The following is a 233616-nucleotide window of genomic DNA, read 5'->3' as shown; positions in this document are numbered from 1 at the left end:
CTTGAACCACTTGTTGCGGAGCTCCTCGGACAGTCAGCTGCAGAGTTTGGACGATGAGGAGTCCACAACTCCTGCCTCTCTCCGTTGGAAACCCTGAGCTGGACTTCCGGAGCGGAGTGGAACGGGGGAGCCCACAGTCCCGTTTGCGTAGGATGGGAGGTTTTCCTGACCGGATGGTCGCCGATTCGAGTCCTCGGATGGGTGGATGAAATGTCAACACAAATATTAACTCCTCCTAGTTTGTTTCCTTCTTAATTTTGTTGCTTTCTCATCTCCAAGAAGCCCAACACAGACGTTTACTGATCTGACATCATCATTTTCCAAATGAACTTGGGTTAAATGTTTAAGTTGACCAGGAAAAATGAACCTCAATCAGTCTTCCCTCAGACTAGTTTCTACTCTTTTTAAACGTTTACCTGAGAGACACGGGAGTTTCTTCTAAATACTGTGGGTCATCGCTTAAACTTTATAATTGTGCCAAAGTAAGATTTAAAGAGCTTCTGCAAAAACTGACATTGTCTCTTTTGCCAAATCAAACTGAAAATTAGAGGGCAAGTAGGTGCTTTAGAAGTATCACAGTGTTATTAATACCTTAAATGTCTTAGGTTGGTGCAGGTCCTCTCATCTCCAGTTTATTGGGAGAAAGCCTAAAAAAAATATGGCTATTAATATGACTCTTTTTGTGACTGCTCGAGGTCTGTTTGCATTGATTTGTTGGTATTTTTCAGTTCTTTTTAAAAAAAACAAGTTCTGGCCTTTGTTCTGGGACACTTGGGACACCTGGACTTGTGACCACTAGGTCCTATCTATAAATCCATCTGAGAGGGAGCTGGTTATTGCAGCTCTCAGTTATCTAAAAGTGTTCTTTCAACAGAAGAGAAAACCACCAAAGGGTAGATAAATGACATGCCACAGCCTTTCTGAAGGCACCACACTTTTCTTACAGTGTGTGGAAATGAGAAAGCATGAAAAAGTATGTTAATATTGAAACAGTTCTGTGTGTCATGTATAGTTAAAGTAGAAGTACAGACTATTGCAGGATACTAATATTTTTGCATGATGGATACAATCTAAAAATAGTAAAACATATTGGGCATTAACATTAGAAATTGCTCTAAAAAACAGGAACACATTGACAGACAAAAAAGCAATATTGATAAATAAAAAGTGGGGCTATGTTAACAAACAGTTTTATCAAAGTGGCAAACAACAAAAATTTACAGGAGAAAATAATTTTAGTGAATTCCAGTTGTGAGTTTTCCTCCAGGAACCCACGACATGTTTTCCAATAAGCCCCTGTATGACTGTCCCAGAGCAGGAATGCACACTCCCTGCTGGATGGATTAGATTCCCTTTGATTGCACCCAATGAGCAAACGTGACCTCGCACAGATCACAGATGCCCGGTCTGCCTGCTAGCAGTCTAAGCACCAGCCTCGTCTTACAGGTAGTCTGCATGATTTATCTCACCATCATGCAGTTGGAAACAAAGATCACCACATGGTCTAATTAAGACATCCTCAGAAAGATTGTTCATGAAACTTATAAAAAGCAGTCTATCAGTTGCTTTTTTCTTTTTTTTTTTTTAACACACATTTAATCTTCTGAGATAGTTGTCTGATGTGTGCAGGTGTTTGATCCTCACTGCTGGCAGACTGTGTTCTCCAGGACATAGCCTGATAAAAATCGCATAGTCATATTACACATTCCCAGTGCTGCTGGACAGGCTCTCTTTGTCAGAACGCGGACTCAGTGCCGTAATGCAAATGATTTAGCAAAGTTAATTTTCAAAGTATGCGACTGGACAAAGTGATGGGTGAAAAATTACCATTAATTCAAGGTTGTCTCAGTGAATGGTAAAGCCACTTGTTGTTGGGAGACCATCGGCAGTGTGTTGAAACGGATTTTGCTCCCTGTTGGTAAGCTGCGCGCTTACTCAGGTGGACTCGCCTCTCAAGCTGATGTGTGGCAGAGAAGTGCTGAGAAGCATCCTGAATCAGTCTTGATAAATAAGACACATTAAAAACTGTTTTCTATTTGCCCCAATCTGCTCATCTGTTGGTTGACAGTGTAAAAGCTGGTGTTCGAGAGCAGTGTACAGAGGAGTTTTAAGAGCATTTGTTTTTTGAAAAACCTGCAGTGATTGAAAACAAAGCCGATGAAACTGGCCAGACTGAACCAAAACAGGAAAAATGCAGGAGACCATCACAATGAGCTGAAAGATGCTACAATGCTGTGTATGGCTAATGATGTTGGTTGTGACCCTAACCCCTTTTTGTAGCCATTAAATCCAGCGTAGATTTAAATATAATCCATATATACATTTAGAGCACTTCTTCTTTGACATATGGATTTAATTCTACTTAATAAACTGGTATGGTGGTGGTCAGATTTATTTGCAAGTCTGAATTTTAAGTAAAGAATTCTTAATATATCTAGATGTCAGGAGCCAATCTGGTAATATAATGATTCCATAGTAAAATGTCAAAAGTTTTGAATGAAAATCAAAAGTAACTTTCATGAAATGTTTGAAAAAAAAAAAGAAAAGAAATCGAACTAAAAGAAAAATGTACCTTGAGCACGATTATTGGCAGTCGTTTTATGGGTCTTAAGTAGCCCAAACTTACTCCTCTAAACCAAATAGAGAAAAAAAAATCTCATGTCACATAAGTCAAGAAACAAATTATGGTTTTACTACAAAGGAGCTGATTTTCTTTCTCACAATAGTGTAGACAAAAGAGCTGTCTGATAGCATCATCAATGTGTTATAAGAGCATAATCATTCCAAAAACAATCATCAAAGAGCTTGCTTCAACAGTTTATCAATCATTAAACTGTTAAGATGCTTCCCGAAGTGGTCCTGAGAAGACACTACATGAGATAAGGCTGGAGTTTGGTGCTTGTTGTCCAAAAACTCCACACAAACATCAACAGTAGCTTCAGGCTGAAATGGAGCAATTCAGACCGTTTCCTTTCAGGCCACAACTCATACTGCTCACTGAACCATGTAGGGCTCAATGGGTGGACGCCAAGGAAGAAAACCATAGAAAGTAAGTCACAAATAGACAGGACTGATTTTAGCTAAATAAAAAAAAAAAAAGCCAAAATCTACCTTGGATAAAGATATATAAAGCTCATTCGTAATACACATCATTGGCTTGTTCACAAGTAAAATTGGGCCCATACGAAATAGATAAACCACAGTTAAATGTGGACCAGCTTCACGAGCTCTGAAAGTTGAAACCAGAGAATGACCACAGTATTTCACAGAGAAATTTCAGAAAACAGGTCTTGGGTCTTCGAGCAGGACAACAACCAACAACACATTTAATCACCAGCGATGAGTTCTACCCTAAATCTCACAGAAAACCTTCAGAGTTAGCTGAAGTTTACCTTGCAGAAAGGACTCCTGCACACCAAAAAAGAGCTTAAATAAAAGCAAAAAGTGTAAAGTTTGCTAAAAGTTCTGTGTATATTTTGTGTACTACAAAGATATTTAAAATTTTGCTTAAAATTAGGACAATAACTCAGGCCCAAACACCACATGAACAATAACATTTGATGAGAATTAAATTAATAAATGCTGTGAAAAGCTTAAAGGTGGCAGTGTTTCTATATCAACACTGGCAAATGGAAAGAGAGAAGAGATGCGAGACTGAGAACACAAGGATATGTGATAGGACTACCGTGCTAACTGTAGGGCGCCACCTGGAGGCAATGACTTGAATCAACATCTCTGCTACTGCAGAAATATAAACATTGGACACGAACAGTCACACAGCATATGGTGCAGTGAATATACATAAACTGTATCAAATTTATTTGCCTCTGCCAACATATCAGAAAGAAATTAGTGTGAAATACTTTTTTCTTTCTAAAGAGAGACATAAAAGTTTCAACCAGATATTTCTTTAAACAAATGTCAGAATATACCATACTAATGTCGAATTACAGCAAAAAGACTACAAAACGTAAAATCACATTTGCTAAAAGTAACTCTCTGATAACATAATCTGATGTAGCTCTGCAGTTTATTACAATTACATCAATAATCATGGCCTTTACAATGAAACAAACATCTCCACAGGCATTCACTTGTTGAAATAGCTTAAGGGGAAACACCACACAATGTAGTGTTGCTATCAAGATGTGTAAAAGTACAGTACATGAACAGAGGAAGGTAACTGTGTGATATAACACTCGATAGGTGAGGTGTAAAACTTAAAATACAGTAAAAGAATGGAGATAACTCCGGAGCAGCATTTTACTTTCGTAAGTGATGTTCGTCTGTTCGAGTCACGCTATCAGATGTCCCCCTCCTGTACTGCAGCGACAAATGATGTACAGGAAACGAACAACATCAGTCACAGTTACTGTACTTCTGCACTTGTTCCCGGATCTCATCCCGTACCACAGTCACATTTTGCGTCAGATTCTCCAGCTCCTCCTGCAGTTTCTGCATCCGCTGCTCATTGTTCAGTAACTTTTTCTCTAGTCCTGCAAACAGAGAAGGAAAGCGTTTTACAAGGGAAACCACGTATAAAAGCGTGTTATGTCAAGTGGGTCATCTGGTCACCTGTGACAATCCCAAGGAAAATAGTGTCCATGTTTCACAACAAACCAGTTTGCATGTGATTAAAAATCTTTACAGGTTAGAAAACATGATTTTAAAAAGTACATAGTCAATATATTGAATAACAAAACAATTTTTTAGAAAATAGCCAAGCTTATTTTGACAATAACATCAGCAATACCATTTGAAGAAGCTGGGCCAGGAACAACAAAATACAGTAACATTGTAGGGAAATTGAACTAATATGCTTAATTATCTCAATCATAGTTAATAACCAGACTAACTGGTCTTCTAATTCTAGGTTTTTCTACATAAATTGTCACGCATTATGAAGATTTAATCATGTACAGAAAATAACATCAAAACATTCTGGCGAAATCTCCCAAAGGACAAAAGCTGCGAGTCATGAAATGGTTGATTTTTTTGGCACACCCAATTTCAAAACACTGAAAGCAGCTTCATGCACTCACTGTTCAGTTGTTTAATCCCACTCTTGGCTTTGCTGAGGAGATCCTCAGCCTCCTTCTTCATCTCTCTGACCTTCTGATGTGTACTGTTCAGATTTCCAGACTCCCCACCAAGAGACTCCAACTTCATCTTCAGCTCACGGTACTGTTGTTCTGTGTTGTTGAGGCTCTGAGGGATGACACAGTATCCCTAGTTAGAACTTCTCTTAACATTTTAATTTCAGTCCACAATATTTGCATCCCTTGAAAAGCTGTACAGGCCAAGACCTTCATGCTCATACTTCATACCTGCTCCAGTGAGGAGGCTTCCTGAGTGGCGTTGTCAGCCATTGCCTGGGCGTCCTTTGCCATCTGCCTGTTCATATCCGTCTTGTTCCTGAGACCATCCACTCCGATGGAGAGGTTGTTTAAGCGCATCATGACGTCCATCTGCTTGTCCTCCAGCTGCTGCAGCTTGCCTTCCACCTAAAGGACAACAATACGTCCAAATTAAATTATGGAGACAAATGAGGAGATATGAAGGAGGCAGGTGGTCAACACACCAGTAAACTAACCATTAAAGAAAGGGAAATAAGTACAAACTGCTTCTTTTTTTTTTCTTTTTATTTTACATACTACTTTGAAGCTGGTAAATTATTAAGAATACAGAAGTAATGTTCAGTCATCTGTACCTCAGCAGTCGCATTCTTTGTGCCGTTCAGGTTGTTTTGGGCCTCTTTCAGGGCTGTCTTTGCTTTCTCTATGGCCTTCTCAGTTTCATCCAATGTCTGCTTGGTGTTATTCACTATATCCCTTACTCCCACTGCTTGGATCCTTCACAATGCCAAAAGAGAGAGAACAAACTGTCATGCGCTAGGTCTGTGTAATGAATGTAAGTCATATTCATTGTAGTAAATAAGCTTAATTAAACATACAGTTCTGAGCAAAGGTTTTGAGTCATCCCTAATTTCTTTGCATCCGAGCAGCCAGACTTTGTGATCTTTTAAAGTTGTCTTGAAGTGTTGTTTTCCAGGCTTTCCAAAGGTTTTCTTTTCACTCATTTTCAATACAGTCCTTGTACCCGACCATTTTTAAAGCACTTAACACTGACCTATTAATCGTTTAAGCATAAAAAGACAACTAATTCAAGGGATTACCAGTGTTGTGTCTACATATAACAGACTACTTAGCAGCCTGTTGAAAAGATACAGCATTTCTTCCCATTTCTTCAGTTGCATCTACAAAAAACACCAAAGATAACACAGTTTGACAGACAGAAAATAGTATTTTTGCAGCAACAAGGTGATTCCCAGAGAGCTATTAGCTGAAAACTTGGTATATCTCAGCATGGTGTGAAGTGTGTCCTTAAAACATCTGAGGAAACTGGACAAGTGGAGGACAAAAGAAGAAGTGTCAGGCCTAAAAAACTATCTGTGATGTCCTTTAGACAGAGGAAAAAAAATCCAGCAAAGACCTGACCCAGGACCTGAGAGATGCATCTGGACCTTCAGCTGATCCATCTACTGTTGGCCCAAGCTTCATCAGAAATGGTCTCCATGGAAGGCTGGCTGTCAAGAAGCCATTCTTAAGGAAGGGAAACAGGGAGAAAAGGCTGAGCTATGCCAAATGACAGAAGAAGTGGACTGAAAATCAGTGGCAACAGGTCTTATGGAGGGATGAATCCTCCCCAGAGCCCGGACCTCAACATTATTGAAGCAGTGTGGGATCATCTGACAGAGAACGGAACAAAAGGCAGCCAACATCCAAAGAAGGGCTTTGGGATGTCCTTCAAGAAGCCTGGAGAGCAATTCCTAAAGACTACTTAAAGAAATGACAGAAAGCTTGTCCAAGAGGGTTCGGGCTGTGTTGGAGAATAAAGGAGCTCAGACCAAATATTGACTTTCAGGCTTGTTAGAATTGTACAAATACTGTTTTTGCCTTTCTGCATTTCCATTTATGTTTGCACACATTTCAGAAAACTGCTGCATTTAATATATTTTTTTTTTCTGGCAATATATCAGACAAAGAAGGGTGGTTCAAACTTTTGCCCATTCAGTAATTGGACACAAAGTTACTAAAACTGTAGGATCACTGAAAGCAAAAATCAAATATAAAGAATATGCACCAGCAAGAGCAGCACCAAAAACACCTCAAGTTTAATCTGTTTGTAAAAAACATAAAAAAAAAGAAAAATAAAGTTGCAACGCCATGGTTTGTGTGTTGTGACTGTTAAAAGTTTCATACTAAAATTAAAAATGGGTTCAACCTGCCTACATTGATTTTGGCCACTTGGGAGCAGTAGACACAAGTTAACTACGAGTGAAAAACGTGTTCATCAACTACAAAGTGGATAAACTCATCAGAGAGGAGGGCAGTCTTGATTTCCTTAAACATTTGGTATCTGTGGAAACATGCCAACTAATGGGCCAGAAAAGCTTGTGAAAGTTTGCAGCATTGCAAGAAATTACAATGGCAATTAAACAATGATCAACTCATAAATAATTGTTATGGGTTTTCATCACTATAAAATATCTATCAATAACAAATAGAAACCTAAAGAAAAATGAAGACGGATGCAGAAGCTTTTGGTCATGACGGAAAATTTCAATGGTGTTTCTGTGTTTTCATGCGGTAAGTTAATTATTACAAGAAACTTGATTTCAGACGTTCTTTCAATTTCTTTTTCTTTTACATACTTAACCTTGATTTAGTGTCCATTGTGTCATAATGTGTTTAACTCTGTATTCATGTTTCTCTGTGGGTTCAATTCTTTGCTCAGATTGTAATCTGAAGTCATTTTTAAAGGATGTGGTCATTTCTTTGCCAGACAAAGAAGCAAATAGCATGATTTTTTTTTTAACCCACCGAGAATGCCTGGTGAGCGCAACAATACTTTTCTTTGAGAGTGCTCTTTTAAGAGCATGTATCCTGCCTGTGTTTGTTAATGTGACACATCTGCTGGGTTTGATAATTGCCACTTTTGTGAAGACTAAAACTTGTTTGCTCTTGGTTGGTTACAGCTCAAGTTATGAGGGCAATATGACTGGTTGTAGTTTATTTTCAAAGCATCTGGATAATATAATTTGGTTTTGGTTTTCACTGTTTCTGCCTTTTGGATTAGTTTATGTATCAAATAGAGGTCGTAGTAACTCAATTTCTAAGACCTGGTAAGTCTGATGATTTTCATGTCTTGAAATGAAAACCTAAAAATTATTTTTCTATAAGGTTGACAATCACATTTTTAAATAAATGTTTAACATACTGCAAAATGTAGGTATGTCATATGTTTCATAAATGTCATTTTAACATTTTGAGCTTTTATGGTGAAAATGCTACGTAATTCCACTGTTGAAACAACTAAACATTCCGGATTGAGAATGTGTTCAATCGTTGACCCTGATCCATAATAGCTTCTACTACACACTTTAGAATAGTGGATAAAAAAACTGTCGTATTTTTGCTGCATATCTACTGTAGCAAACAATGGTGTATTTACATGGTCTGTATTGTTTATGGACTGATGTTAAGGGGCATTAACACAACATATACTGTACATTTTTATTAAATGGTGTCTTAGTTGCTGTCTTATAAAAGTAGTTTATGGGTACTATGATTTTCCTTTTTAGGGAAAGTAGTCTTACTTACTTGGCATCTTTAGCTTTGTCAATCAGCTCCTTGGCTGTGCTGATGTGCTGTTTGGTTTGATTTACAATCGCTTCAACATTGGTGAGGTTGGAAAGGCTGTCCTTTATGTCTCTGATCATTTTGTCCACAGTAGTCCTGTTGAATGGCAGCGTGATCGACAACACCTGCTTAGCGATCTGCTCTATGCTCTCAGGATCTGCTCCCTCCTCTGAGCAGCAAAAAAAGGAGAGCAGAGAGAAAATCAACACACATCCATAATGCAGTTAGCAAGAGAACATAAAACAACTTAAAAACAAGTTAAAAAAAACATTAACCACGTACCAGTGAGGAAGTCTCTGATCTTTTTAATGAAGTCTTTCAACTTCTTGTTGTTGCTTTCAAAGTTGTCCTTTTTCTTCTGGGCTTTCTCCAGCGAAGTCATCGTCTGGTTTTTCACATCCTGTGTCAGAGAAGCTATATCCTGGAGCTGAACACAAGCAGTAGAAACAATTCACAAAGAAGCTTTTTTAACTTAGTCTCCAACTATGGCACAAAAGATGATGATTTAAACTTTTCACACCTTTCTCGTGACATTCTGTAGCTCTTCACTGTAACGATTCAGGCTGTCCATGACTTTCCTCGCATCATGGAGTGCTTTTGCAGAAGAGCTCATTGTCCCGTTGCATCCCTCTCCTCCACATATGAGGTTATCCTGATCGTCACGGCAACCTGCACCACCACATGGGCTGTCCGGGCAGCTGCCATTAACAGTGGCATTGCTATGTCCACCACACACCTGAAAGGAATAAGTACAGTTCACAAGAACTGAACAGGTTAAAGGAACTAGTACATGTCAAAGCATCTCAAAGAGCAAATAAAACAGCTTTTCATTATTCTTTGCACTGAAACCACCTACTATTAAAATGCTGCTTGAGCTACTCAACCCAAATTTGACCTTATAAAGTACCTACATTTTTAAAGCAAATGATACACTCAACCTTTTTCCATTTCAACTCAGGACAATAATAATAATAATAATAATAATAATAATAATAATAATAATAATAATAATAATAATAATAATAATAATTATATTTTCCTCTAAGAAGTTTAACCAAATTGCAGCAATAATTTAATCTAAGAAGATTGCTGGCCCCGACCCTGATAACCTTTCATATTGTTCATATGAATTTGCTCACTTCTTAACTGATATTTCAAGATTCCACAATGTTCTGGATCAGATGGGACTGTGCCCGTGCCAAGTAAACCCAGTCGAAGTTGACTGAATCACTACAGATCTCCCGTCTTGAAAATCTGGTGCATAAACTTTTATTTAGTGTGGCTTTAGAGCCTGCTTTATTTGAATGTAAGCTGAATTTTGACAGCAGAATCTTTTTCCAGGATTTAGGTTCTTTTGGATGGTCCTTTTATTGGCCTGCTCTATTTTTTCTGCAGTACCCAGGGGTAAATGAAGTTCCAAGAGAAATACAGTATTTCTCCCAAAGAAACAGCCTTCTTAGAGAGACAGTACATTTGAAATTAGTCAGAAACTTTAGGTCTGATTGGTTGAATATTGTCAGTATCTAATTTTCACCTTTTTGTCCCAAACAACTCGCACTGAATCTCCACTATTGCTTGTCAAATCTGATCACTTTAGCTTTTAGCACAGGATTAGTTGTCACTGCTACACACACAGCCCCTACGAATATGTGGCATCAACAGAATTTGAGTTAATATAGCTCAAGTGCACTTCCTGGTTTGACAGCTCTGTGGGCTGCTGTGTGACCAGCACTGCTGCACCAACACCCCCAGTTTGAGCAGTGTATCACGCTTCAGTGAACATACTTTGCCTACTCAGCCTTATACCTTAGATCTCAGTAAAACAGCAAAAGACTTGAGGCTGAAACAATGTTTTCACTCCTTGAACGTTTAAACTGTCTGCAGAAGTAACAACATCACTGGTGATGCTGCTTCATTGTGCCTGCACGTCCTCTTACAACACGCAGAGGCTTCCGGTAAACTTTTAGGGGCTTGTGACACTATAAAGACAACAATCAGGAATAAATAAGAAATGAAAATTCTACCGTAAAGCCATACGTAGTGCATTCATAAACAATATACCAGACAAAACAGTATTGTAATGAAGGCTTAAAAACTCAAAGAGGATAATCGAAAATGTCATGGTCTTTTTCAGAAATCTTTTCCCTTACCTCTAGCATGTCATGTCAACACAAAATTAATCTCTCCCACAGTGGACACTGATTTTGAACTGCCTGAAACTCTTTGTTTATAGTCCAGTTTATAGTTTTTCTTTTCCTGCCTTGACTTAACAACATCTTGATGTAGCACATTTTCTTATGAATGTGTATCTTGTTAAAAATGAATTCCACTAAACAGGTACTGTCTTGTCAGTTGACTTCATCTCTGCCTGTGCAATTTAATTGTGTTGTGTGTTTATCTGTATTTGGTCACAGTGTGGCGTGACTGCACTGACAACTAAGGAATTAAGCTGTCTGCAAAAAATTGTTTTACAAAGTTGCCCAGAACCAGTGCAGAGGTGGAATGGCATTGATAGCCTCTAAACTCTAGCTTCAAAACATCTGACTCCATAAGTATAAAAAAAACAAAAAGGCCTCATTGATAATTGTATCACTTCTTAGCTAAGTCATCTTTATGGTTATGTCTGACTCCAAAAAGATAAAAAAGCAAGGACTAACTGCCAAACTGAAAGCTTCATAATGACAGATCACAATCTTCGGGGGAATTCAGGGAGCGACATAAGATATATTGTAACAGTGGGAATTCTAGATGAACAGCAGTCACTCATGGCCACAACATAAAAAAAGCAGAGCCAAAAATTCAAAGTGACACCTAACTGGAGCACCTCCAACAGCTCAGGGATCTCTCTGTCTCATGAAAAAAGATCAATATGGACTTTGATCTTATCCCTCTTTTTGTATGAATCTTTTTAAGTGAAGAACACGGTTTGTTCAGGGAAGGAAAAGTAACAACTTGGCCCGCTCTAACAGAGACGCACATGAATGAACATGCACGGGCTGCCTTCCGGACTTTGAAAACAAAGAGGATAAAGGACATACAATACACACAGAAAGAGAACAGTTGCACGCTCTGGTAAAATCATGACACTGCTATATCATCACATGATACATGTTAGGTTTGATATACCATACACTGAACCTTTAAAGCATGTAAGCCTTTTAGCTGACTCCAAAATGAAACTTTAAACTTGTACAATAGCATACCATGTTCTTTTTTAGGCACAATGTAAGCCAGAGATATTATTTACGGTCATAAAAATACCTGCATTCATTATTGATTAACCCAACCAAACTGTTAGAAGACCGTTGATGCCTCAAAATTGATCATGAATTTCACTTGGTTATTTTGTTTTTTGACTCAAGATAAAAATACAGAAAAGATGCAGATGTCTAGATTTAATTAATTATTGACTTTTTATGTAACACATTTAAGTAGTTAATATAGTGGATAAATGAGTGGAACTTCCAGCACCTTGTTACTGAGGTGATGGGTCTTCTCATCAAGGTCAAAAGCCTTCTCCTGCAGCTCCTTTAATGATTGGTTCTGGGCAGCCAGGTCCTGGAGAAAAGTGTCTCTACTGGCATTCAGCAGGTCCTCTGTGTTTGCTCGAGTTACTTTGGACTGTTCCACAGGCCCCGACACGGAGGCGTTACATTTCTCCTCAGCCTGCAGTGACTCTCGATAGTACTTCTTCACTTTATTAAATTGATCTTTAAGAAAACAGGACAAAATGTTTAACAGTTATATTCAGTTATTACATATTTTGTAACTTGTTGTGTGCCTTCTGGCTTTGAAAAAAAAAACACGTCTCATGTCCCTACATGACGTATTTTTTAAGCTTGACTGGTTAAGATTGATACCTGAAAATCCTGAGGACAAGTAGTTATCCAGCAGGTGTTGTTTCTGAGCTACAGTAGTGTTAATGTCCCTCAGCTCTTTCTCTAAGTCCTCCAATGTGCTTTTCAGGGCCTCTTCTTCTGTTGCTGTTGTATTTAACTCTCGGCCGATGCCCATTAGACGTCCATCAGTGAGGGCAATCTCAGCTCTAAAACACAGGCAGGATATATACGTTTTTATTTTGTTCTTTAAATGTATGTGGCTGGTAACAAGTGAGAATATAAACATCCACACGGTGTTATTTGCCCACCTCAGGTCATCAATACTCTGTCCAATCATCTGGTGGATCTTATTGCTGTCCTCTGCCCTGATCAGATCCTTCACCTGCTTCAGCTTCTTCTCCAGCTCCTTGATGCGAGTGTCATTGCCTCCAGGCGTGACCCCACTCTCCAGGATCTTCTCCACAGTGTACTGGATGTGCTCCAAGTCCCTTTTATTCTGGCACACTATGTCATCCCACAGCTGGAAGCATGGGTGACACTGGACACAACTGGGGAAGTTACCGGTGAAGCCCCGAGCACATTCATCGCACTGCTTTCCCTCTGCTCCCTCCTGGCACTCACATTGCCCTGTTACTCGGTCACACTGGGCAGTCTGTGAGCCCAGAGAGTGACAGTTACACTCTGAAAGGAAGGAGGAAAAAAAATGAATAAACAATGGCTGGGATTATATTCATATTTCAAATGTCAATGTTTCGGTGCCCTACAGTCATGTTTTGAGACATATTCACTGTTTACCGAGTTGAATTGAGTTTTCATGACATCTTTAAAGCAAAATGAGTCGCAAAAACAGTAGCAAAAAGACATAAGAGTGAAAAAATATAAAGTGAAGAAAGAAAAGGAAAGGTGAAGCAGCAAACCATGGAGGACTAACAATGAGGTGACTGCAGCTCACATGGCATGTTGCATCAAGAGAAAATGGAGAAAACATTTGAGATTACTAGAATAGTGGAAAAGATTTCCATTGATGTATAATCTCAGCGCAGTAAGAGGGGCGCATAATGTGAAACTTACTCAGTGTAAGGCTCAAAGTTATTTCTTTTGGTGTATTTTCCAACTTTTTAAAGGCAGTTTAAACTTACACTGGTAGGCAGGTAGGGTAAGGAAGTCTTGCCTAAGGATCCCTACTGGAGATGGTACCTTTCATGCAGGGGGATTTGAATCAAGGTCTCCCACATGAAGGGTGGCAATCTTACCACTACACTATCCAGCCCTCTGTGTATATTGCATGTGGAAAAAAGCAATAAATAAATGAAGCACTCTTCTAAATAAAAACTGACTGGAGTTTCAGTTTGACCATGTTGAATTTGCTACATAGTATGCAGTATGTCCAGTAGTATGCCTCAGGTTTTGTGCCTGCTTTTGGGCTTATAATACTTCATAAAACCTTTGCTTACGTGTCTTCATAAACTTGGCAAACAACAAAGTGACTGATCAACTGTATATGTAAGTCTACTTCATACAGTAAATTCAAAATGTTTGAGGCTGAATGTGTTCAGTTTTTAGCTGACAAACACACAAAACCTTCAAAGTAAAGTTTCCCTATTCAGCTCACACATTTCACCAAAAGCCACTGAATTGATTGCTTGATGTTACTGAATCAGGACTGGTTGCTAACTAGAAGCAAATTTACCTTGAAAAAGAATGACTTCCTTAAAAAGTAACAAAAAAACAACAATGAAAATACTTAAGATTGCTGGAAATATGAAAGGAGAACAAAAATGTCACATAAAGAGGGCACCATTTAACAGAATTGTAATATTAATTCTGTATCTAATCAGGAGCCAGTGAAGCAAGAGAAGAACAGGGGTGATGCTTTGTCTCTTTCTGGTACCAGTAAGAGTCTAGTTGCTTAATTTTGAAAGCAAAATCTGAGACTGACTGAGGCCCCAGACACAAACAGTTATAATAATCCAGCCTGAAGGTGATTAAGGCTGCAGCAACTGTCTTCAAGTCATCACCCAAAATAATGGATTTCAGTTTAGCAACGTTTCTCAATCGTAAAAAAACCCAAAACTTTTTATACAACTTTATTGAATGTTTGAGAATGAATGTCAGAACCAAATGAGTTACCATGACACTGAATCTGTGGGTCTCCCCAGTGGAATTGCTCACACTCTGTGCACTGTTTGCCTCCAAAGCCTGCTTGACAGTGGCACTGGCCTGTGAACTGTAGAAGACACAGAAAGACAGATACAGTAGGGATATTTTCAGGCTCTTCAGAGATTTACAGTCTTTGTCATCCTCACCATGTTGCAGTGAGTTCCCAAGGAGTGTTGTGGGTCGCAGTTACAGGGCTCACAGCCACTGTCCTGACCATAGTTCCAGTAGTTAGCGGCGCACTGGTCACAGTTATGGCTGATCACGTTCTCCCTGCAAGGACAGGCTCCCGTCCGACGGTCACAGTGACACTGTCCATCTTTACAAGCAGACTGCAGGGTGCCAGCAGTGACACAAGTACAGCCTGGGAAAAGAGTATATACAATGCATAGATAAAGACAAGGCAAGACTCTTCATGTTCAAAAGAACAGACATATATGCAGAAAAACTTATAGTGGAACATCCACATTTGGGTTGATGACACTCAACAACATAAAAGTTCAGAACATTTAACAACATAAAAGTAGCTCCAGCTTCCACATTGATGTCAAATGTTTGATCAAAAGACAAGGTAAGAGAATGTTTTATTTTTTTTAAATCGTCACTTACGTCTGCAGTCTTGGGTCAAAGCGTTGCCATAGTAACCCAGTGCACAGAAGGCACAGGACGGCCCGTCAGTGTGGTACAAGCACCTGAGGCACCGTCCGGTTCTCTGGTCACATGACTCGGGATCCTGGGGGTCGATGTTGTTGTTGCACTCGCATGGGAGACACTGTCCACCTGGCTGCTCTGGGTTGCCATAGTAACCGGGGGCGCACTGATCACAGCGGGGACCTCCGAGAGAAATAGGTGGACATGATTAGAGTTTAAAGCTGCCTCTGACTAATGTAACATTTAGCCACTGTGGTAAACAAAGATTTTGTGCACTTTGTATCACTAATGATCAGTATATCAAGTCAACATCTGAACTGAACAGTATTTCACCATCATTTGCTTACCTGTGTAACCCTGTTTGCAGTTGCATATGATCTGATTAGATGCCTGGTCGGCTTCACAGGAATGTCCATTAAAGTGATCTGAATCGGGGTAACCAGGACAGGGGCAGGGGCGACAGTGCTCCCCTGAGCCAAGCACAGGGTTTCCAAAGAACCCATCCACACAGCTGGGACAAATGAGAGAGATATCAATGCATTAATTAACAACCTGACAACAAGAGGCAAAAGAAATGAATATCTGATACCGAGTTGTCCTTACCGTTCACAGAGGTGACCTGCTGTGTTGTCCCTGCAGTCCCTACATCGCCCTGTTTGAGGGTCACAGATATCTGCGTGGCCGTTACACTGGCAGGCTCTGCAGCTGGGGAAACCCCACTGGCCTGGTTGGCAGTCTGAGCACTGACGCCCCGCGGCTCCATGCCTACATGGACACTGACCTGTGACCGGGTCACACTGATGACTCAAAGAACCCTCGGAGTGGCAGTCACAGGCTGGGTGGGAAGGATAAGGATTATTAGATGTTTTCTATCGCTGGGAACCACATTAGCACACATAATTACAAAACAGGGTAGTGTGCTTTCTGTAGCAGCACGTCAACCTTTCAGTTAAAAAAAACTTTTATAAACGGTGAAAGGGTCTTTGTAGACATTTTACAGTGTCAGGGACAAAAAGATGAAGGTAATGACTTTTTTTTTTGCACTATACAGCATCAAATATTAGGTTTTATGATCATTAGTATGGCTTCATATACACAACACAATATAATCTGAACAACAACTAAGCTATGAACCCCAGGATGAGGGCTGCAATTTATCAATCCGACCTTCGTGAACCAAAGCGCTAAATATGACACTATGCAAGACTCCTAGAGAGGTACCAAATACTGCAGTAAGGCTTTTTAATGTGTTTTTAAAAATACAAGACTTCAGTTTTTTTTTCTAAATCATCTAGCACAAAATTCTAAAGATGTGTTTTGTCTTCAGTGAGATTTGTGAAAGAGCCTGAATATTTACTAAATGGACTATCACATTCATATCATTGTTACAGCCTGTGTTCTTTATGTGTGTCCTCTGAGGATCTTTGAGTGTCTCTTAGTAGCTCTCTGTATGGGCTTCTAATAGCATCTAATCTCCGTCTCCAAACTTTTGCTGCATAGTTTATTGAATCACTATTCCGTGCATAACTCCCACTGAGTATGTCAAAAAAACTTTTATACAGTCTAGCCCAACTTTGTAAATAAAACACTGGATTTTCTGTTTGCATTTTCAATCAATCTGTTTTGGAGGCCTTGACAAAAATACCCCTGCATATTCTATCTCATAGCCCCACTTTGATGATAATAATCTGTAAAAACTGGTTGCAGACTGATCCCTGAGCACACTCACCTGTGCAGCCATATATTCCAAAGCCGTAAGTTCCTGGGGCACACTGGTCACAGCGTCGCCCCATCACATTGGGCTTACAGCGGCACTGACCTCCGACCTTTTCACACTCACCGCTGAGGGAACCCTGGGGGTCACACTGGCAGGCTGCATACAGACAGACGACAAGAAGGAATTATGATACATTTTCATCATTTATTAGAATTAGAATTTTAAACTTTATCCCCTAAATCTTCATATTTTGTGCATTAATGTTTTTACTTACACAGAGCACCATCATGGATAATAGATGATATACTACAGATGAGTTTGGAACACATCTCAGCCAGAGCAGGCATTGGTGTGATCATGAAGGAATCCAGACACATGTAGCGAATCATGTCATCCTGGCGCTGCTCTGCCGCTTGCTCGTTACCTTGGAAGCCAGGAAGCTCAGTGTATTTGGGAATCAGTACCAGCTATTTGATAATTAAAAAAAGGCAATAGGCAATGAAAGATGATACATAAAGATAATAGCAATTAATCTAAACAGATACCGGAAAATACACATTATGAGTTACAAAGTCAATATTAATCATAAGAGGCTGAAGTAAACACCTGTGGAAATCAACAGATACAGATAAGAGCTTTAAAAAGTTAACTCCAAATCTTTGCAACATCTGAGTCTACTAAGGGGAAATATCATCCTGTACAACAAGCTACATACACGTGTAACGCTGTGTTTGGGGGGGGGGGGGCAAGGTCGCCGCGACCTGCTCGCGCAGTCTGTCATATAATTACTGAGCACAGAACAGAGTTCTGCTCGCTCAGAATGAATTATTTCTTGCTCGAATGCGATTTTCCTTTCAACATGCATTAGATGCACTCTAAAAATATGTTTTCCTGTACTCAAAATCTCCCACAGTTCGCTCAGGATTATGGCAAAAAAATATCGCCATACACATGTGACTGCTGCTCAGGCAACCAACTGAATCATAGGCTACGTTATGTGCACTTTAAAAGCATTTTCAATCTTTCACTAAAAATGTATTTTTAAAAGTCAGCTACTTATCAAAGCCACAGGGATGTCACAGTGGCCCTTCATAAAAGGCTTTATAAGCATAAAAAGGCTCATGGGGGGGGAGTGGCGCATATTCTTCACTTACCGAGTCAATAAGAATGAAAGCAGTTAGGTGTCTGTGTGTAACTCCATGGCGCTGGAACCTTATGGCTATCACATAACGATTATAGGGCTCAAAACAAAATGGTCTCGACATCTGGATGTATCTGAAAGTACACATTACATATACTGTAAGAAGAAATGCGTACATGAACAGATAGTCAGCTGCTCTATTCTTAAACTCATCTTAGTCTTAAGACCTCACAGTATCATGAATGAGGAATTTGCCAAATAAATTGGTTATTTCTTGTCTCATGCTCAGTCTTGACTGGGTCAGATTAGAAGCTTGAGAGAAAAGCAAAGTAAAACTGAGAACAAAAGATTAATGAGAAAAATCAAAATCAAAGTGAAACAATAAAGTCACAGAAAGGAATCACAGAAATTATAAAAGGGAAATAAAAGGTAAAAATAGAAAGGAAAAAAATCAAAGCAATGTACAAACAAAAAATTAATTTAAATTCATTAAAAACATATACATAAACAAACAATTAAACATAAAAAAACTATGCAGATGTTTTGAATTTTCATGATTGCATTACATCTTTCTTTATAACTCTGTATCTATTTATTCTATTCCATTTAATCCTGTGTGTTCTCCTAATTTATTCTCTTAAACGTATAACAGATTTATTTTGGTACTCCTATAATTCCATAGATGAGGTCTTGCTAAATTAAAAACATGCATGTGAACATCAAACAGTGCCTATTTTCATTTGAATTCACAATGGTGCAATATTACTAAAATAAGGAAGAGGAGAAAATTAAGCCTTAATATAAAAAATGCTTAATTTCCAAAACCTGAAACAGACAAATTACAAATAAACTGAATATTTTAATAAAATCAAAAGGAGATGAAGTGATCCAAAGCCAAACTTTCTTAAAATCTTTAAGAAAAAGCAAGTCAAGTGTTAAACTCTGTTAGTTCATTGATAAACATTTTAGTAATGCATGTGAAACATAACACTTCATAAAATTTTCAAATGATCCTTTATATATTCAGTGTAAAAAAGGTGGATGACATTTACTAATTTTATATTTACCAACTTTGTACAGTTAAGTGTAATATTGTAATATTGTTGAGTGTAATATTTGGGTGGCAGGTTAGATATGCACACCTCACTGTTAGAAAAATGATGTTACACTATGAGAGAAGCAGCAAGAATAAAGGTTTCTGTGATGGGGGGAGGCTTGCTCCTATCTTTTGGTTCTCATAACACTGTGTAGCAAGCAAAATTGTTTTTGACTGTCTGAACTTGTTTTCCCATAACATTGAATGGCTAGTAATGTCCTTTTCTTACAGCATTGGGTGGCCAGCAAACATAAATAATATAAATAGCAATAGTACCATTTTGTGAGTGAGACAACTCTGAGCCAGCTTCCTGACAGGTTGTGTGGACTTGTCTCTTTCTTGCAAGAAATAAATGTTTTATGTTAATCGTATCCAGCGACTTTGAGCCTAATTTTGAGAGACTTTTTCTGACACTCACACACTACTGTTCTTTTAGCAACATCCGTTTATTAAGGGAAACTTGACCTGCTCTCATTTCTCTGTGTTGAGGTCTCACTTTGCTAAGAGGTTTTGGCTGACAGACTGACCACAGGAGAGGGCAGAAGCTGTGCTACGACCCATTGAGAGAGCCACTTCCAGGCAGGGTCTGCTTTCTCCGTTCCAGATGAGTTTAGGCTCCAAAAAGGCTTTCCCAGCAGGTTAAAACTAAACAGTTTCAATTTTAGAGGTTTTATTGTATATCTCACTTGTTTCCTAATTTCATTCTGAGGTGTGGACTTTGCAGCAATATAACAAATTTTGCTTCTAAAAAGACCAATATGAAGTAAATATTGCTGTAATCATTTAATCAGAGGCGCTTAATGATGTTCCTGTTCACACGGACATAACAGCTATCAATAACTCTTTGGAGAAAAGCAAAATGGGAACAGTCAAAAACAAATAAATCTTTAAATACTCATAATTTGCGTTTAGATTCTTTCAAACTGATTATCATTGAGCGATTAGGATGACATTCTTTCATGATAAATTATGTTGTTTGTAGTATAAAGGTAGAGAAAAACATCACAGAAAATACATTTGTGAATTTCAAAAGGAGGCTGACATGAAACTGACATTTAGCAAGTAAATTATTAGCAGCGTAAAATGCTAATCCTAGCTCGACAGAAACAAAATATCAATCACATACTGTGCACATATAATTCTCGTCACAACGATTCAACTTACATTTTCCAATAACTTCAACAGGACAAAAAGTGAGTTTCCACTGTGAAAGCTCACAGATATCATCTGAACTGATGGTAAGACTCCACCTCCATTATCCAGGATTTTTTTTTAAAGATGTATATAAGACCTGGGGCCAAATGCAAAAATGATATGTGCAGACACGTATGTGCTCTTCATGCATTCCCTGCATACAAACACTCTCTTCAGTCAAAAAAAGGTATCTGAATTTAACAAAAAGGACCATTTCACGGAGTTAGTAATAGTAAAACGGTAGTATTGCTTTCTGATTTTGCTCACCATCTTTAGTGTTTAACAGTAATTGTTTAAATTATAGGTGGTATAAAGAAATGCAGCAATGCATGAGGACGGCTGCTCTGGCATGTTGGGAAACTCTCGAATGTGACTTTAAGGACGCAACAAGTATTTTATATATATTCATAAGTTTGACTACACTGCTTCAAATTCTGTTCTACTTCCAAGCGGTTTTTGAGCTTTTACACCAGATGCAGTGTCTCACACACCATTGCCTGCAGATTTTCCTGTTTTTCAAAGTGCCAGGATACAAAAAGCTGGGGAAGCACAACCAACCCAACACCCCCAAACTATTGTGACATCGATTTTGAAGTATGCTGCCATACCCAGTGTGAGAATGATGAGCAAAAAAACAAATATTAGGAGTCCAAGGGCTTTGAAAGAAAACTTCAATCTTCCATATGGGTCTCCCTATTGATCATCTCTGCTTTCATGTCTTTTCGGTTTTGGAGCAAACAATGTTTTTCTATGCAAAAGAAATCAGGCTTGGGGACAAGATTTCTGAACAATAACCATACGTATGCACAAATTTACGTACGCACAAAAACTGGGGAAAGAAGACAGGCATACTTCTGCCTTTGTATGAACACTTTTTGTTATAAAACTACAGTTTTAACCATCTTGCCCCTCGAGCCATTACAAAGTCGACGAACCTTGACCAGGTGGGGTTGAATATATAGTACAACCTCTCTGTCAAATTACACCTTTCGCTGTTTGTTCTCAGGTAATGCAGCAACTTTTCACAATCTAAACCTGAATAAACAAAGCTGCTGCCTTCCTGTACCTGATTCTTACAAAGCCTCTCTGCTTTGTTTGACCAACTGGCACACAAAGAGCACACAAGTCAGGGCAAGTTTAAGAGTCAACAATGAAATGACGCAATTTTTCCTGAGCTAGCTGGGATTCCTGAACAAACCCTGCCGTGATATGAACAAATATATTGGCTGCAGAGGCCCACTCCGTGACTTTTATGCACACACATTCATGTCTAAATAAGCATACATGACAGTGTTGTTACCTGTTGCGGTGCAGTAAGGTTTCAGTGTAGAGCTGCTCAGTTGGGAGGAGGTTTCCACATCGCAGACTTGAAGGCAGCGTTACCGAGGTGATACTAACTACAGCCTCCCAGTCCTCTGTGGACTGCACAAACACACACAATCAGATGAAGGTAGACAGCCCTTTCATTCATTGGGGGTAAAAAAAAGTTTATTTTTTCTTTAAAAAAAATTTGTTCATGGTCAACACACTCACACACCTCAGGTTCATAGCGGATCATGATGTCATACTCCATAGCAAAGGGGATGTTGTCAATAGTAAACACCAGGCCGGCGCCATCTTTGACACGGGCAAAACCGGGTCCGGTCCATGTCACCATGTGGCTGGGAGTGTGCTCTCTATGGACGGTCGTCACATCCGGCTGAGAGAGACAGTAGAACAAATTACCTTTTTTCTTTGCTTTCTTTGCTTCTTCACTTTTACTGAAATCATACACAAACATTAATGTCCACTTTCTGATCTGACTTTTACTTTCTTGGGGTTAATTATGTTGTACATGACTATATCACAGTCTGTGGGATGGAGAGTAGCTTTTATGAAGACTCAAGCTGCTCAGTTTATCATAGCAATTGGATTTCTAAATTTTCTCAGAGTCAGCTGTGAAAAGTTGCAGTTTAACTTGCGGTTGACATTGTTATTCTAAAATTAAGGCTTTTAGTCAGGCGTATGCAATTACTCTCCACATGCCAAGGTCATACTGTGCACAAAAGGTTTAATTAAAGGTTAAAGGTTTAATTTAATACCTGGAATAATCATAAAGAGCCTGATAACAGTCAGGAGCCTTGTAATACTTTTAGAAATTTTAGAAAAGGTATTGTCTCGCTGAAAGAAGTGAGAACAACTTTAGTTTCACCTCTTCTTTTATTCCCATTTTTATGTTTGTCTGGATGGCAGTACACTGTATGTTACTCAAAAATCTGTAGAACACCGTCACAGAAGTGAATGATGTGGATTCTCTGAATAATTGAATGATTTTATGAAGAAAGGCTGATGAAATGCAACAGCTGTTTGTCAATTCAAGTTGGGAGGTGTATTGAGAACTATAAAGTTGAACTATTTGTCTCTGCCTGAGCCTCTCTTTGTAACTTTACTTCCTTATATCAGAAAGCATAGTTCAAATCAATGAAACGCCTGTCTGTACAGATACATACGTAATTCAGAGAAAGTTTTGTATCATTTTAGGGTCACAAACCAATAAATTCCTGGGGACCAGGAGTCAATTTTGTGTTTTTAATCCATCTTTTCTTTAAAAACATTTTGGAGCTATTTGTAACAACTGGATTCTTGTCTTGATAAACCTTAAATAAGTATAAAATGTGAATCAAAATCATACTGTTTTTTGAAGCTGCCGGATGCGTCTTAGTACGGCCTGATGTTGCCGCGAGCTGGATATGCGTCCGTGTCTCCGATGCCTTCTTGCCTGGTTACTGAGATGTTGAATGCAGTCATCACTTGCCTGAGGACGAACTTTGCCCTGAGGGAGGGGAGACGTTTCAAGGCTGTGTCCATCATAGTTGATATAAAACATTTTGCAAAAACATTTGTAGTAATCTGCAGGGATTCACCTTGCTTTAATCTCACCTAAAATTGCAAATGACAAAGCAGGAATATTGAAGCTTTGCGAAAACCGTCAAAGTGTGGCACGATAAACAAGAGTGTAAGACTGAAAATGTGTTTTTCTATGCATGTGTTGCATGCCTGCAACACAGGAACAACTGTGTCAAAGTTCAGATCTGTAATCCTTTCCAGTTCCTCAATGGATCACTTATGGTAATGTCTGTCTGGAAAAGAAGGGTTTTGACTGTATGCAGCTTAACCCAAACCTCTTCAATGTTCTTTAGGATGTACTCAGTTTCATTCCAGCAACAGTTTAACAAGCCATAATACCACCTTAAAAAGAAGAAATAACACAAGCAACAGACGCTGCCTACGTGCCTTGCATTGTTGCCTGTCTTCATATAACATTCCAAACACATTGAAGTCTTTTCTCCTCACATTCCTGCGGCAGTGACGTTGTACATGTGGACTGTCGGAACTTGCCTGGAGGGCTAAATGTAAGATACATAGTGCCCCTCAACAATGAAAAGGATGGATGGGTGAGGAGGAAAGAGAGACAAGAATGAAAGAAAGCAGGGAAACAGAGATGGTAAAGAATGATGACACTGATGTAGCGTAGTAGGGAGGTGAGATTTGTTGGTGACACAGCCACAGTCTGTTAAAGTGACTGAGTCTTTAAGGTAAGAGGTTTGATGGCATGGAGCTCGGAGGGAATATTAACACAAATCTTGAAGGTAGTGCTGCATCAGTGGTTCAAGAGGAATCAATTAATCATAAACAGCACAGTGTTGTGAAAAGATGCATACTTGTGTGTTTCGAAAGTTAAAAACTTAGAAGATATACAGTAAAAGCGCTGATCCACACCTCACTTCTTTACATTTTGCTTCCAAGCTGCCAAACTTTGATTTAATCTTTTACAGTTCTCCAGACTTTGTGAAGGTCTTTCAAAGTTGATTTTGGGGCATCGGCTGCTTTTTCATTACTTTTCAGTCCTTTAACCTGACCACTTTCAGAGAGGACTGTGCTTTTTCTGTTTGTTAAGCTCCTTAAAAGTGGCCTAGGAATCATTCAAGCACAAAAATGTCACCCAACTCAAAGGGATGAACCAGTGTTGTGCCTACACATAACAGACAGCTTAGCAAAAATACAATTTTAAATAGTATATTTAGGCACTTTGTCACTAGCAGCCTGTCAAAAAGACATAATTTTCTCCCATTTCTTCAGTTGCATCTATGAAAACCACCAAAGATAACACAGCTTGACAGATATAAAATAGTATTTGAGCAAAAACAAATCAGAGGTGGCTCAAGATTTCTGCACAGTGCTGTTTTATAAATACAGTTTAAAGATGTGGGATGATAGTGACATTTTTCACTTTGAATTCAGCACCTTTATCTGATTCTTAATATTCGATCAGGAGTTGTATAGAAAGTTCTAATGTTCTGTTTATGATGCAGACACGTGTTTTCTAATCAGAGTGAAGAATTCATTAGAATTAGACAGTTCATCAGGTAAAAGGCACTTCATAAGAGTGTGTTTCTATAGAGGATGATGAGGTAGGTAGGTTCTTGAGCTACTTTAAAAAACTTTAGAACTTGACATTAAATAGTATCAGTTTGTTCCTCAGGAAGAGCACCTTGTAGCAATTTATTCATACCGCTGAGCTTACCGGCAGTGAGGAGTCACCAGGAGAGTGTCCAGTGGCATCTTCAGCTTCGTATTTGAGGTAGTCAAGCGGAGCACAGAAATACCCAGGCTGCACCTCTGAACACTGTCGGCCGATTAGATTATTCCTGCAGTCACACTGGCCATTTTCCATCTTGCATCTTGTATAACAGAGAAAGCAATGTTTAATTGTAGAACTGATACATTTCAACTCTCTGTTTTCACCCCTCCATCAGGAACCAATGATGACATATTACAGACAGAAATCCAGTGACTACCTCTGTCACATCATAGTTAGTCCGTGCTTTTTGTATCTAAATGAGACCTCAAAGGCTCTTTGTTTCTGTTCATAACCATACGTTTACAGATTAAGAAAGTCCTTACCTGTTGTTGAAGGCTCCACCAAAGTCACACTCACAAGGTCTGCAGCCAGCCAGGTCATTACTGAGCCCCCAGTATTCAGGCTACAGAGATGGAAAATAGTCCTCATAACCAGAAGGCACAATGACAAGTATATTTTGTTTTGATACTTCATGGCTTGTCGATGTATAATGTAATATGTTCCATTATTGTCCGAACCACCAAAATACTGTGAAAAAGAAAGTACACCTCCTTTCAGTTTGGAGGTTTTACTATCATGACTATCATATAAAAAAATCCTCTTGTCCCTACCAGATCTAGAATAGAACCTGAAATGAACAACACTGGATGACATATTACAATGTGACATTTAACAATAACTAACATTAAGTACACCCTTACTCCTCACTGCCATAGGAATAAGATAAATAAGGAGGGTAAGAAGCACCCAGGTGCTGCTAATCAAATTCACTTTATTAATGTATCTTCATTAAGTGTGAACACCTCTTGAGTTAAGTTTTGATAGTTTGCTAGTGTGGAGCATCTATGTGTCACAGGTTTGACAATGACAGACCCATATACTATAGGAGGAGGCGAAGACTGGCAGATGACCTTGAGGCTTTTGATAAGCTGAACTGAAACTACAGATAAACCCTGGAGAAAACAGAACAACGTGCAACATGAAAGGAAGTAATGTGAAATGATCGGACAAGGATCAACTGAAAATCAAGAGAATGTATACAGAGGAAGTGATGAGAGGACTGAAAATAGGAGAGAGCTGATCAGCAACAGAAACCAGGTGTAACACAGAAACCGAAATAACAGAGTAAACAAGGGGGAATTCTTCAAAATGAAACCGGAAAAATCCAGGATCATGACACTAGGTGTGTGTTAAAACAATGCCAAGAAGGAAAGACATCCGCAGTTATCCTAAAGAAGCAAGTGTTGGTGCCCATCGATCAGGGAACGGTTATAAGGACATATCCAACTGATCTGAAGTCTATCATTTTACAGTGAGAAAGATTTGGCTTGTTTGAAAGAGTTGCCAGTTGTTGTTGTATTTAGCTTTGTTTGGTTAAAGGACCATCACCTTAAAAGCTGAGCCACTACTTTCACAGTACAATAAGGTAAAGAGTTTAGGTCATGAGGCTCGTGATATAATTGCTGCCACAGAAATAAAAAATCCCATTAAAACAGTCCTGCTGGCACAACTACCAGACAAGGCCAGTGCTGAAAGCTAATAAGCAATCTTGTGTGAGATATTTTGATATAAAAAAATTGAATTAAGATAACTTTTGTTACTAACCTGACACTGATCGCAGTAGCGGCCTGTGACATGTCTTTTGCAAAAGCAGTCCCCGCTGATCTGATCACATGGAGCTCCAATCATAATGATGCCACGGGGGTCACAATTACAAGCTGATGGAAAAAACACACACAGAGAGTTGTTATATCGCTGAGGTGGTATAAAATGATCAATGCAGATTGGGGGGCAATAGAAAATAAACAAAGATATCTACTCTCACCCCTTGTTTAAACACAATGTTTTTCTATGGTAAAAAAAAAATACACAGAGATATACGTACGTTGGCAACCAAGTGGGTCATTCTGACTAAGCCCGTAATAACTTTCCTTGCAGTCATCGCAGCGGATGCCTTTAACGTTGGATTTGCACCGGCACTGTCCTGCGATCAGCCCCATGTTCAGATCAGTGTGGCTGTCACACACACCTCCCTCCAACGATCCCACCGGATCACAATCACAGGCTACAATTAAAAGATTAGATTTTAGTCATTTAGAAGACACTTTTATGCAAAGCAACTTACAAGTGAAAAACAACATTCACCCTTAAGTACGTTCAGCTGGCTTTCAAATTAAATACTAAATCCATTTAAAGGACAGAGTGCAAGTAGAAGAGGGAAAGAAGTACAACCACAATTCCAAAAAATTTGGGATGTTGTGTAAAATTGAAATAAAGAGAATGTATTAATCTTATAAACCAATAAGTTTTTCTCAACCTAAAATAGAAAATATAAGATGTTGAAAGTGAGGCAGTTCACTATTTCATGAAAATCTCATCTTGAATTTGTGGACTGTTCTGTGGTCACATGGTGGTCAGTATTGGTCAATATTTGAAATTCGTTTTGAACATCATAGACACTTCCAGTTTGTTATAAGTCTGCATCTCTGATGGTATGGAGGTGCATTAGTGCCTATTGAACTGGAGACCTGCACATCTGGAAAGACTCCATCAATGCTGAAAGGTATATACAGGTTTTAAAGCAACCAATGCTCCCATACAGAAGGCGTCTCTTACAGGGAGGGCTTTGCATATTTCAGCAAGACATTGTTAACCACATACAGCATCTATTCCAAAAACATGGTTTCATAGGAGAAGAGTCATTGTGCAGGAGATGCCTGTCTGCAGTCCAAACCTTTCAGTAATTCAAATCATTTGTCACATCACAAAACGACAAACATGACAAAAACCCGGGACTGTTGAGCAGCTAGAAGCTGATATCAGATAAGAATGGGACAATATTCTTCTTCCAAAGGTCCAGAAACTGGTCTCTTCGGTTCCCAGATGTTTACAGACTTTTGTAAATTCTTGAAAGCAGCTCAGTGGTTGAAAAAGAAATAAACCTACATAACTGAGATTAGATAGCTGGGTCCAGGCCCAGAAGTCAATGTTAGATGAATTGGTGACTTGAATTTGAGTCGAGAAGCTACAGGTAGCTAGAGAAGTTCAATGAGTAAGAGTGTGCCTTTGGTTAACTGAACATCAGACACACTGGACCATCTGTGGAGGTTTTACTGTGGTTGATGAAAGACTTTCAAGAAGAGCATTGCAGAAGTCAAGGTGACAGACAACCAAGGCATTTACAAGAATGGGTTGTATACTCAGTCAAAATGTTAAGAGTTTTCTTATTACGTAAAGTGCAGAGACAAGACTGACAGAGACAGGAGGATATATTGTTTTTAATCATGACATACAGTTATATAAAGAGAGCATAAGCAAAGCAAGTGAAAGGAAATTAGAATATTTCAGGGGGAATAATATTCTTACACTCTATAGAGGCAAAGTGGACAATCCCAATTGCTGTTAGAAGGAAAAAATTACTTACCAACACAAACACGAGGGTCCCTGATATTCCTATTGGGGTCTTGGTAGTAGAAAGGTTTACACATCTCACAGTTGCGTCCCATGGTGTTGTGCAAACAGTTATCACAAACTCCTCCACTAGTATTACTCGTGGCCAAATACACTGCCATGTCAAAGTGACACTGGTTTGAGTGGCCGTAGCAGTTACACTCTGGGGAAAAAAAAGGCAAAAAAATTAGACTTGATTATTACCATAAAAGGTAGGAAGTGATAATTTTTTTAATAAGTTTGAAAACTTGAGTGACCTTCGATAATAACCTGAAGCAGAAAAAGCTTCCTTTTTGACTTCTATGTTAAGATGCAACGTTTTACTGGTGTTATAATACAGCCATATTAGGATACCTAACAATACAAGTAAAATGTGTATAAAAACTTAGATTTTGCAACAAAAAACAACCGATCAATACTTTCCTGTTGCAGATGCTGACAGATAGTTGAATAAAAACCTTTTACAAGTAGAACATGTTCACATAAGACTAGCTTTCAGTTGAAGACGGTAATAAATCAAATGCACTCTGAGTTCATACTTGTGTTATCATTCAATGAGATAATAGGTCTTTCACCTCTGCAGGTATGTGGGTTCTCTGCCTCCGCTGGACTCCAAGGAAGGTCATTGTAGAATTCTCTACAGCGTTCACAATTCAGACCCTCAGTATTATGATTGCAAACACACCGACCGTGGATCTAGCCAATCAGAGTGGAGCAAAATAAGCAAATACAGGATGTAAAAGTATATATAACAAGTATCTATCACCTTCTTCTTTTCATGTCTTTGAAGCAAGAAGACTTGGTGATGTGTTGGTGTTAACTCACCATGCCGCCTTCCCTGGTGTTGACCCCCGGCACTGGGGCACACTCTGAAGCGTGTCCGTAACAGAAGCAGCTCCCTCTGACAACCAGCTCATAAATGGCATAGTAATACTTTTGCAAGACGTCGGAGCGGCGGTCCAGCAGGTCATCGCCCAGAGTGTTGAGCTTTGTGAAGTTGATTCGCAGGTTGGTGATGCGCAAAAGTTCTGTGAAGGAGAAGAAAAAGGACCAAAAAAGAAGTTAATTCACATATCATGTCTCTGCGTGACCAATTAAAAACTATACAAATATTTTATTACTGAATACCAAATAATACATAATGTCGATATAAACATAAAAATACAATACTCTTGTCATTTTATCTCAAGTTGTCAGTCTTTACGATTCAAGATAGCATTCCTTATTTGTGCCTTTCTTAACTTTCTACACTTTGAGGACAAAATACTAGAAGCAAACTGGAAAGGATGATGAAGTATTTGTGTGCAGTTTTCTCAATATTTCCAATTTACATGACAGGAGCACTTTATCTGATGGTCTAAGACCAGGAAGTAGAGATGCCGAGATCAGAAGTGATCATATTCATACTGTTGGCTTTATTCTTAAAAATGCAATATTCCGACTATAATTTTTATATTGTATATAGGATATTTCATTCATATTCCCATTTACATGTGACCCTCAATCCTAAAGTGTGTCTTCTTTTTCCTCGAAGTGATCTTCTTCTGCAGTGACTGAACAATAAGGCAGCATTGTGTCTAATGCTACAAAAACTTTGACAGGATGCCCTCAAAATACATCATTGGAAAACTATAAAACTCCAAAATCCAAAAAAAATAAAAATCGCTGAGTTAATGCTACTGCTACAACGGTACCTGTAGCTTATTTCTGGCTTGTTTTATAAGAAGTTTCTTAATAGCACAAGCCTGACCATCTCCAACTGTAATTTGACTGTTCTCTATATGCGGTTTCAGCATGCTTCAACATGACTGCTGCTCAGATGACTTAGCCAAATGCAGATCCTGTGCCAATACCAGGTCTAAATAGAATAAGAGGGATGGGAAATCTTGAGATTTTGTTTATAAAAGAATCTTGCTGAACAACAAAAGGACTTTCAGTGTTTGAGGTTTGATGCATACCCCCTTTGTTAATATATTAATGAAATCAAGATGAAATTTTTAAGAAATGCATGTGCTGTGCTGCGATGACTGATTAAGAAGTTTATATATATATATATATATATATATATATACAAAGTAAATGAATAATATGAGTAATATACACAAACGCCACTGACCTTGAATGTCCAGGCTGTATGGATCTTTCACAGGAATTGCAGGATCCAAAACTTTGAAAATAACCTTAATTACAGAACATAATTTTTCAGCTCGAGAAATTCAGACAGAGAAAAAATTAGCACCAATAACTTTATGAGCACACAAAAAGTCTGAAATCTTAAGGGTTATAACTTTATTTATAATTCTCACAAAGTAAAAACAGTTCAAAGTCCCACTCTTTCATAAAGTATGTTTCAAAGGTCTTATTAGAGCGATAAAAAAAAAAAGGTAATGAAGTCGAAAAGTACTGAGCCTCCTGTTATTGCAGCCCCAACCTTTTCGACCTACCTCTCCATTTGTAGAGGGCTCAATGTCAGAGTAGCGTTCCTCACAGATGATGTCATTGATGCGGTGCAACCCGTTGGCAGGGATACCAGGGAAGGTTCTGGTACAGTTGGAGGCGAAGTAGCGGTAAGGGCGCCATGAGCGCCCAAAATCCGCCGAACGCTCAATGATCATAGCTGCGGGACGGAAAGTCTAAGGCGATTTTAAAAGTTGAAATTAGTATCACTTGACATATAAGTTCAAACAGAACTATAATGTGTATTGTGAAGACAGCACCTTGTAAGACTGATTTATCTGAACCTTTTGTTTTATGTTCTCATTATCTCATCAAACAGATAATGAATTCATACCTTGTGGAATGTTAATTCAAGATTTGTAAGTGTACATAACAAACACAAACTTCCGTCTAGACTTGCTCAAGCACACACATTTCCAGCAGAAGACCACAAACAGTACAGTACCAACAGTATTCATACAAAGAAGCATGTGCACCTTAAACTTCATAATGAGATGTGTGAAGTGGAATTCAGCCTCAAGGTTCAGTCTGATGCTGACATCCTCCTTACCTGTGGAGGAAGTGCATTTTAGTTGGCGTCATATCAGCATGATTTATGTTGTCCTCTCTCGACTGTCTGCATGAATGAGTGCTTGAGATCTTTATCGTTCTTTTCAATTGTCTATCCCCTTTGAGAAATATCAGTTTTTCACTATTACTGCATTTCCTCAACATTCAGAATTCTGATAGAGGCTCTCAGTAATCTGATCATTTTGTAAAATTCTTCTGCAATTTATAATATAAGGATGTATCTTTCAGAGAAGAACAAACATGTCTTGCACACATGTATGAGGACAGAGGAAATCAGCCCACTGATTATGTTACACATAAGTAAGTACACACCGTTGACGGACTGCCACCAAGTTTGATCTCTGTTGCTGTCCATGAGGTAGATCACGTTTTCGATGCGGTGGCTGTTTCTGTGGAGGTAGGGCTCGTAGGGATGCTTGGAGTCACACTCAAAACACTTGTCGGGCTCCTGATAGAGTACACATTCATTTTAAAACGGTAAATTAGACGAGTTTGATTGTACCAAGTTTTTAAGTTCAAGTAGCAAAAGTTAAGTTTAGATGGCCCACAACTACCTACTCCTTTGGCCCAAATTCAACCATAACAACCCTGACTGATCCAGAAGATCCATAGATGCAGAAATGTCTCAAATGTGCATTATCTGTGGCACACTGGACCCTAACTCTTGCTGAAACACACGGCTTATGACATCTGGGTCACATTTGGCTCATAAAACATATGCTGTAACTCAGATTAGATGCATCTCACAAACTAGTCAGTCATGCGTGCCCAAAGTAATGCAGATTAAGCAATCAAATAATTAGCAGGCATGCTTTTTGATACTATTCTGCCTATGTAACCTGTATGAGCCACGTGCAGGTGCTGCACTGCTTGGAAATCGGTTTAAACTGCTTGTTTTTAACTCAGCAGAAATGCAGAACAAGTTGTGGACTGTCTGGACTGTTATGGATTTGGTTGTGTCAGACACGGATCAAAAGAAAAACAAGTCATAACATTAGGAAGAGAAAAGAAAGCAGAGGCTTAAAAGAAGGGGGAAGAGAGAGAGAAAAAGCATTTGAGAGGAAGAATAACAGCAGGATAGATTGTGGCATAAATGAGGATAATAATAAAGGGCACAAAGTATAATTCAGGACTGCACTTTCATGAACACAGTGGTGCAACATAAAACTGCAGGCCAGTGGCTCCTCCTCAATTAATGTTTGGTACTTCAGTGACAATAGTCACTTGGTGCACAAATGGGACACTTGGATACAATAATGATAATGGCCAATCACAAGATAGGAATCTAATGCAGAGTTTGCTTCTGTATTTGCATATTTTCAACAATAAACAGTGTGGCTGAAACATTCTGCCATAAGCTCCTTTTTGAGTTGTATCACTTATTGAAAATAACCCTTACTGGCTGCCGTTACTGTTGTGTAAAATACAAATAACATTGAGTTACAATAAAAATTAAAAGAAACACTTATCAACTTAACTCAGGGAGAACCAAAAAAAAAAAAGAAGTAAAACTAAGGTACATTTTTTGGGGCTAATCAATCAAGCAGGTGTAGAGATACTTTACTGGAAAAGTAAAAACCTCAACCTAGCGGGGAATGATGAGACAACATAATTCATGACAACTTATTTTACAGGCTGTGAGATAATTGCCTCGAAATGAGAATCATACACCCCGAAGAAGCACCAAGAAAAGAAACGCTCGGATGTTAGGGCCATACAGGGAGAGGGTAAGAAGGGGGCCACGAGGAGGGGAGCAGGTAGAAGGAAAGAGGGCAAAATAGAAAGATGAGGGTAAGTTGGCACAGAGAAACGGTGGATTCTAGGGCAGTGTTTCTTAATTAGGCCGTTGCCAAGGGTGATTAAGCTGCTGACAACAACGTGGCTGTTAAAGAGACTCGGCCAAGTGCAGAAAAGAAAGTCTGAATGCGGATGTGCATGGCAAGATGTCCAAACATGCCTGCTGCAATGGGATTTTTTTGACATGCATGTTTGACTTCTTCACTCCTGTCCTTAACCATAGAATAAAATTGCCTATGTTCTAATCTTATGCATCCTTAATCATCCACTGTAACTCCCTGTGAAAATGCTACAAAATCTTATTCACTGTGATATTTCTGACAGCTTCATAGTTTTTAAAGGTCTTCAAAGCCAGATGCAAGATTTCAGTTATTTCTAAAGAGTGGATGTAAAAACTTGTCAGATCCCTGTTCATCTGGTCTTTAAAGAGCTTTGTAAATGTGCAGTTGGTGTTTGCTAGAATCTTGTGTGGTTTAAAACCCTCCCTCCCTTTTCTCTGCTCTCATTCATGTCCCATTAGTCAAGCCTGGTCAGCTCAACTATAAGGTATTCTGTTCCAACAATACACTGATGTAAATCTGATGCTGAATAAAAAACGCTTCTTTTTCACACAAGGATGTAGTACCACCTCCCTCATTTCCTTTCTATTTTATTGTTTTCTTCCTTTTTCCGGCACACTATTTCTCTCATTTTGCTTTTATTTGACATTCTCTGCCTTCCAGACTTCTTTTTCTTCACAGGGAGTTGAAAAAGCAATTCAAGGTATCTGTAACTGCTTTATAAACAGCTGATCAAAAAAAGAAGAAGAACCTGCATGGAAGCCATGCAACTTGATCTTACCAGGACGAAAGGCCCCACCTCGGAAAACTGATGTCAAACACAAATGATAGATGAATGTGTAGACATTTAAAAGCTGGGAGACAAATGTAATGCTTGGGCCTCAAAAGGTACTTTTGACATACCAGACTGACACTGTATCCTGCTCCGTACTGTAGTAGGAGGCCTCTCACCAGTCAGAGAATGTCAATTATGTTCACCTGGAAGGTGACAGTGGTGAATACTCCTGCCCTTAGGCAGTGGAAGAAACATGCAGGCACAAACATGCAGGCGCGCCGAAATGCACGGATGCAAGAGCAGCTAATGTAAACATGATAGTGAACATGCCAGGAGGAGTGTCATGTGAGGGATGACAGGAAAACAAAAGTTTCATGCTGTGGAAATGAAGGGAGAACCTGTAGTAGCACCGTATCCCAGGTGTGGAAACAGATCTGTGTCATAATATGTAGTTTTAGTGTTTGTTTGTTTATATATATATATATATATATATATATATATATATATTATCTGTCTGAGGCCATTTGTACTCTTTACACATGTGTGTTCAGATTTATATAAGTTATTTAAAATAATTAATAAATCTAAAAAAAAAGTTAAATATGTCATCAAAACCTAACTCTTTCACACTTATTTGCACAACTCAGAATTTTTCAATCTAGATTGCTGCTGTATGTACTGTAGTGTGTCTTTAATGGCTTGTCATGTATATACATACTTAAACAGTAATATTGTGAAGAGTGAAAGAAAGTTTGTTTTTTTAACTAAGGTTGTTATCAAGTGTACATAAAAATGTCTTTCTTTCTTGTGATAACCATCAGGACTCGGCGCTCTTGGGAAATAAAAAAAATCTACATCGCAACATAAATATATTTTTCACCAATATATCAAAAAGATCCAGGAGTTTTCATGAGCTTATTTGAATGTTTATTGATATACATTTACACTTTACTGTTTTTACAAAAAGATGTATTTTTGGAGCATGTAAAAGTCTGCTAGGCTCATTTAAGTTTGGTTGAGTTCATATGCATTATCTGAGTGTGTTGGCTTGGTTTTGGAACGGCTCGATTTTGGTTGGACTACCGTATTTTGAAACATTTTAAAAGTTTGGTTTTGTCAGACAGACACTGTCATTAGTTTTTTTCCTGGTGTCATTTAAACATGTAGGTGGGAAGGCTGAAGTGGTCCTGGCAGATGCTTAATGTCTGTCAATCTGAGTGAAATTGGATTGATTTAAAAAATAATAATAAAATAAAAAAATAAAAAAGGCACCACTGTCTCTCATATGAATAAATCTTTCCACCTGTTCAGTGAGTTTGGTTTCTCTGTGCAATCAACTATTCCTTCTCAGTGTTGTTCTCTGATTCCTGAACTGGACAGGCAGATACTGTGTGTCACTCACAACTAACTCAGTGTTTTGTAAATAATATTTGTATATTCAATAAATCAGAAAAAAACTGAGTAAATAAGAACAGTTTTCTGTTCATGTGTGGCAATAAAAATGTTTGACTCAATTCGCCCCACTTAATATTTCACATCCTGAGATGTGATTACATCACGATATCCATTTTTAAACACTATTTTGTGCATTCATTGGCTATTTTCAAAGACTGACATTAGACTCAACAGTTAAATCCACAAACATTCTAATTTAAAGGTCTGAAAAAACACATTGTGCTAGATTTCAAACAATTCAAAGTGGAGGTGGCATTGTGTTGCAGCAGCCTGAGAAAGACGTGGGGAAGGAAAGAAGTCAGAAGCCATAGAAATGACAATATAGAGTCGTCCGACTCTGCTTGAAGTGCTAGAAATATTAAAGTGAAAGACAGTGACAAAGAACCAGAGAGCATATGAGAGTGTGTTTAAAGAAGGCGAGGCTGACTTGTGTGTCCACACCTGGAGCTGTTGTGGTGTTGGGTGGCCTTGTCCACAGGGACCAGGCGCCAAACAAACAGACTCATGAACATTTACAAATTAAGTTGTGGAGAGTGACAAATGAAGCTGCTAGAAAGGAGGACAAAACATCCCATTTGGCTTGGACCTGAATACAGGATGTACTGCGAGGGGAGCGATGACGTGATGACAGGTTTGAAAGTTTATTTATCACATCAAAGCACATCATGTGATGTAGCAAGTACAAGATGGATGAATAATGAGCTCTCTTTTCCTGTGATTTTATAAATGGATAAATCATAGTCAGCCACAATTACATCTGCTCCAATCTTGGCACTAAATATACTTTTAATACTAAATATTAATAGTGAAAAAAAAATCCCCCCTCATGTGCTCTTGTACGTGTCTTCACCTGCAGATGGCTGACAATACAGTACTGCGTCGGTCCATTCAGGCCACAAGTGGAGGTGGCAGTAAGATTGGCAGCCCGCCCAATCAGAAGGTTTCCTGTTGCCGGGTAACAGCTTCCCTCAGTGCAGCCATGAGGGCTCGATGGGAGCTCTTGTCCAAAGACACGTAGAGCTGAAAGTGAGGGGACAAATAATTGAAACATGAAAGAGTATAATTATTCTAATTTGACGTTAAGTACTTAATGATGTGGAAGTACACGCAGTAAGGGTATCTTATAAATGAGTCTTTGACTTTCTTTTTTTTTAAATAACTAGATCCAACCCATTCATAATAATCAGAAATCATCTTGATATTACAGGGACCTTAAAATTCAGCAGGACATAGAATCTGCAGAATTATGTATTTTTAGCAAATTAGCGAAAAGGAGGAGTAAATATAAATCCCTACTGTAAATACCTGAATTGGTACAAATATCCATAACAACATTCAATTAAATTCAGTTCAATAATAGTTGATTTAAGTATGAATCATTATTCATTGCTAATTTAGAATTAGCAAATGAGCCCCATTTTGATGAAAGTCTCCTCCTCAACTCATCTTGATTTGGGGTCTTATTCCAGGCATTATGTGTTGACACTGACACTGAATAAATTTAGATTTATGATAAAAAGCAATCCCTGATTTTTTTTTTCCTCTTCACTCTTTTCTCAACCTTAGTACTGCTTTCTTTGCACACTGGGGCCTTGAATAGATTCTGAAGTTGGCACTCTTTTGCACTGAATCATTTTGAATCAAGACTCAAATTTGAATAAAATCCAGTGATATAAAAATATTAAAATCTAATTTTGAATATAATTTACCATTTTACCATAATCTCTAGTTTGTGAAAGTATAGTAAACAGACACCTAATTCATGTCAAAAGTTGTTTTGCACTGCATGAAAAGCTTCTGCTTTGCCTTATTCAATAATTCGCCTTTTTAAAATCACTTTCCTATCACCCTAAACATAATCACAAGTCGAGAGTTCCTGTTGTGAAAAGAGGCTCTAGCACAAAGTGATAGAGGATGCAATGTCTTTAAGACTTACATCATGTTGATCTGTAGAAAACAGAAAAGCAAACATGCTGCGGCATGATGGGAAAGACACGGATGGTTTGACATGGAATCAAAAGCATCTTCTGTGGGAAACAATTGCTGCTGCACTTACCGTTTACTTTAGCAGGAACACCTCTGAACTCTGCTAATTCATGCAATTATCCTATCAGTCAGTCATGCGGCAGCAGTGCATCAAATAATGCAGATAATGATCAGAAGCTTAGGTTGATGTTTTCCTTTAAATATTAGATATTGTGACAGTGAAACGCATGATCTCTAGCTGAATGTGCTGTACTCGGGACAGAAGACTTGAAAAGTGCTCAACAAGAGCAGTCCACTTACTATTGTAAAATGTAGCTTTTTCTACGAGTTTAGTCTTTGAGTGCAGAAGAAACACAGTTTTGGTTTACTAAAAAATTGATGTTCTGGAAAGTTTTTCTGGATGAAGATATTCAGAAGCTACATTTGCAATATTGATGTGTAGAGTAGATAAGAAATTGGCAGACTATTGACTATTATGTAACAGATTTCCATGAGCAAAAGTACTGTCCAAAGAATGCTGTAAAGCAGAGGTAACAGAAGAAACAAACAGTTGAAAAAGAGAGTATATCTTGTGTCAGTTCTGAAGTTTTACACTCCACGATGGAGCCCATCTTTGTACAGTGAGTAACAAATCTTCACAAGTGGAAAACATTCAAGACAGATGCCAATTGTCCCATCAAATTCACCTATAATTCAGATCGTACAACAATTAGTTAATCGTAACGTTTCCTAAATACCATGAATTTCCAGAAAAGATTTTGCTGGAACCATATTGGTTCATCAGCACAACTAGCCTGGAACAAAAACAAAGTTACACAACAACCACGTGTCACCGCTTGTGTTGCTTTGTTTTCGGTCCGTGCAGTTGCAGTCCCACAGGAGGTGATGCATGGAAGAGGAAGAGCTATTCACTCCGAAAACAACACAGCCGTGTGGGATTTTTTTGTCTACCAAAAAAATTACCAGGGTGTAATTGAGCAAGACGGTCTGCCTAAGTTTAATACATGCCACAAAAAAGTTGCCGTGAATCAGGCAATATGTCAAATACGTTTCACCACCTGCGGAATAATCACCTGGCGTTGTAAAGGTAAATAGTAACTGGGTTGAGTCATATCAATGTTTATCTAACATAACAATGAATTGGTAGAAAATACTTACCATGTCATTTGCCATAAATGGTGTGCAACACCGATTCGGCATACAGTGCAACGGGACAAGTTAAGCCGCATTCACATAAGTTACATAAAGCTGAACATGTCTCATAGGAAGTCGTCAAACAGTTTCAGTGTCACTGTGCAATGGCCTGTATAAGAACTTTACGTTGTTGCTATATTATTTTGTTATGAGAGCATCCAAAGAAGGAAATACATTAAAATAAGACCTATAAGGAGTGTTCATGTGATTTTACTTATTCATGGTAGTGTGAAATTAATAATCGTGATAATAGTAATATCATGATAATGTCTCTGACAATAATACCAAGAAAATAAAAAAAAAAGAATGGTTCAGTCAAAGTTCAGAGCTCAACCGGATTTAAATGCTGTGGTGGGACCTTAAGAGAGCTGTGAATAAAGCAATGCTGCAAACCTCAATGTACTAAAACAACACTGTAAACAAGATTAGGACAAACATTCATCCACAAAGACAGGAGTGACAGTCTCTATATACTGAGCCTCTATGTAGTGACAGTACAACTGGCTCTTATTCTAGATCATAAAAACATACTGCTGTTGAAAATGCTGCTAAATTTGAAAAAAGACCCAAACCAAGGATAATAGTGTTCAAAACCGCAGTCTAAAAGTAAACCAACAGACATGATCTAAGAAACAAGGAGCACACAGGGCAAGAGAGAGTAAAACAAACACAGCAGCCACAATAGAAAAATAGTGGTAATCAGCAAAACTAACTAGAATACATAAAAAATAAAACAAAACCTCTCAACGCCACAACACAAATGACCTAAATGATCCCTTTAAAAGACTACAAACACATCAGTCCACTTTCTGCTTAAGTCTAATAAATTAGCAAGTAAATATTCTTTCCAATACTATATACAGTTTTTCTGGTACAAGAACATGAATTACAGATTTTAATTTTCTGTAAAATCTTAACTAATTGGCAGACAACACTCAGAAACATTGCCTCACACTCACACACACACACACACACACTAAAGTAAATCTCTTGGCTCTATTTCAAGTAGGAGATTTAATTCAGAAGGATTTTCTGAATTCCTGTGAAACATTAGCAGTGCCATGCTGGCCGGTACTGCTAACACACTTATGGGGAAATGCTCCACGTCAGTGTGCAGTGTTATTCTACTGCATGAATAGAAACCTATAGCAAAATGACACAAAGGCTGGCAGTAAAAGGAGGCAACATGCAGAACTGCACATAAATGTGTTGAGGGGCAAAAATGTGGACTGTAGATAGAGATCAAACACACCCTGGCCAAACATAAACCACAAAGCCGAATGACAATGAAACTGAAGCAGGAAATACAGAAACAAAATGATAATACTAGGTTCAAATTAAAAGGGCAGACAACTTTAAGTGACTTTTTGTGGCTGTACTGAATCTAGAAGCAACACCCAGTGGTCCCACCCTCCTATTCAAACAAACCCTCGAAAATATAGAAACTGATTGAGCGCTGCACCCGGGTTTCACCTTACCTCACTTTGTAGGTATTACTTTACACAACAGGTTCATTCACTGGTCAGATAAACCTGCCCTGGGTGAGGCATCATAAAGCACCCAACATGGATATCTTTCCATCATGAACAGAGGAGCAACAGTGTTTGTACTTTTGTAATTTTTAAAAAATAATTTTAAGTAAAGCATACAAGAAGAAAGTAAGAAAGTTTTTGGAGAGCAGGAACAAGACAGCAGTTTTCCAGCTACAATCATTTATATTTATGGCCTGATAATGAGTAGCAAATAATTGTAAACCAATGCTCGTTTTCAGTACCAAAGAATTAGATCAAATCAGGAAAGGAGTAACTAAAGTGAAAGACACTTGCACAAACAAGACTCCCCCCCGGTCTTTTACTTTTTTAATTATTGTAAACAGCCGTCCCATTCTTTATGCATCAGCCAGATTTAATATCCTCACACTGGTATGTACATGCAGGATATATCAAGAAAGAACGTTAGGGGAGACATTCAGATGTGTTTTGTCTCAGCATGTCCCCATCAGCGCTCATAATTTATCCGCATTTTTAATCAACCTCCAAATTAGCATTTTGAAATAGACCACACATGCAAGGAATGTTGTTGGAAGAAGATCAGTCTCAAAAGTGTTCTGTGTAATAGCTTTCTCCAATATGTAAGACTGTGCAGGGACAGAAATGAAGGGTCTTTGGGTTTGTGTTAATAATTACAGGCTAAAGCCACCATCACACCAACACGTAACAGAGCCACACTTTTCCAAAACATGCTTCTGACATCTGACACATGACCGTAGTGTTTATCCCCCTATTTGTACAGGATTCAGGAAAATTATTTTGCTTCACCTCACTTGAGAAGCAGGTACTTCTATTTCCTTTATGATCCAAAAACTAACTCACCCCAACTATAATGGTGGTATGTCTCATTAACAATGAAAGAATTTGGATTTACAAGAACACACAGAAAAAAAATTGTTTGACAAAAACACAAAGGAAGTGATTTTATTTATTTTCTTTACACACAAGCCTAAAAACTGAGGATACTAATTGTCACAGTTTTTCAAAGGAATCGGTGTCCAGTCTTGATAAATATCAGCTTTCAGCTGCTCAACAGTCCGCGGTTGTTGTTAGTTCATCAGTGAGAGCCAGACATTTTCAAATGGCTTAAAACTCAACTTTTTGATAGAGATTTCTGATAGTTACATTTTTTTCTTTGTATTTTTTGTTATTTTTATTCTTTTAATTCTTCGTTTTATTTGCAATTCCTGCTTTTATATCCATTCATAATAGCATTTCCTGTTTTTTGCAGGATTGCTATTATTAATAATATTTTTCTCTTTCATTTAATGATTGTGTTCCTTCTTGTTTTGTTTAGTGCTCTGTAAAGATTTTTTGGGTGCCACTTGTGTGTTTGATAAAGCTGAAGTGAGGGGATAGATCTGGGGACAGATTCACTCTTGTGAATATGAAGCCACGGTCCTCTAAGTTTTTGCAGCATGAGGTCTGGTATTATCCTGTTGAAATAGCCACGGACCTCCAGGGAAAAGTCTTCACCTTGATGTGTCTTTTGAAAACTTCAATGGTGCCTTCATACATATCCAAGCTATCCATGCCATGGGCAGTGATGCACCCCCATACCAAGATTTCTTCCAAGATATTCTGTAGAACTGAAATCACAAGACTGAAACTGATCAAATCTATTTTATGAAAGGTGAAACATTTACTACAAAAGTCCCATTGCCCTTACTTTAACATATCTTGAATACACTACTGTGATACTGTTTTGAACTCAAACAGTTAACTTTGATTCTGGGTCCTCAGGTTGACCTCTAAACCTTTTTTGTTTTAAAATGCATGATCTATAGCATTGCAAATACAGTTACTGTCAAAAGTTGAACTAGTTTAGTATTTTCAGTATTGATTTCAAATGTGGGCAGGTCCACAAAATTCAACTCGTATTTATTTCCAGAAACTTTTCACTCTCACATGGTGAATTTAAGAACTCCTAGCAACTTTAAACATGCATTATTCTACTCAATGAACGCAAAAGGCTGTGACTGTGAAGAGTGAATTACATTTCACAGAGCAAGGACTTTGGATATGTTCTTACAAGACTAGTTTGTCTTTCAGTACTCTGAATGATGACTAGAACTTTCAGCTTTCAACTAAAACTTTTCTATGGTCTGCTTAAACAGGTGAACCAAGTGGGACTATTGAGGAAACCAACAATGTGCCTGACTGGCCACTTACTTACTGCATGGTACTCTGCATCAAAATATTGAAAGTTCAAACGAAAGCTGGGGTCAACGTACCATCCTGTAAAGCTTTTTGCCTGACACCAGCTGGTTTGCCAGAGTGTGATTACAGTGTAGCACATGGGAGAGTAACATACACACACAGGAAAAGTCCCACAAAAACAAACCCTAAGGTGTCTTATTATTACATGCAGCAGGAATGCAAGGACAGAGAGGAAAATGTCATTCATTAGAGAAAACATTCCAGGTGTCAGAGGGCTGAACTAAAACCACGCAAACACACCTTTAAGTTGCACAGTTTGAGTATGGATGACACTCACACAACAAACTTTCTACTGAAAACCAACACAGTCATATTCTTCCCCATCCAAAGCCTGTTAATTCATTAATAAAACATAAGCAGCACATTAAAGTGCAAATAGCTACTTTTTTTAAACTAATGTATTACTTTTTTTATTTAATTACTTGACTTATCAAACAGAGAGAACCATACCAAGGTCTAATTCATGCATACATGGGTAAATTAACAAACCATCTTAACAGGTAACAGTTGAGATGACAGTCTCAATGTGTGGGCAAAGAAAGAGAAAATCATCTCTAAATTATGCAACAACTACTTAATTCTCAAAGTTATCCCACTAACTAGAGTACCAATCAGGTCTCATCCAAAACTGGCCAAATTTGCTGCTGGTTCTGTGTTGGACTATGCAGAAATGACCTAAATACTGCCTTCTGATGCCTCTGTTGTTTAGTCAGTGAGTGACTGTATATTGGACACACTTTCCCATATATTTTGAATGAGTGGATGGGTCTAAACTTCTGAGTGGTAGTGTAAATAAAGCCTTCTTTCAGTTAATGATCAACCAAACGACCGACTCACATACCTGTGTGCCGATGAATAAGGAAAGACAATGCACAATGCATATAATAAGGCAATATTTTCATAGAAGAAATAATTCATCTCCAGCTCTGATACAGTCATCATCCCCTGGGAAACCTAAAGGTCCACTGACAAATCTGCTGGTCATACAATGAAAAGTCACTTTGCTCTGCATTCATTCCTTTACTAACCCTTGTTTACCTCACATTCCACAAATATCCCAGATTCTGAGTCTTCAAATCCACCTAATAAACATAAGCTTGGATGAACACAGGAGATTTAATGTCATGGGTTGGGTGGAGCCGTTCTTCTGTTAGAAAGCTGATACACCATGCAGAAATATGCCACTGGGCATGAGGTGTGACTGTGTGGCCATGGTTTAATGGAAATAAGGAAATCTACAATTTATGATCAAAGTTGTACTTTCAGACAATTTCTAATTCAATGTCTTAATTTAAACTTTTTAATACAGTTAATCTTACTGAGACATGGAGTCTCATTCTGAAGCGAGATCTGTTAATTAAATAATACTAATATGGGTAGGACTTCATCAGATTGTCACTTTTTTTCATTTATGTTCTTCACTCCACATTCAGACACACCAAACGGTGGCGTCACCAAAGTAGGTGAGACCATTTGTCTCATTTATTAATACCATCTTTAGTTTAACCATACTTGTTTGTTTTCAACCATTTTACCATCAGTAATCATCATTTTACAGATACGGACTATCCCGGGTTTGTTTGTGTTTTGTATTATGTTTGTTTATTTTTCGGGAGCGCGCCGAGACTCCCGTCATCTCGATCGTTAAGTTTAAGGTGGTAATCTGCAGTCTGCAACCGCATTTCATACCAGTCTTTCCCTAGTCTTGGGCTTGGGATCATATCAAACGTGTTTAATATTATCGCAGGTCGCAGTGACATAACACAATCAACAACCAATAGATGAGTACTGACAAAATCGGAAACAGGAAAGCAGACAGTCAATAACAAACATGTCAGCGGACATAGAAGAACGAGCGACAAGCAGGTGGTCCCCGTCCATATAGCCAAGGCCCTGCCATTTTCTGTGGTGTTTTCTCTTCTTTTTGTTGGGTTTTTCACTACAAACCACTGCACGGACAAGAGCAGCTGTAGCTAAAAGCTGCTTCTCCTCCATTTTTGTAAAACTTCTGCTGAGCATGATGGGGAAAAAATTGCATGATGGGAAACAAATCTAAAAAATCTAGTTGTACTCTTGTAAATAGTGACCCTACAAGATTCACAGTCTTTGTAAAATCTTTAGTCTGAGGCTTGTCTGGGACTAAAAACTCTAAACACTAGTCTGTAGATGTGAGCTGATAGTCTTTTAGAGTCTTTTCTAAGTCTTCTGGTGTATGGGTAGCATAAGTTTTCGCACAACAGTAATCCATATCAGCATAGAAAATGTATCCATGTAGAGCATGTGTAATAAAACAGAGAGGGTGGATGGAAAGAGTCAAAAATATCCCTTTTAAACATGTTTAAGCCTGGTGAACTTACTCTTAAGGTGTTAAATGGCACTACAACAACAGCATAGCTATAATCAGCTTTAAAAATACATATATATTTTACTACTGTCAAATTCACCTGAATTGTAGCATGCAGAATTGTAGCAAACCAAACATTGATGTCTGATATACAAACATACAGAGCAGACGCTTCAGCTGCAGTTCAAAATGTTTCTATTTTTTAATTTTTTTTGTTCAATTGGTTCATTGGTTCAGAAGCTGAGAAGAGTTGATTTGGTGCTGCAGCTAATTCATCAAAGGATGTGTATCCATCTTTTATACAGTGGTTCAATGCATCTCTGATTATACAAAGAACAATGTTGCAAAAGCTGCTCTACATAATGGAAAACACAGCATCCTCTCTATATAACAGTGATCAAACAATGAAGTGTGCTCAGTCAGAGGCTTCTTCAGCTCTGCTGCAGCAAAGAACGGTACAAGAGGTCCCTCCTGCCCAGAGCAATAACTCTACATAATTTAATGACTTAAAAATTACTTAAAACTGTCATTGATTCTTTAATTTGCCAAAAAAAATCCTGTTTTAGGAATGTTAAAATATTATTCAATTCAATCTGAATAGATGGAGTGTGATGTGATTCAGGGACGATTTATTTTTGGTTTGTTTCTATGAAATTCCATGCAATGCAGTCTCCATAACAATTCTTAAATAATAATATTTATTCTTAATTGGAAATTAAAACTGTACCTCTTTCTATAAACAATGAATTTGTTAGCTAGCTTCAAATTAATTATATCTAATGAAAGCTCAAGGAATCACAGGTATTTTTGTAACTTCATAGCTCAGTACAAAATGCATTTGAGAACTCTTGTTCAATTTCATTCTTTACTTTGACATACAAGTTTGACACACAATTGTCAGTGAAATACCTTCTCACTGGTTTCTTATGTCATCTCTAATATACACATCATGTCACCAAAGTAGTCACTCCTGACTTCACCTTAAAGTTTCAGCTATAGCAATAAATCTGGGAATAAATGCCCAGGCAATAAAAGTATGCTGTTGCTCTTATTAGTATCATGGGATTCTTCATGACGTCTCACCTGGTCTGTCAGGCTATGACTGAACTTAATCAATGCTCAACAGACTTTCATCCACTTACAGTTCTTTCCCTCTGATAAGATCGAAATGATTTCAGATGCTTGATCTCATGGTGCTTTGTGAACTATATCACTGTTGCTCAGATATTTTACCTCAAAGGCAACAATTGTTGTGGAAATGCTGCTTTCATGGCTAAATCTGAGCAGGGCATCCGGCGGGCGAGCCAACTGATTGGTTGTTTAAATGGCGTGCAGACTGCTCACACACCATGTGCTGGTGTAGTGATGGTGACCACCCACTCTTACATTTACTCTGACGTCGACAAAGAAGTTCTGCATTTCATTTTACAACTTGATTTTAATGGTAGAATTGGATCAACGATCAGCAAAAAAATTTTAAAAACTTTTTTTTATTCCATCCAGGGTGGAACTTAAATAATCAGATCTTTAATGTTCAATTTGAGTTCTAAGTTGTTTAAGTTCATTCTTAAATCCCTGCTTATTATCAGAGGTTAAACTTGAAGGAGGAAAGTTTGAACAGTCCTGGTATTTATCAATAATGCATCAGCTGGATTAAACAGCTGATTACATGTCAAAATATGATACACAGTTTTCACCAGATTAAGAAAAAAACATGTATGTCTAAAAGCGGCTTTACACTATAGGACTTAATGATACAGACACATTACCTCTTATTATTACAATATACGACGACTTCAACTGACTGCACTCATATTGCAAAGAAGGTATGACAAATGAATGACAAGGATGGCAGATCAGAATTCAGGCTTAAACCAGATATCTGGTACCTTAAAAAATCACAGAACAGTCAGTCTGATGGTTGAAACCTCCTTTTCTGGTCTCAGAATAAAGAAAAATTTTAAAGCAAACCTAAACGAAACACCAAAAAGACTAGACACTTCTACTCACCCAGCATGAGCAGGCTCAGATATGTAGTCATGGTGGTCATCTGGATGCCTGGACGTTCTGTGTGGCCACAAGGCTGCCTCTCCCACTGTAGAACACACAAATTACTTCAGAGTCTAACAAAGAAATCAATAAAAAACCAAGGAAGGCTCATTTAGTAAAATACCCCCAATAAAAGTGCCAGAATGAAAAATAGAGCAGGTTTCAAAGGGGGAGTGTAATTCACACCAGGCTTTTTTAGCTATCGTTTCTCACCACTAACAGCAGCTTTGTGGTTATGAACAGTGATCCTGTTCATTACCACTATATTTTAATCAAAAAGGAATTCAAAGTGCTTTTGAAATCACTAACTTTTCTATGCTAGTGTCATGACCCCAACAACTCCCTAACAAAAGAGAAAAAGTAGTTACATATCAGTTATGATCAGAAAAAAAACTCTGACATTTTATCAGCAGTACGTGAAAAAAATAATATTTGTGGTAATCGTCTTCATTCACCTGTATAAAAAACAAAGAATGAAACTAACAAAAATCTATTTCCAAATGGCTTTTTGTGTTGTTTAACAGAGTTGACTGTAGTCATCTTGTTGTTGCCCAGTTCTTCTATTGCAAATTCTTTTGTTTACAAAGCCTAAAATGTAACCAGAAATATAATTCATATTGATGTTCCTGTTTAAACAAACCTTATACTGTATTTCTATTATGAAAATGAATAAAGACAATTGTCAAAATGTCATATTTGTGAGAGCCCTTTAACAGAGTAGTTCTAATAAGGTATGACAGCAAAGCCACTCCTCTTTGACTACTATAGCTTTGGTGCATATGGCCCATGATTACAATCTCCAAAGAATCATGTGGGCTGTCTGCCACTGAAAGGCTCAAGAAGCTCTTGATAAATGATTGGAACATTATCCACCTGTCTATCCATCCATTTTCTATACCCACTCTATCCAGTTTAGGGTCACGTGGGGGCTGGAACCTATCCCAGCTGCCATCATCATATTACATTCCTATCTTCTTACAGTACACTTGAATAAATATGCTCAACATTGATGGCATTGAAAATATTCAAATAATGCTAGATTGTGCCACATGATAATTGCTAAGGAGCTTGGGTGAAAAAACACTGTACTGTTGAACCTCTGTGTTACTGTTAAAGTTTAACAGACATATAGTTAAAGAGTTTACAGCTTAGCTACAAGTGACCTACCAGGAAGGTGGCTCAGTGTCACATTTTAACCTGAGATCTGTACAACAAGACCACAGATCATCCAGTAAGATAGAGAGCTTAGCTGATATCCCTCAAAACAAGCAATGCAGTAACAGAGCAGTAAATGTGATCGCCCAACAAACTGAGACCTAGTTTGTACTCACACAGTCCCAGGTCACTTCACTCTGCTCCACACGGCGTGGTCAGAATTGCTCACTCTGCCTCTGCATGCCACTTTCACTATACGCTGTGTAGACTCCCTTATTCCAGCGCACGTGTGCAAACTCTGGACCCCGACGTGTTCATTTACGCGTGCATGCACTTGTGTGGTGTGTATGTGCGCCAGAATGTGTAAAACAAACTTGAAAGCATAACTGATGGCAGCGATGTAAAAACAGAGGGAACACCGCCGGCCAATATGAACACAGAGTGTGAACGGGACCCCCTTCATTCCTCTCCTCCCTCTCTTTTGCTCTCCCTCACTCCCTTCAGCTCGTCACTGGGGCACTGGGGTGAATGGGCAGCTATTCTTATTCTAATTCCTCTGTCACTCTGTGGGCTACCGCCTGAAAGAGGGGAATGGTCTCCAGGCTCTTGGAATGCACCACCCTTCTCCTCTGGACACTGAGGAAGAGAGAGGGGAAAGAGGCAGAGGAGGCCAGAGAAAAACAGAAAGAAAGGACAATTAAATGAGGAAGATGGAGAAGAGAGGATAAGGGGAGCACTCTGTGTCAGCACTCTGAAAAGTAGTGAAAAAAATAAAATGAGGAGAGATAATGAAAAGAGACAGACCCTTCTTTTTTCTGCTGTGAATGTCATGAAAGATGACAGCTTCCTCATCACTCTGACAAATCTCATCATGCTCTCTGCATTAAACTATAAAACGGCACTCTAAGAGAAACAGTTGAGGAGCCAGTGACATATTCAGTGACAATAAATGTTTCTCCCATAATTTTCCAAAAATGCATTTGTTTGAAAATTAGACTGAATTGCTCCTATGTAATGGTTTAAAACACTTAAATAAAAGGTCAGCATGTAGTTAAGTGCAAAACAACTTGTTGCATGAATCATACAAATGGGGTTGTTAATGTATTGAAAAGATGCTCACAAGTCAGAACAAATGGAAACAGATGGAGACACAAATCAGTACTTTATCCATGGTTGTCCTTTCACAAATGTAATACACAACAGGAGACTGTCTCCATGAAATTCTTTACTGGAAATACTCCAGGGTGGCTGCTGCATAAAGCACACAGGAGGCAATACTACACAATTCATAAATATAAAAAGATCCACTAGGACTTCACCCATTGTTTTGTTGAACGCTTCTTTGAGGCCTTAAGTTTGGCATATAGCTGTAGCCATCTTGGGGTTTTTTTGCAGCCAGAAGTGGAGTGCAAAGAATGATTTGAGTAAGAACACAAGGACACTATTCAAAATGATCAGTTGCTTAGCTCTTCTGTCACTAAAAGCTTTAATATGAAAAAAAGTTTTAATATGATTCAGGTGGGTAGGGTGTAGTGGGTGTAGTGACAATGTCTGCTATCTTTCTTACAGACTCAAGACTCGAGACAGTTAATTCAAGCACACAAGTGATAATATGTTTTTAAACCAACTGTTTATTTTTGACTAGCTACTCGTGGTTACTTATTCTTGTGCTAATCTAGGTCTTTCTGTGCTTTAGATTCACCTGTACCACCAAGCCCTATCCACAATCCTGAACCCAGATCTAGCTGCCTGCACTCTCCAGTCACCCCAGCTGCATTGTCCTTTCCCATTCTCCTGCATGCCTAATCCTAATAAAACATTTCTTCTCCAACCACACCTAACTTTCAATCAGAGACCTTACAATAAAACTCTTACATCTTTCACTGAGTCAGTAAGCACCTTTACAAGAGACTGAATGTAAAATTAATGTAAACATGTTAGTCTGACCAGTTTGCATGTCAAACCCAAACTAACACACCCAGAAAATGTGGTAGGGGATCGACTCACTCTGCATGTATACACTCAACTAGACTTAAATGGGCCACATGCTCTGACATTAAAGCATAAATGTTTATTCATAAAGCTGAAAAGCTGCTCTTAATCACATATTTTTCAGTTTCAGATGTCATTCGAAAGCAGCCGATTAAGACTACGTGGCAGCTTGTGGTCACTTTTTCAGACTGCTGCTCTTCTGTAATGAAACCCTGATTTCATAGTGAAATAAAAAATTTATTAAAAAATAGAATGATTATCACATTGTGTGTATGCAATCGGTTCCACCTCCTGAATTTAACATAGAGACTGTTTTAAAATCTATTTTTTCTATTGCAGAATAGCAATGCCTATAGGATAATTGTTACATCAACATTAAGAATGATGGCTGATTCCTGCTTTTTCAAAAGTCTATTTTCAATCCATATACATTAAGAAATGTAACCATAATCTAAGAAAGTCTCCCACCTTGAACTTATTTCATTCTGAGGGGTTTTTGCGCAAATTAGAAATACACACAAGATCAACTTGATGGAAACCCAACAAGCTAAACCGAAAGGCGACCAGCTGTGGTTTCACACAGCAGATAAATAAGACAAATCTATGCATCCTCTCATGCAATCCCTGCCAGAATATCTGCATAAACAAAAATAAAGACTGAACATGATAACATACAAAAAAATTCAACACTCAGTTTGTCAAAAATTTAGGGATAAACTTATTTTTAGGCAGATCAACTAAGCTGACACATAAAGAAAAAGCCTGTACAGGTTAATTCTATTTTTTTTTTAAATGAGAGAGCCCTGTTAAGATGACTTAATTAGACAAGAGAAAGCTAAATAAATAGTGAGCTGCATGTTTGTGCCTGTGTGCATAAGATATCTGTATGTGTGGGTCATGTGCATGCATGTGTGTGATTGATGCCAAGACAACTAGAAAATTGCAGGAGAGAACAAAGCAGCATTCACATGCAGCTCTTTGCTGATGTGACCTTTGACATCTTCTGAAGAGGGACATGAAGCGGCTCAAAGTGTCAGACAGGAAGCACAGAAGGGGGCAAGTGGAGAAGCTGGTGCTAGTTGTTGGTGACATGAGCTGATCATATTCCAATTACAAACGACAAGCAAAGTTTCTGCCTATTTTTCTGTTTGCAGGAAGTCTACATAGACTGCACATTTATTAAACATGCTTGCTTGTAAAAATGAATGCATGAATCAACAGAGGTTGAACCTTTGGCTAATAATTATCATAGATAAATGAGTGTTACGTTTCAGTATAAAACCTTGAGCAAAAACTTCAGCATAGGCACAAATACACACAACCATTGCTATGAGATAAAGGGAAACCGGTATAAAGTTCAGTGCCACCACTATAAATCCTGCATATAGCAGAAGACAAAACAAGGTAATCTCAAGACACGAGTCTCAACAAAACAAAGTTCCTATATCCCTGAAAGCCATAACATGATAAGTCTGCCTCTGTGTGTGTCTGTGAGTTTGTGTACACATCAGATAAACGACTTCAGCCTGAGCTGCACAACACAACGAAAACTTCAGCTAGAGGAACTGTAAGGGTACTGTAAAACAAGGCTGGAAAGGAAATGGGATCCAATCATTTAGATAAGAACATAGTGGAAGTTTGTCTTCTTTATACAGGCAGGTGACTCAGTATTAAAGCTGCTCCTACCAGCACCACAGACATTAACACTCATGGCAGTGACCAGTTTCAGATGAACTTGAAAACATTATAGGCTTAGACACTATCCGAGTATTACAATATGTTGAGATATTTAGGAATCCCAAAGGTGTGATTTTCAGTACCATCAAAAATAAAGATGCTCCTCTATGTTCAAGCCACACATCAACAAGTGTCATCAGAAGCCAAAGAGAAGTGGTAAAAGTTAAGTTAAAACAAAGGCTCTGTGCATAAATGAAAACAGCCATGGCACAAGAAACAAACAAATTGCGCTGTCAATATACACAACTGCATAGTTACTATTTGTATGTTTATAGGAAAGCTAACTGAGAACCGGTTCCCTATTTTCCATTGCAAAGCTATCGCATATCTCCGAGCTTATCAATTCTTTCATCAAGGCGACCAGATGGTCTGATCTATAACCTGCAGCATCATATCATCAGCACAGTGCTTAGCATTTTTCTTTAACTCTGAAAGCCTCTGTATATTATGTAAATTCTTTTTCAAGACATTTTCCATGAAGGAGAACATCAGACTCAAGAGAAGAAAGGCATTGTACCAGATAAAGCCACAGACCAATTTCCACCTCTGGTGCCAGGCAATGGAAATTAAAATGGTATACTTTTTTTCCTCCAAAAAAAGAAAAATATTGACCAAGAGACTGTTGCTACAGCTAACGGTAACTAGTCGAATAACCATTCCATGTGTTTCGTGGACTTCTGTGGTGACTAACTTCTGTGTAACGTGCACCATACAAAGTTCACATCACAACACATGTTTTTCAACTAAATTTTTTCTTCCTGGAAAGCACAAACTAGATAAAAATGAACAGGGTGTGTAAAATCTGCCTTGCAAAAAAAAAAGAAGAAACACTTAAAAAGTACTTTGGAAATCAGACGTTTTCACACTGACTAATTGTCTGCAGCCTCAAGAAGTACAACCAAGAATTTAAGAGGTGCTGTTATCTTTGTCCTCCAGCACACAACCAACCACATCTGTGGTGGCTTGCATAGCAAAGAAACAATGAAAGTAGAGTTGGAAAGAACACATAATTATACCTGGTGTTGAAAACTTTGGTTCTGCCTATAATCTGCATCTATCAAAGTCATTTTACAGAAAGGTTCTGAAAAATTTTAGATGCTTCAAAATGAATGCATACGTCAAATTGTTAACAAGTGAATCTGAACCAAATCTGTACCAAACCGTGGGTTCAAAAATATGATCTTATATTTCAGGAAACTGCAGTGACTGAGACTGAATCCGCATGAAGTAGAAAATAATTGCTATATTCAGATATTGATTAAAATGAGCATAACATATAATGGAAATTTTTTTTTTTTTTTTGCAATTTGCATGTCCGTATGAACTACAAATAAAAAAAATTAAAAAAACATGAATTATCGTAATGCACTTTGAAACCACAACCATCGCATCCTCAGATTAAATTAAGGGAAAGTTATGAAAGTTTGCGGCGCAAAACAACTTCACGCCAAACCGTTTAACATTAACACAATGGTGGCATGGAAACATGAAGAGAATAAAAATATTCCAATCACAGAATCACTATATTTTTGTTTCTTTTTTAATCAGCATATGGCGAGAAACCATTGAACTAGATGATCATTACCAGTTGATGATTTCAGTGACCAACCCACCGACAGTGCTAATCTTTTTATAGACACTGTTAACTATTAACTCTATGAAAAAGGTGCCTCGTGTCCCCTTCTTACAGAAAAGAAAGAGCTCAGACTCCTCATCTCAATCAACACGTCATGTCTCTGTTTAACGTGCCCAAAAAAAATTATCAAGAAAACACAGACCACCCAAACACAACATCTCCAGATAAAAGGATTCAGTTTAACCATTGAGCCACTGCCAACAAGGAAAAGACTTTCCTTTAAACATTCTCCTAATCCCTCTACACACGTCAGCAGATCATCGCCTCCGGAGCCAAAGGAAATCTCATAATACTGTCTGGATGGTTACTTGATTTCTGCTGCAAATATTCCTTTTAGGATTCCAGAAAATCCCATTGAGGTGCACTGCAGATTGTCACTGCCATTGACATTATTAAAAGCATATCTCATACCATCTACTGCTATGCTTACCCCACACAAGAGTGTGAACATGCACTGAGCTGTCTAATATATAACAAAAGCATATAGAAAGATATAGAAAGATTTTTCACAATAATCTATTTAAACTTGGAGGGACACACCTGCACACCTGACAGAATGTCTTGCAATAACATGACCAAACAGTAGCCAGTCAGGAGCCTTTAAGGCGATTACGTCCAGAGCAGATGCTCACAAATAAATGCATTCATTACCACATTCATGTTAGGACTAGAAAGGCAGAGAATCAGAAGGCGTAGGATGAAGGTAAACTGGGTAATTTTAAGGCTGTGGATCAGCCGTGACACGTAGAGCAGGTCAATAAAGTACAGATTAACCAGGTGGAGCTGCGGCTGACGCCGCAGTGCAGGCAAATCATATCAGGAAACTATAATTGTTATGAATCTGTGTTTTCTTCAAGGACATGTAGAAGCCAGTATATAAACGTAGACAGTATATAAACTTGATCATATTGTTGAATTAGTTTCCATTATATAGCATCATATTATCATTATTGAAAATAATTTCGACTAATAAATTACAGTATCAGACAGCACAGTTTTTACAAACAACCAGGGGCAAACTTAAACGTTTTATCAGTAAAATTTAAAAAAAAAAGAAAAAAAAATCTTACTTGTAGTGCAGTTTCAATCTCACATATACACTCAGGCTCTATTTTCACTGCACAGCTCAAAAGCAAGCATCCAGGATGACAGGGGGGAGCTTTCGTGCACATGACATGGGATGCTTGTACCTCTGTTAAAGCTATATTAATGAAAAACAGTAGACAAAGGTACACATGTTCTCAGTTCCCAAAAGAATAATGAGATGGAAAAGAAAGAAAGCTAATGTCTCCTTATTGTCAAGGTAATCCTTAGTTGGATCTAATAATCTGAGATCAAAGAATTCCATGGAAACTAAACAATTACAAATGAAAGAGGTAGGGGAAAGTGACAGATATGAGAATTACACTTAGTGGGTCAGTCTCTTTTGTTAAAGCTCTGCAACGCTTCCCCCAGGGACCAAAATAGATGTAATGCAAAGATATAACTCAGGTCTCTTATGCTTTCAAGCTCCATACTTGCACTTCAACCCTTCCTCTGTCTCCTCTACAAACACACGCAGACATAGACGCACGTATACCCAACCTGCCCCCCGGCCTCTGCCCTTAATCTAAATGACCAGTGAGATTAAAGTTAAAGCAGTTTGTTTAAACTCATTTTTTAAAACAAAACTGGAGACTTTAAAAAGTGACATCACTTTAAAAAAAATTGAGCCTGAATAATATTAGTCATCAGCACTCAGAATATGTAAATACAGAATATATAATTACAATATATGATCAAATACCAATATATTTGGGAACCAACAAACACCCAATCCATCTACGAGAACTTCTTTAGAGTTTATATTAGCTGGAGGGGGACAGGTCAGATCCCTGAGCTGATTAAAGTTACACTAAGCCTTCAAGGACCATGGGAACATGTGGCTTCAAACACAAGTCCAAATATGCAGACAAAGTCATGAAAAGAAACAAATGGTACGCTGTCAGATATGCCGTGTTACTCAACAGCAGCAAACATGTAACCAACATTCATGTATATGTAACAGGTGTTTTTTAAGATGATGAATTTGAGCTCTGCTTTTACCAAATCTGAATTTGGTTAATCTTGTAGGAATGTGTTTAACAGTACTAGAAAGTGTGCTCGAACTAATGAAGTACATACCTCAAGCAAGGAAAAAATTAAAAATCAGGTCTCCATTCACTGGTGAAACAAATCTGAAGTAATCTTTTTAAAAGTTGCTAAAAAAGCTATGTTGCTAATCACAATTCCGTTGAAGGAGTAGTTGTCCTAACCGGTATAAAACCTCGAGGAGGAAAAAAAAGCTTTGGTGGACATCCACATAGGAGAAATGGATTGAGCTCTTCTTCAGAAATGACTTTGACCTCTGGGATTATATTTGGGAAAGGACAGTCAGTCACAGAAGTTTATCTGCTTTTTTAGACGTTTTTGAGATTTTCTACTGTTTCCATTCACCTTTTGTGAATCAAAACCGGCAGCAAGTTCCTGTCTACACATATACTTCTACCCAGATGTCTTAAGATTTTAAAAAGGTTGATTAAGAAAAACAAAACACATGTTTATTTGGGGGCAATATGGGCTTCTCTTACAATGGCAGGTAACAAAATGGAGGAGAAGTTGTGTCATGTTGCTGTAGCAACAGATAAGTCAAGTCATAAGAGTGCTGCTGCGTCATCTACCGCACACGTGCTGGTGAAGAAAACACACTGACCTACTTCTTTTAGATCATTTGTTCTCAAAGTAATAATTCCAAGGTATGAGTTTATATACAGTTAGTTATACAAACAATCAAACAACTAACAAGACTTTCACTTTAATGTGGTATTAATAAATCACTATGAAAGTACTGTTCAATCTGAACAACATAATCAAAATAGTTAATAGACACAAAGTTTGCAAAGTTTCTGTGTCTATTTAAGTATAAAATGAGCTGATAAAATTTGTTTTTATGCTCGAGTTAGTAATCACTTCCAGAAATGACAGTTTGAAATTGATATTTAGGTAGAATATTGATTCATCCTTTTAAAAAGCAGGACAGAATAGATAGAAAACAGAATCCCCAAAAGAGAGTGAGAGAAGTGATGAAGAGAAGTGTTCTAGAAAAATACAACAGTCTTTACAGTTTGTCACAGTTCATATTAAGAAGAAGCAGAAGTGGTTGTGTTAGCAACATAAAATCAAGCACATGGCCTATTCATTAATGCATTTTCCCCCATATAGATCAAAGGTATAATAATTGCAATACAATTATTGATTAAGTCCCATCCCTTGTTTATCACACATATATACAGATGTAGATACACACACACACACACATATAAATACTATAATTATCATAAAAGAGGCACACTAAGAAGCAGCTAAATTTACCAAGTATATGCTGCAACATGCATCCCTGCAGACAGACAAAAAGCAACACAACAGCTGATGAGGAAGTGAATGTGTGGAAGGCAGGAAAAATTAAGACGTACTGGTGCTTCTCATGTAATCACATGGAATGTAAATGTAACTATGACTGTAAAATACAAATATACTGTCCATTCAGGAGAATCTACTTAAAATGAGACAGGTGGTCATATTCTTATTATTGTTCATTTGTATTGTAAAAGACACCATACATATATTATATGTATGTATACACATTGTAAGTTTAGGTGTGAAAAATAAAACCTTAATGATATGGAAATTCTTGCATTTTCTTTCATCTCATTTTGAAAAAAAAGTATATTTTGCCTTTATGTTCAAGCATTTTTATTTCAAAACTTGGTCTAAAATATACAGTTTTTGAAACACTAAAACATTGTTTTGGTCCTGATCAACTATGTTATATTGAGACAATACAATACCTTATCTTTGAAAAATGTTTCCATGTCAAAAGTTGTTGAAAAGTCTTTGATTAGTTCATTCTTACAATAATCATATCACCCTTTTGTTAGCTTAAAAAGAATGTGCTTGTGTACAGTAGCCTACACATCTTCAACTGAAGCGTTCTTCAGCTTAATGAAATAACTTTGCACTCATTGAAGGAACAGTGTACAGTTGTCATGCTGCTTCTGTTCATTCAGGCTCACCTCCAAAATACAAAAACACCATCAGATGGCACGCAGTAAAGTAAAATGTCAGGCACAAAATATTGCTTTTTAGGCCTTGTAGGAGCAATGCTCAGCAAAGCTCAGCAAAGCTCAAAATTAGTTAACAATTCGTAAGGCAACTGCAGATGTTAATATTTTGGGTTAAATATCAATAGTACAGATAAAAACATCAGAAATGGATTCACAGTAAAAAATAAAAAAAAAAAAAAAAAAATGAAAACAACAACAAAGCAGAATAAACTCGCTGTTGTCGGCCGACAAAGCAGCAAACACCTACTGCTCGTACAGGAATATTGTGTTAACATACTGTACACTTCTGAGTTGTGCTCTGAATAGACTTGTAAGCAAAGACGGAACATGAGAAGGGGGGCTCACCTGCTTTGGGGCTTTTTGCGACTCTTCTATCTCACAACCTCACAGGTAAACTTTACGCCTTTCGCTTTCCTTTACCCATGCACACACTCATTCAATCACACACACCATCCTGCAGCGGCTGCACGCGCGTATGAGCGCGCTGTCCGGTTCTATAGCGGTACAAGTGCTGGGTCCCGCGGGGAGGAGGGTTGCAGGTCTGCCCCGGAAAGCAGGAGCAGGTAGGCAGAGCTGAAACCCCACCCCACCCCAGTCAGGCCAAGCCCACTGCTGAGATCATTCATTGAGGATTTCACGTCCTGAATGTTTTAAAACTTTCCGAATGCAGACGTTATTCGCTTCCAACTTAATTCCGGCTGTTGTTGACAAATCAGGATGTTATACAGTCGTTTTCAGAAGAAAATGCACTTTTTTTTCTTTCTTTTTTTTTTTACAATTCCAAAGATTCGTGTATCAGGAGTTTAAAAAAATTAGATAAATACAACCAGGTGAACAACAACGCAAGACATTACACAATGACATTATTTATGACAAAATGCAGAATAATTGAGTAAATAACTAAGTCCACCTTTACTGCTCCCATAGCATTAAGTTACATAAAGAGCAGTCAAGTGCTGCTGATCAAATGCATTTGATTAATTGATCATCATCAAGTGTGAGCACCTCTATAAAAGCTGAAGTTTTGTTAGTTTGCTGGTCTGGAACATTCAGGTGTGTGTTAACACAATGCCAAGAAGGAAATACATCAGCAATGATCTTAGAGAAGTAATTACTGCTGCCCATGGCAACATCCACAAATGCAGTCAGCAATAGCTCCACAGATCAAAGACCAGACCAAACAGTCTTAGGCTCTATGGATAAGAAATCTCTGAATCACATTTCTCTGAATGTGCTGTGTTTGGAAACCATTAATAATAGTGTTGGTTTCATTTTTAAAATGCAGAAGAAATAAAAGAACTGAAGCTTTTGGTTATACCAGGAATATTTAATATATTCTAATCTTTTATCCATTTTATATGACGCTGACCATATCTGTAATTCAGATTTCAAAGTATACTCCTAGTGGCTTTCTATTTTTCTGTTCTTTATTTGAGGTAAGTTTGTGTCACAAATGTTTCTTATCTTTGTGATTTCCTTCCACATCAATGTGGGAGAGATGAGAATGATTTCCCCTTGTAGTACGCCACCCTGTCATCATTTATGGGAATAAGATGGCACAGGCCATCGCTGACAGGATTTGTACCTTGGGAATTATCAAGAGATGATGACAGTCTCCGTCACCAAGCTCATTATGTGGTGCCAGCCTAGTCAGCTGATATCACATATCCCCAACCAGCAGCCGCCTACTACAAGGACAGTCTCCTTCACAAAAGATCTCTGTGTGTACGTGTGTCAGCGTGTAGTGCTTTTGTCCCCTACTTGCTTATGAACTAGATTAGGGCAGCTAGATTATTATTTTTTTGTTTGTTTTTATGCAAAACTAGCTGTTCCATAATCGATTAACAGTTCGGGCAAAATATAAAGAGATAGATGATGACTAACACCAACATTAAAGGCCTTAGTAAAAGTATTCTATGACACTGAGAAGTTTTCCTCATTTAATAGAAGTCAGCATCAGTGTAAACAAAGTAACACTGAAGCATGTATGAACCAAACTGAATATGAACAGAATTACAGAAGGAAGAGATAAGAGAGACGACAGGATAGAGGAGTACCTGTGAGGTTCAGTGTTAGGACTGTGGCCCAGGAATGGCTGGAATCCATCATTATCAACACTGTACCACAGTATTTTACTGTTAAACAAACATGAAAACAAAAGAATGTACAAGTGTAAATGTGACTGAAACCGGGTCTATTGCTCAGTGTTATGTTACTTTGAGAACAAGAACTCAGAGTATGTGCAGTGATTCACTACATAAAAAAACGACCTAAATAACAGGCAGAAAGAAGGCTGTAGTTTGCTCTGAGGTGTGAACTTGAGAAACATGTAAAGGTAGTTTATGATGGTCGATGACTTGGTGCAAAAATGCATATTGAAAATGTGGCTTTATATATGCAACTCTATGCTCTATACCTTTCTTTAATAAACTGCCAGCTCACTGAGGTCTTTATGTTGCATATTTCCATCCAAATTATTTTCAGTGATTCCAAATCATCCATCCATCCATCCATTTTCTATACCCGCTTAATATGTCGGTCGGGTTGCGGGGAGGCTGGAGCCCATCCCAGCAGTCATCGGGCGAGAGGTGGGGTGCACCATGGACAGGTCACCAGTCCATCACAGGGCCACACAGAGACAAATGAGACAAACAACCACACACTCACACTCACTCCTAGGGACAATTTAGAGTCGCCAATTAACCCAACATGCATGTTGTTGGGACGGTGGGAGGAAGCCGGAGTACCCGGTCAGAACCCATACATACACGGGGAGAACATGCAAACTCCACACAGAAAGACCCCAAGCGGGAGTTGACCCTGGAACCTTCTTGCTGTGAGGTGACAGTGCTACCCACAATTACAAATTATGTCTGACAAATTACTCAAACAGATATGTATATATTTTTTATTATTAATTTGCAGTATATAATGTAAATGTTTGGTTAGAACAGAACAAAACTGGTGAATAAAAGCACAATAAACCTCTAATATTTCTCTACCATTCACTTTTGCTTATTGATGATTGAAGCTGGTTGGAAATCTTCCAGACATGCTTACAGAATGGTGAAAAACTAATGAAATTAAATCATTCTACAACCTTAGCTCTTTTCTTTGCTTTTATTAAGTGATCTGTATGTATTTACACATAATGGTCAAAGTCTTTCCCCCTATCATGTTACAAAATTTAACAGTCCCATCTGGTGGTGGATCTTATTAAACTTGAACCAACACAAAAGATTGTTAGCAAGCTGTATAAGTGCATGAGATGGAAAAATAAAAAAATAAACCAAGCTTTAAAAAAATAAATCAAAAGCTAAAAGACAAATTTTGTTTTACCCCGAATAAAGCTTTGGAACGGTAGAATCAGTGTGGGAATGTTGTGAAAATGTTGCCATAATGGAAGGAATGATAGATGGTGCAAAAAAAACAGGGAAATTCTGGAGAGAAAAAAAAGAAAAAATGTTTCAGTCCTCCTAACATTGAGACTGGAATGAAGTTCCACTGTCCACAATGACAATGACCCTTATGCAACACTTAATTACTTTCAGGGAAAATATTTAAACATCTTGGAATGGCCTTATCAAAGCCCTGACTATAGTACAATATGTGTTAAGATTGCTGTGCATCAACAGAACACATCACTAATTTGAACAGTAATATTGTTGCTATTTTCTTTTTCTTTCTGCAAAATGACGATATTATTAGAGACTAAAAGTCATTCTACGGGAGCGGTTGATGAGATTTTCTCTGTTCACTGTTTTGGCAGGACACCAATTTCGTTTTGGGGTCTTGTGCAGTTTGGACCTTTTCAAGATCAGGTTTTCCTCCACCAAATAAACTCTGTTGCTTCCCACAAAAAGAGGGATAAACCCAGAGTAAACTGTGCTCATTTGAGTTTGAGAAACTTGTATTTATATTATATAATATATATATGAATAATATATTCAATTTACAATGATTAAGAATGTAACAAGTGCACAAATTCGTGATACAAGATAGTTAAATAAGGAATTGTGAATAACAAGTTTAATGGCTGGAGAGAAATAAATGGGAAGACTATTTTAGAACAACTTTGAAGAAGAGAAATGGAAAGCAATTAGTAGGAATAATCAGTGTTTCCTTTTAAAGACAAGAGAAATTGAAATTCAGAGTACAGTTTCTGTGCTTTTCACAAGATAGCAACTACTTGCTCCAGAAGCCAGGTCACCTCTTTTGCCATAGCACCGATAGCTGATTTTTCCCAAAATATATGTTTTAAAACATCTTATTGACGTGTTAAAAAGGGCTCAACACTTTATATTTAGTGGAGAAGTACTTTGACTCAAATTCTTCACATAAGTCTTAAAACTGCTGCTGTTTATAAAATTTTAACTTTAACTAGATTGTATGAATTTCGTTCTATTCCCATTTTCACTGTGTTCTGTGTGATGTTGGGGTCAACCTTTTGTCTTTTTCCCCTGCACTCTGTTTTGTCAGCATTTGTTTATTTTCAGTTACATGCAGATTTGGAAGAGGGCAAATAGACTATATGTGTACACCTTGATGCGTTGTTTAAGGGTTAAAGAAAATAAAGATGCTAAAATAAACATGGATATGCTGTAAAAATAAAAACAAATACATTTTCCACACTAAGAAACACACATTTAACCACCTTCAGGGTTGTGGCTGTTTGGAACAAAGTAATCTACTTTATGCCTGCCACCATGTGGATCCACCAGTTGGCCTGTACAGTCCAGCCCTTCTCCTCGCACACAGAGATCTGTTGGAGAAAATGGCTCTTTGCCTCAGCCTCATTTTGCTCCTCCTGGAGCGCCTCTCGCAGGTAGCGCATGTCCTCTGCAGCACTCAGCTCTGGTATGCCCGTGAGCAGCATTAGGGAGAAAAGAGTGATGAGCAGATGAGAGTGGGCGCGCAGTGACAGGTATGCTTGGGTGCAAGTGTCCTGAAAAGGGCAAGCATTGAAAGCAATAAATAGCAGACAGAATAAAGATAAAACATAGCAAATTAGTGGCACTAATTTAGAAAATAGGACTAAACTTGTATTTACATGACTAGCAGATTCAATTTTTTTCCCCCATTCACAGTTATTTGTCTATGCAAATTATTTAATTCAGAGGCCCAAAAGTCCATTTCATGAGTCTTCACAATGACTAAAAACTTTATTTCTTCATTAAGCACACAATAAAGAATGAATGTTTTCAAGTTAATGTCTTTGAGCACATAAAAAGTCATCCACAAAGAGAAGATATTCACTGTCAAGAAAGGAAGATTGCAAACCTGATGTCTTCAGTTATAAAAGAAGCTCCTGTTGTTCATGAGAAACTAAATGTTTTCTTTGGAAACTAATCCAAACGAAAAGTATGATATGTATCAAAGCCTCTATTTCACAGAGTAGTTATTACATAAAGATGACAGATACCTCTACAATTAGAATGAACCCATTCTGTGCAGTTTATTTTGAGTAAGTTAAATATAAATCATCCTGATGCCAGAAATGATACCATCCAAGCAGCAAATATGGAATAATAAACTACTGAAAAAAGCCCTAAAAGAAATGCAATTTCATCCTGTTTAAGTAACGTTTACCAACTGTGTTTGCAAGTTACTTTGTTTGCATTGTGATCCATTGAACATATCATCCTTCAATAAAAATCAGTTAGTGTGGAGCTGGAAGTTTAAACACACTGAGGGGTCTCCCTATCTCATGGACATTTTTTAACACTGTGAACAAAGAAGTATAAAACTTGCCCTTTAGACTAAAACATCTGTAAAAAACGAGTTGCACACAAGAGAAACACTGACACCAACACATAATGAAAGCTTCCTACCAGGAATCGTTGAAAGTAGAGGCTGTTACGACCTTTGACTCTTCCCATGACATACAGGAAGTCAGGCGTCAGGACGAACGGCACACGCTCCCTGTTAACACCAAGGAAGTGCTTCCTGTTACCCAGGATGTGACCGAAGTCGATGTGAAACAGGTTTCCTTCGAGGCCCAGGATATAAAAGAGTCACTTCATCATCTGGTTTCATAACTCAGTGCTTATGATTTATCACTCTATTATTTTTCATGGGAATGTCATAAATGAGCAATGATATATCAATGTATGACCAGTACATAAATACACATCAGTTTTCTCACCTAATAGGTTCCATTAAATTCAGAGAGTGAACAGGGATTTGTGTCGTGTACCTTGGTCTGTGATCATGATGTTGTCGTTGTGTCGATCCCCTAAACCCAGCACGTAAGTGGCCACACAGTATCCAGCGCAGGAATTCACAAACCTCTCCACAGTCTTGTAGTGCTGCAGTTATGTGAACACAGAGGCATGGTTAAAGGTAGTGCCTGAAGCTCTCAGATAGTTAAGTCAAAGCTACAACTACAGTCTAAAAACAATCTGTTCCAGATAAATGTTCTGCATTTAATTTTTGCCTGGGTAAAAAGGGATATTTCTCTGAGGTCACTTACAGTATGCTCAAAGACATTGAAGATCTGATGTTTTTCCCTTCAGACTTGCTCACATTAAACAAGCAATTTGATTAATATACAATGACATTAATCCCAGGTTACATTCTTGAATGGTATGCAATTCATTCCTTTAATTAACTTCAATACTTTTGAAGTTAAGTTAGATCTTTTTTTGTTCAAAAAGTGTTGCATGAATAGAAGCATGAAATTCACCGACAAGGTTTTCAGCCTAACTTTTCTTTTTCTGTTCCCATCAAAGGTCGGATAAATTCCCTAAGCGTTTGTTAATGACCAATCTACCATGTTTACAAGTAAAACAGTGAAAAAAATCACCTGTGTCCTTGATTTATGCTTTATTAACATGTTATTTACATGTAAAAAGCTCACTCAGAAACAAAGTTAGAAGAGACCGAATGTGCTACTGATCAGAGCAGGCTGAGCCTTCGGTAGTGGTATCCCCAATATAGAGCAATTAACTTGCAAGGTTGTTCAAAATAGGACTGTGAATCATGTCTTTGATTCATATTACTCACTATTTCCTGAAGTGGGCATTTGGACTTGAGCCACTCGAACAGAGCATCATTTCTGAAGGCTCCGGTCGTTCCTCCATGGCTCCACTGGATTGCAGCGATGGTCACTGCATTCCTCACAATTTCTATCATGCCTGTTGAAGGACATTTGATCAAAGAGTTTTTCAATCTTTCTTCCTTTTTTTAATCTTAATTTAGATATTACATCTTTGTTGCTAGAGAGGAAATAAAGAAAGAGCATCAGTAAAGCAGTCATTTAATGAAAAATGTTATGTTTCAGAGCAGTTTTCATTTATAACAAAATGACCAATCCAAGGACCAAACAAGTTTTGAACATGAAGGTCTTTTTCAGTTTTAGCTTGAGACCATGAGAAAGGATATGATAAGTTTAAGGATATGAAAAGTACGATCACTAATTAAGCAAACAGGACATCTAACTAGAGATAGGGTCAAGTTTCATAGTTAGAAATGTCTGAGTTTTCACCATGTTCACTGAATGAACTATATTCATTTTAAATACCAACATACTAAACAATTTTGATACCTATGTTGTGTCCTGTAGAGATGCAGCCATATGGAATAAGGTTCAGGTCCAGAGATTTCTCCTGCCAGATGGAGTCCATCAACACCAGTGTCTAAAAAGGAAGATACAAACACTCCAGTGTAATTTTATACTAAATTAAACCCGGCAGAATTTAGACCGAAATGATTCCTGTAACCTGAATAACGAGCATGTCCTGCCTTAGGTCATCCCCCTCTTTGAAGATTATTCCAACAGGTGTGGTTGAGGTGGGCGACGGCATTGGGGAAAACTCCAGCCACAGTGGCTTCTTCTTACTAGCCATTACCTTGCATTTGTCTAGCTGTGTCACAGAGATATGAAAAGAGTGGATTAGCTGATGTCTTTCCTCCTCGGCATTGTGTTAACACATACCTAAATGCTCCAGAACAGCAAACTTTAGAAAACTTTTGCTTTTATTGCTCCCACCTGGTGATGATCATTTGATCATGAGCAGCTGGTTGCTATTAACCCTCTAAACTTGTACGGAAGCAGTAAGGATGTACTTAGTTTTCAACACACGACTTCTGCATTTTCAGTTTTCATCAAATAAATAATGGCACAGTGAAATATCTTCATGTTCATCTGAGGTTGTGGTTACCAAATTTGAAAACCTGGTAAGAACCAGATGATTATTTTAATTGCTGATTTTTAATATACTGTAATATCGCTTTCTTTCCCAGATGATTGTGAAACCTTTATCAAGTAAAAATGATACATTGTCCAACGCTTGGGCTTTGGATAAATACCTGTAAGGTACAGTTGACAGTCCCATCAAGCTAATGATGAGTCCATATTAGCATGTTAACACACAAAGCAAGTTGGTGCAACAAACAGCTTTTTGGCTTAGATTCAGATCCTCTCTGGAAGAATTGTAACAGTTTAGTAAGATTAACATCTATTAAGTTAGCTATAGGTTACCTATAGCTAACAGTCAAAGACTCATGACTATTTCTGTACTTCGTATTGCTCTGATTGTAAGGTAACCACTTGAAATATAGGAACATGTTACACATTCTGGGTTGTTGGACTGTCCCGTTAAAATTGAAAAAGAAGGACAAAAACATTTATCACATCAGTCAGAAAAATACTGAAAGAAACTGATGGATGAACACAAATATATGATACACTGACTGCCATAAATCCAGCTGGGCCTCATGATTTCTTCCCTTTCATGACATGTAGTTCACTAACATTCCCTGTTTCCACAATCGTATTATCTTTTCCCAAGCTAATTTATGTTGTCCTTCAAAAGAAACATTTTAGAATTAAAAGGTCTTCTTTTCTTTTCCAAATGAATGCATCTCTTGATAATATCCAAATTTATCATGTATATCACAAATAACTTCTGTATGTGAAGATTTCATGGACATAGGGGAGAATGTAGGAATCAAGTTTTTTATTAGCAGTTAGGCCAAAGCCTAGGGAGGAAATATATTTCATTTATCATGTGATAATAACGTCAGTGTAGAGGTCAGAGTTTGTTAAGCTAACCTCCAAATTCTAACTTTTAAGAAGGGATTCAGTCCTCTTTACAACATATGGATATTACTTATGTTCACAGAGGGTCAGATTGAGGAACTGGGATAAATCCCAAAAGACTCAGCATGTAAAGTTAAAGTAAAGAAGATATTTTCTTTTTAAACACTTTGTCACCTAAACCCAAACGAGCTTGACTTGAAAACTCGAGACCTACCAAGATCCTTCCAGCTTTGATGCGGGGGTCAAACGGCAGCAAGAATTCATTCGGCAGATTCTTGTTTCTCAGAATTTCCCTAAGTCTGAGTGGAGCTGATGAATAAGACACAGTATTGGTTGAAAGGTGCACAGATACATTTTGAACAAGGTTATTACATGCCTAAAAACACAAACTTATTAATATGAATAAACAGCAGCTGCTCAAAACAAGCGCAATTGCCTCCTATGGTATTACAACCTTTGTGATTGTGTGTCAAAGCTTAACAGTAAAAATTTGTTCCTTGATTTACTCGCTGATGAATAATCAGGGTATCATTTGTTCTTTCCATTTTCAATTGCCAATCAAAAATCAAATAATGAAAAATTGACTGGTTATTTTGTTTTTCATTATAAGACCATAAACGAAAAGATACCTGGTTTTTCATATTTCACATTTAGGCTCAGATCAAAAATACGAAATGGAAAAACAGGCACCAGGACAGAATTTCATTTTAATATTTAATTGGTCGGGTTTAAGTGACCAGGAAGTTTGATAAGGCTGCTTAGCCTGGGAAGCTGCACAAGCACCCAACAGCAACCAATCAGATTGCGAGCTACAGCACAATCTATCAGCTCACCAGCACCCATCGCGATGACTATACAGTATTTTTGTAAATAAACTAGTTAGTTGAGCTGCTTGAAATTTTTAATTGTTAGTTACTGCTAATGTTAGCTTAGCTAGTTTGTTGATACAAAAGGCATATTTTTTCAGTATTCTGTTAGCTACATTCAAGAGTGACTGGAGAAATTAGTGCCTTGCAGGCTAATTATTGGGATAATGATGATTTCATATTGCATGTCATTATTCAGTCAGCTGCCTTCAAGGCTAACTGCAGAGATCAGTGCCTTAGAAACTGATTATTATTATTATTATGCATTCCTTTCTTTCTATAGAAGTCTATGGGAGTGTCGCCACTCTCTTTTTACACCACTCTGGACATATATACATAGACGCCGCATTGACTGCTGCCGCTCACTAGAGGGGCGTGCCTACAGGGCGGTTATCTTGGTACAGTGCCATTCGTTCCTACATTACATCTATGGAGGAATTATGTTTTTACACAATGAAAGTGATCATAAATCACTCGGTTGTAAAGCTACTTTCACGAGGTGTGTTTGTCAAATGTCAGATAGACAGACAGACATAGATAAAATGAAAAGAACCCAGAAAAGATCAGGTGACCCAGAAAAATAATGTTGCGTCTCCGTTGCCAAGGTTACCAACTAGCGTTTAAGCCAGCGCGATAATTTAGATCTGTCATAAGACAGTTTGACCAGAATGTCATTCCTAGGTGTCCATTATCACTTTTTAACCTACACCCTCCAGCTCTCATGATGCTCTCATGTTATTATAAATATTATATGCAAATACTCACAACATTAGAATGAGGTTCAGCTTCAGGGAAATTCTGAAGCAAGTCCACAGGAAGAAAACCAGCATTTTTAAAATATCCTAGCACCCTGTATCATAGCTTCATGTAAGACATTTTTAAAAAATCAATACGTTTGGAAATTGGTCCAAAATTCAGCGAATAATTCTACTTTAAGATTGAGGAGTACCTCTTTCCTTCGTAAATTCATGCACCGCTGCCACTGCTTGCCCTGTACCAAGCGGCGCTTTAGACACGCCCTTCCACTGTCGATGCGACGTCTTTGTATATGGCTGTGTCAGAAATCACTCACTCATTCCCTACTCATTACTCCCTACATAGGGAAATACATGTAGTGGACTATAAAGTGAGCTCAACAGAAAAATTATACCTTATACCCTGCTGATGCTCTCAGATCTGCAGACCTGCTATCGCTCACTGTACTCAGGAAGAAGACAGAGGCTGGTAGAGCATCTGCTCAACTCTAATCTTGCACTGATAATTAGACAATCTACCTATGTGTCTTCTTTTCAGAGTCTTTTTTAAAAATGATTTCTTTAAGAATGGGTGTAAAAGCTTTTGTGTTTGGCTTTTGTTTTTTGTTAAGATTATTCCAAGAAGTACGAGTTGTATGTTGAAATCACATTGCAAACATGTTTTTTTTTATTTAAAGTTATACTTATAAATCATATGTTAGTATCATTATCTGTCTAATCATAAGCCAGTGTTCCTACCTGTAGAAGGGAGGTCAGTTTTGTCGGGGTAAAGTTCCTTAATATTTACAGCGACTTCCTGTAGGGCATTTACTGCTTGGACCTGCTGCATGAAGCTGTCGATCATAGCCTGACCACAGCCCAGCAGGTAGGCCTCCAAAATCACAGCCATGCGCTGACGGAAGTAGGGGCACCCTGCCACCTCACCGCGGACATACCAGAAGAAGAAGTGGCCGATTCTCTTGCTCTGCAATGAAACACGGAATGGAGACAGAATTCAGATTACAATCACAGCTATGGTTGCTGCTCACCTGTTGAAGGGTTTGGACACTCAGAAATTTTTAAAAGTGCTTTTAATTAACCCCACAAAAAAAGCTAAACTAAACAAAGCTGACTTTTTTAGATTAGTCCTTTACAAACTAAGTCTAATGTAAATATGTAATATCTATCCACTGTTGATCTATATTACATGACCTATACAAAGAAGGAACAGAGAAAACAAAAGCTTCCAGTCTGTTCCATAATATTTCCTCTGAAAGTTTTCTCACTCGAATTATTACAGCTTATCAGATGCCATTACTCTAAGCATTAGAGTAAATAAGTTTACGCATCATTGAAGAAATCACACAAATGGGAGCTTGAGGCTCCCCCAATTGAGTCCTTGTGAAAATAATTATATTTTCTTTCAGTAATTTTTCATTTGTTGTTCACAGCAGTTGTCAACTTGTGTTGATAGGTGTATTTTCTCTTTTTTGTCTATTTTGCACATTTTTCCTTTAAAGTTAACAACTACACTAAAATTTTGATTTTAGAATGTGCTTTTTGGTGGTAAGAATGTACTCATATCAGTTGTGTTTAAACGACACTGTATTCAATTAGCATTGTTAAATATTGCGATAATACTCTCCACAAGAGGTACAATGGATAACAAAATTCAAGGTTTGGGTACAGAAGAGAAAACATCAAACTTCATGTTTATCCTCTGCTTTCTAGTTAATGACAGGAGGACGATATTTCTAAAAGTGTGGATGTGCAATGTGATGTGATATAAATGCTGACTCTTAGCTGTTCACACTCAAAAAAAAAGTCCTGTAAAAAGGATACAGTTAAAGCTGTACACTGTGGATGTCTGACTGACCTGTACAGTGTGAGCTGAAAAGATCACAGTTGGGTCTAAAATGCAGCCTCTTTTATTAAACATTAACTTCATGGATGCCATTTAAATCTTTTACATACAGTGGCTTAAGACCACAAGAGACTGCATATCATGCAAATACAATTATAGGCTTCATCCTTCATTAACAAATGCACCATGGGGATGCATTTGAGCAAAGGACAGTCTAAATATTCTATTTGCAGCATATGCTCAAAAATGTTCTTCCTGGGACAGCAAGTATGAATAGATTCCTGATACCATCCATCCATTATCTGCCACTCCTCCGGGGGTCCGGTCGCGGGGGCAGCAGGTTGAGCAGAGAAACCCAGACGTCCCTGTCCCCGGCCACTTCCTCCAGCTCTTCCAGAGGGACCCCGAGGCTTTCCCAGGAGAGACATTAGGTGCGTTTCCATGCGCATCGAGAAGTATCGCATCGGAAAATTATGATAGAAACGCCATAATTTGAATAAAAATCCCCTGATTCGCACAAATGAAAATGCGCTCGACGGCGCCGGGTTTTGGTTGATTCGAAAGGGATGGAAACAGCTGTGTTTGCGTCATGTCTGACGTAGCGCACTTTCACCCCAACTGCTTCCGGTGTTTGCGGGTCACTCAAAAGACAACAAACATGGCGGACGGATGAAGAAGTTGTGGCGTTAGGGTTACCCTAACTGGGCTGACAGCTCCAATACCACTTGCCTGATTCTTAATAAAGGTTCAAGTCCTCTCTCCGTGGTGATACACTCCGTGTCGGGAAGCCGGTAAAACGTTTTCAGGCTGGTTGTCGTGCCAACCTGCGGAAAACTCGCGCGAGTTAGTAGTTTTCGCCAAAGTCCGTACTTTTGATGGAAACACACGTGATTCGAATTTCTTTTAATGCGCATTTCCCAATGATTCGAATCACTTTTGGATGGAAACATGACTACAGTCTCTCCAACTTATCCTGGGTCTCCTCTCAGTAGGACAGAATTTCACAGTGCAGCCAGGTTGTTGAGGGGGTCCAGTTTGGACCGGTTTGGTTCGGATTGGTCCAGATTTGGTCCGGATTCCTGATACTGACTATTTAAATTGCTGCCTGTGTAGGTACCAGATGTGCTCGGATTACCAGATCTAAAATGTGTTATTATGTGTTATTCCTACACAATGATTAATGAATGTTGCATGACTCACCCGCAGAGCTCTTTGGATAAGGTACCGAGCGAGGAAACTATCATGATAAGGTTCCACTTTTAGGGTCTGAAAATAAACAAGGTAAGAGTTAAGTCTGTGTTCAGTATTATCCACCGATAATGTTTCAGTAACTTGTACCATAAAATCAAAAGGAAAAGTTAAAAAAAAAAAAAAAAAAGGCAAATGTAAATTTTATGACAGTTTGACAAAAGACAAAACGTAGATATGTCCAGATTTTTTCATACAAAGCGTATGTGGAACATACATAGATGGCAAGTTTGGAGCCTGGGTAGCATTCATTTTACAATTTTCCAGCCTTCATTGTACAACTACATTTTATGCTGTGGACCAACAAAGTTTTGAGTAAGGCTGTTGCAGTGACTCAAATGGCTGTTTTACCTTTTTATGTAATTAGTTTTGTTTTATTTTAGCCTCGAGACAAATATTTTTTCAGTTAAGTCATTGACTTAACTTTGTTGATTGTTGAATCGAATAATTTCAGTAGTGTTAATAGATGTCTAAATAATAAGAGGCACTGTATTGTCATTTACCCATATTTAATCTTGTAAATGTATGTTTTTCCATAGTACTCTGTGATATTAGTGTAAGCTCTGAACAACAGCGTGCATTCACATATTTTCTTGTTACTCTTTGAATAGATTTTTACACACTTATATTACATCTGCATTCTGTATGCAGTTTTGTTTTCTATCATCATCATCGTCACATACATACCTGCACCAGCTGCAGCAAATACTTCAGTACGTCATCATTAGACAAGCCCTCCAGTCGCTGTACAGCTAGTCTCCTGACCATCTCATCTGCAAAATCCATACTTAACAGCTCCAGGGCCACAGTTAAATCCAGTTCTCTTGGATCCAAGTTTCCTAGGAGCCAGTGGACATCCTCAACCACTCTGCTGTTCATCCAATCAACATTGCGCAGGAAGTGTGGTAGATTGGAGGCATATTGGACGCTCTCTTGCCGGAACCTTTTCAGGCAAGCTCTCTTGGTATTGAGGACTGTGGATGGGGATCTGAGACTTACAGTTACAGCTGATGGGTCCTGATGAGATGTCACAGTCAGAGAAGAAGAATCCATGATAGATGAGGCAGTTGGGGCTGACGAGGAAGGTGCATGGCCAGAGTCATCAGATTTGACTGGGGAAAGGCCAGAAGTAGGACTGCCGGGACTTTCATTGTGGCTGAAGGTATTTGGCAGAACCACAGGGAAGCTGTAGTGGTCAAGAAGGAAGCTGATAGCCATTGAGTCAGATATATCTGGGTTAGTGGCAGAGGACAGCTTGTCTGCCTGGTAGGTGATGGCTCCTTCCTCCACATCAGGGTAGGACCACATGTGTAATGTGTGGAGACCCTGGCTGAGGACAGATCTGCAGGGATGAGTGAATGAGAGTTACCTACAAATTCTAATGAACAGTGAAAAACTAACTATACCTCATAGGAGATGATTCCAGTCTCGTGCAAAAATGTCTTGGGTTTGAGTTGTGCCTCCTTGTTGTTGCTATGCAGTACTTCTATTATATTTTCAGACTTATATGTGTTGTTTTGGAATTTATAGGAAATGTACACATTGTGTATTTGTAAAAAAAAAAAAAAAAGGTAAATACAAGCCTTGAAATATACACCCGTTAAAATGAACCTTTCTTGGTGTTCATATTCTTGAACTTAAAGTTGATTAGCAAAAATACTTAAAAGAGACTGGTTTCCATCAACTAAGAAAAAACAATTCATTAAACTGTGCAATGCTGTTATTTTATGTAAAGCACTTTGAATTGTTTTGTACATGAAATGTGCTATACAAATACATTTGATTTGATTTAAACTGATTAGTCTTTGACAGAGACTAACTATTCAGAGCTGAAAAGTTCTTCTTAAAAGCACTTCTTCTTACACCTAACACTTGTCTCAGTAGGAACTAATTTAAATGAGCCTTGCTACCTACATCCAAAAAAGGGGAAATTACTGTTTTGACTAATAACTACCTTTTTAACTCAGTGCTTTACATTGAATCCTGACACCCCCTTTTATGAGAATTTGTTCTATTATATTTCAATGTGTGCCTTTAAGCTGTGAGTCTGAAGAAAATTTTGTTATCTTGTATAATGACAATAAAGACTCTTGATTCTTGATTGATTGTGCTCTTAAAACATTAATTATTGCCTTTATAAAAGTCTAGAAAACATGAAATTTAAAAGGTTCAGGAAATTCAACATAACGTTGGTCTCCAGGCAACTGGAGAATTTCAGATTTTACTGTCGGATTTTTAACACTGATTTACACAATTTACTAAGGGCTTAAAGAAAGTCTGGGTCATGGTTTTGTCAAAATAACACAGACAGACAGTACAGATACTCTTTTCTTTCATTAATTTTCATGTGACCAACTCCACTTCACACCAGCCCTCTCTTAATCAGAGTCAGCCTCTTTTGAGACCTGTTGAACATAATAACAATTTAATAACAAACACTTATGTTTGTTTCGTAATGGCAGTTACTGGTGCTGTACTGATGCTGCATTGAAGAGAAATGGGGAAATTTGGAATTTCCAACTTTCAACTATAAGAATGCCAGTTCAAAACATTAATCTAAGTACTGGTTGTCACGTTTTAGGTTTTTATTCATGTCACATCATTTCCTGTTTTATTTTGAAACACTAACTGCTCCTCTTGTTTCAGGTATGTTGCCCTTCCTCTTGTGTCAAGCGTCTGATTGTCTTCCCTGATTCCAATGTGTTTCCACCTGTTCCCCATGGCTCCTCATGTGTTCAAATAGTCTGCGTCTCCCTTGTCTTGTGCCAGTGTGTTGCAACCTGTTACGTGCCTCACTCTAGCGGCCTTGTCCCATAGTAATCCACAGGCTTGAATCCAAAAGCTTGAAGTTGAGCGATCCTCCTGCAGTGCTATCTTTTGTTGTAAATTCTTCCATAGCCCTAGTTTAGTTCACAATAAGTTTTCATAGCCTGTTTTGTTCCTCCGTTAAGGAGTGGTTTTTGTTCTTGTTAATTGTTTCATAGACACCTCCGTTAGAGGAGCGTTGCGTTCGGTATTTGGTTTAAGTTCCATAGTTCCCCCACTAGTGGAGTGATTTTGCGTTTTGTTTTTAAAGATCTTTGCGCCGCCGTTAAAGGTGAGCTTAGAGTTAATTGTTAAGTTTGATAGTGCCTCCCTTCGTGGAGAGTTTTATGTTATATTTTGATTGTGCCCCGTTTGTCGGGAGAGCTTCTTTTGTATAAGTCCACCTCTTTAGGAGAGTGTGAGCATTAATTGTAATCATTCATAGCCTTTTCTGTTTTCCTCCTAGAGTGGAGAGAGTTTTTGATAAGTTTCATAGCTGGACCCTCCTCAACATGGTTATTGAGGAGGAGCCCTTTGTTTTGCTCTGTTTTTGAGATCCTCACCTTATTTATTTAGAATAAAACACTCTTGCCTTGAAAAGACCCTGCATCTGTGTCCTGTGGTCCGTGACACTAGTGTATTCTGGATTAATTTATTTCTGATAGATAGATTTGATGTGGATGGCAAAACTAAACAAAATAGAGCTTTAAGAGCTTTAACTTTCAACTTGTGAGTTGTAGCTAATGAAGTGTCACCTGAAGTTGAAGGCGGCGATACAGAGGGAGGAGGAAATATATGCTCTAAAGCACAAGAAAAAAAGTGATTTTTCTATTGTCCTCTTTAAAAAGGCTCACCTGTGATCTATGAGGAGAAGATTGACAAAGTAGAGCACCTTCCCTTTCCCTTTCTGTGGCTCTGCTGGTTTGTTGACTGAAAAGGATGGTGATTTCAACTCTTTGGTGCCTAAAGCCTTTGAATCTCTGCTTGCTGTTGACTTTGGCTCTTTGGTTGTTGGGGAGACATCACTTGCATTTGAATTAATAGTAAGGCCCAGCTTGACTCCACGTGGCAAATCACTGAGGAGGACCTCAAAGTCCAGCCATTCATTCCAAAGTACCTCATCTGCAAAAGGCTTGGGAACAGAGGACACTGAAGAGAGGACCTTGTTGCCATAAAGTAAAGACGCCTCAACATAGACAGACTGAGGGCATTTGCCTGGTAGCTTTGGGATATCAAAGCCAAGAAGTTTGACTCTAAACTTTCTGTTGCAGTCCCACAACGATATCATGAGGATGTCATCCAAATCCTTCCCTTGGAGACTAAGATCACTGTGGGAACTGAACTGTCCACTGAAACCATCAACAAGCGGCCAGTCCACAAACTCAACTGTCTCTGATGCAAGGTGTGAGAGAGGAACCACAGAGAGGTGGAGATCTTGATTGGCTCTCAAGCATTGTCGAACCCAGAGGAATTCGATGAGGGTGTGCTCACCAGAAAAAAACTCCTCCCTGCCTGAAACTTTCAACACCAGACCATCAGAAGTGTCATATTCAGGCATCTGGTCTGCCATTACCCTTCTAAAAACTTTAAGAAGAACATCCGGTGTTGCATTAAAATCCACCTGTACGCTAAAGCTGATTTTGTTCATGTAGTGCAGAGTGACAGGAAGCTTTCTATTCAGCCAGTCCTGGAGGTCATCTGGAACTGGGGCAGGTGTTATCCAGGGCTCTGTGGCATACAACACATCATCCCGATTCCTCAGCTCTTGTCTTCTTGGAGATGCCAATTTTCTGCGAGTGAATGTGAGCTCGCCAAGTCTGTCTGATGCTTCTCTCTCCAGGTCATGACCAAGGAGGTAAGTCAAACATTGCTGTTGTCCCTTTTTTTCCTCCGAATCAACCGTCACAAGTGGTTTTACAACTATGTGTGCCAAGAGACACGTGGAGTCATCCCGTGACCATGGAATATCTAATGTCCTGATAACCTGACAGTCATCATAGGTTTCATACCAGTCATCTCCTCTGGCATACAGCAGGGTGTATAGCTTGGGATCCAGTATTGCAAATGGGTCTGGATGGCAATTTTGTTCCTGCGCCTGAAAGCATAGATATAAATATTTGAAATGTTAATAAAGTTAAGAAAATATCTGACAGATATTTTTGCCATTTTAGATGGACATATTAGCCTGATATGGTTTTCCCAAAACACCCAAAATAAAAAAGCATAGTGAAAAGCTCCACTTCTGGCCAAAGTCAAATTATGATCTAGTGTTGGTGGAATTGGTCTGGCATTACCACTATCCATTTCCAACCCCAAACACTAGTTTGAGCACCACCTAGACAAAATGTCGCAAGAAAAAGTGGCAATGCTGTATGTAAATAAAATCAGAATCCCATTAATCGATATTTTACTCACAATAGAGCAAAGGAAACATAAGATTTTGAATATCGCATGGTCTGCAGTACATTATCTCATCAATACACTTGTAATTTGGAGACATCTCTGTGCACAAGAGACTAAATTAGCTGTAGAATCCTATATCAGACAATAATGGCACAACATTCTTCTTCCAAAGAGGAATGAACAGATTCCTCTCCCAGCTGTCATTGGACGAGAGGCAGGGTCACCAATCAACCTAACATGCATGTTTTTGGGCGGTGGGAGGAAGCCGGAGTAACCGGAGTGAACCCACGCTTACACGGCCCGCACAGAAAGGCCCCAGCCAGGATTCAAACCAGGATCCCTGTGTTGTTGTGAGGCGATGGTACTAACCACCACACCCCCCGCGCAGCCCCCATTAAGTGACATCTCAACCATAACTTTTATTACTGTCCCAAGGAAATGAAAAAATGCAAATAAATATGTTTTCCATTGTTCTTTTTTTCCTCAATAAGGGCATTAAAGGGTTCATCCATATTCAGATTTTTTTCATTTGAACAATTTAAGTTGGACAAATATGAAAACATGTATCTAAAAAGTCCGGTTTTTGTCAGACTAACACAACAATTAGATTTTATCAGAATGCATGCGCAAAGCAAAGTCTTTATGCAGCACTAGAGATGAGCCAAGTTACAAAACCCAGCTATATAAGCACAAAACACTGCAAGAATAATAAGAAAAAACCTTTTCAGAACATAATTTTGAAAAATGTCTTTTCTTTGGGGTATACATACTTGCATACAGATGCGTAGACGGAGCTGGTTGACGCTGCACTGTGCAGGGAGAATAACAGACACTGACTCGTAACTGACACAGACACTGTCGTCTTCCTCACCATACATCTGCAGGGGGCCAGGCTCATGCTGAAACTCGCAGATAAACTTCAGGAGGTTGTCAGAACAGCTGTAAGTGGCCATCCCTGTTAAACTGTTCTCAGCGTGCAGTTGTAATGGTGGATTTAGGAACACTGCAGTATCCATTTATGATTCAGCAAAACCTGGACAAAATAAGATTCAGTGCAAATAAATAATCTATTTCATTCATATGCAAAGTCTCTACTCTATAATTAGAATATTAATCAAACGTAGTGAGACAACGAAAAAGAAAATTTAAGTCTTACAACAGCTGAGTCCAAAAGAAATTGTACCTGCCCGACTGTGTGATGCTGCCTGTTCCCTTTTTGTGACATCTCTGGAACTTCCTCATTCTTTTACACTGAGATAACTACCAACAAAACATTTACTGACATTATAGACAGAGAGTTGACTTCCCTGTTCCTTTTTTTTTTTTTTCTTCGCAAACAAAAAAGTTCTCAAATATGTTTACAATTAATGCTGCACAACAGTCCAGGGTAGATACCGCTGGTCCACTAGTCGGGCAATAAAGCAGAAAAGGTGGCCTTCTGTATTTTAACTGTTAATCAAACAGGTCAGAACTGAATAGTTGCTTATGTCTTACTGGAACACTTAAAACCTGTTTGACTTGTTTTCCTTTTCTGTGCTCTTCCTTAAAGGTACTATTCAGTGGAATGTGGACTGTTTGTTATTCTTGTTAAAGTTTTTTTTTTCTAACATTATTCATATTATGAGAAGGCCTATTGTCGTCTCGACTCAAAGAGAAGATAAAAGCCTATTATTTGACAGCTGACTTGGAACTGAACCATTGTCATTTTTGTGATGTGATGTCTTTTCACCATTTAGACACTGGAAACGTTGCATAAATTTGACTTTTTATGCCGTACGATTTTTTTCAATTTTAGTAAGTTTGACTATTCATGTGCTTTTTTTCCAACCAAGTTAAAAATATTCATACTTTCACATTTGCTTTATGTCTCTAATCTTTGTCCAGCTTTACTTAATCAGCAGACTGCTATCAATGTCTTAGCCAAACCAAAGTCCTATATTCTGTATCACAACTTAATCACAATAATTCCACTCCATTCATGATCATATTCTCTTTTCTATGGCTATCACTCCCGAGAAGTGTCCTTGAGTGTCTTGTACCAGGACCCTTGTAAAGGGTCCTTCGGGCCCTGTAGGTTATGGCAAGGGTTTTTCTTACTGATCTTGCTTCCACGGATGATATCAAATCCCTTCAGATTGGTATCTGGAGAGTTTAAAGGTTATAGGAACACCTCGGGACGTTTGACATACTTTTTAGCTCTTTCTAAGCTCTTTTTACAAGGATCAGTGCTCAAAACTGATTGTTAGGCGAGTGATGTCATATTCTATGGCTGTGGGGGATGATTGGTCTGTAGAAATGTTTAGGTAGGAGTTTCCCAGCAGAAAATTGCATAGCAACAAGATGAAAAGTGTTGGTCACTTAACCTGCCAGCATGATGAAACAAACCAAGTATGCTACACTTATACCTACTAACAATTGCACTAACCTGACATGCAAGTGTTTGAACTTCCAACAATTTACACTTCTCTTCTCCTGACGGAAAAGGAGAAGCTACTGTTTGGTTACATAATTAAAAAAAAAAAACAGTAATGATTCATTCTACTTGCAAACCAAAGACGTAATTTTCAGGCAATTATATGGAAGAAAACCAAAGTTATGGCATATTATCTTTTGAAAACGAGTCAAATTGACCCGAAGACAAGAATGTTGAGTTGTGCTACTGCCTTTATAAAAACCTACATGCTCTTTAAATGATACCGCCAGTGATTGCTCTCATGTCACTGATAGGTTGCTATAAACCCATGGAGACAAATTTGTTTAACATGTGTTTGTGTTCAAATTATATTATTATTATATTATATGGAATATAAGATTTGAGCTAGTAGACTTCTTTTAACATTAGACAGAGCCTGTTTTAAATGTAACACATTTGTTAAGAATGTTTTTTTCCCCCTACAGAACTGCAGGAGAGCGTAAGCTTGTTTCACAAAATTGCTCTATTAAATGCGTCTCCCCGTGTCAGTTTGAATGGTTTCAGTGCTCACTTCTGTGCTCATAAAGTATGTCTGTCAGTAACTCATTAAGGCTGAGAAAAAAAGTTTATCATTATATTATCTGATCCAAAGCACAAATTGGATTAAAAGAAAACAAGCCAAAATAATAGGAATTAAAGTATAATAATTGGATGTGGTGTGGTGGTTAGCACTGTCGCCTCACAGCAAGAAGGTTCCAGGTTCAACTCTCTGCTGGTGGAGTTTGTATGTTCTCCCCGTGTATGTGTGGGTTCTCTCCGGTTACTCCGACTTCCTCCCACCGTCCAAATACATGCATGTTTGGTTAATTCTCTAAATTGTCCTTAGGAGTGTGTGTGGTTGTTTGTCCAGTTTGTCTCTACGTGTGGCCCTGTGATGGACTGGTGACCTCTCCAGGGTGTACCCCGCCTCTCGCCCGATGACCGCTGGGATAGGCTCCAGCCCCCACGGCGACCCGAAGGATTAAGCGGGAATAGAAAATGGATGGATGGATAATTGGATGCATCTGTTCACTGGCTTCAAACTTGCCCAATTTGTTTGGCAGAAAAAAAAATCACATGTAAGCTGAATATTAAAGGTAAAAATATCATGAAAGAGCTGTAAAAAATACGACTTACTGTTTTCATTAAAGTAACACTTCAACATGTTTCCAGATATACAGATGTCCTGTTCTGTTTTTTTAATTCATGTAGTTAGTGTTGCTTTCTGTTTTATTATATAGAGCCTAATTTGTTGCGTCTTTGTTAAGCTTATTTCTTGTTGTTTTACCCCTACATTTTTTTATCTAAACACCACCTGCCTTTTGTTAGTCACCTACTCCTTCAAGTTATGATTTCCTGTTAATTCTTTATAATTAATGCTGTTCTTTTCTTGCTCTAGCAGTGCTTTTGGTTGGTTTGACTAATAAAGTCACTATTTTCTTCACTGATCTGTCAGTAGCCTCAATGTATGTCCGGCTTTTGGCTCCTTTCCCTCCTTCTGCTCCAGCCATGAATCATGATGGCAGTTGAGTTTGTGGAGTAATACAAGTCCTGTACTTTTGTTGCCATGGATTTTTTTCTTTTTATGCACTGTTATCTCGTGATAATGACTTATTATTTCAAAATTTTGGGGGAAAAAAAGCTGTTATTTTGTTATCTCAATATAAAAAAAGATTTTCTCGTGATAATTAATTTCAACTTACAAGTTTGCCACGAACGGCTTCTGTACATCTGCTAACCGGCAGCCCCTAAACAAACCCAGTCAACTAAACAAACCCAGTCAAGTAAACAAACTAACATGAAGTGTAACTTATCGGTAAGCTCCAGCTGCAGCCAGTGGCTACGAGAGGTGGCTACGGGAGCCATTTGAAGGTTGAAATCAATTATCAAGAGAAAACGATCTTTGTTATATCGAGATAACAAAATAATTTTTAAAATAATAAGTCATTATCACGAGATAACAGTGCATAAAATTTTTTATTTTTTTTTAATTCATGGCCGTTCTCGACTTCTGTACTTCAGAGCTTGATATGAAATTTTAGAAAATAATTACCACACAAAGTGACAAGTATCAACTTTATTTTGATTGGCTTTAATAGCTCTTTTAAGACAAAGCATCCACAATTAAGTTTTCTCACATTTACTGGACAGATACAACAAACAGAATAATTTTGTTTAATAATATGTTAAAACATCAGGAGTCAGGGACTGCCACAGACAAAAATACATCAAATACATCGGGATGCACAGGAGGTGAGACTGGGGTACATCGAGCCACCCCTTGTTCCACATGTTTTGATATTTGACAGTCACTAAAAATGATGATTCAGTTTTGCTAAGTATTCATTACTTAATTTAGAATGAAACCACTTAAGAGTAACAAAATGCTACTGCCAAAAAACAGACCACAAATTAGACTCCACTTATGGCATCTATGCTTCTGAAATAAAAGAAAAGTCAAAGGTTCACACAAAAGCAATGTACCGACAACAACTTATGGCACAACATTGTTAAAAACAAATGTATAAAAACTGGATATACCAGGACAACTCAGCTGTGTTATCAGCCAACATATGATCACATTTCAATGTACTGGCAATTCTTTTGTTTGTTTGTTTTTTATTTTGTAAACAATGTTAATTCAAAACTGAGACAAACAAAAACAACACTTAATCAGCACATCTGAATCAGAGGCATTTTGTTCTGAAAGATGTATTCCAGAATATTATATACAAAGGGTTTACACATTTATGGATTACAATTTGTCCAAAAAACAAAAAATACACGTGTTGACAAGGTAAAATGTGATTTGATTGTATGCAAATTGCAGAGAATTAGAGAAGGCTAATAATTTTTAAGGATGTAAATGTAAGGCATCAGTCTAACCAGCCTGAACATGATTTTGATTTACAATGTGTCTGACTCTAATTCTGTCCAACGGGATTAAGACAGCGGCCCTGTTGTTTGCCCGCCTCCGGAACAGGTTGGTCAGCGCCTGCCTTATCTCCACGTTCCTCACCCCGTACACCAGCAGGTTGATGGACGGTGGCACTAAAAGCATGATCTGCAGGGCCAGGTGAAGCGCGGCTGCTGTTGGGGTCGGCTTAATTTTGCAGGCACCTTCAGACTGAAAGGATGTGTCAATCATACTGGTGGCCTGAAACTCCCACAGTACATCCAAGATAACTTTGAACAGCACTGGCAGCAGCTGCACGAGTAGCATACCACAGAAATACGCTACAGTAATACGTGCTTTTGCACTTGTAGCTTTGAAGGGCATCACTAAGTTTTGCTCAGTTTTGTACATCCGGTAGTAAGAGAAGGCGTGAGCGATCAGACACAGCAGTATAGTGATGGAATCAATGACTTTACGGAATATGAAGGCAGAAGGAATGGAACGTAGTGGCTGTTCCGTCATGTAATTCTCGCACAGGAGCCCCATAGTGACCAGTTCATTCTTCTCTTCTCTGTTGTTGTGCAGCAGCAGGATCATATTGATGATAGGGGTGGAGACGCAATAGACCCAACTCAGAGTGAGTACCTGCCGCAGGCGCTTCTGAGAGAGGATGTGCTCGTATTCAAAAGTCATACAAATGTAAAGATAACGTTCCAGTGTCATGCAGGTCATAGTGACAAGGCTAGATAAAATACTCACTGTCCCAACAAAGCACTGAAGGTAACACCAGTAACTGAAAGCCATCGCCCGGCGTTGGACGAGTGAGTAGATGACTGCCGGACCGAAGGTGGCTGTCTGCATGAGGTTGCTCAGAATCAAGTTTTTGCAGAAGAAAAAGCGCGGCTGACAGGAGGGGTCGTCGGACTGTCTCATGCCGAACAGAGTTAGCAAGTTTAGCAGAGGTGAGAGGAGAATCAGCAAAAAAAACAAAATAACCAGGGCTAAAACGGTCATTCCATCGGGTAAAATTGAGTGAAAAAGGTGAGTGGCATCCTCCAGTTGCCCGTAAAGGAGCGTTTGGTTGCCCCCGCTCCGGCCGCACAATTGAGTGAGGTTTTTCTCCTCCGTAACGTTCATCATAGCCACTGCTGGCCTTTTGATCTTTGTGGATTCGATAAACTGCTGTTATAACCATCTTCTGCTGTATGCCTCAGTTTTTAACTCTCAGCATTCCCCTCCCCTCATGACGTGATCCAACAGCCCGCCCACAGAAAGCTCAGAAACAAACTCTCTCTCTTTGGCAAACTACTGAAACTTAAAATATAATAAACAATTAATAACATACATTAATTTACAATCTACTCATGAGTAGACATGCTCTGGGTAAAAATAATAATAATCAGAAGAATGTGTGATAGAAAATCTTTGAAGTTTCATGGAAACACTTGGAAAGAAGTAAACTGCACAGTTTTCATAATTTATGTGAAAAAATAGATTAGGAATATGCAGGATTACTTTTAAGAGAGTTTCTTAGGAGAATAAAAAGCCAAAAAAAAGTCAACTAGTCGTGATGTAGAAAAATTTAAACACAACAGATTAGATCATGCAGAGATTGTGTCTTTCAATCAGCAACCTTTATTTATTCTGTACCTTTTCAAATAACTATAAATTGGGATGATTTTGTTCTGTTACAACCCTTAAACCTTTTACAAGCAGGGTGATCACACAAACAATTACAGCACATCTGGAACGCAAGTTTTCATTTGTATCAAATAAATTGACCAAAAAGTAGCAGCATGGCAAATTAAACATTAAAGAAAAACACACATTTTTCTTAAACATAACTGCATAAACATTTTTAACTAAATTTTAAAAACAAACATTTTTCTTTCAGTGACAAATAAAAATGTTATTTCAAAATCAAGCTTTATGTTCACAAATTTAAGAATACTTTTGTCTGATTGTGGGCGTTTCTATTTACAGAAACTATTACTAATCACAGCTTTTCAAAATTGCATCGTACCTTTGGTTAAGGGGAGCGCATGACTCAGAGGACGGACACACTCGATCTGACTCCAATCTCCCTCTGAAACGTTGCCGTAACCGAAATTGTTCTTGCATAAAGTCCATTGTTCCAGAAGTATTGTGGCTTGTTCAGATGCAGCTTAGAAAACATAAACTGTGATGCCATGTTCATTTTAGAGAGAAGAGGCTTTGTCCAGCAACCGTGGGCGCAGATGGCAGTGGGGACGAGGGGTACATATTCATTGTAACTCCGATCGCGATCCCCGAATGTCCCGTTATTCTGACTGATGTTGCAGTGCAGTGTGCATTGAGAGTCCGGCGTTTGTGTGCTACAACTAATGATGCGTTCCAATTATCCGTGGATGTCGGAATTCCCTATATCCAAGTCAGATTTTTAATCTGAACCCCATGTTAAACATGAATCGGGCTCTGAAAGTCGGATTGATTTAATCAGCCCTACATAGAATTCATGCTATCTGCTATTCGCGTAAATAGTAGTGACATGCCTTTTTTGTATTATGTAAGGCTGGTATACGCTGGGAGTACTCAACTTTGGAGTAACATTGGTCTGGGCTCCAAATTCCGAGTTTCATTTTTTTTGAACGCACCAAAGGGACGATTGTACTCCCCAGGGTCCTAAAGAGGAACGAGTTCTGAGTTCACACACAAACGTTTAGATAAAACGTATTTTGCGTAAAGCATGAGGTTCTTAATGATTCATCAAATCTGCCAACACACAGCTATCAGCCTTTGAAGAGAAGCAGGAAATAAAACGTATTTAAGTTAAACTTCTGCTTTTAAACATAAAATGACTATTCCCTACGTTTATAAGTATGTTTTAAATAATCGTTTATACTTCATATATTTGTCATAATTCAATTCAGTTAAGATGAACACAGTTTTATTTTATTTTATTTATTTTATAACGCTAAATCACTGAAAATGTCATATCAAGGCACTTGAATAGGGAAGTAATTATCTCGTTGCATGAGCTTGAAAGGTAAAAGCCCACAAACATTGGTTAAGATTTGAGAGGGAGATATGCATGTGTTGCATCGGGTCTTAGTGGGTTAAAGCAACTTGACTAAAGGGAGTAGACTCCCCCCTGTTGCTGAAGACTGATAACTGCAGTAGATGGTACAGTTTTGTCATCTATGGCAGGATTCTGACAGCAGAAAACATTATGTTGCAGATACAGTAATCAATGAGACAATGTAAATATAAATGCTTATTCTGCAAAAACATTTTAACTAAATGTTTTAAAAGCCAGGAATAATATGCTGATAAAACAATATAAGGCAAACAAGGCCGTAACTACCACCGAGATAGTGCCTCGGTATTTTTTATTTAAAATTTTTTGTTGTTGCTTAAATTGTGGTGATTTTATATTTGAAGAGCCAAGAGTAGCGCGACTGTTTAATGAAACTGTGGCTCGAGAGTTTGGCCATACATGCTGCGCGTCATCAACAACGTGCACTATGTGGTAACTACTACACACATGTCGGTCGTTGATGTTGTCACCGCTACCATTAGTGAGTGAGTCAGTCACAACTGTCAGGATGAGGAGCAGATCAGCAAAAAATGTAGGTGGAGAACAGTTTAAGTTGAAGACGACTGTGAGAAAAAAAAAAGGATTTTAATGTGGAAATATTTTTATTGCAGCCCAGCGCACTACTCAGATAACAAGGAAATTTCGAATCAAGTTTAATTTTGGTTAACTCAGTCAGTACCGGTCGTCAATCAATTTCCACCGGTTGAGTCAACATTCATTTTGCGATTGAAATGTCAGCGACGTCTAAGATTGAAAATGAAACGTTTATTCAGGGTTGATTTCTCAATGTTGGATGCTGAACCTGTGATATATTTCTGCCGAAGCACAAGGCAGCAACACGGCACAGAACTGATGTGCGGGACAGGAAGTTGTGCGCATAAACAAAATAAAAAAATCCGGTGGTAACTTGCCCTTACTTCATGAGTCACCATAATGGTCCTTCAAAAAGCCTCAGAATGTCCCATTTTTAACTGCGGTCAAGTGAGCAGACGTTCGTCTTTTCCTGATTTCAAGTGCGCCCGTATTACAGAATATATGGCAAATGCATGTTGTCCATGATATGGAGCGAGCAAACCTATTACGCTACTGTAAAATCTCTTTGATCCATAATTTCTGAAAAATATTGATACAGTTGATCTCAGGACCATACTGACTGTTCACTTACTCAGTATCAAACATATTGACTGTATCATTTTTTATTTAAAAAAATTAGCCTCAAAGTTCCTTCTTTTATTTGAAAATGCATTATATGAAACATTTACTCGACTGTAAAATCCCTTTGATCCATAATATCTGTGAAAGATTGATACACTTGATCTCAGGACCATCTTGACTATTCACTCAGTCTTTATCAAGCATATTGACTGTATCATTTTTGAGAAATTCAGCCTCAAAGTTCCATCTTTTTAATTGAAAAAGGCATTATGAGCGATGTTCCTTCTACTTTAAAATCTCTTTGATCCATGATTGCTGACACAGGTGATACACTTTAACTCAGGACCATCCTGGCTATTTTCTCACTCAGTATGAAGCATATTGACTGTATCATTTTTGAGAAATTCAGCCTCAAAATTCCTTGTTTTGCATTGAAAAAAGGCATAATGTATGACTTCCCAACACTTTGTGTGCATTTCTAAAAAATTCTCTGAAGGTCATCGAGTCCGTACTTCACCACACTGCGAGGAAACTGAATTTGGGAAGCGCCATTTACGTTCTGAGCCATTATGTTGCTGGTGGGATCCTCTTTGGTAAGAGGGAAGAAGTAAGGAGACAGACTATGTCAAAGGTAATATTTTTGTCAGGTACAAAATCAAAGTATAACAGTATGTCAATTGTTTACAAGTTAGCGAAGTGTGGGTGTCAAATAAAAACAATATTCCATTGATCCTTTCAGTCAGTCATTCATTCATTAATTTATTTCTAGTTGCAATGACATAACAATCTATAAATTCCAGGAACACACACACAAACACGTACTCTTGCTTGCACGCTCCAGATTCTGGGAGATTGGATCTCATTTACGGGCGTCAAGGAGCCGCTATCAATATGTGGGAGAGTTTTGATGTCTGACTTGTAGCAGAACCCACGCAAAACAGATGTTGCACAGTCAAAGCAATAGTAAAATGAAAAAACGAAATGAATGAAAGTTTTGGGTTTTGTTACAGACCAACTTTGACAACTATAAGGCCTTTGTGTCCTTATTATTAATATTGCGGTAATTAAGCAGATCTATCTGAACAGTGTGACTGAAGCAATATCAAAACTGAATATGTCTTTTATGTTTGCAAGATTTTCTTTAAATTATTAAAGTATGGATGCAATGTTATGAATCAGGCTTGCAGTAATCTCTTAACAAGCATGATTTATGCATAAGGCTGAACATAGGCAATATTGCAGAAAATACTTTAAATAAATTAAATTCAATGTCCCACACATTAACAATGTCACCCTTGCTAAATACCTTAAAAACTTAGAAGATACTTGTGACCACTTAAAGACATTATTACGGACATTATCTTTTTTTTTCGTTAAAATTTGTTAACACCATTAGCCGAAGTGTTACATTATTTGTAATTCTGATCCCAAAATATTAACTCTGTCTAACTCTCTCGGCCAAACAACCCCCTTTCTCTTTACTATGACATACATTGTTTTCTTGGGTGAATAATGTGTATATATTCCATACATTAACCACTTTAAAAAATTCCCTCTCACAGTGAGTACTTCAACATGAGGAGGATCTGTCTGGGAAAAACTGACTGGGTCGATGTTAAGTGGAAAGGCGGTGTTCTGGAACACCCATTTCAGAGAGACAGGAGTAGCCGCGGTGTCATTGTCATCAAAGTAATAATATTTCTTGAAACACCAGCTTTATCTAAATGATCTACATTCAAGTTTAGAATTTGGATCAATTTCTGTTTTATTGCAATTCCACTTCCTTTATTTTGCTGACTAGGAAACTTATGCAAACATATGCTTTCGTTTGTGTTTTCTAACTGTTTAGATGGCAAAGGCAGTCATGGAGGCTTTTCCAAAGAAAGCAGAAATGTAATTTGGGACAACTCCAAGACTGATGGCAGTCTTTAAATACTGAAGGAAATATGAAGCATTTGTATATATTATCCCTCTGTCCCAGGACAGTTCATTCCTTTTTATTCCTAGTCCATGACTTGATGAAATTCATTCTCCAGTTTTACAATTTAGGATGAGGGTGATGTTCTATGATAACAAACAAAACAAATAAGCCTAAAAGTCATTATGATGTTGTTTTTGCTCTTTAATAATCTGAAAATGGCCAGATTTAAATAACAGAATATCCCCGAACCCGCCTAGAAGTTCTGACTCATGACCTCAGTCATTTTTGAGCCCTGTATACGGCCCTGAAGACAAACCTTAAATACATCTGCACAACAGATTGCATATCAAATATAATTCCAGATTGTTCAGCGTCTTTTTTCCCCAATTCTCCCATATCACATTCTACTTTCTGGATCTTTTTTCTCTTGCATGTACTGTTTCGAGCAAAGATTTTCCTCAACTCTGTAACCCTGACTGTTGATCAAGGTGATATACTCACCATAAATTAATGGATGTATGGTTGGAATGAGGGGATCCAGAGTAAATGCTGATAATTAGATGTTAAAAAAATGTGGATCTGGAGTCTGGCAAAGACCTCTTGACAAGTTCAAATCAGTCATTTTGTTGAAAGGAGAAAAATATACAAGTTATATAGACTTCAACTGACTGAAGGTTTGTCCAGGGCTGACCACCCCCAGCAACTCTGTGTTACATTATCAAATATGTATCGTACAAAATATGTCAGAAACCGATTGTTTTACTTTCATTTGTGTCAGTACCCATATTAATCTACTTTGTCACGTACTTTTCAATGTAATTTCTTTTTTTTGTCTAGTCATATAGCAACTGTTATCCTTGTTGCTTTTTCTTTATCATTTCCTATTTGAATTTGTGCCTATTTCCCCAAAATGTTTCACTTTACAAAGCAATTTAAATTGATAAGTGTATCTATTTCCGGTTTATTCCCCTTTTTCTCTCCATATTTATTTCCCCAAGCATAAACTACAGGAAAGAGATACCCAAAATGAATGACTATGATGTCTATAAGATACAATAATACCACCCAAGCTTTAGTTTTATTAGATATAACTTACAGGCATAGTCCTTGTTTTAATTTTGTTTTTTGTTTTTTTCTTTTGGGGATTTTCTTCTGTTATAACATTTGAAAATATTGCTAGCTTGAGAGGCAACTTTAATGTGTTTGGGTGCAAATGCCTTTAAATAAAAAAAAAGTAATCAAAGTCCTTTTCATAAATGGGATAAGTAACATTAATGATATCAGTCTGTTAAACTGATGACATTCAGTCACTTAAGCTTTGAATATTTACAGTACAAGAGCATTTGTTGCAATCCAAGCAAGATTGAGGAGTACGTGAAGGAAAGTGTAATACCAAAGTCATTATATGCCCCTTTTAGACATGGAACCTTTTCCGTTGATATGATGGCAACCAAACATGGGAGTTTCATGTATTTGCAATGTTTGTCATACCACTTTGGCTAAATGAAAGAGAAAAAGTGCTGAATGATTGAAGGCATTCAGGGTCCTGAGCTGCAGATTCTCCTCCATAACTTAGAAGACCACCATCATCCAGTGCCAGGAACTGAAAGAGCTTTGGGGATGAGTCTTGTGTTTGAAGTAGTCCAGATAGCTTGAGAAAAAAACTAAATGGAAGTAAAAAAGTTGCATTTACAAAGGTACCGGGGTTTCCACCCATCTTTTATTGTTGACTTGTTCAAACAAAAAAAACTCTCCAGCTCCATCCTATCCTCTTGTTCAAATATGGTGACTTCTGGCTCAAAAAAAGAAGATTTTTGCTAGTAAATAATAAACTTGAGGCATGAAACACAAAGCAGTTGGGGACATGGTGGTTTGTGTCCCTTTGCAGTCATTGGATGAAGCAAAAAGGAGAAACAACAGGATTGTGACAACAATTACATGCCATCCTGAAGGGAAATTTAGAAGCACCTGTTAGTTATTGAGATAAATCACCCATAATCACCAATGTCAACCCTGTGGTTGTGTTAAAAGAAAACTCAGAGGACCATTGTTTGCAAAACCAAAAGGGACTGCACAGAACTCTGTCCTAATACATCTACTAGAAGCTATAGTTTCAGCTTAAAAATCAAATAAATTTGAAAAAGACAGCTTTAATCTCACTCCTTTCGTTTCAAAATCCACTGTGACATTTGTTTGTAAGTATGAGGTTCACATGAGACATTAAATACGGGTCAATTAAAGTATCTGAAATGACATCAACACAAATTTAAGAAACTGCAAGCCTCATGAGATATTTCACATTTTTTGAACCTGCCTCCTTACAGCAAACAGGAAATTGTGTGAAATATTTGCTGGAAGTGAAGAGGAGGGGTGTACAGTCAGGAAAAGGCAGAGAAAAGGGCAGGAGACATTAGATGAGCAAAGGGATCATGACGGAGATACAGAGAGCTGAAGGGGAGGAGCAATGGCATACCTCCAGCCTTATTTAGGGGGTGTTTGTCTAGAGGGCTCAGCTGTTCTTCGGGGGAATGTCCAGGAATAGAAGGAGGTAGAGTAAGAGGGTAGAAAGATTAGGATAAGAAGATAGAAAGAAATAATAAGAGAGAGAGCATTTTTCTCTCAATCCTTCTTCATCCAAAGTCCTCTCACATATTTACACCTTTTCCTCTCACACAGCCAGAGAAGGACTTTTTCTGGAAAATCTGAAGCTGAACATAGTGTCAGCTGGTGCTGTCAGTCAGTCACCAAACAGGCATTCAAGGAAGGGGTGACATAAGTTGGAGGGCACGGAAGCTGAATTTGCACTGTAGCCCTGTGGGGAAGAAAGGGGTGATGACTGGGACTGGGGAGCTGAGAATGGAAAAAGGACATGGTGAGGATCAAAACACTGAAAGTAGAAGGAGGGAGGTATCAAATGGAAGTGTTGCCCAGAGAGGCAAGAGTAAGGATTCCAGACAATCTGTGGACTACGAGGTGTGCTATGGGAAATGTTGTAGATTTGGACAAAAATAGTACTTAATAAGAAGAGACTAAATGAGAAGTAAATGCTGAAAAAGAGAGTCACCCATGTTCTCCTTTTATTCAAGTAATATTTAATAAAACTCTTAAGTGGTTTTATGGTTGGTGATTCTGAACAAAATGTGCAGTACAATTTAGCAGACAACACTGTTTTAGCCTTTACTGCAGACCGTGTTAGCTTTCTCAGACTCAAAAAAACAGAAAGTTTGCTGTCACTGCTACTAGACTAGAAGGGCACCAACTGCAAGTACTGGATCTTTAACTCACCGTTTGTCACGACAGCAAACCTATAGTGTTAACCGACAAAACTTTTGTTATGATTTCCACCTGTTTTGCTTTACATACCTCCTCACCTTACATCATTTCTCATATCCCACCAATTACTATACTGCTCCTGTAGAATCTAGACTGAGCACATTTACATGACAGCAGATAACTTTTTTTTGTGTGTAAGATCAACCACAACGTTTTGAACACACGTAAAAGTGTATCACACCAAAGTTGTTCAAAATCAAGTTTCTCATCACAAAATAACACACCCAGATAATGCGGTTGGGGACGTGTACTAGATGTGTTTGTCAACTGGACTCAAGTGGGCCTACGTACTCCATACGTGATTTCATCTTTATACATCTTTTTGTAAAAACAAGAAAGTATGTGTTCTTTTATGTAATTTTCCAAAAAGCCTGCTCTTATTCACATATTTTTCTGTTTTCTATGACTGACTTGAAAGGTAAGCAGGTGAGAAGACCTCTGGACCAGAATGAATGACAGACTTAAGTATGTGGTTGACAGTGTGGGAACTCAAATGTGACGAAGTATAGCAGGATGAAAAGATGAAAAACCAGGGAATATAACATATATGTGGGAACAGATCTCCTTTATTGACCTCACACAATATACATGTGTGAATATCATCTTTCTTTTTTCCTTCTTCATGTTTAAATTTTGAGGCACTTTGTTACAAGCAACCAGTTGCAAAGATATGTGATTTTCCCCCATTTGTTTTATTTGCATCTATGAGAAATGCCAAAAATAAGCCATTAGTGAGCATTTCTGCATCAAAATTAAGATTTTTTTGCCTCATACCTGGCCATATATAAAAAAATAAAGGGTGGCTTAAAGCTTTTGTGCAACTCTGTATAAACTGGGATAATCCAAAAGGCTTGAACCAAGGTTGTTTTTTGTCTGTTGGTGTAGTCAGAAATATTTATGGTATTTTGAGGTTTTCCTCCATCCTTTGTCTATACCCACTTTATCTAAATCAGGGTTGGAGTATGGCTGTGTCCTACTCCAGCTGCTATGGGTGGGAGGGTTCACCCTGGAAGGTCCATCAGACCGCCTTGTGACTGACTGACATGCTCTGCTAATTACAGCTTGCCTGTTTCTGGTTTCATTCAGATGTATTTCTTTGTTTACCTGTTGATAGTGAGGAACAAATGGGTACAGTATGGGGTAAAGCTGTGTGAGATAATAAGTCTCCTTGCACTCCTCTTTAGTTACTGGAGTCAGAGGTGCAAATGCAAGTCAACAGCAGTGAGGACTGTGAGACAGGCAGATCGATGGATTACCAGTCAGTGTGAAATCTGCACATGCAGGCAGGGGTTAGTCTCTGTGTGTGTTCATGCATGTGTGTGAGTCTGTATGCTCTTTGGATCCTAAACAGAATGTTAAATTCAAGAGTCAATCTGCAATGAGATGCCCAGTTGATCCTGTGCCAAAATAACCTCCAGCTGCCTGTTGCCTGTGCAGTGTTTTCTTTTTTTTTCATGAATGTCAGTGAGCTTGTCTGTTATCTAAATATGGGGGATTGGCGAGTGTGTCACAGGGGATGTCCACCAGGATATTGTAAGAGGGCACCATCTAAAGTTGAATTTGATTGGCCAGTTATGATCTAAGGAGGGGTCCCTGGTCCAATCATTTTCAGTAAAATCCCAGTTGGATGAGAGGTTACTTATTGAGAAGAGCAAAGTCAAAGAGCTACCTGAACTGTGCAGGAGGGAGACTTTCTTTCCCGATCGACTCTTCCTTTTACTGGTGTCTGTTGTTCAGCACAGCCTGCCGCCATGGTAAGAAACCAAAAACTGAGAAGGAGGTAAAAGGAGACGAGAGTAATACAATTTAGTTTGAATTTATCTTTGAGGATCTGGTTTTGTTCTCTGCTGATGATGATGAAAGCAACATGACAGAAGATGGAGATGAATATCCAAAGCAAAGGCAAAGTTGTTCTGCTTACCCACAGTCGCCCTTCAACTCTTTGTCTGAAGCAAAGTTGGATTTATACACGAGTGGCGTTTTGTTTCTTGGAATTCTGGAAATTCTTGTAGATTTCATCTTGGGGAACGCACTCGCCATACACAGACATAGAAGTTTCTCTGTCTGCTAACCTGCTTCTGAAAACATGACATGTTTAACCTCTGTATCTCTGTATTTTGTGTAGGGACGTAACAATGCTTTTGTGCTCCATCACTTTGTAACTCAGCTTAATATGATTGATATTTAAATCCAAGAGAGCGACACTAAAGATAGAAAGCACACAGCTGAGTAAAGTGAGAACACATGCTTCTTTTTTCCGACTGTCCTAACTTAGGCATTCACCTTCAGAAAATCCCTCCCAAATCCTCGACAAAGTCTCACCATAAAAATAGCTTATCAGTAAACAAATGGGTGGGTTCGTGTGACCTTAAAAATGTTAGAATAGTTTAAAGGTCCTCCCAAGTATAGTGGGAAAGACGTGAAGTAACTGACTATCTCTATGAACGCTAAGAATTTTGTTTTTTAAATACAACGGAATAAGGGGGGAATTTAATCAAAATCACATTGAGGATTACATTTGTGCTGATTTGTTATGCAATACTCAAAAAATCTCCCACCTCCCAAAACGGAACTTGTTCTTGTGATGTAAACTGATTCTGTTTCTTATTATTCTAAAGAAAAACTAAACATATTTGCTTTGTAAACAAAAGAATTTAACACTGTGACGAATGACTCCAGTTATATATACTGTATGATCGACACATAGAGTTTAAAGATGTCTACCCAATAGTCTCAATCTCTGGACATGAAAACAAACTTGGAAGATGCCAAATGTTACAGGGGTCAGACTTGATTAGCATAGATAAAAGCCAGCTTCTGTGTGAAAGCGCCACAAAAACTTTGTCTGTTTGCCTTTAGAAATTTCATCTCGATACACCTCGGTTTGTAGATGTTATGTTTTAGTTCATGTGGTATTCCACTTTAAGATCCATCGCTAACAAGTTCAGCCAGATGGTTGAGGATTAAACATGACGTCTTCTTGATATGAGGCTATTTCCAGTTCTTGGCTGTCACTTTGTCAGTGATAGCGCTGCATCAGGCTCATCTTTCTATAGATTGAAGTGTGAAGAAAAGCTCTTGTTTTAATTGTAGCTCAATAAGAAAGTAAAATTAAATGATTTAGTAGATATTTTCTACAACTCATTTATACTTTATATTTGCAAAATTCCACAGAAATGCATTCTTTACAAATGTTTGGTCTTTTCAGTAGAGGCGGCCCATCCCCTGTTTTTACCGGAAACGTGTAAATGTAAATTTAAAAAAAGGCCAAATAGCACCCTGCCTGTCATTCAGCAGAACTAAAAATATAAAAACTTTAAAGTTGGCAATATCGTGACTAGTATGTCAAAGACAGACATGTTGTGTTCTTGTTTGAAACGCAGACAACTTGTTAATGTCTAACTTCAGCCCCAGGTCAGGGCCTAACGCCAAAAAACTAATTAACAAGCCACTTGGTCCAAGAAGGAGGAGGTAGCAGGGAGAGGTTAGAAAAAGCAAGTGTTGTACAGCTACTGCCTAAGATGGAAGACTTTTCTCCTCTGAATCCCCTCCAGCGGACAATAGCTTCGTAAATAGACTTTATCTGGTTAGCTGACCACACAAAGCGCTTTTACACTACAAGCCACACCCACCCATTCACGCACGCTGTCATAGAGCAGATCTCAGTCTATACAGGCTACACAGTATTTTTTCCTCTGTCACACACATTCACACACCAATCGACACATCGACATGTGGTTCTGGGAAGCCGGGATCATCGACCATCTGGTTGGCAGACGACTGTGTCCATAACACGTTGTTCTAAAGCTGTACCAAGAAAAAAGTGTTTACAGAAATGTTTGTCGATATTTCCAAAATGTTGTAGTGTCACAAAAAAGAAACAGGATTTGCGAGATGGTAATGTTTTTCATTAGCTGTTGTTGCTGTTTGTATCAAGAAGCATTCAGGTGATGTGATGTGATGTGAACCTGTAACCATGTATTTATTCATATTCCATGAGAGAACCATGTGATTTTCATCCCCGTGGAAGACATTTTTGTCACGATCGGCATTTTATGTTTCTGTCATGATCTGTGTTACTCCCTTCACCTGTGTTCAATGTTATCAGCTGCACTCACTCACCAATCACCCTCCATAGTATTTAGTCTCCCAGTTTGTTCATATTCTTTGCCAGATCCTCACCGTCACTGATGTGGGCTTTTTTTTTGTGTTATGATCCAAGTTTTTTTTTTTTTTTGTCTGCTCATAAGGTTTGTGAATTCCGGCTCAGCTCTGTCTTTTGTTACAGTTCTCTTTGGAATAAATCAAGTTTTCATTTATATATCTGCATTCGGGTACTCCATCTCCACGTCGACACTACACGTTCTGATAGTTTTCACAAAATTCAAAACGTAGGCATGTAATTATCTTAAAGGGTAAATGTACATATGCTTTAATTTTGGTGACCAGAAAGTCATAAAGTAGTGATTATTAAAAAATAAAACTGCTATATTTTGATAGTTAGCACACACCTCTCATATGTTCTCTTCATGCACGCATGTTTTTCCATGGCTTCCTCCCACCATCCAAGACACACCATCCTTTTCTTTTTGAGATGTGCATGAGGGTTAAAAGCTGTGGTTCTATTGTTCACATAATGGAACCTGTCACCTTTTAAATGAATATACATTAGAGATTTCTTTGCTATTGAGGCTAAAATACCTCTAAAAGGGTCTATTATCTACTTGTCAGCATTTGACAGCTCACAGTAGTCTATATTCGCTTTTACGGTTTCTCACAATTTCTCTTTCTCTGACCTTTTTTCATTCTCTTCTTAAGCCCACTGACGCCCAAAGTGACGCCCGCTCCTTCCTGACCGAGGACATGATTTCAGGTTTTATCTTTTTCTTCAACATAGTTGAGTTTCTACGTAAAGTCACTCCACTGACTTTCAGATGGACATCACAGGGCCAGATGCATAAAATTGTGTGCATGCACAAAAGCAGAAATGCACATAAGCAGACCTTTTGACAAATCTATAAAGCTGTGTACAGTTTTTTTTTTTTTATTATAACCTGTACTCTCTCATTATTAGTGCACATTCATCCTATATGAATGTTATTTTGCAGGCAGATAAAGTGTACACGTTTTCTTGTGTAAAGGCATCATTTAGGCATCTGACTGCTGGTGTTTATTTTGATTAGAGTTGAGAAATTGAACAAACTGTTTAGTATCAAACGTTCCCCGAGACTCTTTGTGTATTTTACTCTTTTACAATTTAAGAGATGTTGCTGACAAGAAAAAAAAAGTATTTATGCCAAGCTTTTATTGTGCTGCTTTCTACGCATCTGATTTTCAACGATTTTCTTCTTTCACTCAGAGTTCAAGGCCGCCTTTGACATGTTCGACACAGATGGAGGCGGTGACATCAGCACCAAGGAGTTGGGCCAAGTGATGAGGATGCTAGGCCAAAACCCATCAAGAGAGGAGTTGGATGCCATCATTGAGGAAGTTGATGAAGATGGTGAGAACACTGTCAGATATAAAAAAATACAAAAATATATATTTCTCTTAACTTTACCCCTTCAGCCTTGATCACATTGTTTTTAAAATGTCAGGAAACCCCCAAACATATTATAAGACTTCAAAAAAGATATCATAAGAGCTTTATATGATAATATGCTGACATTTTGGTGGAATTCTTTGTTATAGGTGAGCTGATATGTCCCTTTAATCAGAGCTTATCAAATGCAATAAGTAGGCAAAACATAAAGAATGTCAAGACATAAGTTATGTTGCATATCATCTCAGAAGACCTCCAAGACTGCAGTAAAAAATATTTGAACAATAAAGCCTGTATAGAACTGTAGCAGCTCTGCGGGTACCACCTGCCTTTTCGCTGATTCACTTCATCTCTCCTCAGGCAGTGGTACCATTGACTTTGAGGAGTTCTTGGTCATGATGGTGCAACAGCTGAAGGAGGACCAGGCTGGAAAAAGCGAAGAGGAGCTTTCAGAATGCTTCCGTATTTTTGACAAGTACGAGACTTTACAGTAACACAAAGCGAAACGCAAACACAGTAAGGTACTTCATGTGGACTTTTAATCTTTGCAAAGACTCACTTTTTAAAAAATATATATATAATATAATATATGACGTTTTTTAAAGCACCATTAAAAACTTACCTCTTTTAAGTGGTATTTAACTTGGATAGAAATTGATGCTGGGTTTTCATCTTTCATGTTTTATTGAATTATTGAAACTAGTTTCAAAAGTGCTTTAAAAAGTAAACTGATGGAAAATTAAGAATATGGCGCGCATAATAATTGCACACCGTGAGGCACTCTACGTATGCAGAATGGACTATTTTGGAGCATTAGGAACAGTGTTCTTTTTCAAAATGTTTCAGGTGTGAGACTCATTGCAACTTAGATATTGTTTTGTCACACACTAAATTAAGGGACAAATCCATTTCTGTTGATCATGCATTTGTGAATTAAAAGCAATTAAAAGCTGTAAATAGAAAACAAACAAAAATTACAGGGTTTTTTTTCCGGGGGGGGCTATTTTGGAGCAGCAGAAACAGACAAACATCAGCAGTTGAATACATATTATCACCTGCAGTTACTGAAAACATTATCATTGATCTGGATTATTGTCTCAAAGTATTCATCACAACAAAGTCCTAGATGGCTCCATTTTGCGTTCTACACGTACCTATGGGAAATATGTCGTCCTTTTGCCCTATGATGCCCAACAGTTGTCAGTTCAGTCACTGTTTCTGTCTGTTGTTTCTGTGTGGGATAGTATACAATAGAAGTTTGTAATCAGTTGCTTGCTATGACCTGATATAGACCTATAGGAGCGAAGAGGGGGACCTCTTGTGCTTAAAAGCTATGCAATCAGTTGGGAGATCTGTCACATTACATAGTAGTAAAGTTAGAGAACCCTAATGCAGGAAGCAGGGAATAAGGTGAGGAAAATAATATGTTTTATTTCAACAAAGCAGTGGTAGAATGTCCAAAAACAAAGATCCAGAACTTAAGGTCAAGGTTGGCAAGAACAGAACATGACTTACCTTTGGAAACTACACACAAAAAAGACAGCAAGTATCTGGGTACTGAACAAAGCGAACCTGGAACTAAATACACTGAGGGAGCTAATGACAAACATGACGTAGGTGAGGCATTTAGCAAACTGGGACTTGGTGTGAATCAATAACAGGAAATAAACTCAACAGAGTACACAAGACAGACACCTCAGTATCTGCTAAGGATACCAGTACAGCCATACCAAGATACTTTTGTAAAAGTGGAAGAAAAAATGCTAACTAAATCAAGGTACATTGTAAGTGCTCTCCATCCCTCTACATTCCTCTTTGTTTGGATACAAAAAAGATCCCAAAGCAAGACCCCTCATCTGTTGTTAACTTTTTAGTGGACTAAGCATAGATTTAGAAGATGTAATCTCCACCATTAAATTTACCCTTATCTTTTAAGCTTAGATATTTGATATACTTGATATTTGAGGTTTGCTGCCACATAGATGTAAACCTGGAGTCAAAGGAACCATCAGGAAAAATTAACATAGTTTTCTATCCGAAGGAACGGAGACGGTTTCATCGACCGGGAGGAATTTGGAGAGATCCTTCGTCTCACTGGAGAACCAGTCACAGAGGAGGATGTTGATGAGATGTTTGGTGAATCAGACAACAACAAGGATGGAAAAATTGATTTTGATGGTAAGGATGACCTATCCATAGCAAAAGGTAACATGTGGGCTAAATACAATATATTCTTAAGTCAAAGGAAGGGAAAATCAGACTTTATTCTCAGATGCACTGATATTTACAGCAGTTAAGCTTGACTATAGCTTATTTATCTTATTATAACTAGATTTATATAGCAACTTTTAAAAACTGAGTTTACAAAGTGCTTTACAGACCACAAAAGAATCTTTAGTTTGATTGTTTAAGTTTAAGTTTAAGTTAAGACAACAAACAAGAGGGAATAAAAGTACCAGGTTAATGGAACAAAGGTTCAATATGACAATAGCAGTTAGAATAAACAAGTTAATAAATTAAAAATAATGAAAAATAAATGGATAAATGAATAATGGAAAAATAAAATAAGTACAAAGACAATAAAAGACCAGATGCTAGTCTATAAAAATAGGGATTTAAAAGAAGATGAATCTGCAAGCCTTATTTCCAGGTCGTTCCAAAGTCGAGAGGCCCTGATGGCAGAAGCACAATCTCCTCTGGATTTCAGCCTCAACAACAGTTCTTTTTCCTCTTAATTAATTAGTTAATTCTGTATCTTCTTAATTCGGTCACTCTAAGTAGTAGCTAATTGCGGAGTAGGGAAAAAAAACAGCTATGCCCTTACAAAAATAACAGGCAAGGCCTCAGGCTGTAATAAGAGTCAGAGCGAGACAATTTACTATTCAACTTAATTTATACATTACATACTGGAAAAGAACAGTATGTCATTATCTTACCTGACCTGACATGGAGTGATTGGATTAATAATGTAATTATACTCTTAGAATTACATGTCTAAATAATTTTTTATCTAATCTCCAGGCTTTATTAACACAATATGGGCTGTTATTGATTATATATTCATCCTCTTGCTTTGAGTTAATAGGCTGATGGTGAGTTGGTTGGTTAAAACTTGCTGTTGCTTTCTTCTTCCAGAGTTCCTGAAGATGATGGAGAACGTCCAGTAATTAAACCAGCTCTACATTCCTTGGTGATCCTAACTCGGAGAGAATATAAATCTGTAATGGAAGTGTGTAAAGAGCAAACTCTAAATATTGTAAAATTATTTATCAAATATAAATATAAATTTTATAGCAACATGCTATGTCAAAATGGATATAAATGAGATACTTTTAACTTTTGAGCCCCATTTAATCCCCCGCCTCCTCGCATGAAACCAAGAGGTTTGTTGAGTATATCTATAAATATCCATTCAAACCTTTTAAGACGAAGGCGCTTTTCCCCTGTGTTGACCACCCAGACCCAGCTGTCTCCTTGGCAGCTGCTGTTTAGCTAGCCACACCAACTAGCTTTAGCCCCATCCCTCCTCCGACTCACCCTCAAAAGTGAGTGTCTTCTCTACCCTGATCTGTGTTTTCTGAATAAACCAAATTTCTTCTACTACTCATTGTTCATCTTTGCTTATTATTCTGAGTTTATTCTTAACAGTTTTATGCCCGTGTCACTCTTTCTAATGTGTCACTGGCCTTCTTGGGACTGTTAGATTACTACAGTCTGTCTGGGTTTGTAACTCTCAGACACGTGACCACTGCTAATGTGATCATTCACATGACAAACAAATCCATGCACTTTCTATGTCAGACTCCCTTCACCTAAACACAGCTGGTCTTATCTTTCTAGTCTTGTAACCATTTCAAAGAGGCCTCTTCACAATGCTTTCACCTTGGTTTCCATAGACAGAGCCTCATAACCTCCCGTCGTATTCAACAACAATGAACCGTCATATCTAATGACATTTTCAGTTGCCAGTTCAAATGTATATCATCCAATTAGCTACCCACTCAAGTCTCATAGCTGTCTGCTAATGCTCTTCACAAAGTAGTCTCCCAGCAGAGAAATCAGGGACCCCAGGAGATCAGCCCCGTCTTTAGAGGTGAAGCAGAGCAGCCGACTGGCATTAGAGGCTTGAGGCAGGCAGTCACAGAGCGGATGAGTTCATTCTCCCTTTGGAAAAGGCCGGTCTCTCTCAGGGTATATAGCATACAAGCCTCCCACCACCTCTCAGAAGCAACATCCCACCCCTTTCCTCACGACTGCTCTTTTCCTCTTCCTCGTATCTTCTTTTCTCTCACCCAGGGCACCTCCCCTCAGGAACTGCACGCCAAATTAGGAGCATCAGGTTGTGTATGTCAGGTGATGCAGCAGAGGGATGCACGGTTGCTTAGCCCCTTCTCAGACTGTAATTTGCCTGCTATTCAGGGCACAGCTAAGGAGGGGTCAGGAATGGTGATCTGGGGTCAGACCCCACAGCATTTTTCTCCTGGTTTAGAGTTTCATACCCAGATTGAAACTTCGTCATCACAAAAGCCACAACCTACATATAAATTGGGAGAACGGTGAATGAGGAGGCCTACCCCTCCTTGTTCACTGTCATGTGTTTACAAGGCCTGAACAAATATCCAATGTGTGGTGATCTGCAGTTTGGCTTGCTTTTGCACTGTGATGGATAATTTAGGTTGTCACCACAAGAAGCTGCATTGGGATCTTTTCTAAACAGTAAATAGAATCTCAATGTATGAATTACATTTTAAAGTGCGTTTCTTTTTTGGGTGAATTGTTTTTTCACCTCCCTCTTCTAGTTATCTGAGCTTTATCAAATCCAATGCCATTAATGCTGACAGAACCTCCAAACTTGTTGAAATCTCCCCAAACTGTTGTATTATTACTCTGGTTTCCCCTCACATTTGACTTGTTTTACATTCTTAACCATGCCACATCAAGACATTAGAGCGTCACTCTTCAAGGTGTGATTGGCTTGTCCTGGCCCCAGAACCCTAAAAGTTCAGGATACTAAATCTGGAGGCCTGTGAGAAGCAGTGGGCGGGACCTAGCTGTCCAGTTTAAAGTGTGTCTGAACCTTGTCTTGATGTCTAGTCTCTCTGCTGGGGTGCACACGGATTGACCACTCCTTTGGGCTTTTCTGTTTTCCTTGGATATTTAGGGAGGAAAAGCTAATCCATAAACATGGTAAGACCAATTAGTTGTGCAAATGACCAGTTGAATTATTCCAAGTTTATCAGTAAACCATTCATTAATCAGTAATTCATGTGGAAAGCATGTGTTAATGAAGGATTAATAAAAGCATGTGGAGGTAAAAAAAAAACAAATGTGCTGCTTACTTGCTGAGATGTAGTTTTCTTATTTTGGTGACATTATTATGTTGACTTCACTTACATCAGATTTTATGTTTTATATGATCTAAATTCTAATAGTCTAATCACAGGACTTTAGACAGATTTTCACATAGATTTTTTTTTTATTTAATCCCCAAATATAGATAAATAAATATCTGCAAATACTCTTAATGCCGAACACTGAGTGCTGCTGGAGCAGGGTGGGTGTCAACTGCGAAAGTGGGATTCTGCTTAGGCGTCAAATTCCAGGGGATTGGATGTCTGATGGCCATATACAGCGAGCCTAATGTGTTGAGCCTGAAATAGCCGGACTAATTTTCACCAAGAGTCCTTTTGAGACTCGGCCACTTTATGCTGCATCACATGACTTATTAAAGAATGCTATTTTGTTGACATCCCAATCATTAATTGTAACCATAAAATTAAAATAAGATAATATTTTTTAATGTCCTTTCAGTAGATTTAAAAAGTATCCTCTGTGCTGTGCGTAAAAGTATCTCTCCGGCATATCTTTAGCTTCCACCTAAGTATTGTATGTTAATAATGGTCTGCTTTAAACATTCACGGTATTTGTGGTAATACACTAATCACACAAATCAAATTGGGTTATTAAAGGAATTGTGACAATCTGCCTGAAGACCAGAGGCTGAATCTTGAGAGTTTATGTGGAAAAATCACTGAAGATATGAAGTCTGTTATAGTTGATAAAATGACAGAGCGGTCCCTGTTTTCTTGCAGACTGACGCGCAACAAGAGGCCCGCTCTTACCTGAGCGAGGAGATGCTGGCTGGTGAGTGCATTAACTAAATAGCAGCCTACTTGAAAAACCTTTATAAACCGAATAGTGCTGTTCCCACCTCATTCTTTCTAACAGTGTGAGCTCCCTTAAAGGAGGTATACCATACCATTTTATTGGGTTGATTGCTTTCCTTTTAATAAAACCACGGTGGCGATTGCCCAAAGGGGACAGCTCTATGGCGGTGGAACATTTTGGGTCATTTATTTCCAACTCTTTCTTTTTTTTTCCAAAAATGTTCTTGTATGGAAATCTGACAAGTCTCTAAGTGCAAAGTAACTTTGTGTCATGTTGTGTCTCTAAGTGCAAAGTAACTTTGTGACTTAGAGACACAACATGACACACACACAGACTGAGCCAATTCTGACTTATTTTCAATTATTCTTATTTCTACAGAATTCAAAGCCGCCTTTGACATGTTCGACACTGATGGTGGCGGTGACATCAGCACCAAGGAGTTGGGCCAGGTGATGAGAATGCTGGGCCAGAACCCGACAAGAGAGGAGTTGGATGAGATCATCGAGGAGGTCGATGAGGACGGTGAGCCAGAAAAAAAAAGTCTAGTTTTTATCAGATAGCAACGCATCGTGCGTATAACTTGTACCCACATGTGTTGTGGGCTACTTTGTAGGTCATCTGTCATTCAGCAAAGAAAAGCGGGGAATGTTAAACACCCCAACATCATGAACTTCTCCCAATTTCTGTTTGGCTCTGTTGTAAATGATTTGATAGTTATAATAACGATGGTGAAAAATGATGCAGCCTCTTGTTGACACTCAGGTAGCGGTACCATCGACTTTGAGGAGTTCTTGGTCATGATGGTGAGGCTGCTCAAGGAGGACCAGGCCGGCAAGAGCGAGGAAGAGTTGGCAGAGTGCTTCCGTGTGTTCGACAAGTACGTTGTCTGTGATCTGTACACCGCATGGTAACTTCCTTATGTTATGCAACTGTTTATCTTCAATATGCTACATTTTTGTCTGTCTTTCCCACAGGAACGCCGACGGCTACATCGACAGAGAGGAGTTCGCTCTAATCATCCGCAGTTCCGGTGAGTCCATCTCTGAGGAGGAGATTGATGAGCTGCTGAGAGATGGAGACAAGAACGCCGATGGCATGCTGGACTTTGACGGTACGTTCGTTATAATAATGATGGTGGAGAACGTGTTATATAAAAGGTCGCAAGGTATAAGTAACCCCAGCTGAGTACTTTTGAGATGAATGTAAGTCTATTTACATTATTTATTATTTTGTTATAGCAGGCAGCCCTTTAGTATTCATATAGTGTCATAGTTTATAGCCAGTGAAGCATTTATGGTTTTAGTTACCTTAATTTGGCTTTGGCTAGGCCTTAATCCTTATCTTGCAATCCAATCACACAGATTTTAAAGGAACACGTGTGCTTTATTTGACCTACACATGCAGAATACATTTTACTTACAGATTGCTGGTGATTATATCAAGGAACATTTTCCATCTTGGTAACACTGTGCACCCTATGTCCTTTTCCTTTACAGAATTCCTCAAGATGATGGAGAATGTGCAGTAAAACAAGAAAGACTCATGGACATTCCTCCACCCTCATGTGAACCCCTTTTTCTGAGTACATCTGCACCATCCTTGCCCCTTTCTCTGTCCCACTGACCTATCAAAACACCCAACCACACTCCCCCCAACCTGTCCATCTGGTTCACTGCTTCTCTTCTCCATCCTTGTAGACATCCTCAACAGACAGCTAGGACACCTGGCGGGGGTTGCTGGGTGGGCTACACCCCGACTTGCTAATGAATGCAGATAGCCCACTGATGCTGCGCTGACACTACCATGTGACAGGAAGGCATGGCTGCAGTGAGAAAATGCCCTGCATATACCTTCTGCAGTATGCATGGCATGCAACGTCACCAGTCACCCCCTCCCCCTGCCTTTCTCCCAATAAAGCTCTGATCTAGATGTAAACTAGATAGACTGGCAGCCTGTTACCTGCTGCTTAGACCAATTAAGTCAAACACTTCACTGTACAAAGAAGTAAATTGCTTGAACAGAATAAATTAACTAACACATGCTCACTTGTAGTTGGTCTGTCATATTTATGGTCTATGTAAATTTATTTTGAGGAATTTAAATAAAATCTGTTTGTTTCTTCTTTTTGTCCATTTTGTTTAAAACACAGCCAGTTTTAGCTTTTTTTGTTTTTTTACTGAACATTTAAAATATCTCATCCTCTTATCTGGCGTCAGTACTTTTGTCTGTTCCATTTGGGGTAACAAAATAGATTACCCATGTCCACTGTTCCTGGCTGTGAACATGAAGGGGGGGTCCTTAACTTGTTTTCAGATTTATTTCCCATATGTCTTTAAAAGGCCAAGAATATTTTATAGTTTGAGTCAAAAAAGAAAAAAAGTATTCTCCCCACAAGCCAACAATTCAAAAACTCCCAATTTCCTTTTTATATTAAAAAAACTGGATCCAGGTCATTTAATTATTTTTGTCTGTCAAACAAAAAGTAAGCCTTCTCAAACATTGCAGGTGCGGATCAGTATTAACGAAGTGCCAATTTGAAGCAGATGGTGCAGCTAGAATTGTACAAATTGTAAAAACTAGAGGTTTGATGATACAGCTGAAAGTTTGCTGGCTATTAAAGCACAACGTAAGTGTAGCAGGACAGCATTTTGTGCTTGTGAGATATGAAGGTTACTATTTATTTCTAAGGAATGGCGTCTCATTTGTATTATGGAACACACAGACACAAAAAAACTCAAGTCTGGTTAAAAACAAAGTTTTAGTTTATTTATACAATCCACGACAAGAATGAGTCAGGTATGTGTACAACCGAGAATAAAACTAGGAAAGAACACAACCCCGTATGAACAAGAGAACTGAAGCGTCAATTATGAGGAGATGATCCACCAAATTGAACGTCTGACTGGAGTGTCCTTATGCGAGTTTAAGAGCCATAATTGGCTTCATCGAAAGCTTTCCGGGCTCTCTTCAGCTCTTCGTTCATGGTAAGCAGGTCTTTGACTCTGGCGAACTTTCTGGGATCTTTGCGAATAAGGAAAACAATGTCCTCCACCTGGACGCGGCCCTGGCGTCCAATAGACATCGCTTTGTGGGTCATTTCCGTGATGAACTCGATAACCAGGTCCTCCAGAATATCCACGGACTCCGTGTACGGGTTCTGGTCGTCTCCAAATCCGTACATCATACACCGGAGCTCCTTGGAGAAGAGCCTCTTTCTCCTACCGTGGCCGACATCCACTCCACTGGTGCCGTCGTCCAGCTCCTCGTCGAAGCCGGTCTCATCCTCCTCTTCCGCCATTTTGCTGGAAAGCACACATCGTGTAAACTCACACCGATCAACTTATCTTTGTTTTTTAGAGAACAAACTTACTTACTTACTTACTTTGTATCTGAACTCAGGATCCCAACAAATCCGGAGGTTCTTATGGACTTCCGTTTGTGATTCGTTGACTAAGGAAGTAATTATTCAGAGTTAAGGTCAGCAACATGAACACTGCCCCCTGTTGATAGCTCCTGTTAACTTCAGAGGAGCTCGTATACCTCCAAGTTTACACTCAGCCATGTAGTCAGCACGACTGTAAAGAAGTGTCTCTCAGCGGCAAGTTTTAATTGTTTCGTTTTACCTGCTTTTTGTGTGATGCAGTGGCCGAAGATATCCATTGAGGTTAGATTTGATTAAAAAAACAAGTCTTAGTGGTCGCTATAACTTACACCTGCTAGCTTGAAATATTAGCTAGGTCCACGTGTATTAACACATTATTTCACCTTTTTCCCCTGTTACTTTAAAGTAACACAGTAGCTGAAAAACGTGAACCGATCCAGAGATAATATTCAAAGCTTTTTCATTTTGAGAACAATGTTTAATGTCTGTTGCATGTGACCAACAATCTGGACGTGCTCACTTTTCATGGCGTGATTTGTTTTTGGAGTGCAGTGTGACGCTATTGTCAAGCGAAAGTGACACATTTCGAGGAGTTCTCAATTATCTACTGTTTAACTGAGGACAGCAAATGAGTAAGTGATACTGAAAGCTAACTCAGGGATCCGTTTCCCGTTATGTGTATGAATGGAATCGGCGCTAGCAAATTAGCCAAACAATGGTCCTGTCAACATTGCGGATTTAGGGAGTGTAACGCCAGTCAGCATACAAAACAGCTGTCCCCGGCTAACTTTGCCAAATAACCCTCAGCCGTTATCACAGTGCCTTCAGCCGCAGGTGAGTTCATAAAGTACCCGAAAATGTTTATAGTCCGGGGTCAGTTCCTGTGTAGTTATGCGTTAGCAAACAATGGGGATGATTAGCAGGGCAGCTGGTGTCGCAACAGCAAGCTGGCGTGGTTAACGGCCAGCTGCTGATAACGAGATCGAACACGAGCCAACGCTGCAGCTGAGCGGTCCACAATACCTTACACAAACTCTTTATTCTTTATTTATCCACATACAGATTCATCCGCCTACAGAAAAATAAGCAAACAGTATGGGTGGCAGAAGGAGGTGCAGAGTCAGTTTGGAGATGGTCTTCCTTCTGTAGCTGTCTGTGCTGGACAGCTGATCCCGGCAGTTCTGAATGGCGTGTCCAGTTCATTTCCTCTGCCGGGGGCTTCGCACTGTTGGACTAGTTCTCCTCTACTATGTCTTCTCCATAGGCATCACATTTTATAATAAATGGCTGATGAAGGTAAGTGAATCTCCAATTTGATTTCCCAACTGGCCTGAGTTATATTTTGTTTGTCTCTTGGAGTTTGTAAAGCCATGTCCTATGGGGCCTCTCAGGGTTGAGGACTAAACTGTGGACTGTGTGTTTTTCTAACCTTCTCAGGGCTTCCATTATCCCCTCTTCATGACATTGGTGCATCTCACCGTCAACTTCTATCTGTCAGCTCTGACTCGACGGGCCATGCAGTGCTATACAGGAAAACCCCGCATTGTTTTGAGCTGGAGAGACTACCTCCATAAAGTGGCTCCCACAGGTAGGTTTACTTTATGGTGGAGTCTCAAAGGTTTTGATAGTTGGAGAATGGACGAAGAGTCAGAACTGATAGTCAACTCTTATCACGTTCAGTGGTTTATAGTTATCTTTGACTAAAGTCCATGTTAGATTTAGGCCCAATCTTGACCATAACCTCAGTTTTTTTTATTGTGAGGTGGCCCATTTCTTTTGGGGATCAAAGAGTAAGAGCCATCAACTTGGGTGTTGTGGGCTTTTTTGATGGCCACTACTCCTTGACCTTAAAGGAAAAGGAGCCTTTACCCCACCTGGAAGAATTATAAACAAAGGATTTGAGCCTAAAAGAAGAATTTGGATTGGACTGTAGTCCCTTCATGCAACTTATTCCAAAATATCTCGTGTCAAACAGCAGCAGAGGTTTGTTTCGCTTTTTCTTTTATTTTCTTTGATAACAGGATCTTTCAGCCTCCATACATGCGATGACCGTCTAACCAGTTTAGCTACCCTCCTTTTGAAAGCACTTAGCATAGCATCTATTGAAGTGTTGATAAAACCGTAGCTACTTTCTAATGAAGTGGGTCACCAGAGGAGCTCTACAAGCGCCAGAACTCGCTTTGCCTCCGTCTGGCTTGCTGAGCAGGTTGTAGCTTGACTGCACAGATCTGATGTGACTTTTTCAGAATCCCTTCATATGTGGAGATCAAAAGTGAAAACCTGAAACAAATCAAAGCTTTTGTTTGCTGTGATCTTGTGAGACGATGTCAGTGAATGTCAGTGAATGCTGGCTAACAGTAGACAGAATGCAAATATTAAGAATAATGTCATTATCAATTAAGAAATGATAAATCAGGCATCTGCAGATATACTGGCCAAATATTGCTATCCGGCTTATATTCAGCTTGTTGACTGCACTCAGCCTATCAGTAAATACTTTAGGATAACATTAGTCATTTGCAAATGTTAAAATGATATATTATGGTATATATTATGAATGAATCTGTGCTCATTCAAAGGCACTGGGATGAAGAGCTGAAACCCTTCAAAACTGTTCAAATCTTTTTTTATATACATAATTATCACTTCATTGTTTGCCAAGTATTTAAGGGAAATATGTCGCAAGTATGTGTAAAAAAGATATATAGATATAAGATAACAGATATAATTTTTCTCCATGTTGCCCAGCCCCAATTCCAGTATTTCATATTTGCATTTGCATGCAGTTTGATCCTAAATTCTGCTCATCCATCCACAGCCTTAGCAACGGCACTGGATATTGGACTTTCCAACTGGAGCTTCCTCTTCATCACCATTAGCTTGTAAGTTCATGCCGTTTCAAACAAAATCTATTATTTAAGAATCAACAGACCACCTTTTGGTTGTCAGAGTTGCATTTAATCAATTATTGTACTGTTCAACACTAATATTTGTCTTTAACTTTGTCATTTGAGGTACACCATGACCAAGTCCTCAGCTGTGCTGTTTATCCTCTTTTTCTCTCTCGTGTTTAAACTAGAGGAGCCGGTGAGTGACTATTCCTACGCTTCAAACATGTGCAAATCATATGTCGACCTCATGAGGCCCATTACAATTAATTTCAGTCTTCGCTATTTTGTTATATGTCATGCAGAGTTAAAAAGATTGAGCGTAACTCTTACACATACGACACAATGGTTAGAGTAAATGTTCCTCTATTGTATTGACATATAATATGAACTTCAACAGCTCCATGGAAATGTGTGGAAGCGGTTGCAGAAGAAGTGACATTTCTAATTGCATATGTGTGCTCCATAGGCAGGAGTGAAATTGGTATTGTTGTGATGAAAGCTAACACAGTCTTGTTTGTTCTCACTGTGGTCAGAGAAAGTCATTTTAACACATTTAGACACGGTACATTAAGTCATTCACAGATTTCTCTTTACCAGTGCTTTTGCATCATCCATATGCACATCCATAATCAAACTATTGACCTTATTCTGAATAGGATGACGTTCCATATTGTTTACACGAGTTGTATATAGGATATTCCATTTATATTTACATCTTACAGAGTGCAGCTGGATTCAAAACCTCCATTATATCTGGTTTTTTTTTCAAGAAACAGTCTATTCCTCGGGGTTCTCCCTCACGCTGAAAGCATTGACTGGTGCGGGTGCTGGTGTTGGCAGATCTTGTAACTAAAACAAGCAACTTTACATGTGAAAACAAGCCCAAATTTGCATATAATAAGCAGATATCTGTGGAAACTAAGGCAACATGCGCCATAAAGCAGCAGCGAATCCACGCCAGTGGGATTTAATATTGTGATTGTAAATGTAATTTATTTATACAGCCCTTTACAACAATCCATTTCAGTGTACCAAAGTGCTTTACAGCAGATAATAAATAAAGAAAAGAATAAGTAAAAAAAACAATAAAATAACAGTAAAAGCAATAAAATACAGCAAAATTGAGTAAGATAAATAGTGTCACCATACTTCTGAGTATTAAAAGCCATCTGAAATAAGTAGGATTGATTGAGGTGCCTATATAATGTGAGTAATATTGGCATATATGATATGGTAAATTGTCTTTGTTAACTTCAGATATGACCTTGTTCATGTTGAAATGCCATTTGAATGGCTTCTGAAGTCGAGTTTTGCTCATAGACTGCAGGAATATTTTCAGAAACCATTGAAATTTGTTTGAATGTCGTGTTTCTGAAAAGAAACAAAACCAATGGAGCCATTCTCTTCCAATGATCTGTATTTGTTTTGGGTTTTTTTTTTTCTGTTGATTTCACCCATTGTTGCTCATTTTCTTTGGATAATACAGTTAAAAGCAACTGATTTAATGTAATTGTTATTCTACATTTTAAAGAACTGCACAACAGCAGCAGAATTTTGTACAAACTACACTGTTGTTGTGTTCCTGTTCAAATTAGCTTATCAGTGATGAGAAAGAGAATCCATTCTGATGCAGGCAAGGACAGTTAAGACTTGTCACCATACATCTGTGGTGGGAAGAGGACAGAGTGAGGCACTTTGAATCATAATCTCATCAAACAGCCTTTTTCTGCTCTTGTCTTTTCACCACCTCTATCTTCTCGTCTTTTTTACCAGAACCCTTTCTTGATCCTGGTGGTCCTGTTGATCTCCAGCGGGCTCTTTATGTTTACACTCGAGTCGACACAGTTCAACTTGGAGGGCTTCATTATGGTGCTGCTGGCATCCTTCATCGGGGGAATCCGCTGGACCCTCACTCAGGTCCTCATGCAGAAAGCAGAGCTGGGTCAGTCATTAGTCGTGTTCAAACTGAAAATGATAGATATTCAGTAAGTGGAGCGACCCTGTTCTAACTAACTTGCTCAGGAGCATTTTTACCAACATAAACTCCTAAATCCAACTGTGACTTTCTGCTTCTCCAACCTGAGGCCGTCCGTCCAACATGATTTTCCATGTTCTTGTGTTTTTCACAGAAAATATTGGGGTTTTCTTGAGCAGTGCACTTCAGTTGGATAAATCTAAAGTTGTATTAGTGTGTTTTCATAGGAGCAAAGTTCATGCAAGCTTACACACTTCGTATTAATTTTTTTCATGGTGTACTTTGTTTCAGGCCTTCAGAACCCAATAGATGCCATGTACCACCTACAACCGCTCATGTTCCTCGGCCTCTTCCCCCTCTTCCTGTATAATGAAGGTGAGTATAGTCTTAAGGTATGTTTTGGCTCTTCTTTCATGGCTGAAGTACCCCTATAACCTAAATTTGGTATTAAATGTTTTTTTTCAGCGAAACTGTTACAAACCAGTGTCTATTCCAGCACCCACGCCCACTTTACCTCCGAAAGCCAATAGCTGACTTGTGTGCTGGATTTCCAGTAATTGCTGACATCTCCCAGTTGGTGGTTAAAACTGCAGTGACATAGGTCACTTTTATGTGAATACTCCTTAATTGCTTTGTGCACAATAGCAATGATGGTGTTCTTATCCTGCGTTTCAGGCTAAATTCTATTAACCTGTCAAACAGAGAGTTTTTGAAGCTTGAAAATACAGACGGTTTGGCGAAGAACATTACTGACTTTACGCAGGTGGAGGTGTTAATACTCTTAAGTAATGATCGAAGGTGTTGTCAGCACGAGACAAACATATTTCACTTCACTAGCTAGGTTTCCATTGGCCTTTTTGATTGACATTGATTGGAAAACGGTAAAAATCCCCAAAATTTCCCCAATAAGGAAAAAAGTTCCTACGCTCCCTTGAGCTGTTTTGTTGTCTGTATCGAAGATGACTTTATACACGTTGGAATGAAATGGATGTCCATGGCAGTTGTATTTTTGTTTATCAAGGTTGGTTTCTGGTTCAGACAGCCATCTACACAAACCAGTTACTGCTTGACTGCATAATTACTTTTCTTGGTGCTGTAAAGGCTACTGCCGTTGGTAAACTTTGTCTAAATTCTTTCCCGTCTCCCTGCAGCACTGAGCCTCAGTACCTCAGAGAAGTTATTCCGGGTGACTGAACTATCTCCTGTCCTGTATTCCGTCTTCACGCTGAGTATTGGCGGCTCACTTGCCTTTGGTTTGGGCTTTTCTGAATTCCTGCTTGTCTCTCGAACCTCCAGCCTTACATTGTCCATATCAGGGATCTTTAAGGTACTCTTAAACTCTGTGTGTCATGTTGTTGTTGCTAAGTGTTTACAGCAGATTTACAAAACCTAACATTGGAATTAAACAAGAAAGAGCTGCCTGCACTGTTTCAGATAGTACGGATGCATCGTCTCTCATTTCAGCCATAGTTTTTAGCCAGAGAACTTAACAAGACTGCTGAGTTTGGGTGAATTTGATTTGGGGGGCTTTAGTAATTAAGGCCAGCTTCACATCAGCTGTTGTGGCATGTGCATAACATCATGATTTTCGATTCAACTCCCATGTCGACGGGCTTAATGACACGTGTCTGAGCCGTGGCTACACTACGCTGCAGTCGCCATGCTGGGTTTCAGAGGGGTCGCTTAGTTCCAGTATTGAGGTAAGGGAAACAGTTCCCAGTTTGTTGGTCATCACATTGTCCTCATAACAGCAACAATACACCTTTCACTGTAGTTTCAGTGGAAAGGGGACAAGTCACAAGCATTAAAAACATACAAATGAAATATTTAGGATTATGACTTTCTTTCAATTTCAGCATTTATTTTTTGTTAAAGGAGGAACTTGTAGCTATGTGACCAGATCTATTGTAGATGCAGCAGAAACCCCGTGGGGGATTTACTGTAACATGTTGGCAGAATTAGATGTCCGTTTTTCAGTGCTTTTCCCATCGTCCTTGAAGGAGGGTTAAAAAGTTACACCTCGATAACCCTTTGGTCTTAATTTTTCAAATCCTATCAACTGTGGACTGCACAAAACTCTGTATTTATGGCCATTACCAAAGGTAAAAGATTGTGCTGGCCGTCGCTGCACCGCAGCAGTACTTCGACAGAAAGTGTGAAAACGCACACGTTACAGCAAACGCGCCAGTTCAGCAATGCACACGCCACACAGCCGGCGTGAACCCAGCACAACAAATGAGATTTAAAAGGTAGACTGCTTTGTGATGCTCAGGAAAAGAGTTTTTAAGAGTTTTCTGTGTAACAAGATTTCTCATCTGCTGTATTTATTTATTTAAAAAAAAAACCACCTTTTTATTTGTTTTTGTGTTGCTGTAGGAGGTGTGTACGCTGCTTTTGGCTGCATCTCTGATGGGAGACAAAATGAGCGCGATAAACTGGCTGGGATTCGCTGTGTGTCTGTGTGGCATTTCATTGCATGTGGGACTCAAGACATATTATTCCAAAAGTAAGTTTTATGTATTTATTTTTCATTTGTTTAAACTTTCGTAGAGGGTTGAGGCTGCCACTTAGCTGCTTTTGGTGGTCATTTCCCTCAGTTAGGAACCTTCCAAAGCAGAAATGGCTAATCCCTCCAGATGCTGGAAGGTGCAGAAAGTGGTAAAGTCCATTTATGGAGCTTTTCACATCCAAATTTAAGTTTGGTCTTCAGGAATTAAATGTAGAAATCATGGCTGTTTCAGACTGTTTCACATCTAGACGGCAATGTTACAAAATGGGAGAAAACAAGCCCGTAACTTAATTTATTAATGATGATAATGTTGGTTTTTTTTGCCATTTTTCACCAGATAAGGGCCCTTCTGTAAGGGAGCTCAACGGTAAGAGCTCAGAGCTTGAGTTTCCGTTACTGCGGCAGAACGGAGATGAACACGAGGATGCTGATGATGATGATGCCGTCATCACAACTCATGGGCACCGTCTTCATGCCACCCATCCCTTGACTCATCCGTCAGGAGCTTGGAACAGTACCATCAGAGAAGTAAAAAGAAATCAAAAAACAACAACAAGTTTGAGAAACGCTGACACAAAAAGATGAATTAACGGTTCTTGGATCGTGTCCTCAGGTCAGGAAAGGGCCCCCTTATCAGCTGTACATTCGCTGTGGACTTTGAACATAACACAGATTATGTTTTTGCCTTAGGGAGACTCTAAATGTAGCAAATACATTCAAATGTCAACAGAGTGTGATATATGGTGTGTTATAGCTTTAAAGGGAATATTTGACACCTTGAAATGTGGAGGATGAGTTTTCTCTGCCTGCCTGCCACATAGGAAATATCTTCTTTGTTTTATGTGATAGGAATCAGAAGGGCATTGTCAAAGGAACATTTAATACTTTCTTTGTCTAAGAAATTAAATTCCCAAGAAAAGAACATTTTTAATTATTTTCTGTGAAAAGTGTAATAACAGTGTAATATTCTTCGTCAAATCTCAAAGTTTTTGCAGCTACAGAAAGCTTTGCTCTGAGTCACTTGGACATCTAAGCTAATATGACTTTTTTTTCTAAGAAGATGAGCTGCAACAAATGGTTGTTATTCATAAATCTTCAGGTGACTGTCTTCACTTCAGTAAACAGTTCGGGCGTTGGGGATGGGGAAAAAAAAAAAGAAAGAAAACTGTCCTGAAGTTTAAGGCCTTAAGGTTAATTTGAAATCTTCTTGTTTGTCCAACTAATTGTCAACCCAAAGTCACAAACGTTTCTTCTTTTTTTTTTTTTTTTTCTTTTTTTTTTTCTTTGAGCCGTTTTAGATGTCAACATTTTAAAGTTGATTATGTCATCATGAAAGTTATGTGGGCTCTCTATTAATGGGATTTCCCAACACTGGCTCGTCGGAGCTAATTTAAAGGGGACATCTTATACCTTTTTAGGCGCAGTCTCATTGTAAGTAGTGTTGAACTGGCCCAAGTTGTTAAAACGAACACCGCAAAAAGCAAGACCAGAAGAGTTTCAACTTCCCACTTCTGAAGTATAGTGAATGCAACATCATCTGAAATCTGAAGGCTCACTGAGTTTTTTGTGAGTGGGCAGTGACTTCAGACACCTAATTATAAGCGCTCAAGCAGAGTAAAAAAGGTTTTTCCTCAATGGGTCCCCTTTAAATTGTTCCTTAACAGGTTCGGAGACTTTTGAATCAAATATTAATGATATCTAATCTTATGAGTCTAATTTAAAGAGATATGAAATTACCTTTTGTGCCTTATTAACAGTCAAAATGACTGGATATTTTTAATATCCATCTGGAGTTGGTGGTTATGGAGGCTAATTACTCAAGTTTATAAAAGCTATTTCTTAAAGATTTTTCAGTAAACGACAGTGTTGTGCACAAAAGAGGAAGCGGTTGTCATTGTTCTCATTTTTTAAATAAATCAATTTCAATCACTTTGGATATTTTCATTTTTTAACACCAAACACCATCATGTATTACAAACATACAACCCGAGTCACAGATGGTCATCTTCAGCAGCAAGAAGATTAAGGAGACTGAAGATGCTGCAACCCCCACAGATCAAACCCTCATGGAGTATGTCAGGAATTACAGGTCTTCAAACTTAATGAACATTAATCCACCATCCCTGAGAGAAAAGGAACTGAGGCATCTTCCTCAGGGAGTGTAGAACAACATAGCTGGCTTAAAACTGCCTGAGAAAAGCCAGGATGGCTTGTCCAGTGGATCATACCTAAATCTCTCCTTGTTCCACTATTTGTGACATAAAGCACTCCCACTTTTAATGCGGTGCCTCAAACTATATCTGTCATACTCCATCTCCATCCATTACCAGTCATTTAGATTATGAACACTTATGTTTATTCTATTTATTCTGTGGATTTAGAAAATCTAAACAAATCTAGAATCTGATGCCACAGGATGACCTTGTGTACCGCAGTATTTCATCCACTGAACAGTGGACAACAGACTTGGCCATGGAGGTACTGGGATGAGATCCTCAGACCCATATGCTGGTGCAGTGGGCCCTGGGTTCCTTCTGATGCATGACAATGCGAGGCCTCATGTGGCTGAAGTGTGCCAGCAGTTCCTGCATGATGAATGCATTGATGCTATGGACTGGCCTGCCTGTTCCCCAGACCTGAATCCAGTCGAGCACATATGGGACATCCTGTCTCGTTCCATCCACCAACACCACGTTGCACCACAGACTGTCCAGGAGTTGACTGATGCTTTAATCCAGGTCTGGGATGAGATCGCACAGGAGAACATCCGCCGCCTCATCAGGAGCATACCCAGGCGTTGTAGGGAGGTCATAGAGGCACGTGGAGGCCACACACACTACTGAACCTCATTTTGACTTGTCTTGAGGAATTTCCACTGAAGTTAGATCAGCCTGTAATGTGATTTTCCACTTTTATTTTGAGTATGAATCCAAATTCAGGCCTCCATGGAGTAATAATTTTGATTTACATTGATAATTTTTATGTTATTTTGTTCTCAACGCATTCCACCATGTAATGAATTGCTATTTTCAGCTGGAATATTTCATTCATTGAGTTCCAGGATGTTATTTTAGTGTGAACGTTATTTTTCTGGGCCGTGCATATTGCTCAAGACCAAATTGTAAAGAGTAAAGGGAAGTCTGGCAGCTTGGAGCCAAAATATAAAGAAACGAGGAACGGCTCAAGACTTTTGCACAATACTAATGATGATAAATTAACGTCTAAATCACACTTGTCATGTGCCAATGTGCCACCTGCATCGTCAACACTGGTTGACCTGCCAGCCAAAACGCACAAGTTACTCATTCCACGAGCGGCACCTGGTATCCAAAGGCTCCTGTAGGTGGCAGGTATTGTTCCGCATTGCCTGCAGCGGCCTTGGCCTCCCTCTGAAGTTTTCCTTTTAGCATTCTTTAGAGTACCACGCCCATGTCAGAGCAGCAGGGGGACCGTTCGTCTCGAATTTCACCCCCCTTCAGATACAAGCTGATGAGAAGAGCTTGTCTCACAGTTTAGCGGAACTTGCGCATGTTGACATCCCACCTCTGGAATGCAGTGCGGCGTCTTTCTGAGGGAATAACCTGGACTCACCGAACCGCCAGGTAAGACATCACCTGGCTGCCCTAAGAGCAAAGCGCCTGTGAGAAGGGCTAAACAAAGTTTATTTTATTCTGTTGGTCCGCTTCAGGTCCCGAGGTTTCAGGTGAACGACTGAAAGAGGTTATGTACTTCGATCATGGCTTTTCTAAACCACTGGAAAAGGCACCTGTAACCACTAAGCCTATGAAAAACAGCGATCAGTCTGTTTGAACAACCATAAAGCTGCTTGTGCGTCGCTTCACGTCACTGGAACAAAACACACTCGTTAGATATATGTGTATGTGTATGTAACTTAAAAGTAAAACATATTGCTTTATTATAGTTCAAAACAACCATTTGGTTTAGCGCTGCTTTGAGTCAGTTTTAACCTGTCTTTGGCGACTAATTGTTTTCTGTCATAATCAGTGCAGAATATGGCAATCTTAAAGTAGACAGAACTGCACACATGCTGATTGCATTTGTATATACTTTTTACAACAACCTTAAAAGAAATCCAACACCTGAAGTCCAGTGTTGCAGATTTCTCCTGTTTCTTTGTCATTGGACCACCTGGATACTTAACAGGTCAACTGGAGTTCAAGTTATCTCTTGGGGGTGTCATTTTTTTTAAAAGTTTAAAAAAAAACGTTTTTTTACCTGGTCAAGTCTTTCTTGTCAGTAAAAGGCATCGATGATGCTACCTTTGGAACAGTTGTATGCTCACTCACTCAGCATTAAGAAGGATGGAGGAAATCTTTCGTGGGAGATTTTGTGTTTCCATACAAAGATCCACAAATAAAAAGTTTTTTTCCGTGTGAACTGAAATAAAAAGCACATTTCAAATAGGCTCTCTTTTTTTGCAGTAAATGCAAATGTGCTTCCCTTAAACTGGAACTGGAGCTAAACATCTTCAGTTTGTAATGTTTTTCACTACCACAAATATAAATGAAAGAAATCATAAGACTCAGAGGTCTTAGAATGCCCATGATGTCAGGTGTCAGTTTTCTCATTTCACTGGCTTATTTCACTTTTAAATGGACTGCAGAAACCACACTTTCTTTCCCCTGTATTTATTTTATTTTGTATCTTTATGTCACCAAGAAAACCACTGAAATTTAAACTCTGTTTTCCAAAAGTGTCCTGCTCAGGTCAGCAGGAGTAATACACAATACACACAAAGTACTCTATACACGTTGATATCATAAAAAACATCATTAGTTAAGAAAATCAAAAGCTTACAAGACCAAAATCTCAGAATATTTAATCACCACAGACATCGCAGGCCAAACTGGGATTAAATGGTCAATAACAGACGTTGACATTTAAAATCAGTTGTTTTTTTACCTGTTGCAGAATGAGAGAAAATTATCGTGTAGGATTTGATTCCTTTGTGTTTGTATGGGGTTGCTGAATAGTGATAAGATCTTGCTTTTGACAACCTCACAGCGTAAGTTTTGTTTTGTTGTGATTAAAAAGAAGTCTGAAATGCCGCTGAATTTGCTGGACAGTTTTAAAGCCGAGCATCACTGAATCGTCCACCTAAAAATGGTATTTGATGTCTGTGTCTGGGGGGCAGGTGTATGTGTGTGTGTGTGTGTGTGTGTGTGACATCAGTGTTAGAAAGAGAACAACATAGTTATATCATGTACTGCATATGAAGGTTGTAAATCAGGTGATCTGAAAGAATGTTGGATGTTTGTTTCAAACTCTCTTCTGTGGTGGTCTGTAGCCCTGAGCTTATAAAATACAACCAGGCAGCCCAGAGACACATTTAAAATGCTTTGCTCAGCTCATTCTTGTCAAACAATATTCTTATTCACAACAATCAAATTTTTTTGACCCAGTTTTCTAAAGGCCACCTTCCTAAATGACAATCACTTCCCCACGTGAAGCACACTAGAAACTAGTGTGCTTAAAAAAGCATTAAAGTTAATTTAGCTTTATTTTGTTGGTCACAATGAGCTGTAATATTTACCCTGATTGAGTTATTCACGTTTGTAATGCTGTGTAAACTCCTAATGATCTAAGCAGCTGTTGTACTTGATAATATTTCAAGGTCTGAAATGAAATTTCTTAATGAGAGTCAGCTGTGAGCGTCAGGTCATTAGATTCATGAGATATCTTAAAGTGGATGGAAAGAGAAATGGTTAACGGCATGCATTGTGTTTTAAGGTTTACCCTCTCCGGAGGCTTGTTATTTTTATGGTCTCTTAAAGAGCTGCGCCATTGTTACGCTGATCGTCCTTTGCGTTGTTAGATGTGTGAAGTCTGACAGTCTGTGACAAGTGCTGACAAATCTGTAGTCTGAGTCAGTCAGAGCAGAGTTCCCATGGGAAAAGATGACCGGAGGCATTTGTAAATGGGTAACTGGTAGAGATAAACAAATGATTTGAAAGTTTTTGAAAAAGAAACCAAACAATATGATAACTATGGCATTTCATAGTTTTCACCAAATGATGAGAATTCACAAAGATTTTTCACTTTTAGTTTTTAATGCTTTAAATGTGTCTGATGTTGTGACAGTGCAAACTAAACATTAAAGGGAAACCTGTTGAATTCCCCCATGAACTCTCATTCGATAATTGTTTTTCTTTAATATATCTTACCTCATACGTTACTTGTTTGCCAGAATCTGTCCCAACACTCATAATTAGCATCATTTCATCCTGCACTTGTGGATATATACAATTATTTTTCACCTGAAAACAACTGGAAATGAATTATTACAGTAATTACTACCAAAATAAATGAGTGTAATACTGTGTTGATGCATTTTTTTCTTCGTGTTTTTAGGCCCCACACATGTCTCCTCACCACTCTGCCTCATCATCGCCACCTTCGTGGGGAATGCTGTGTTTCCTGCTCAGTGTCCCCCTGCTTCTTTCCTCAGGGGTCCATGGCCAAGGTAGTGAGCCTCGTATAACTGTTTGAATCCCACTGAGAATACAGAGCATAGAGATCAGGGTCTATGCAAACTTCTATATTGTTGTTGTGGTATTGGATTAAATGTGTCTTTGATTTAACTTTAAGCCAGTTGAAAAACTGGCACAAGGGAGCCACTTCTATATATATGTCTGTGGCACAAATCCACTATAAAACAGTGTGTTTTATCCCTAGAAAATTAATTGTAAAGGAGATAGAACTTGTTGTGACTGCTTGCTAGTTGGCTCGCAGTGTCCTAAAAGCTATTTGAGATCTTATCTACTATCCAAATCTGTGTTTTTTCACAAATCAGAAATTGTGCCAGTAGAGGCGTGTTTTGCTTCTCTTTCCTACACAGAATAAATCCACATGAGGCATCAACTGTGTTTTGGATAGTATTTTTGTGTTTTCAAGGTTGAACTGTAGCAAAACAAAATCAATACGTCAAGATATAGTGGAGACATGTTGCCGTTGTGACAGTGAGTCTTTGGAGGAAATATCTAAAGAGAGATACACTTCTGTGGACTATGAGAAGCCTTTTTTCAGAGAGCACCTGGACTCGGTAAGGCATCGAGCTGGGGTCTGACTGTGTTTTCTAGCTAATGGCTCACAACTGGTGTCATCTACAAGCATCTGTTTCCAAATAACCAGTGTCTTTTTCAACTCTGAGAAAATGTAGACAAAGATATTCTGACAGAATTTAAGGTGTCTCCATTGTTGTCCATCAACAACTAAGGCGCACACTTTCATTCACTTTAACTTTCACATTTTCAGATTTATGTCTGTAAAGTTGATTTAAAACACCGCTCTCCTGCTATAAAGACAGAGTCTAAGATAGCAAAAATTACATGTATAGCGGTATATGATAGAAGTTATTAGCAGGAGCTGTTGGTGGGAATCTATCATATGAGATCATTAAACGCCTGCTGTATCAGACAGTGTGCGAAGCAACAGGATTGCAGAGATTTCTGCAGGTGATGCAGCAGCAGTATTCTCAGAAATTATACCCAAGATATGGACAGGCTCTAATGGCAAATTATAATTTTATATGTATATATATATACATATTTTTTTTTATCCTTCAGATAATCGAGCTGTCACACACAGTCACATTTTATTCGCTGCAGTAACCTTTAATCACAGAGCAGCTGTTCTCCTATTCGGTCTGAGCTCCAAGCTGTTCAGGTATTTTGATTTTATGGTTAAAAAGTTTTTTAAAGTCTGATTTGTTCTCTATGGTCAAAAACTGTGTCTATCATCTTTTTTATTGACAGAGATTTTTTTTCCACTTCATTTTCTCACAGCTTGGTGTTTACAGCACGGACATTGGTTGTGTATTAGATCCATTCCCTTAACTAGATATAAGACAGCCTTATAAAAGTGAAAATGCATTTTATTGCACCATTAGTGGCTGTAAAAAGTTGGCAAACGTTTAACCCCTTCCATCTGTGGAAACCACAATAAGCAAAGCATGTCTCTCTACATGTTAGAGTATGTTATGTTTGTTTTAAGGCACAATTGATATTGATACAGAGTCAATGCCTGTACTACTTGGCAGATTTCATCATTTTTAAATAGTTTTTTTTTAACAGTACAAAACATTATCTAATTAATTTTGTGAAGCGAAAGAAAGACCAGAGTAATCCAGTAATTTTGACTTTCCTTTTGGGAAATTAGCAATTTCTGCATTTATTTATATATTCAATGGTCCTTTTTACCCCATATCATAAAAGAAATAATCATCGGAACACAAAGAGCTGATTAGTTTAGTGCAGAGTTTGAAATGAAGGCCACAACAGCTGCTCTCACCACACACATCAGGAAGTACAATGCATGCACTGTACTTGTCTGCATATCTGCCTGGCTGTCTGGAAATGCTGTTGTTGTTAGTGGGTCTGTAAGACCATGACCCTTTCTCTACAGATTCCCATCAGACCCTTCTGATCATCCGATGAAGACCCTCCAGAGGCCTCTGGTCCTCTCAGACTGTCACACGGACACAAACGCACACAGACACACACACATTGAAGACAGAAAAGGATCTGTTGAGTGCAGAGGGTCATACGTCCACGGAAGTGATGAAAAGCAACGTTTTGTGATTCACGATGTTCATTTCAACACTCCGTTGTCTTCCTTGCTTCTTTTCCTCCCCTCCCCTTCATCGTCCTCTCCATATAGTACCCCACTACATATTACATAGACTACCCTGCCCCACTGTAACTCTGTAACGCTCGTCTGACGTGACCTTTGGCACAGAGGTCCTAAACCAGCGTCCTGTTCCTGTTTCTGCTGCAGTCGAGAGGACAGGGCTCGCTTTGATGGATGTGGACGGGATGGTAGAGACATGAAAGACATTGCTTGTTGGGAAACCCCTGCTGGAAATTATGTAGATGAAGTCAGAACAAGAGATGGATTTGATTTGTGGAGGAGGAAGTCAGCGGGGTTAGACCGCCCTGATGAACGAGAGGAATGAAGATGGGTTTTCTAGCTTGTGTCTTTGATCTTTGAAAATCCTTTAGCTGTCATTTTTAACCTTTTGTCTTGACCTACATAATTGACTTGAACATTTCAAATCCTAATTTCAATTTTTCTTTCCTTTAACCCTGTCTAGGTCGTCTTAAGTTGACGGTTCTGTCTGAAGACAGACTGCAGATGAAATGGAAGGAGGCTGATGGACCCATTCAGGGCTATAAAGTCAGAGTGAGACCACTTTCAGGTGGGACAATCATATTTGTTTTCAAGAGATGAAAGAAGTCCGAGAGGAAATTTCTCATAATGTAATTCGTTTGACAATGCAATACATGCAGAGTTGACACAAAGGAAGTCAAATGTTGGATTTTTGTTTTGCAGATAGAAATATATCATGAAAAAGAATTGGCCAAAAACCAACTGAATCTGATGTCTTTGTACTAGTGCTTGTGTTTTCATAAAGCAAGCCCTGCTTTTCCTTCTCGTCTGAAAGGTGATGTAAATGTGGCAGTAAAGTTACTTTTTCCTTGCTGTAATCCAGACTGCTACGAATGTGTCAGCTGTCTTGTTCTTCAGTTGATTATCACCTCCTATTATCCTTCACATCTGTGATTCTTCCTGCATTTCTAACTCCTTTCGTAACATTGTTTTCTCTCTGTTTCCCTCTTATCTTCCATTCCACTCTCTGCAGCTTAGCCCAGGCAGGTCTGAAAGAGAGAAAGCGGAGGCTTAGAGGAAGAATTCAGTTATACACAAGACTTGCTGTGCCTAAAGGTGTAGACTCAGAGTAGCATTACAAGGATGAAAAGGTGGATGAAAAGATTTTTAAGGAGGAAGGAAGTACAGTTCTGAGAAGATGTGTTGAAGGTGACAACTTAAACTACAATTTAGGGAGCAGAAGTGAGGGCAGATGGAGGTTCAAGTCAGATCCTGTTTACTATCAGCTTCACAAGTAGTAAATGGTGACAGGAAAAGGTTGCTCTACAGTGCTGGGTTATGAAGAACTAACATATATGGAGGCTGGAGGAGAAGAGTCAGATTAGTTATTTGCCATTTAGAAAACCAATTAGCTCTCAGTCGAAACAATTAACTTCCAATTTTGGCCTGTTAATAAATTATATTTGTAGAAGTCGAATATAATGAATATGTATACATGAATATAATCCATTTTCCCCCATATATGTCTTAGATTAACATCACATTTGCCTCATTTAGTACAACCCCAATTCCAGAAAAGTTGTGATTCTGTGTAAAACGTAAATAAGAACAAAATTAAACGATTTACAACTCTGATAATCTAATGTTTTTTTCCACAATAGAAATTATAAAACATATCAAATGTTTAAAGTGAAGCATATACACTATTCAAATGAAAAATTATAGGTCATGTTTGATTTGATCACAGCAAGCGTCTGAGAACTGAGGAGACCAGCTGCTGGACCTCTGGGAGTGGAATATTGTCCCACTCTTTTCTGATATAGGATTTTAGCTGCTCAACAGTCTTGGGTCTTCTGTGTTGTATTTCATGTATCATGGTGCTCCAAATGTTTTCAGTTGGTTAATTGTCAGGACTCTACTATAAAGCCATGTTGTTGTAATAGATGCAAAATGTGGTTTAACATTGTCTTGCTGAAATATGCAAGGCCTTCCCTGTATGGGAGCAGATGTTGCTCTAAAACCTTTTGGCATTAATGATGTCGTTCCAGATGTGCAAGTTACCAGTTCCATAGGTGCTAATGCCATGAAAGATGTAGGCTATTTAACTGAGTGCTGATGACAAGTCATATGATCCCTCTCCTCTTTAGTCCTGAAGATGCAGTGTCGATGGTTTCCAAAAATAATTTCAGATTTTGATCAATCTGACCACAGAACAGAGAGAGACTCTTCCTTTCTAAGGTGCTTCTTTTATACACGGTCATATTTCTGACCTGTTGCTAAATTACCTAATTGGTTGCAACACGTTCCTCTGTGTTTTCTTATTAGTACCACTTAATTTTACAGTTTTTTGTTGCCCCGTTGCAATTTTATTAAGACATAGTGTTCATCTTAATCTCTAATGAATTAAATTAGAGATGAGCTCATTTTCTTTCATGAACTCGTGAGACATATCACTTTTAACGTTTGATATCTTTTTTTATGTTCTATTGTGAATAAATTATTGGTTTGTGTGATTTTTAAATCACTGCATTCTGCTTTTATTTACATTTACACAGTGTTCCAGTTTTTTTTTAAAACCAGTGTTGTATTTAGAGATATGCAAGTTAGCCTAGTCACCCCCCTCAATCACTTGCCTGCAGTTCTCACCACTCGTCCTCTCAGGTGGGAGGAAGCCTGGTCTTCTGTTTACCTGAGTAATCAGCACTGCTTAGTTTGTATTGCACTTTTAAAGTAGCAGTGGTTCTGTTTCAGGAGCTGTTTTCAACAGTAAGCTGAAAAGTTAGTGATTTATGTGTCCTTTCTCTACATCTGTTGTCTGTTTTTCTTGACTCCATATTTGCGATGTTCCTTGAGATGCACACAGAAACGCAACTCCAGAATTACCTTGGCCTCCCCATCCTCATGGCCTAGTGATCTCGGACAAGACACTGAATCCCACTTTGTAGTGTGAAAGCACAAATTAATGCACTCCATTTACTGGTCCAGACACATAATAACCCTGTGTGATTTTCTCACAATCACAACTAAAAGGCCAGAATAACTATCAACTCTCCAGAGTTGGGTTTTTTCTGTTTTCCACACAGAGCGGATCCACGCAGGACCACTAATTGGACGTAAATATACACATGCATGAGAGAAAAGAGAAAAAAAATGGCAGCAAAGCAGAATCCCGAGGCTTTCCGAGTGAACTGAAGCGAAAGGATCGCACACAGATAAATTGAGCCATTTGGTGTTACTCAAACACTAAACAGTCATTGGTCATTCAAGATGCTTTTCCTTTCCAGAGGTGCCCCAACCAGAGCTGATGCTGACCACCACCCGGGGCCGGGCAACAGTGGCAGGACTGGACTCCAGTCAGGAATATTCCCTCCAAGTCCTTGTACTCAACGGGACAGCAGAGAAACTTCTTGCAAAGAGACGATTCACCAGTAAGAAACAACGCATGGTGGATGAAAAAAAAAAAAAAAAACAGGGCGGCTGACTAATTTACTTTGGATTTATTTCAAAATCCTTCAAAATCCCTCTTCATCACGTATGTGCATCAGCAAGCCCACAGAGAGTAGCTATAAATACTGCCACAGTCCGATTACAGGTTTAAAGCAGGTCGTTTGAAGCTGCTGTGTTTACTCATGGAAGTTAATGTTTTAATGGGTTGTGAATTTGCTATCCTGGGCCACAAAGACAACCTTAACAATGGCTTCCTCCCTATACTTTGTGACTGTTTTAAGGAGCAGGAAGGACAACAGTTTTCAGAGGAAAATGATAGGATTGGGACATCTTGCATCATTGTCTGCTGTCTTATGAGTCCCTGTCACTTTTGATATTTTATTGTCAGCCTGTGTCATTCTCTCCGAGAGCTCAAATGGGATTGTATAATATGTGGATGCAGCCTGCGGTTACTTGCAAACCATGCTAGCATGATAGGAGGTTACTGTGTCGGGTTGAGCGTGTTCAGGCAGGCCAGAAAAACACCTCGACTTGGAAAATTTGCAACACCGGCTGTCATAATGGAATGATGGCAGTCTGGTATTCCTTCCTGATGCGTCTTTGTCTTTTCCCGTTTGCTTTTAAGGCCCTTAGGGCCCTATACTTAGTCCGGGCTGTTGTAGCATTGAGTTACCAAGTCCAGACAATTCTTACTTCTTAAAACAATTTCACCTTCAATTTGCTGTTGTTCACCTTGTCTCTTAACTCCAGGCAAGGATTTGCAAAAGCCACCTGGTGAGGTGAGTAATAACTTACCAAACGCCAAACATGCCCCATCTTTGCCTCTAACGTGGTCAGTTTTTTTCTAAACTTGAGCCTAAAGAGAACTGAAAGCCACTCTACAAATAGATAGTTGTTTCCTATTTGACAGCAGTCAGGCACAGGATGTTTTGAAAATTATGACTGGCAGTGTTGTTGTGCAACTCAGATTTTAAAAATGAATAAATTAATTAACAAATAAATACATTTTTAAAAAATCATCCTTGCCCAGAATTTCAGTGTGTCGGAGATCATTGAAACAACACAAAAACATTCCCTTTTATTGAAACATTAACCCATCAGGTATCTGACAATAGACCTCTGACCTTACCATATTTTGATAATGCTTTGTGTAGATCAACATATCTTTTTCAGAGACAGGTTGTTTAAGTCAACCACTGGGCCCAGACTTTGTTAAAGTGGTTTACTTTCAAGTATTACCAGCAGTTTTTAGAATTGATATGGATTATTACACTACACTTCCTGTCTTCTAGTGGAGGGTCTGCGGGAAGAGGAGATGATCCGCAGTGGCAGCCGCGAGCAGAAGAAGAAGATGTTGCCAGGCGGGTCCGGGTCAGGGGACCTGGACGATACAACAGAGGTTCTGTTGGATCTGCCAACAATTCTGTACCCAGACCCCATGACCACAACTGCTGCTGCCACGACCGCAGGTAGTCAATAACACTACACACACACCCATATTCCTTCTGTTACTCCTATTACAGTTGGATGATTTGAGTTCTGGCAAGGAGGCAAGTCACACCCAATCCCACAGATAAAGATAGCCCAAGGGCTTAATTTTGCGAACAATATAATAATATAGCTACAGTTGGTACACTGGAAAGATTTTTATGTGAACTTTTAGAGCTCTTTTTAGAAGTTTTAGAAGTTGTAAAGTCCTTATGTTTTAGTAGCTGTTAAACTTTTAATCAGGTCATGTCAACTTTCAGTTAAAAGTATGAAGAAGCAGCACTGCCTGGTGTGGCAGTGGCTCTGATTGCATTGTATAACCCCATCTTAAAAGCTAATTTAGTTCTATCTGATGAAACAGAAGCCACGTCCTTATGGAACTTGGGGAGAAAGGTGAGAGTACTATGGACCATGGTCACAAGCAAAGTTGGTTTAAAGAATTATAAGAAATAATCTTAACAGAAACCACAACTCATTTTCCATTCCTTTGATAAAAACTAGAGACAGGCAAAAGACTTTTCAATTTGTTTTAGTTCACGGAAGAAATCATTTTAAAACAAGAAAGTCTTGAATCTCACCACAAACACACAAAAGTTGTTTGTCATGAGTTCCTGAGAGTTACAAGTTTGTTTAAGATGGATTAATCAGCAGTTGATTGGTATCAAAAGAAGGTCATATCTGTTTGGAATCATCACACAAACTATCAATAATCAATATTGTAATCAATATTCACTTTTGTATACAGCATGAAATCTGTCAAATCTCATCAGCAAAATTAAAAACAAATTTTATGATCACTTTGACTGTAATTTAGCTTAGTTCCAAGCAAATCAGCAAACAAAATTTCGAAAAACAACAACAAGAGCTGAGGTAGATGGATGGAGAGATACTTTATTCATCCCGAAGGAAAATCTGGAATCCAACGGCAGGGAATAAACTCAGGACTGAGAAAAGTACTTGTCATATATAAAACACATTATCACAATATAATATGCCCATGAATCTTTTTTTAAATTTGATTTGTTTTGGGTCTTAGATGAGTCATTTTCTCATGTGAACTTTTTTTTTTTTTTTCCAACTATCGCTGAGCTCAGCATCATACTATGTTAAGTAGGATCAGCATTTAAAGCAGGGCAGAATCCGTGACTTATACAGCCTCTGTCACATGAACCATTGGCGAGATAATCAGGAATTCACTGCTTATTCAAGATAGTTTAGCTATTCAGTATATTCCTAAATGCTCAGAGAGTTGGGTATCCCATTAAACTATCCTGGGTGGGGGATGGAGGGAGCAGAGGTGTAAACTTCCCTGTCCAGCTCAAATTAGAGTGACTGATGCTGTCATCTCTATAAGAACAGATACTCATGGTTGTTTTCAATTTCAAAACCCCATTCTGCACAGTTGTGTTCATTAGTACTCTGATACCTGGATCAGACATGCTGTTCCACAATTATACCACAAAAACTTTGATGTAGATACAGACAACCTTGAGAACCCAGTAAGTCGGGGATAAAAGCATGAACGAGATGGATGATGGGCAAGGCACTGGGTTTTAGAAATTCTTGATGCCATGTTTGCCAAACAAGGATAGTCCATATGTCTTCATTATCAGGATTTCTCTAACTTTCCCTTTGATACTTTTCTGTCACGTGTAGCCTCAACTGGTCCCCAAAACAATTTTGCTTATCTCAATGTAACCCCACCCATGTGTTCTTGCCATTACCTCTGGCCTCCAGAGCCCTCAACTACAGAAACCCCTTCTGAAGTCACTGATGAGGCCCCAGAGAAAACTACCAAAGAGAAGAAGAAAAGGAGGAAAGAAAAAGGCCGACATCGTTCCACAGTGGAAAATAAGGAGGAGCAGGGGACAAATCAGGGCAAAGTTACTGAGGATAAACCCCGGAAGACACCCTTCCCTACACGGCCAGTCACAGGTAACCTCTGCTCCCCAGTGTTACAAAAACTTGCCAAAATCTCAGACTTAAACTAATGTTTATGATGATATCAATTATTTAAATTAACCAAAGCACAACAGAAGTGATAAGGAACAATCCCTTGAAGCAGGAAGTTAAGCGAGTTACGTTAAGTTTAAAGGCATGTCCAGCTCCACTGCAAAGCTAAAAAAGGGTTCTGAGCAGTAAGTGTTGGTTTGAGATGTGATGACAGTGTTTACATGAGGGAGAGACCTGGAATGGGTAATGACAGGCCATCTTCTTGAGCTGGAGGGCACATGTGTCCTCTCTCCGTTATAATCTAAGGGGCTACACAGAGCCTCACATACATGGAAACTTACGTTACGTTACGTTCATGAATGCACCATGTCAATACATGTTCACATGGTATTTACACACCTACATTTTTCCTCTCCTAAATACGTGCTCATCTATTTCTTAAATGAAAACCATAAAGGTGTACAGATAAGACATTAAAAAAAGGGATGTTAGAGGAATATTTAAAAAAAGCTCCAAGGCTCTTCGAACTCTCAGTTTAAGATTTTTCTCCTCCCGTGTCTTTATATTAAGGGTCGTCTCCAAGGAAGCCATATCGGTGCGACAGCGATGCAGCAGCGGACATCATGCTGTTGGTGGATGGCTCCTGGAGCATTGGACGAACCAACTTCAGGCGGGTCAGAGATTTCTTGGAAGGGCTGGTTACACCTTTCCACATTGGTCCGAATCACATTCAGATCGGTGAGGGCCAGGGTGCTGGGGATTTCACAATTACTCTGCTCCTTCCACATCATCATTCCTGTTGCATGTTACAGAGGGATAGACTGTTTAAGGCAGGGATGTTAAATCAACAGCCCACAGGCAAAGCAAGCTGCTGATTACCTCAGTATGAACGTTATTAATAGGGAAAAAATTAATTAATGATTACCTTTTGCAACTTTGTAACTTGTAAGAGACATGGAGGTGAGGCAGGCCCTCCTGGGCTCTTTTCATGTCCTGGGAGCTGTCTGCAGAGCCAAGGACAGAAACTGGACTCAGTGGGATGTCACAAGCCACTGGATTTGGTTTGCCTTTGACCTGGCCAGGGACCATGGTGGCAGGGGCATGAACCTGAGCAGGGACACTTGCTCTGGACTTGGGCTCTGGCCCTGGGCTCTGGCCCTGATCCCTATGTGGAGGTCTTAGGCAAGGATGCTGGTTGTGGTGTCTTACAACAGAAAACTATCAATATCAAAAAGTGTTGAAATCATCCTTAACCACTACAAGGTACTCACCCATCCCCCAAAACCACTGAAACCAAGGCTTCGTAGTTAAAACTTTCATAAAACTTACAAACTTCACAAGAAGCTGCCCAGTATGAGCAGCAGGTGAGGCAGCGAGCTATCAAGTCTTTTATAAAACTTACAAAAACTGCCAGGTAGTAGAATAAAGTTGGTTGAGAGGTTGAGACACTCAGCTTAAAAGAAAGACAAGGATCTGGCAAAGTACAAAAGAAGCTGAGCACAATTTATTCTGAGGGAAGAGATAATGAGTAACACAGAGCAGGTAGGTGGTAATCAGCAAATGAAGGCCTGATGTACAACAAGAGCATGTAAATGTAACCGAAGGGAACAGAGGAACAGGCTCTGCAAAATAAAACGGAGAGTGAAGTGAACCAGATTACAGAACAGGGCAAAAACTAACAGAGCACAGACGGGAGTAAGTCAACAGCAATATCGCAGCAATAATAAAACCAAAGCCGTTAATTTTCTATACGTGCCTAATCCAACTGTCGGGTCACGGGGGGGCTGGAACCTATCCCGGCGGCCATCGGGCGAGAAGCGGGGTTCACCCTGGACAGGTCGCCAGTCCATCACAGAGCCACATGGAGACAAATGAGACAACACACACACTCCTAGGGACAATTTTAGAGACACCAGTTAACCCTAACATGCCTTAGGGTTAACACTCCCTTCCTCCCACTGTTTTCTGAGCAGGAGTACCAGAGAGAATCAACGCATACACGAGGAGAACATGCCAAACATGCCAAAGCAAATCTATCCATTTTCTATACCGACAGTCCGTTAATCGGGTAGCGAGTGGGCTGGAGCCTATCCCAGCAGTCATCGGGCGAAAGGCGGGGTACACCATGGACAGGTCACCAGTCCATCACAGGGCCACATAGAGACAAACGAGACAAACAACCATGCACGCTTACACTCACTCCTACGGACAATTTGGAGTCACCAATTAATCTGACATGCTTGTTTTTGGATGGTGGGAGGAAGCCGGAGTACCTGGAGAGAACCCACACATACACTGGGAGAACATGCAAACTCCACATAGAAAGGCTCGAACCTGGAACCCTCTTGCTGTGAGGTGACGGTGCTAACCACCACACCACCGTGCAGCCCGCCAAAGCAAATCGAATTTTGAAAATATAAAAAAAATTTTATGAATTCAAGAAACCAAAGGAAAAACTTTAAACCTAAACACAACACAATCCACAGACCTAGACAGTCAGCCTCCTTCTCTTTTTTTCCTTATCAAGCTGCTCCCATTGTTCACGCTCTTCTTTTTCATTAACCACTCTAACAGCAATGTATTTCAGCAGCCAACAATCATGGTTTTTTAAAAAGATCCTCCAGTCTGTCATTATGTTGGCTGCAGTAGCACATTGCTAATTCTGAAAGGAATCAATGTATGAAGCAGTGTTAATTTTCCCATTATTATAATGTGGTTTTATAAAACTAATTACTAGTGTGCCCCCTAAAGAGTTTAGTTACCACAGTCTTGCTTTGAATTAGGTCTGTTGTATAAAAGAAACAAAAATGCAAAAAGATAGAATATTAAGTTAAACCACATTGGAATGTTTTTTTTTTTTAAAATCTTCTGCTCGAGATGATAGCATCACATCTAATGAGGTGTTTCTGTTCCAGGTTTGACCCAGTACAGTGGAGACCCCCGTACAGAGTGGCAGCTCAGCAGCTTCACCACGAAAGAGCAGCTTTTGGAGGCAGTGAGAAATTTCAGATATAAAGGAGGAAACACGTTTACAGGTACAAACACTCAACATTTTGCACCCTCGGTACTGTACATGCACTGTTTTCTGTCAGCGCATAACCAGCCGGCGGTCTCCCAGGGCAGGCACTGCTACACGTCATGGAGGAGAACATGAGGGCTGAGGTAGGCGCAAGATCGGACACACCGTTTTTCTTGGTGTTGTTGACTGATGGGAAGTCTCAGGATGATGCCATTGCTGCGGCAAACCGGCTGAAGAACGCAGGCGTGGAAATCATCGCTGTAGGTGAGAAGAGATGAATGTTTCCCTGTCAGGAGTTTTGTGAGACCTGTGTTCCCGTCACATTCGTACATTTTATTGCTATTTTTAAGTTCTCATTCTTACATACAGTATGTACATATATATATACTACCATTCAAAAGTTTGGGCTCACTTAGAAATGTCCTTATTTTTCAAAGAAAAGCACTGTTTTTTTCAATGAAGATAACATTAAAATAATCAGAAATACACTGTACATTGTGAATGTGGTAAATGGCTATTCTAGTTGGAAACGTCTGGTTTTTAATGAAATATCTACATAGGTGTAAAGAGGCCCATTTCCAGCAACTACCACTCGAGTCTTCTAATGGTACATTGTGTTTGCTAATCGCCTTAGAAGACTAATGGATGATTAGAAAACCCTTGAAAACCCTTGTGCAATTATGTTAGCACAGCTGAAAACTGTTTTGCTGGTGAGAGAAGCTGTAAAACTGGCCTTCCTTTGAGTTAGTTGAGTATCTGGAGCATCACATTTGTGGGTTTAATTATACTCTCAAAATGGCCACAAAAAGAGAACCTTCATGTGAAAAATATATGGGCAAATGATCACAAACATTGGACAGAGGAAGATTGGAAAACAGTGTTATGGACAGACGAATTAAAGTTTGAGGTGTTTGGAACACACAGAAGAACATTTGTGAGACACAGAAAAGATGATGAAAAGATAATGAAAGAGTGCCTGATGCCATCTGTCAAGCATGGCGGAGGTAATGTGATGGTCTGGGGCTGCTTTGGTGCTGGTAAAGTAGCAGATTTGTACAAGGTAAAAGGAAGGCTATCACTACATTTTGCCACGCCATGCTATACCCTGTGGACAGCACTTGATTGGAGCCAATTTGCCAATTTGCTACAACAGGACAATGACCCAAAGCACACTTATGCAAGTTTGCAACTGTTTAGGGAAGAAGCAGGCAGCTGGTATGCTACAAGAATTACAAGAAGTGCCCATCAAGCCACTCCAACTTGTGGGAAGTCCTTCAGGAAGCGTGGGGTAAAATTTTTACAGATTACCTCAACAAATTAACAGCTAGAATGCCAAAGGTCTGCAATGCTGTAACTGCTGCAAATGGAGCATTCTTTGACGTAAGCATAGTGTGAAGAACAAAATTAATATTTCAGATAAAAATCATTATTTCTTACCTTGCCAGCGTATATTTTCTATTAATTTTGCAACTCATTTGATGAATAAAAGTGAGTTTTCATGGAAAACACAAAATTGTGACCCCAAACTTTTGAACGGTAGTGTATACTTGAATGATTTTAATGCTAAAGAGATTTATCTATTTTACAACTTTGTGTTGTTCAGGAGTGAAGAACGCAGATGAAGCTGAGTTGAGACAGGTGGCATCAGAGCCGGTGGATCTGAACGTCTACAACGTGAATGACTTTCCTCTGCTCAGCAAACTCGTGGCACGATTGGTCCACATCCTGTGTGGTAGAATAGAAGACCGTGGCATCACAAAACGTAATCCACCCACAGCCACGTGAAAAAGCATAATTCTGAAGTTTGATAAAACGGGACACAATAAAACATCATCTGGTCCTTACCAGTTCTTAAATATAGGTGAATATAACATAAGATGAACAACAACAAATTCAATTTTACACTGTCATTATTTGCTTCCAACACCTAAGCCAAAACTAGCAAAGTTTTGTCAAAAACTAAGCTCACACTTACTGTTCCTATAAATATTGAGGGCAACTACCAGCCAGGTATGGCTCATCAAATAATTAATTGATCATCAGCAAGTAAATGGATAAATAAAACCAGGCGATTTGGTAGACATATTGACATATAACAAAAGAAAAAAGAAAAAGTCAAGCTGACACACATAGATCAACAGGTGTGTGAGTGTAATGCTACTCACAGAAGACAACCGTGCTGCAATGGGAATCCAACTAAGCACAGCTTAGGTTTGCAAAGCTGCATCTGAACAAACCAAACAAAGACTTCTGGAACAATGTCCTTTGGACAGACCAGACCAAAGTGGAGATGTTTGGTCATAATGCACAGCAGCATGTTTAGAGAAAACCAAACACAGCATATCAGCACAAACTCCTCATACCAACTGTCTAGAGAGAGCTGTGTATAAACCACTGCTGCAAACCTCAATGAACTGAAGCAACGTCGACAAGAAGAGTGGGCCAAACTTCCTCCACAACCATGTGAGAGACTGATTACGTCCCACAGGAAACCATTACTACAAGTTACACAGTGTGATATGTCGAGTTGAATTCTCCTAATCTATTAACATATTTCAAGACCTGGCAAGGACCAGCTTTTTAAAAAAATATATTATTATGCCTTGACACATAAAACTGTAGAATAGATGCATAATTTAATTTTCATAATCATTGTATCTACAAACTAATGACATCAAAACACTAGGCTTTCAAATTATGTAAGGGCTGATGTGTTGCTTCCAGGAATGGAGCCTGGGCCCACAGCAGACCCAGCCCTCTCCTACCCAAGTCCTACTGATCTCCGGTTTTCTGATCTTGGATCCAGAGATGTGAAGCTGCACTGGATCAATCCTGCTAAGCCAGTCCAGCAGTACAGGGTGGTGTACCACAGTGCTGAGGGTCAGAGTCCCCATGAGGTTAGATATAGTCTCACTTCACCTGCACCGACAGTTTTAGCCACAATGCAGTCCATCATATTTGGCTTATTTTACAGCAGTTTCCTTCATCAAACTTTATGCAAAAAATAATACTATTTTGTGGTATTACTGAAAAAGACATGATAGATTAAAAAAAGTCTATTGATGGCAACATGTTTAATTATTTATAAGTGCAGGAGTATTACGCATGTCTCTGTCTGATTCTTAGTAATGCTTGTGCAGGTGGTGGTTCCCGGCTCTGAGTCCACTGTGGTGCTTGATGGCCTTTCGTCCCAGACGCTGTACCACGTCTCCATCTTCCCCGTGTATGCAGACAATGTTGGCCTGGCACTCAGAGGAACTGTCACCACTTGTAAGCATGAAATCACAGATAAATATTTTCTTTTACGGAAATCGTGTTTGTTAATCTATATCTAATGTTTCGTGTTTCGTCATCACGCCAAACATAATGCTTCCTTATATGTACGCATAAAAAAAGGTGTACAGGTGTGCATGTAAAAATGAGATGCGTTATTTTCTGTTTTTCACTTATAAATTATTGTGAAGAAGTCTTGAGCTACCTCTCATTTCTTCACATATTATCAGGCTTCAGAGCGCCTAAAAATACAATTTAAAAAAATTGGTTCCTTGCTAAGTTGTCTCTTATGTGTAGACACAGCACTGGTTCATCCCATGAGTTAGGCGCCTATTTTATGCCTGAAGGATTCATAGATGAGGGTTAAGTGTCTTAACAAACCAAAAAAGCACATTTCTTTGAAAATTGTCAGGGACAATGACTGGACTGAACATGTCTGAAAGGGCAGCCAATGTCCAAAGAAAAACTTTGTAAGACTTTTAGAAAGCCTGGAGAACTGTCAATCAATTAAAAACCCGGCAAGAACGTCTGACTCCTTGGAAGCAAAATACTAAGAAATGACAGGTGGAAGACTTTAGCACAATATTGTACATAATTCTGCTCAATGTAGTAAGTGTATGTACAACAAACTGCTTCCTCTTCTTCTTCTTTCGGTCTCTCCCTTTATCAGGGGTCACCACAGCGAGTCGATCTTGCAGCAGTGATTGTACAGCAAACTGCATCTGATGCTTATTTTTCCTTCTCCTACCACCATTTTTCCCCTCCTTCAGTACCACTGGCAATGCCAACCAGCATGGAGGTGACCCCTTCCTCTTACAGCATGCTGCGAGTGAGCTGGAGTGCAGCTCCTGGGGCCTCTCAGTACATGATCCTGTACTCGGCTCTCAGCCACGGAGAGCCTGATGACGCGAAGGAGGTGAGACATGCTCACGGGACACGGCTGCTCCTGGTCAAAGCCAAGCTTTGTTTTGAGCCCCCCCTCTACATACATAAACACAGACAGCATGACCATTTAAAACAAAATAGCCCTGTGGGTGCTGTTGCTGTTGGTGGTGCTGGTAAAATCCTGGCTCACTAAAGTGGACTAAATAAAGGGGGGGGGGGGCTCATTATCATTTTATAATGTAGACTGATCCAACCTAATGCTTGTGAGATGGATTAGCAAACCTCCGACTCCACATTCATGCTTTGTTTCTGTGTCTGCAGGAGAAATTCGGTGCAGATCAGACTGTAGTGGAGCTGGCAGGGTTACTGCCAGCAACGGACTACTCTGTCACACTTTATGCGCTCTATGACGAAGATCCTAGTGATCCTGTCACCTCTCTTGCTACCACGTGTAAGAACTTCCCACTTTCATACACGTTCTCTTTTTTCCTGTGTGCTCCCACTCTATTGGACCTTCTTTCCTTCCAATGTACACCTTTCACTCCCTGATTTTTTCCTTCTGTTAAAATCATGCTGATCAGATTGCTTCATCTTCCCTCTTGAACAGATCTACCAGACTAACATTTAATTGGCACTTTAAAATCTGTTACTTCCATACTGTAAAATCTGATTTTATGTCTTTCTTCTTCTCACTCTTCTTGATTTCCTCCCCCTTTAGTCCCTCTTCCAGCACCGGTGAGTGTTCAGTTCCCGATGGTCACCCACAGTATGCTGAGGGTGAGCTGGGTGCCCGGCGCCGTGGATGTCCCCGGCCACAGAATCACCTACAGCACAAACCACGGCAGTGACATCAAGCAGGTAACTACACAAACATACTGAAAACCCTGGACACGTATACTATTTATGTTAAGTTCTTCTTAGTTGTGCTGTCTTTGATACTGTGAGCCACACCATCCTTTTTAGTAGACTTCACACCTGAGCTGGCCTGTCTGGTGCTGTCCTGAATTTGTCAGGGCTTCAGGGACTCAGGACACAAATGCAGGGTCAGTTCAGATTCAGTGATGTTTATTTGAATAAACACAGAGCACAGCAAGGCAGGATGAGGATCTCCTCACAGAGCAAAAGAACAGGCTGTAAAATCCTAAGAGCTCTCCTCTGTAACTATGGTGGAGGACGAGCGCGGCTATGAAAATTACAAACAAAACCTCTCCACACTGGGATGAAAACAAAGGGCTATGAACAATAAGAAACAAACTCTCACACTCTCCTGATGAGGCGGATTTAAACAAAGGACGCACTCGAAAAAGAGGCACTATGAAACTTTAACTATAAACTTAAAGCTCTCCTTTAACGGAGGCGACTATGAAAGGTTGCGATGAAAAATCTCTCTTTAAAAAACGGAGGAACAAACAAGGCTATGAAACTTACGGTTTTGCATAAATAAACCATGACTATGAATAAGAATAAAGTACAAAACAAGATGGCTCTGCAGGAGGATCGCTTCACTGCAGGCTCGTGGAAAGTATGGCTATGAAAACTATGGCTCAAGACAAAGGCTGGTACAGAAGCTCATGAATGGAGACAACATACGAGCACAAGACAAGGGAAACGCAGACTGTTTGACCACAAGGGGAACAGGTGGAAACACTTGGGAATCAGGGAAGACAATTAGACGCTTGACACGGGAGGAAAGGCAAGATACCTGAAACGAGAGGGGAAATAAAAAAGGAAGTGATGAGACAAGACATGAAACGGAACGTAAATCGTGACAGAAGTGGTTCAGGTCCTATCTTACCTATGAACAAAATTCTTCATTGATACAGAGAAATAAAAGAAATAAACTGACTTATGGCATTCCCCAAAGTTTAATTTCAGGTTAGAATTAATCTTTTTAATCTCTACATGCTGCCCCTTGAGGATATCATCAATAGACACGGCATAAACATTCATAGATATGCAGATTACGCACAGCTTTATATTTTATATTTATGGATGGCAGGCAATCTTTCCAGCACAATCAGGACAAAACAGAAGCATTGGTTTCTAGTCCTGATACATACAGAGAAACTGTATTCAAAATTGAAGCCACTGTCAAACTCAAAAGAAATGAAGAACCTCAGAATTAAAATTGATTATAGCTTAAACTGTACATCCTATGAGAGAAATATAACAAAGACAGCGTTCTTTGATCTGAAGCATATTACCAGAATGCGACCGTTTCTCTCGCAAGCCAATGCAGAGACACTGATCCATGCTTTCATCACATTAGAAATGATTACTGCAATGCTCTTCTTTCTGGGCTTTCTAAAAACTTTCTAAAAAAAAAAAAAAAAAAAACCTTCTGTCATTTGCATACATCTCCTTGCCTAGCAGATTTGTGGACAATAAAAGGCTTTCTCTATTAAGAAAAAAACGTGAAGAGGTTTTTTAGTGTTGCTGAAACAGCAGGCAGGCCATTAGCTTCCTGGGGACCTGAAAAGGAAAACGTAGGGCAAAGCTCCTCCATAAAGCTTTTAGAATATTGCACTTACATTTAGTACTTTTTTTCATTTTCATGTCCTATCTCACCTTCAGATGTATATCTATTCCCATGCTCGAATTGCAGTTATTTATGGACAATAAAAGGCTTTCTTCATTAAGAAAAAAAAATACTTGAAGAGATGGTGAGAGTTTTTTTTGTGTTGCTGAAAACATGAGTTCTTTCATTTCATCTCATGGCAGCGGTTGGCCTGCTAGCGGGATTGCTGAGTGGCAATTAGGTGTTTTTGATCATAAGGCACATCTTTACACGGGATTGTACAGTACATGTAGCTCGATAAATCTACCCTCAAATTGGAAAGTTGCTGAGTGATTTGAACAAAAGAAGTAGCCTGGCTCCTTGATAACTGGCTCCATATGGGGGGCTGAAGGGTCTTTTTCAGACCATGTATTTGATGGATTATTCCATGGATAATTAATTTCATGCTTCCATGAATGACGAAATGCATTGTAAAATTGTTCTGTGCTATTCTGCTCTTTACTTGCTTGATCACTTTTCCATGCTCTAAAGGTTAATAAGTATGTTGTCTTAAATGGTTAGAGTACGGATTTAATTCATTTTGAATTCAGCTGTATTACAGAAAATGAGAGCATAGAGAAGGAGAGAAGCAAGCAGATGTAAACAGATTTTAAATGTTTCGTCTTCTAAGAATACCAAAATATACTTTTTTTTTTTTCCACATGACAGAGTCCTGTTATAGAGGAACTTTCATCATTAAAAACCTTTAAAACGGGCCATTTAAGGAGACGCTATGTAGGAAGGTCAAACTGAATAAAAAGATTGATAGAGGTAGGAAGATAAAGGTGTATGGAGAACTCAGGGGGAGTAAGATGAACTAAAATACTTTTATGTAAAAAACTAATTCAACACAAACATTGACTCCAAAAACACAAGATCCAATGCAAACATGCAGCTTGGGAAAGTCCCGAACAGATATCCCAAGAAACTCGGGAGACAAAGAGACAAGAGTGGAACAGGAACAGAGTGGAAAACGCTGACTCATTTTGATAGGTGACCTTTGACCTTGTATCCAAGAAGAAATCGAAAGGTAAAACATTCCTGTTTTTTTGTAGGGAGGTGTAAGACAGGATAAAACTGGTGCATGACACACTACTAACTGTTATTCTTCAAAACCCGCTGCAGAGGAATTTGTTTTAACACAATCAGACTACGGTACTGTTTCTTCTAATTTCAATAACCTTTGACATACAAAGGGATTTGATAAAAGAACAACAATTATAGCTACTTACAGATCTGATTAGTGCTGCAAAGGTAATCAGTTAGGGTCACAGCGTGCCCTTTACACTTCAACTTTAAACACCGTTTATCAGCCTCGACATCGCAGAGCAGTGTGTGCATGACTGTGTGTGTGATGGTGGCGGCACACGTCCAGCTGCCCTATTGTGAAAGACTGCAGGCCTCCCATGGTCTAGGACAATACAGAAACATTCAAATGAATAGGACACTGGGAGTACGCCTACTTTTCTTTTTTTTAATGTCCAGCTAATTATGAGATATTAGTTAATATGAGAAAAGGAACATAATAAAATAAAAAAAATAAAAATGTTGTCACCGATTTGACAAAACAGTGTGATTATTTCACCCTGTTTCTTACACAAATCAAGGTAATTATGCAGAAATGTCAAGAAATATTCGAGAAAACCCCTGAATCAGGTTCATATTCACAGGGAACTGTTATTGTAATCTCATACCAGCTGTATATCTGCATCTGCAGACAACAATAACTCAGTAAATTGGCTTTTGTTCCCCCTCATACTTTTTTACTTTGCAGCTAAAATATTTATTTAGCTTCAATTGACACGTGTAAAAAAAATTCAGAAGCTTTGTGTCAAGGTACGGTGGTGAAGGTAGGACCCAGATGCAGTACTTCTCAAAAACAAAGATTAACAAATGTACGAAGCAAGAACAAAAGGCGCGGCTGAGCCGGTTATCAAAAATACTCGAACTGTGAAAATAAACAAAGCAAGACCAGACTATGGCAAAACAAGACTATGAATAACAGTGACTATGAGGCATAACCAGACTTAACTTTTCGTGGCTGTGGCATGAAGGGTAAGTGAGGATTCTGCAAAGACTGGGACTGAACCTGGAAACTAAATGCTGTGGGGAAGTGATGATGATGTGCAGCTGTGGAACAGAAAACAGGTGACTAGAGTGAAACTAAGAGGCAGGGGGAAAACATGACAAGAACCTGAAACAAAGAACCTGAAAACAAGAATATTAAAAAAAAAAAAAAAAACTCATTCGTTCATTATGCTGCAACAGCAGCGGTGGGAATATTCACGAGTGACATCCCCCCCAGGAACAAGCTTTAGAGTGAGATATCTGATTACTGTTGTGCCCTGAAATAAAACTCCCTGGGTTGTTTGGAGTTGATATTAAGAATTATTGAAGTTAAAAAAAAATGAAGAAGAAGAATTAGTTGTAAATCGCACCTAACACCATGCAAAGGAATAAACTGCAGTTAAGTAAAGTTTTCAAACAGAGTACAACATCCTTATGCAACAATTTCATAAAATGTCTTAAATGCGGTTTTGAAAGGTCTTAAACTGTATTAACGTGATTTTTATTTAAAACACATGCATAAACTTCAGTCTTGCTTTTAATTTTTTCGATTTTTGAGGACGCTATAACGTAACATCAAAACGGAACTAAAGTACCTGTGCACCCCGGTCACAAGTTATCGAGCACAATCAGTTAGTGTGTTGTGCGTGCGACCCGGTGTGTTGGTGCACGACAGGTCAGGTCACCGGCAGCACGTCGCACCCAGCATGTGTTCCGTTACCGACACACGTAAACTCAGATCTGACCACATATATTCTCTGTCCTAGCGACAAGCTGCTGTTGCATGTAAGCGACGTCCCGTGTCCCGTTAACGGTGTATTTTCCTCTGGATTCCGCTCAGGGTTGGGGGGTTAGAGAGCAGTCTAACGCTACATGCACTGACACACGCATGAAATTGATGAGAAACCCTAACTTGATGATGTTAGTACAACCGGCCCTCCGAGTTTCTTTCATGCCTTTTGTACTTTTTTGCCAGTATGGTTGTGAAATGGGTCTTAAATCGTATTCATTATGGTCTTAAAAAAGTCTTAAAAAATCTTAAATTTGATTTGTTGAAACCTGCAGAGACCCTGTAGTAGTGTGTCATGATGGAATATAAGTATAAATACATATATGTTCACTATTAAGGCTGTTTACTTACTGTTGAACAATCCTGAGATGTCCTGCAAAAATACAGGAATGTTTTTAGATTATACATTATACGACCAATTTTGTTAGTTTATTAAATTGCCGCCCACACTTAGAGAAAAAGTAAAACGTGCTTTGTCCTGACTCTAAATCTTTAAAGTCCTAAATTTACAGATCAGACATAAGAATTGTAAATATTTTGCATGAGGACTTTTCAGATCTGGACCTTTTTTAAATAATTAATTTGGATAATCCAGTTCTAAAGGTTTTACGTGTAATTTCATCAGCTATATATTGAATAGAGCCCGACCATATGGGATTTTTAAGGCAGATACTGATACAAATATTTGGTGATTTAAAAATCTGACATTCCGATATATTGGCCGACATATAAATATATTTAAAAAAATAAATTCCAGAGACGTGTAACAAAACATTAACAGATTTCCCTAACATTAGTTATATGTAGTTATTTATGAGTCCTCGCTGAAATAATAGGATAATGCAGTTTCAAAATAAACTTGTTTTATTGTCATAACAGAACAGAAAAACATCAGCTGGCACACTAATAGGCATTGATAAGCCATAATGTAGCAATGGATAATGTTGCTGCAAATGATTGTAAAACATAGTTTGGTAGGGTTTGTGGCTTTGTTGCCAAAAGGGACGTTGTGCCCCCTGGTGGACAAAGTATGCAACGGCAACACTCACAACATGGTTGAGGGGTGTTTCGTCCGTTTTTTTTTAATATTCATGATCAATGCCCATACCGGTAGTTTGGAAAATGCCTGATAAATAAATCGGCCGGGCTCTAATATTGAATTTCACATAATTTTATCCTTCATACGATCTGTTCAGGTGGAGGTAACTGGGCTGAACTCAGTGCTGGTGGAGAATCTCTCATCTCTGTCCAGATACCTGGTTTCAGTTCAGTCTCAATACCCACAAGGACTGTCTGCAGCACTCACCAGCAACATCACCACATGTAAGACACACAGAGATGCCGAGTTTCTTATGCTTAAAGAAACCACCTTAGATGCATCAGAATTGTTTGTGATCAACATTACCTTATATTTCATTCCTACATTTTCCTTTTCTCCTAGTGAAGGTGCCCTCCCCATCTGACCTAAGGGTGACTAATTTCTCAGACAGTGATATCACGGTGCGCTGGGAGGCTGCAGCTGATGATGTTGTATCTTACCTCATAAAGTGGATTTCTTTAAGTGGAGGAGACCTGAGACAGGTGGGAAAGGGGTAATTCGATATTTTTGAGGGCTTCGTTTGTAATGATTACTTGAAAATGTGTGTAAAAAGTTTCCATTTTTGTGTGTTTTAGCTTAGAGTAAATGGAGACAGTGAAGGGGCAATTCTGGAGGGGGTAGAAGATGATAAAGAATACCAAATATCTTTGTCTGCACTTTATGGAGATGGAGCTCAGAGTGAAGCTGTGGCCATTCGGTATAGCACCTGTGAGTATGATGCATGTTTATTTACACTACACAAACTAATTAATAACAATGCTATAAGCAGCACCAGGACGTGATGTTGTGTCTTGCCTTGTCTATATTATTGTCACCAGTGCATGAGGGCATCAAAATGAACTAGTTCATGAGGGGCACCCTGCTAAATTGGGCCTGCACCCACACCCTAAAATCTTTGGAGGGAACCAAACATTTTGCAGTGATTTCTGCACCAGTAACAGGCATAAATACCACATGTAAAAGAAATGTAATGTAAAAATAAAAATAAAGTAATGTAATAAATAAAGTAAAATAAAGTAATGTAAAAAGTAACTGTAATAGGACAGTTACAGACATGTATGGTCATGGACATGTGTAGAACTACACAGCAACACTCCCACAGCAGACAGCATGACAGAAACTGACATAAAATGGCAAATGAAAACAAAAAAGGTCTCAGAAGTCGGCTATAAAGGAGTGACGCACAAGATTTTGCCACACAGTTGCTGGTCTGTTTTTTTTTTGTTTAACATTTTGCTGGGTGTTTTTTTTCAAGTTGCGTTCTTTTTTCCACTAACTGCAGAAGTTACATTTGTTACCAAATAAAGTAGGCTATGCACAAAACACATCACATTTTTTTGTTATCGCACTTTATTCTTGACAGTTAGTAAAAAGACTACTACTTCCTGGCACTTTGTAACACTGTGTTTCATGTAAGGAGGAGAATTTAAAGGGAATTAAAAAAAGTTGTTCTGTGGAAAGGTCTTGAGCTACATCTCATTTCTTTGTATTTTGCTTTTGAGCAGCCCGACTTTCTTGTAATCTTTTAAAATGTTCTTCAGCAATAGTTCTCGAGGCTTTCTGAAAGTCCAATCCTTGTAAATTAAAGTAAATTAACATAAAATGCAAAAGTTCTTAGGACACACAAAGAATCACAAAAATATGCGAAATAGGAAGTCTGAAGTCTTTTTCTTTTCTGCAGCAGAATGATTATCTTTAATGGAGGGAAATCAAACTCAAGAATGGGGTACTCGTGCTTGAATTCGCTTTCTGAAATAGCCAACATCAGAATTAATAATGCACAATTACTTTAATTACATTTAATTTCTGAAAGCTTTCCTGACTACAGTCCTATACATAATGAGACCAGTGTCAAAAGGCGGATGTGTGATGAGAAAAGCAGTTCTTGTTCTTCTATGGATGATGCTGTGCAGACCTAAAATGTTGTTATCGTGTGGACGTAGGCCTGGATCATAGTCTTGTTAACAAAGAAAAAACTAAATGTGAGCAATTGATGAACAACATTGGCAGTTTTGAGGAAAGACTCAGAAGGAGAATCGTTGTTATCCACACCTGCACGATGCTTTGAAAGCTTTGGCACAGCTTCTGCTTGTTTGCACACACAGACGCGGCTAAAGTAAATTTGTCATTACAGTTGCAATTCTGCACGTGTGATTGGTAAAAAAAGACACACAGCAGAGTGAAGCCACACAGTAAGCAGACACACACACAAGAAACAAAGAGGAGAAGGAAGGCAGCAAAACAAGAGAGAGTCACAACCCGAGCTGAAATAAAACTAATAAAACTACCAATCAGCTCACAGCTAATAGTCTGTTGCTAAATGTTAATGTAAAATGGGAAACATATTTGCATATGAAAACTCTGGCTTTGGGAGATTAAAAAACTGTTATGAGTATGATTGTAAAAACTTAACCTGAGTTATCAAGGTTAAAAACTTCTGTTCATCTGAAATGAGCTTTAATGTTGAAATGACATCAACTTTAATACACCATTAACTTCTTACCGCTGGTTTCCTGCACAGCATACTTCTTCATTTTATCCGTGGTTCCATGTTTACATCTTATTTCTTTGCTTGAACATGTGATCTTTTCGTGTTTATTGTTCAGAGGAACAGCACTTTTGAAGTCCTGAACTGTCTAGTTTTGTTTGTTTGTTCTGCCTTTCTGCAGAAATGATTTTCTTTAATGGAACACAAGCAGATCTTGTGGGAACTGAGAATGCTTGTCTTTTTCTTCTTCTTCTGTTGCAGTGTCAGGTGGAGGTCCTTCTGGCGTGGCAATTTCCGAGGAGACTGCGGTCAGCTTGTTGGTCAGCTGGGTGCCTCCCAATGCTCATGTGCTCCAGTACCGTGTGATTTATACGGCACTGACTGGAGCTGAGATTCAGGACGGCACTGTGAGTGGGCTGTAACTATAACATTTTATTGCTTTTAATTCTCTTATTCTATATATTGCGAAGCACTTTGTGAGAGTACTGGGTTATTTAACTTTAATTACTTACATTTAGCTACATTTTTCCTCCTCCTCCAAGACATAAATCATTGGGTTGTTGATTGTCTCAGATGAGTCCAACAGCTTCAAATTATCCCCATTATTTGATGAGAGCCTTAAAAGACTGAGTTGATGTTTACAGGTGTTGGTCCCAGGTGCTAATAAGCAGGTGCTGCTTGAGTCATTACAGCCAGATACACGTTACAGCATCTTGGTCACTGCAGAGTATCGCAACAGAGAGGGAGGCAGCGGTTCAGCACAAGGCAAAACTGGTGAGTCAAACACGATAGCCTTTTTAAACATGGGGCTGCAGACTGAGGCAGGCTGACTCTTTTATGTACAAAAACACATGCTTGTAGGATGTACCATAGGAAGGTTACTACAGCTTAGTAAGAATCCATCTAATTGTGTTACTTACATTAAGTCATTCAGCAGAACATTTTATTCAATGCAACTGAAAGTAAAGAACAATATTCAAGCCTTAATGAGAAAACCTTTGTGTAGAATATGGCTAATTCATTCATGTGAGTATTTAGCTTTGTGTTTGAATACCTTTTGTTTTTCTGTGTCTGCAGCCAGTTTAAGGGTGAGCAGCGTAAGCGTGGTCAGGTCAGACCACTCTAGTATATGTGTGTCATGGAGGCCAGTGTCTGCTGTTGATGGATATCGAATTGTCATCCAGTCTGTCAAAGGTAATCTGCTGGAACATCTGTAGGAGTTTACACTTGCATGTACTTAAGTTGGGCTGAGATTGAAACCACATTGGCTGCTGTTGATTTAACTGTTGATGTGTGTGTGTGTGTGTGTGGCTTCTGTGTGCGTGTGTGTGTGTATAGACAAGCAAACAAAGCAAGAAGCGGTCGATGAGTCCAGCAGCAGTCACTGCTTCATTGATCTGGAACCTGAAACTCTGTATCGCATCAGCGTGCACTCACTACTCGGCTCGGCAGAGGGCGCCGCTGTCTCCATTCTCCATCCAACAGGTTTGACGTGATCCTGAACACTCGCTGAAAGTAATGCATTTTAAAAAGACCTGATGTCTTTATGCATTTACCCATTAAATAGATTATTTATGCAGACTCCAAAATTGTGATCAGAGCGCTCAGTAGTTAGTAGTAGTAGTGACAGCAGTTGTTTCTGTGTATAAATTCATACAATAATATACAATCAACCGAGTGCTGACCAAGTGCATCCTGATTAAGGAGGATGATTTTTCATTTATTGAATGATGAAAAAATATACAGTATAAATAAACTCCTTAAAATCTAAAAACAAGGAGGATGTTTAGTAAATGAATGAATAAAAGTAGAGAAAGGGCATTTGACAATTCCAAGTTTTAGTTGAGGAGTTTGAAATCTAATTTCTCAAAAGGTATAAATGTGGTGATTTGAGGTGGGTGCGGTATTTTGCACCAAAAAAAAGTATTTTTTCCAAGATCATAACACTGAGTTCAAGTTTCTGTAGCAAAAGCCAGATTTTTGCCTGAGTCAGCACACCAGATTATCTTTGCGGGACTTGACTGATTTACCATCAATCAAGATGCCAAGATATTTATGCACTCTGTGAAAATATCAAGATAATTGTAGTTTCTAAGTGTATTATATTAGCTTTCAGGACAAGTCAATGACCATGGACTAGAAAACAGTGGCTCCAAAAAGTCTTGATACTTTCACTGTTACTATACCATGATGGATTTAATCTTTTTCTTTTACAGCCACAGCTCCAGTTAGGATTCCCATCCATCCTCGACTGTACCCAATCCACAATGAAGGTGACTTTTTGTATCTCATTTGGCTTCATCTTGTTCTTAAGTATCACTCTTAAGTTTTTTTGCTGTTACACATTCAAATTCAGGTTGAAAATGAGCAGAAAAAGTTTATGAGTTGAGAGGTTATTATTAGGTCCTTAAAAGTTCAGAAAGTCTTAGAAAAATTGTTTTCTGCATATGTTTATTCCATAGATTGGAATAAATGTGTTAATTGCAGATGAGGAAGATTCAACAGAAAGATGATGTGTGTAAAGTCACATCCAAGGCAATTTAGCAAATACATTTAGCAAATACCTTTTCTGACAAAGGTAACTGATGTCTCAGCACTGCCCTCTTGTGTTGCAGTCTGTCCTGAAGTCACGATCAGAAACAGCATTGTTAAAGGTAAGACCCTAATACCTAACTTCATTTACCTCCAGGATTAATACTGCCTCCATATGCTCTGAAAACATCAGACATTATTTTGTGTGTGTGTGCGTGCGTGTGTGCTGGTCAGGGTTCAACATGATGGAGGCGTTTGGTCTAACACAGAGAGCTCACTCATCAGTGGAGGGCGTGGCAGCTGAGCCTTTTGTCTTCAACACCCTCCCCACATACACTCTGTACAGAGATGTCCAGCTGACACAGAGCACCAGGTGAGACACTGTTTTATTAATCTGTCCGTTGCTGCCATCAAAGTCAAGACGAGGTAACATTTATCATAAAATAATCAAATGTACCACTTTCAACGTTTTAAAGTCTAAAGCTGATGTCTTTGCTTTAACCAGGAAATTTGATCATACAACACTAATTCTGGCCTTTAGTTAGGACTGAAATTAAAGCTGTAGTAACTCTAAGGACTTGGCCCCCACTCCCTTATTTATCTGATCTAATTTCTTTGTATGTGCAAACATGCCCGCTTTGCTCTCTCAGGTCCATTATTCAGTTCACAAAAACATTTGGCTTCAGGGCATTTTCCTTTTGTGCCACTAATATCTGCAGTTGCCTCCCATTACATGCCAAATAAGCATATTTAGTCGAATCCACCTTTACTCATTCTATTACGCGTACCCTTGAAACTAACACCCAGGTTTAATCCAAATCTCTAAATTAAAAATCCTCTTAAACTGTTTTTTAAAGGGAGCTATTGCATCCCAAACTGCCGAGCAATAAATTTGTGTAAATCAAACACCAATCAGTGTTGCTTCTGTCACGTCTTTTGTCACATCATAGTGATGTGAAGAAGAAACACGAGCATGGAGGATGTGCTCAATCCCAGGCTTGAGCTGGAACATGCTGATCTACCTTTTAATTAAAAAAAGAAGAAAGAAATTGACTTCATTATACTCTGTTTCGCTCCCTTTTTCAGATTTATTCACCCTGCGGGTTTCTCTCCAGAGCACACCATCAGCATCGCTTTCCGCCTGTTGCAGGATACACACAGAGAGCCCTTTGCTCTCTGGCAGCTCACCGATAATGACTTCCGGCCAAGAATGGGAGTGGTGATTAACCGTGAGTATAATTTCTACAACTCTTCCAGTCTTTGCAATTTTATAATTGATGTTCAGCAACAATTGATGCGTCTTTGTTGCTGTCAGTAAATTCCATAAAAAGACCAAAGTGTCTCTCGAAATGTAGCAGGTGGAAATCTTAGAAAATTAGGTTTCAGTTTTGAAAGAGGCTCTGTAATTGTCTGATGCAGTTGAAAGCAAATTCTGAACAAACACAAGGAAATGAAGTGTTTTATTGGTGTCGGCATGTGTTTTGTAGGCCATGAACAACAGTGGAGTTCTGTGGCTCAGACAAATAAGATATAAGCATAGTCGGTTCTCATGAGCTCTAAATGTTGGTTAGATATGAAAATAAAAACGTCCTCATTCATGTGGAAACTGTACAATACGCTATTCAAGTCCAGTCTAACAGGTGTAAAGCAATTATCTGACCCCTGCTTGGGCTTTTGTAGGTTTTTTTAATTTTTTTTGGAAGACACAAGGTGAGAAATTATTAACAATGACTGTATGTGATTGTGTTTTTCACAGCATCTACCAAAGATCTACTGTACTTCAGTCTGGACTACAGGGGAGAGGTCCAGGAGCTGACCTTTGATCAGCCGCAGGTCCACAAGCTGTTCTATGGCAGTTTTCACAAGGTGAGAAAAGAAAATGGTCTGAGCTCATTTTTGAGGACCAATTAAGCTTCATTGTAATTTTTTGGAAGATTTAACAGTTATGGCCTCTTCCACATCTACCTTTTTGCGCCCCGAATTAAAGAATGTTCAGCCTATGTCAAGACACACAGCAGAAGAAGAGGAAGGCATAAAAGTAGTCAATCTGCAGCTGAAACAAGATGTTGATCAAAACTCTGGCTCTAATATGATTAAACTGGGATTTTTCTTCAAATCATTCATGGCTGTTTTATGTCCTAATCGTTTCCCTCTCTTCTGAATGACAGGTTCACCTGTCTGTTAGCCAGGTGAGCGTCTCCCTGTCTGTGGACTGCCAGCATGTGGGTGAGAGGCCCGCCCGCCCTCTGGGGAGCCTGCCGACCGATGGATTTGAGATGTTGGGAAAACTGACGAAGACCCGAGGACCGAATAGCGGATCAGCTCCAGTAATTCCTTTCCTTTCTTTTATTTTAGCGCAGGTCTGCATTCTCTGTCATTTACTTAATCTGTTTGTAATGTTCTTCCTTGTTTTCAGTTCCAGCTACAATCCTTTGAGATCGTCTGTAACACCACGTGGGCTTCAGAGGATACCTGCTGTGACCTGCCTGGACTGGTCAGTGTGTTACTATTTACAGCCGCCATTTTTCTTGCTTAAAAGGACTCTGTTTGATGACACTGTCTGAAAACCTTTTATCCATAGTATAACCTGCTGAAAATGACTCGTATCAATACATTTTGTCCATCCCGATCATATTGCTTTCATCATTTGTACGAAGGGATTATGCAATATTGAGCAATGCTTTATGTTTCATATTTTTACTGTTAATTCTGTGTTTGCCTCAGAGAGATGAGGAGAGCTGTCCTGCCCCTGCGTACACCTGCACTTGTTCCTCTGACATTCCCGGAGCCCCTGGGTCCCCCGGACCAATTGTATGCCACCACAAACACTTGGATAAGCCCTGAGAATCCCTTTTGAATCATTTCCTACATGATTTAGGTTGATAAATAAGATAATTGCATTGAGTTTGTTATCCTCTCTCCCAGGGGAAACCAGGTCCTCGAGGTGAGAAAGGTGAGAAGGGAGAGCAAGGGCAAAAGGTGAGATGAAAATGATCACTCTTGACTGTGAAAAAACACAGGCAACATGTCCGGTGTATAGGATGAAGTCTAATCTAGTGCCCCATACTGCAACCAAATGGAAAATGTGAGACGCAAATTGTTAGTTGCTCAAAATACAGCTATAGTTTTGAATACAATATTACACTTTTTGTTTTTACCAAGTCTTGTATTTATATCCACTTATGTAATAAAAGATCTGTGTATATGTGTAAGGCTAGTCAGTTTTCTCTGTGAATAAAGACCTTTTAGATTCTATATTTACTTGATAAAACATGACAGTTCTGTCACAGCTTACATGATCCATGATGTAAAAAGAATAGAGCAGTGCAGAAAACTACAAACATTTCTGAGATTAGAGGTTGTTTGCATCAGACTAGTCTCTTCTTACATCTGTCCTGACTCTAGTTCATTACAAATTTTTTTTTTACGAATTGCTGTAGCTGAGAAAAGTTTAAATCTGCCACAGGTCTTTTTCTGATTCTGTTTTGAAGCAACACTTAACTAACTCCCTATGTTGACCCTCTCAGGGTGAGGTGGGTCCCCCTGGAAAGCCTGGATTTGAGGGAGGCCTTGGACCTGTGGGCAGCGTAGGGCCTCGAGGTATAACGATGCAGGGCAAAATGGTGGGTTAAACTCTGAACCTTGCATTGCACCTGTTTATAGTGTCAGTAACTGACTATACTGAAAAATAACAACTTTTTTTCTGTTTTTGATATGGTCCTGATCAGGGTCCACCAGGAGCAAGAGGAGAAAAGGGAGATCCTGGGCGACCTGGAGTACAGGTGAGTTAAAAGGGAAATTTTAGAATTATGTGGAGTAGAGTCTTTTCTACAGGTCCATTCATCTGCCTCTAACCTTCCTCTTCTTTTTCCCTGCAGGGTTTACCAGGACCTCCAGGTCCAAAAGGAGAAGAGGGGATCCCGGGTCCGAAGGTGAGCCGTTTGATCTTAATGAATGATAGCAGCTCCTCGTGCAGCTGATTTGTGTGTCAGTGCTTATGTCCCTGCAACGTGTTTCACAGGGCATCAGGGGTGTGGAGGGCAACATCGGTGCCCCTGGTCTCACAGGACCCAGGGTAAGCCTGAATTTTATTTGATCTTTTCCTGTTTACTTTGGTGCACCGTTAAGGTCAACATTCTGCCCAAAACACAAGATACCTAAGAAACCAGATTACTGCTTATTTTAATTAGTAATATTCATATTTCACCACACAAAACTGTGATAAGGTATGTGTTGGAGTAAGAAGAGTTGCAGTAATGTGTGTAATAAAGCCTGTTTTTTTTCTCTTATTATTATGAGAAACAAAACTGTTGTCATTTAAGACCAATTTCTTCCACAGTAAATATGACTGCATAGTAGCTTTGAGAAGTACAGCCTCTCAAAAAAATATTTAGAAATTGTTAACAGTTGCTCAAAATATGGTAAAGGGCTTTTATGCATGTGGGAAGAGGGGGAGATCTTTATATCCATGAAACCTAAGTACCAAAGTACTGTTATCTGTACTCTTCCAAGAGCACTCGCTTCATTTTAGTTGTTCAAAAGTATTGTTAATTTAAGCGCTTTTTGTCCGGTTTCCCATCATGTTAATTTATTCGCAGCTAGTTTTTTTTCCAGGTTTCAGGTTACAGGTTTCATCATCTTATCGCCCTGTCCTCTGCTGCTGTTGTAGATGGAGAATTGCTGCCACCTAGTGCTCATCTTATGTAATTACTGTTGTGATGGATGGAAATGCTCATACAGTGAATCCATCCATCCATTTTCTTTACCTGCTTAATCCAATTTAGAATGGATCCAATTGAGCTGGAGCCTATCCCAGCTGTCATTGGTCAAGAGGCAGGGTACACTCTTGACAGGTCGCCAGTCCATCCCAGAGACAATGCACGCGCATACTCACTCCTAAGGACAATTTAGAGTTACCAATTAACCTAACGTGCATGTTTTTGGACGGTGGGAGAGAACCCATGGGGGAGAACATGCAAACTCCACATAGAAAGGCCCCGGGAATTGAACCTGGAACCCTCTTGCTGCGATGTGAGGATGCTAACCACCACATCACCGTCCCACCGCCCTCATACTGTAAATTCCAATTTTATTTAATAGATTTTCAGAAACGTTTTTTTAAATTTGCGATACATTGGGATGTACACCCAGCTAATCAGACACTAAAATCGGAGAGTTAAAGAGTATCTGAAATTTCCAAATTTGAAAAAACAAAATGCAACTTCAGAAGCCGAAATTGAATTAAACTGGACTTAAGACTTTAATTTAACAAGAACTGCTGTCACAAAGAGTATTAAACAGAGTCCAGGTTGTGGGCTGGTGGTGTCTTTCCACACGGCAGCTTTGAAACCAAATCCATTTGAACTCATTCCTCCAAACTTTCTGTTTCTGTTTGAAGGACACCAATGACAGAAAGAAAAAAAAGGTGTCTTGGTGTGTCATTTTTCCTGTTTATTCATAGTTTTATAACAGTAGTGTTAGCATCCAACTTCCTCTGAAAGTTGTTCGTTGTTCTTCTTAATCTATTTCTATTGTGTAGGGTTTCCAAGGAATCCCAGGACACCCAGGACCCATTGGGGAGAGGGGGCCCTCAGGACCTGTTGGACCTACGGTAAGACCAGAGGGTCAGATACAGTAGCAGTAGCTTATCTCCACACATTTGGTTATCTAACTTTGCGCTCGTATGAATTTAATTTCGCAGGGTCTGTCAGGAAATAAAGGAGAGCGAGGCGAAAAGGTGGGTTATGTCCTCGTGATCTATTTGAGTAACAGTTTGTCAAATTCAGTTCAGTGGCTGTTTTTCAGTAAAGCGCCAAAAAGCATCATAAGGCATCTCAGTAAGTTTATAGCAAAGTTAAGACCAAACATACCAACTGTAATATCCAAAGGATGGGTTGTTTGTTGTTGGAGCAATAGTGGATGAATCTGTTGATGTTTTACAGGGAGAACCTCAGTCGATGGCCATGATCTATCAACTGGTCACACAAGCCTGTGAGCAACTAGTTCACAGTGAGTACTCTGCTTGAAAAAAAACAATACAGGGAGGATTTTAGTACAGTTTTCCAAGTCCCCATAAGATGAAAAATGCATATGCAGCAACATGTTCTTGTTTTTCAGAGGAGGTGTTGAAGCTTGACATGTACATCAATGAGATTAGTCGAAAGCCGGCTCCTATTGAGGAGCCTGTTGGGCCCCCAGGGGAACCGGGTATACCAGGTGGCAGGGGCCCACCAGGTGGCAGGGGCACCCAGGGGAATGTTGGCACAAGGGGGAGGCCTGGCAGACCTGGATATCCAGGAGAACAGGGTAGGACTTCATCTGGTAGATGGTTTGTTTAAGCAGATGCTGTTGCACACAAGTCATGGGGTTGATTTATCTCTTCTGTTTCTGCAGGAAGGAGAGGTGTGGCAGGGGAGAAAGGTGCACCTGGGAACAATGTCCATGGGCCCCCGGGGATCAAAGGATTTTCAGGTAGCTCTCTATGAGTCATTTGTTTCATGTATCACGCTAATGTATGATAGATGCTGGATCACAACCACAAAGTGACGTCTAGGTATAATAACTGTATGCTGTGTTTGATGTGTGTCTGCAGGTCCTCCAGGTGAGTCCAAGCTGGGAGACCCAGGTCCCAAAGGAGACGATGGCCAGTCTGGACCAGCAGGAATCCCGGGACCTCCTGGGCAGCCAGGCGAGATTGGACCACCGGGGGTGTGTGACAGCAGTGGAGGCTGTCAAACTGTTCCCCAGCAACCAGGTTAGCTGCTGAGAGAGGCCTATGATGACAAGAATTATGTAAATATTAAGGTGTGAGGACTCAGAGAATCACACGGAGATGGGTCATGATAGGGTGATTCAGGCCGAGTTCCAGATCAGTTAAAATTGGTGTGAGGAAATAAGAATGCTCAGTTGTATTAAGTAAGATATATTAAAGTGCTGTGATTCTTTAAGTGCAGAATGCCAAGTCCTGCCACATGTCCATAATTCACTGTATTTCGTATCGAATGATTACTACTGTGGTGATTACTATGGTGTACCCTGCCTCTCGTCCAATGACAGCTGGGATAGGCTCCAGCTTTTTTCCACAACATGAAAATAAGAAGTTGTAAAAGTAAATAAATGTTGACAATCAAAGATTGAAATCAGTGGAAAGAACACAAGTTATTGTCTGAAAAGGTGGAGGCTGAACCCAAATACAACAGATTCTAAATAGCAACAGTTTTCCAACTAAATTTTACCAAAACAAATGCCAAATAGAGTAGAATATTAGGAATAAAAACTGAACTAGTACAAAAGCAAATTCTTCATAAACAATTATGATCATTACTTATAATTTTTTCTTTAATTCTTGAATGTACATAGTGAACAATACAATCTTAACTCCTCATCACAGTAGCTCCATAGCAAGGACAATTTTCAATATTTGTCCTTGCTTTTTTTACAGTTTGTAAGGAGATTATTTTATGCTTTGTTCATACATTATCAGTGCAGTTTTCATCTCAACTAAATCATAAAATGTTAAAGCGAGCAGTTTAATGAATATTCTGTTGGTTGCCTCATAATAAACTGATCCATTTGCAATATAGCTTCCACCTGTAGCATATAAACTGTATTAGTATTGGTTTTGTATGTGCTTCGTCCACACAGTAGGTCACGTGTGGAAGTGTTAGGGAGCAGAATAGAATGATCCATAACTTATGAGAAACTGCCGATTATGTCAACTTTGTAGCAAATACTTTTTCCAGATCAAAACTTTCTATACTGCCAAATACATTGATAAATTATACTATTTTAAAGTGTTGACTCTTGTGTGTGTGTGTGTTTCTTTATCCAGAGGACCCTTATTATGGCTACCAGCCCTAAAGGGGGGTATTAAGACGCAGGCAGCAGTGGTATGCTGATGAACATCTGCATGAAATGGCTGTAATTCGTTCCTTTGGAGCCGGATGACAGACTGAGAATGGCATCACCGAAGAAATTTGACATGATGAATGATGCAGAAGCTGTGGGAAACAGTGTGTGGGAACATGAAACGATACAGGAAGATTTGCTCCATGTCATCTTGTTCGAGTTTGCCTTTTAAAAACTGCAGAGAAATTAGGGAGTCGTCTAGTGGAGACTAAAATGTTTAATGATGAATGGAAAACATTTTCCCAGTGGGATCAGTTGAGTACCATCAAACGCAACATATTCGCACTGAAACATTTTGTTACTATTTCTATGTACTTATGCACTGTATCAAGTCAAACAATTTAGCCATTTGTGTTCTTTATATATTTGCATTCTAACCTCAACTGCCTCAGAGATAATGAAAAATATATAATCCATGATACGAAAGCTTTTTTTTTATGGTTTAAATGATACTGTGAGAATGTCTGTTGTCATGTGTGTAATTTGTACATGTTTACTGTACTTGCTGCATCTTTTTATCCGTGTATATTTTATAAAGTACAAGTTCTAATTTGCAGCTCATGTTTACATTTTCAGATTTCTTAGGGTGTGGGCGATGAGCATTATATGTTTGAATGAGAAAGAGAATGTTAGATGTACGGTTTTCCTTGAGTTATATTTTTGTTCTAAAATCTTTTTTGATTAAAATCCCATAATTTGTCTAATTAAGTGTCTTTTGTTGTGAAACAGAGAATTGTGGGTGTAGTGTAGTGCAAAAGCACAGTTTGCAGTGGGAACCATGGTGGAGAGAGAACTGTTGGGTTTATTTTGAAGAGTATAAAGGAAGTTCCTACCAGCCTGTGAGAGACTTTGCAAAGTTACCCTCAGTCTTATCCTCACTTTCCGGTCTTTCATTTATTTTTCAAAGCAAAGGTCATTAACTTCCTAAAAGACTTAAGTTCAAGTTTGTGCTGATCAATACAGTTCATGTCAACTTATAAAGTTGTATTACTTACAAACAGCCAGTTGAAATAAACTTGTGAGGACACTGATGAACAATGTTTGTCTCACTATTGTGAGATCTTTTGCCAGAATGTCAAACACTATATTACAATCCCTCTTTAGTTTAAAGCACATCGAGCAATTTCAATAGTTTTGACACAGCAGCAGTATAATAGGAAAGTGAAAAATAACACGCAATGAGACGTACAGTTGTGTGGAAATCCATAATTTCCTTATATTTTGCTTTAACAGACTTTCTTGTTATCTTTCAAAGCGGTCTTGAACAATAGATCTCCAGGCTTCATGAAAGTCTTTCAAAGCTTTGCTTTTGAAAGTTTTCAATCATTTTCAGTTCAGTCCTTATAACTGTGGACCAAATGTTTTAAAATATTGTGATTCTTACTAAAATTACTGTATGATGCAGTCACAAGTTACTTTTCTATCTACAAATGATCAAAAAGTACACAAACTACTGACGAATAAGCATAATCTTTACAAAACGTCATGGTTGTGACACTTAAAAATGTATCGGAAGGGAAAATGTATTCTTGATGGCTTCTCTGGATATTTAATAATTTTATTACACTGTGCGTGTTCTACATAGTTGAATAAAATCTTGGATGCAGGATTTTACTGTCTGAATAGTACGTGTTAAACTGACTAAGTAGAAACTACCGCCAATCTAGCCAAGCCTATCGTGGATTTGTTTTGAAAGATAGCAGACCGGAAGTTATGGAGCACTCTTTTTAGCTTTGAGCTCTGTGATTGCGTTTCATTCACGCCATGGCAAGCCGAAAAACTCCACTACCAAACCGAGAAAGTCGGGACAAATACTCTGTGCTTTTGCCTACCTACAACGAAAGGGAAAACCTCCCTCTGATAGTGTGGCTTTTGGTTAAATATTTCGGGGAAAGGTGAGTTCCAGCAAGCTCGCAAAGCCGCTCGGATGCTAAAAGCTAATGTTAACGTCTGTCAGTGATGAGCTGTCAGTTGAGCTAACAAATGTCGGCTGCTCGGCTCTGTGTTCCTAACTTAGAAGATTGCGTTTTTAAGCTTAAGTAGCTTGCTGTAACTCTTCTCTGTTTGTACCTGTGTTTCGTGTGTGTTTGACATGACTAAATGGCCGTGACAAAGGCTCCTTCTTCTGTTTAATTTGTTGAATTTACAGTGGCTACAACTATGAGATCATAGTGATAGACGACGGAAGCCCAGATGGAACACTTGAAGTGGCAGAGCAGTTGCAGAAAATTTATGGAGGGGACAAAATAGTAAGTTAAGAATCAATACTAATGAATATGTTACTTTGAGGAGCACAAAATACTAAAATGGTGAACATATCAAGTTAAAGTGCATAAAGGTACAAGATTTTAAGATAAAGTACCCCTATTTTCATTATATTTTGCTTCCAAGCAAGTAGATATTTTGATCCACTTTTAAAGCGGCCTTGAGCAATAGTACTCCGGGTTTTCTTGGAAGTCTTTCATTTTTTTGTCTTTGGACACTGGCTGCTTTTTAAAAAAACATTCTTAATCCAGTACATGTATATGAGCATTTTCAGAAAATGTATATTTTGTTTGTTTGTTAAGCCACTAATTGCTTAAAAACATTTTTAAAAAAGATGCCTAACTCAAGAAACCAGTGTTGTGTCAACACATTAATTTTAATTGTATGTTTAGGCAATTTGTTACTAACAGATGGTCACAAAAAACATTTGTTCCCATTTCTTTAGTTACATCTACAAATGATACAAAATATACCGCAGTTTGACAGACAGAAAAATTGTAGTTTTGCACCAACAAGATGATTATTATTTAATCTAATAGCTTCTTTATGCAGCATTTCTATTTACGTATGCGTGTTTCAATAAACCGCTGCCCATATTTCTCATTTTCCTATTAATATATAAAGAAATGAGGACTGGCTCAAGACTTGCATTGTATTGTTTCGACAGTAGAAAATCGGTATATCTAATATCTGCTCAGAATATAAGATCATGTAATCCTTAAATCTTTTGTGTTTCAGCTTCTACGGCCGAGGGCAAAAAAATTAGGCCTAGGTAAGTTGGACTCTGTGTAAATTAGTGTATTAGCTCTATGACCTTCAACAGTTAATGGCGTCATCTTGCTTCCTTTTAAAGGCACTGCCTACATTCACGGCATGAAACACGCGACTGGGAACTTCATCATCATCATGGATGCAGATCTTTCTCATCACGTGAGCTTGTTTACTTTTGTTTCAGAATAACTGCTCTCTCCTAACATGAGATGTAGCTGATCCAGATAAAATTGTTCAACACGAGGGGTCTCTCATTTTTTATGTTAAAAATTTGACCTCTTATATTTTGTATCGTCCTAAAAAAAGAGCCTGAAACCCCCAAAAATGTTCAGATTACGTCTTTTTTTTCTGTATATATATCCTTTCTAAATTGTTACATTTCGCAGATTTTTTTTTTGCACTTTTGCACAGTTTGATATTTAATTCCTTTTTTGTTATTTTTCATTTCAGCCCAAGTTTATCCCTGAATTTATAGAGTAAGTGTTTTTTTTTTTTTTCAGTTCGTGCACAATGAAGCAATTCATGATTGAATTTATATTTTGCTCCAGTGCCACAAGTGATTGTTGAGATCTTCAGTTGTGATTTTATTTTCATTTATCAGGAAGCAGAGGGAGGGCGACTACGACCTTGTGTCTGGTACTCGATACCAAGGCGATGGAGGTGTATACGGCTGGGACCTGCGTAGGAAACTAATCAGGTAACAGCTAGTCAACGGTGCTTTGTAAGATCTCATGTTCCTGGTTGTTAAGTAGCTGAGTTTTAATTTTCTTTTCTGGCTCTTCTTGTTTTCAGCCGGGGGGCCAACTTTTTGACTCAAGTGTTGTTGAGACCAGGCGCTTCAGACCTCACGGGCAGCTTCAGGTAAGCGGTGCAAGTGTTGGGGATTACTGATATCAAGACAGATGTGTTTTCTCACACTTTTTTTTATCTCAGGTTGTACAAGAAAAAGGTGTTGGAGAGTCTAATGGAGCGGTGCGTGTCCAAAGGGTACGTTTTTCAGATGGAGATGATCGTCCGAGCCAGACAGCTCAACTACACGATAGGAGAGGTGAGGTCCTAATTTTCACAGCTGACGGTGTTGTTGAAAGCTCTGTGTTTGACATCGCTCAGAGGTGTGAAAACGTCCCTGAAATAAGGGTAAAACTGAAGGGTTTAACTTGATTTAAACCAGAGAGCCAAAAGGGCAGTTATATAGATTTTCCACATCAAAACTTTATTGGAGGAGGTCTGCCTTTAAAACCACACATCTGTCACACCTGGTCTACTTTAAGAAGTAGTTGTTTTAAATCTCAGTTAGATTTTTCAGATACCATATTCCAAAAGAAGAGTTTCAGAGCTTTTTCTACATCCAGACCACATCATTAGGGGTCTTAGAAGACATTATGTTACACTTACCAAGTGTACACCTGAAGACGGTTAATGCAGCTTCACATTTTTGAAGATGTTCTGCTTTAATAATGGCTTGTTTTGCCTTACCCTCTAAAAAAAACAACTATCTCTTCCTCCAAACCACAGGTACCCATTTCATTTGTGGATCGAGTTTATGGAGAATCCAAGCTGGGAGGGAATGAGATCTTGTCATTTGTGAAAGGATTACTCACACTCTTCGCCACGACGTGATCAGCGACGTGCTCCGTGTGAAAATCCCGCAGTCTTGGAGTATCTCTGTCAGTCTTCAAGTCAATGTCTTTGATACAGAAGTTATGCCAGAATAGTAATCAGGGGAGGGGAAAACAGCTCCACCTCCCTATGGTCAGGAAATGACAATGAAGACGTCTCCCCCTGTTAGAGGTAAAAATCATGTATAATAATTCCCACTCATTAGCCTTCCAGAATAGTGAAGAAACAAGTGCTCAGTAAGGGCTTTACAATCCCAATTTCCTGCTTGATCGGTTGCAGGCTAAGCACAGTGATCATTCCCAGCCCAGACAGCTTACTGAACTCTGCTTTAAGAAGGTTTGTCAGATGGGTTTAAGTTCACGTTCAAGTGCGGCTTGTTGTTGTTTATATAAAATTAAACAGCTTGTATTGCTGGCTCTGCTTTATCTTTGTTTGTTTTTTTTTAAATCCATAAACCAATTGAAACTTGAAACGAGTGCAGAAGGGATGTTGATACACTCAAAGATTTTAACCTTGTAGAGCTTTTAGTATAAACCTTTTAGTACGCCTCTCATACACAAAGTGGTGAAATGGGCTCCATTTTTATTCTCTCCATCACACACTGGCACAGGTCTGTTGTCAATGGATAACCTGCTCCACAAAACTCATTTAAAACAAAGACATTTAACATCCGTTCAGAATGCTAGTTATAAGAAAGGCAGGATAAGCAGGCAAGGAACTGCTTGGATCCCAGACCTCCCAACAAACTGCCAGGCTTTGTGGGTTTTGAAAGTTTAAGCATCTTGAAAGCTTTAACTGACAAACAAGCAGCTGGTTAATTGTGTAATGTTGAGTTTGGCTTGAGGGGTCCTTTTCAAACTGTTTGACACTTAAATAGATATAACGGCACATAGTGATCCATATAATCACAACACAGAAACTACCAGGCCTCAGTCGGAGGAAGAATTACCCAAGTTATAGGTTAACTTTTACCATCACTAACCATGTGAATGCAGATTAGCGTTGGAATACAGACTTTTGGAGCTGCTGTCTCCTGGCACAGTAAGTAGAAAGTAGTCCCGGTCGCTTTGGTGGAATTGGGCAGTTAGCCGCACTGCAGATTACAGCGCCACCTAGCGTAGGTTCAACGTCCAGCTGAGTGCTGAGGCACTGTGTACATCCGACTCCGCAGGGGAGGGGAGAGACGCCAGATGTAGCCAGACCGCGCATGCGCCTGAAATCTAAAAGCCCACCACAGAAGGACGCCCGCTGTCGGGCAGTCCCCGTAACTACTCCGCCGGATTGTTTACTCCACAGGTTCAGAGACACAAAAGGAAGCCCGCTGCAGACTGACGGACGACAAATGTACTTTTTTCTCAACTTACATTCGCTTAATTGGTCCAACTGATTGACAAATCAATCAAGAGTTTTAATGAGGCGAGTTTAAGAGGAGCTCACAATGAGATTATTTATGCTAATAAAGTCGATGTCACTTCCGCCCCTTTTATTTGCGCCATTTTGGATAGGGCAGTTTCCAGGCTGGATGTGTATTGTCTGTCAGAGGAGAATGGGCAAAGCGATATCCGCTGCCAGTAATTATAGGCAGAGTTAAGGTAATTTATCTCCAAGAGTAGGTGTGCCGGTAGTTGCTCCTAACAGCAGAACATGTGTACCTCCTCAACAGTCCAGGGAATGAGGGTTTTAATTTGATGAATCTTGGACGTTCTGTTCCCGTTCGCCGATCAGAGGGAAGAAGATAGCCCTTGTCGGTGAGGGACAGTCGGGTTTGGAGGGTTAGACCGACGGTCTACTTTACTCGCTCGTTGCATGCAGAGCACCTGAGAAGAAATTTGCGAGACATCTAAGCAAGTGAAAGTGTCTACACGTCGCCTCAGTTGTCCTGAGGTGACACATCTCACACGGACGGGAGCACTGGATGTGAAAGCAGGTAAACTTTGATGTCATAATACTGGGCATAGCCCTCGGCGTTAGATAGTTTTGCCGTTAACCGTTGCTACCTGCGCTGATGTGATGGGTGGCGGTGATCGACAGCTAAGGTAACTTGGCTGTAGATACGGCTAATATTTCTGAGTAAGGGCTGTCGGCATAACTTGAATATCCAGTGGTTTGTTTAGACGAGTCTGAATTTGATGCTGGCTGATGTACTTTGTGAAGAAGTAAGAACAAAGATGGGAGCGTTAGTTTTGTGCAACCCATGTTGTTGGTGCGAGTTGGCTAGCTTAGCATGCTAACTCAGCGCGGTGTGCCTCCCTGTTCTTTGTCAGTGGCAGCAGCCCTCTGCCAAAGCAATCGATCTGGATCCTGCCAGATGTTGTTCGGTGATTAAATTCACTTACAGTCAGTGCACTATATGATATCCACGTCCATATCTATTGACGATCTTAACTGGCAAGATGTACCTTGATAGCTAATGTCTTAATTATTGGGGAGGCTGGAACTATTAAGAGTGTAGCTATATTAGTGAAAACATAGTTTTATCCTGAGAACACGCGGTCAGTTATTGATTTTGGCAAGTCTTTTATGGAGTCATTTGAATGCAGTAGGTTCAGCCAGGCGACTTCTGGGTTGAGATGCACTCATACCTGGTGTTTGATCCAGGGGGAGGAGTGTCTTTAACATCATCCACACACTGACGGCCTCTCACCTTTCCAGCTAAGGACTACGGACAGGTGTTGAACCCAGTTTTTAAAGCATCTCTAACTTTTTCTACTCTTGCAGTGGATATGGATGTCACCAGAAGCTTCTACCTTTAGGAAACATTTGCACATTGAGGAAGTGCAAACACTAGCAGTGAGAGCATTGCTTATCGTGTCCCGCTGGAGGACAGCGTGAGCATGAGGAAATCTGTGGCTGAAGGTTTGGAGGCCTCTTGTTTTTTTTCTTTTTGCACCACTGTAGAAGGGAAACCTGTTCTCTGCCAGCAGCCCTCAGCAGAGCACAGCCGAGCAGCCTCCTCTTACATTTCCTCCCTCTCCTCTTCCTTCTCTCCCTCCCTTCCCTCCTACTCAGCCTTTCCTTGGCTTTTTTCTCTCTCCCCTCCCCTCTTATCCATCGCCCCCTCTTTCTCTCACCCTTTTCCATTTTCTCTCTCTCCCTCCGCCTTCCTCACCCACCCTCCCTTCCCCTCTCCTCTGAGCCAGTCTGTCCGACCTCCCTGCCTCCCCATCCCATCCCTTCCCCTCCCCCCATTCACTTCCGTCGCTCACTCTGTCCTCTCCCCTTTCCTCTCATCTCTCCCCTCACACTTGCCCGCTTACTCCCCCTCCTCTTCCTCCCAGTTCCCTCACCCCCTCCACCTCATCCTCTCGCACACTCCCCCTCCCCCTTCCCCTTCCCTGATCTCTCTTGCTCCTTCTGTCCCTCCTCTTCCTCCCTTCCAACATCACTCCCTCCACTCCTCTCCTCTCCTCTCCTCCCTCCCATCCCCCTCCACTGCAGACATATTGTAGGGGCTGCTGCTTACTCAATAGGAGGCGCCATTCTGTGATGGTTTTGCAAGGCAGGGAGAAAAGGGGGCAGGCAGAATATATGGAGGCTTACATAATAGAAGTCCTCTTCAGCGCCATCTACAAGTAAGGGAAGGAAGCAGGAAAAAGAGACAGAGAGGGGAAGTGGGCATGGGTGTGTGTCTTTCACTCACTTCAACATTTACATTTTCCCTAAGGTAGGATGGACATACGGGAGGTCAGGTGGACAGGGACGCTGCTGGTGTCCACATCCCCTTTTTTTCTGTTTCTAGAAGGGGAAACAAGCTGAGGTGTTCACAGGAATTGTTTGGCATCATGTTGTTAGTTGTCTGGGTTTCTTTTATGTCATTGTGCATCAGTGACCTTTGACCTTCCTACATGGAGCTTTGATTTGAATAGGTGCATTAGTCCTACTCCATTGGCTCCTGTGACAGTAGACAACTTATCGCCGAAAAACCTATAAATAGTAGTCATAATGTAATTCATGGGGAGGTGGTGGTTTAACTGCAGGTCTATCCCTGCCTCGTTGTTTCTATTGACAACCTTTGCTTTCTGCTCAGTGCTGAAAGAGGAGGTTTACGGTACTTACGTGGATTACATTTTTCAGTTGTCTTAGAATATGAAATCATTTGGTTTTATTTAATGTCTTTCGCTTTAGTATGTGCACATTTTGAAGGCACAACAAACTCCAGTTGTCATAAGCAACAAATCGTGTGCAGCTTTGCAGCTGAAAGCCAGTCACAGTTGGTCACTGAAATTGTGAGAACCACTGCAAAGGCCTCGAGAGCCTTTTTCACACCTGAACAAAGATTTTCTGGAGCGCACACAGACAAATCAGAGTGGATTTTCTCTGCAGTTGCTGCGAACACTTGTGCATCACAGCAAAATATTCTTTGCTTAGAGATCCCCTCTGACAGTTGGAAATGCAAGGGATGGGTGGACGAGGCCCCCTTGCTTTAATTTTTGTGTTCGTATCAATTCAACATATTTCAGTGTATAATCTAAAGCAGCAAGCAAGTGGACTCAGTGACCGTACGAAGATATTACTTTGGAGCTTGCTGAAAAATCACTGCAAGAAATTTACGCCACTCATCTGGAACATCTCTGCAGTGCATGTATATAAACTATTTATGTGCATTTATGAGATTTGCGTGCGTGTGATGGTGACAACCAAAACATGGACCTACTCGGTTAAAAAAAAAAAAAAAGAGGGAGAGAGGGGGGGGAGAAGCTTTATCCTGTTCAGACATTGGTCGAGAGGTGGGCTACAGTCCATTACAGGGCTTACATGGACGGACATTAAAAGCATGCACACTCGCACTCAGCCAATTTAGAAGCACCATTTAATCTAACAGGCATGTTTGCGTGGGAGAGGAAATGCAGACGTTGTTTACACCTGGGATAAAAATGTGTCTCCACATGCATTTCAAGTGACCACTTGTGATTGGATGTCACTTCCCCACTTTACATCCAAATAAACAAAGAGCCTCTGTCATGGAATTTAAGCTGTGGCAGGCAACAAACAGGACATCAGTATCAGGTGTGCTAATCATGCTGCAAAATCCTGCTTTTTATTTGTGGCGAACGCAGTGAAATTATTGTTAAATCGTCTCAGAATCACTTGTCCCGTTTGCTTCAGTGTTTCTTGAAACTTTTCTATATGCTTTTATATCCAGTAGATGCAATGTGAGGGGGAAATAAAAAGCGTGAGATAATTACACCTTTGTGATGCAGAGCTCAGTTTCGGCTAATCTATGCTGACTAAAAACGGGCATAACGAACCCCCTTAAACTAGGCTGATTTTATTCTAAACTTTGTGTAGTCTTTGTGTAGAGGAGCAAAAAAAAAGAAGCAAAGCTTGTAAAACATCCCGTACAGCTTCAGTGTGGGCTTAGCTACCCGATCTCAATGCGCCCTGACTGCGTTTACACCTGAACCTGTGCCGTCCGCTAGTGATCGGGTCAAAGAGGCGTATCCACACATCTGTAAACGGACTCCGCAGAAAGGCCCACGTTGAGGTTGTAAACCAGGACCTTTCTTGCTCTGAGGGGACAGCGCTCATTACTGCACCACCAAGCTGACAAAATAATTTGTATTTATCAAGTGATGACTGAACTCCGTTAGTTGTTTTTGTTGCACCGGACTCATATTGTTCAATCTGGCTTCTTGCGTTGCTTACGGACACTTTCGAAGAGCAGGGCAGAGCCAGTAGTGGTGTTCGTATGAACACATATGCTTTTCTTACAGTGACATGCCAAATGTTTTTTTTTGTCGAAAAATGCTTGTTTTGATCAAAGGGATTTTTTTTCTCTTCTAAATGTGCTTTTCTATATAAATGTGAGCACTTCATCTCCGGTAATGTTTTGCAGAGTAACCAATTTGCCAAAGTGGAGTCTTGTTAGAGATGTGAAAATGACTAGTTGTTTATAACTTGTCTTAATCAATTACGGTAAAACAAATGTTTAAAAGGCAATTACTTTAATAGGAAGGTGAATTTTGCACAACTGGAAAAACCCTTTCAGCACAGCTTTCCCTTTAGCTATTAGAAGCTACTTCAAGTACACAAAATATTTTTTTAAACAGTGTTCAAACCATTTCACGACTCAAGTGTTCAGTTGCCAGACTCTCGTCCGGATTGGAGCCTATACTTGTTGATAGCATGCGGTATCTGTCTTTTTAGGCAGTCAGAATGTTCCAGCTCCCCGTCAATAACCTCAGCAGTCTACGGAAAGCGAGGAAAAATGTCAAGAAGGTCCTCGGAGACATCGGCCTGGAGTTCTGCAGAGATCACCTAGAGGTGAGCACGCTCAGAGTTTGCTGTTAAAGTTATTGTGATGGCCCACTCCACCGTACCCTTGACTTCATGGCTGTACCTTTTTGAAAAGGTCCCAGAGAGTTCCAGATGTGCAGACATGACCTTGGTTGTCTTCATATTCGTAGTAACAGCATCACATTTTGATATCTAGCCTTGGTGATGCATAGCGATGATGCACACTGGAGGGTTTGAGTTTGCTATATGCATGAAGCGAAGACTCTACAGTAGACTCCCTGTTCCTGCAGCATGAATGAAGAGCATGTTTTTTTTTTTTATTTAAATCTTAACTTTGCCTTCGGATAGTGTAGCACACACTGCTTTGTGGTTACCCACACTGACAGCATATTCTCATTATCATTATATCTTGCTTAATGTGGGGGAACGATGCTCCTTGGACTTAATAGCAGCTGCTTTACATAATTCTTCTAAGACTTCTCTGGCTTTCGTTGACGCAAGTGACAAGCAGGGAGGGTTTATTTATTTATTTTTTTATTTTTTTAACAAAAAAACCCCAAAAACTGTTGTTTATTTTTATGGAATTACCCACAAAATATTTGGCAAATTTTAAGATACGTCTCCTTCACTTAGGAGTGAGAACTGTAGAGATGAAGTGACAAAAGCTTTGCAGTATGACCAAAAAATAAAAATAAAAAATCCTCATTTCGGTGTCTGACAAACCAGAGGCATGTGCGGTTTGGATTTTGTTACCAAGTGTCTCCGTCTTTACCAAAGCTTGATTAGATTGTTCATACAGTAACAAGCAAGCAGGCATGGAACGTAGAGGCTGAAATACTAAATATATGTTGTGAATAGATCTGAGTCCAATGGTAACCAGCATTACACGGATAACAAGAACATACTGAAAACCAGTGAAGAATTAAATGAGTTCTAATCAACTTTGGAGATGCAGATGTACATCAGCGTCCACAGAAGCAGCAAGGCAGGGGGGGAGAGGGTCAGTCTGCCGTGGTGCATGCTTGATGCTTATCTGCGGCGATATCTGCGGAGGTAACCATGGATATTTGTTTTATACAACCATGACTTAATCTTAAATTCTTTGTGTATTAGGACTACAAAGACTTCACTCCTCCAGAGGTGTATATTAAGCACACAAGCTGGGAAGATGTCTGCACGTGGGAACCATCGCATACCAAAGTCCAGGTTCGTGCCACACACAAATGTGCACTCCTACATAAATATTCTTTATGTTATGATTGTGAGTTATGCTCACCTTAGATCAGGGGTCGGCAACCCGTGGCTCTTTCATCCTTGTGCTGCGACTCCGCGTGGCTAAGGAAAATAGATTAAAAAGTATCCAATTGAAGTGCATTTTATTTGTTAGGGTTTGTTTTTTTTTTTGCATTTTATTTGTTAGGGTTTTTTTGGGAGGTTTTTTTTTTTTTAATGGTAGTTCTGAATTGGAAGATTATTGTGATCTTGAAATATTAAAATATAATTACATTTTGTATTTTAATTATGTTTCGTCGCTCGAATAAATATGCGTCACACTTGCCCGCCAAAACAATGTGCATTTATTGAGATTTTCAACCTCAGGTAGGCCAAGTATGGAGAAATGTAAGAAAAGAAAAATATCTGAAGAAAATAGAACATTTAATGATGCCTGGGCAGATTAATTTGCATTTACCTCTGATGAGAGTGGCTTACAGTATGCCTAATTTGTGCTGAGAAAGAGACCTTTAACTCGGGGTGTTTTTTTTTCTTCTTTTTTTTTTAAGAGTTCAAAATGTGTTCATTATATCAATACAATTTAATTTTCTCTGTGGCACTTTATGAATTTTGTAAGCAACACAATATAGTTGTTTATACAAAGCGTAAAGGTAAAAAAACATCTTCATTTTAGATGTCAAAAAGTATTTGCGGCTCTCAGTGTTATCTTTTCCGTGGAAACTTTAAAAAAAAAAAAAAAAAAAAAAAAAGTATTATTATTTTTGTTTTTACTGCTAATCAAGTCTTCCCCTCTTTTTGTGTCTCCAGGACTACAGGTCAAAGCCTTTCTGCTGCTCTGGCTGCCTCTTTTCATCCAAGTACTTCTCGGCCTACAAGAGCCACTTCCGCAACGTACACAGCGAGGACTTTGAGAACAACATCCTGCTCAACTGCCCCTACTGCACTTTCAATGGCAACAAAAAGACTCTGGAAACGCACATTAAGCTTTTCCACATGCCTACTAGCACTGCGAGGCAGGGCCCCGGTGGTATGGTGGCCGGAGCCGGCGGGCTCATGATGAAGGACAGCTTGCTTAAGAGGACCGGCGACAGTGTGGAACAGGCGGTGTACTACTGCAAGAAGTGCACCTACAGGGACCCTTTGTACAATGTAGTGCGAAAGCACATATACCGGGAACACTTTCAGCAAGTGGCCCATCCCTACATTGTAAAACCTGGTGACAAAACAAATGCTCAGAATGGTGGCACAGCAGGGAAGACGGAGAGTAATAACACAAACACTGTTAACACTAATCAGATTCACTGCAAGAAGTGTCTGTTTGTTCCCCGAACCTACGAGGCACTTGTTCAGCACGTCATTGAGGACCACGAGAGGATCGGCTACCAGGTCACTGCGATGATCGGGCACACCAGTGTGATAGTCCCTCGACCAAAGCCTATCATCATGTTCCCTCCCAAAACTCAAGGAGACAAGACCATCATTGGGATGGGCCCTAAAGGAGCAGTAATGGCCACTACAAGGTCTCCTGCCTCCCAGCAGCTCAGTCGAGCGGTCATTGCATCAAAGGGCAGCTTCAACTCTCACAGTCTTCTGTCTGGAATGAAACTTGATGCAATAGCATTGAAAGCAGGGGCCACCCAGCCTTTTTCTATGGGTAACCAGCAGGTTAGACTTAGTATGCCAGGGAACGCCCAGGTTTCTGTGCCCCAGCAGTCTCATGCAGCAAAGCAGCTAATTTCCGGTGGCAGCCTGCGGAGCCCACTTGTGGCTGGTGCTTCTTCATCACTCAAATCCAACCCTCTGGGCTCGCGCGTTCAGGCAGCGGCTACCACCGTAGCCGCCGTCACGGCAAAGAAAGGAGGCTCCTCTGTCCTCGGCACATCTTACACCCAGAAGTGGAAAATCTGCACGATCTGCAATGAGCTCTTTCCAGAAAACGTTTACAGTGCTCATTTCGAGAAGGAGCACAAAGCGGAGAAGGTTCCCGCTGTGGCCAATTACATCATGAAGATCCACAACTTCACCAGCAAGTGTCTCTACTGCAACCGCTATCTTCCCAGTGACACACTGTTGAACCACATGTTGATCCACGGTCTGTCGTGCCCACACTGCCGTGCAACGTTCAATGACGTTGAGAAGATGGTGGCCCACATGCGACTGTCGCACCCAGACGAGAAGATGGGTCCCCGCACAGACTCTCCTTTAACGTTTGACCTCACTCTGCAGCAGGGCAATCCCAAAAATGTTCAGCTGATTGTCACCACGTACAACATGAGAGACGCCCCTGAGGAGTCTGTTGCGTTTCATGCTCAGAACAACACCAGCTCCATGGCATCGACGCTGTCTTCCTCTCTATTATCAAGCAAGAGATTAATGCCTCAGCACCCACCTAAAACATATTCAGGATCCCCTGACATCACACCAGTCAAGAGTGCCCCACAGGCATCTGTGCCCTATAAGAGGGATGTAGGCAAAACACTGTGTCCCCTTTGCTTCTCCATCCTAAAGGGCCCTATCTCAGACTCACTGGCCCATCATCTAAGAGAGAGGCACCAGGTGATTCAGACTGTCCACCCTGTAGAAAAGAAACTCACCTACAAGTGTATACACTGCTTGGGGGTTTATACAAGCAACATGACTGCCTCTACAATCACACTACACTTGGTGCACTGTCGAGGTGTAGGAAAGTCTCAGAATGGGCAGGACAGCCGGGCAGCTCATTCTTCTCGGGTCAGCCAGTCTCAGAGCAGCACTCTCAAACGGGCCAGCTTTGATAATTCAGACAATAGTGCACCAAAACGAAGGAGGCCAGGACCCCCAGGGGAAAGGGCCCATCCTCGAGATATCAACGGCCCCTTCACGTTTGTTGAAAATCCTGATGAACCTGTAGTTCTGGCCCTTGACCCCAAAGGACAGGAAAACCAGTCCTACGAGTCCAGGAAGGCTTTTCTGACACAGTATTTCAACCGAGCGCCATATCCAACTCAACGGGAGGTGGAGAAGCTGGCGGCCAGTCTGTGGCTGTGGAAGTCTGACATCTCCAGCCATTTTGTCAATAACCGGAGAAAATGCGTACAAGAATGTGAAACCCAGCAAGCCAGTGTGTTGTTGGGGTTTAGTATGCACGAGCTCAGCAAAATGAGGCACGAGCTGGCATTTGTGGAGGAGGGCGTGTATGAGGGCAGATGTGGCAAACGGCGGACATCAAGGACACATATGGGAGTATCACAGCAGGCTCTCCAAAGACACAAAGAGCTTGTAGCCGCTAATGGTGGAGTGGCTCGGCTAAAAGGGGGAAAGCCAACGAGGAATGTGGAATGTGCAAAAGTAAGGCCATCTGCTCCCAACCCCAGTAGTGCCGGCAGAGACCAAACCAAGACAATCAGCAGCACCTTAGCACAGAAAATGCCTCTAGACCTTTCTGAGCCCATTGCCATTGATTCTGACAGTGATGAGGAAGAGCAGCAGAAGGATAACAAGGAACCAGTGGGAGAGGTTCATCTCCATGGTAACCAGCAGCTTAGTGGAGCTGAGGAAAGAACAGGTGCCAAGATTGTTTCCGATTTAGATGACATGTCTGACGAGGACGATGACGATGAGGACGACGACGAAGAAGATGAGGATGAAGGCGTGCACGCAGAGAACGGCTTTGGAAGCACAGAGGGCTCGGGAAGACCGACCGCGAAAGGAAGAGACCCTCTACCCATCATTATTCCCAAGTTTGTACCGTCATCTGCAAGAAGCGGGAGAGACGGAGCCCAGCTGGGCAAACAGCAAGTGTGACGTCTGAGAGGCGTTAATGATTTGACCCACGGCCGCCTGGCCTGCACCGGTGGGCGCTGCGGTTACACCGGGGGGGTGGAGGCGACGCAAAACAAGCCATCACGTGACGTTCAAAGTCGGGACTGATTGATGCGACGCTTTGTTTTAATGTCTTTTTAAAGCGCGATCGGAGGAGCAAGGACAGTGACGTTACACCAAACAAAGAGGAAATAAAAACTTTTTTGCCTTCTACATTCTTTATTACAAAGCCTCAAGGAGTTATTGACATGGATTTAGCCGCTGAGCTTATCAGCGTGGCTGAAATATTGAGTTGTTTTGAGGTAAAAGCTTTTAAGATGACAAGATGATCCATAATTTTTTCATGTAGTTCTACTGAGATGGGTTATGTAAATTTGTACAGCCTTTTAGACCTGTTTGGACAGATGTTGCTGTACATGTATCATTAAATATTTGCCATTACCTGTGTGTAAGGTAGCCTCTTTGTTCTCCATTTGTAAGCTTAACAATAGGTGTCGCTTTGGTGGCTGGTATTTTCTTGTATGTTTATTTTTTAACAAAAACTAGTATTTTTTTGCAAAATATCTATATATATATATAAATATATATATAAATGTGGTTTTTTTGTTTTTTTTAAAAATCTTGATTAGATTTATATTTTATCTTTTTATTTCTGTTCGTAAGGAATGGCAGCACCAAGCTTTTCTTGCTCTCTGACGGTCTAAAGGAGCATTCCACCAACTGCTCGTTCTGATTGTACTTCACCCGTGTTCCGTTTTCACTCGATGTTTATTTGGCCCACAGGACTGGACAGTAACCACCATAATGGCGTCTGCAGAAGTGAAAAGCTTTTCTTTTTTGTTGTTGTTTCCAAAAAAAAAAAAAAAAAAGATGTGTTCTCTGAATTGTGTGTATTTGTTTTATGTTTTCGGGTTTTTTTTTTTTTTCACCTAAGCATTTATGAACAATGTGCTGTAATTGTGATTCTCACTGAACCAGTGGCAATGCCAATTACTTGGTTCAAATTAAAGAACGGAAGGATTGTGCACAGAAATAATTCTTGGTACATGTAGATGCACAGTAATGATTATAAAAGCTTTCAAAGTGTCTCTTTTTTTTCTGAAGATTTATGAAGATAAGATACTATTTTAGAGCCCGCTTTCTGTGCAATTTCTTTTTAAACTTGCAGTTCAATCCTTACAAATATGTACCTTATGCAGAGTCCGGATTAAATTATCCTTAAGGAATATGGCAGAACTTACTGATAGGTTCTATGTTGGTAAGGTGTAACAGTCCTTGGGTTTGCTTAGAAATAGCTGGATTGCTTCTCAGTCCAGGTTGAAAACTGTAAAGGTTTATGATTGTTCTAATGCACTGTAGTGCTGCAGTTTTCAAGCTGCAGGTCAGGACCTGCCAGGCTCCTTCAGAGAGATCACCAGATATTAGAAGAGACACGCAAAGTTGCTCTTATGGTGCTTTCATTCGCTGCGGCCTAAAGAAGTCCATGGTGGAAATATGTAATGATGAGGTCATGAGTATTCTTTCATTTCTGTAAGTCACCTCTGAAGTGGAGCGCTGCAGTTTTCCCAAATCAATCATCTGAAGTACCTCTGCTGTGAAACTTTACTTTCTTTGGAAATAAACTAAACTTGGCAACTATTTTAGGCATTGGTTGGCAACCTGTTCGAGTCGCGACCCCCTAGAAAAATCAGGTTCCTGGTTATCAACCTCAAACCCAATCAGAGACGGTCTTTATACGGACTTTTAAATAATCGTGAATAAAATGTATCACTGGTACAGATAATTTAATAACTAAAGCATTCCCTGGTCTAAAAGCTGTTTGTTTTCCTGGTTCTTTAACTCAACCATCTACTGACCCTCAGGGGGTCCTGACCCAGCAGGCTGAGAGTCCTGATGTAGGCAAAGAGCGGTCATTCAGAAGTCTGAATCAGTGAGCACGCAATGCTCAACCTTTTTCTGTCCTTGCAGCGAAAAGCAAAGTCTTTGGCACCAAAACACAGGAATCATGACACGTTTATGTATCAAATTTAATTGTCAAAGCATATGGAAACAAGAAGCCACCGCGATGCATAACTTATCATGTTCAGTCTCAACAATTTGCTTAATGCAAACGACAATTTCAGACCAGCAGCTTTAAAAAGTGAATCCTGCACAGTAGTCCGACCACCGAAGTCGGTCGTGTCATTGTGTATTTTTAGATTTTATGACGTTATAAGTTGCAGTTACAATTATTGGCTGTGTGTGATTATTGTTCATCATGCCTCCAGGTATGGCAGGGATCCTTTCCCATAAGTGAACTGAATCTTGATTAACTGAGGGAATTAGTGAGTCGGATCTGAAGTGTCACCAGCAGAAAAACTTGATGAAGTTGTCATTACTTTTTGCTATTAGTATTTTATTTCCTCTTATAGTGAAAAAACACATTTTTTTTCTCAAATTCTCTCAAATGGTTTGGGACTTTCCTTCTACAGCAAGAAGGTTCCTGGTTCAACTCTCAGCTGGGACCGTTCTCCCTATTGGTTCTCTCTGGAGTCAAAAAAAATACACCTGTCCTGTTAAATGGTGTATTCTGTATGGGTAAGTGTGCAGTGTTGTTTGTCTCCGTGTTGGCCCTGTACAGGTGCTAACTTGGATAGACTCCATCACCCTACAACCTTGAATAGGATAAAGCGGGTATGGTAAATTAATGATTTCTACCGCCATTGTTTCCAGTCCAACTTCTTTATATTCTGAAAATATAAACAAATTTGAAATGGGATGCCAGTCATGTTTTACGACATTGTGCTCCATCACTCTTCGTGGTAAAATAACTATTTTGGAACTGAGGATACTAATTATTGCAGCTTTTCAGATGAATCTACGTCACTTCTTCCTGGATACAAGATTTAAGCGGCTCAACGGTCTGTCGGTGTTCGTGATGCTCCATACATTTTCAATAGGAGACAGATGTGGACTGCAGGGAGGCGTGGAAGTCGTGCAGAAGCAGGTTGGACGTCGTCCTGATAATTTAACCAATAATCTCTTGAGAAAGCATGGGATCGCGTCTTTGCAAAATTCCAGGATGCATCTCTGCCTGTAAAAAGCACAGAAATATTACCCAAACAGAACCTCATCTCTTCACACATATGAAGTCATCCATGCAATGGACACTGATGAACCCCAATAACATCACAGATGCTGACTTTTCAACCGTTCACTTATAACAGCCTGGATAGTCTTTCTTATCAAGGTTTTTTAGTGATTGTGGCCTTCATTCGACTGTAGATGGACAGGACAGAGGGCTGAGAGAGTGAGGGAAGGACATACAGCAAAAGGCCTCAGGCCGGGACGCAAACCCAGGAGGCTACATTGAAGGTGCCCCATCTTTATTTCCTCATTATTTCCTCATCTTTAACATGTAGAACCAGACATCTTTAAAAATTCAGAGCACGTGTCCACTGTCTTTCTGTTGATCTGTGATGAGCTTGTGACCAGAGAATCCGGCCGTGCTTCTGCACAGAGTTGATTTATGACTTCCTCCTTGTGTAATATAGTTTCAGGTTACATGTCTGGATGCAGGGGTGAACTTTGCTGAGTGAAAATGTTTTTTTCCGACGCCCTCCTCTGCCCATATGGCTGTATTGATCACCGTGTTGTGACAGTTTTATTTCTAGAGCCGCCTGAGGGCCCAAAGGTCACACAGTCCATCAGTGATTTCTGTCCTTTTCCTTTACAGATTAAGACTCCTTAGACTCCCTGACTCACGGTATTATCTACTGTACATGTTGAAAGACCAACGTTTTTTGCAATTTTGCATTGAGAAATAACGTTCATGTTTGAAAGATCTTCTGACAGTTTGGCACAGGGTAGCGAAGACATGACCCATTCTCGCTTGGAAAGACTAAGCCCGTGGTAGATCATCCTTTTATACCCGATCATGACACCCCGACTTGTCACCTATTTATCTTCTGATTGGAGAATTGCCCAGAACAGTGTTAGTTGTATATCGTCTTTTTCTCTCTCCCATTATCTTTTAGATACAGTGGAGCTGGTTCATGAAGACTCTGAAATTTAATTTTCTGCTCCATTTAATAAAGACTTCCCTACTTTCCTGGAAAAGGGGGTTTGTACATATTACCACATTCACCAGGTGAAAGGGGGTTTTCTTATTGCAGTCACAGCTTGTGTCTCTAAGTGGCCAAAAATATTTCATGAAAAATCCACCATTGCTTGGTAACCATGAAAAAAGAAATACATTTTTTTTTCTTTCTGGTGCGATGGACAATGAATGTTCCCTTGGATGTAGTGTGCAGAGAAAAAGCTCTGTGCTTATCGAAGACCTATCAGTATGAATTTAATCATTTAAAAAAAAGAGGAAAACGCATAGCTTTCAAAATGTTACCCCAGCAAAACCTCATTTGCACGCCGTTAGCATCTTCCTTAGAGGGTACACAGTGTAATGCTAGAAACACAACCCATGGTGTGTTGGTCAGAGAGCTTCTGCACTGCGTGTCTCCCTGTGCATTAGCAATCCAAGTGTTATTATTGGGCCCAGTCTGCACGCCACAAATGATGATATGTGGAGAAACATTGGTAAGAAATAGAGCACGTTAATAACTCTTTGCTTGGGAGTTCAGTTGCATGGAAGGACTGTTGAAAAATTAGGGACGAATCAGATGTGTCCCACTTTTGTAACTACTCCCGTACACTGTGGGAGATCAGATGCACATTCACGGTATATGTTTTTGTCTCTTTTTATATATTTTGAACTCTTATGCTTTGCCTCTGGGGGACAAGGAATCTAAAATGGAGGGAAATTACCCCGGTGCAAGAAGGAGGCAAGACTCTCCTTGGCTGGCTTGTCAGTGTTGCTATGCTGTTGTAAGGAGTGGGAGGGAGGGGAGGGCAGGAGAGGAGAGGTGGGGGAGTCTGAAGGAGAGAGAGGCCTGGCAGACTGTGGGGGAGGCGGAGGCCTCATCTGCAGTGCTGTGTGCAGAAGGAGCGCCTAACAGCCTTTCAAGGGGGAAGGGAGGCGAGGGGGGGAGATGAAGGGAAAGAAAGGGGTGGGGAAGACTGGGGGAAAGGGGGAGTTAGAGAACACAAGGGAGGAGAAGATGGGTGATAGTGAAATGGAAGACAGAGGTAGAAACAGGGTAGAAGGTGGAGGGGGAAGGGAAAGGAGGAGCAGAAGAGACAGAAATAGAGGAGGAGATGGCAGTGGTGGTGGAGCAGAAAATGACGCCCCCTGTAGCTGGAGGAAGGTGGCAGAAAGGCCCCGGTTTGCGTGTCATCAGACACAAAGAGGTGCCGACTGCTGAGACAAAAAAAGCCCGTGTAGTTAACGGGGGGAGGCTAATTAGTTGAACTGGCCACGGGTCAGTTTGGCATTCATCCCCGCCTGACCTGCTGCCCGCATCCACCTGAGTGATGATGATGATGGCGAGAGATAGGTGAGGGGAGGAAGAACAGATTAGATGAGATAAGGTGAAAGGGAGAAGAGCAGGGACATGTGCGCAGATTATACTGTAATAAGTGTGGTATAGACGCTGATAGCACCCCCTGTTGGAAGCTGGTGCGAGCCGACATCAGCGTCCTATTGTAAAAATAACTTGGGTGGGTGTGTGTGTGTGGGGGGGGGTGATTCTAATTAAGAAATATGTGATTGTTTTAGTGGAAGAAATGCTTATGATGTTGTGGGAACAACTGCCCTCCGCTTCTAGTGAATATTACATGTCGCTGGAGGTCATCAAGATCAGGGTGCCACACAAACTGGGACAATAAAACCAGCAGAGACAGAAAGAGGAGGAGAGAGGAGGGGAGGAGGTGGGGGGAGGCCAGAGAAAGGCCTTGCAGACTGCGGGGGAGACAAGAGGCCTCTTCTGCAGTGCTGGGTGACGGAGGTTGGGGAGGGGGAGGCAGAAGGGGAGGATTGGGGTGTTGGAGACAGACAGAGAGGGTTGGCTGCAGACCTATCCCACTACTAGCGCCTCCTGCAGTTAGAACAGCCCTGCTGCACATGCACAATGCAAATGATTCATGGTGGGAATATGGTGACTTGAATCATTCAGGAGGTGGAAAAAAATGGGACACAAACAGACAAAAGCAGGGGAAAGAGAAAATGAGCCGCACCTGAGGCCAGTTTCAAGTGAAGAGGGATAAGTCACTGGTGGTGGGTGTGAGAGGGGAAGCACAATGAGACTGAGAGAAGGCGATGGGAGAGGAGAGGAGATGATGATGGAAAAGGAATGATAATTTTGAAGATATAAAGCAGGAGAAACGGTTTAAAAATGAGATCTGCCACTTTGGACCCTGTAGCTTACTGTGTGTTTTTCATTGTGTATTCATTTACTTTATATCTCGGACCTCAAGCCTGTAGTAAAGCTGGGATTGATTTGAATTTAAGTTAGTAATTTTTCCAATATTCCATCAATTTCAGCTATTATTAGCTCATTTACTTTTAGGATGTGAAAAAAGCTTGAGGCTGGAAAGCTTTAACATACCTAAAGAAGAAAAAATGACAATTCAAACTCATGTTTATATATGTCTACAAATTGATTTATGTTTATATATTTGAATATATTGGAACAGTCCACTACTTTGTGTATCAAAAAGATCTTTTCAAATTAGGATAGAAGGAAGTATTCTGCAGATTATGACTCATCCTTTCACCTTAAGGAAGCAACAATCAACACATGTTGCAAAAACTCTCAACTTTGCCTGACAAACTGTGAATCAAACATTCCCAGGATGTTGCATGAATAAGGCTGCAGAAACTCAGAAAGTGTCATCATCATCATTTCACTGTGGAGAATGAGGAAGGCAGAGAGAGACTGAGGCAGTCTGAGGGCCTCCCACTACTCTGCAGTTGTGTGTGCACTGAAGGTAGGAGGACGGCAGTGACTGTGCATGAGTGTGTGTCAGTGGGGGTCCAACAGCGAGACCTAAATGGAAAGGATCAAGAGCAGCAAGGAGCTTTTTGTGACAGAGAGCCAGCTGCTGGCAGAGCTCGTAGGTGGAAGGAGGATGTCTGCTGCATCACTGTGCACATATTACAGATGGGTGGTGGGCGGAGTGAGACACAGGGGAGGGAAGGGATGCTCGTCAGCTATCAACAAAGATCTGTACACAGCAGTCTGAGAAGAGGTAGACCAAAAATGAGGGGGGAAGCGGCCACAAACTACGAGTGAGTGAATTAATCGACCAAAAATGTCTTCCTGGTAGCTGTAAACAGCGATTTTTGGCTTGACCAGCAGCGAGAGGTCGGAGGTCATACTGTAGATACAGAACATTTGTTTAGCAGTGAGTTCAGTCATTTCTGAACTGTGAATAGGTTTGCTCTGATTCTACACTTAGTCTGCATCTGAGGTTTGATTTCCTGAGCACTCAGTTCCAAAAACAGTTGGAACACAGTTGTACCATGTCAATAAAATCTAAAATCTAATTTGTAAAGCTTATAAACCAATATTTTATTCATTATAGAACATAGAACACGTGTCAAATATTTAAAGAGAAGACATTTTACTATTTCATGAAAAAGATTAAGAATGTCTTGATTCCTAAATAACATGCAACAGGGCCAAATTTAGTATATATCTATATATACTATATATATCTATATCTATATAGATATAGATATATATAGAGAGAGGGGAGTAAACACAAATTGGCAGGTAATGGCAAACAGCTGCAACCAGGTGAGGGTTAAATGAGACAGAGTTCAGGAACAAACTAATGAAAACCAATTAACCTAAAAGATACAAAACATGACAAAATCTACTCAACATATCACTTGGCTTTATATCTGAATGATGTACTTGTTCTTATTGCTCTATTAACTGTAACAGCTGAGTTTCTCCACTATCGTTCTAGTTGGGAAGATCTTTCTCCCTCTAAAATCAAACAGTGACTCTTTCGTAGACTTGCTGAGTTCCCTAAAGGACGGAGGAGCTGGGATGGCATTGAATTCTTTGAATCGTAATGAAAAGAAAACTAACGTTGATATATCGTCACAGTTTAGTCATCCAACCATCAGTAATTTTCCATTGATCCTGCTTCTGCCCCACTCAGCCTGTCAGCCACACACACCTCATCAGTTCACTCCACTCACCTGTGCACACAACTGCCTCTCATCACATGCAATCAGCCCAGCATATAGTCACCAGCTCCACACTCTATCCTTTGCCAGATTGTTCTTTGCCATGCAAGTCTTTCCGGCGGTCTCCTGCCAGCTTTACCGGTACCGACCTCGCCTGTCCCTGATTCCCTGCTTCGTCTGCCTCCTGGTAATTCGACCCAGCCTTCCGTCCCTGACCAAGAACTTTGCCTCTCCTCTCCTCTCCTGATTCCTGTTTGCTGGTGTCTAAACCGTTTGTCTGTCTGTCTGTCAGAGTCTCAGTAAAGCCTTGAACTTTTTACCACTGTCTTCTGACTCCTTTGTACTGTAACTGGGTCCATACACCACCCGTTACATCTATTATTGACTGGTGTACCCATTGAATGGTGACCTTGGTCTGCTAATCTCGTATACAAAAAGTCTTTGAGTGAGGTTCCTTACCTGCCATGGAATTAATCTAAAAAAAATAAGCCATCCATTTGCTCATTATGTGAGACTACTGAAACTCTCTGCTCGATGAATTCGAGCAGTTGTCTCTGCATCGACGAGCTTTCTGTTAGTTTTGGGATCCAGTTTAAGAATTTATTACTTGTTTTTAAAGCTCTAAATGTCTCCATCATACTTTTCTCAGCTGCTAAGCTAACCTGCTGCAGATATAGCACTGAGGTTGTTAACTCAGGTCCTCCTGAAATCCCCATAAACTAGGCTAAAAATCTGGGGTGATGGAGCCTTTTCATCAGAGCTGCTCAGACATTTATGGGTTCTTTACATGGCTTTGAAAACCCGTTTAGATTGACGTTTATTCTAACCTCTTTCTCCCTTTACTCTGTCTTTATTGAATGTTATTTTCGTCAGATTCTACAGCATTTTGCAGAACTTGGGTGTTTGTAAATGTGCTACACAAATAAACTTGACTTTGGATTTGTCCACTATTAACTGGCAAAGAGAGATACTTTGACACAAAGGGGAATGAACCACACATTTACCATGTACCTGCACCGACATGCCTTCCTGTCGATCTTGGGCTGGTTTCCCCTCGCCTTTGTTTTTATATGCAGAAATAATACAATGAATTTAAATGAAAACATGGCGGATGGAGGAGTTCAGTGGTCCAACATAAAAATCGGACCTTTTGAAGTCAGTTTGAGTTGTTATCGTTTGATACAATAATATGATGAATGATAACAACTTGTGCAACTGGTGATATTAACATTCGAGTGAAGCAATAAGCCATGACAGAGTGAGAGTGAACCAGCAATCGGGACACCAGAACCCTAAATCTCAGCCAGCAATCATGTTATTCTTCCTCACTGAGAAATATTAAAATGTCCTCTGTGGAAAAATCGTGAAAGAATCGTTCAGTCAAATCTAGCTCAATAAAACTACCACCAATGGTGTCGTCTTATCTCTGTTTCTTCCCATCTTCCACCATTAACTGTGAGAGGGTTTCTGTTAGCTTTAATCTTATGTACCCATTACCTAACAACAGCCTGATATCAGACAGAATAATCAGCTTGTTAGATGCAATGAAAGGTCTGGACCCGGGCGATTACAACATGTGTTTCCTTTTATTCTGTTTTTGTCCAGATTAAAGCTGGTAACAACCTTAGGATCATATCACTTAACTCCATGAACTGACAGCAGTGAAAAAAAAAAAAGATAAACTGGGCAACCCTGATTCGCTCTACAAAGCCCTTATTTTTCAATTGGTGGTTTTAACTCTTCACCAAGCAGATAACCTGTCATTAAGTTGTCACTGTCTTAGAAACAAGCTCTGTTAGCCTTAAGGATCTGCTATATTACCATGTCTCCCCCCAACCCCCCCCCCCCCCCCCCCCCCCCACCGGTGGAATAATGCTTATTTCACAGTGGAGAGGAAGTTTTTCTCCTTCAACATGACTTGAAAAAAACCCCAATTTTTTTTCTTATGACAGTAGTTTATTTTTCTTTCCAGTTAAATTTCAAAGAGAGTCAGTCAGCGGGAGAAATGGAAATTAATTAAGTTTTCCAAATTCAAACATTTTTTTTTACAATTGAGGATTTAAATGAGTCTTTTTCAATGATGAAAAGAATTGTGAAAACTTTTGGATCTGCTGTTGGTCACATGGACTCTTTCTTCTTTATTTCTTTCTTTCTTTAAAACCCTTGCTATGCTTTTTTTTTTCATTATAAATGCTGTCTTCAGTCTTCTGTTTTTTTTTTTATTCATTTAAATTTTTACTTTTAAATCTGAAAGTTAGTGGCGGAAATAAACCCATGGCCGAGTGAGGGTGCCACAAGTCAGGTGCATCCAAAATGCGTGTAGGGAGGATAACTCTGTCACTATTTCAATCCCTAGAAAGTTGCCTTTTGAGTCATACATGTTGAGTTTTAGTCATTTGTTTTTGTACACAAACAAGACGTCAAAATGTGAATCATTTTACTGGCCTTTGGGTGACTTTTTTCAACAACTGCCATTTTCAGTTTAACCATCTATTTATTCTGTTACTTTTGACAGGCAAATTATGCTTTAATATGAGATAAAGGCCTGAGATCATTTACAAATGTATGCTGTGTAAGGAGAAATGAACATAGAAGCACTTTACTGATTTTCGTTGCTTATTAACAATGATGTCTGACTGCGTAGAGATCTGCTGTAAGTCCGTACAGCACGACTAATTTTATAGTGTTGATGGTATAGAGCTAGAAAAGTGCCACCATGCAATAACCTGGGGTGGTTGGGAGTAGCAGCAATTATGGCTTTTGGCCAGGAGATGTCACTATACAAAAAGAATTACCATTCAGAGTGGTTGCCGCTTTACACTTTACTTGAATCAGTACCTTATGTGTGATAAATATCTATCATATAAATGCCTTTTTTTTATAAACTTGGTACATAGCCTTCTACAAAGATCAAGTTGAAGGTGTAACTTAAAAGCTTTAATTGTTCTGGGAATAGCTTTAAGGACACTTTGGAAGGGACCAGGTGCAAATCTAAATACAGTTTAAAGGGCAAAAACTGCGTTTGTATAATTCCAGTTTGAAAGTCATTTCTTGGTTTGAGCATCTTAATCCTTCATCACAGTCTGAATCCTCTTAAACAAGCTTTCTTTTTTATTTTGAAAGACTTTTTCACACTTTTGGCAAAGCAATTTGATCACATTCTTTAAGAATTAAAGAAGAAAGCTATCTCTTAAAGTTAAGAGTTCACTCACATTTATAAACTGTGGCTGACTTGTCTGGGCTCTGGGGAGGATTCATCCCTCCATAAGACCTGTTGCCGCTGATTTTCAGTCCACTTCTTGTGTCATTTGGCATAGCTCAGCCTTTTCTCCCTGTTTCCCTTCCTTAAGAATGGCTTCTTGACAGCCAGCCTTCCATGGAGACCATTTCTGATGAGGCTTGGGCCAACAGTAGATGGATCAGCTGAAGGTCCAGATGCATCTCTCAGGTCCTGTGTCAGGTGAATGATGGATTTTTTCCTCTTTCTTGAGGACATCACTTTCAGATACTGTTCATCTGCTGTAGATAGTTTTTTTAGGTCTGACACTTCGACTTTTTGTCCTCCACTTGTCCAGTTTCCTTATATTTTTGCACAACACGATGAATCACCTGATGGATCACCTCCAAACTGTGTTATCTTTGTCCTTTTTTTGTAGATGCAACTAAAGAAATGTCTTTGTGACAAGCTGCTAGTAAGTATGTGTCTAAACATACATTTTAGATTGAGTTTTTCTTTAAGTTGTTACGTGTAGAGTGCAGACACAACACAGGTTCATCCCTGGAGTTAGGTGCCTTTTTTTATGCTTGAATGATGAATACATCAGTGATGAGTGGCTTAATAAACGAACAAATAAACTGATTCCCCTGAAAATGGTCAGGAACAAGGACTGGACTGAAAATGAGTGAAAAAAGCAGAACTGTTGTGCAAAATTCCTTTAACAGACTACACAAAGTCTGGTTGTTTGGAAGTGAATGATAAAGAAATGGTGGGTGGCTCAAGACCTTAGCACTATACAGTAGCTATTTGGAGTGATTTTGTCAGCCTCTGTTAGGGACGGGACTTAAAGATGAGTCTTATTGTGAAGTCTGAGAGAGAGACAGGGGCAGTGCCTTTTATTTCCTCCAGGCTCAGGGGGAGGCAGAGACTTCGGCAGAAACCAGGAGGCAGAGCTGAGTGCTGTCGGAGCTGCGTTGGTAGCGGCAAGTATGAGAGGAGATAAGTTTACAAGCTGAGCCAGGCCGGTTGACAGCCGCTGTCGCATTCCTCTCTGAGACAACACAAACCGGTGGACGCCGAGAAGTCGCGGGACGCTCTGCGCTTGTGGAAAATAACTGGCGGTGGACGGTTTTTTGGATACACGGCAGCGGCGGCAGGAGACGGAGCAGGGCGGGTGTGAGTGCTCTGGCGGCGGTCCCGCTGCTAGCGAAACATGAACAAAAACCACCGAGTGCCGAGCAGCCGATCTCTGAGTGCCGTGGAGGTGAAAAGCAAGGTGATTTGGACACTTCATCGTCAGTTTCACTCGCTGTATTTGCGGTCATAACTCTCTCAGTGGTGATTAACGTTACTCTTGCTAATTTAGCCAGCTAAGCGGCTCGATAGCAGGTTATGATGTTGCACAAATTATATCCATACAAGCTAAACCTATACAGGCAAGTGCATTGCTTTTTTTTAAAACCTGAAACTAACTCGTTGATATCTCGTCTAACTTCCAGTTATATCTGATAAGTTTAATGGCTAGCTAGTAAGTTTGAAGGTGGAGGATAACGTCAGCTGACGCCGCAGTGAGCCAGTGTCACCTGTCACAGCCTCCTCCGCCGCCCCCCTTTACTCATTTATCAAAGTTTCTGTGAAGTTTCAGCCCCAACATGTCCTCCTAAGATGTTTAGAAGAGTTACAAAACATTTTTTCACAATTCAAGCCAGCTGGAGGAGTGGATAGCTGCTTGTCAAGTTATTTTCCTGTGTGTACAGGTGTCATACGGCCTGCGACAGAGCGGCTCCTTCCGCGACAGGCTGCCTGTGTCCTGCTTGTATCATAATTACACAAACTCGCCGTGGAGTGGGGCCCACAAGGCTCATTTTGCAGCTCAGAAATAGTTTTACTCAAGCTGACATGTGTTGACACAAATTATGACCTTTTTTGTGCCATTTACCCCCCCCCCCCCCTACAAATACCATCCAGAAACTTACTTTTTTGGGGGTGTTATTTCTTCCAGCCTAAGCTCCATCTTTTACTTTATTTCCTCAACTTTCAATTTTGCATTGATGTGTAACAAGTGTTCAAGTTGGCTGCGAATGGCAGATCATCTTTTGTCAGCACTTGGCAACAGTTACCACAACAACCAGTCGTTCTTGTCAACGTCAGCCATAAGACTTTGTTCTGTGTGTCAGCTTGTCAGCTGCCTGAAGATCTGCAGCTATTGATACGGACAGGCCACACTCATTACTCACAGCCCAGCACTCATCCACACTCACCAGTGTTTACGTTAGAAATTCACAACATGTGGCGTGGCAGCTTGTCCACACGGATGGCTGACTTGGGGTGGGATTATTACGTTGCAAATTTCTTAGAACAGTTCACCTCTGAGCTGCGTTGTCCTTCACATCCACATTTATTTGCTGGCATGTTCGTGTTCACATGTGAATGACTGTCTGCCTCATCCCAGTTTGGTGCAGAGTTTCGCCGGTTCTCTCTGGATCGGTCGAAACCTGGGCGCTTCGATGAGTTCTACGGCCTCCTGCAGCACGTGCATCGCATCCCCAATGTGGAGTTGTTGGTGGGCTACGCTGATGTGCACGGCGACCTGCTGCCCATCAACAACGATGACAACTACCACAAGGCGATCTCCACCGCCAGCCCCCTGCTCAGGCTGTTCCTGCAGAGGAAAGGTAAGAGGAAGGCTGCACCTGTTTATGGGGTTAAAATCCGTCAGAAGTGCAAACAAGGATCTCGTGTTAACTTTGAACAGCGCAGCACACAGAAGTATGAGCTATTGAAAGCTTACGTATGTTGTCTGGATGATCAAAAACGATCCCTTAATAAAGAGCATTTTTTTCAGCCTTTATACTACACATTGCCCATGTTTTGAGCTGTCATTGTAAACAGAGCTCCGGTGGTTTCCCAACTCTGACCCACATAGCTGGCGGTTGGCAACCTTGCTTTGAAGCGATGTATTTTCCAAATGCATTTCAATGTCAGCGCTCGCCAAAACAAACACACGTCAATGTCAATACAATGTCCTGTATTGAGACACTTGAATTGCATGGGATTTTTTTTTACTCATTTGACTGCTTTGGAGGTAATTTTTGTGTACAGTACTCCTGTACAGTATTTCCTGTACTAAGTGTCCTGTCATTGCAACAGTTGGTATCGTGGATGGTTTCTTTGCCATCTCAGGGAATTAGAAGTTTTCATGTTAAAGTCAATCATGTGGAAGTTATTGTTGCTCATGTTTAGGGATGGTGTAACCTCCTTTTCTTTTGTTTCGAGTTTTACCCTCCTACTCTGATTTTTCTTTTAAGTGCATATGATCAAAGAAGCTGCTGAGTGTGACCTGTTGAACATGGCGAGTGACCCAGGGTCTGCTGGCCAGGGGCAAACCTGCCTGTGTGCTCTGTTGTGTTTAAGCTGTCTTGCTGTGCCATATGACCCTATGGAAGCTAAGCCAGTTTGTCAGGAGGAGATTAGTGGGGTCACTGTGCAGCGCTGCATGGGACCATGTTTCAATTACACGCTCCAGACACTAGCCCCACGCTGGGTTCGCTGCTGTTCATAAACACACAGGAACAACATGAAAATACAACAAAGGCGAGCAGGCAGTAGACATCAGTCATGCTCTCGTGTAGAGAAGCTGGAATAGAAACCGAGGATACACCCACGTTAATGCAGCCCAACCCCCCACAGACCCCATTAACCTCAGATGCTAGTTTCCCTCCTGATTTGTTAGCCCCCCCCCCCCCCCCCCCCCCCCCCCCGTCAACTTACCGTTGGACACCAGTTGGTCCCAGCTTTAAAAAGCTCTGCAGTGTGCAGACGCAGCAGATTGGCCTCTTAGATAATTCATTATGTATCTGCAGACACCCGTTATTACCGTGTAATGACTTTCTGGTGAGTCGTTCACTTAAAATCTTCTTTTAACACTACGATAACCACACGATAAAAGTAACGTGCCACATTTACGTCAGTTTCAGGCTTTTATGAGCTCTACTTTTGTGGAACGTAATAATAACAGATGACTGGAGATGAGAAGTGTTTGTGTTTTTGATGAATTGTCCCTGATAAAATGATGATCTGCTAGGAAGGCAGTATCTGTACTGCTGGCCCTTCGCGAATCTGTTTTAAACCAGGTGAGTCAAGTCCAGACTGATGTTATCATCAGCATGCCTTAGAGGGAAGGTCATGCGTGAACAGTGGGATGGTCTCTGCAGCTGATTCATGTCTTTGATCTGATTATATTTAGTACATTACAGTCCAAAGTTTTTGCTTTTGGAAGCAGAAGCTGCTTTTTTAATGCCTCTAGACTGCTGCTGTGTCCTTTGAGATGGTGTAACTGTGTTAAATGTCCTGGATGATTAGAAGCCAGATGCAGTGAGAATAATCATTCTAGCATTGGAGCAGAACTTAAGATAAAACCGCGGCGTGGGCCAACATTTCCTCCAACTTGGCCTTGGTGGAGCAGTGAAATCTTATTTCACAGATATGTGGGGTTTAAGTTTGGGGCTAGTAAAAACAACCCATTGTCTGCAGTTACAGCGGTCATTCAATGATTTGCAACATCCATGATTTGTGTGTGTTGGGTCTGGACACAGATCGGTTTGTGTGTGATGATGATTATTGTTGGCCGTGCATTTTATCTGTCCTTAAACTCTAACTGCAGGCTGCGTGTAGCTTCGGTGCTCTGTGGGTTTTGTTCATTCACTGCTGTGCAGATGCTTCGCTGGCTCTGAGTGCATGCTGTTGCACTGTTTTTGTCTGGCTCTTGAACAATGCAGACGTTGTTGTTGTTGTTTGTGCTTCGACGCTACATCCCCGACCTGCCGCTAAACGTCTTATTGTTCATTGCTGAGAATAGGGTTTGTGCCTCAACACACACAAGTGCGACTCTGCAGCAGCGGGTATTCCCGCCACCCCCATCTGTGTATAATGTGGTGAAGACTGTTGAGCTGTCCACAGTTTACCAGTTGTCATGGCGCCCTGAAAGAGAGCTGTTCATTGGTGGGTTACTGATACTGGAGGGTCAGGGAGGATGCTGGGAGGACTGAACCTCTGATATTAAATGTGCTATTTTGGTATGTTTGATCTAGTTATGGTCCCTTTCAGAGTGTTTTTTGTCAGAGAGACTTCTTAAACCACCTGAATCAGAATGAAATCTAAAGGTAAATGCTCTGTGTAATGGGAGCATATCGTGGTCGTCTTTCGACTGTCGCCCTATTTAGTCATTTCAAGGTTATTTTCTCTTGAAATACTTTTATTTTACTGTCCAGCTGTTATATTGTCTGACAAAGAGCAGCCTTTGCCAGCTGGTCAGATGCAGTCTATTTATCTTTTGTTACTTTTATTCTAGTTTGGGATTAGAGGGAATCATTAGTTCATACGGTGAAACTTTGCTGTTACAGCGTATTGTCAAAGGAAACCAAACACATGGTCACACACAATGGTCTTCTGAAGGCAGGTGCTGTATTTTAAAACGGATTCAAAGACAATTGTTGACATTATAGGTCGGATGGTTTCATCTTACTGGAATATTGCTCATTAAAATCAAAACTGGTGATGGGGAAGCTGAGACTCGCCCAGATTAACGTTTACTTAGTTTCAAAGAGAGTTTTCAGAGGAGGTGAGGTCCCTCAGTCATTCGGAAACATCCTTTGTGTTTGTGTACACGCAGCTTTTAAAGTTTTCAGGTTGTCATTCCTGTGTTGGTAGCAGCTATGAAAGCAATCACTTTCAGGGTGGGTTTGTTTGGTGACGTTGCTCACTGGTCGCATAGTTTGAGCCCTGAGTGGATCATAACCATTAAAAGTTGAGGTCAAAGGTATGGAAAGCCACAGGAATGCTTGTATTTGTGTATACCAGCAGGGATTGCTTTGGTAATTAGTAACTTGGATGAGTCAACCACCCAGAGTACAGCAAATGTACATTGTAGACGCATACAATGTACACATCCAGTGTACTTTTGCATCTTTTAAAAACGAGCGATGATTTAAAGTGCTGAGCAAAAGTCTTGAGCCACCCCTTATTTTGTAGTTTATTGACAGGAAAATGGCAAATTGGTCCAGTATTTCAATAACACATGTCCAAATATAAATGTAAATACAGTATATAAGTCAAAAAGTGAGTTTGTATAATTCTAACAAGTCAGTTTGGTCTTTGCTCCTTTATTCTCCAACACAGCCTGAATCCTCTGAGACAAGCTTTCTGTCTTTTCTTTAAGCAGTCTTCAGGAATAGTTCTCCAGACTTCTTGAAGGACATCCCAAAGCTCTTCTTTGGATGTCGGCTGCCTTTTGTTCTGTTCTCTGTCAGATGATCCCACACTGCTTCAATAATGTTGAGGTCCAGGCTCTGGGGAGGATTCATCCCTCCATAAGACCTGTTGCCACTGATTTTCAGTCCACTTCTTGTCCATCCTTTCATGGAGGTCTTAGCAAAAAGTAGATGGATCAACTGAAGGTCCAGATGCATCTCTTGCTCTTTACCTGGTCTTTACACTTTTTTAGGACAGGACTATGAGATACTGTTCATCTTTAGGCCTGACACTTCTTCTTTTGTCTTCCACTTGTGCAGTTTCCTTATATTTTTCAAGGAGACACTGCACACCGTGCTTTTCAGGTCATAGCTCTTTGGAAATCACTAAAGAAATGGGATCAAATGGTGTGTCTTTCTGACAGGATGCTCGTGACAAAGTGCTTAAAGACACACTGGTTCAAATCTTTAGTTGGGAGCCTTTTTCATGCTTGAATGACTCATAGGTCAGTGTGAGGTGGCTTAAGAAGAAAAAAACACATTCCAGTGAAAATGTCAGGTACAAACTCTGGACTGGAAAGGAGTGAAAAAGCAGCCGACAGGACTAAAGTAGGAGTCATCTATAAGACATTGTTTTGGCAAGGAATATAATTAGAGATGTGGGGAGATGAGATGGAGCAGAGTATGGAGCAACACATAAAGGGAGTGGGATAGTGGGAATAGTATTAGTGAGGGAGGAATGCGGAATGAGGCCCAAGATGGGGAGAGTGGAAGAGAGAAAGAAATTAAGAGTGGGAGAGAGATGGAGGAGGGGGGAGAGCATTTTGGGTGGAATGTGGCCAGCGTCTGATCAGGTCTGCTGGCTTGGTTTGACAGGACTGCAGGACAGTCCAGATACCAGGCTCGAGTGTCTGGCCCAGTCAACGATGGTCATGGAGAGAAAACGGAGCTGAACAAAAAGCCTCACTTCTCTACCTTTTGACACCTGACTTAATGAGACTCGGGCTGCAAGAAAATGGAGGGAGGGTGGCTTGGATGAGAGGGAGTAGAGGGGAGTCAGTGGGAGTCCATGCTCTGCGGGATAGTCTGCTTGAATTTCTCTGCTTGGAGTTGGTCAAGAAAGACGAATGACTGGAGAAATGATCTGCATAAGAATAAGGGAGGGAGGAACTACACTTTGAACTGAGAGAAGAAGCGAGGCCAAGGCTGAGCAAAGGGTAGTGGGCAAACTGGTGGTTAAAAGTCCACAAAGGATAAAGTGAAAGACACAGACATCAGAAATACCTTCTGATGAATTGCCTTTGTTGAGCAAATCGTACTGTACTGAAAGATTAAAAGATGCCCCAACAGAACAGTGTGAAGATGACTTTTCATTTTGGTTTGCAAGCTGACAGACTATTTCTTGTTGATTATGAATTAGAACACATTCCTTCCGTCCCCTGGGCTTGGCGCTATACCGATGTCGATATGAAGCTTGATAGCTGATATGCTTATCTATGAATTCCTTTCAGCGCGCAGCTCCGGCGTATTTACCCTGGCGAGCGGTGCGCTGTATCCAGCAGGCTCCGACATGCAGCTCCCAGCTGCTGAACTTTTGTCACTGTTTGAGCTTACCGGTAATATGCTCATCTTCCATTTGCTTTCGGTGAAGTCTTGACACAAAGCGAAATTTAGCTGATCTTCTAAACAGATACTTTCCAAAATTTTTTTTTTCTTCCAAGTTCGTGTTAAAACGGCGCTTTAATGCCTGTGTGTATGGTTCCCCTTGTGTTCGTTCAGCCTTTTTTATTTTGGAAAACAAAACACAGATGTAAACTATATTATCATTATTATTTAACCTTCAATTCATTTGTTTTTTTAGATGAAGTAGAAGAATTATGGATTGACTCCCGAGAAGTCCTGGGTAGAAAGTTATGGACTCTAATTTGCAATTCTAAAACAAATACCCACACAAGTCTGAATATGTAAATAAGCCTGCAGTTAAAAAAGAGGCCTGCAGAGCTTAGCGAGCTGTTGCACCTGGCTGATTGGGAGGAAACATGGCCCCAACAACAGAGCTGCAGTGGGAACAACAGAAAGGATTATGAAACTCCCTCAATTCAACTTTAAATGTGGCAAAAGATGTTGGCTGAAGCCAGTCAACTGTGTCTAAAATTGCGTGCCAGTGCAAACAAAATGGGAAGGTTGTAAAAGGGGAAACGTACAGGTCAAAGAGCTCAAAACAAAATGTCTGAAAATAGAAAATGGACAACGGAAGAAAAGGCAAACGCTCAAAGCCAGACAGAAGAAAACAAGGTCGCAGTGGGCTAAAGAGAAGCTGTCATGGACTGTGGATGGTGGGATGAAAGTGAGACTCGGTGTTGGACAAGGAGATGATGCTGGAACGTTAGTTTGGTGCAGGTTCAGTGAAACCTAGAAAAATGACTGTCTGAAGAAAACAAATATTGATGATATGGGGTTGGTGTCAGGCAAAGGACCAGGGGAGTCGGGGGGGATTTTTCTCATTCCACCAATTGAAAGGAGGTTGGATGATGCCGAGGGTTTTTTTTTGTGCAGGATGAAAAGACTTTAAGAAAGATACAATCAACTCAATGATATTGTGGATTTGAAGGGTTAGTGGTCAAAGGAACTATTTCACGCATGCTGGCTGTAAAGAAATCCCTTTCTAACATGATTCCAACACAGGTGAGGTCCAACGAGTATCAGTGAACTCACTGCATTCTTCACCTGTTGATTGTAAGCAATAAGGGACTTTTGTCCAAGCTTCCTGGTCTTTTTTTAGTATTTGAGATGAATAACAATAAGGCGTTGTAAAGCTGTCACGTACATGGAAATGGCTTCAGGCAGGAATATCTGTGTGGGTGGTACAAACGCAGGGAACGGCCGCATCGAGTAATAACCGTTTATACGTCTCTGTCACCAGTAAAAACGCACGTCTGCTTAAGTGTTTCTGTAGTGACCAAAATGTCATTTAACTTGTAGAAAATAAGTGTTTGCGTGTGAGGCAAAGAAGACGAAATAAGTGACAACTGAGAAGACATTTTCCTGCTTTAAACAACAGAATCTAAGTCAGGATTTCTACGTTTTATGAGATGAACTGGAATGCACCATGAGGTCTGGCAAGCTTTGACATCCAAAATGGTCTCTGGGCTGTGTTTGTGTTTCGCATAAAATGGTATTTGGATTACAATTCTGCTGCCATAATGCTGGACAGGACAAGGGGGGGAAAAAATAAAGTAAATAAAAAAAAAGATAAAATGAAAAATGATCTCTGGGGATATTTTGTGTCTCAGCTTACAACTTTGGTCAGCCATGTAAAATCCAAATGTTTTGCTCATGTCAGATTTAGTGGTGCGTTATAAACCCCGCCAGCGTTGGACATTGGACATTTTATTTGCTTTTACTAATATCCTGCTTTCACTGCAGGATTGTAGTTGAGGCATCCAGCAGGCGGCCCACGGTTTCTAAATTCTCTAAATGTTTTAGAAATACAAGAGTTATCTGGGGGATCAAAGCTATGTTGACAGATAGTTTACACCCTGAAATGTGCTGTGCATTGAAGGGTCTTTGCCACAACATAAAAGTGGTTTGTGAGAGTTGGAAAAACACTGACGATGAACAGTCCAGGATCCTGAAACTGAAGCAGAGAAACGAGATTTATTCACATTTAATGGTCTGATCGTCTGCTGCGAAAAGTCAGATTTAAGGCTCTGATCTGATGGAAAAGTATCTCCTATACTTGATCACAAAATGCACTGGTGCAATTTCTCACATTTCCATTTCATTCATACTTGTGAGCCTTATGAGGCAAGACGTGGGTTCCAAGCACATGCAGCTGCTGCTGCTTCACCTCCATCTTCTACGTCAGCCCTCTCCTCCAGACTTAATATAGCAAATCTATCAGACCCAGATCTAAACACCACACCCCAGACTTTGCCTCCTTCCTGTTTCCTGGTATTGAACTGACATCAATAAATAACCCTCTCCCGCCCCCTCTCCTTCCCTGTCCGAAGCTCAAAACCAACCTCAGTGAAAATAAAACACATCCTTGCTACTAAACTACGCCGACCATCAGCTGTAGTCCCACCACAACCAATACAGTCCACATTCCACATATTGACGCTTATCGGTATCTCCTCAGTCTTATTCATCCACTATCCCTGAAAGACCTGTTTTTACTCACCAGGTCGTACTTCAGTTGTCCCATCACCGGCCTCAGAGAACCGCTGAGTTGCAGCCTTCATTTCCCTGTAGATGCAGTGGCTTTAAAACCGGAAGAGTGCAGGAGTCGGGACAATTGGGGGAGGGGGACAAAAAGAGTTGAATCTTCCAGACCAGGTGGAGATGCAAGAAAGGGCTTGAGGTGAGAGTGAAGGGAGGAAAAAAAAAACTGGAGGGCAAGGAGGACAAAGGATGCTGCAGGAAGGGAGAGAAGTGTCTTTGTCAGCACAAAATAAACTGATGTAACCGCTTCATGCTGCAGTGACGAGATGGAAGCAAACGCACGGCAGCGGAGTGGGAAGGTGATTTTCCCCCCAGAGTCGGTTGAAGTTGGGGATCTTTTGATAAATTTCTCCTGTCGGGAGGCGGAAATGAAGCAGGATTGATGAGTGTTAAAGAGGATCCGTTTCGGATGTGACACGAGGACGCCGAGAAGCAGGATAATGAGACTTAATGATGAGGAGTCTTTTGAGATAATACATTTCATGACTAATTCCTCATATTGTCAGTTCACTTGCACATCACAGCCTCCTTTGCTGAGGCTTGCCTCACACCTCTGCAAGTCCCTACAGCCTTTTCCCAGACACTTGACTCAAACCAGTGCTTCAGTCTGCGTCTTTACTGGCCCGGTTCCAACCCCTCCCCTCAGCACTCTCTCTTTGACCTCCCTTCCTCCATTTCTTGCTCCTTCTCTTATCAGCAGCATTAAGGCACTTTTATCTGGGCTGTGCCAGGGAGGTATGCTCACCACACCAGGAATAGCAACCCTCTGGGAATTTACTCCTTTGAAAATATCTTTTTTTTTTTTTTTTTTTTACCACCTCCTCCTCTCTTTTTATCTCACTGTCCGTCTTATATTTTGTTTTTCACCACCTCTGTTTTTCTCCCATCTACAACAGTCCTCACCCCCCCCCTCCATCTTGTATCGTTCCGTGTCCGGAACACCATGGCACCGGCTTTGTGGTGAACATTCATGCTTGTCATCAACAAACCTGACTGTTTCCAGAACTCCACAACCTTCAACTGCTTATCTTTTTTTCTTGAGCGTTTTTTTTTTTTTTTTTTTTCTTGCTCTGATCCTTGAGACCTCGTGTTTGGACACTGTAGACTAATGTCACGGAGAGCAGTTTCTCCTTATCATAAACAACTGAAAACCTGATGTTTGCACTTTTGTGTCTGTATAGATTCATATTTTTGTATTCTGTGACCTGATCATTAAGCCCCACGCTGTAAATATGCAGGTCTGGTAGTAGCCACAGTTGTTGTAGTTATCATTAGAGCACATTTATTAATAGCTAACATAATAACAGACTACTGTAGTGTAGAATTGATAAAGGCAGTGCCATGTAAACACTTCCTGGTAATGCTGTGCCACCTGGACGTAGCGTCGGGTTTCTGTAACGCAGCACCAGAGATAACAGGTATCAGGAAATGATGGATTTGTAGTGTCATCATCAGTGATTATTATTACGCTGCCGGAAAGCATCCTGTCATCTTGTATCATCGCAGCTGTGATACTGCAGCAGTGACGTAGCTTGTGAAGCAGTGGCTGTGATGAGCGTTGGAGCGGGTGCATGCATGAACGCATCGCTGGAGAAGGAAGTATAGTAATGCACACTGAAAAGAGTGCAGCTCTGCAGACGTACACTTGTGTAATCTGCGTTAGTTGTGTATATATTATCGTGTTATTTAGTTTCCTGTAAGTGTCGGAGATGTGGAGATGTATTAGCTGTTCCCCTTGTGTGTTTTTCGGTGTTGGCTCCATGCCACACAGAGGAGAGATTAAGCATCACTGTGTGAGTCTTGGGTTGTCATTTTCTCCTCCACCGCTTTGCCTCCTTCGTGCCTCACTCACTCCATCCAAAGTGTGAGAAGTCAAAGCAAGCCACCGCATAGCTGGAATACCTGACCTGTGCAGAGCCACGGCAAATGTTGGGCAGACGATGATGTTTTCTTTTCAGAGTATGTGAATTATGCCTGATTCTGATACGACCACAGGTCTGTCTTAAGGTTATTGTCTGAGCTAACCGCCAGAGCTATTCCCAGAGATAACAATGGGGTGGTGATAAAGTTGTATTGCCTTAAGTAGAAAGGTATGGCATACCAAAAATTGTAAAGAGCTGCAGATCACTGGGAACAGATCATTAGAAAAGTGCCGCAGGAACCGTGTGGCTCTCAGGGAAGTTGGGAGACTCGAACCAGAGATTTTAATTAGAAAATAAAAGAAAAAAAACTATGTTTTATGTATCTTCATTGGCTGCATCTAAGAACTCAAATAGCATTGACTTCTGCCTGGTTGCAGAGACTTTCCAACCAGCTTCCTAGAAAGGCTGGGAACATTGTTTTCCAAAAGATAGAACACATACGTCTGTGGATGCGGTTCTGGCCATACTACCTGTAGGACCAGCTTTGCAATAGCTTTCTATGCACGGGCATGTGATCCGTCTATTGTTCACTGTGGTGTGGTCTCCTCAAAACAAGCCTCCATGTTGTTCTTCTGCTCCTGCTCCTCATTTTGTGGCGTGTGCCTTTGCTAAATGGAGACTTGTGGTTATGTGGCTGGCTTCAAAAGGACCTGCAGACCGGTTCGGATGATGAAACCTTGGTGAGTGTGAATTAGGCGGCAAAAGCTCCGAAGCATTTACGGTATTCTTTTCTGTAGACCTGTTTGTTCGTTTCCACTGACTCGTGATATCGATATCAACACAAAAAGGGTCTTTAGGGAATCTATTCTGTGTCCTCTGCGCTCGAGCTGACATTCTCTGTTGTTCATGTACCCTTTTATGCAATAGAGCCGTTCACAACAGATCACAATCTTTTTGTGAAATATGGTCCTTAAATTGAATGATTGCAGCATCGGCTGTATGTAATAATTATCATCTCCAAGCCCAAGCTGGAACAACCCCGAAACATGCCGTTTGGCGTGTTTCCTTGTTGCGTTAACTGATTGTTTAATAAACTATGATTAAGAATAGTTTATTCAAATATTATTTACTGCATAAAATGTACTATTCCTAATAGTGACAGTTTGTTCAAGAGGTGTAATGATATGCCTGGCTAACGGGGTCATTATCCTTTTCATTCTGAATTATTATCCCACATTAAAAGCTTGGTTTCTTTACAGTGCGGTTTATGAAGAGCCGTTGGCCTTCCAGAGTACATCAGTGCCTCTTTATATCTCTGTTCTACGAGCATCATTCGTGGAGACGCTGACCTTTAGCTTTGGAGAAGTAACCGAACGGTCGGGATTTCATCTCACAGATTAATATTTATTGTGGTAGAAATGAGAAGCCTGTAATGTGCGAATCAAGAAGTCACATGGCAAATCATTTTGTAGCTCTGCTGTCATTCTGACTGTAAAATAGTAACACTTCAAGGTATTTCGGGATGGAAAGCTTGATAAAGGGAGAGCGCGCGCTGGCAGGAGTTTCTCTTTTATAACTGCTTTGATTTGTTGCAAATTATGAGACGGCAGTTCTGTTGTAGATATTTTGTATAGAAAAGAAGCATTTTTACCTTCTTCTGTCAGTTCTCCTGTGATTGTTCATATTAATCATTTCCCAAATGTGCCACATAGCTGTACACTCTGTGGCTGCAGTGTACCACCGTCAAGCTTTAAGCGACCAACCGTGGTGATTAAATACGTTTTATAGGCATCAGTGATTAGAAGTAGACCCTCTCAAAGCAGGTTATGTGGCACAGCGCAGCGATCAGCCGTTCTGTGGTAGTCAGTGGTGCTTGTTGTTTATTTGATAATGTCTGGTGTGCATGTATGAATAGCACAATGATCTATTTTTTTTATTCACATATTTTGTGATTAACCTATAGAATAAAGGCTTGTGTGAACAATGCCTTTATTCAGTATGTGCACACATTTGTAGGTCATTTCTTCTCAGCTGTCTACATTTAGTAAAAATGCGGCATTTGGTGTGGCTGCTGAAAAGCCTGACCTCCAAAAACACGAAGAAGCCCTTGTTGCCTTTGCGTCTCTGATTGTTCGATGACTAATTCCTCAATGGAGGGATGCATCCTCATTTGACAAACTCGCTGGCCTTTTCTGCATTTTGGGAGAAACTGGATCTGCTATATACCTGTCAGCCGTTCCTTTCATCCAGCTGTCGTATCATAGGTCTGACGGGCAGGAGGAAAGGATTATCTCTGCGACTTTTAAGATGGTTTTTACTCTGTTCTTTTTATACTTCTTCTTAAATAATAATGATGTTTGATGTTGCCGTTGAGCTCGTCAGTTCCTGTCGTTGGAAACACATTATTTTCCAGCTTTAGGTAAAAAGAAAATCTTTCGTAATTAAGAGACAGTACAATTCAGTTGTTTGATATTCTGTTGGCCGACTCATTACTCTTCGACACTTTTTAATTGATAAATGAATTGAGCCACCTGCCTGAAAATAAACCTCCTGTTTAGAGCGAACGTCTGCTTGCACACACTTGCAGACCTATGTTGTTTCCACTTATTTGCAGGGCGCTGCTGTGTGTGTGTTTATGTGTGAGAGTGGCCCTGAGGATCCATCGCGCTCTCTGCTGAACTGTAATCTTCTGCAGGGGTGGTTGATGAGCGGACGTCTCGGAGGAGTGATATGAGATGTGGAGCGTAAGCCTTCTTTTATGCACGACTGCACCTTAAGAACAGCCTTGTGTCAGCGATGGAGAGAGATGGAGCCTTTAGAAGCATCCACTCACAGGTCCCTTTTTTTTTTTTTTTCTCTCCCCCCCCCCCCCCCCCCCCCCCGAGGCTTTTGCGAAACTGCTTCTTCGCGTCACCGTATTGTTGAGTTTGCTCATGACTTCCGCCTGACAGTAATATAGTAACTGTGTATACACTAAACTCGTGCCTCATGGGAACTGAAACGTGACACCGCTGCTCTTTCTCCGGACAGTCGAGCCTTTGTTTCGGTTTTGGGGTGGAGCGGGGAGTGGCGGGGCCCGTACCTGTCAGAACCCGAGAGCTGGAAATCTTTATCAGGCACCTGAGCGGATACTTTCCCAGATTACTCGCGCACACACACACACAGTGAGACTGAATATTTCCCCCTTGAAGTTTGCTCGTCAGTGCGTTGCTTATTTATAGATCACTTTTGTCTAAAAGTAGAATTAACACAGTTAGAGGTGAGAACTGTGAGGTAATTTTCAGGACAAAGAAGGTAAAAATAACATCAGAACAGAGCAAAATAAGATTAGCAGAAGAAAAAGTCAGAGAGATGTTAATGTTTAGCTGCTTGTATTGTCCCGGTTAACTATTAGAGATCCAAGGTTCAGTTTTTCTCTCAGTCAACCATGTTCATCCTCAACATAATAACACGACTCACGCAGCTAAAACGTTGTTTCAAGTGTGGACTTATTATATCAAAGCTATCAGAAGTATTTAATTTGACCTTTTTTTTTTGCCTGGAGTTACACAAGTGCATTCGCAGCACTCTCATTCTGCATGGGCCAGATATGAAGTTACAGGCAGGAAGCACTTAGCTCATCTCAACATAAAAACCTGAAACATGAGCAAACGGCCGGCCCGACTCCGTCGGGTCAGGCTAACACAATCTTCCCAACAGCACCGAGGAACGTTTTATATCTCGGGTTGTTATGTGATCAAACCAGGTGTAAAAATGTCGAGCTCCAAGAAATAAGAGCAAGATTCCAGGAAGTCGCCGCCTGGCCACGAAGCACAACTTTAAAACCACAACTTCAAATGTTTACACATCCAGTTTGTCTGAATTAAACAAAGTGAGTCAGACGGTTGTTTTAGTCTTGAGCAGCTGTTTGCAGTTTCTGTGACACGTTCGGCTAAATGTTTCCCGCTTCTTGCATCACACTTAATGCAGGCATGAGAGATGGAAATGTTAGGTTACATTTATCCACCTTTCAGCTGTATTGTTATTACTTTATTGTTGGCAGGACCGACCGATAATGGCCTCCCAAGTCTGACTTTGATGTGTGCTGCACCTCATTTGGCTTCTTCATCTGCCTGTTTTCTCACTGGGGCGTTGATGATGTCACATTGAATCCATTATATACACACTTTCGGGGTATATAATAGATCAAACGGGTGGCATGTGGGCGGCAGACTTGGTTATTGTGTTTTTTCTTTTTAATTAGTTGCTGTATTTAGGGAATTTTATGTTGTTTTACAATGTAATTCTATTTATAACTATGGGATATTGTGTTTTACACTTGTAGTCCTTTTTTAAATCTGTGTTTTCATCGTCATTGCTTATCTTGGACAGCCATCCTTAGAAAAGAGGTTTTTACTGTGAGCTGAGGTTTTCCTGATGGATTTCCGTCTGAGAATAGAGGATTCATCCGGACAATATGTGACACCAGCCATGTGCTTGTTAAATAATGCAGCAGATCTGCTCGCCATATGCATCTGCGAGGCTGTACATGGGTCATGTCTATGTGCGGGAGCCGTGATAAAGGCCTGGAGGCTGTGCTGAGCGGCTTGTTGGCTGCTGTAGTATTTTGCATCAGTTTGACCTGAGGGGAGCTGTGAGGATCAGTGTCTTGTGTGAGTTCAGCACAGACACCCTGCAGCAATGCCTCGGGCTGAAAGTGAGAGCATTATTCATTCATATCCAAACTACATGATGTAACAGAATGTCACCGTGAACAACAATTTGGCGCCTTAACTATCTCAACATGATATAAATTGAAAATTAACCTCTCACTGTCTCTTTCTTCTTTCTGCATCACTTTCCCCTTTTCTGTTGTCACGCTCCATCTTTCTGTTCTCTTCCTCTTCCTCTTCTCTACTTCTCTTTCTCTGCTTCCTCTCTTTTGTGTGTTGCAGAGGAAGCTGATTACTCAACGTTTGGCACAGACTCGCTGACCAGGAAGAAGACCACGGTGCTTTCGGCGGTTCTTCTGCGGCCTGACATCAACAAGAAAAAGCCGCCGGTGATCATCAGCCTCCCGAGGGACTTCCGCCCCGTCTCCTCCATTATCGATGTGGACATCCTTCCAGAGACTCACAGACGCGTTCGCCTGTACAAGCACGGTCAGGAGAAGCCGTTGGGCTTTTACATCCGCGACGGTTCCAGCGTACGGGTCACCCCACAGGGCCTCGAGAAGGTCCCCGGGATTTTCATCTCTCGTTTGGTGCCTGGCGGGCTGGCTGAGAGCACCGGCCTGCTGGCAGTTAATGACGAGGTGCTGGAGGTGAACGGCATCGAGGTGGCTGGTAAATCTCTGGACCAGGTGACAGATATGATGATCGCCAACAGTCACAATCTCATCATCACCGTGAAGCCCGCCAACCAACGGAACAATGTTGTGCGTGGTGGAGGGGGTGGAGGAGGGGGCGGCGGCGGCGGCGCTGCGTCAGGTAGTTCAGGACGCTCATCGGACAGTGGCGCCAGCTTCTATGGCTACTCATCACACGGTGCCACAGCGTCAATGCCATCGCACATCATCCAGAACTTCCCCGTCGGGGAGCTAGAGAGCGACGAAGACGATGAGGACCTGGTAATCGAGGCAGGAGGCGAGGCCGAGCCAATCAGACGCACTCTCTCTAACTACAGCATGCCCCCACTGCCTCGCTATGAACCACACCTCAACCTCCGCACCACTAACAACTCCCCCTCCACCTTCTCCGTCAACGCCAACGGGACCCTGCCCGGCAGCGGCAGCAGCGGATCACTCAGTAACACCAATGCCAATTCGACCACGCCGTCACCAGACACGGCAAAGGAGAGGCGGAGTCTGGAGGAGGAGGGTACTGTTATTACACTGTAGACGGGGCATTCTCCAACCAATCACTGGAAAACTGAGACAGACTGAACACTCTGATACTGGGGTGGTCATGGACCAGCAAATCTAACGCAGTCAGTACGGCGACTGTACCTGAGAAGCACAAAGATATGCCTACGTTTTAGAACTCAGCACTCATGGCTCATTAATAAATGTTTTAATATTTCCAGGTCAAACACCACACCCATGCTTTACTTTTCAGCATGCCAATGATCACGCACGTGTGCCATAGAGGTAAACCCCCCCCCCCCCCCCCCCCCCCCCCCAATTCACCTTCCAAATGTCAGAGAAAGAACACATTTAGTCTAGTTTGATGCCCAGCTGCCCTCCTAATTTTCCATCTAAAACCACTACAAGCCCTGCTTTTCAACCCCAGAGCTTCCGTGAGAGAGCAGAGACGAGACTCCCCGTCTTCCCTGTTTTGTCTCATCAGTCGTGAGAACAAGTTAAGTCCATCCCATAACAAACTGAACCTGTGCCCACGCAGGCCTGACCACCGGCCTTCCATTCCTCAAAATGTACAACAATGCAACACAGCGCTGCAGCAACTGACCAGATGCTGAGATGTGCAGATATGCTGTTGTTTGGAAGCCTCTTAAAGAAAACAAGCCCAACCGGGTTGTTGGTGCTGATTAGGATGATTTTACCCATTTTCCTCTCTTTACCTCGCTATGGTAATGACCGACTGCGAAAGAAAAGTTGATTTTGAAAAGGCTTTGAGACAACATCTCCTTTTAGAATCAATTCTACTATTAAGCCTGTGTTTTATATCTTTCTTTGCTTCTTTTTTTTTCTTTGAATATTTGTATCTCAAAGGTGGTCGAATGTGAAAGCTAATCACACCTGGAAACGGAACATCGTCAGATTAATCTCTTCACCATATTTTCTTCCTGTTGCACTTCCTTTTCATGACAAGGGCTATATCCCCTGCTGCATGCATACAAATTCTCATTGGATTGCTTTATTTATTTCTAAATATTTACATTGGTTCTGAGTGGTCCCGATCAAAGCTGTGCTGTCACACTGTTGGCGAATACAACTCAGGAGTGAGTAGAAATGAGGGGTCCTTAATGAGGCTGGATCGTGCTCCACAGCACGCCCTGGTCACATTGAGTCATATTGAAACAAGCAGGTACATTGCATTGGGCACTGACTGTATTTGTTAAAGGTGAGGCAGGTCTGCCTTAAGTGTGGCATGACTCGGCTCTCACCTGTATTGGTTGTTTTTGAACGTTCTCACAACACAAGCCAGATCGGCGGCCCTCATTTCTAAAATTGTCCTTGATTCGTCGACACCTCCTTCACTGTTTCGACCACACTTTGCTTTGATGGGAGTTTTCATGATGAAATCTCCGCCACAGACAAATGTAACCCCCCCCCCCCCCCCCCCCCCCCCCCCCCCCCCCGAACAGTGAGGGGTTCGTGCTCCTGAAGCAGATCCATATCGTTTATTTGAAGCTCGCTGTATATGCGTTTCTACTGCACGCCGCTGCTAACTGCCTCCCTGAAGAGAGGGCAGATGGTCTATTATTTCTCGTATTGATTTTCAACATTTGCTCTCCTGCTATAAGTGCTAAGCCTCACTTTAGCATGGATTTTATCTCGTGCATTAATATAATGTCCTCACATATATATATATATATATATATTGTCGTTTTCATCCAAGTCCGTATGCATTTACACTGAAAAATCCAGCATTCACGCAGATCACTATCACACACTAATGTTCACCCATTTGCTTAATTGTCTGACGATCCTGTTGGACCATGAAAATCCATGAATTCTCTGTTGTACTGCGCGCTACATGGATACGGTACTGTCTTTTTGACACAGCAGATGCTGGTGGGATTCTGGCTTTCATTCCCAACATTAATGAGTGGCTCTCTGAGTGGAAGTCTTTTAATAATCATCATTAACTTATTTTCTGCACCTCTGACTTTACCACGGGACACTGGGATTGTAACCACATCCACATTTTTATTTATTCTCTAATCTGGCGTCTGCATGTTTTCTTTCTTTGCGCACATTTTCTGACCTTGTTTTTTTTATGACGGATAATGTTTTTGTGTATTCATGATTGTCGTTTTTTGGTAAAGGCAAATCTCAAGGTACGGTAGATTTCTTGCCCATTTAGAGATCATTGCAGTAGGTGATTTTACTGTTCTGGCTCAAGTTTCAGGAAGATCTGTGCTCATCATGACACACTATTGCTATTTTTATTTTTTTTTAATACTGTGAATTATTTGGGGAGAGAAACAGTTGTATTGATACAACCACAGAATAGGCAGATGTTCGGCTTTGAGTCTGATGTATTTTTTAAGTGATCGAGCAATGATTTTTGCTTGTCAGATAAATCCAATGGTATAGATTTGTAATGAAGAATGTCAGTATTTTCATATCAATGCTATATATATATAAATATATATATATATATATATATAATGTATGTTTTTATCACATTAAATGAAAATGTTTTAAGATTCAACTGGAGATGTAAGAATAAATAGACGTACCTGTAACTGCTGATCGGCGGAGCTGGATGAAATAAACTAATATGTAGCAATAATCGCTGTTTGTCGTTTGTTGATGTCTGAGACACGGCACATAACACGACCACCGACCAAATAAACTGAATCCCCACACGTGGGTGATGTTCATTCAGCAGTTTTATTTTGTGCAGAGAAAAACAAATGGTGACGTAAAAACAGCAGAATGTTCCATCTTTGTTAAATATACCTAAATGAAAAATAGAATCGCGTTTTTATAATTGAATTTACTGATTTGGCTGGTTTGACCACTAATGAAAGCTATTCCTCAACAATCAGGTTCCAACTTGCTCGTTTAGCAGTTCTCAGAGCAGCTTTGGATGATTTTTCTTCTTTTTTTTTATTTTTCCACCATAAATTTGAAGTCAGATTTAGATCTGTGCAGTTTACAGGCGAATCAGCTGAATGTTTTCTTCTGTTTAAGTGTTAGTGATCGTTTACGTTAGCTTTTTCTGGATATAAACCCCATTTCCCTGTGTCTGTTCCTTACAGTTCGCTCACAAACATTAACTCCTGGTTCTGTCCATTTTTGTGGTTGTGCATTTTCTGCTTTCAGAGTTTTTTGTCCAGACCCTTTGACGTCTTCCTTGTTCGACCTATATGTTTACCCTTTACAAGCTTGCCATTTTGTTTGTACTTGCACAAAATTTTAGACACAGCCGACTGGGAATAAACAACATCTTCTTATTTCACTGCCTTATTTAAGTAGTTTTATCGTTCTTTCCATTGCTTCCACTGACAGCTCTCTTGTTGAAGCCATGTTTCCTGCCAATCAGGGACGTGAAACAGCTCACTAAGGTCTGAAAGAACTCTCTTTTAACTGCAGACTTATTTGCATTTCAAGGTTTGTGCAAGTATTTATTTTAAAGGTGCAAATTAGAAGATTATTAAAAGGCTTTTACCTGTATTTTTTAAGTAACTTTTATTTTTGCAGTTCAAAAGCTTGGGAATTGAAGGGAATATTTCTTGCCATTTAAAATATACATATATATCATTATCAAGAATATATACAAAGACAAATAGGGTAATGCAATTCATTTATTGAAAAAGTCTAACGGTTTTTAGAGGGATCAATGATCAAATACAAACCCCTCTCCCAAAAGAGAGCTAAAACAAACTTTGTTGTATTTTGTCGCCACCTGCTGGACAAGTCTTGGAGTGCTTATTTCCCATGGAAGCATTTCATTTTTTGTAGTGGTGAAAAATGGGAACTGCTGCGGTGTTAACGGAACTCCTCGTGGGGAAATTCAACCACAAAACTTACTATATTAACTTAAAATTGTGTTTACGTCCCTTTTTGTCAAATTATGGGACTAAGAGGGAAATTTATTTCCGTTTCGGAAGTCACGTACACTTCTCGGGTTTCTGTTGTCAAACCAAGACAGCTGAGAATCACGTGACGTGACGTGTAAGCAGCATGGCGGCGCTGAGCTGAGACAGAAACCCTACTGGACGGACCCGGATAGCCTGGATTTCGTTAGCTTTTCTTGTCACCTGCCTTTTTGCAGGGTCAGGCCGAAGATGACGGTCTGAGTGAGGAGCGGTTAAAAGACCGAGAGATGCATCAACAGTCATACCGCCCACCGCAGCAACAGCAGCACTCGCAGTCGAAGGCAGAAAACAGTAAAACCAAGAGCATGTTTCTGTCCAGGGCGCTGGAGAAAATCCTCTCAGATAAGGAGGTGAAGAGAAGCCAACACAGCCAGCTGCGCAAAGCCTGTCAGGTTGCGCTTGGTAAGTTGTTTGTTTTGTACTCTGGTCGGCTGATCTCCGTGCTTTGTGTTTCATTCAGTCGTGTTTAACTTGTTGGAGAGACTGTGTTAGCTACTCAGTTAGCTAGCGTTAGCACCTGAATGGCCTGTGTCGTCTGCTCAGTTGTCCGTTGACGTTAATAGGTGGTGATATATAAATAAGTGCTACCGTTACTGTCACACCTAAATATTAACTCAAACTTCTTCAGTGCCTTTTCCCTCTTGTTACTGTCAGCGTCAGGGGGTGAACAGGTTTACACGTAGCAGGTCGTTAGCTCATTTGGGGCTAATTTAGCAAGCTATACAGACCAATCCCTGTGTGGTACGTAGCACTGTCACCCAGCCAGACAGTCCAGTCCTGCTCTGCACCCAGACACACAGGCTATCTAACTCCCGGATACTCTGACGTCCCTGTTTTTCCATTCAACACAACCACGGATTGTGTTACACACGCCAGGGTGCTCAGTTCACATTGCTTTTGCTGTTTATAATTCACCTGAGGCAGTCACATTTGTGGGAGCCCACCTTCTTGACAGATGTTGTGATCGCTGACAAACTGGATGTGCTGGGCGTGTGCTGTCGGTGTAGAGGCTTTTAAAAACACGTGCTTGTCACACTGTAGTTTTTTTTGTAGGGTAAAATTGTGCTATCTTTTGATTGGATACGGTTTGGCTGTACCAGGTTTAAACCAGGTATTTGAGTTTGGGTTGTTATTTGCTCTCTGTGCTGCCTTTTAGTGGCACTCTCTCATTATTCATGACAGGAGTAGAACACAACACCCCTTTCTTCACTTCTTCTTATCACTAAGGTAGCGTTTTTTTAAACAAGCTCCATGACAATCTCATTTGCATCATGTATGAAAGTAGAATAATCTGCATTCTCACATGTTGGCTCAGTGACGGTGAGCGTTTGGATAGAGGCTGTTTAAAAATCATCAGGTTTGTCAGAATGCAATCAACCTACATTATGTGGCCCAAAGTTTTGACAGTTAAATCAGAATTAAATTCAGTTCCAGGAATTTCCGACTGAATTCTCGCAGCAATTAATGCACAAAAGTGTTTTAAGACTGTAAGAAACCCATATGGTTATAAAAAAAAAAAACTAATAACTTTATTGGTCTTCTCTCTTAAAGCAAAGAGTTCTGTTTTCTGCCTTCTGGTTCTTCCTTGTTGTCTTTAGCACACTCCAGCGTTCACCTGACGATAGCCTTTTGACCTTTAGCTGTTTAGGATTCATTCTGGGTTCCTTTGTGATCTCGCAGACCTTTCCACACTTTGCTCTTAGAGCGATCTTTATTGGTCGAACACTCAAGGTCTTTTTACTCCGTTTGTACGAGACCTGATTGACTGGTCTAAAAAAACAAAAAAAAAGTTAAAAAAGATAACTCTGCAGTCTGATTTCCAGTCTTTGACAGATTCTCTGCACTTGAATAAAATGAAACGAGGCGCTCACTCACATCTGATCCTCATCCCATTCATTTAAAAACATCCAACGTTGATTTGACCTGTTACAAATGCATAATATTGGAAAATTTCCTCTATAAATGAATGACCTAGTGTGATATTGTTGTTTTTTGTCGTATTAATGCAAAATATTTGAGCGCTGCAGTATTTTTCCTTGTCTCTCTGTGTGCATATCTCATTTCTTCTGCTTTAAATTGCAGGAATTTCTCTGTACTTCATCCATGATTGATTAGGCACGCAGTGGGATGAGAGTCTAGCTGTGACCAACTTTTTTTTTTAAACTGAAACATTAAAGCTTAGCTTTAAGTTTGAGTATGAAAAAGTCCAGGATTAATTACACAGCAGTGAAGAAAGGAGCTGAGCTCACATTTTTAGCACATAAAATAACGGGCCACACACATTGGTGGTAGTTACTTAAATTCTGCTAATCATTTAATTGTGACAGTTCTTGGGAATGTTGCGCAACCATGTTTCCTCTGAGGCTTTGAGATACGGGGAGTTTGTCAGAGTTTTTAGCCATTTTTGTGCTTGATGTTTTTTTCTCATTGATGGTTGTGGTTGGTCACATCTGCCTCACTGTGTCTGCAACGCTGAGTGGCTCAGAGGTGTGTGTGTGTGTGCACGGCTTCAGATGGATCAATGTGCGATTAAAAATGATGTAAAGATGGAAATTGATTTAGTTGGACTAGCTCTGAGAGAGCAGATGGGATTCTGTGGAGAATAAGAGAGATCAGGGGTGGTCTCAGGTTATATTCTACTCTATAAATTGAGTACTTGGACTCAAAACAACAAGTTGCCTGCCAACTATAACCTTGGAGATGCCATAAGATGAATGGTAGATCTCACACTGTCTCCTTTGTCTCATTTTTGTAGATGAAATCAAGGAAGAACTGGAGAAGCAAAAGTAAGTATTCTGGCAAACCTTAATGACCTTTATTGCTGTAGCCATCGTGGAATGGCTACAGACAGAGTTCTAAATGTATACTTAATTATTTGACCCAGCGTTTATGAGTATAAGCTGCAGTCTGTGTTTTATAAACTGTGTTTTCAGAAGCAGCTCACTCAGTTGTTTGCTTTCCAGGGATGGCACAGTGGTCCCACCCAGAGCCAACTACATCGAGGCTGACAAATATGTGCTGCCCTTTGAGTTGGCCTGTCAGTCAAAGTCCCCCCGGATAGTTAGCACCTCTTTGGACTGTCTGCAGGTTAATATTCACTGCCACACACACACACACACACACACACACACACACACACACACACACAGAGGCTCGAGTTCATGCATGCAGTAAGATAAACATCCATACTTTTCCACAATAGGTTGCTCTATGGGTGAAATCTCACCGCACCTGTTTTACTTGTCTGGGAATCACCTAAAACACACTTGCACTCGCACTCGCTCATTTGGTTTCTCAGGTTATGATTTATTAGATCCTTTCAGTGTTGTTGGTGTAAAGAAAAAGAGTCTGCAAGGCTAGTTTTTTTTTTTGTTTTGTTTCTTTTTTGTGTTTTAATCACGCCTTTCTCAATGAGCGCAGGAATGTTGTTTAAAAATAAACTGGGTGTATAAATTATTAGCAGTGCACTCCACTGACTTTGCTCATCAAGTTCTGGTGCTCATCTCATCTTTGAGCACTACAGTCAGCTGATTTCATCATCAAGGTCATTGATAATAATCTGAGGACACCAGGGCACTGGTTTTAGCTTTAGTAGTGAGTTATAAAACAAGATTTTGGACACATATTCATCACGGTCATCGGTCCGAATCCTAAAATCTTGCTTCTCATCAGGGTCTAATTTTACCTAATACTGAAATCCAGCATATCTCATTTCCTGTCATAGGGTTGAGCGATCTGATGATCTTAATCTGGCACATAAGGGCCTTTCCACACATTCTTCATAGTGTGAATTCAGAATTTCCTCGAGCTATGACAAAGCGGAGCAGCCAAGATGACATTTATCATGTTTTTGTTTTTTTTAATCTAAAATAAAGACCAGGAATGAAAGGTTGGGTGAGTTGGGGCTGTAACTTTGAATTAAAGCAGCAGCTTTTGTGTCTGAGCCAGTCCCATTCACAACTTAACCATGTGGTCACTTGAGTTCTGTTAATTCTTTTTTGGAAAGATCATAATTCAGTCCTAAAAGCTGCAACAATTAACCCGAAAACTTGTTTTTTTTTATCAAAGTCTGGTGCTGCTAACATAAACCCCAATCTCTCAATAAAGATTCAGGCTCACATGCAGATTTCTGAGAATCAGTATCCACAAAATGACACTCGACTCACACAGAGAGTCTAAACTTCTCCGATAATTAATACTCTGACCCGTCTCTTGTCTCTCCTCCGTAGAAGTTGATCGCTTATGGTCACATCACAGGCAACGCCCCGGACAGCAGAACTCCGGGAAAGAGGCTCATCGACCGGCTTTTGGAAACCATCTGCAACTGCTTTCAGGGCCCACAAACCGATGAGGGAGTTCAGCTGCAGATCATCAAGGTACATCCAGCACCTTTCCTTCCTCCTGGCTTCCTTCAGAGCCTCCAGCTGAATCTGTCAGATCCAAGACTTCCAAACTTTAAATCTTCACACACACATATAAAATCTGTTATGTTAATGAATATGAGTAGCATTTAATAATGCTCAGAATTTAGTTTTTGATTCCTATAATGGTTCTTGTTGAATATTACATTATTTTGATGCAGATGTAGTTTCAAGATCCACCTGGATCAGGTTTTTTTTTTCAATCTTAAAGCTGGAAAGCATGTAAAGATGAATTTGAAGTCATCGTTCGTGAATTTCATCCAGAGCTGTAGCATATGTGAATTAAAGTGTATCCACATTTTCTGTTCACTTTCTTGCCCTTAACTGCTGTAGTGTTTGAGGTGTCGCTATTGGCGTTTATTCAGGTTCCTTAAACACATCCTGGATTGTCAGAAAGGACAAAGTCTCTCCTGTGAAACACTCGGCTTTATCACTGTTGACAAAAGATTAGTTGCAGGATCATGAGCATATGTTTTCTGGTGGAGGAGACCCGAATGTCATTACAGTCTGTTTACGCAGACTACAGCATAAAACAGCGTTTAAAAAGATCATCTGTGTACGTTGTTGCAGTCATTTAGATTTTGAAATGGAAACGGCTGAATTCTGAGCTAAAGCTGCAGTAGCAGAGTGTGAAAAGTGCATATCTACGGCTTCAGCTCACCACAGAAGTGGGGAAGTTGAATGGTGATTCAGCAGGTGCAGCATGCTCTAAACAAGACATTGTGCGTTAGAAGTCTTGACTTCTTCCTTTTTTCTTTTTTTTTTTTGTCTGTTCAGGCGCTGCTTACGGCGGTGACCTCCCCACATATAGAAATACACGAGGGCACGGTGCTCCTCACTGTCCGGACCTGCTACAACATCTACCTGGCCAGCCGGAACCTCATCAACCAGACCACCGCCAAGGCCACCCTCACACAGATGCTGAACGTCATCTTCACCCGCATGGAAAACCAGGCTGTCAGTTTAACACTGTCGCACTTACATTTCTGTGAAGCATCTGTCCTACAGCTTATCTAACCCACTTGGACCCACTTTTGTTTTGAAGTGTTCTAAAGGGACTTCAGGGGGATAAATGTCACCCAGGAAGTGGACAACAAATGATCTCGGATGTCTCATTCTCTCAGTTAAATCGCTGAACTTACAGCAAATCTTGAAGGGACTTAGTGTTGCGCCCTTTATAATTATAGGTCATAGTCCTGATCATCGTCATCACAGTTTTAGCTACTATCTTGGCCGTACTGATGGTAACCACAGTGCACTTTTTACAATGCCATGTCCACTTGATCAGTTATAGCTTCAGCAATAGCTGCAACCGGTCTCTATAATTAGCCTTTGGACAATTATTTAACTTGACAAGGAAGGCAAGGAAGGCCCGTACTGTGCTCTTTTAGCAGTCTCATAAGTTCACTGCCGGCCACACTGTGACAGGCAGCATCGTGTTTGACCTATACAACGATGATATCTGCTAAATCGAAGGCTGCTACTGAAGAGCACGGTTTCAAAGCATCTCATTAATGTAAAGTCGAGTTTTATGACCTAGCAGACCAGGAAATTGCTGCTCTGAACACTAAGGTGTGCATACGTGAATTTGCTCTTTTTGCTTCTCAACTCGAAGGTGCAATTCTTTCTTTTCACGTTGCATTCCTCTTGGTGCGGTCGCAGTCTTAGCCGGAGGAAAGTCGCATCAGACAGACGAGGCTTTTAATGCTGCGACTGAGCCACGTTTTCTGTTTTTAATTAAATTCCAAAAGTTGTGCTTTGCCCCACTGGTTTTAATCTACACTGATCAGGTTTTTGGTTGTTACACTGTGGCTCAAGTGTTGTGCTGGTTTGTAGATTTAGGACGTAACAGCGGTCACACTCCAGCATGATCATCCTGGCTATCTTTGATTGCAAACACTGACAACGGTCTTTGAAATTCTATGATTGTTTGATGTAGGACTGCCATTTAAAGCTGAAACCTATAACATTTTGAAGGATCCTGACAGAGGTGCAATACAACATTATTAATACAACATTTCCTTAGAGATGAAGAAAGTATCTGTCTCACTGTCTATCGACCAACCTATCCACTTATTTACTGACTGACTTTCTTTCTGACTGACTACTTACTCACTCACTGACTAACTGACTGACTTATTGACTGATTTACTTACTGACTGACTGACTTACTTACTGGATTACTGACTTGCTTCATTCATCATTATTGATTTATTTATTTTTCTATTAAATTATGAATTTATGTTCATCTCTAACAGTGTTTTCCTGTTTGAAAACAGATTCTCTACATCTATTCTGTGTCCTCCACAGGCTCTGGAGGCTCAAGAGCAGGAGAAAAACCGGCTGAGTCTGCCGCAGAACGCGTCTCCAGTTCCAGGCGGCCGGAGGTCTGTGTCCCCCCGGTCTGACCGGACTCCTACTCCAGATCTCCAGAGCTCCCCGTCCCCGGCAGCCAGTACTCCAGATCTCACCAACACCACCACCCGCTCTACACCCCCACCACCAGCTTCTGATCTGGAGCCGGACCAAGCAGCCGACAGCCCATCCGTCAGTGGAGAATCTGAGGGTGGCAGCACTCCAATGAATGGAGGAGCAGAACCGGTCACGCCATCAAAAGGTGTCAGATTTGAAGCTCCAGTACAACTCTGAAATGTCTGATGGTGGAAGTGTGGCGAGGACAGCTTTCATGTGGTTCTGTTTTTGCATCAGATTCAGTTTTTGAAGATGAAGGCGCAGAGACTGTTGCTGCAGCAAATGAGCAAGCTGAAGAAAAGGACAAACCAGGCAACAATTCAAATCCAGCAGAGTCGGTACTGACTGAAGGAGACGAGGGACAGCAGCAGATACACGCTGGAACAGGTACACTTCTTCACTCATTTCTGCTCTCTGTTTTTATTGAGTTTTGGCTCGTTGTGGCTTTTTCTGACCTGAAAATGTCCATTCTGGGCTCTGTTCCAGGTGACCAGCCAGCCCACCCCATCCCTGAACCGACAGAGGCCATAACAACCGGGGCCAGGACAGAAGGCCAGCAGATGAACGGCATCATCGAGGACCGCTCTTCTGTTTCCTCCACAGACATGCTGGTGAGCACTTTTCATTGTTTGCTTGCAGTAAACCAATATTTCTTCGATCAATATGTGTACAATGTTTCCAACTTTGTCAGCTGGTCTGGTTTCTGCTATAAAAAACTTTGGGAATAATTATTTGTGACGTGTGGACCTGTGGAGCAGAAAAGAGTTGCTCTTGAAAACACATGTGGATCTGTGCTTTGATACTCCACGGGTATGGGAGCATTCTGTTTAGGGCTGGAGAAATCTGAGCTTTTGTTGGCTTTTTAAGTGCATATTTTTTACATAGAGTGGGATTGACTGTGTCTGATTGTCTCAGGATGCTGAGGCTCTGCAGGGACCCCACAGCGCTGCACGCTTCTCTCATATCCTGCAGAAAGATGCCTTCCTGGTGTTCCGCTCTTTGTGCAAACTCTCCATGAAACCGCTTGCTGATGGACCTCCAGACCCAAAGTGCGTGTTCCTTTTTTTTTCTTCATATCACAATTTCTCACCTTGATCTTATCCCATCTTAGTTGGTCACATTAGTTTTAATCACACTGTAGTTATTCTTTTAAAAAATCCTGTTGTAAAACATGGGTGCAAACGTGCTTTCTGTCAGTTTTGTCCTTTATTTATCCTCCTGTTGTCACGCAATAGTCAGCCAAAAGAAATATTACTGCCTTTGGCTGTGCACAGCGTCTCATCGGCCTCCACAGGTTAACTTGCCCTTTATCATCCTGGTGTGGCCCTGTCATCTCTGGTTACTGTAACGTTAGACCCTGAGCCAGTCAGCGTGAACAGGCCAAAGTAAAATGAGCACAGGAAGAATCTCACAAAGAAGACGGCCTGGCCCTTATTAGATAACACACCGAATTACCTTTATCCATGTATATGTTGTGAGCTTGCTTCAGCACAGAGTAGAACTTCACATTGTTATGTCATTAAGCTAAATTTGTTCCGGTGGTTCTCATCTGCAGGTCCCATGAGTTGCGGTCAAAGATAGTGTCCCTGCAGCTGCTGCTCTCTGTGCTGCAGGGTGCTGGACCAGTGTTTCGCACCCATGAGATGTTCGTGAATGCCATCAAACAGTATCTGTGCGTAGCATTGTCCAAAAACGGCGTCTCCTCTGTGCCTGAGGTCTTTGAGCTCTCACTGGCCATCTTCCTCACCCTGCTGTCCCACTTCAAGGTTCACCTGAAGATGCAGATTGAGGTACAAAGTTTTACTGTTAAACTCGTGCATCTTGCTTGATGAGAGAGTCGCGCTGACTTTTTATCCCGTTTTATCTCCTTACCTCAGGTGTTTTTTCGGGAGATCTTTTTGACAATCCTGGAGACGTCAACCAGCTCCTTTGAGCACAAGTGGATGGTCATCCAGACACTTACACGCATCTGTGCAGGTACACTTTAACAAAAACAAAACAATCAGTGACTTTTAAAGCAGTCTCTCCTTCATATATCCTCTCCCAGGTTAAACTGGAGTGTTCTAACAACCCATTTATGGTCAAGTCAACATTTTCTGGAGCATATTTTGACTATTGATCTGTTGGGACGCTTGTAATAATTAAGAATGATTGAGCGACTGTAGCATTCAGTTGACATACGAGTGACCCTTACGAAGTTTAACTGACATGGTTTCTGGTTCCTCTATGTGGTACTGTTAGGTTTTTCTAAAAGCTGCTCCCATACATTAGAGTTCTGATTGTAAGCTGTTGTAAGATTGGCAGATCAAGGAATATTTATACTTTATATCTGTGGAAATTATTGCAGAAGAAGAAGATTATCTGACGTTTTTTTTAGTGTTTTCGGTCAAAATGTGGGGTAATGTTGCTGTTGATGGAAATATTACAGTATACAAAGCCAATTTTGATATTCTAAGTAATGAGATCAAACAAGTCCTTTCCACCTTTCCTGATACCGCTCATAGATTTAAGTACAGATCAGTACTTAAATCTGTTGCATTTTCAGAAAAATAAACCAATGTTCATGTCTTTTTTTTTTTTTTTTTTGTTCTCTTTTTAATAGTTATTGTAGCAAACATTTTTCCGATTAATCGATGGAAACAACTACATAGATAATTGTTTGCAACTGAGAAAGAAGTTAATTTGTAGCCAGGATTAGTTCAAGGAATTTAGATGCCCGATCCTTCTAGAGGCTTGAAGACCCAGTGTGTTGATTTGAGTTGTGCTGCAAAAGGTCATGATGGTGTTTACCAGTTACTTGGGTCATTTCCATACATTACCATTATGCTTTATGTACAGAACTTTTCATAATCTGTTATGTTTCTGTCCTCAGATGCCCAGTGCGTGGTTGACATCTACGTAAACTACGACTGTGACTTGAACGCCGCAAATATTTTTGAGCGTCTTGTGAACGATCTGTCCAAGATTGCTATGGGGAGGAGTGGGCAGGAGCTTGGGATGACTCCGCTGCAGGTACATGTCTGTCAACTGTCAACGTGATGCATATTTCAGGGATCTACACCACATATGGGCTTTTTTTGCTTAGAGCACTGTCTTGGTGTTTTTTTTACTTGTATTGTAAGCTTTTCACTTAACTTGTCGCAGCATCAAGTTGTATGATGAGTGAGTGAGAGCACGCATGTGAATTTAAATCCCTCTGTAATTCCTACAGGAGCTGAGCTTGCGTAAAAAGGGTTTGGAGTGTCTGGTGTCCATTCTCAAATGTATGGTGGAGTGGAGCAAAGACATGTATGTGAATCCAAACCTTCAAGCTAACCTGGGTAAGCTAACAGCAAATGCACGAACGGTCCACAGGAAATCAGGGGGAGTCTCAACATGTAACAGTTGTTGGTGTGTGTTTTGTTTCAGGTCAGGAGCATCCATCTGACAGCGAGGGAGCAGAGCTCAAGCTTCCAGAGCAGCTGGCGGGCCGCCGAGACAGCATCAGCTCGCTGGACTCCACCGTTTCCAGCGTCCCCACGTCCCAGGCAGATCATCCGGAGCAGTATGAGGTTATCAAACAACAGAAGGACATCATTGAGCACGGCATCGAATTGTGAGCGCATTGAGAATTAGTTGGGACTGGTTTCAGTTAAAGTAGCAGTCATTTTGCTGGGAATATTTCTGTGCTGATATGTGCAACTTTCTCTCTCTGCAGCTTCAACAAGAAGCCAAAACGCGGCGTCCAATACCTGCAGGACCAGGGCATGCTGGGTTCCACTGCTGAAGATATCGCCCAGTTCTTACACCAGGAGGACCGACTGGACACAGTAAGGAAGTGCACAGACATGAGTTACGCAGTGTCAGGGAGAGCATCAAAGTTGGTATTCTCCACCTGCTTTATCTGCGCATCCACAGACGCAGGTGGGCGAGTTCCTCGGTGAGAACAACAAGTTCAACAAAGAGGTGATGTACTGCTACGTGGACCAGCTGGACTTCTGTGGGCGGGACTTTGTCTCCGCTCTGAGAGCGTTTCTTGAGGGCTTCAGGCTGCCCGGAGAGGCCCAGAAGATCGACAGGCTGATGGAGAAGTTTGCTGCTCGGTACCTCGAATGTAACCAGGGGTAAGAGCCAAGAATTCTTTTATTCTTTGTTTTTTTTTGTTTTTTAGATCTCTGCATTCATGCCCGTGTGTAATGACACAAGAGCTGGGTTTTGTTGACCTGATATGCATCTTATGTTGCAGACAGACCCTGTTTGCCAGTGCTGACACTGCCTACGTGCTGGCGTACTCCATCATCATGCTCACCACAGACCTGCACAGTCCTCAGGTAAAAACTGTTGATTGTTTTATGTTCTGTCGCCACCATCCTGCTGTCATCGTGGTGTATTTGGGCCACTATCTCAGCTATACCATGTCACAGTAATGAAACTTTATTCAGCATATGCAGCCCTGCTTTTACGCATCTGGAGTTAACGCTGTTTTTGTCGTTGTTAACTGACGGACGCACAGATGTTTTCTGCAGGTTAGATGGAAGGAAAGCTGATCGTTAAGTTTTTATTTTAAGAAGCGCATTACATGACGAGTTCCAGGACGTTTTCAGTTTGAGTTACAGGTCGACAGACTCTGCACAGAGCGCTGACTTTCAAACAGGATTTTGCAACTCCCGAAATTTATCACAGTGAGCTTTTCACAATATGATGACGTCACATTGCGTTCAGGCCATAACTTTACAGCTGGACGACCCTGTTTCAGTGCTAGAGCCCTTTGTATTGGCAGTGGAAATGAACGCCAAGCGTTCGCAAAGCTGCAGTATGTAGGGGCCGGTAGTAACAGTGTAGGGTCAAAGGTCGCGGTAAAATTGGTCATCAGTTGGGTCACACCTGACGGTTCTTTCTCTCAGCTCTGCTGCTTTTAGACACGAGCTGCATGTGCAAAAACAACAAATCAGACTATCTGTGGTTTCATTTGCATTACTAGTCTCACGAAATAGAAAAATTCACATGCTACTGAACTCAATTTGCTGGAAATTTGCTGTAAAAATCCTCTGAAATCTAGAGTGAGCAATTGATTTACTGGAAGACTTTCAACAGCTTGCATTTGTCAGCCAATGCATCGTCAATAGTTTAATTTCCTCTATAAAGAATCAAGCCCACTGTGTCTCTTTCTCTACATTTATGAAGGTGAAGAACAAAATGACCAAGGAGCAGTACATTAAGATGAACCGCGGCATTAACGACAGTAAAGACCTGCCTGAGGAGTATCTCTCTTCCATATACGATGAGATCGCAGGCAAGAAGATTGCTATGAAGGAGAGCAAAGAGTTTTCAATCACCCCAAAGTCCACCAAGCAGAGTGAGTGTTTATATCCCGGCCAAATTGAAAGGTTTTTTTAAGACGTTTGCTTTCTAAAAATGTGCTCCTCTTAAAAGAAGCTGCATCAGAACCGTTTATTTCCTTCCCTCCTCCAGATGTTGCCAGCGAGAAGCAGCGGCGTCTGCTGTACAACATGGAGATGGAGCAGATGGCGAAGACCGCTAAAGCACTCATGGAGGCCGTCAGCCATGCTCAGGCACCATTTTTCAGCGCTACACACTTGGAACATGTCAGGCCCATGTTTAAGGTAACATTTTACTGTTTTCACTCAAACTGAAGCAAAGCTATTAGTGAGTTTTATTTCTTTGTTTTTTTTTCTTCCAGTCCAAACTGAAAACATAATTCAGACTTTCACAGTTTATTTTAAGGAAAGTATGTGAACCAGTAGGCTGACTATATCAGTGGGAGCTAATCCAATCACTAAAAACAAGGCCACAGTAATCATTTTCTAATGTGAAACATGCCTCACGGAGAGAAAATGAGCTCACCTGGTAGAACATGAGCCCCATGTACAGATGTCTCAGAAGAGTCACAGTCACTCCATTCGTATGAAGATGTAAAGTGTTGCAAATTCATCTCAAAGAGTTTACACACACACACGTAAGACAACATTTAGACAAACTCTCTGGCTGGCAACGGTTTGGTTGTGATTTAGTTTAGTTTCCAGTGACTTAATCTGTCCAGAATTGAGCACCAAGCTCGGAATCCTCCAAAGATACAACATCAAACTATTTAACCCATTCAAAACTGGACTTGTGATTCATGTGTTTGAGTGGTTTTAGCTTTAAACAAGACTAACCAAGTCCTTTTCCTTAAGCTGACACAATTTCTTGGTCTGTGACATACTTTGGCAAAATACCATAGAGACACAACAGCTCCTTTTTCCGACATGAATTCACATCTCTATTCACACCGACCTATTTTAGGACATGAAATGAGCTCTACACACTCCACTCCTCGCCTCTCCTCCACAGAGTCTGCCTCTTTTTGAGGTTAGTAGTGCTCAGTAACCCTTAAAGCATACTCTTACCAGATGACAGAGCATATAGTAAATGATCTAACAGCCAACACCAGCACACACACACCAAGCTGATATTTTACTCTCAAACACTCTCATTTCCCTCCTTTGCAGTTCTCCAACAGTTTATTGGCACGGTCCCTTTTTCTTTCTTTTTTTTTTTTTTTTTTTACCAAATTTGCAATCTCATTGCGAGTCATGCAGTAAGCGGGCCCTGTTTGTTAAAACTGCACCGCAGAACATTTCAGCCAGCCGACAGGTCAGCCCAAACTCGCGTAGTAATTCCTCCGTCACATATTGCTCCATAGACGCTGGGCTTCGCTGCTGTTGTTAGAGGTTAGAGCCGTTGCTTGTCTGGGGGTGTTTTCCGCCACAAGATAACAGGTTTTATTTTAGTAATTGCAGAGCAACTGACGGTGCCTTCGGTGGCATTTTGGAAATTCCAACATTTTAGTTGAAGGAATTAGATTAGACTAAGTAAACAGTTATTATCTATTTTCTGCCTTAAGTTCAATTAACCATTTAAAATTTGCTGTTAATAGCAAAGAAAAACCGACTACAACAGTTTTAACTTGGCACTTTTGTCGTAGAGTGAATTCAGCCTGATTTGAGCTCATCTTTGGGTGGAAAAAGTTGAGGAAGCTGGATATTTGTAACTCAAGTGTGATGTTGAAATCCACCACAGATCTGAACCTTGTGCTGCTGCCCCCCCACCAATTTATGTTCCCTTTGGAGGAAAAGTCGTTCATCTGAGATGTTTTTTATTACATATTTGTGTTTTCTTCAGAAGCTGATGAGTAGCATATTTTGCAGGCAGTTTTAAGTTTTTCAGAAAACCCCTGAGGATTTAAAACACTTAAGCTCTCCTCCCCGATAAAGCCTGAGCTGTGAATGAGTTAAAGGGATCCCTGGAGCTGGTAAACCTCTCTGTAGATGAGCCAAATCATCAGAGAGGAAGCACTACGTGCATGAATCCTGCGAAGAGCAGTGGGATAAATCCACATTGTTGTAGACTGGTGAAACTGAAGCTGAATAAAAAAGTATTCTCCTAAAGATTATAAAACGTGAAGGAGAATTCAAGAAGCTGTGTTTCAGGATCATGTCAGGGTGTTGAAAGCTGGTGATGCATCAGTACAATTACCCTAAACATTAATGTAAAGCTACTTCATGATTGCTTGAGGATAAAGATAATCCTCTTTTTGGAGTGGCATTTACAGTGTGAGTATGAAGTGAAATGATCACACCAAACATCCTAAAAATGGGGCTCAGCTGGTCCGAACGTCCTTCTGAGCACTGCACAAAACTGACCCTGATTACTGGAACCACGGCAATGTTTCAGGTCATGCTTTCTGTCAGAGTTGGTAAATACAGTGGGGTTAGTCACTGTTTCAACCAGGACTGGTACATGTTTAATGCGTGACATCACTAAGCACATCAAAAAATATCATGTTTGTTTGTTCTTGGCTGAAACAGATTGAAATTGTAAATTACCCAAAGGTGGAGATCTGGCTGCACCAGCAGTACTATGAAAAAATTCCTCTTCTTTGTAAATGCCATGCCCCAAAGGGGGGGAAACTGTTTATACAAATCAAATGTGGGCATATTGGAAATCTACACTTGCTGATAAAAGCTGTGTGTTACAGCTGGCATGGACCCCACTGCTGGCAGCATTCAGTGTGGGACTGCAGGATTGTGACGACCCAGAGGTGGCCTCGCTGTGCCTGGAAGGTATTCGATGTGCCATCAGGATCGCCTGCATCTTCAGTATGCAGGTCTGGAGAAATTTCATACCTAATATATATAAAAAAATACCTGCTGTTGTAATATTCTTCTTTTTTTTTTTTTTTCATCCATTGTTGCGTAATCCATTGAATTATTTCATGTACTCATTTTTTGAATTGCTCCAGTGCTCGTAGTTGAATCCATGGCTAAGTATTAAGTGGCCTGTTTGTCTGTAGCTGGAGCGAGACGCGTACGTTCAAGCCTTGGCCAGATTTACGCTGCTGACGGCCAGTTCCAGCATCACAGAAATGAAGCAGAAGAACATCGACACCATTAAGACCCTGATCACCGTGGCTCACACTGATGGGAACTATCTGGGCAACTCATGGCATGAGGTGGAGGAGATTTATCTCAAACTCGATTTCTAGAAATGCCAAAATTTTATGTTATGTTTCGGATGTAAGACTCAAGCACTTTAAGATTGAATTTGTACAAATAATATGCACTATGTATGGCTGTGTGTGTGTTGCAGATCCTGAGGTGCATCAGTCAGCTGGAGCTTGCCCAGTTGATAGGCACTGGGGTGAAGACGCGCTACATCTCAGGGGTGGTTCGGGACAGGGAGACCAGCATCAGGGGCTTACCTTCTGGCACAGAGGAATTCATGCCACTGGGGCTTGGTAAGTTACACTATTAAACCCCCGGCATTGCATACTTGCATCCTTGTTTTTGTAACTCTAAGAGTGTTCTTTGCGTCTTCTGACTGTACACACTTAGTGTTAATTGTCTTTGCTGCTGCAGGAAATCTGGTGGGAAGCCAGGACAAGAGACAGATGGCTCACATTCAGGAGTCCGTAGGAGAGACCAGCTCTCAGAGTGTGGTGGTCGCTGTGGACAGGTGAGACAACATCCCCTCAAAGGTCCTCATACACTGTACAAAATCGCATCATTTACATGAAGCTTGATATTACTTGTGCTACAAATCTTAAAGCTGGTTTTGTATTTGCAGGATCTTCACTGGCTCTACCAAACTAGATGGAAATGCTATCGGTGATTATGCCCTCTTTTGGTATTCCGTCCATTAATGTGCATGTTTGAGATGAAGTTCAGTGTCAGTAACTTAGGGCGTCTGTGATTCCTTCCAGTGGACTTTGTGCGGTGGTTATGCGCGGTTTCCATGGACGAGCTGGCCTCGGCACACCAGCCGAGGATGTTCAGCCTGCAGAAGATTGTGGAAATATCTTACTACAACATGAACCGCATCAGGCTGCAGTGGTCTCGAATTTGGCAGGTTATAGGAGATCACTTCAACAAGGTCAGTGGAGCAAAGGATGCATATTGCACAACCCATGCCCAAAATGGTCTTTTCTGTCTCTTTTGAGGGGGGATGACATTTTCTTCTGGTGGTGCTCACTGCTGCTGCTGTGCTTTTAAGTTTGTCCTGTATTTCCACATTGAAGACTTGGATTTATTACCGCTACAAAGCTGCAATTGGAGAGCATTTCACTTATTTCTGCACAGGCTTTGAGTTTGCTCATTTTAAGCAGGGCATCGTTCTTTATTTTGATCTTCTGAAATAGGGCATGTTTTGCTGAGATTTTTGGGCACAAAGATGCAGAGGAGGCATCATAAATCAGTAATGTCATTTTAGAATGACACCCCACATGATCTCTGGCCTCATATCAAACTTATTGCTCTAGTTACTTTCACTATGAGCAATGGATCTGATTAGTAAGCATAAGAGCTCAGAGACGCTCTTCAGCTTAGTGTAGCAAGCGTCTTTAAGTTGTTTATTTTGGTTTTCCACCTGTATCTTTGCTGTGTTGTTTTAATCTTGGTGGGAGCGCTAATATAACTATGGCCAGCACGTACGCTGGCTTGCAGTAATGACAAACAGCGAGAAGGGAGCATTTCTCTTAAATGGAGGGGAAACGGTTTGCCAGCAGGAGGGGGCGACTCCTTTAAGAAAGGGTGGATTTGTCTGCACAATTAAAGTTTATTATGCTATTTACTCTTGATGAGATACAAGCATTACTGAGGGATTTGCATACAAGTGAACACTTGGTGATTAATGCACATGCAACGTATTCTGCAGAGCTGCTGACTTCATCCATTTAAGACTAAATTGTTGTTTGGCGTCAACTCAGGCCTGTTGTGATTGTATCAGCCATATGGTGAAGGTGGGAGTGTCTGCAGCTTTCACTGCTGGAAATGAGCAGGACATCTGGTGTGTGTGTGTCAGCTGATCTTCCATTTAAATGGTGTACGGGCTTACTGGCATGTGCCAGCAAGGTAATGGTGCAGACCCACCGCTTTAGTCTGTGTCGTTTCCAGCAGGCAGCAGTTTCAGCAAAAAAGGGTCTAGTAAACTTCATTGAGCTGCCTATCACCACACCGCAGACAGACCAAATTAGCTACTAGCTAGACAGCAGGCGGACACGAAGGAGCATGTTGTTGCTGAAGATTGAGACACAATACGTCCCCCTAATATGTTTGCTGTGTCAGTTTAATGAGAACATAATGTCAGTGCTGCATGGACGGCAAATATATCCTTCAACGTAGGTTTAAACACGCTCGCAAACTGTTTTGACCAGTATCACCATGCATATTTTTATCATTTACCTGATGCTTGAGGTTGACTAATGAGTCTCGGGCCCTTTGTAGGTGGGCTGTAACCCCAATGAAGATGTGGCCATCTTTGCTGTGGACTCACTGAGGCAGCTCTCCATGAAGTTCTTGGAAAAAGGAGAACTGGCCAACTTCCGCTTCCAGAAAGACTTCCTCAGGCCTTTCGAGCACATCATGAAGAAGAACAGGTGGAGTGTTGACTTGAAAATTGTAATATGGAGGGGCAGTTTTTCAATACTTTGACAGTATGCTGAAGGTTAAGTGCTGGGGTTGTTTTTCAGTGAAACATTGTACCCAGTGTGAATAATAGTCCAAGGATTATTTATGTAATGGTATAATAAAGAAACACAGCAGCACATTAAACTGAGTGATCAACCCTCCCGTCAGGTCCCCCACTATCAGAGACATGGTGATCAGGTGTGTGGCTCAGATGGTGAACTCCCAGGCGGCCAACATCCGTTCTGGTTGGAAGAACATCTTTTCAGTGTTTCACCAGGCCGCCTCCGCCCACGACGAGACTATAGTGGAGCTGGCTTTCCAGACCACTGGACACATTGTCAGTGAGTATGACTGCACCTCTTACAGTCGTGGTCGTATTGGCTGAGATGATGTAAACTAAGTAACGTGACAACTGCTCACTGGTGGGGAAATTGTAAGTGTTGCTTAAGCTTTGGCACGATAGAGAATATTTACGACAGCAGGAAACCCATTCTTGTTTTTTTTGTTTTTTCCCCCCTCACCAGTGAAAACCTTCCAGGAGCACTTTGCAGCTGCCATCGATTCATTCCAGGATGCAGTGAAGTGCTTGTCGGAGTTTGTGTGCAACGCAGCTTTTCCTGACACGAGCATGGAGGCGATCAGACTCATCCGACACTGTGCGAAATATGTCTCTGACAGACCGCAGGTAGAAAAGGGCGAAGCTTTAAGTGTCAAATGGATGCTGTGTGTCAAATTCTATTCAGTCATCCTTCATTTTTGGTTTTTGTGACCAAAAAAAAAAAACCCCTAAACATTATCACTTCCTGTCCTGCTGTGTCTGTGGCCAGGCTCTGAGGGAATACACCAGTGATGACATGAATGTTGCTCCTGGGGATCGAGTGTGGGTTCGTGGCTGGTTTCCCATCCTGTTCGAGCTTTCTTGTATCATCAACCGCTGCAAGCTCGATGTCCGGACCAGGTAGCAAAATAGCTCAGCCTGTAGTTTGCATATTTATTCAAATCAGACTTACGGTAATTTACATTAAACACTTTTCTTTTACAGAATCGTACTGTAGTCCAATCTGAGTGCACAGATGTGCTTCAGACTCAGCTTGGCTTTAAATTAAAGGCCATCGTAGATAAATATTCGTACATCTGTGCAGTTACTGGAAGAAGATATTCCCTCTGATTTCAGATCCAGTCAAAATAACATATGTAGAGATTTTGATAAGGAAACGGGAATAGTTGGCAGAACTGTAAACGAACGGAGGCTACAGATGCAGGGCTCAGGGTGCTGCTGATTGTCAGAAAACTAAGAGCAAATGCTCTTAGAACTGTTCATTGTCTGGACACTCGCCTTTTATCCACTCATTAATTTAAATGTGTGTGCTGAAATCCAGGGAGCATGTAGATGGATTAAATTAAATACCAATTGAAATAAAAGCTGTCCTTTAACATGTCTTGTACCACGTGGGAATTGATCGTCTGTTGATTGAACAAATCAGATTATTTAGAAAAGTGTCTTGAAATAACACGTGAATTACTTGGCCTTGTGAAATTTGGTGAATACATGCAAAAAATAAGAAAACGGCTCTGATTTTAATCAGGTGGTTTAAGTTTGTGGACTATTTTCTTTCAGCTGCTTTTACTCTTATTCTTAAGCTTCTTTCCTAACCTTGTGCGCCACCCGCCTGGATTAACCGGATTAGAGGACAATCACTCTCCAAAATGATGTCAAACTATGTTTTTGTAACAACTGTGTGGAAAGAAGAAGACTTTTAAAGCATTATGAGGTGTAAGCAAGGTTTTGAAACTGCCTATCAAAAGCAAAAGCCATACTTCATTAAAAGGTAGCTTCTATCTTCTTGACGTATTCATCTTTCCCAGCACGGCTGCCAAGTTCTGCCCGGAGCAGCACACAACTGAGTGTGGCGACCATTAACTTGCATTTAATTTTGAAGAACAGGGGCACAGGTTGACTGGAGAATGTTCTTCTTAACACACATCAGGATGTTACAGTAGAGCCGTGTGTTGAAAGTCTCAGTTTTGGTTTTGACTCTGTGCTGTTTGGTCTCTGAGTTGCTTTCCTTGGCCTTACTTTTGGCCCCAGCGATGTTTTAGTGGTCTAATTGAAATGATTTAGAGTTTTGCTTTTGTACGGGCACAGTTTCTGAGCACAGTGTCACCTCCCACTAATGGTTCCTGTTTGTCTTTGCTTCGAACAGAGGTCTCACAGTCATGTTTGAGATCATGAAAAGTTACGGCCACACCTTTGAGAAGCACTGGTGGCATGACCTCTTCAGAATAGTCTTCCGCATCTTTGACAACATGAAGCTCCCAGAACAGCAGACGGAGGTCAGAGAGGTCTAAAAACTACCTGTTTTTATCGGGTAATGCGGGAAATAACACTATGCTAACATGTCTTCTGCTTCCAGAAGTTTGAGTGGATGACAACAACGTGTAACCACGCACTATACGCCATCTGTGACGTGTTCACCCAGTTCTACGAGCCTCTCAGTGAGATCCTGCTGGCTGACATTTTCACACAGCTGCAGTGGTGTGTCAGACAAGGTGGGAGCTTCTCATCATTACTCCTCCCATTCTTCTGTCCATATTAATAGCAGCGACTGCTCATAACACAGAGAGACGCCTATTGTTCTATTTTAATGATGCAGACTAAATATTTTGGTGCCGTGCTTGTCAGCTCACTATTTATTTGTGGAGATTATTAATTTGAGACTCGCCCTCACTGAATTCATTTTTAGCTTTCATTAAATCATCCTCTAAATATAAAAAAGTAAGCATTACTGAGTAGCAACACTTTGTTTTGATATGATCTAAAAACGCCTGATGGCTGAGCCATCATGTGGCTGACAGTAGCCTCTTACTCACTTTATGATTTGGTATGGTGATAATAATACATGTTTTAACCAAACTTCATTTGTGTAGCTATTGTGTGGTCGCAGTTTAAATTCTTGAGGGGAAAAAATGAACTGATGGAATAGAAATCGGCTCACAACCTTGGCTGAAATCTCCTGACATCACCACGAATGAATATGGTTGTTTGTTGCTAGGTAACAACGGCGGTGATGATGTCACGTGCTGCTTCGGCAGGTCACGCAGGTGAACTCTGTCGGTAGACCGAATCGAAAGCAAACTCGGAGCTAACAGTTTAATAACCGGGGTACAGGGACGCTGCCTCTCAGTGACCTTCCATTTGTTGTTAACAAGCATTTCAACCCTTCATTTACTCTTGCTGCTCTGTCTGCCTTTATAGTCTGAAAGCCTGATAGAGAGATCATCTTGAATATGTTCCTGCAGCCACGTCTCTGTGAAACCCACATTCTTGATATTCCTTATACGGCCCTGTCAGGACACCAAGCTCGTAAATTAAATTTGCCAGTGTTCTCGCAGTGATTAAGGGTGAAAATGGCTAAAATTTCCTCCTCCTTGCCCTGTTGTGCTTTTGCTTTTCATCCGTGAGGTTTCCTCTTCGACTCATCTGGACTTGGTGTCTAATTCCTGGCGTCACTTGAGCCGCTTCTAGATATAAACTGCTTTCCCACTGGCACGGCGCTTCATCATAACAGATGTTAAAAAGTAGCAGATTGAGCAGCTAAAATCGCTTGACAGCAAGTCGTCAAAGCAAGTGCTGAAACGTTTTTTAGAAATCAGCGTTTTCAGGGGGAAAAAACTTGAATAAAACATGACCAAAGTGCAAGGCCAGTCTACAACACTTAGAGGTTCCTGATGTACTTTCTTATTAAGATAGATTATCTGCACAGTCAAGAAGTTTTAACCTTGACTAAGTCCCTAAAAAACACTTTATGGCGGCAGAGATGCTCCCTTCCTATTGGCTACTAGTAGAGTGTCTTGCCCAGAGAAATGAGCTGCAGCACCACCTGAGCTACAAAGCTACCCAGCCCAGGCTAAAACTACTGTTAGTGATACCTTAACCACTCCGTTACACCTCATTATATTTATAATATGACAGAATTGTCTCCAAAACTCCATTCAAGTATTGTAATCTTTTCCTGTGTGTGGATCTTCAGGTCTTTTGAATTGGGTTCATTGATTTTTACGAGCGCATGCAGATGGTGGGTGTGTTCTGAAGTTGATTCCTTTCCGCTGCAGATAACGAACAGCTGGCTCGGTCGGGGACAAACTGCCTGGAGAACCTGGTGATTCTGAATGGGGAGAAGTTCAGTCCCGACGTGTGGAACGTCACCTGCTCCTGTATGCTGGAGATTTTCCAAAACACCAGCCCTAATGTGTGAGTTCTCAACCACAGTTCTAGCAGTCAGAGATTATGTCCAATAAATGGACCTTAATGATGATGAAGAAATGTTATTGACTGCTTCAGAGTGAGTCATTTGGGTGGGAATTGCTGCATTTTGCTTAAATGCTACTGCATCATTGTGCTGTGGCAGGCTTTTAGTTTACAACACCTGTCGTTGTGTTTGCTTTTCACACCAGTTTGTTGACTTGGCGACCAGCTGGACAGGATGAAGAAGCTGCTGACGGCAAGCACTTTGTAAGAAATTGAACTAACTCACCCAGTGTCTTTTACGAGAATGATGCAAATGATGAGCTGCTTTTTCCCCAATTAAAAGGACCGGTGAATCCTTGTGATGTTTTCACTGTAACAGATGTATGAGACCAACATGTGGATGTTTGTGCTGTTTGTTACTGTTCATCCAGGATGCTGATTTTGACTGTCAGTCCCAGAGCAGCTATGACCGAGCTCTTTCTGAAAGAGGGCACAGCCAGATGTCCAGTGACGACACCTGGAAGGGCAAGACGAATGCAAGTGAGTGCGCAGCATGCACACACACACACACACACACAATTGTTTTTGTTTATCAATCTAAATTCAAAGGTTTTGGCCACTGTAAGGAATTAAAAAGACTTGTTTGCTGCTGTTTTACGGGAGTTTCAGATCAGAAGCTGTTTGCAGGGCTGCTGATTAAATGTGTGGTACAGCTTGAACTAATCCAGACCGTAGACAACATTGTCTTCTACCCAACAACCAGCAAGAAGGAGGACGCTGACAACATGGCTGCTGCACAGGTAGGAGGAGAAGAAGCGCCGACTGTATGTGAGCACTTTCAGCTTTTATTCAAACCGTGTCTCTATTTGTGGTAGTATTTAAGTTGGCATTGTAAGGAAATGTGTCGCAGCTGACAGCGAAAGAAGAAGAATTGTGAAACCTCGTAACTCTTCCTTCCTAATCTGAATTGACCGTGGTTGGGCGTTCAGATATTTTGCATGTCAGGTCAAACCTGGGGACAAGAAACCAACAAAAGAAAAGCTTCAAGAACAGCTCTGAAGTATGAAATTAAATCTGTAACTCTCCTCCTGCCAGCGAGATGCTCTGGAGGAGTCCGAGACTGGGGGAGGCGAGTCAAGTCCAGATCAGGGCATGTACAGACACATGACATCAGCACACCTCTTCAAGCTGCTGGACTGTCTTTTAGAGTCTCACAACTTCGCCAAGGAATTCAACTCCAACAACGAACAAAGGACGGCCCTCTGGAGGGCAGGTAAGTAAAAAGCTCAAATCCTCTCTTAGCTCAGTTCATAAAAGTCTCCACCTAACTTTTGCTCTTCGTGTTTTATGTTATTACGAATAGCTCGAGCTTAATAATGACGACTTTATTCAGAATGCAATCTAATCTTTATTTTCAGTTTAACTGCACAGAACAGTTGAGATTGAACACGCAAACTGTCAGCTGTCAAATCTGGGACTTTACTAGAAAATGATTCTTCAATGATTTGTTTTCAGCCTTTTATTCTTATCAATAGTAAAATGATGTCATTAAATTAAAGGCGTAACGCAAGGCGCCTTTATTATCTTCGGAATACAACAATATTACTTCTAGCAGAGCAAACGCGAGAACAAAGAATTAAACAGAGCAAAGTGTTATCGGTGTTGTTTGTCTTAACTTTGATAGACGCAGTGTGAGACACGCCAGCCAGGATGAAACAGGGAACAGTTCAGTTAAACCGTCTTCTAACCGCCTGCTGAAGGTTTCTGTCGTTGCTTGTAACAGCAGTTCTTTACTTCTGCCCTCAGGATTTAAGGGCAAATCCAAGCCCAACTTGTTGAAGCAGGAGACCAGCAGTCTTGCCTGCAGCCTGAGGATCTTGTTCAGGATGTACTCTGACCCTCAGCTGCAGCCCTCGTGGCCTGACATTCAAACACGCCTGCTGCTGTGAGTGAAACATACTTTATCTTGATGTTATTTATTAGGACGGTGTAGGATGTGTTATCGAATCAAAAATCGTGTTTCCGGTGATGAAGGAAGACGTCAGCAGCTCACTGATGTAACTTTTACTTTATTATTAGAACAGAGGAGCATAATGGTGCAAAATTTGGCAACATGCATGACTTCTTTCGGGTTCTTTTTGTTTGTTTTTGGCCTTGCCATCGGATTAGAAAATAAAACGATCTGCAGAAGTAATGTGACCTTTTGCAGTTTTTATTGCTCATTAAACTTTAGATGAATAAGTTTAATTTGCAGAGGGTGCAGCTGTGCTGTTTGTTTAGTGTTAAATGAGCGGTACTCTGACACATGGCTCATGTCTCATCATACATTTATGAGCTGCACACCGTACTTGTTGTGTTTGACACTGGGCAGCTGCACTGACTCATGTGTGAGATCAAGACTGCGATATCTTTGTGCAATATTTATCATTTAGTAACTGCTGTCGGTGCCTTAACTCACTCGTTGATATTAAAGATATTCAGTCATTTTGTTCATTTCACTGCAGCAGCTTTAACACTGTTATTTGTCTCTAAACTGTGTGTGTGTGTTGTCATTGTCAGGGTGTGTAGTGAAGCTCTGGGTTACTTCATCAGCCTGACCTCAGAGAGCCACAGAGAGGCTTGGAACAGCCTGCTGATGCTGCTGCTCACCAGGACGCTACGGCTGCCCGATAACAAGGCAAGAATGCACAAACAACACGCTTCCTGTTACACATTAGTAAGAAATGCAGTGTTGAAGAGCTGCATCATGGGCTGGACTCGTTCATTTCAGAGCCGTGGTTAAAATTCAACCCGGATCAGAATTTAAAGAAAGGTCAAAATAGACCAAAAATGTCGATTAGCTCAATGTTTTCATATGTTCCAGTTTTATTTCATGATTTGTTTCTTTTGCTGTCATCCATGAATCATGCACTGTCAGCATGGATGATTCATTGTGGCCCATGACTCAGACTTTCTGGCTTTTCTTGGCATTTTGGGCCAAAACTTGTAGAGTTTTTATTTAGAAAACAACCTAGCATTCAACTCGAAACAGTAGAAAATGTTGGCGCCTTGCAGCCAGCGCCGCACAAACCGCCAAATTAAAAACAAACAAACAAAAAAAAAAAAACTGTTAAATTGGACTGACCGGCACCATTCTCTTGTGCAAGACCTGCTGTGAATTTAGGCAAAGCTCCTTAAACACATTCGAGTACAACAAATTGTGTTTATTTGCCTGAATTCACTTTGTAATTCAGTGAAATTGTTCCTTAATCGGAACAATATGCAACAAAGGACTCGACGGCCTCACAGCAGCGCCAGCACGTCCAGAGCCATGACCTTTTTTCTGCCGCTCTCTGTTTACGTCTGAAAATATCAGAGAGGAAGTCTGTAAAATATGTCACTTGGCTGCTCCGTGGTGCTAATTGACAATTTTCTCCTTTTCAGTTTAAGCCTCATGCTTCCTGCTACTACCCCCACCTGTGTGAAATGATGCAGTTTGACCTGATCCCGGAGCTGCGGGCCGTCCTCAGGCGCTTCTTCCTGCGCATCGGCTCCGTCTTCCAAATCGCTGCTCCTGAGGGGGCACCCACCTGGACTCCCACCTGCTAGAAGGAGTCGATGGAAATGAAAAAGGGTGGTGGATGCAGATGAGAGGGTCTGAGGTGGACTTCATACAGAGGAGACTTTCTCCTCTCTTTTGGACTGGATCCAATTACAGACGAGCTGCAGAGTTAGGAGGAGGGTCAAAAAGACTGTAGCTTTTCAGTTTCCGTTCAGGACTTTGCATTTAAGTGTTAAGCTTTTCTACTGTGCTTAGCTTGTAGAAAAATCTTCGCCCTGTCCCTCCTTTCCTCCTTCCTTCCTTCTCTCGGGGATGAACAGCACTGTGACCGACACTCCCTGCTGACTGTTGTCATTCATCATCCCCCTCGCTCTCATCTCCGTGACCAGAAAAGAAATAATTTATTGTTATCGTTGCAGATCCTGGTCTTAAAGGTTTGCTGTGTTTTTTTTTTTTTTATTGCTTAACTAAGAGACACTGAAGGATACCGCTGAATTTGATGAACCTTAGGTTTGTCCTTTGTGGAAAAACAAGTTTTGGCCACCTGTGCCTGTCAAAAAAAAAAAAGATCTCATCAAAGTCTGTTCTATCAGTTCCCAACCTAAAGCATTACTTGTTACTTTAATGTTTACGTTCCCCCTCATATCGGTGTTATTTGGCTGTTGCTATTGTTGAAGAGACTGAAACTTCAGCTGCAGGTAACACTATCAAAGATCTTATGCAGCTTTGTTTATGATTTCTCTGCTCTCGTGCACAACCGTCCTGTCATATTTTCTCTCTCGTCAGTGAGCTTTTACTTATTTATTTTGCTCGTTTGCTTTAATTTGTTTTATTTTTGTGTTTCTTATTTCTTGTTTACAATGAAATGTTGGGTGAAATATCGGCTTCGTCTCCCCCTGTAATGCATTCCTGCTCGCGTTGACCCTGTAAACTTGACACAGGGTTCATCTGCTCTGGTGTCAGAATTTCAGTCGACTGATCTATCAATTGGCCCTTTTACGTCCAGCTGTTACTGTCCATTTCCCACACTGTTTTGCACATCCGTTTGCTCATGTATTGACATTGTGCAGTGTATTAACTTGGAATGTCTGTCAGTGTTGATTCACTTTTACATTACAGTTTTACAGGAGGGTTCAGAAACCGAGCAAAACCAAAACTCACATCCACAGACACTGCTATCTGGTGGATCCCTGTAGTGTATTCCATGCCTTTTTTGGAGAAGAAGGATGTATGTAATTATTTAAAGTGCATTTACTATTTTTGAAAAGCATTCCTTCCCTTGCAACTATGGATGTCTACTTTTCTTCCCTAAAACTAGGGATTATATAAATATATATAAATATATATATACAGTAAATGAAAAAGTACAGACTGTAAAGTTTTCAATGTAAAATACATAGAAATGAAAGTGCTATACGGTTCTACACATAATGTTGTGATGTAATCTTCCAAACATTTGGTGAAGTAATCAATAAATCTGAATTCTGATCCATTCCAGTCATTATTCATGCCATTCTGGAGATTTAGGTAGGTGTTAAACACTTTCATTCAACAAACACAGGTGGGACAAACTAGCATCAATAACTGCTGAAATCAAAATCTTTCAGTTCTAAAGTTTTACTTATCAGGACATAATATTAAAAGACAATAATCTGGTTACCTTACCAGGTCTTAAAATGAGCTAAATACAACCTTAGATGAACAACAACATGTCCTTAAGACAAAACTAAGTCCACTTCACGATCCAACAGCTTGTAGAAGCAGCTTTAGCAGCAGTAAGTTGAAGTAATGCTTTCTGTATGGTGTCTCTAACATGGTTGTGGCTTCAGTTCATTAAGATTTGCAGCACTTGTTCACATAAGGTCCCACCACAGCATTTCAATCAGGTTTAGGTCTTCCACACTTGTTCAGTCTTTTTCTAATCGTACCGTCGTGATTTTTAACATTTTAACATGGCAAGCTAACTGAAGCCTGTAGAATCTGAGATGTGGGCCTTGTTTTCTTTAACATTGCACAATCCAACCTTGGGGTAAACTTGCTGGTATGTCCATTCCTGGGAAGATTAACACAAACAGATGATCTATCTCACTGTCAAATGACAGACTTTAAACAGTTTTTAAATGACCTTATAACCCTTCCAAGATTAATGAGCAACAGTTGCTGATGTCTTTCTTCCTTGTCACAGTGTTGACTTGAATGCTCCAAATCAGCAATATGATTTTAAAAAAACGTGTTTTTAAAGAGGCACTCGCACAAAAGCATTTGATTAGCAGCACCAGGTTGCTACAAACCCTCTTATCCCTTATGGAAACAGTAAGAGAGGACTTTCACACATAATTCAGCTTTTTTTAACTTAGTTTTTGTTAAATAAATAATAACACAGCGTAGTATGTTATGTATGATATCTAATCAGAGGTTGCATTCACCTGATTTAGAGATCTAATAAGGATCAGATGATTTCTTTTTCATTATTTGATTAAATTGAAATCGGTTTGTTATTTTTCCATGCTAGCTTCTATAGCTAAAGCTAACGTTTCGCCTGCAGCATTGGGACAAATGCCATTGAGGCCAAGTTTAGCTCCGC

General features: G+C 40.2%; 12 protein-coding genes across 19 annotated transcripts; 8 read left to right on the top strand and 4 right to left on the bottom strand.

Moving 5' to 3' along the window:
* Window positions 1–3782: 3782 nt before the first annotated feature.
* On the bottom strand, window positions 3783–58213 carry lamb2l (laminin, beta 2-like). The gene is made up of 36 exons (XM_072366368.1): window positions 58032–58213; window positions 46986–47070; window positions 36532–36701; window positions 31908–32043; window positions 31502–31575; window positions 31013–31201; window positions 30685–30748; window positions 29394–29596; window positions 29144–29264; window positions 28543–28731; window positions 27004–27183; window positions 26724–26836; window positions 25442–25521; window positions 25062–25218; window positions 23169–23309; window positions 22035–22196; window positions 21798–21919; window positions 18221–18341; window positions 17341–17533; window positions 17079–17222; window positions 15953–16184; window positions 15697–15860; window positions 15308–15532; window positions 14848–15062; window positions 14672–14768; window positions 12850–13222; window positions 12563–12747; window positions 12174–12412; window positions 9223–9438; window positions 8985–9129; window positions 8664–8871; window positions 5711–5852; window positions 5328–5504; window positions 5043–5208; window positions 3981–4496; window positions 3783–3936 (listed from the first exon to the last, which is right to left on the bottom strand). Exons 2-35 carry the CDS (start codon window positions 47023–47025, stop codon window positions 4360–4362), a joined length of 5520 nt encoding a protein of 1839 aa, XP_072222469.1. The 5' UTR covers window positions 47026–47070; window positions 58032–58213; the 3' UTR covers window positions 3783–3936; window positions 3981–4359.
* A 3419-nt stretch (window positions 58214–61632) lies between these two features.
* Window positions 61633–77951, bottom strand: LOC140271419 (phosphatidylinositol 4,5-bisphosphate 3-kinase catalytic subunit gamma isoform). Of its 3 annotated transcripts, none has more exons than XM_072366632.1 (14): window positions 77833–77950; window positions 77420–77682; window positions 75101–76341; window positions 72129–72783; window positions 71394–71459; window positions 69089–69314; window positions 66944–67038; window positions 65408–65551; window positions 65233–65323; window positions 64692–64822; window positions 63883–63994; window positions 63518–63675; window positions 62319–62631; window positions 61633–62265 (listed from the first exon to the last, which is right to left on the bottom strand). In XM_072366632.1, the coding sequence occupies exons 2-13, from the start codon at window positions 77663–77665 to the stop codon at window positions 62374–62376; spliced, it is 3423 nt and encodes a 1140-aa protein (XP_072222733.1). In that variant the 5' UTR covers window positions 77666–77682; window positions 77833–77950; the 3' UTR covers window positions 61633–62265; window positions 62319–62373. The 3 variants fall into 3 exon arrangements, with proteins under 3 accessions (XP_072222733.1, XP_072222734.1, XP_072222735.1); XM_072366633.1 differs by lacking the exon at window positions 77833–77950 and adding an exon at window positions 77806–77832; XM_072366634.1 differs by lacking the exon at window positions 71394–71459 and having other exon boundaries at window positions 77833–77951.
* Window positions 77952–81982: 4031 nt separating this feature from the next.
* Window positions 81983–82930, bottom strand: LOC140271892 (olfactory receptor 14I1). Its single transcript, XM_072367199.1, has one exon. The coding sequence runs from the start codon at window positions 82928–82930 to the stop codon at window positions 81983–81985; it is 948 nt and encodes a 315-aa protein (XP_072223300.1).
* A 10183-nt stretch (window positions 82931–93113) lies between these two features.
* On the top strand, window positions 93114–100299 carry LOC140271430 (troponin C, skeletal muscle). The gene is made up of 6 exons (XM_072366650.1): window positions 93114–93236; window positions 96301–96355; window positions 96842–96985; window positions 97385–97499; window positions 99066–99202; window positions 100160–100299. Exons 1-6 carry the CDS (start codon window positions 93234–93236, stop codon window positions 100189–100191), a joined length of 486 nt encoding a protein of 161 aa, XP_072222751.1. The 5' UTR covers window positions 93114–93233; the 3' UTR covers window positions 100192–100299.
* Window positions 100300–102103: 1804 nt separating this feature from the next.
* tnnc2.2 (troponin C2, fast skeletal type, tandem duplicate 2) lies at window positions 102104–105077 on the top strand. The gene is made up of 6 exons (XM_072366651.1): window positions 102104–102211; window positions 103117–103168; window positions 103571–103714; window positions 103955–104069; window positions 104167–104303; window positions 104689–105077. The coding sequence occupies exons 1-6, from the start codon at window positions 102209–102211 to the stop codon at window positions 104718–104720; spliced, it is 483 nt and encodes a 160-aa protein (XP_072222752.1). The 5' UTR covers window positions 102104–102208; the 3' UTR covers window positions 104721–105077.
* An 888-nt stretch (window positions 105078–105965) lies between these two features.
* taf13 (TATA-box binding protein associated factor 13) lies at window positions 105966–106652 on the bottom strand. Of its 2 annotated transcripts, none has more exons than XM_072366652.1 (2): window positions 106575–106652; window positions 105966–106494 (listed from the first exon to the last, which is right to left on the bottom strand). In XM_072366652.1, exon 2 carries the CDS (start codon window positions 106488–106490, stop codon window positions 106116–106118), a length of 375 nt encoding a protein of 124 aa, XP_072222753.1. In that variant the 5' UTR covers window positions 106491–106494; window positions 106575–106652; the 3' UTR covers window positions 105966–106115. The 2 variants fall into 2 exon arrangements, with proteins under 2 accessions (XP_072222753.1, XP_072222754.1); XM_072366653.1 differs by having other exon boundaries at window positions 106571–106624.
* A 55-nt stretch (window positions 106653–106707) lies between these two features.
* On the top strand, window positions 106708–115878 carry slc35c2 (solute carrier family 35 member C2). Of its 3 annotated transcripts, none has more exons than XM_072366644.1 (10): window positions 106708–106790; window positions 107637–107870; window positions 108012–108162; window positions 109393–109456; window positions 109589–109661; window positions 111239–111407; window positions 111732–111815; window positions 112592–112767; window positions 113817–113946; window positions 114287–115878. In XM_072366644.1, exons 2-10 carry the CDS (start codon window positions 107760–107762, stop codon window positions 114532–114534), a joined length of 1206 nt encoding a protein of 401 aa, XP_072222745.1. In that variant the 5' UTR covers window positions 106708–106790; window positions 107637–107759; the 3' UTR covers window positions 114535–115878. The 3 variants fall into 3 exon arrangements, with proteins under 3 accessions (XP_072222745.1, XP_072222744.1, XP_072222746.1); XM_072366643.1 differs by having other exon boundaries at window positions 106738–106856; XM_072366645.1 differs by lacking the exon at window positions 106708–106790 and having other exon boundaries at window positions 107515–107870.
* A 1488-nt stretch (window positions 115879–117366) lies between these two features.
* LOC140271416 (collagen alpha-1(XX) chain) lies at window positions 117367–156720 on the top strand. The gene is made up of 42 exons (XM_072366627.1): window positions 117367–117551; window positions 120322–120433; window positions 123062–123166; window positions 125862–126005; window positions 127317–127493; window positions 129250–129447; window positions 130036–130203; window positions 132381–132500; window positions 132584–132748; window positions 134088–134246; window positions 135209–135381; window positions 135625–135754; window positions 136528–136673; window positions 136964–137093; window positions 137361–137500; window positions 143253–143379; window positions 143498–143637; window positions 143731–143863; window positions 145905–146050; window positions 146288–146417; window positions 146721–146837; window positions 146982–147128; window positions 147860–147916; window positions 148259–148297; window positions 148410–148548; window positions 149262–149404; window positions 149932–150041; window positions 150344–150502; window positions 150592–150669; window positions 150900–150986; window positions 151101–151154; window positions 151703–151798; window positions 151904–151957; window positions 152054–152107; window positions 152197–152250; window positions 153715–153786; window positions 153877–153912; window positions 154118–154184; window positions 154293–154481; window positions 154569–154646; window positions 154768–154929; window positions 156007–156720. The coding sequence occupies exons 2-42, from the start codon at window positions 120331–120333 to the stop codon at window positions 156033–156035; spliced, it is 4755 nt and encodes a 1584-aa protein (XP_072222728.1). The 5' UTR covers window positions 117367–117551; window positions 120322–120330; the 3' UTR covers window positions 156036–156720.
* Window positions 156721–157805: 1085 nt separating this feature from the next.
* Window positions 157806–161164, top strand: dpm1 (dolichyl-phosphate mannosyltransferase subunit 1, catalytic). The gene is made up of 9 exons (XM_072366664.1): window positions 157806–157978; window positions 158233–158332; window positions 159087–159120; window positions 159202–159278; window positions 159570–159595; window positions 159721–159816; window positions 159912–159980; window positions 160053–160167; window positions 160635–161164. Exons 1-9 carry the CDS (start codon window positions 157848–157850, stop codon window positions 160737–160739), a joined length of 753 nt encoding a protein of 250 aa, XP_072222765.1. The 5' UTR covers window positions 157806–157847; the 3' UTR covers window positions 160740–161164.
* Window positions 161165–162246: 1082 nt separating this feature from the next.
* On the top strand, window positions 162247–173250 carry adnpb (activity-dependent neuroprotector homeobox b). 2 transcript variants are annotated; one of them, XM_072366923.1, is made up of 5 exons: window positions 162247–162666; window positions 163458–163595; window positions 166887–167003; window positions 168090–168182; window positions 169017–173250. In XM_072366923.1, exons 3-5 carry the CDS (start codon window positions 166896–166898, stop codon window positions 171990–171992), a joined length of 3177 nt encoding a protein of 1058 aa, XP_072223024.1. In that variant the 5' UTR covers window positions 162247–162666; window positions 163458–163595; window positions 166887–166895; the 3' UTR covers window positions 171993–173250. The 2 variants fall into 2 exon arrangements, with proteins under 2 accessions (XP_072223024.1, XP_072223023.1); XM_072366922.1 differs by lacking the exon at window positions 163458–163595.
* A 10973-nt stretch (window positions 173251–184223) lies between these two features.
* Window positions 184224–202467, top strand: pard6b (par-6 partitioning defective 6 homolog beta (C. elegans)). The gene is made up of 3 exons (XM_072367287.1): window positions 184224–184577; window positions 185754–185976; window positions 200570–202467. Exons 1-3 carry the CDS (start codon window positions 184515–184517, stop codon window positions 201511–201513), a joined length of 1230 nt encoding a protein of 409 aa, XP_072223388.1. The 5' UTR covers window positions 184224–184514; the 3' UTR covers window positions 201514–202467.
* Window positions 202468–205461: 2994 nt separating this feature from the next.
* Window positions 205462–232520, top strand: arfgef2 (ADP-ribosylation factor guanine nucleotide-exchange factor 2 (brefeldin A-inhibited)). 2 transcript variants are annotated; one of them, XM_072366625.1, is made up of 39 exons: window positions 205462–205808; window positions 208162–208192; window positions 208370–208493; window positions 209636–209782; window positions 210605–210784; window positions 212138–212444; window positions 212537–212686; window positions 212786–212910; window positions 213215–213348; window positions 213855–214089; window positions 214177–214276; window positions 215172–215311; window positions 215511–215619; window positions 215708–215894; window positions 215997–216108; window positions 216197–216402; window positions 216525–216609; window positions 217463–217634; window positions 217751–217902; window positions 220317–220445; window positions 220632–220790; window positions 220928–221075; window positions 221197–221293; window positions 221405–221445; window positions 221541–221710; window positions 223060–223211; window positions 223411–223583; window positions 223767–223927; window positions 224070–224200; window positions 225447–225576; window positions 225657–225792; window positions 227356–227494; window positions 227698–227755; window positions 227923–228031; window positions 228161–228291; window positions 228587–228764; window positions 229298–229436; window positions 230051–230168; window positions 230915–232520. In XM_072366625.1, exons 1-39 carry the CDS (start codon window positions 205634–205636, stop codon window positions 231077–231079), a joined length of 5535 nt encoding a protein of 1844 aa, XP_072222726.1. In that variant the 5' UTR covers window positions 205462–205633; the 3' UTR covers window positions 231080–232520. The 2 variants fall into 2 exon arrangements, with proteins under 2 accessions (XP_072222726.1, XP_072222725.1); XM_072366624.1 differs by having other exon boundaries at window positions 228155–228291.
* The last annotated feature ends 1096 nt before the right edge of the window (window positions 232521–233616 follow it).

This window comes from Leuresthes tenuis, unplaced genomic scaffold (assembly GCF_036924035.1).
Source record: "Leuresthes tenuis unplaced genomic scaffold, fLeuTen1.0.hap1 SCAF_16, whole genome shotgun sequence".
In the NCBI taxonomy this organism is placed as follows: domain Eukaryota; kingdom Metazoa; phylum Chordata; class Actinopteri; order Atheriniformes; family Atherinopsidae; genus Leuresthes; species Leuresthes tenuis.
Note: the sequence above shows the minus strand (reverse complement) of the source record. Positions and strands in the feature narration are given on the sequence as shown.

Excerpts from the sequence above, each read along its gene's own strand:
- LOC140271430 (XM_072366650.1), top strand. Across the intron at positions 96,986-97,384 it reads TGAGGAAGTTGATGAAGATG|GCAGTGGTACCATTGACTTT; the intron begins GTGAGAACACTG and ends ATCTCTCCTCAG. Across the intron at positions 97,500-99,065 it reads TGCTTCCGTATTTTTGACAA|GAACGGAGACGGTTTCATCG; the intron begins GTACGAGACTTT and ends TTCTATCCGAAG.
- taf13 (XM_072366652.1), bottom strand. The coding sequence starts at position 106,490 with ATGGCGGAAGAGGAGGATGAGACCGGCTTCGACGAGGAGCTGGACGAC.
- lamb2l (XM_072366368.1), bottom strand. The coding sequence starts at position 47,025 with ATGACCACCATGACTACATATCTGAGCCTGCTCATGCTGG. Across the intron at positions 31,576-31,907 it reads TTGGTGGCAGTCCGTCAACG|GTAAGGAGGATGTCAGCATC; the intron begins GTGTGTACTTAC and ends CTTCCTCCACAG. Across the intron at positions 17,223-17,340 it reads TATCCATGATGGTGCTCTGT|CCTGCCAGTGTGACCCCCAG; the intron begins GTAAGTAAAAAC and ends GTCTGTATGCAG.
- arfgef2 (XM_072366624.1), top strand. The coding sequence starts at position 205,634 with ATGCATCAACAGTCATACCGCCCACCGCAGCAACAGCAGCACTCGCAG. Across the intron at positions 214,090-214,176 it reads ACCTGAAGATGCAGATTGAG|GTGTTTTTTCGGGAGATCTT; the intron begins GTACAAAGTTTT and ends TCCTTACCTCAG. Across the intron at positions 227,495-227,697 it reads CAAAACACCAGCCCTAATGT|TTTGTTGACTTGGCGACCAG; the intron begins GTGAGTTCTCAA and ends TTTTCACACCAG.
- adnpb (XM_072366922.1), top strand. The coding sequence starts at position 166,896 with ATGTTCCAGCTCCCCGTCAATAACCTCAGCAGTCTACGGAAAGCGAGG. Across the intron at positions 167,004-168,089 it reads TCTGCAGAGATCACCTAGAG|GACTACAAAGACTTCACTCC; the intron begins GTGAGCACGCTC and ends TTTGTGTATTAG. Across the intron at positions 168,183-169,016 it reads CATCGCATACCAAAGTCCAG|GACTACAGGTCAAAGCCTTT; the intron begins GTTCGTGCCACA and ends TTGTGTCTCCAG.
- LOC140271416 (XM_072366627.1), top strand. The coding sequence starts at position 120,331 with ATGTCTCCTCACCACTCTGCCTCATCATCGCCACCTTCGTGGGGAATG. Across the intron at positions 126,006-127,316 it reads TGCAAAGAGACGATTCACCA|TGGAGGGTCTGCGGGAAGAG; the intron begins GTAAGAAACAAC and ends CCTGTCTTCTAG. Across the intron at positions 146,418-146,720 it reads TTCAGCACAAGGCAAAACTG|CCAGTTTAAGGGTGAGCAGC; the intron begins GTGAGTCAAACA and ends CTGTGTCTGCAG.
- LOC140271892 (XM_072367199.1), bottom strand. The coding sequence starts at position 82,930 with ATGAGACAGTCCGACGACCCCTCCTGTCAGCCGCGCTTTTTCTTCTGC.
- slc35c2 (XM_072366644.1), top strand. The coding sequence starts at position 107,760 with ATGGCGTGTCCAGTTCATTTCCTCTGCCGGGGGCTTCGCACTGTTGGA. Across the intron at positions 107,871-108,011 it reads ATAATAAATGGCTGATGAAG|GGCTTCCATTATCCCCTCTT; the intron begins GTAAGTGAATCT and ends TAACCTTCTCAG. Across the intron at positions 109,662-111,238 it reads TGTTTAAACTAGAGGAGCCG|AACCCTTTCTTGATCCTGGT; the intron begins GTGAGTGACTAT and ends CTTTTTTACCAG.
- tnnc2.2 (XM_072366651.1), top strand. Across the intron at positions 103,715-103,954 it reads CGAGGAGGTCGATGAGGACG|GTAGCGGTACCATCGACTTT; the intron begins GTGAGCCAGAAA and ends GTTGACACTCAG. Across the intron at positions 104,070-104,166 it reads TGCTTCCGTGTGTTCGACAA|GAACGCCGACGGCTACATCG; the intron begins GTACGTTGTCTG and ends TCTTTCCCACAG.
- LOC140271419 (XM_072366632.1), bottom strand. The coding sequence starts at position 77,665 with ATGGATACTGCAGTGTTCCTAAATCCACCATTACAACTGCACGCTGAG. Across the intron at positions 76,342-77,419 it reads GTCTACGCATCTGTATGCAA|GCGCAGGAACAAAATTGCCA; the intron begins GTATGTATACCC and ends CTATGCTTTCAG. Across the intron at positions 62,632-63,517 it reads TCTACTTTCAACGATTCCTG|GACACTTGCACCCAAGCATA; the intron begins GTAGGAAGCTTT and ends TGCCCTTTTCAG.
- pard6b (XM_072367287.1), top strand. The coding sequence starts at position 184,515 with ATGAACAAAAACCACCGAGTGCCGAGCAGCCGATCTCTGAGTGCCGTG. Across the intron at positions 184,578-185,753 it reads CCGTGGAGGTGAAAAGCAAG|TTTGGTGCAGAGTTTCGCCG; the intron begins GTGATTTGGACA and ends GCCTCATCCCAG. Across the intron at positions 185,977-200,569 it reads GCTGTTCCTGCAGAGGAAAG|AGGAAGCTGATTACTCAACG; the intron begins GTAAGAGGAAGG and ends TGTGTGTTGCAG.
- dpm1 (XM_072366664.1), top strand. The coding sequence starts at position 157,848 with ATGGCAAGCCGAAAAACTCCACTACCAAACCGAGAAAGTCGGGACAAA. Across the intron at positions 159,279-159,569 it reads ATGCAGATCTTTCTCATCAC|CCCAAGTTTATCCCTGAATT; the intron begins GTGAGCTTGTTT and ends TTTTCATTTCAG. Across the intron at positions 159,817-159,911 it reads CTGCGTAGGAAACTAATCAG|CCGGGGGGCCAACTTTTTGA; the intron begins GTAACAGCTAGT and ends TCTTGTTTTCAG.